This window comes from Nycticebus coucang, chromosome X, assembly GCF_027406575.1.
Source record: "Nycticebus coucang isolate mNycCou1 chromosome X, mNycCou1.pri, whole genome shotgun sequence".
Lineage (NCBI taxonomy): Eukaryota > Metazoa > Chordata > Mammalia > Primates > Lorisidae > Nycticebus > Nycticebus coucang.
In genome coordinates this window covers 85553156-85841513 of record NC_069804.1, presented here as the reverse complement: position 1 = coordinate 85841513, position 288358 = coordinate 85553156, and the positions used below count along the sequence as shown (strand labels likewise).

General features: G+C 37.3%; 1 protein-coding gene and 4 pseudogenes across 4 annotated transcripts; 2 read left to right on the top strand and 3 right to left on the bottom strand.

The window, feature by feature from the left end:
* Positions 1-3396: 3396 nt before the first annotated feature.
* LOC128577980 (Y-box-binding protein 1-like) lies at positions 3397-4466 on the top strand (annotated as a pseudogene).
* Positions 4467-110229: 105763 nt separating this feature from the next.
* ABCB7 (ATP binding cassette subfamily B member 7) lies at positions 110230-260365 on the top strand. 3 transcript variants are annotated; one of them, XM_053579618.1, is made up of 16 exons: positions 110230-110451; positions 172180-172257; positions 176686-176772; positions 194066-194185; positions 231749-231881; positions 233383-233651; positions 234274-234362; positions 234457-234544; positions 236742-236916; positions 237935-238092; positions 238652-238815; positions 239001-239130; positions 246998-247169; positions 250639-250742; positions 253177-253284; positions 260064-260365. In XM_053579618.1, exons 1-16 carry the CDS (start codon positions 110284-110286, stop codon positions 260277-260279), a joined length of 2259 nt encoding a protein of 752 aa, XP_053435593.1. In that variant the 5' UTR covers positions 110230-110283; the 3' UTR covers positions 260280-260365. The 3 variants fall into 3 exon arrangements, with proteins under 3 accessions (XP_053435593.1, XP_053435592.1, XP_053435594.1); XM_053579617.1 differs by having other exon boundaries at positions 172177-172257; XM_053579619.1 differs by lacking the exon at positions 172180-172257 and having other exon boundaries at positions 110275-110451.
* On the bottom strand, positions 125099-125622 carry LOC128577393 (chromobox protein homolog 3-like; annotated as a pseudogene).
* On the bottom strand, positions 209895-210996 carry LOC128577392 (cobalamin trafficking protein CblD-like; annotated as a pseudogene).
* On the bottom strand, positions 241294-243974 carry LOC128577391 (BRISC and BRCA1-A complex member 2-like; annotated as a pseudogene). The gene has a single exon (XR_008377567.1). The product of XR_008377567.1 is annotated as a BRISC and BRCA1-A complex member 2-like (transcript).
* Positions 260366-288358: the final 27993 nt, after the last annotated feature.

Below are 288358 nucleotides of genomic sequence, written 5' to 3'. Positions count from 1 at the left end.
AGTACCTAAAAATATACCAATACCAGAGTCGCTTACAAGACTAGTCCCAACAAAAAAGTTTCGCTCGTTAATCTTAAATATGGAAAGAGCAAAGATCTTTTACCATCTGCTCAACTGGAGCCCACAGAGAGGAAGAGCAGCAGCCTGACTGGTAAGTAAAATATCTCATCACATGCCAGCTGGTGTTGGGGTTCTAAAGTTCCTGCTGTGGCTTTCCAGAGAGCAGAATGGCTTTGAGATCCTGCCAACTACCCTATACTGTAGGGATTGCGGAGAAACCTGCTTTTACCACTTTGGTTGGTTCACTGAAAGATCAACTCACAACATGGTAGATTAACAAGAGAATAGTTTATTTCCAAATTCCATGTGCATGGGGGGAATGACAATAATGTTTACCCAAAGTCTCAGTGATGGTAAAAGACTTTTAAGGTTCCATTTTAGAAGAGAGGGGGGAAATTGTGGAAAGTATATGTGCAGCAAGTGGTTGATAAGGAGGATGTGCATAGATGAGTGGAAATAGTTTGATTTGTACATTAACCTGAGAGATAGGTCCCATGCTTCATATGACCTTAGGGCCAGGTCTATTAATATGCAATAAGGAAGTCAGCACCCTTTTCTGATTCTCAATCAGTTTACTCAGGTTTTATAAAGAAGAGGCCAATGCTATCTGATCATGAATGGCCTTTAATTCAGAATATTCTTTATACCAAGGAACCATATTTTGGGGTGAAATGTTCTTATCTCCTTCATTCACAAGAATGGAAAAGTAAGTATCCAATGTACTCAATAATTATATGAAACCAATATATAAAAAAACTACATACCTACATGAGAGAAAAAAACACAAATATATTCAAGTGAGTGTAGGAGGGAAAGGGAAAAGGGGAGGAGAGAGGAGGATTAGTTAACTCTCACCTAATGTGGACAATGTAAGTGTATATAGCACACCCCATAGATGAAGGGCTTAACTACAACTTGAACTTTACCTTAAAATGGAAACAATGTAAACTAATCATTTATATCCTCATATTAATCTGAAACTGAAGAAAAAAGAAACATAGAAACAAAGAAAAATTTAAATTAAATGGGGAAATTATGAATGGTATCAGACAGATACAAAATATCACCTCTGAATACTAAGCTCATAAACTTGAAAACATGGAGGGAATGGAGAAAGTTGTAAACATACAACCTCCCTAGGCTCAACCTGGAGTATAGAACTCCTCAATACATAAATATCAATTACTGAAATTGAAGCAGCAATAAAATATCTTAAAACAGGGTGGCACCCATAGCTCAGTCAGCAGGGCACAGCCACATACACCAAGGGTTGCAGGTTCGAACCTGGCCTGGGCCAGCTAAAAACAACAATGATAACTGCAATAACAAAAAATAATAGCCAGGCATTGTGGAGGGGTGCCTGTAGTACAAACTTCTTGGGAAGCTGGGGCAAGAGCATCACTGAAGCCCAAGAGTTTGAGGCGACTATGAGTTGTGATGCCCTGGCACTCAACCCAGGGCGACATCTTGCGACTCTGTCTCAAAAAAAAAAAAAAAAAAAGTATCATAAAACAAAAAACGTCCTGGACCTGTTTCACACCTGAATTTTGCCAAATCTATATAGAAAGGCTTTTACCTTAACATTGAGAAGGAAATTATTTCCTTACATTGAGAAAGAAGACATCCTTCCTAACTCATTCTACAAAGCCAATATCACCTTGATACCAAAGCCAGAAAAAAACCCAAAACTAGAAAATAAAACTACAGACCAATATTCTTTATAAATATAGATGTAAAAATTCTCAATAACATCTTAGTAAACAAAATTTAGCTTCAGTTCAAAAAAATAATTCATCATGACCAAGTTAGCTTCATCCTAGAGATGCAAAGATGGTTCAACAAACACAAATCTGTAAATGTAATCCAGCACATAAATACATACAAAAACGAGGACCATATGAATCTTTCAATAGATTCTGTGAAAGCATCTGACAAAATCCAGCACACTTTTATGATAAGACCACTTAACAAAATAGGCATAAATGGGACTTAACTCAAAATTATAAAGGCCATATACTATAAACCCATAGCCAACACCATATTGAAGGGGGAAAAACTGAAAGAATTTCCTCTTAGAACTAGAACCAGACAAGGTTTCCCACTATCTCCACTTCTGTTCAACATAATGCTGGAAGTCCAAGCCTAGTAATCGGGCAGGAGAAGAAAATCAAAGGTATCTAAATGTGTAACAAAGAGGTCAAACTGTTGCTCTTGATTGAGGCTATGACCTTACATATGGAAAACCCCAAAGATTTAACCAAGAGATTCCTGGAATTGATAAAATAATTCAGTAATGTCTCAGGCAACAAAAGACATGTACATAAATCAGTAGCTTTTATATACACCAACAACAGTCAAACTGAGAATCAAATAAAAGATATAATCCTTTTCACAGTAGCAACAAAGAAAATGAAATAGCTATGAATATTGATATTGAATAAAGGAGGTAAAAGACTTTTTTTTTTGAGACAAAGTCTCACTTTATCACCCTTGGTAGAGTGCTGTAGCATCTCAGCTCACAGCAACCTCCAACTCCTCAGCTTAGGTGATTCTCTTGCCTCAGCCTCTCAAGTAGCTGGGACTATAGGTGGGGCACAATGCCTGTCTATTTTTATGTTGTTGTAGTTTGGCTGGGGCCAGGTTCGAACCTTCCACCCTTGATATATGGGGCTGGTGCCCTACCCACCCTTGATATATGGGGCTGGTGCCCTACCCAGAGCAACAGGCACTGCCCAAAGAGGTAAAAGAACTTTGTGGAGATAATTATGAAACACTGAGGAAAGAGATTGCAGAGATTGGAAACAGATGGAAAAATAGACCATGCTCATAGATTGGCAGAATCAATATTGTTAACATGGCTACACTAGCCAAAATTATTTGCAGATTTAATGAAATTCTCATTAAAATGCCATCATTTTCTGCAGATCTAGACAAAATAGTTCTTTGTGAAGATTGGAATCAGAAAGACCCCAAATAGCCAACATATCCTTACATAATTAGAACAAAGCAGAAAGTGTCACTTTATCAGACTTCAAACTATACTACAAGACTATAGTAACCAAAATGTCATGGCACTGGCACAAAAACAGAGATATCAACCTATGTATTAGAACAGAAAACCTAGAGATGAAATCATCCTCATATTACTGTTTGACTTTTGACAATACAGATAAAAACAAACACTGTGGAAAAGAATTCCTGGTCAATAAATGGTTCTGAGGAAACTGGATAATGACAAGTAAAAAACTAAAACAGGATCCATATCTCACATCATTCACAAAAATTAACTCATGATGGAGTTCAACCCATAGCAGGAGCACTACTACCACTGGCCTAGTTACCATCACACATCTGAAGGAGCCATAGCTGCCACAGTCGGGCACAGTCACCGTCACTGTAACCATGAGCAGTGAGGCCAAGTCCCAGCAGCCGCCCATCACCTCTGTCATCAGTGTTGCTGACAGCAAGCCCAGAACCATGGGCAGCAGTACAGGGAGTGGTGGTCCAGGCGGCCTCACATCAGCAGCACCTGCCACAGGAACAAGATCATCAAAACAAAGGTTTTGGGACCAGTGAAATGGTTCAATGTAAGAAATGGATATGGTTTCAGCAACAGGAATGACACGAAGGAAGGTGTGTTTGTACATCAGGCTGCCATAAAGAAGAATAACCCGAAGAAATACCTTCACAGTGTAGGAGATGGAGATACTGTGGAGTTTGATGTTGTTGAAGGAGAAAAGGGTGCAGAGGCAGTAAATGTTACAGACCCTGGTGGAATTCCAGTTTAAGGCAGTAAATATGCAGCAGACCATAACCATTATGGGCACTATCCATGTCGCAGGGGTCCCCCACACAATTACCAGCAGAATTACCAGAATAGTGAGAGCAGGGGAAAAGAACAAGGGATAAAAGAGTGCTCCTGAAGGCTAGGCCCAACAATGCCAGCCTTACCACAGGTGAAGGTTCCCACCTTATTACATGAGGAGACCCTAAGGGATTCGACCACAGTATTCCAACCCTCCTATGCAGGGAGAAGTGATGGAGGCTGCTGACAACCAGGGTGCAGGAGAACAAGGTAGAGCAGTAAGACAAAATATGTATCGGGGTTATAGACCCCGATTCTCAGGAATCGGAGAGCTTATGTAAGGAGCTTATGTAAGGATTCTGCTGGGGCCCTCCTTACCAAATACAGCCCAGAGAGGATGGAAATGAAGAGGATAGAGAGAATCAAGGAAATGAAATCCCAAGGTCAGAAGCTGACTCAATGTCAGTACCATCACAACTTCAATTACTGATGCAGACACCCAGAAAATCCTAAACTACAAGACGGCAAAGAGACAAAAGCAGTCAATCTACCAGCTGAGAATTCATCCATTCCCAAGGTTGAGCAAGACAGGGCTGAGTAAATGCTGGCTTACCATCTCTACCATCATCCGGTTTAGTCATCAAACAAGAAGAAACAAGAAATTCCAGCAATAAGAAATGAACAAAAAGGCGGTGTCTGTGACTCAGTGAGTAGGGCGCCGGCTCCATATTCCAAGGGTGGCATGTTCCAACCCAGCCCCGGCTAAACTGCAACAACAACAACAAAAAATAGCCAGGTGTTGTGTCGGGCACCTGTAGTCCCCGCTACTCAGGAGGTTGAGTCAAGAGAATCACCTAAGCCCAAGACCTGGCAGTTGCTGTGAGCTGTGATGCCATAGCACTCTACCGAGGGTGACAAAGTTAGACTCTGTCTCTAAAAAAAAAGAAACAAAGAAAGAAAGAAATGAAATGAAATTAATAAAAGATTGGAGTGACAACCTTAAGTGCTTGCTTTTTGCCCATTGACCAGATAACTAGAATTATCTGAATTATCTATGCAGCATGGGGGGTTTATTATTTTTACTTAAAGATGTGTGTTTTGGTAATAACAAATGTGTTTTTTAAAAAAGCCTGGTTTTTCTCAATACACCTTAAAGGTTTTTAAATTGTTTCATATCTGGTCAAGTTGAGATTTTTGAGAATTTCATTTTTAATTGATAATAAAAGTTTACAAATTGATTTCTTTAAAAAAGTCAACAAACAGCAAGCACCTGTAAATAAAGGTCTTAAATAATTTAAGAAAATAACGTATGATGAATAAAAAGATGTAAGATCCTGGAGGGAAATTTTGGAAAAGCTCTATTGTTATAGGCCTAGGCAAAAATTCATGAGGAAGACCCAAAATCAATCACAGCAACAAAAATAAATAAATGGGACCTAATCAAATTCAAAAGCTTTTGAACAGCCACAGACATAATCAAAAGAGCAAATAGACAACCTACAGAAGGGAAGAAAATATTTGCATGCTATACATCTGATAAAGGACTGATAACAAGGATTTATGATACAAAGAACTCAAGCAAATCAACAAGAAACAAAGAAACAATTTCATTAAAAAGTGAGCAAAAGAGAACTCACTTGCTTAATATACTTGTACCAGTAGCATTTTATTCCTGCCAGACGCAGTTCTGTTTTGTTAATGCAATATTCTGTTTTGTTTTTTTTTTAGACTGAGTCTCACTTTGTCTCCGTCGGTAGTGTCTGGCATCATAGCTCACAGCAATCTCAAACTCTTGGGCTTAAGCGATTCTCTTGCTTCAGTCTCCTGAGTATCTCAGACTACAGGCACCCACCACAACACACAGCTGTTTTTAGAGACGTAGTCTTGCTCTTGCTCAGACTGGTCTTGAAGTCCTGAGTTCAAGCAATCCTCCCAAATCTGTCTCCCACATTGTGGGGATTACAGATGTGAGCCATCCCCGGCTTCATGTAATATTCTTTACATGATGTGGTACAATTCTCTTTTTATTCAGGAATTATAACAAAAATTTTTTGAAAATGTAGTAGTCGGAAACACATGAACAAGATGGCAGCCGAGTAACAGCTTCCTTGCATCTGGGCACCGTGAGTCTGGGGAGATAGGACTCCAGGCATCTCTGGCTGGTGGGAACTGCCTATCATCACTCCTATGAAGATACAGGGAGTCAGCGAGAGACTTCTGGACCCCAAGAGGAGGACTAAAACAGTGGAAAACTGGCAAGTGGTCGCGTGTGTTCAACCCGTCTAAACCCGCCCACAACTGTAAGTTCAGTAGCAGCGAGACTGCAAACCAGAAAGGCCTTACCTGTGAACTGTTTTGATGTCCTTGGACTTGGCACTGAGTTGAACTGCCTTGGGGAAGGCCTGAGCGGGAGTGCGGAGAAATTTGGCCGTTGTCTAGGGCCCCAGTCTGAGCCGCTGGGCCAGACGGAGCTAATAGTGTTTGGCGCTGGGTCACAGGGATCCATTGTCAGTGATATGCCCCGGCAAGCTCCGCCCTCAGGGTCGCAGAGCTAGAAACGGGTGGGAGCTGGTAACCCAGCAACCAAGTAGCCAAAGGGTGGGGTTTGAGCCGCCTTGCAGCCCTAACCCTCAGGGGCAGAACGAGACCGGTTTTGGCACACTGAGTAAGTGGATAGCCACTTCAGCAGCGATTCCAGCGAGAAAGCTGGGAAAGCTTCTGCTCAGCAAGTTTACAAGTTCAAAGTGCCTTTTAAGTAGGCTGAAGAGAGATTTAGGGTGTCTACCTGCTGGGGTTTGAGAAATCAGCAGCCTCCAGTCGTATCAGAACTGTGACTAACATCTCATACCCCAGAAGACCACGTGTTGCCCAGACAATATTCAATAACATATACAAACTGCTTTGTTTTTGGTTGTGTATTTTTTTCTTCTTTTTTTTTTGGTTTCGTTGTTTTTTTTGTTTGTTTATTTTGACGTTGCTGATGTTCTTTTGTTATTTTAATTTCAATCTTTTCCACACAGATCCCTTTTCTTTCTCAATTTTCCTAGTTTAATTATAATTTCCCATTGCTGCCTTTTTTAATAACTTCAACTTCCTTTTTGCTAGTGTTTCTACCGATATAATTTGGTTTTTCACCCAATTTTATCCCCGTAAAGTTTTCTGTTTGCTTCTTTTGGTTTGATTTATAGCATTTTTGTCTTTCCTCTCTACTTGGTGGAGGTGGGGTACTGTGTCTGTTCAGGTTAGCAAAGAGCTGCTGACCTCAAGGGAACCACCCAACTGGGCACCCCCAGAAGGTGGGGTTTTTTAAGGTTGTGTCAAAGTACCCTACTGTACACCTATATTGCCCTGTCTCCCTCTTTCTGTGCCTCTCTTCTTTTTGTCAATATTCCTTATACCCAGCCCCTCTCCTTTCTCTATCTTTCTTTTTTCTTATCACTCGGTCCTCCTTTCTTTCATCCCCTTTTTTTGCTCTTCAACCTTCTCACCCTTCTGGTCCTGTAACCCTTAGTCCACAGGCACAAGAACTTAAAGAGCAAGAGGAAGTGAAAGGAAAATTAGGGCAAGGAAACAGATAAAAGAAATCACTCATGAGGAAGAATCAGCAGAAAACTCCAGGCAACATGAAGAACCAGTCTAGAACAACCCCACCAAGGGACCATGAGGTAGCTACTGCAGATGATTCCACCAGTATAGAAATGTTAGGAATGACAGAAAGGGAATTTAGAATACACATGTTGAAAACAATGAAAGAAATGATGGAAACAATGAAGGAAATTCCTAATAAAGTGGAAAATAAAAAAAGGAAATCCAAAAACAGAATCAAATAAGAGATGAACGATATGAAGAATATAAAAAGGATATAGCAGGCCTGAAGGAACTGAAACAGTCAATTAGGGAACTTAAAGATACAATGGAAAGTATCAGCAACAGATTAGACCATGCAGAAGAAAGAACTTCAGAGGTAGAAGACAAAGTTCTTGAGATAACTCAGACAGTAAAAGAGGCAGAAAAGAAGAGAGAGAAAGCAGAACGTTCACTGTCAGAATTATGGGACTTTATGAAGCGTTCCAACATACGTGTTATAGGAATTCCAGAAGGGGAAGAAGAATGCCCCAGAGGAATGGAAGCCATACTAGAGAATATTATAAAAGAAAATTTCCCAAACATCACCAAAGATTCTGACACACTGCTTTCAGAGGGATATCGGACCCCAGGTCGCCTCAACTCTAACCGAGCTTCTCCAAGACACATTGTGATGAACCTGTCCAAAGTCAAGACAAAAGAAAAGATTCTGCAAGCTGCCAGGAGTAAGCACCAGTTGACCTACAGGGGCAAATCCATCAGAGTTACCGCAGACTTCTCTAATGAAACTTTCCAAGCAAGAAGACAATGGTCATCTACCTTTAACCTACTTAAACAGAACAATTTTCAGCCCAGAATTCTGTACCCTGCTAAGCTAAGCTTCAGAATTGACGGAGAAATCAAATCATTTACGGATATACAAACATTGAGGAAATTCGCCACAACAAGACCAGCTCTACAGGAAATACTTCAACCTGTTCTGCACACTGACCACCACAATGGATCAGCAGCAAAGTAAGAACTCAGAAATCAAAGGACAAAACCTAACCTCCACACTGATGCAAAAGATAAAACTAAGCAATGGACTCTCACCAAATAAGACGAATAGAATACTACCACACTTATCAATTATCTCAATAAATGTTAATGGCTTGAATTCCCCACTGAAGAGACATAGATTGGCTGACTGGATTAAAAAACACAAGCCATCCATTTGCTGTCTGCAAGAAACACACCTGGCCTCAAACGACAAATTAAAGCTCTGAGTCAAGGGTTGGAAGACAATTTTTCGGGCAAACGGAATTCAGATGAAAAGAGGAGTTGCAATCTTATTTTCACATACATGTGGATTTAAAGCAACTAAAGTCAAAAAAGACAAAGATGGTCACTTTATATTGGTCAAGGGATAACTACAACAACAAGACATTTCCATTCTAAATATTTATGCACCCAATTTAAATGCTCCCAGATTCTTGAAGCAGACCTTACTCAGTCTGAGCAATATGATATCTGATAATACCATCATAACAGGGGACTTTAACACACCTCTTACAGAGCTGGACAGATCCTCTAAACAGAAATTAAACAAAGATGTAAGAGATTTAAATGAGACCCTAGAACAACTATGCTTGATAGATGCATATAGAACACTCCACCCCAAAGATAAAGAATATACATTCTTCTCATCACCCCATGGAACATTCTCCAAAATTGATCATATCCTGGGACACAAAACAAATATCAACAAAATCAAAAGAATTGAAATTTTACCTTGTATCTTTTCAGACCATAAGGCACTAAAGGTGGAACTCAACTCTGACAAAAATGCTCAAGCCCACCCAAAGGCATGGAAATTAAACAATCTTCTGTTGAATAACAGATGGGTGAAGGAAGAAATAAAACAGGAAATCATTAACTTCCTTGAGCATAACAACAATGAAGACACAAGCTACCAAAACCTGAGGGATACTGCAAAAGCAGTTTTCAGAGGAAAATTCATCGCTTTAGATGCCTACATTCGAAAAACAGAAAGAGAGCACATCAACAATCTCACAAGAGATCTTATGGAATTGGAAAAAGAAGAACAATCTAAGCCTAAACTCAGTAGAAGAAAAGAAATATCCAAAATCAAATCAGAGATCAATGAAATTGAAAACAAAAGAATCATTCAGAAAATTAATGAAACAAGGAGTTGGTTTTTTGAAAAAATAAATAAAATAGATAAACCATTAGCCAGACTAACTAGAAATAGAAAAGTAAAATCTCTAATAACCTCAATCAGAAACGATAAAGGGGAAATAACAACTGATCCCACAGAGATACAAGAGATCATCTCTGAATACTACCAGAAACTCTATGCCCAGAAATTTGACAATGTGAAGGAAATGGATCAATATTTGGAATCACACCCTCTCCCTAGACTTAGCCAGGAAGAAATAGACCTCCTGAACAGACCAATTTCAAGCACTGAGATCAAAGAAACAATAAAAAAGCTTCCAACTAAAAAATGCCCTGGTCCAGATGGCTTCACTCCAGAATTCTATCAAACCTTCAAGGAAGAGCTTATTCCTGTACTGCAGAAATTATTCCAAAAAACTGAGGAAGAAGGAATCTTCCCCAACACATTCTATGAAGCAAACATCACCCTGATACCAAAACCAGGAAAAGACCCAAACAAAAAGGAGAATTTCAGACCAATCTCACTCATGAACATAGACGCAAAAATTCTCAACAAAATCCTAGCCAATAGATTACAGCTTATCATCAAAAAAGTCATTCATCATGATCAAGTAGGCTTCATCCCAGGGATGCAAGGCTGGTTTAACATACGCAAGTCTATAAACGTTAGCCACCATATTAACAAAGGCAAAAATAAAGATCACATGATCCTCTCAATAGATGCAGAAAAAGCATTTGATAAAATCCAGCATCCTTTTCTAATTAGAACTCTGAAGAGTATAGGCATAGGTGGCACATTTCTAAAACTGATTGAAGCTATCTATGACAAACCCACAGCCAATATTTTACTGAATGGAGTAAAACTGAAAGCTTTTCCTCTTAGAACTGGAACCAGACAAGGTTGTCCTCTGTCACCTTTACTATTCAACGTAGTGCTGGAAGTTCTAGCCAATACAATTAGGCAAGACAAGGAAATAAAGGGAATCCACATGGGAGCAGAGGAGGTCAAACTCTCCCTCTTTGCTGACGACATGATCTTATACTTAGAGAACCCCAAAAACTCAACCACAAGACTCCTAGAAGTCATCAAAAAATACAGTAATGTTTCAGGATATAAAATCAATGTCCACAAGTCAGTAGCCTTTGTGTACAGCAATAACAGTCAAGATGAGAAGCTAATTAAGGACACAACTCCCTTCACCATAGTTTCAAAGAAAATGAAATACCTAGGAATATACTTAACGAAGGAGGTGAAGGACCTCTATAAAGAAAACTATGAAATCCTCAGAAAGGAAATAGCAGAGGATATTAACAAATGGAAGAACATACCATGCTCATGGATGAGAAGAATCAACATTGTTAAAATGTCTATACTTCCCAAAGCTATCTACCTATTCAATGCCATTCCTATCAAAGTACCTACATCGTACTTTCAAGATTTGGAAAAATTGATTCTGCGTTTTGTATGGAACCGGAAAAAACCCCGTATATCTAAGGCAGTTCTTAGTAACAAAAATAAAGCTGGGGGCATCAGCATACCAGATTTTAGTCTGTACTACAAAGCCATAGTGCTCAAGACAGCATGGTACTGGCACAAAAACAGAGACATAGACACTTGGAATCGAATTGAACACCAAGAAATGAAACTAACATCTTACAACCACCTAATCTTTGATAAACCAAACAAGAACTTACCTTGGGGGAAAGACTTCCTATTCAATAAATGGTGTTGGGAGAACTGGATGTCTACATGTAAAAGACTGAAACTGGACCCACACCTTTCCCCACTCACAAAAATTGATTCAAGATGGATAAAGGACTTAAATTTAAGGCATGAAACAATAAAAATCCTCAAAGAAAGCATAGGAAAAACACTGGAAGATATTGGCCTGGGGGAAGACTTCATGAAGAAGACTGCCATGGCAATTGCAACAACATCAAAAATAAACAAATGGGACTTCATTAAACTGAAAAGCTTCTGTACAGCTAAGGACACAATAACCAAAGCAAAGAGACAACCTACACAATGGCAAAGGATATTTGCATATTTTCAATCAGACAAAAGCTTGATAACCAGGATCTATAGAGAACTCAAATTAATCCACATGAAAAAAGGCAACAATCCCTTATATCAATGGGCAAGAGACATGAATAGAACTTTCTCTAAAGATGACAGACGAATGGCTAACAAACATATGAAAAAATGTTCATCATTTCTATATATTAGAGAAATGCAAATCAAAACTACCCTGAGATATCATCTAACCCCAGTGAGAATGGCCCACATCACAAAATCTCAAAACTGCAGATGCTGGCGTGGATGTGGAGAGAAGGGAACACTTTTACACTGCTGGTGGGACTGCAAACTAGTACAACCTTTCTGGAAGGAAGTATGGAGAAACCTCAAAGCACTCAAGCTAGACCTCCCATTCGATCCTGCAATCCCATTACTGGGCATCTACCCAGAAGGAAAAAAATCCTTTTATCATAAGGACACTTGTACTAGACTGTTTATGGCAGCTCAATTTACCATTGCCAAAATGTGGAAACAGCCTAAATGCCCACCAACCCAGGAATGGATTAACAAGCTGTGGTATATGTATACCATGGAATACTATTCAGCTATTAAAAAAAATGGAGACTTTACATCCTTCGTATTAACCTGGATGGAAGTGGAAGACATTATTCTTAGTAAAGTATCACAAAAATGGAGAAGCATGAATCCTATGTACTCAATCTTGATATGAGGACAATTAATGACAATTAAGTTTATGGGGGGGGGAGCAGAAAGAGGGATGGAGGGAGGAGGGTGGGGCCTTAGTGTGTGTCACACTTTATGGGGGCAAGACATGATTGCAAGAGGGACTTTACCTAACAATTGCAATCAGTGTAACTGGCTTATTGTACCCTCAATGAATCCCCAACAATAAAAAAAAAAAAAAGAAAATGTAGTAGTCAAATTCTTGTACATTGCTGGTGGGGATGTAAAATGGTGCAATGCTTTGGAAAATCGTTTTCTGGTACCTCAAAATGTTCACTGTGGTGTTAACATACAAGTGGAGCAAGTCCACTCCTAGATGTATACCCAAAAGAACTGAAAACATGGCCACACAAAACTTGTACAAACGTGTTCAATGGACCATTATTCATAATAACCAGAAAACAGAAATAACCCAAATGTCTATCAACTGATGAGTGGATACACAAAAAGTGATATAATCATACAATAGAATGGCCATAGAAAGGAAAGAAGGATAATATGCTACAATATGAATGACCTGGGAAAACATCATGATGTGTGAACAAAAGTAATCACAGACTGCATATTTATTATTCTGTTTATATGGAATGCCAGAATAGGCAAATCCACAGAGAAAAATTAGTGGTTGCCAGAGGTTAGAGACTTGAGGTGTAGGAGAATTTCTTTTTGTGATGATGAAATGTTCTAAAGTTAGTAGTGATGGTTGCACAATTCTGAATATACTAAAAACTACTCATGGCCAAGTGCAGTGGCTCACTCCTGTAATCCCAGCACTCTGAGAGGCCAAGGTGGATGGATTGCTTGAGCTCAGGAGTTCCAGACTAGCCTGAGGAAGAGCAAGACCTTGTCTCTACTAAAGTTAGAAAAACTAGCTGGTAGTTACTGGGGAGACTGAGGGCAAGAGGATCTCTTGAGCCCAAGAGAGTGAGGTTGCTGTGAGCTAGGTTGAGGCTGGGGCACTCTGGCTTGTATAACAGAGATTCTGTTTCTGAAAAGAAACAAAACCCCTCTACTAAAATACACACTGTAAAAGAAAGGGATTATGATATCTGAATAATATCACAGTTAAAAAGTTGTATGAGAAAAAGCATGTACAATGAGAGGTTAATGATAAACCAAGATCTGTATTTTCTCTGCCTAAATCTGGAATAAGTAGGCTATGGAACTTTAATTCCATGGTAGAGTGATAAAATGCTTGGCCAAATTAGACCAAAGATCAAGTTGAAGGGAAAAAAGAGAAGATGACTTAATTTTTATTGCACTTGCTGCTGTATTATCAAAAGAACAGTTTGTTTTCTGAGGTAGGGCAAGAAAGGGGTTGGACAGACAAGAGAAGTTAATATTTTAGCATTGTGTCGGGAATTAATTATCAGCTATGGTTAGAATATGAGTATGTGCAGAGGGTGTGTAATAATGCTGAATTAGTTTAATATAAAGCTGAAAATGTGTAATGAACTTTGTAAACCATTTTAAGACTTTTTACTTTATTTTTCAGATTGATGATTCTGAAATTTTGGGATGGTAATTTCTCTCTCTCTTCTTTTTTTTTTTTTGAGACAGAGTCTCAAGCTGTTGCCCTGGGTAGAGCGCCTTGGCATCACAGCTCACATCAACCTCTAACTCTTGGGCTTAAACGATTCTCTTGCCTCGGCCTCCCAAGTAGCTGGGACTATAGGAGCCTGCCACAACACCCAGCTTTTTTTTTTTTTTTTTGAAAAAATAAAATAAAATAAAATAAAAAGTGAACAAAAGATATGAACAGAAACTTTTGAATAAAGATATACTAATGGCCATGAAACTAATGAAAAATGCTCTAATCATTAGGGAAATGCAAATCAAAACCACAATAAGATATTACCTAACTCCAATGAGAATGACTCATATTACGAAGTCCCTGAGGAAATTCTGGGGAGATGGCCAACTGGCAGCAACCCTCAGCATAGGCTCCTGACCAGAGGGAGTAAAACTGAACAGAATTGGACTCTATGAAGCCAAAAGTGGGGATCTGAGCCAAGAAAGAAGTTTAGCAAGCTGTAACTCCAAGAAAGAGCATTTAAGAAAACAAATTACAGGTACAAAACCTATCGACTAGAGGCAGGGAGTCCCCTCCCCCAAGCAGGAAGCCCACTGAAGTCTGTATGCAAGTGAGCAACAAAAGACCTCTCATTTTACCTCACTGGAGAGAGCCACTAAACTCACCAGATCTCTTTCTCCAGGGAGGTCCACTTATTAACCTAGACACCACCATGCCAGGCATAAATTGAACAGATATTTTTCCTCACAATTCCAAACTTCCAATCCATTCTTCCCCCCTTGCATGGTGGTCTGAAGTTCTGCCTCCTACAGAGCTCAGAGTGTTTGATCTTTTCTTGAGACATCTGGAGATCTGGGCATAGTGTGGACTGCTGACTATCAGGACGGCATCTGTGACTGGTGGGAAGAAAGAGGGTGTGGGAAGAAAGAGACGCTTGGCAGGAGGAGGAGCAGTCCCCTGGTTATGATTTTGCCTGGCCAGTGGTGGTGTTGACTCTAGATTAGGGCTGTGTCTGGCAGGAGAGTGTGCAGAACCCCCGGCTCTGACGGTGCCCACAGCGGGATAGTAGTTGTCCCATGTAGACTGAGATCAGTGGGCAAAGCTATTCCCCAGCCCCAGCTGGGCCTGTGAGTAGAGGCTTTCTGGGTGTGGACTGAGACGTGAGGGCAAGGGCATGATTCCCTGACTCCAACAGAGCCAGATAGCCTCTAGAAGTGGACTGAGATCTGCAGGTGGGGGTGTGGTCCCCTGACTCCAGTTGGGCCAGACAGCAGAGGCTTGCCAGGTGTGGACTGAGACTGGTGGGCAGGGGCATGGTCCCTGGCTCAAACTGGGTCCGTGAGCAGAGAAGCGGACAACAGTGTAGAATGAGTCTGGCAGATGGAGGCATAGATCCCAGGCTCCAATTGTGCTGTTGGAGACCCTTGGATCCCTCTGTGTTGAGCAGGGGTTGCACTGCCTGAGACAATTTAATTGGAACTCGTGTCTGGGGCTGTCCACCTGAGGACACTCTGAGGTTGACATTCAAAGTTCTGTAGCAGAAAAGAACTGAAGAGTCGGAGCTGGGCATTTCACCTGTCTGTATTTTGTCACAGCCAAGATTTAAACCTAAGACTGTGGGTTCTTAGGCTAGGATAGAGGTTGGCTGATATCAAAACAGAACTAGCTTGCTCTATTTTATCAAGTAGGTCCTCATAGTCTCTGGCCAAAACTCTAACAGGGGCTTTTGTAAGATTGTAGGAGATAAGCCACAATTACAAAGCCTAGAGCTTTGGTAAGGTGTTCATTATCTCTACTACCTGGGAACCCCAAATCAATCTCATCCTATCAGTTCTAATAACCAAACAGTGGAAAATAAACATGGTGCAGAACCAACAGAAGAACTCTGGCAACATGAATAACCAGAGTAGATCAACACCCCCCTCCCCAAGGATACACAACTGAAGATGCCATGTGTAGACAAATGGCTGAAATGTCAGAAATAGAATTCAGAACATGGATGGCTAATAAGATGAATAGAATGGAAGAAAAGTTAAAAATTAAAATCTAAAGAGCAGTTCTAAAGTTGTCTCAAGAAATAAATGAATTCATTCTGGCTTGCCACCTGTGGCTCAGCAGCTACGGCGCCAGGCACATATACCAAAGGTGGTGAGCTCAAGCCCAGGGCAGGTCTGCCATACAACAATGACAACTACAACCAACAAATAGCCAGGCATTGTGGTGGGCACCTGTAGTCTTGACTACTTGGGAGGCTGAGGCAAGAGAATCTATTAATCCTGAGAGTTGGAGGTGCGGTGAGCTGTGATACCATGGCACTCTACCCAGGGCAACATAGTGAAATTCTGTCTCAAAAAAAAAAAAAAAAAGAAAGAAAGAAAAGAAATTAATGAATTCAAAGACAAAGTTACCAAAGATATGGACATAATGAGAAAAGAGATAGCAGAGCTCAAGGAAATGAAAAAGTTAGTTGAGGAGCTCCGAAATACAGTAGAATCCCTCAGTAATAGAGTTGACCAGGCAGAAGAAAGGATTTCTGAAACTGAAGACAAAACTTTTGCACGTTCCTAAATGCTCAAATAAGCAGACAAATGGAGAGCAAAAACTGATCATTCCCTGAGAGAGGTGTAGGATCATTCCAAAAGATTAAACATTCATCTTCTAGGAATTCCCAAAGGAGAAGAAGATGGTACTAAAGGTACAGATGCTCTACTCCAAGAGATTATGGAGGAGAATTTCCCAAGCATTGCAAAAGTTACAGAATGTCAGATAGTAGACAGTTTCAGAACCCCACCAAGACTCAATCCAAATAAATCATCTCCTAGGCACATTGTGATTAACTTTGCCAAAGTTAAGATGAAGGGGAACATTCTGCAAGCAGCCAGACATAAGAAAAACATCACCTAAATAGGGAGAAATATCAGAATGACTACAGATCTCTCAGCAAAACATTTCAAGCCAGGAGAGGATGGTCATCAACCTTCAATCTCCTAAAACAAAACAACTTCCAGCCCAGGATCCTGTATCCAGCTAAACTGAGTTTCATTTGTGATGGAGAAATCAAATGCTTTAATGACATACACATGTTAAAGAAATTTTCCATAACTAAACCAGGTGTGCAGGATATTCTCAGACCCATCTTTCACAATGCTCTACCAACAAAGTAAACACACTCAGAAATTTTTTAACAAAACCCAACTTCCACAGTGGTGAAAGGATTAAAAATGTCCACTGGTCATCCAAAAACATGACACCCAAAACACAACCAAGCTTATCAATTCTCTCAATTAATGTGAATGGTTTAGATTGTCCTCTAACGAGGCACAAGCTGGCTGACTGGATACATAAACTCAGACCAGGTATATGCTGCATACAAGAATCTCATCTTACCTTAAAGGATAAAAATAGCCTCAGGATGAAGGGATGGACTTGTATAATACAGGCAAATGGCAACCAGAAAAAAGCAGGGTTTGAAATTTTAGTTGCAAATACAATTGGCTTTAAACCAAAAAGATAAAGAAAGATAAGGATGTTCACTACATATTTGTCAACAGAAATATCCAATATGAAGAGATGTCTATAATTAACATTTCTGCACCCTACCAGAATGCTACTCAATTTATAAAGCAAACCCAAATGGATATGAACAACTTGCTATCTTCCTGCACTATAATAGTTGGAGATTTTAACACCCCTTTAACAGTTTTGGATAGATCCTCCAAAAAGAAACTCAACAAAGAAATACTAGACTTAAACCTGTCCCTAAAAAAATGGACTTCACAGACTTCTACAGAACATGTCATCCTAATAAAACTGAACATACATTCTTATCATCAGCCCATATGTCATCCTCCAAAATTGATGGTATCCTAGGACACAAGTCTAACCTCAGCAAATTTAAAAGAATAGAAATTATTCCTTGCATCTTCTTAAACCACCATGGAATAAAATTTGAACAAAACCAGAATCTTCATACTCAGACAAAGTCATGGAAACTAAATAATCTCAGGCTGAATGATAGCTGAGTCAAAGATGAGATTAAGAAAGAAATCAACAAATTTTTGGAACAAAATGATAATGAAGACACAAATTATCAAAACCTGTGGGATGCTGCAAAGGCAGTACTAAGAGGGACATTTATAGCATTGCAAACTTTCATCAAAAAAACATAACAGAGGAAGCCAACAACTTAATGGATCATCTCAAGAAACTGGAAAAGGAAGAACATTCCAAACCCAAATTTGGCATAAGAAAATAAATAACCAAAATTAGGGCAGAATTAAATGAACTTGAAAACAAAAGGAACATTTAGAATTTCAACAAAACGAAAAGTTGTTTTTTGAAAAGATTAATACAATCGATACTCCTTTGGCCAACCTAACCAGAAACTGAAAAGTAAAATCTCTAACATCATCTATCAGAAATGATAAAGGAGAAATACCAACAGACACCTTAGAAAATCAAATGAAATCTTCAATGGTTACTACAAAAATCTCAATTCTCCAAAATATGAATATCTGAAGGAAATGGACCAATATATGGAAGCACACCACCTTTCCAGAATCAACCAGAAAGAATTAGAAATCTTGAATAGACCTATATCAATCAGTGAAATAGAATCAGCAATATAAAATCTCCCAAAAAAGTAAAGTCCAGGACCATATGGCTTCATAATCTGAATTCTATCAAACCTTTAAAGAGGAACTAGTACCTATATTATGCAAACTTTTCCAAACCATAGAAAAAGGAGGAATGCTTCCCAACACATTTTATGAAGCAAATAGCACCCTGATTCTCAAACCAGTAAAGGACCCAACAAAGAAAGAAAATTATAGACTAACATCATGAATGAATATTGATGCAAATATATTCAAAAAGACCTTAGCAAACAGAATTCAACAACACATCAAAGAAGTTACACACCATGATCAAATTGGTTTTATTCCAGGGTTGCAGGGTTGGTTCAACATACGCAAATCTATAAATATAATATATCACATCAATAAAATTAAAAAAACAAAGACCATATGATTCTCTCAATTGATGCAGAAAAAGCTTTTGACAATATCTAGCATCATTTCATGTTCCAAACACTTAAGAAAATAGGCACAGAAAGGACATTTCTTAAACTTATATTGGCCATCTACAGTAAACCCACAGCCAATATCATATTGAATGGTGTAAAATTGAAAACATTTCCACTCAGATCATGAATGAGGCAAGCATGACCACTGTCTCCACTGCTATTCAACATAGTAATGGAAGTCTTAGCCATCGTAATCAGGCAAGAGAAGTTGATCAAGGGAATACAAATATGGTCAGAGGAGATCAAACTCTCACTCTTCAAAGATGATATCATCCTATACCTGGAAAACCCCATGGACTCAACTTCAAAACTCTTAGAAATGATCAAGGAATACAGCAGCATCTCAGGATACAAAATCAAAACTTACAAATCAGTAGCTTTTATATATACCAACAATAGTCAAGCTGAAAATATTGTCAAGGACTCTATTCCTTTTACATTAGTGCCAAAGAAGATAAAATATCTGGGAATTTTCCTAACAAAGGTTGTAAAAGAACTCTATAAGGAGAATGATGAAACTCTGAGAAAAGAAATGTCTAAAGATGTCAACAAATGGAAAAACATATCCTGATCATACCTGGCAAAAATCAACATTGTTAAAATGTCCATACTACCCAAAGCAATATACAGATTTAATGCAGTCCCTATTAAAGCGCCATTGTCACACTTTAAAGATATGGTAAAAATAGTGCCTCATGTATATGGAATAAGAAAAAGCCTTGTATAGCAAATACATTACTCAGAAATAAAAATAATCATGAGGTATCACATCACCAGACTTCAGACTATACTATAAATCTATAGTGATCAAAACAGCATGGTATTGGCACAAAACAGAGAGGTAGATGTGTGTAACAGAAAAGAGGACCAAGAGATGAACCCAGCTACTTATTGTCCTTTCATCTTTGACAAGCCTATCAAAAATATTCAGTGGGGGTAAAATTCTTTATGTAACACATGGCGCTGGGTGAACTTGCTGACCACCTGTAGAAGACTAAAACTGGACCCCAAACTTTCACCATTAACAAAAATTGATTCTCACTGGATAAAAGATTTAAGCTTAACACATGAAATTATAGGCTCAGCACCTGTGGCTCAGCGGCTAGGGTGCCAGCCATGTACATTGAAGCTGGAAGGTTCAAATCCAGCCCAGACCTGTCAAACAACAATGATAACTACAACCAAAAAATAGCCAGTTGTTTCAGTGGGTGCCTGTAGTCTCAACTAATTGGGAGGCTGAGGCAAGAGAATCGCTTAAGCCCAAGAGTTTGAGGTTGCTGTGAGCTGTGATGCCACAGCACTCTACCCAGGGTGACAGCTTGATACTCTGTCTCAAAAAAAAAAAAAAAGACATGAAACTATAAAAATAGTAGAAGAGAGTGCAGGGAAAACACTTGAAGTAATTGGCCTGCAAGAATATTTTATGAGAAGGACCCCCCCCAGGCAATTGAAGCAACACCAAAAATACATTACTAGGATCTGATCAAACTGAAAAGCTCTTGCACAGTCAAGAACACAGTAAGCAAAGCAAACAGACAGCCTTCAGAATGAGAGAAGATTTTTGCAGGTTATGCTTCTGACAAAGGTCTGGTAACTAGAATCCACAGGAAAGTCAATCAATACAAAAATAACAAATAACACCATTTCTGTGTGGGCAAGAGACTTGAACAGAAACTTCTCTGGTGAAGACAGGCGCATGGCCTCCAAACACATGAAAAAATGCTCATCATCCTTAATCATCAGAGAAATGCAAATCAAAAGCACTTCGTGATATCATCTAACTCCAGTAAGATTAGCCCACATCACAAAATCCCAAAGTACAGATGTTGGCGTGGATGTGGAGGGAAGGGAACACTTCTACACTGTTGGTAGGAATGCAAGCTAATATGACCTTTTTGGAAAGAAGTTTGGAGAATGCTCAAGGAACTAAAAATAGACCTACTGTTTGATCCTGCAATTCCTCTACCAGGTATATACCCAGATGATCAAAAATTATTTTACAACAAACACACTTTCATCAGAATGTTTATTTCAGCCCAATTCATAATTGTAAAGACATGAAAACAGCCCAAGTGCCCATCGACCCATAAAAGAATTAACAAATGATGGTATATGTACACCATGGAATACTATGCAGCCATAAAAAAGATGGAGACTTCACATCTTTTATATTTACCTGATTGGAGATGAAACATATTCTTCTTAGTAAAGTATCACTAGAATAAAAAAAAATATCCAATGTACTCAACAATACTATGAAATCAACATATAATCACCTACACATTCATATGAATGGGAAAACATAACTATAGTCTAGAAAGTAGAGGGGAAGAGGAAAGAGAGGGAAGGGGAGTGAGAGTATTTGGGGAGACCTCACCTAATGTGCATGATGCAATGGCACATTTCAATACTGTTAAGAAAAGAGTATAATTGTGATGGATGTGTTACTTAGTTCAGTGTAAGCATTTCACATTATGTATCAAATCAGTATACTGATCATAAATACATCAATGTACACAGTTACGATTTAATTAAATATATATATATACACATATATATAAAGAAATAAAATAAAATAAAAAGAAATCCCAAAACAACAAATGCTGTCATGGATGTTGGTGGGACTGCAAACTAGTACAACCTTTACAGACAATTGTATAGAAATACTTAAAAGAACTTAAAGTAGACTTACTATTTGATTCACCAATCCTAATGCTGGGCATATACCCAAAAGAAAAAAAGGTCATTTTGGGCGGCGCCTGTGGCTCAGTGAGTAGGGCGCCGGCCCCATATGCCGAGGGTGGCGGGTTCAGACCTCAGCCCTGGCCAAACTGCAACCAAAGAATAGCCGGGCGTTGTGGCGGGCGCCTGTGGTCCCAGCTGCTCCGGAGGCTGAGGCAAGAGAATCGCGTGAGCCCAGGAGTTGGAGGTTGCTGTGAGCCGTGTGACGCCACGGCGCTCTGCCGAGGGCGGTACAGTGAGACTCTGTCTCTACAAAAAAAAAAAAAAAAAAGGTCATTTTATAAAAAAGACACCTACACGTTAATGTTTATAGCAACACTATTCACAATCCCAAAGATGGTAAAATAACACAGTGTCCACCAATACATTAATAGATTAATAAAATGTTGTATACTCATTCCATGGAGTAAAATTCAGCCATAACAACAATGATAACTACAACCAAAAAGTAGCCAATTGTTTCAGCAGGTGCCTGTAGTCTCAACTCACACCTATTGGAAACAGTGCACAGTATTTTGGTGAAGGGCACACTTATAACTTTAACTCAATCTGAACAAAATTAAAGTATATAACTAAAACACACATACCCCACAATATTCTGAAATTTTAAAAAATATTTAAAATTTGGCGAGGAAAAATAGTCATAAGTAAAGGTGACAAAGGTCTAGTATGACTACCCTTTGAGTTCTTACTACCTAAATGAATTGATTTATTTTTTTATTTTAATTAAAGAAAATTAGAGATAGGGTCTCACTGTATTGCCCAGGCTGGTCTCAAATTCTTGGTCTAAAATGAACCTCTCACCTCATCCTCTCAAATATGCTAAAATTACACATGTAAGCCACTATGTGTGGCTTTGTGTTTCCATTTTTAAATTGATGCTTCTTTCTGAAACTATGTTTGATGGTGTATGGACTTGCCTGGTCATAAACCTTCTGTGCCTTCATAGTGACTATAAAATAAATTCTAATTCTTTAGCATGACACTTTGGGCCTTCTGTGACCCATACTGAATCCTTTCCAGTCTACTCTATTGTTTATCACCCTCATATACCTAATATCAGACCCATGCTTATTTTGTTCTTCTACTTGGAATGTCATTTGGTAATAAATAACTTTGGGGACATTTACCAGGTGCCAAGTTCTGGGCTAAACATTTCATATGCATCATATGTCAAATAATCTTTATAATCGTTTGATATGATAGGTATCATTATTATCTATCTCTACCACTATCTTTCTAGATGAGGGAACTGTGGCTTAAAAAGTTTTTAATGCCACTAAGATTTCAGCCCAATTTAGTCTTACTCTGGAGTCTACATCCTTAAATAAATTGTTATTGTACCTACCATCAACTTCTAAGGCCAAAATTAAGTAGGAATCTATTTTTCAGAAAGGACCAAGTTTTCCTGTACATCCTGTAATCAGTGACAAAGGAGGTCATTTTCAGGTCTCTGCTTGAGGATTGTAGTTGAGGAAAATAGACTGTAACATTTGCCTTTTCCTTCTTTTCATATCCTAACACTTCATGTGTTCAGGTTGGAAAAATAAGCACTTGGAGAAGTTACTAATTTCATTCCATATATTTTGCCTCCAATCAGGATATACTGTCATCAAGTAAATGGTGATTGTTTCTTCGTAGTAATGTGGTCTCAATATCTAGACATGATTAAGTGAAGGAAAGAAAGGGAACTTTTTTTTCCCTCCAATATGCCTTTTTCTAAGAAAATAGAACCATCTCTGGGTGGCGCCTGTGGCTCAGTGAGTAGGGTGCCAGCCTCATATACCGAGGGTGGCAGGACTGCAACAAAAAAAAATCCGGGCATTGTGGCAGGCGCCTGTAGATCCAACTACTCGGGAAGCTGAGGCAAGAGAATTGCCTAAGCCCAAGAGCTGGAGTTTGCTGTGAGCTGTGATGCTATGGCACTCTACCGAGAGCAACAAAGTAAGACTCTGTCTCTAAAAAAGAAAGAAAGAAAAGAAAAGAAAATAGAACCATCTCTATTATATAACTTAAAGAGGCATTCACTCTAAGAAATTTAAATAACTTATTTGTAGCTCAGTGTCCTTATCTTTAAAATGGGCTAATAATACTTACTAACATCATAGAGCTATTGTCAAGATTAAATTTCTTAATACATATAAAGTAACAAGCATATAATAAGGGTTAATAGTTCTTATTTTTAAATATAACATTTCTATTATAAATATTATATGACATATTTGTTGACTATATTTAAAGAAATACAAATACCTAGGTATACTTGGACACATATCTCATTATTTTTTTTCATCTGTGGAGACCAGATTAGGTCTTCCAGGCTGTCTCCAGACTGAGAAGAACCTTCCTTTATCAGTTTTCAAGTTTTGGACAGGTAGTCACTAATAAATACTAGAATCTGTCCAGACTCTGCATTTATAGACAGGGGTTTCATATGATTACATCTGCAAATATATACTGAATATTTGCCGTGAACTATTCATGTTGTGATACTGCCTTTTATAATCCCTTGACCCATGAGTTACTATTCAGCTCTTTAGGGAATGTGAAGGTAGAACAAAGCCCTTTTTATTAATAAAATGATAAGGTTATAAGAAGATGAAGAGAGCACTGGGTCCTGTTTTCATACTGCTGTTTTTAAAAGATATTCTGGTTATTTATATGTACTTTGAAAATACTCCTAAGGCACTTATATAAACATCTAAGGCTTTGAATTAAGTAAATAAATGTCATTAAAACTCAGGTTTTTCTATTATCTAAGTTAAAGGAGTAAAAGGGTATTGCTTTTCTGGCTTATTGTGAACAAGGAAAACCACATTATCTTAGAGAATCAATCCAGAAATCACTGAAAACATTATCAATGTCCATGATGGGATATTCCTACACTTTCTCTAGTCACTGTTGAGTTTTGCAACATTTATGAAAGTTAAATATAAAAGCAAATCACTGAGTTTTATGATTGACTTCCATATTTTTAATTTTACATTGAATGGCATTTTGTGACTATCACAACTCCAAGCAACCATAAAATTAAGTAAGATGTTTTTTATCTGAATCTGAAAAGACAGCCACATCTTCTGTTCAGTGACAGCAACAGAGATCAAAGAAACAAATTTGCATCCTTTTACATGGACAGAAATAAAATAAAAAAAAATCCACCTATAAAGAAATGTTAGAAGTAACAGAAGGGGAATTTAAAATACAGATGATAAAAGCAATGAAGGAAATTGCTGGGAAAGTGGAAGATGACCAAAAGGAAATCCAAAAACAGAATCCAATAAGAGATGAACGATATGAAGAATATGGAAAGGATATAGCAGAGCTAAAGGAATTGAAGCAGTCAATTAGGGAACTTAAAGGCGCAGTAGAAAGTGTCAATAAGAGATTAGACCATGCAGAAGAACGAATCTCAGAGGTAGAGGACAAAGCTCTTGAGATAACTCAGAGAGTTAATAAGGCAGAAAAAAAAAGAGAGAAAGCAGAACATTCATTGACAAAACTATGAGACTACGTGAACTGTTCAAACATATGAGTTATAGGTACCCCAGAAGGGGAAGAAGAATGGAAGCCATACTGGAGAATATTATAAATGAAAATTTCCCAAATATCACCAAAGATTCTGAAACACTCCTTTCAGATGGATATAGGACTCCAGGTTACCTCACTCAAACATAGCTTCTCCAAGACACATTGTGATGAACCTGTCCAAAGTCAAGACAAAAAAATAAATTTTGCAAGCTGCAAGGAGTAGTGACAATTGACGTACTTTGGCAAATCCATCAGGGTGACTGCGGACTTCTCAAATGAAACTTTTCAAGCCAGAAGACAATGGTTATCTATCTTTAACCTACTTAAACAAAAAAAATTCTAGTCCAGAATTTTAAATCCTGCTAAGCTAAGCTTTAAATTTAATGGAGAAATCAAATCTTTTACTGGTATGCAAACATTGAGGAAGTTTGCCACAACAAAACCAGCTCTACAAGAAATACTTCAACCTGGGAAGGAGCAAGATGGTGGCCAATAACAGCTTCCTTGCAACTGGGCAGGGTGAGACTGGGGAAAGAAGACTCCAGGCATCTCTAATTGGTGAGATCCTCCCAGAAACATCCATTTTGGGACACAAGGAGTCAGCGAGAGATTTCTGGACACCATGAGGAGGACAAATGCAGTGGAGAACTGGCAAGTGTTTGCGTGTGTTCATTCAGTCTAATCCTGCTGGCAGCTATAATTAGAGCAGCAGTGAGATTGCAAACTGGAAATGCCTTAACTGTGAGCTGTTTTGGTTTTTTTGGATTTTTCACTCAGTTTAACTACCTTGGGAGAACTTGGGCAAGAGTTTGGAGGACTTTAATCATTGTCTAGGGCCCCAGACTGAGACACTGGGCCAGACGGAGCTAACAGTGTTCAGCTGTGGGACACATGGAGCCACAGTGGGAGAACTGCCCCCAGCAAGCTCTGCCCTCGGGTTTGCAGAGCAAGGATTGGGCTGGAGTGACTAATCTAGTGACTGAGCAGTCTAAAGGCAGGGACTGAGACTCCTTACAGCTTTGGCCCTCAGGGGTATAGAGTGAGACTGGTTTTCGCACACTGGGTAAGTGGATAGCCACTTGAGGAGTGATCCCAATGACAAGTGCATTCTTGGGAAAGCTTCTGCTTAGCCAAGGTTAGCAGTTTAAAGTGCCTTTTAAGCAGGCTGAGGAGAGATTTAGGCTCTACACCCTGCGTGGTTTGAGAAATCAGCAGAGGCCTCCAGTCTCCATCTTGTACACCCATTATAAGCATTGTGATTAACATCTTATACCCCAGAAGATCAACTGTTTCCCAGACAAAATTGAGCGAGATATATATATAATGCTTCTTTTTTTTAATTTCAACACTTAAACTATAGAGTTTTTTCTTATTGGTTTCTTTATTTCTTTTTTTTTTTTTTTATAGAGACAGAGTCTCACTGTACCGCCCTCCGTAGAGTGCCGTGGCGTCACACGGCTCACAGCAACCTCTAACTCTTGGGCTTACGCGATTCTCTTGCCTCAGCCTCCCAAGCAGCTGGGACTACAGGCGCCCGCCACAACGCCCGGCTATTTTTTGTTGCAGTTTGGCCGGGGCTGGGTTTGAACCCGCCACCCTCGGCATATGGGGCCGGTGCCCTACTCACTGAGCCACAGGCGCCACCCGGTTTCTTTATTTCTTTTCATTCTTCATTTTTCTAGTTTAAATATAATTTTCCATTGTTGCCTTTTTAACAATTAGAACTTCATTTTTGCTAGTGTTTCTACCCCTAATATTTGTTTTTTTCCCCCTTTTTGTCTCACAAAGTTTTCTGTTTGCTTGTTTTTGTTTGATCTATACCACTGTTGTCTTTCCTCTTTACTTGGTGGAGGTGGGGTACTGTTTCTGAACAGACCGGCAAAGAGCTGCTGACCTCAAGAAAACCACCCAACCTGGCACCCAAAGAGGTTGGGGACTTTTTTTTTATTGTTGGGGATTCATTGAGGGTACAATAAGCCAGGTTACAATGATTTCAATTGTTAGGTAAAGTCTCCCTTGCAATCATGTCTTGCCTCCATAAAATGTGACACACACCAAGGCCCCACACCCCTCCCTCCGTCCCTCTTTCTGCTTTTCCACCCCTCCACCCATAACCTTAATTGTCATTAATTGTCCTCATATCAAAATTGAGTACATAGGATTCATGCTTCTCCATTCTTGTGATGCTTTATTAAGAATAATGTCTTCCACTTCCATCCAGGTTAATACGAAGCATGTAAAGCCTCCATTATTTTTAATAACTGAATAGTATTCCATGGTATACATATACCACAGCTTGTTAATCCGTTCCTGGGTTGGTTGGCATTTAGGCTGTTTCCACATTATGGCGATTGTAAATTGAGCTGCAATAAACAGTCTAGTACAAGTGTCCTTATGATAAAAGGATTTTTTTCCTTCTGGGTAGATGCCAAGTAATGGAATTGCAGGATCAAATGGGAGGTCTAGCTTGAGTGATCTGAGGTTTCTTCATATTTCCTTCCAGAAAGGTTGTACTAGTTTGCAGTCCCACCAGCAGTGTAAAAGTGTTCCCTTCTCTCCACATCCACGCCAGCATCTGCAGTTTTGAGATTTTGTGATGTGGGCCATTCTCACTGGGGTTAGATGATATCTCAGGGTTGTTTTTATTTCCATTTCTCTAATATATAGAGTTGATGAACATTTTTTTCATGTGTTTCTTAGCCATTCGTCTGTCATCTTTAGATAAAGTTCTATTCATGTCTCTTGCCCAATGATATATGGGATTGTTGGCTTTTTTCATGTGGATTAATTTGATTTCTCTATAGACCATAGTTATCAAGCTTTTGTCTGATTCAAAATATGCAAATATCCTTTCCCATTGTGTAGGTTGTCTCTTTGCTTTGGTTATTGTCTCCTTAGCTGTACAGGAGCTTTTCAGTTTAATGAAGTCCCATTTGTTTATTTTTGTTGTTGTTGCAATTGCCATGGCAGTCTTCTTCATGAAGTCTTTCCCCAGGCCAATATTTTCCAGTGTTTTTCCTATGCTTTCTTTGAGGATTTTTATTGTTTCATGCCTTCAATGTAAGTCCTTTATCCATTTTGAATCATTTTTTGTGAGTGGGGAAAGGTGTGGGTCCAGTTTCAGTCTTTTACATGTAGACATCCAGTTCTCCCAACACCATTTATTGAATAGGCAGTCTTTCCCCAAAGGTATGTTCTTGTTTGGTTTATTGAAGATTACATGGTTGTAAGATGTTAGTTTCATTTCTTGGTTTTCAATTCAATTGCAAGTGTCTATGTCTCTATTTTTGTACCAGTACCATGCTGTTTGACCACTATGGCTTTGTAGTACAGACTAAAATGTGGTATGCTGATGCCCCCAGCTTTATTTTTATTACTAAGAACTGCCTTGGCTATATGGGTTTTTTTCTGGTTCCATACAAAACACAGAATCATTTTCTCCAAATCTTGAAAGTACGAGGTTGGTATTTTGATAGGAATGGCATTGAATAGGTAGATTGCTTTGGGAAGTATAGACATTTTAACAATGTTGATTCTTCCCATCCATGAGCATGGTATGTTCTTCCATTTGTTAATATCCTCTGCTATTTCCTTTCTGAGGAGTTCATAATTTTCTTTATAGAGGTCCTTCACCTCCTTCGTTAGGTATATTCCTAAGTATTTCATTTTCTTTGAGACTATGGTGAAGGGAGTTGTGTCCTTAATTAGCTTCTCATCTTGACTGTTATTGGTGTATACAAAGGCTACTGACTTGTGGACATTGATTTTATATCCTGAAACATTACTGTATTTTTTGATGACTTCTAGGAGTCTTGTGGTTGAGTCTTTGGGGTTCTCTAAGTATAAGATCATGTCATCAGCAAAGAGGGAGAGTTTGACCTCCTCTGCTCCCATATGGATTCCCCCGCTGAAGAGGCATAGATTGGCTGACTGGATTAAAAAACACAAGCCATCCATTTCCTGTCCGCAGGGAACACTCCTACCTTCAAAAGACAAATTAAAACTCTGAGTTAAGGGTTGGAAGACAATTTTTCAGGAAAACAGAATTTAGAAGAAAAGAGGAGTTGTAATCTTATTTTCAGATACATGTGGATTTAAAGCAACTAAAGACAAAAAAGACAAAGATGGTCACTTTATATTGGTTAAGGGAAAAATACAACAAGAATATGTTTCAATTCTAAATATTTATGAATCCAATTTAAATGCTCCCAGACTCTTTAAACAGACCTTACTCAGTCTGAGCAATGTGATATCCTATAAGACCAAAATAACAGGGGACTTTAACACTCCTCTTATGGAGCTGGACAGATCCTCTAAACATAATTTAAAAACAGATGTAAGGGACTTAAATGAGATCCCAGAACAACTGTGTTTGATAGACGCATATAGAACACTCCATCCCAAAGATAAGGAATATACATTCTTGCCATCGCCCCATGGAACATTCTCCAAAATTGATCATATCCAAGGATACAAAACAAACCTCAACATAATCTTGTATCTTCTCAGACCACAAGGAACTAAAGGTGGAACTCAACTCCAACATAAATGTTCAACCCTATACAAAGGCATGGAAATTGAATAACCTTCTGTTGAATGACAGTTGGGTACAGGAAGAAATAAAAAGGAAATCATTAAATTCCTGGAGCATAACAACAAAGAAGACACAAGTTACCAAAACATGTGCTATACTGCAAAAGCAGTTTTGAGAGTAAAATTCATCACTTTAGGTGCCTACATTCAAAAAACAGAAAGAGAATGCACCAACAAACTCATAAGCTGTCTTACGGAATTGGAAAAAGAAGAACAATCTAAGCCTAAACCCAGCAGAAAATAAGAAATATCCAAAATTAATCAGGGATCAATGAAATTGAAAACAAAAGAATCATTCCAAAAATTAAGGAAACAAGGAGTTGGTTTGTTGAAAAAATAAATAAAATAGATAAACCTTTGGATAGACTTACTAGAAATAAAAAAGTAAAATCTCTAGTAACTTCAATCAGAAATGATAAAGGGGAAATAACAACTGATGCCACAGAGATACAAGAGATTATCTCTGAATACTACCAGAAACTCTATGCCAAGAAATTTGACAAAGTCAAGGAAATGGATCAATATTTGGAATCACACCCTGTCTCTAGACTTAGCCAGGAAGGAATAGGTCTCCTGAACAGACCAATTTCTAGCACTGAGATTCAAGAAACAATAAAAAATCTTCCATCTAAAAATGCCCTAGTCCAGATGGCTTCACATCAGAATTCTATCAAATCTTCAAGGAAGAGCTTATTTCCGTACTGCAAAAATTATTCTAAAAAATTGAGGAGGAAGGAATCTTCCCCAACATGTTCTCTGAAGCAAATGTCGCCCTGATACTAAAACCATGAAAAGACCCAACTAAAAAGTATAATTTAAGACCAATTTCACTGATGAATATAGGTACAAAAATTCTCAACAAAATCCTAGCCAATATATTACAGCTTTTCATCAAAAATGTCATACATCATGATCAAGTAGGTTTCATCCCAGGGATGCAAGGGTCTTTTAAAAAATACTCAAGTCATAAACATTATCCACTGTATTAATTGAAACAAAAACAAACACCATACGATCCTCTCAATAGATGCAGAAAAAGCATTCAACAAAATTCAGCATCCTTTTCTAATTAGAATACTGAAGAGTGTAGGCATAAGTGGCACATTTCTTAAACTGATTGAAGCTATCTATGACAAACCCACAGCTAATATTTTACTGAGTGGAGTAAAACTGAAAGCTTTTCCTCTTAGAACTGGAACCAGACAATGTTGTCCTTTGTCACCATTCCTATTCAACATAGTGCTGGAAGTTCCAGGCAAAACAATTAGTCAAGACAAGAAAATAAAGGGCATCCAAAGGGAGCAGAGGAGGTCAAACTCTCCCTCTTTACTGACAATATGGTCTTATACTTAGAGAACCCCAAAGACTCAAACACAAGACTCCTAGAAGTTATAAAAAAAATACAGTAATGTCTCAGGATATAAAATCAATGTCCACAAGTCAGTTGCCTTTGTGTATGCCAATAACAGCCAACAGGAGAGGCTAATTAAGGACACAGCTCCCTTCACCATAGCTTCAAAGAAAATGAAATACCTAGGAATATACCTAACAAAGGAAGTGAAGGACCCCTATAAAGAAAATTATGAAATCCTAAGAAAGGAAATAGCAGAGGATATAAACAAATCGAAGAACATACCATGGTCATGGATGGGAAGAATCAACATTGTTAAAATGTGTATACTTCCCAAAGCAATCTACATATTCAATGCCATCCCTATTAAAATACCAACATCATACTTTCAATATTTGGGAACAATGATTCTGCATTTTGTATGGAACCAGAAAAAAACCTGTATGACTACGGCAGTTCTTAGTAATAAAAACAAAGCTAGGGGTGTCACCATACCAGATTTTAGGCTGTACTAAAAGGTCACAGTGGTCAAGAAAGCATTGTACTGGCACAAAAACATAGACCTAGACATTTGGAATGGAACAGAAAACCAGGAAATGAAACTAACATCTTAAAACCACCTAATCTCTGATAAATGAAAAAAGAACATACCTTTGGGGAAAGAATCCTTATTCAATAAATGATGCTGGGAGAACTGGATATCCATGTGTAAAATACTGAAACTGGACACACACCTTTCTCCACTCACAAAAATTGATTCAAGGTGGATAAAGGACTTAGCATTAAGGCATGAAACAATAAAAATCATCGAAGAATGCATAGGAAAAACACCGAAAGATATTGGCCTGGTAAAAGACTTCATGAAGAAGACTGCCTTGGCAATTATGACAATAACAAAAATAAACAAATGGGACTTCATTAAACTGAAAAGCTTCTGTACAGCTAAAGAGACAACAACTAAAGCAAATACAGAACCTAGCCCATGGGAAAGGATATTTGCATATTTTTAATCAGACAAAAGCTTGATAACTATGATCTATAGAGAACTCAAATTAATCCACATGAAACAAGCCAATAATCCCATATATCAATGGACAAGAGACATGAATAGAACCTTCTCTGAAGAAGACAGACAAATGGCTAACAAAGATATGAAAAAATGTTCATCATCCTTAACTATTAGAGAAATGCAAATCAAAACCACTCTGAGATGCCATCTAAACCCAGCAAAAATGGCCCACATCACAAAATCTCAAAACTGCAGAGGCTGGTGTGGATGTGGAGAGAAGGGAATACATTTACACTGTTGCTGAGAAGCAAATTAACACAACATTTTTGGAAGGAAGTATGGAGAACCTTCAAAGAACTCAAGCTAGACCTCCCATTTGATCCTGCAATCCCATTACTGAGCATCTTCCCAGAAGAAAAAAAAAAAAAACTTTTATCATAAGGACACTTGCACTAGACTGTTTATTTGCAGCTCAATTTACAATCACCAAAATGTGGAAACAGCCTAAGTGCCCACCAATCCAGGAATGCATTAACAAGCTATGGTATGTGTACATATATTATTGGAATACTATTCAGCTATAAAAAATGGAGACTTTACAGCCTTTGTATTAACCTGGATGGAAGTGGAACACATTATTCTTAGTAAAGCATCATAAGAATGGAGCAGCATGAATCCTATGTACTCAATTTTGATATGATGACAATTAATGACAATTAAGGACACTGGGAGTGGGGGAAGGGAAGAGCAGAGATAGAAAGAAGTAGGGAGGGGTGGGGAAAGGAAGAGCAGAGAGTGGGAAGGAGGGAAGGGGTGGGGTCTTGGTGTGTGTCACACCTTTTGGGGGCAAGACACGATTGTAAGAGGGACTTTACCTAACAAATGCAATCAATGTAACCTGATTTTTTTGTACCCTCAATGAATCCCCAAGAATTAATAAAAAAGCATTACAATGCTAACTTAAGATAACTACAGTATTAAAATACAAACATATTTTTCTTTGTACATCAGTAATATGGCATTGAAATAAATTCTAAATTTCTTTTTAAAGAAATACTTCAACCTGTTCTACACACTGACCATCACAATGGAGCACCAGAAAAGTGGAACCCCAAAACTAAAGGATAAAACCTAGCTTCCAAAATGATGTAAAACATAAAACTTAGCAATGGACTTCAACAAAGTAAGATGAATAGAAGAACACCACACTTATCCATTATCTCAATAAACGTTAATGGCTTGAATTTCCCACTGAAGAGGCAAACACTGGCTTCTTGGATAAAAAAACATAAGCTATACATTTGTTGTCTGCAGGAAACACACCTAGCCTTCAAAGGACAAATTACAACTCAGAGTTAAGAGTTGGAAGACAATTTTTCAGGGAAAAGGAATTCAGAAGAAAAGAAGTGTTGCAATCTTATTTTCAAAAACAAGTAGATTTAAAACAACTAAAGTCAAAAAAGACAAAGATGGACACTTCATATTGATTAAGGGAACAATACAACAAGAGGACGTAGCAATTCTAAATATTTATGCACCCAAATTAAATGCTCCCAGGTTCCTGAAAAAGACCTTAGTTAGTCTGAGCAATATGATATTCCATAACACCATAATAGCAGGGAATTTGAATAATCCTCTTACAGAGTGGGGAAGATCCTCTAAATAAATACTAAACAAAGATACAAGGGACCTAAATGTGACCCTAGAACAACTGTGCTTGATAGATGTATTCAGAACACTCCATCTCAAAGCTAAGGAATATACCTTATTCTCATCAGCCCATGGAACATTCTCCAAAATTGTTCATATCCTAGGACACAAAACAAACCTCAACAGAATCAAAAGAATTGAAATTTTACCTTGTAAGTTCTCAGACCAAAAGGCATTAAAGGTGGAACTCAACTCCAACAAAACATTCAGCCCCACACAAAGGCATGGAAACTAAAGAACCTTACACTGACTGACAGTTGGGTGCAGGAAGAGATAAAAGAGGAAATCATTAACTTCCTTGAACATAACACCAATGAAGACACAAGCTACTAAAACTGGGAGAATACAGCAAAAGCAGTTTTGAGAGGAAAATGTATTGCTTTAGATGTCTACATCTGAAAAACAGAAGGAGAGTGCATCAACAAACTCAGAAACCATCTTACAGAGTTGTAAAAAGAAGTATAATCTGGCTTGGTGCCTGTAGCTCAGCGGCTAGGGCACCAGCCACATACACAGGAGCTGGTGGGTTTGAATCCATCTTGGGCATGCCAAACAGCAATGATGAGAACAACAACCAAAAAAAGCCAGGCATTATGGCAGGCACTTGTACTCCCAGCTACTTGGGAGGCTGAGGCAAAGGAATTGCTTAAGCCCAAGAGTTTGAGGTTACTGTGAGCTGTGATGCCATGGCACTCTACTGAGGGTGACATAGACTCTGTCTCAAAAATAATAATAATAATAATCTTAGCCTAAATCCAGCCAAAGAAAAGAAATATCCTGAATTAAATCAGGGATTAGTGAAATTGAAAACAAAAGAATCATTCTGAATATTAATGAAACAAGGAGTTGGTTTTTTGAAAAAATAAATAAAATAGATAAACCTTTGGCCAGAGTAACCAGAAATAGCAAAGCAAAATCTCTAGTAACCTTAATCAGAAATGATAAATGTGAAATAAAAACAGATGATACAAGAGATTATCTCTGAATACTACCAGAAACTCTATGCCCAGAAATTTGACAATGTGAAGGAAATGGATCAATATTTGGAATCACACCCTATCCCTAGACTTATCCAGGAAGAGCTAGGTCTCCTGAACAGACCAATTTCAAGCACTGAGATAAAAAAAAAAAAACAATAAAAAATCTCCCAACAAAAAAATGCCCTGGTCCGGACGGCTTCACATCAGAATTCTACCAAACCTTCAAAGAAGAGCTTACTCCCATACTGCAGAAATTATTCAAAAAAAATGGAGGAGGAAGGAATATTCCCCAACATCTTCTATGATGCAAATATTACCCTGATACCAAAACCAGGAAAAGACCAAACTAAAAAGGAGAACTTCAGACCAATTTCACTAGTGAATATAGATGCAAAAATTCTCAACAAAATTCTAGCCAATAGACTACAAGTTTTCATCAAAAAGTCATACATTGGGCAGCACCTGTGGCTCAAAGGAGTAGGGCACCAGCCCCATATGCTGGAGGTGGTGGGTTCAAACCCAAACCCGGCCAAAACTGCAAAAAAAAAAGTCATACATTATGATCAAGTAGGTTTTATCCCAGGTATTCAAGGCTAGTTTAACATAGGCAAATCCTGGCCTGGTGCCCATAGCACAGTGGTTGTGATGTCAGCCACATACATCGAGGGTGGTGGGCTCAAACCTGGCCCAGGGCCAGCTTTACAATAGATAACTGCAAACAAAATCAGCCAGTTATTGTGTCAGGTGCCTGTAGTCCCAGCTGCTTGTGAGGCTGAGGCAGGAAAATGGCTTAAGCCTAAGAGTTGGAGGTTGCTGTGAGCTGTGACACCATAGCACTCTACCAAGGGTGACATAGTGAGACTCTTTCTCAAAAAAAAAAAGGGTTAATCCATAAACATAATTCACCATGTCAACAGAAGCAAAAACAAAGACCATATGATCGTCTCAAAAGATGCAGAAAAAGCATTCAATAAAATTCAACATCCTTTTCTAATTAGAACACTGAAGAATATAGATATAGGTGGCACATTTCTTAAACTGACCAAAGCCATCTATCACAAAACCACAGCTAATATTTTACTGAACTGAGAAAAACTGAAAGCTTTTCCACTTAGAACTGGAACCAGACAAGATTGTCCTCTACTGCCACTACTATTCAACATAGTGCTAGAAGTTCTAGCCAATATAATTGGGCAAGAGAAGGAAATAAAGGGCATCCAGATGAGAGCAAAGGAGGTTAAACTCTCCCTCTTTCCTTATGATATGATCTTATACTTAGATAACCCCAAAAAGTCCACCACAAGATTCCTGAAAGTGATCAAAAATATAGTAATGTCTCAGGATATAAAATCAATGTCCACTAATCAGTAGCCTTTGTATATGCCAATGAAAAGTTAATTAAGGACACAATCTCCTTCACAATTTCACAATAGATTCAAAGAAAATGAAATACCAAGGAATATACCTAATGAAAGAGGTGAAGAACCTCTATGAAGAAAATTATGAAACCCTAAGAAAAGAAATAGCAGGAGATATTAACAAATGGAAGAACATACCATGCTCATGGCTAGGAAGAATCAACATTGTTAAAATGTCTATACTTCCCAAAGCAATCTACAGATTCAATGCCTTCCTCATTGAAATACCAACATAGTACTTTCAAGATTTAGAAAAAATAATTATTTGTTTTATATGGAACCAGAGAAAACCTCGTATAGCTAAAGCAGTTCTTAGTAATAATAACTAAGCTAGGGGCTCAGTGCCTGTGGCACAGTGGTTATGGCACAAGCCACATACACCAAGGGTGGCAGGTTTGAATCCAGCCTGGACCAGCTAAACAACAATGACAACTGCAATAAAAAATAGGCATTGTGGCGGATGCCTGTAGTCCCCACTACTTGGGAGGCTGAGGCAAGAGAATCACTTAAGCCCAAGAGTTGGAGGTTACTGTGAGCTGCGATGCCTTGGCACTCTACTGAGGGAAACATAGTGACACATTGTCTCAAAAAAAAAAAAAAATGGCTCTGAGCCTGTAGCTCAAACAGCTATGGTGCCAGCCACATACACCAGAGTTGGCAGGTTCAAATCTAGCCTGGCCCTGCCAAACAACAGTGACAGCTACAACCAAAATATGGGCAGGCATTGTGGAAGGTACTTATAGCCCCAACTACCTGGGAGGTTGAGGCAAGAGAATCGCTTGAGCCCAGAAGTTGGAGGTTGCTGGGAGCTGTGATACCACAGCACTCTACCCAGAGTAACAGCTTGAGGCCCTGTCTCAAAAAAAAGCTGAGGGCATCAGCCTACCAGACTTTAGGCTATATACAAGGCCATAGAGGTCAAAACAGCATGGTGTTGGCACAAAAATAGAGAAAGAGACATCTAGAACTAAATAGAAAACCAGGAGATGAAACTAACATCTTATAGCCACCTAATCTTCCAAAACCAAACATGAACATACACTGGGGGAAATAATCCCTATTCAATAAATGGTGCTGGGAGAACTGTATATTCATATGTAAAACACTGAAACTGGACCTGCACCTTTCTCCACTCACCAAAATTAATTCAAGATGGATAAAAGACCTAAATTTAAGGCATGAAATAACATAAATCCTCAAAGTGTATGCCCCATGATCATATCAATGTACACAGCTATGATTTAATAAATAAATAAATAAATAAATAAATATGAAAAAATAAAATAAATAAATAAATAAGAAAGCATGGGAAGAACACTTGAAGATATTGGCATGGGGAAAGACTTTATGAGGAAGAATTCTGTGGCAATTGCAACAAAACAAAAATAAACAAATGGAACTTATTTAACCCAAAAAGCTTCTGTACACTAAGGAGACAACAACCAAAGCAAATAGACAACCTACACAATGGAAAAGGATATTTGCATATTTTGAATCAGAAAAAGAACTTGATAACTAGGATCTAAGGAGAACTCCAACTAATCAACATGAAAGAAGCCAACAATCCTTTAGATCACTGGGCAAGAGAGATGAATAGAACCTTCTCGAAAGAAGACAGACAAATGGCTACCAAACATATGAAGAAAATACTCATCATCCCTCATTATCAGAGAAATACAAATCAAAACCACCCTGAGATGTCATTTAACCCCAGTGAGAATGGCCCACATCACAAAATCTCAAATCTGCAGATGCTGGCTTGGATGTGGAGTTAAGGAACACTTTTACCCTCCTTGTGGAACTGCAAACTAATACAATCATTTTTTTCTGAAGGAAATATGGCGAACTATCAAAGAACCCAAGCTAGACCTACCATTTGATCCTGCAATCCCATTACTGGGCATCTACCCAGAAAAAAAAATCCTTTTATCACAAGGACACTTGCACTAGACTGTTTATTGCAGCTCAATTTACAATAGCCAATATGTGGAAACAGCCTAAATGCCCACCAATGCAGGAATGGATTAACAAGCTGTAGTATATGTATACCATGGAATTTATTTAGCCATAGAAAAAGATGGAGACTTTACATCTTTTGTATTAGGCTGAATGGACGTGGAACACATTATTCTTAGTAAAAGCAGCACAAGCATGAGGAAGCAAGAACCTTATGTACTCAATTCTGATATGAGTACAATTAATGACCTAGTACACGGTGGGGGAGGGGAAGGGGAGAGCTGAAAGAGAGAAGGAGGAAGCAGGTGGGGGGTCATGTTGTGTGACACACCAGGGACTTTACCTAACAAATGCAATCAATGTAACCTTGTTCTTTGTACCCTCAATGAAACCCCAACAATAAAAAAAGAAGTAGAGGGCAGCGCCTGTTTCTCAACGGAGTAGGGCATCAGCCCCATATGTAGGAGGTGGCAGGTTCAAAGCCAGCCCCGGACAAAAACTGCAAAAAAAAAAAAAAAAAAAAAAGAAGAAGTAGAAGTCAGCATCAAATTATTTTTTCTTATATACTTCCTCACTCTAAGGCAGAATGAAACAATCAGCTCTACCATTTTCCATTAACTACAAGTCTGCAGTCATACATGCTCTTCCATGTAGTCATCTGCTCTTATAATCATTGCCCTATAATTCTGAATGCATTAAGACAGGCACAAATTAGGAAAGATATAACAGATTAAATTTACTCCCCAGACATTAGAGTGTAGTGTGGTGTCTACACATAAGGCTGAAGGCAGAAGTTAGACATCTGCACGTCTTACCTTTATTGGTACTTAGTTATGAACATAATGAAAAGCATATGGTCTCATCATCAAAATGTATGATCTTATCACATAAATTTAAGTTGAATAATTATATTTTTGAGACAGGATCTTGTTTTGTCACCCAGGCTGGAATGTAATGGCATGGTCATAGCTCACTGCAGTCTTGAATTCCTGGGTTCAAACCATCCACCCACTTCAGTCTCCTGAGTAACCAGGACTATAGGTGCATGGCACCAGGCCTGGCTAACTTTTTGTATTTTTTGGTAGTGATGGGGTTTATCACTTTTCTCAGGCTAGTCTTGAACTCCTAGCTTTGAGTGATTTTGGCTTCCCAAAGTGCTAGGATTACAGGTGTGAGCCACTGTACCTGGCACAGTTAAATAATTATTAAACATAAAATATATGTTCAGCCTTGTACTAGGCTCTATCTATGTGAGGGAGATGCAGAGGAAAAAGATAATTCTTGCCATTTAATATTTACATTATTAGTCATACAAGTCACATGCATGAAATAAGAACAAATAACATAAGATAAGGGATTCCGTGATGCAGATTTTGTTGAGCAATACTAGTCCAAAAAGCAAAGAGATTGATGATGTCTTGAACTGGACTGGATAGGGCCTTAGGGATAGAGAACAACCAAGGCAAGGAAAATAGGATGCATGGACATAAAAAAAAAATTGATTAACAGGATTGATAAAACGCAAAAAGACTGAAAATTAAGTCAAATTTAGAGACAATCTAGGGCAGTGGTTCATAGTCATCTCCAGACCAGCAGCATCAGCATCACCTGGGAACTTGTTAGAAATGTTGAGTCCTACTCAGATTTACTGAATCAGAAACTTCATAGGTGAGGCCCAGCATTTGTTTCAACAAGCCCTCCAAAAGAGTTTGACCCATGTTTAAGTTTAAGAACCACTAATCACTGATGTAGAAAAATATGGTTGGAAGGGTAGAGGCCTTGAAAGCCAGTCAGAGGGTGTTTTACTTGATGTAGTAGAAAATAAGTTGCTGGAGGTTTTGAAGAAAGGGTGCGAAAATGTTTACTGTAGCAATAATGGATGAAAGAGGTCAAAGTCAGGAAGCTGTTACAGTAACTCAGACATAAGATGATGAGAGCCTAACCTTACCTAGAGGCATCAGAAACAGAGAAAATGTGTGGCAGCCATTATGCTAAGCCCTTTACACATGTTAACTTATTTCAACATCACAAAAGTCTTAAGAGATTAACACTATTATTATTAATATTTCACAGATGAGAATAGGAAGCAGAGAGATTCTGAGTCTGAGAGAAAAGAGATGGTGACTATCCTCTAAGATAAGGCTTCAAATTTGAGCCTCAGAACTTTTCTGATCCATTTCTTGTCCTAAATGCTTTACCGTATTTTCCACCTGTTTTTCTGAATGGACATACCTCTTCCTACCATCACCACCTCAATTTCTGGGCTCTGGGGAAACATAGATGACTAATAAACATAAGATTGTCAACTTTATTAGTAACCTAGGAAATGGAAATTTAAAACAAATACTTTATACTTTGAAAAGCTTTCTAAAACATGAGAAATATGATCAGAACACTTGTAATTAAGTTCACCATTGTTTGAGTAAAGATTTTAATACAGCATATAATTATCTCAATTATGGGTATGTAATAGATGGGTACATCTCAATATATAAATGATTCAGAGTTCATAGTCTTTAAACTAACGAATATACCAGGATTCCAGAATATAAAATTAGTACAATATATAGGGGATCTCATAACCACCCACAGGTTCCATCATTAGCTAGAACTCACAAGATTCAAAATATAGTCATACTTATGACAGATTTATTACAGCAAAATGAAACAAAGCAAAATAAACAAGGGGGAAAAATACATGGCATAAAATCTGGAGAAAACTAGGTATAAGCTTAAACAGGATATGCTTTATTCCCCCAGCATTAAGTGGTGACAACACATGTGAGGTGTCAACCAGGAAAATTCACTGGACTCTTAGTGCCAAAGATTTCTGTTGGAGGCTGGTTACATAGGTATCCACTGCCTATCATATATCAAGATTCCAGATCTCAAGAAGAAAGACAGGTGTCCAACCCACTCTTTTCCACACTTATCAGGTAAAAATTATGGAAACTGTCCTGAAGTCTAAGTTTCCAGACACAAACAAATGTCCAAACTTTTTACCAGAACTTTCTAAAGATAGCAATCTTGGGCCTGCTATGTTAACACTTTCCTGTACATGTGCTATGTTGAAAAACCAGATTATCAAAAACTAATATTGCAATTACTACCTCATATTTAGTCTCCTTTATAGACCTGGGTGACTTCAAGTATTCGATGGAGAAAAGAAATAAGATGAAATGGAAAAACAAGCATCCCATGTACTCAAATCTTGGTTGAAAGTAGTAGGTTAATCTAAGTTGAAACTAGTAGGTTAAAACTATAGTCCCACATAAAAGAAAAACACAATCAAATTCAAGAAGGTTTGTCAGTAAGTTCCCACCTAATAAGTACAATGGAGGGGTATATGACACACCTCCTGTGTGAAGGACTCGACTATGACTAAGACTTTACCCTACAAATGCAAACAATTCAAACTAATTGTATGTACACTCAAATTAACACAATATTTTTCATGTGAGAGTCACAAATTAGTTTCATAGTAGGGCTGTGTACATTGGGTATTTTTTCTTCCATTCTTGGGATACTTTACTAAGAAGAATATGTTCCAGCTCCATCCATGTAAACATGAAAGAGGTAAAGTCTGGGAATCGGAGGGATCACACCTGTGGTGCATATTACAGGGGTATTTGCGAAACTTGGTAAATGTAGAATGTAAATGTTTTGGCACAGTAACTGAGACGCCGGAAAGGCTATGTTAACCACTGTGATAAAAATGTGTCAAATGGCTTATGAAGTGAGTGTATGATGCCCCATAATCATATCATTGTATACAGTTATGATTTAATAATAAAAAAATACAAATTAACACAATATTTTTAAAAGTAAGATGTGAATGGTAACTCCAAGATGCCACACAAGTTTGTAATTACCTTCTACCCTGCTTAACAACTTGTCTGGATACGGCTTAACAACTTGTCTGGACATATGAGAACATCTTTGATTATGATCATTCTCTTTCTTCCAAGAGACTGACTTGACAAAGAATAATAACACAGATTTGTCCATTTGTGGTATTCTGTTACATTTATATACTATAATTTTTCCATAAATTTGGTTATGAAATATGCAGTGAGGATAGAAAACAAAGCAAAATTCCTTTTAGAACCATTTTACACTAAGCATATTTGCCCAAGTGAAATGAATCATTGTGACGGATGCTGTAGAGCTGATAAATGACACGAATGGATAATCTATAATCAGTTTCCTTCCACCTAGGCTATCATATCAATCTTTGTGAGACATTAAATGTTAGGAAGATTGACAGCACTACCTGCTGTCCCCAATGACATCTGAGGAAATTCTCAATGCATATTAATATCTGTGTTATCCAGTAACTCGAACCATTGTAGTTCACATTATAGCACATTACTTGACAATAGGCATTTTGGGCACTCCCAATCCATGCTAATTAAAGTAATGCAAGTTACCCAAGGTGTCTTGGACACATTTCTATTATTCCAGGCCACTGATTCCAAAGTACAACACAGACACCATAGAAATAGTGAAAGGATATCATCATAAGTTAATGATTATTATTATAAATGAGGCAATTGTGTCTCAGAGAGGTGAGACAATTGGTCCAAGATTATACACAGCTGGGACTTTAACCATATTCTTTAGTGTCCTAATTGACCATTCAGTCTACTATCCTGTGCTTCTTCCACTTACATTAGACATATTAAAGGGAGAAAAAAGACACTATGCCAAAAGGCAATTTAGTAATGACTCAGGAAAAAGCATCACCTGTTTAATCACCAACATCATCACTTGATTCTTTGTTATTTCTATTTATAGTGTGATGATGTTATATGTTATAGGTTCTATGCCAGACATTCAAATATGTTTATTTCTCTTAAAATCATAGTCTCATATCCTCTTAATATCTGGAAATAAAAGATCCTTGTGGACAAAAGAACATTATTGTAAAAACCCTCCTTGCATTAAAACAATGCCAAACACTCAAAAGACACTATAAATAATAATTGTTGATTACATTAATTGGTAACTATTCTTGCCAAAAGATCTAATACAAAGTTTGATATCTGCATCAGGAATGAAATAGTGAATAAATAAATGTGACTTTTGAATATTTTCCACCCATGAATAATTTGTTATAAAATACCTCCATTCAAGTAATTTATTTAAAGAAAAGATGAAAACAATTTTTATTTATTTATTTTTTTAGACAGAGTCTCACTATGTCACCCTCTGTAGACTGCTGTGGCATCACAGCTCACAGCAACTTCAAACTCTTGGGCTTAAGCAATTCTCTTGCCTTAACCTCCCAAGTAGCTGGAACTACAGGTGCCCACCACAGCACCTGGCTATTTTGTTGTTGCAGTTGTCATTAATGTTTACCTAGCCTGGGCTGAGCCACCGTGCTATCGGCACTGAGTCAAGATGGAAACAGTTTTTAAACAGAAACAACCATAATGCAAATTAATTTTCAAGATGATAAACATTTTTAACTGCATTTAATTTATATTCTCTTATATTGGTGCCTTAAGATATTTGACTAAAATAAAAAGACAAAAATAATAAAAAAAGATATTTGACTAAAAGACTCTCAATAAAATATATTTATCAGTTTATTTTTTCTTATTCTAATTTTATTGATTGTCTGACATATTGCTATTCTTTGAAAGTATCAGACTTACCTGGAATAACCAAAGGAGTATTATTAGCCAGAAAGAGATTATTTAAAATTTTGTGGGGTATGCATCTGCCAATGCAACTATACAGTAAAAGTACATTTTGTGCATCTAAATAAAAGAGAGAATCATGGTTGCTATTTCTGTTTTTTAAAAATCTTTCCAGATTTATTACTGTATGCATATGTGTGTATAAATAGCTTTACAAAAATATGACCATACAATGAATATCACCTATAATAGTATCTAGTATCTTTTATTTATTTATTTATTTATTTATTTTGAGGCAGAGTCTCACTCTTGCCCTAGGCAAGAGTGGTATCAGCCCAACTCACAGAAACCTCAAACTCCTGGGCTCAAGCAATCCTCTTTCCTTAGCATCCAGACCTGTCAGAACGCACAGCTAATTTTTCTATTTTTAGTAGAGATGAGGTTTCACTCTTGCACAGGCTGGTCTTGAACTCTGGAGCTTCAGCAATCTACCCACCTTGGCTTCCCAGAGAGCTCCTCTAGTATAAGTTTAGATCTGCATTTTATTTGGTATCTACATGGGTATGTCTCATTGAGACTGCATAGTCTTCCACTGCAGATACACCAAAATTTATTTAATTTTGGACATTTTTGTTTTATTAATATTTAGACACTGTAAACAATGCCTCAAGCAATATCTCTGAACCTCTACTTCTGGTATAGTTATTTACTTAGAATAAAGTCCTAGAACTAGAATTATAATATGTTAGAGATCATTAACATTTTTTAAAGCTTTGATATGCCTTTAAGCTGTGTCTGTTACACTCTGCTTCCAAATAAATTCCTCTGTCCCCACTGGGGACTGTGGCAGTGCCTGCTGGCACCCCACTCACTTCTGCTATCCGTGGGACACCACCCACCTGCTCCCTGCCTGACTCCTGCAACCGGTGGGTGTTGGCTAAGCCCTCCAACTCCCTGCCAGGCTCCTGCAAACTGTGGTGACAGCTAGAGGCTCCACCATTGGGCTCCCTGCCCAGCACTTGTGACCCATAGCTGGTGGTCAGTGGCTCCGTCCTCTGGCTCCCTGCCTGGCTCCTGTTACCTGCAGGCAAAAGTACCCTAGACCAACAGCACCACCCCTGACAGTGGTGGTGGCCCCACAGTCCCTTCCACTGGGGTCAAATTTCAGAGAGACACCTCCTCAATTCTGGAGAACACGAGGTAACCTGTGTTACCTACAATGCAGGGATTCCAGAGGTGGAGTGTAGCCAAGGCAGTGGCTTGGTCTCTGAGGGAGAGAACCACAATCCTCCACAGTAACCCCTGGATGTGTACAGATGCAGGTAGAGTACTCCCAAGTTTCCAGTGATCACCAGAGGAAATCAGGCCAGAACTCCTCCTGACTGCAGGTCACACAGTGAGACAGCCCAGTTGGGGAGGCATTATCTGCTCTTTGACTTAGGTACAAATACCTGGTGTACTTGAGTATTAGAGAAAGCTGGGCTATGACCCTGCAGGGTAACCAGTGACTGGGGATGACAGTGATGCAAAGTAGGAAAAGAGGCACCAGCCTCCCTAAAATGTTTCTCTTGCTGGGTGGGCCTTACTGACTCCATGGATCACCAGAGCAAGTCACACTTGAGTTGCTATTGTACCCCTGCAGTCCAGTTGTTGGAGACCTTTTGAACTCTCCAACTAGATCTATGTTTGTGCTGAACGGGACAATTGGTTTGGCACTCTTGATTTGGGCCGATCACCTGGGGACTTTCCAAGGTTACACCCTGATTGTGTTGTAGACGGAGGGTCTGATTCTCCTCTCCCAGTTATTGCCAGTGAGGGGCAGGGTGTTTTAATTGCTTGTATTCCTCCATAGCTGAGATTTCAACCCAAAGTCACTGATCCACTAGGATTGGTAAGAGTCTAGCTAAATATAAGACAGACCCTCCAAGCCCCATCTGCCAAGCGGATCCCCAAAGTCTCAGGCTGTACTGAATGGGACCTTTGTAAAGCCATAGGGGAAAAGCCACAGTCACCAGTCCCAAAATTCTTGTAAAGTTCTGGTTAACTACATCTCCATCTCAATATAATTCCACCCTACCAGTCTCTGTAAACAAATGGTGAAAAATAACCATCGGACAGAATTGGCAGAAAAAATCGGGCAACCTGAATAACCAGAGTAGATTAACTCCCGCAAGGTATGACAAAAGAGACGCAACAGAAGATCCCATTCACAAATAAATGGCTGAGATGTCAGAAATTGAGTTCAAAATTTGGATAGCAAATAAGATTAACAGAATTGAAGTAAAATTGTAAATAGAACTTCAAGGAGCAATTCAAAAGTTGTCAAGACGTCTGTTAACCAGGGGGAAAAAAAAGGTTGTCAAGAGCTGCACCAAGAGAGAAGGTTGAAGAACGCACAGCAACCCTGCTGAGGTGAGCTGCGACCCAAGGATAAAAACAAAAGGTACAAAATCCATCACCAAGAGGACAGAAGTCCTCTCCTCCATGAGAACAGCTTAGAGTACCCCAGAAACAAACAAGCAGAGTTCAAAAGTCCTCCCATTATACTCCACAGGAGAGACCCTCTAAAACCTAGACCTACTTCCCCTACTAGGGTGCTATGGTGCTCTCCTGCCAGGCATGAAACTGTGTAAAACTGTATATATTCTCTACCTGCAATTGTGAGATGCCAACACTCCCCTCCACTCTCACTCTGAGGTCTGGAGGCCTGTCCCCCAGGAGTCCAGATTCTTGGGTGATTTCTTGAGTGGTGTGAACAGGGACTGGGATGCTGCTGGCCAGTGCTGATTCTGCAGCACGGGAGTGAGGAGAGGACGGCTGGCTGAGAGGGAACCACACTGGAGCGGCGGTGCCCCAAGGCGCAGAGCAGCAGCCGTTTTTGGCAACAATAGGGCTAACCCCTGGATATTCTGGAGTCACACCCCCTGTCTCTCTGGGCAACCAGAGGAGGCCGAGCATCTTCTCAGGTGGCAACCACTAGTGGAAAAGATCTGGGATGGAAAGGCAGGCCCTATGAGTAAAGGGTTTCCCTAAGGCAGTACCAGCCTGGGTGGAGCATGGGGACTAGAAAACGCACACACAGTGCTGGCTGACTCCCAGGGCGGGGCTGACACAGAGGACTGCTTTGCTGAGCTTAAGATACACCAAGCCCCTAGGAGATCATCAGCCTAGACAAAGGAGATCAGGAGGCTAAAACTGACAGCTAACTGTGCTACGAATACAAATCTGCAGCACCAAAGACAGGACCTGAGGTGCAGGTTCTATGAACTCAAAAAAGCTTCTCTTCTGCAGGGAAATTAGCCAAGACAAAAACAAAATCCGCAAATTTGTTCTGTTTGGTCAGTAAGATCAATCAGGGGTGGGGCTGGAACTGAGTGAACACCCCCACAGCCTCCATCAAGCCCACGAGGTTGTCAGGCCTCATTTCCACCTGCCAAATAGAGGCAGAGAGCAGTGGCCTGGCTGAGGAGACATAGATTTCGTTGTGATTCAGGCTGGTGTCAACCACTGGAGTATCTGCTAAGTGGAGGCAACTGGGTCACAGCCCTGCAGGGTTATCAGTAACAGAGGTGCATCAATCTTCCCAGACTAATCTATTTGCTGAGTGGGTCCTCCTGACCTCACGGAGCACTGGAACAAGTCATATTTGAGTTGTCAGCAGACCCCTGCGATCTAGTTGCTAGAGACATTTTAAACTCTCCCACCTGAGACAGGTGCTGACTGAGACAATTGATTTGGACCTTTTGAACTGAGCCAATTGCTCAAGGACTATCCAAGTGGTGCCATGGGTGTGTGGTTGTAGGAAGGTTTGATTTTCCTTTTCCAATTGTTACCTGTGGGGGGGGTGGAGTGACTTAATTGCTGGAATTTCTTCACAGCTGAGACTACAACATAGAGTAACTGTTTCACTAGGGTCAGACAGAGACCAGCTGAAAATAAGGCAGAACCACTTAGCTACACCGACCAAACAGGTCCCCAGTTTCTCAGGCCATAGCACTGTACCAGTCCTCAACAAAGCTCCAGGGGGAAAATCAAATGATGTAAAATAATCATGGTGCAGAATCAGTGGAAAAACTCTGGTAACAGGAATAACCAGTATAGATCAACCCCCCCCCCAAGAAAAGATATGGCAGATGTAACTGAAGATCCAATTCATAAACACCTGGCCGAGATGTCAGAAGTCAAATTCAGAATTTGGATTGCAAACAAGATTAATAGAATGGAGGAAAATTTGGAATTAGAAATTCGAGGAGCAATTCAAAAGTCGAAATTAGAAATTCGAGAAGAAATTCAAAAGTTGTCTCAAGAATTCAACAAAATTAAAGACAAAATCACCAAATATTTTGACACATTGAAGCAAGAATTTGCAGTCCTCAAAGATCTGAAAAATACAGTAGAATCCTTCAGTAAAAGAGTGGAACAAGCAGAAGAAAGGATTTCTGACATTGAAAACAAAGCTTTTGAACACTCCCAAACTCTCAAAGAGGAAGTGAAATGGAGAGCAAAAATGGATCATTCTCTCAGAGAGCTCTGGGATAATTTGAAGAAGGCTAATATCCACCCCATTAGAATCCCTGAAAGCAATGAAGTAGCTTTGCATGGCACGGAGGTCCTTCTCCATGAAATTATGAAAGAGAATTTTCCAGACATGGCAAGAGATTCTGAAATTCAGATAGCAGACAGTTTCAGAACCCCAGCACGACTCAATCCAAATAAGACATGCCCCAGGCACATCATAATTAACATCACTGAAGTTAATATGAAGGAAAAAATTCTGACAGCAGCCAGATGTAAGAAAACCATTACCTACAAAGGGAAGACTATTAGAACGACTGCAGATCTCTCTGCTGAAACTTTTCAAGCCAGAAGAGGGTGGTCATCGACTTTAAATCTCCTAACACAAAATAACATACAACCCCAGATCCTGTATCCAGCTAAACTGAGTTTCATTTATGATGGAGAAATTAAATACTTTAATGACATCCACATGTTGAAGAAATTTGCCATAACCAAACCATCTCTTCAGAATATTCTCAGACCCATCCTCCACAATGAACAGCACAATGCTCTACTACCAAAGTAAACTCACTCAGAAACTTTTTTAAAATCCCAACTTCCACAGTGGTAAAAGGATTAAAAATGTCCACTGGACTTTCAAAAAACTCGATACCCAAAATTTTATGAGACTTAACTATATTCTCCATTAATGTGAATGGCTTAAACTGTCCTCTAAAGAGGCGCCGGTTGGCTGAATGGACACAAAAACTCAGGCCAGATACTTGCTGCATACAAGAAGAACATCTTACCTGAAAAGATAAATATAGACTCAGGGTGAAAGGATGTCGTCCATATTTCAGGAAAGAAAAGGCAATCAAGGGTAGCCATATAGGGTTGGAAAGGATCAAACTTTCGTTCTTCATAGATGATATGATTTTATATCTGGAAAACACCGATTCTACTACAAAACTCTTACAAGTGATCAAGGAATACAGCAGCATCTCAGGGTACAAAATCAATATTCATAAATTGGCAGTATTTATATATACCAACAATAGTCAAGCTGTAAAAACAGTTAAGGACTCTATTCCATTCACAGTAGTGCTAAATAAGATGAAATATTTGGGAGTTTATCTAACAAAGGACGTGAAAGAACACTATAAAGACAACTATGAGCTTCTAAGAAGAAAAATAGCTGAAAATGTTAACAAATGGAAAAACACACCATGCTCATGGCTGGGAAGAATCAACATTGTTAAAATGTCCATACTACCCAAAGCAATATACAATTTTAATGCAATCCCTATTAAAGCTCCACTGTCATACTTTAAAGATCTTGAAAAAATAATACTTCATTTTATACGGAATCAGAAAAAACCTCGAATAGCCAACACATTACTCAGAAATAAAAACAAAGAAGGAGGAATCATGCTACCAGACTTCAGACTATACTATAAATCGATAGTGATCAAAACAGCATGGTACTGGCACAAAAATAGAGAAGTAGATGTCTGGAACAGAATAGAGAAACAAGAGATGAACCCAGCTGTTTACCGTTATTTGATCTTTGACAAGCCATTTAAAAACGTTCAGTGGGGAAAAGATTCCCTATTTAACAAATGGTGCTGGGTGAACTGGCTGGCAACCTGTAGAAGTCTGAAACTGGACCCACACCTTTCACCATTAACTAAGATACACTCTTACTGGAAAAAAGATTTAAACTTAAGACATGAAATTATAAAAATACTAGAAGAAAGTACAGGGAAACCCCTTGAAGAAATCAGTCTGGGTGAATATTTTATGAGGAGGACCCTCCAGGCAATTGAAGCAGCTTCAAAAATACACTACTGGGACATGATCAAACTAAGAAGCTTCTCCACAGCCACAAACACAGTAAGTAAAGCAAGCAGACAGCCCTCAGATATTTGCAGGTTATATCTCTGACAAAGGTTTAATAACCAGAATCCACAGAGAACACAAATGTATAAGCAAGAAAAGAACAAGTGATCCCATCACAGGCTGGGGAAGGAACTTGAAGAGAAACTTCTCTGAAGAAGACAAGTGCATGGCCTACAGACATATGAAAAAATGCTCATCATCCTTAATAATCAGAGAAATGTAAATCAAAACTACTTTGAGATATCATCTAACTCCAGTAAGAATAGCCCATATCACAAAATCCCAATGTTGGTGTGGATGTGGAGAAAAGGAAACACTTCTACGCTGTTGGTGGGAATGCAAATTAATACATTCCTTTTGGAAAGAAGTTTGGAGAACACTTAAAGATATTAAAATAGACCTGCTATTCAATCCTATAATTCCTCTACTAGGCATATACCCAGAAGACCAAAAATCACATCATAACAAAGATATTTGTACCAGATGTTTATTGTAGCCCAATGTATAATTGCTAAGTCATGGAAAAAGCCCAATTGCCCATCGATGTAAAAATGGATTAATAAATTGTGGTATATGTACACCATGAAATATTATGCAACCTTAAAAGATGGAGACTTTACCTCTTTCATGTTTACATGGATGGAGCTGGAACATATTCTTCTTAGTAAAGAATCTCAAGAATGAAAGAAAAAGTATCCTATGTACTCAGCCCTACTGTGAAACTAATTTATGGCTTTCATATGAAAGCTATAACCCAGTTATGACCTAAGAATATGTGGAAGGGGGTGAGGGAGGGGATGAAGGGGGGAATATGGGCATAGGGAGGGTGATTGGTCAGATTACACCTATGGTGTATCTTACAAGGGTACATGTGAAATTTACTAAATGTAGAATATAAATATCTTAACCCAATAACTAAGAAAATGCCAGGAAGGCTATGTTAACCAGTGTGATGAAAATATGTCAAATGGTATATAGAACCAGTGTATGGTGCCCCATGATCACATTAATGTACACAGCTATGATTTAATTTAAAAAAAATCTAAAAAGACCAAATACAGGGCAGCGCCTGTGGCTCAAGGAGTGGGGCGCCGGTCCCATATGCTGGAGGTGGTGGGTTCAAACCCAATAAATAAATAAATAAATAAAAAGACCAAATACATGTTCTAGTTTAAAATGTATTAAAAACTAAGCAAAATAATTTAAGAAAAAGTTGTCTCAAGAATTCAATGAATTGAAAGATAAAATCGCCAAAGATTTTGACAAAGTGAGGCAAGAATTTGCATCCCTTAAAGGTCTGAGAAATACAGTAGAATCCCTTAGTAATAGGATGGAGCTGGCAGAAGAAAGGTCTCAGAAATTGAAGACAAAGCTTTTGAGTGCTCCCAAACACTCAAAGATGAAGAGAAATGGAGCACAAAGACAGATCATTCCCTGAGAGAGTTGTGGGACCACTTGAAAAAAGAAAACATTCACCTTATTGGAATTCCTGAAGGTGATGAGAATGATGTGAAAGGCACAGATGTTCTACTCCATGAGATTTTAGAGGAAAACTTCAAATAGGGCAAGAGATTCTGAAATTCAGATAGCAGTTTCAGAACCACAGCAGGATTCAATCCAAATAAAGCATCCCCTAGCAATATTGAAATTAACTTCACCAAAATTAATATAAAAGAGAAATTCCTGCAAGCATCCATATGTAAGAAAATCATAAACTACAAGGGGAAGAATATTAGAATGACTTCAAATCTTTCTGCTGAAAGTTTTCAAGCCAGAAGAGGATGGTCATCGACTTTCAATCTCCTAAAACAAAACAACTTTCAGGCCAGGATCCTGTATACAGCTAAATTGAGTTTCATTTATGATGGAGAAGTCAAATATTTTAATGACATTCACAAGTTGAAGAAATTTGCCATAACTAAACCAGCTGCTCAAGATAGTCTCAGACCCATCCTCCATAATAACCAGCACAGTGCTCTACCACCAAAGTAAACTCACTCTAAAATTATTGATCAAAACCCATTTTACGCAGTGATGAAAGGATTAAAAACATCCATTGGTCTTTTGAAAAATTTGACACCCAAAATACCACCAAGTTTATCAATACTCTCAATTAACATGAATGGCTTAAATTGTCCACTAAAGAGCCATGGGTTAGCTGGCTGGATACAAAAACTCAGGTCAGATACCTGCTGCATGTAAGAATATAATCTTATCTTAAAGGATAAATATAGGCTCAGGGTGAAGGGATGGACATCTATAATCCAGGTAAACAGAAAACAGGAAAAAGCAGAGGTTGCAATTTTATTTGCAGATACATTAGGCTTTAAACTAACAAAAGTAAGGAAAGACAGGATGGTCACTTCATATTTGTTAAGGGAAACACTCAAAATGATGAGATATCAATTAAAATTTATGTGCCCAACCTAAATGCTACTCAATTTATAACTAAGACCCTAACAGAAATGAACAATTTGATATCTTCCAACACCATAATAGTTGGAGATTTTAACACCCCTTTGGCAGTGTTGAATAGATCTTCCAAGAAGAAACTAAGCAAATAAATTATGAACTTAAAATTGAATTTAATAGACATCTACAGAGCATTTCATTTTAACAAAACTGAATACACATTCTTCTCATCATCCCATGGAACATCCTCCAAAATTGATCACATCTTAGGTTACAAGGCTAACCTCAGCAAATTAAAAAAAAAAAAATAGAAGTTATTCCGTGTATTTTCTCAGATCATCATGGAATAAAAACTGAACTCACCAATAACAGGAATGTGCATACTCATACAAAGACATGGAAACTAAATAACCTTATGCTGAAAGATAGCTGGGTCAAAGATGAGATTAAGAAGGAAATTGCCACGTTTTTGGAACACAATGATAATGAAGACATGAATTATCAGAACCTCTGGGGTACTGCAAAGGCAATTATAAGAGGGAAATTTATAGCACTGCAAGCCTTCCTTAAGACAATGGAAAGAGAGGAAGTCAACAACTTAATGGGACATCTTAAGCAACAGGAAAAGGAAGAACACTCCAACCTTAAACCCAGTAGAAGAAAAGAAATACCCAAAATTAGAGCTGAATTAAATCAAATTGAAAACAAAGGAATTATTCAAAAGATCAATGAATCAAAAAGCTGGTTTTCTGAAAAGTTTAACAAAATTGATAAACCCTTGGCTAGCCTAACCAGAAATAGAAAATTAAAATCCCTAATTTCATCATTTGGAAGTGACAAAGGCAAAATAACAATAGACACCTCACATTCACCTTAATGAATATTACAAAATACTCTCAGAAATGCGAAAATATGAAAGAAATTGACCAATATTTGGAAGCATGCCACCTTCCTAGACTTACCCAGAAAGAATTAAAAATGTTGAAAAGACCTATATCAAGTATTGAAATAGCACCAACTATATAAAATCTCACAGAAAAGAAGAGTCTGGGACCAGACAGCTGCATATCAGAATTCTACCAAACCTTTAAAGAGGAACTAGTACCTATATTTCATAACCTTTTCCAAAGCATCAAAAAGGAAGAAATACTTCCAAATACATTTTATGTAGTCAAATATAACCCTGATACCCCAAACCAGGAAAAGACCCAACAAGAAAAGAAAATTATAGACCCATAAGATCCCATCAAACAGAATCCAGCTTCCCAAAAAACAAATTATACACCATAACCAAGTTGGTTTTATCCCAGGATCTCAAGGCTGGTTCAATATATGTAAATCTATAATATAATACATCACATAAACAAAATAAAAAAAGACCATATGATTCTCTCAATCTATGCAGAAAAAGCTTTTGATAAAATTCAGCATCCTTTTAGGATCAGAAAACTTTTAAAAATAGGTATAGAAGTGACATTTCTTAAACTGATAGAGGCCATCTACAGCAAACCAACAGCCCATATAGTACTGAATGGAATTAAATTGAAATCATTTCCATTCAGTTCAGGAACCAGGCAAAGTTGCCCAGAAATAAAAACAAATCAGGAGGAATCACGCTACCAGACCTCAGACTACATTATAAATCAATTGTTAATCAAAACCGCATGATACTGGCATAAGAACAGAGAGGTAGATGTATGGATCAGAATAGAGAAACAAGAGAAGAACCCAGCTACTTACCATCATTTGATCTTCAACAAGTTAATCAAGAACATTCAGTGGGGAAAAGACTCCCTATTTAACAAATGGTGCTGGGTGAACTGGCTGGCGATCTGTAGAAGACTAAAACTGGACCAACATCTTTCACCATTAACAGAGATAGACTCTCACTGGATAAAAGATTTAAACTTAAGACATGAAACTATAAAAATACTAGAAGAAAGTGACAGGGAAATCGGCCTGGGAGAATACTTTATGAGGAGGACACATACCCCCCAGGAAATTGCTGGGATCTGATCAAACTAAAAAGATTCTGTACAACCAACAACACAGTACATAAAGCAAGCAGACAGCCTTCAGAATGGGAGAAGATATTTGCAGGTTATGTCTCTGAGAAAGGTTTAATAACCAGAATCCACAGAAAACTCAAACATATTAGCAAGAAAAGAACAAGTGATCCCATCTCAGTATGGGCAAGTTTCTATTTTTTCAGAGAATAGAAACTTCTCTGATGAAGACGGGCACACGGCCTACAGACACATAAAAAAATGCTCATCATCCTTAATCATCAGAGAAATGCAAATCAAAACCACTTTGAGATATCATTTAACTCCAATAAGATTAGCCCACATCATAAAATCCCCAAACCATAGATGTTGGCATGGATGTGGAAAAAAGGGAACACTTCTGCACTGCTGGTGGGAATGCAAACTAATATGTTCCTTTTGGAAAGATGTTTGGAGATCACTTAGGGCTCTAAAAATAGATCTGCCATTCGATCCTGCAATTCCTCTACTATATATATCCAGAAGGTATATATCCAGAAGACCAAAAACACTTTATAATAAATATATTTGTACCAGAATGTTTATTGCAGCCCAATTCATTAATTGTTAAATCATGGAAGAAACCCAAGTGCCCATCGACCCACGAATGGATTCATAAATTGTGATATATGTACACCATGGACTATTATACAGCCTTAAAAAAGATGGAGACTTTACCTCTTTTACATTTACATGGATGGAGCTGGAACATATTCTTCTTAGCAAAGTATCTCAAGAATGAAAGAAATAGTATCCAATGTACTCAGCCTTAATATGAAACCAATTTATAAGCAACCACACTTCCATATGAACACTATAACTCAACTACAGCCCAAGATGAAGGGGAAAGAGGAGCAGGAGGGGAGGGGATGGGGAAGATGGGTGGAGGTAGGGTAATTGGTGGGACCACACCTATAGTGCATTTTACAAGGGTACATGTTAAATCTAAGTATAGAATATAAATGTCTTAACACAATAACTAAGAAAATGCCATTAAGGCTATGCTAACCAGTTTGATGAAAGTATTTCAAATTGTATATAAAACCAGCACATTGTACCCCATAATTGCATTAATTTACACAGCTATGATTTAATAAAAAAAGGATTAAAATGTACCTATTTTAAGTATTCAAGTCAATGAATTTTTATAAATGTGACACATTTGTAACTACCTTTGCAATCAAGATATATACATTTCTATCACCCTTCAAAACTCTACTTTTCTGCTTTCAATCACTAAAGATTAAATTTGCCTTTTATAGAAAAAAATTAATTTTGAGACTAGTCATTAGGAAAATTCTTTCTTCTTTTAATGTTTTGAATTGACCACAATTCTGAATATCCAGATGATAATGCACATAATATTCATTATATTCTTGCTTTTATTATAAAGCATGATGTTAACACTCCAGGTTGGTGTACTTTTATGATGTTGTTATTTTATATATAAATCTCTGGATTTCAGATTCACATATATCTCAAGTACTTCTCTATCAATCTCCTATGAGCACACAACTGATGAATTTTTACAGATATGTCTTCATTCTGCTTACTCTGCTAAGTCATTTCATGCATCTGTTAGGAGAACTGTCTAAAATATGAAAATATCAATGAAGACCATGTGGTAACCTTAGGAAATATAAAGAACTTCTAGATTTGAGAAAAGAATGAGGAAAATCTTTATTCTCCAGAAATGCAGTTTTTATTTCTCTTTACTCTATAATTGAAATACTTAAATGTGAACCTTGGTGATAAAAAGTATCTTTCTTTGACCCCTTTTCAGGTGAAGTGGTAGCAAATTCTGAGAAAGATTTTGTTTTAAATTTGCAATGTTTTCATCTCTTACATTAAAGACAAAAATCAGACTTTACCAGAAAATATTTAGGTGTGCCAACAAATTGGAATTTGAGCTGAAAAAATAATTTTTGAGACGAGGTTTTGCTCTGTCATCCAGGCTGAAGCATGGAGTGGTTTAATCATAGCTCTCTGAAACCTCCAACTCTAGACTTCAAGTGATCCTCCTGCCTCAGCCTCTCAGGTGGTGAAACTACAAATTCACATCACCATGCTAGGCTAATTTCTTTTTATTTTTTGTAGAGAATGGCATTCTCTCTATGTTGTCCAGGCTGGTCTTGAACTTCTGGCCTCAAACGATCCTCAGCCTCCCAAAGTAATTGGATTACAGGCATGAGCTACCTCACTTGGCCAAAAGATGTTATTAAATATTGAATGGCTAATAGGATTTTAAAAATAAAATACAGTACATGCAAGAATAAAGAATAATATGCCTGTCATCCTCAGACCCTCTACCCAGTTTAAGGCTCTTGAATCCCTGACAGATTCCATCCCCTTCCCTCCCTCCTTAAAGGTAACCAATAGTCTGAATTTTGTGTTTATCATTTATTTTCTTACATTTATGGTTTTTCCGCATATATTTATCTCGTATTTTTAATCACCTATTACTTAGTTTTTTACATGTTTATAAACTTTATATAAATGTAATCATGCTGCAGATACTTGGGGGGACCTGCTTTTTTCCCTTAACATCATATTCTTTTTTTTTTTTTTTTGATAAAAATATGTTTAATTGTGACTGACACAGAATGTTGACAAAGGGGAAAAAAAAACAAAACTTAGGGCGGTGCCTGTGGCTCAAAGAAGTAGGGCGCAGGCCCCATATATCGGGGGTGGTGGGTTAAAACCCAGCCCCACCGAAAAATACCAAAACAAAACAAAGCTTAGATGGCTTCACGTTGAACATCAGCTAACACAGATCAACAAACAACAGTTTAAAATGTGCCCCCAATAGAAGTCGACAAATGACTTCACTTTTACCTACTTTCTCTCTGAAATGTCACATGGGAACCAGTTACTGTTTTACATCCACCAGTGTGATAGTGGGTCATGAGCCAGAGAAGAAAGGTTTGCCTTCAAATTCTGACAATTCTTCCTGGCCGTTAGCTCTGATCCACAATGAACCACTTAATCGACTATCACTAAACTCATTATCCCCCGTGGAGAATGAGAAACAATAGCATCACTAATCCTCATGATTCTATCTCAGCTGTTTACTGAATAAACCCTAGAATAAGATTAAATAGCATTAGAGGAACTTAAGTAGCCTGCGATTTAACATACTATTAACCCAGGGCAGAAGACGTTGAAAAATAAAACAGCATGCTGGCTATTTTAATAAATGAATCAATTTAGGAATTTTGATTTTTTTTTTTTGTTGTGTATCTTTTAATTCTTTTTTTTTTTTTTTATTGTTGGGGATTCATTGAGGGTACAATAAGCCAGTTACACTGATTGCAATTGTTAGGTAAAGTCCCTCTTGCAATCATGTCTTGCCCCCATAAAGTGTGACACACACCAAGGGCCCACCCCCTCCCTCCTTCCCTCTTTCTGCTTCCCCCCCCATAACCTTAATTGTCATTAATTGTCCTCATATCAAGATTGAGTACATAGGATTCATGCTTCTCCATTTTTGTGATGCTTTACTAAGAATAATGTCTTCCACGTCCATCCAGGTTAATACAAAAGATGTAAAGTCTCCATTTTTTTAATGGCTGAATAGTATTCCATGGTATACATATACCACAGCTTGTTAATCCATTCCTGGGTTGGTGGGCATTTAGGCTGTTTCCACATTTTGGCAATGGTAAATTGAGCTGCCATAAACAGTCTAGTACAAGTGTCCTTATGATAAAAGGATTTTTTTCCTTCTGGGTAGATGCCCAGTAATGGGATTGCAGGATCGAATGGGAGGTCTAGCTTGAGTGCTTTGAGGTTTCTCCATACTTCCTTCCAGAAAGGTTGTACTAGTTTGCACTTTTACCAGCAGTGTAAAAGTGTTCCCTTCTCTCCACATCCATGCCAGCATCTGCAGTTTTGAGATTTTGTGATGTGGGCCATTCTCACTGGGGTTAGATGATATCTCAGGGTTGTTTTGATTTGCATTTCTCTAATATATAGAGATGATGAACATTTTTTCATGTGTTTGTTAGCCATTCGTCTGTCGTCTTTAGAGAAAGTTCTATTCATGTCTCTTGCCCATTGATATAAGGGATTGTTGGCTTTTTTCATGTGGATTAATTTGAGTTCTCTATAGATCCTGGTTATCAAGCTTTTGTCTGACTGAAAATATGCAAATATCCTTTCCCATTGTGTAGGTTGTCTCTTTGCTTTGGTTATTGTGTCCTTAGCTGTACAGAAGCTTTTCAGTTTAATGAAGTCCCATTTGTTTATTTTTTTTGTTGTTGCAATTGCCATGGCAGTCTTCTTCATGAAGTCTTCCCCCAGGCCAATATCTTCCAGTGTTTTTCCTATGCTTTCTTGGAGGATTTTTATTGTTTCATGCCTTAAGTTTAAGTCCTTTATCCATCTTGAATCAATTTTTGTGAGTGGGGAAAGGTGTCGGTCCAGTTTCAGTCTTTTACATGTAGACATCCAGTTCTCCCAACACCATTTATTGAATAGGGAGTCTTTCCCCCAAGGTAAGTTCTTGTTTGGTTTATCAAAGATTAGGTGGTTGTAAGATGTTAGTTTCATTTCTTGGTGTTCAATTCGATTCCAAGTGTCTATGTCTCTGTTTTTGTGCCAGTACCATGCTGTCTTGAGCACTATGGCTTTGTAGTACAGACTAAAATCTGGTATGCTGATGCCCCCAGCTTTATTTTTGTTACTAAGAACTGCCTTAGCTATACGAGGTTTTTTCCGGTTCCATACAAAACGCAGAATCATTTTTTCAAAATCTTGAAAGTACGATGTAGGTACTTTGATAGGAATGGCATTGAATAGGTAGATAGCTTTGGGAAGTATAGACATTTTAACAATGTTAATTCTTCCCATCCATGAGCATGGTATGTTCTTCCATTTGTTAATATCCTCTGCTATTTCCTTTCTGAGGATTTCATAGTTTTCTTTATAGAGGTCCTTCACCTCCTTCGTTAGGTATATTCCTAGGTATTTCATTTTCTTTGAAACTATGGTGAAGGGAGTTGTGTCCTTAATTAGCTTCTCATCTTGACTGTTATTGGTGTATACAAAGGCTACTGACTTGTGGACATTGATTTTATATCCTGAAACATTACTGTATTTTTTGATGATTTCTAGGAGTCTTGTGGTTGAGTCTCTGGGGTTCTCTAAGTATAAGATCATGTCGTCAGCAAAGAGGGAGAGTTTGACCTCCTCTGCTCCCATTTGGATTCCCTTTATTTCCTTGTCTTGCCTAATTATATTGGCTAGAACTTCCAGCACTACGTTGAATAGTAAAGGTGACAGAGGACAACCTTGTCTGGTTCCAGTTCTAAGAGGAAAAGCTTTCAGTTTTACTCCATTCAGTAAAATATTGGCTGTGGGTTTGTCATAGATAGCTTCAATCAGTTTTAGAAATGTGCCACCTATGCCTATACTCTTCAGTGTTCTAATTAGAAAAGGATGCTGGATTTTATCAAATGCTTTTTCTGCATCTATTGAGAGGATCATGTGATCTTCATTTTTGCCTCTGTTAATATGGTGGATAACGTTTATGGACTTGCGTATGTTAAACCAGCCTTGCATCCCTGGGATGAAGCCTACTTGATCATGATGAATGACTTTTTTGATGATAAGCTGTAATCTATTGGCTAGGATTTTGTTGAGAATTTTTCCATCTATATTAATGAGTGAGATTGGTCTGAAATTCTCCTTTTTGCTTGGGTCTTTTCCTGGTTTTGGTATCAGGGTGATGTTTGCTTCATAGAATGTGTTGGGGAAGATTCCTTCTTCCTCAGTTTTTTGGAATAATTTCTGCAGAACAGGAATAAGCTCTTCCTTGAAGGTTTGATAGAATTCTGGAGTGAAGCCGTCTGGACCAGGGCATTTTTTAGTTGGAAGCTTTTTTATTGTTTCTTTGATCTCAGTGCTTGAAATTGGTCTGTTCAGGAGGTCTATTTCTTCCTGCCTAAGTCTAGGGAGAGGGTGTGATTCCAAATATTGATCCATTTCCTTCACATTGTCAAATTTCTGGGCATAGAGTTTCTGGTAGTATTCAGAGATGATCTCTTGTATCTCTGTAGGATCAGTTATTTCCCCTTTATCGTTTCTGATTGAGGTTATTAGAGATTTTACTTTTCTTTTTCTAGTTAGTCTGGCCAATGGTTTATCTATTTTATTTATTTTTTCAAAAAACCAACTCCTTGTTTCATTAATTTTCTGAATGATTCTTTTGTTTTCAATTTCATTGATCTCTGATTTGATTTTGGATATTTCTTTTCTTCTACTGAGTTTAGGCTTAGATTGTTCTTCTTTTTCCAATTCCATAAGATCTCTTGTGAGATTGTTGATGTGCTCTCTTTCTGTTTTTCGAATGTAGGCATCTAAAGCGATGAATTTTCCTCTGAAAACTGCTTTTGCAGTATCCCACAGGTTTTGGTAGCTTGTGTCTTCATTGTTGTTATGCTCAAGGAAGTTAATGATTTCCTGTTTTATTTCTTCCTTCACCCATCTGTTATTCAACAGAAGATTGTTTAATTTCCATGCCTTTGGGTGGGCTTGAGCATTTTTGTTAGAGTTGAGTTCCACCTTTAGTGCCTTCTGGTCTGAAAAGATACAAGGTAAAATTTCAATTCTTTTGATTCTGTTGATATTTGTTTTGTGTCCCAGGATATGATCAATTTTGGAGAATGTTCCATGGGGTGATGAGAAGACTGTATATTCTTTATCTTTGGGGTGGAGTGTTCTATATGCGTCTATCAAGCATAATTGTTCTAGGGTCTCATTTAAATCTCTTACATCTTTGTTTAATTTCTGTTTAGAGGATCTGTCCAGCTCCGTAAGAGGTGTGTTAAACTCCCCTGTTATGATGGTATTATCAGATATCATATTGCTCAGACTGAGTACGGTCTGCTTCAAGAATATGGGAGCATTTAAATTGGGTGCATAAATATTTAGAATTGAAATGTCTTCTTGTTGTAGTTTTCCCTTGACCAATATAAAGTGACCATCTTTGTCTTTTTTGACTTTAGTTGCTTTAAATCCACATGTATCTGAAAATAAGATTGCAACTCCTCTTTTCTTCTGAATTCCATTTGCCTGAAAAATTGTCTTCCAACCCTTAACTCGGAGCTTTAATTTGTCTTTTGAAGCCAGATGTGTTTCTTGCAGACAGCAAATGGATGGCTTGTGTTTTTTAATCCAGTCAGCCAATCTATGTCTCTTCAGTGGGGAATTCAAGCCATTAACATTTATGGAGATAATTGATAAGTGTGGTAGTATTCTATTCGTCTTATTTGGTGAGAGTCCATTGCTTAATTTTATCTTTTGCATCAGTGTGGAGGTTAGGTTCTGTCCTTTGATTTCTGAGTTCTTACTTTGCTGCTGATCCATTGTGGTGGTCAGTGTGCAGAACAGGTTGAAGTATTTCCTGTAGAGCTGCTCTTGTTGTGGCAAATTTCCTCAATGTTTGTATATCCGTAAATGATTTGATTTCTCCGTCAATTTTGAAGCTTAGCTTAGCAGGGTACAGAATTCTGGGCTGAAAATTGTTCTGTTTAAGTAGATTAAAGGTAGATGACCATTGTCTTCTTGCTTGGAAAGTTTCATTAGAGAAGTCTGCGGTCACTCTGATGGATTTGCCCCTGTAGGTCAACTGGCACTTACTCCTGGCAGGTTGCAGAATCTTTTCTTTTGTCTTAACTTTGGACAGGTTCATCACAATGTGTCTTGGAGAAGCTCGGTTAGAGTTGAGGCGACCTGGGGTCCGATATTCCTCTGAAAGCAGTGTGTCAGAATCTTTGGTGATGTTTGGGAAATTTTCTTTTATAATATTCTCTAGTATGGCTTCCATTCCTCTGGGGCATTCTTCTTCCCCTTCTGGAATTCCTATAACTCGTATGTTGGAACACTTCATAAAGTCCCATAATTCTGACAGTGAAAGTTCTGCTTTCTCTCTCTTCTTTTCTGCCTCTTTTACTGTCTGAGTTATCTCAAGAACTTTGTCTTCTACCTCTGAAATTCTTTCTTCTGCATGGTCTAACCTGTTACTGATACTTTCCATTGCATCTTTAAGTTCCCTAATTGACTGTTTCAGTTCCTTCAGGCCTGCTATATCCTTTTTATATTCTTCATATCATTCATCTCTTATTTGATTCTGTTTTTGGATTTCCTTTTGGTTATTTTCCACTTTATTAGCAATTTCCTTCATTGTTTCCATCATTTCTTTCATTGTTTTCAACATGTGTATTCTAAATTCCCTTTCTGTCATTCCTAACATTTCTATACTGGTGGAATCATCTGCAGTAGCTACCTCATTGTCCCTTGGTGGGGTTGTTCTAGACTGGTTCTTCATGTTGCCTGGAGTTTTCTGCTGATTCTTCCTCATGAGTGATTTCTTTTATCTGTTTCCTTGCCCTAATTTTCCTTTCACTTCCTCTTGCTCTTTAAGTTCTTGTGCCTGTGGACTAAGGGTTACAGGACCAGAAGGGTGAGAAGGTTGAAGAGCAAAAAAAAGGGGGATGAAAGAAAGGAGGACCGAGTGATAAGAAAAAAAGAAAGAGAAAGGAGAGGGGGTGGGTGTAAGGAATATTGACAAAAAGAAGAGAGGCACAGAAAGAGGGAGACAGGGCAATATAGGTGTACAGTAGGGTACTTTGACACAACCTTAAAAAACCCCACCTTCTGGGGGTGCCCAGTTGCGTGGTTCCCTTGAGGTCAGCAGCTCTTTGCTAACCTGGTCAGACACAGTACCCCACCTCCACCAAGTAGAGAGGAAAGACAAAAATGCTATAAATCAAACCAAAAGAAGCAAACAGAAAACTTTACGGGGATAAAATTGGGTGAAAAACCAAATTATATCGGTAGAAACACTAGCAAAAATGAAGTTGAAGTTATTAAAAAAGGCAGCAATGGGAAATTATAATTAAACTAGGAAAATTGAGAAAGAAAAAGAGATCTGTGTGGAAAAGATTGAAATTAAAAAAACAAAAGAACATCAGCAACGTCAAAATAAACAAACAAAAAAAACAACCAAACAAAAAAAAAAAAAGAAAAAAATACACAACCAAAAACAAAGCAGTTTGTATATGTTATTGAATATTGTCTGGGCAACACGTGGTCTTCTGGGGTATGAGATGTTAGTCACAGTTCTGATACGACTGGAGGCTGCTGATTTCTCAAACCCCAGCAGGTAGACACCCTAAATCTCTCTTCAGCCTACTTAAAAGGCACTTTGAACTTGTAAACTTGCTGAGCAGAAGCTTTCCCAGCTTTCTCGCTGGAATCGCTGCTGAAGTGGCTATCCACTTACCCAGTGTGCCAAAACTGGTCTCACTCTGCCCCTGAGGGTTAGGGCTGCAAGGCGGCTCAAACCCCACCCTTAGGCTACTTGGTTGCTGGGTTACCAGCTCCCACCCGTTTCTAGCTCTGCGACCATGAGGGCGGAGCTTGCCGGGGCAGATCACTGACAATGGATCCGTGTGACCCACCGCCAAACACTATTAGCTCTGTCTGGCTCAGCGGCTCAGACTGGAGCCCTAGACAACGGCCAAAGTTCTCCACACTCCCGCTCAGGCCTTCCCCAAGGCAGTTCAACTCAGTGCCAAGTCCAAGGACATCAAAACAGTTCACAGGTAAGGCCTTTCTGGTTTGCAGTCTCGTTGCTACTGAACTTACAGTTGTGGGCGGGTTTAGACGGATAGAACACACGCGACCACTTGCTGGTTTTGCACGGTTTTAGTGCTCCTCTTGGGGTCCAGAAGTCTCTCGCTGACTCCCTGTATCCTTATAGGAGTGATGATAGGCAGTTCCCACCAGCCAGAGATGCCTGGAGTCCTATCTCCCCAGACTCACGGTGCTCAGATGCAAGGAAGCTGTTACTCGGCTGCCATCTTGCTCCGCCTCCTTAACATCATATTCTTAAGAATCATTCATATTGTTTCAGCTAATTATATATCATTCATTTTTACTACTTAAAAATATCTCATTTTATGAATATAACACATTATTATACCCAGTCCTCTAGTGAACAGTTGACTTGTTTTAAAATTTTAGCTCCATTCTATGGATACCTATGTGTAAGAGTTTCTCTAGGGAATTAGATTTTATACATTTCTGTTGGTAGTCAAACTCTAAGGTAGATGTGATTGTATCTACTTGCTGATGCTCAGGTGCTGTGTAGTCCCCTCCACTTAAGTGTAATTTAGACCTGTGACTTATTTTAACCAATAGAATACAGCTGAGGTCATACCCTGTTTCCTCAAAAATAAGACATCCTCTGAAAATAGGACCTACTTACAGGAAAGATAAGACATCCCCTGAAAATAAGACCTAGTGCATCTTTGGGAGCACACCTTAAAATAAGACACTGTCTTATTTTCGGGAAAACAGGGTAGATATTGTATATGGTATTACCTACATAAAACTGTAGCATTTGTCTTGATGGAGTTGTTCTCTCCTTCATTGGTTTTGAGGAAGAAAGCAGCTATGTTAGTGAACTCCACATGGAAGGAATGAGAGTAACCTTTAGAAACTGAGGATGATACCTGGACTGCAGTCATAAAGAAATGGAAGTCACCAGTCTTTCAACTGCAAGGAGCTGAATTCTGAAAAAGCTCACATGAGCCTGAAAGGAGATTCTTCCCCAGTCCATCCTCTAATGAGATTACAGCCCTAGCCCTTGTCAGTGCCTTCATTGTAGACTCATGAGACCCTAAGCATAGAAGCTAGCTAAACTCTGCCCAGATTACTGGCCCACAGAAGCTATCAAATAATAAATGTGTGTTGTTTTAAGTCACTAAGATTGTAGTATTTTTTACATAGCAATAGAACACTGATATAAAGTTCAACCCACAATGGGAAAGACATTTTACATTGTTAATAAATATAAACATGCACATATGTATATGTTATATACACGAAGTATGTAACTGAATGACACAAATATATTTATGCAGTATACAAGTGAATCAGAAGTTTCACTAAATCAGTATTTTCTACCTGTGGTGCACTCTATTTTCTACACTATTCACATTCATTTTTAATAATTTTCCTTGTGACCCACAAAATTGATTATTTGAGCCACTAATGGTTTGTGATCCATACTTTGAGAACACCACTGTAGAATTTTACCTAAACATAAAATTGCTAGGTCATAGTACACGCACATTTTCAATTGTATTATATAATGTCCAATTGTTTTCTAAAATGGTTGTGCCAATTTATGCCCCCTTTAACAGTATTAAAGTGTTCCAGTTATTATACACTCATATTTCTAACACTTAATATTCTCATACTTCCTCATTTTTTGAAAATCTAGTAACTGTAATATAGTATCTTATTGTATTTTAGCTTAAATTTATGATTATTAATGTGATTGAGCAAGTATCTTTTCACGTTTATTGGTAATTTGTATTTCCTCTACTATTCAGATATTTCACCAATTTCTGTTATTGATTGTTTAAAGTTGTTCATGTATTTTGGACTCTCTCCTTGTCATTTAATATGTTATATATTCCCATTCAGCTTCTCGGTTTTTTTCTTTACTATTTTTTAATGTAACTACATTTTTCATTCTTTTAATTTGTGGCATGTGCTTTTAATGTCTGGAAGATGAATTCTTCCTTATTTCAAAGTCATAATTTTTTTCTCCCATACTATTGATACCGGAATTTCTTCTTCAGTAGGTCCTTGGTCTTGAGGATTCAAAGAATGAACCCACAGACCACAGATCAGTGGCAAGATAGAATTTTTGTTAGACAGAAAGGAATACAGAAGTAAAAAGCACTAGAGTTTCTGGAAGGACCTAGGGGGTCTCTACATGGGCTCTTTTATCTAGGGGTATTAGATCTTTTTATTTTTTTATTAAGTCATATACACATAGATCATGTATACATTAATGCATTTATGGGGTATAAAGTGCTGATTTTATATACAATGTGGAATGCTTAGATCAAATTAGTTAATATAGGGTTTCACCTCATTTACTTAATTATTCTGTTAGGGTATTAGGTCTTGAGAATTACACTTTGCCAGAACCTGGTAGGTGGAAAAACATAAGAAATGAATGAATATAGTTCTTCTTCCACTAGGGCAAGGTCATCAGGTCCTTTACAGTTTTTTGTCTCTGAGAAGGGATTAGGGTGTGTGCTCCCTACTCAAGGTAGAACCACCCAAAAAACCATCTCAGGCTAATTTGTTCATGATCTTGTTGGAGCCCATAAATCTTGTTAGAGCCACTCTTGTTCTGAGTTTACCTGGGCCTAGAGGATGGGGGACTCCATCTCTAGCCCTGAGTGGTGGAATCCTGTATCACTATCTTCTAAAAGTTTTATAATTTTACCTTTTACAATTAGATCTTAAAGTTATCTAAAACTACTTTTTGTTTGTAGTGTGAGGTAAATGTCTATTTTCATTTTACTTCATATAGATAACCAATAATCCTAGCATATTGAAAAGTTCATCTTTTCTACACTGATGTCTAATGATAGCTCTATCATAAATTAAGCTTTCATATATAGAGAGTTCTATTTCTCAACCCTCTATTTAATTCCATGGGTAAATCTATGTCTATCTTAGGCTAATACTACAATGTCTGAATTACTAGTTTTGTAATTTTTGGTAAACGTTAATGTAAGACTCTCCACCTTGTTTCATTCAAGAGTGTCTTAGCTCTTCTTGGTCTTTTGAGAGCTTATGTAATAATGTTAAAAAACACCTTGTCACCTTCTACAAAATAAACCCATTATGATTTTCACTGAGATATTAGTGATTCTACATATCAATGTTTGGAGACTTCACATCTTTACAATATTGAGTCTTCTAATCCTTGAATGAGATATATCTATGTATTTATATATTTTTAAGGTCTCTGTATAAGATTTTATAACTTTCCACATAAAAGTATCAAATTTCTTTAAGAATATACATGTTAAGAATATACATGACTATCCAATATGTTTTGGTGCTATTTTTAATCTTATCATTTTATTAAAGACATTTTTCACTGGTTTTGGCTATCACGAAAATGAAAATGCAATTTATTTTATTTTATTTTTTTTTTTTGAGACAGAGTCTCACTATGTCACCCTCAGTAGAGTGCTGTAGTGTCACAGCTCACAGCAACCTCAAACTCTTGGGCTGAAGCAATTCTCTTGCCTCAGCCTCCCAAGTATCTGGGAGTACAGGTGCACACAACAATGCCTGGCTATTTTTTTTGTTGTTGTTATTGTTGTTGCAGTTGTCATTGTTGTTTAGCTGGTCTGGGCCAGTTTCCAACCCACCATCCTCCATGTATATAGCTAGCACCGTAACTACTGTGCTACAGGAGCCGAGCCTTGATTTTATTAGACATCATTTTGTGTTTGTAAATCTTACTATATCCTCTAAGTATGTATGTATGTGTGTGTGTATATATATATATAGTTGTTTGTTTGTTTGTTTGTTTGTTTTAGAGACAGAGTCTCACTTTATTGCCCTTGGTAGAGTGCCATAGCATCACAGCTCACAGCAGCTTCCAACTACTAGGCCTAGGTGATTCTCTTGCCTCAGCCTCCCGAGTAGCTGGGACTACAGGTGTCCACCACAACACCCAGCTATTTTTTTGCTGCAGTTTGGCCAGGGCTGAGTTCGAACCCACCACCCTCAGTATATGGGACCAAAGCCCTACCTATGAGCCACAGGTGCTGCCCCTCTAAGTATAATTTTTTTCTGTAGGTAATTTTGGGTTTTCTATATAGTCAATTATATAATTTGAAAATAGTGACCATTATATTTATTTCTTTCCAATTCATCTATGTTTTTCCTTTTTCTGCTTTATTGTACTAAGTTGATCCTCTAATGTGAAATACAAGTGATGGTGAACACCCTTGTCTATTCCCAATATTAAGAAAACGTTCTGAGCATTTTACCATTAAGAAGAATGACCACTGTTAGCTTTCAGTAGCTAACTTTTGCCAGGTTAAGTATTTTCTATGTCCACTTTGGTAAGAGTTTTTTGGGTTTTTTTTGAGACAGAGTCTCACTATGTCACCCTCGGTAGAGTGCCATGGCATCACAACTCACAGCAACCCCTAACTCTTGGACTTAAGCAATTCTTTTACCTCTGCCTCCCAAGTAGCTGGGACTACAGGCAACCACCACAAGGCCCAGGTATTTTGGGGTTGTAGTTATCATTGTTGTTTGGCAGGCCTGGTCTGGATTCAAACCTGCAAACTGTGGTATATGTGGCTGGCGCCCTAGCCATTGAGCTAGAGGTGCCAAGCCTTGGTAAGAGTTTTTAATCATAAATAAAAGTTGAATGGGCCAGGCGCAGTAGCTCACGCCTATAATCCTAGCACTCTGAGAGGCCGAGGCAGGTGGATAGCTTGAGTTCACGGGTTGGAGACCAACCTAAGCAAAAACCAAAACTCCATTGCTACTACAAATAGAAAACCTAAGGCAAGAGAATAGCTTGAGGTCAAGATTTGTAGGTTGCTGTGAGCTATGATGTCACAGCACTCTACCCAGGGCGACAGCTTGAGACTCTGTCTCTAAATAAATAAATAAATAAGTTGAATATTACCAAACAATTTTACGTACATATTAAGATGATGAACTTAATTTTTTCCCTTCATCTATTCATGTAATGAATTATATTAGCTGATTTTCTGATGTTAAATCAACCTTCAATTCCTAGGTTAAGAGTAAATTAGACATGATGCATTATTCTTTAATACATTTTTAATACAGTGCTGAATTCAGTTTGCAAATTTTTTTTACAATTTTTACATCTAAGAATATGAGTTAAAGTGATCCATAATTTTTTCATCTTTGCTGTGTTCCTTTTAGGTTTTGGAGTTAAGGTTAATAAATGATAGCCTTCTGAAATGACTTTGGGAGTGTTATTTTATTTTTCTTGTCAAAATTTTCTTTTTCTGTAGAATAACTAGTAGAAGAGTAGAATTAGTTATTTTGAAAAAGTCTGATAGAGCTCATGAGAAAAATACATAAACCTAAGTTTTTCCTTCTGGAATTGTTTTAACCTTTTTCTTTTTTTGTGTTGAGACAGAGTCCTACCCTATGCCCCTGAGCAGAGTGCAGTGGCATCATAGCTCACTGCAACCTCACACTTGGACTGTGGACATCCCACTGCCTTAGCTTCAGGAAGCCGCTGGGATTACAGGCGCTTGCTGCCGTGCCCGGCTGGGTTTTTCCATTTTTTTCATGAGTTGGGGTCTCACTCTCGCTCAGGTAAGTCTCAAACTCCTGAGCTCAAGCAATTCTCCCTCCTCAGTCTCCCACAGTGTGGGTATTACAGGCATGAGCCACTGTGCCCAGTGATTGTTTTAACTTCTGTTTAAATTTTTATAATTTATTTAAGAGTATGCAAGTTTTTAAATTTATTTTTTAAAACTTGGCAGAAACAAGGCAGACTATTTTTCCTTGAGTCAATTTGTTATCTAATATTTCTCTAGGAATTTGTCCATTTTATTTGTTTTCAAACTTTTATGGATATAGTTATTCATATTATCTTCTATTTTAATGTCTTCATCTTTTGTAATAATGTCTAATTTTTAATTCCCAATATTATTTACTTGTATTTTCTCTATTTGTATTGATAAATCTCGCTAGAGAATTTCCAATGTTATGTCTTTTCAAAAACCTTTGGCTTTGTTTATCATTTCAATTGTATGTTTATTTTCTGTACATTAGCTCCTGTTCTTTACTATTTGCTTCCTTCTTATTTCTATGGGCTTATTTTGCTGTTCTTTTTCTAACTAATTTGTTTTCCTGGACATCTATGTTAGATGATTAGCTCATCAATTCTCTCTTTATAATATACAATTTAAAGTTATTAATTTCTATGTACTCTTTTAGCTATATCCAATAAAATCTAATATATGGTATTTTGATATCATTCAAATTTAAATGTTTTCTTTTTTTTTTTTTGAGACAGAGTCTCACTATGTTGCCCTGGGTAGAGTGCCATGGGATCACAGCTCACAGAAATCTCAAACTCTAGGGCTTAAGTGATTCTCTTGCCTCAGCCTCCCAAGTAGCTGGGACTACAGGTGCCCGCCACAACACTCAGCTATTTTCTTGTTACAGTTGTCATTGTTGTTTAGTTGGCCTGGGCCGAGCTTGAACACACCATGTTTGGTGCAGGTGGCTGGCACCATAACCACTGTGCTACAGGTGCTGAGCCAATTTTTTCTATTTTTGATACAGGATTCCACCACTCAGGGCTGGACAGGGAGCCCCGCATTCTCAAGGCCCAGGTGAGCTCAGAAATCAGACCCCCATCCAGGCCAACATCTCTGGTCTTGAGATTTTGTGATATAGGCGCGGATGTGGAGAAAAAGGAACACTTTTGAACTGCTGGTGGGAATGCAAACTAATACATTCCTTTTGGAAAGATATATGGAGAACACTTAGAGATCTAAAAATAGATCTGCCATTCAATCCTGTAATTCCTCTGCTGGGCATATACCCAGAAGACCAAAACCCACATCATAACAAAGATATTTGTACCAGAATCTTTATTGCAGCCCTATTCATAATTGCTAAGTTATGGAAAAAAACCCAAGTGCCCATTGATCCACGAATAGATTAACAAATTGTGGTATATGTACACCATGGAATACTATGCAGCCTTGAGGAAAGATGGAGACTTTACCTCTTTCATGTTTACATGGATGGAGCTGGAACATATTCTTCTCAGTAAAGTGTCTCAAGAATGGAAGAAAAAATATCCAATGTATTCACCCCTTCTATGAAACTAACTTAGGACCTTCACATGAAAGCTAAAACCAAGTTACAACCTAAGAACAGGGGGAAGGGGGAAAGTGTGGGGAAGGAGGAGGGAGGTGGGTAGAGGGAGGGGGATTGAAAGGATCACAGCTGTGGTGCATCTTACAAGGGTACATGTGAGCCTTGGCAAATGTGGAATGTAAATGTCTTGGCAAAGTAACTAAGAAAATGCCAGGAGGGCTATGTCAACTAATGAGATGAAAATGTGTCAAATATTCTATGAATCAAGTGTATGGTTCCCCATGATCATATTGATGTACACAGCTATGATTTAATAAATAAAAAAAAAAAAGAAAGAAAAAAAAAAAGAAATCAGACCCCCATTCCCGGGTAAAAACAGACTGCCTTTTTCAGGACACACCCTCTGGGTTCTACTAAGATCATGAACAAAACAGCCTGAGATGTTTTTTTGGGTGGTTCCACCTTGAGTAGGGGGCACACACTCTAATCCCTTCTCAGAGACAAAAGCTGTAAAGGACCTGATAATTTTGCCCTAGTGGAGGAAGAACTACATTCATTCATTTGTTATTGCCCTCATTAACTTTGAAAATATGTTTTTCTGGGGCGGCACCTGTGGCTCAATTGGTAAGGTGCCAGCCCAATATACTGAGGGTGGCGGGTTCAAACCCAGCCCCCGCTGAACTGCAACCAAAAAATAGCTGGGCATTGTGGCGGGCACCTGTAGTCCCCGCTACTTGGGAGGCTGAGGCAAGAGAATCGCTTAAGCCCAGGAGTTGGAGGTTGCTGAGAGCTGTGTGACGCCATGGCACTCTACCGAGGGCCATAAAGTGAGACTCTGTCTCTACAAAAAAAAAAAAAAGTTTTTCTACCTACTAAGTCCTGGCCAAGTGTAAATCTCAAGACCTAAAACCCCTAGATAAAAGAGCCCATGTAGTGAATCCCCAATTCGTTCTCTCCCCCCACCCCTACCAGAAGTTCTGGTACCTTTTCACTTCTGTATTCCTTTCTAACTTCTAATAAAAATCCTATCTTGCCACTGATCTGTGGTCTGTGGGTTCATTTGAATCCCTGAGACCAAGGACCTACTGAGAAAGAAATTCCAGGATCATTTTCACTAGTATTTCTTTTGATCCATAAATTATTCTGAGTTATTTAGAAGTGTGCTTCTTAATTTCTAAATATTTTTTCTGGTTTTAAGTTAATTGACTATCAGTTAAATATCAAAATATCAATATTTTAAAATTTGGTAAAACAGGCTTTATGGGGCGGCACCTGTGGCTCAGTGAGTAGGGCACAAGCCCCATATACTGAGGGTGGTGGGTTCAAACCTGGCCCTGGCCAAACTGCAACAAAAAATAGCTGGGCATTGTGGTGGGTGCCTGTGGTCCCAGCTACTTGGGAGGTTGAGGCAAGACAATTGCCTAAGCCCAAGAGCTAGACGTTGCTGTGAGCTGTGATGCCACAGCACTCTAACAAGCGCAACAAAATGAGATTATGTCTCTACAAAAAAAAAAAAACACCAACCAGGTTTTATGATTCAGTGAGCTGTCAACTTTCATGTAAGTCACATGTGTGGTTGGAAAGAAAATGAATTTTGACATCAATTGGGTACATCATTATGGTGTATATATGCATATATAATATATTTAGATGCAGATTAGATCAAATTTATTCAATGTGTTGTTAAAATTTTCTAAATAAATTTTATATGCTTAATCTAAAATGGATTGAGAGGTAGATATCAAAATCTCCCACTATCATTATTGATTTATCAAATTTTTCTTTTTAAATATATTTTGAAGCTATGTTATTCATGGTTATCAAGTTTAGAATTATTATGAGTTACTGGTGAACTGAAGTTTATTATCATTATTTAGGAACCATCCTTATCTTAGATTATACTTTTTAACATAAAGTTCCTTTTGTCTGGCATTAATATATAGCTAGTTCAGATTTATTTTGGCTAGTATTTTCCTAGTATATTTTTCATCCTTCGTTTTAAACTTTTCTTTACCCACACTTTTTTTTCTTTTCTTTTCTTTTGGTTTTTTTTTTGAGACAGAGTCTCAACCTATCACCCTGGGTAGAGTGTCATGGCATCACATCTCACAGCAACCTCAAACTCTTAGGCTTAAGTGATTCTCTTGCCTCAGCCTTCCATGTAGGTGGGACTACAGGTACCTGCCACAACACCTGGCTATTTTTTTTTTTTTTTGAGACAGAGTCTCACTTTGTCATCCATGGTAGAGTGCTGTGGCATCACAGATCACAGCAACCTCAAACTCTTGGGCTTAAGTGATTCTCTTGCCTCAGTCTCCCAAGTAGCTGGGACTACAGGTGCCTGCCACAGCACCTGGCTATTTTTTTGGTTGTAGTTGTCATTGTTATTTGGCAGCCCCCTGCTGGATTTGAACCCACCAATTCCAGTGTATGTGGCTAGCGCCCTAGCTGCTGAGCTACATTCACTGAGCCAACCTCCAGCTATTTTGTTGTTGTCGTTGTTGTTGCAGTTGTCATTACTGTTTTAGCTGGCCAGGACTGCGCTCGAACCCACCAGCCTCCGTGTATATGGCCGGTGCCCTACCCACTGAGCAACAGGCACCACCTATCCATACTTTTAAATAGGCTTTTTGTGAACATAAGTGGACTTTATTTTCCAGTTTGACAATTTTTACCTATAGAGTTTGATCTAGTCCCATTTCTTGTAAATTCAAATGTATTTGAATTTATTTCTACAACTTAGTTTTGGTTATTTCATTTTGTCTTATCTTTTCTCTTTTCTTTCTTTCCTTTCTTGCTTAATTATGGTTTATTTGGTTTTTATTCTTATTTCATTTTCCTCTTCCCTTCTATTCCTGTGCTCTTTAAAGGAGACCCTTTGAAATTTTACCATGTTTATTAACCTTATAAAATCCAAAGTTAAGTAATAGCAGTCATCCTATCAAACAATATAAAAAATGTAGAAATCTTTAACTCTAATCATTCAATCCTGACTTCATATAATATTATTAGTATTTTAGTTCTGTTTCTCATTTTTACCCCACAAATGAGTTAATATTTTTTGTTGTTATGGTTTTTCATCAGCAATTTATTAGTTCACTTTGCTAGTTTATATCTTAGACTGTTTCTTTAAGTTCTTTTTTTTCCTCCTCAGGGTACATTCTCTAGAAGAGATGGAGATAGTAAACTCTTTCCACCCTTTTTTCACCATCTTTTAATCTTCTTAACGAAGATCTATTAGTGATAAATTTTTTCTATTCTGTGTATATTAAATGTTTTATTTAATCATCACACTTGAAAGATTATTGTTCTAGGTAGATATTTTATAGTTTGAAAAATATTTTCTCTCAACATTTTGATGACATTATTCCAGTGGCTTCTGGCTTCATTATTACTATTGACAAATACATGTGTCTAATTGTGTGTGTGTGTGTGTGTGTGTGTGTGTGTTTATTGTTAGGGATTCATTGAGAGTCCAAAGAATTAGATTACACTGATGGCATTTGTAAGCTAAAGTCCCTCTTATAATTGTGTCCCATGCCCAAGAGGTGTGCCATACACAGTGGCTCCCCTCCCTCCCTCTGCCCCTCTCCCCACTTGCTCATTCCTCTACCCACCCCCCTTTGTATTAGCTCATCTATTGCCTTCATACAATGAGGAATTGGCTTACATGATTAAAAAAGCTAAGAAGTCCCACATTCAGCCACATTCAGCTGAAGACCCAAGAAATCTGGTAGTACAATTCAGTTCAAGTCTCAAAGCCTGAGTACCAGAGGAGCTGATGATATAAATCCCAGTTTGAAGCCAGGAGAACATGAGATGAGATATCCTGGCTTAGGCAGTGAAACAAGAAAAAAGTGATGAATTTCCATTCCACTGCCTTTTGTTCTATTCGGGCCCTCAATAGACTGAATGACGTCCAGCCACCCTGGCAAAGGCAATCTACTGAGTCCACTGATTCAAATACTAATCTCATCCAGAAATACCCTCAAAGATACACTCTTAAACAATGTTTAATCTAGGTACCATATGTCCCACTCAAGTTGTTACATAAACGTAACCATCACAATATGTCTTTAAAATCTTAGTATTGGCAAGTGGCTCATGCCTGTGGTCCAAGGCTGAGGCAAGAGGATAGATTGAACCCAGGAATTCAAAGTTACAGGGAGCTGTTTGGGGGCCACTTCATGCCAACCTTGCAATAGAGCAAGGTTCTGTCTCTTAGAAAACATCTTTGTATTTATTGGTATTAAATGTTCCACTATCTATTTTCTTCATTATTTGATGCCTTGGTGTGGTGTGTGGATTTCTATCACCTCCTTTTCTTTCTTCATTTCTTTTTTCCCTGCTTGGGATTCATTTAGATTTTTGGTTTTTTTTATTATTATTAATGGGGATTCATTGAGGGTACAATAAGCCAGGTTACACTGATTGCAATTGTTAGGTAAAGTCCCTCTTGCAATCATGTCTTGCCCCCATAAAGTGTGACACACACCAAGGCCCCACCCACCTCCCTCCTTCCCTCTTTCTGTTTCCCCCCATAACCATAATTGTCATTAATTGACCTCGTATCAAAATTGAGTACATAGGATTCATGCTTCTCCATTCTTGTGATGCTTTACTAAGAATAATGTCTTCCACTTCCATCCAGATTAATACGAAGGATGTAAAGTCTCCATTTTTTTTAATAGCTGAATAGTATTCCATGGTATACATATACCACAGCTTGTCAATCCATTCCTGGGTTGGTGGGCATTTAGGCTGTTTCCACATTTTGGAGATTGTAAATTGAGCTGCAATAAACAGTCTAGTACAAGTGTCCTTATGATAAAAGGATTTTTTCCTTTTGGGTAGATGCCCAGTAATGGGATTGCAGGATCAAAAGGGAGGTCTAGCTTGAGTGCTTTGAGGTTTCTCCATACTTCCTTCCAGAAAGGTTGTACTAGTTTGCAGTCCCACCAGCAGCGTAAAAGTGTTCCCTTCTCTCCACATCCACGCCAGCATCTGCAGTTTTGAGAATTTGTGATGTGGGCCATTCTCATTGGGGTTAGATGACATCTCAGGGTTGTTTTCATCTGCATTTCTCTAATATATAGAGATAATGAACACTTTTTCATATGTTTGTTAGCCATTCGTCTGTCATCTTTAGAGAAAGTTCTATTCATGTCTCTTGCCCATTGATATATGCGGTTGTTAGCTTTTTTCATGTGGATTAATTTGAGTTCTCTACAGATCCTAGTTATCAAGCTTTTGTCTGATTGAAAATATGCAAACATCCTTTCCCATTGTGTAGGTTGTCTCTTTGCTTTGGTTATTGTGTCCTTAGCTGTACAGGAGCTTTTCAGTTTAATGAAGTCCCATTTGTTTATTTTTGTTGTTGTTGCAATTGCCATGGCAGTCTTCTTCATGAAGTCTTTCCCCAGGCCAATATCTTCCAGTGTTTTTCCTATGCTTTCTTTGAGGATTTTTATTGTTTCATGCCTTCAATTTAAGTCCTTTATCCATCTTGAATCAATTTTTGTGAGTGGGGAAAGGTGTGGGTCCAGTTTCAGTCTTTTACATGTAAACAACCAGTTCTCCCAACACCATTTATTGAATAGGCAGTCTTTCCCCCAAGGTATATTCTTGTTTGGTTTATCGAAGATTACATGGTTGTAAGATGTTAGTTTCATTTCTTGGTTTTCAATTCGATTCCAAGTGTCTATGTCTCTGTTTTTGTGCCAGTACCATGCTGTCTTGGCTTTGTAGTACAGACTAAAATGTGGTATGCTGCTTTATTTTTACTACTAAGAAATGCCTTAGCTATATGGGTTTTTTTCTGGTTCCATACAAAACGCAGAATCATTTTCTCCAAATCTTGAAAGTACGAGGTTGGTATTTTGATAGGAATGGCATTGAATAGGTAGATTGCTTTGGGAAGTATAGACATTTTAACAATGTTGATTCTTCCCATCCATGAGCATGGTATGTTCTTCCATTTGTTAATATCCTCTGCTATTTCCTTTCTGAGGATTTCATAATTTTCTTTATAGAGGTCCTTCACCTCCTTCGTTAGGTATATTCCTAAGTATTTCATTTTCTTTGAAACTATGGTGAAGGGAGTTGCATCCTTAATTAGCTTCTCATCTGGACTGTTATTGGTGTATACAAAGGCTACTGACTTGTGGACATTGATTTTATATCCTGAAATATTACTGTATTTTTTGATGACTTCTAGGAGTCTTGTGGTTGAGTCTTTGGGGTTCTCTAAGTATAGGATCATGTCTTCAGCAAAGAGGGAGAGTTTGACCTCCTCTGCTCCCATTTGGATTCCTTTCATTTCCTTGTCTTGCCTAATTGTATTGGCTAGAATTTCCAGCATTATGTTGAATAGTAAAGGTGACAGAGGACAACCTTGTCTAGTTCCAGTTCTAAGAAGAAAAGCTTTCAGTTTTACTCCATTCAGTAAAATATTAGCTGTGGGTTTGTCATAGATAGCTTCAATCAGTTTTAGAAATGTGCCACCTATGCCTATACTCTTCAGTGTTCTAATTAGAAAAGGATGCTGGATTTTATCAAATGCTTTTTCTGCATCTATTGAGAGGATCATGTGATCTTTATTTTTGCTTCTGTTAATATGGTGGATAATGTTTATGGACTTGCATATGTTAAACAAGCCTTGCATCCCTGGGATGAAGCCTACTTGATCATGATGAATGACTTTTTTGATGATAAGCTGTAATCTATTGGCTAGGATTTTGTTGAGAATTTTTCCGTCTATATTCATGAGTGAGATTGGTCTGAAATTCTCCTTTTTGTTTGGGTCTTTTCCTGGTTTTGGTATCAGGGTGATGTTTGTTTCATAGAATGTGTTGGGGAAGATTCCTTCTTCCTCAATTTTTTGGAATAATTTCTGCAGTACAGGAATAAGCTCTTCCTTGAAGGTTTGATAGAATTCTGGTGTGAAGCCATCTGGACCAGGGCATTTTTTGGTTGGAAGATTTTTTTATTGTTTCTTTGATCTCAGTGCTTGAAATTGGTCTATTCAGGAGCTCTATTTCTTCCTGGCTGAGTCTAGGGAGAGGGTGTGATTCCAAATATTGATCCATTTCCTTCACATTGCCAAATCTCTGGGCATAGAGTTTCTGGTAGTATCTCTGTGGGATCAGATGTTACTTCCCCTTTATCATTTCTGATTGAGGTTACTAGATATTTTACTTTTCTATTTCTCACTAGTCTGGCCAATGGTTTATCTATTTTATTAATTTTTTCAAAAACCAAATCCTTGTTTCATTAATTTTCTGAATGATTCTTTTGTTTTCAATTTCGTTGATCTCTGATTTGATTTTGGATATTTCTTTTCTTCTACTGAGTTTAGGCTTAGATTGTTCTTCTTTTTCCAATTCCATAAAATGGCTTGTGAGATTGTTGACGCGCTCTCTTTCTGTTTTTCTAACATAGGCATCTAAAGCGATGAATTTTCCTCTCAAAACTGCTTTTGCAGTATCCCACAGGTTTTGGTAGCTTGTGTCTTCATTGTTGTTATGCTCAAGGAAGTTAATGATTTCCTGTTTTATTTCTTCCTGCGCCCATCTGTTATTCAACAGAAGATTGTTTAATTTCCATGCCTTTGTGTGGGGTCGAGCGTTTTTGTTAGAGTTGAGTTCCACCTTTAGTGCCTTATGGTCTGATAAGATACAAGGTAAAATTTCAATTCTTTTGATTCTGTTGATATTTGTTTTGTGTCCCAGGATATGATCAATTTTGGAGAATGTTCCATGGGGTGATGAGAAGAATGTATATTCTTTATCTTTGGGATGGAGTGTTCTATATGCGTCTATGAAGCGCAGTTGTTCTAGGGTGTCATTTAAATCTCTTATCTCTTTGTTTAATTTCTGTTTAGAGGATCTGTCCAGCTCTGCAAGAGGAGTGTTGAAGTCCCCTGTTATTATGGTATTATCAGATATCATATTGCTCAGACTAAGCAAGGTCTGTTTCAATAATCTGGGAGCATTTAAATTGGGTGCATAAATATTTAGAATTGAAACATCTTCTTGTTGTATTTTTCCTTTTACCAATATAAAGTGACCATCTTTGTCTTTTTTGACTTTAGTTGCTTTAAATCCACATGTATCTGAAAATAAGATTGCAACTCCTCTTTTCTTCTGAATGCCATTTGCCTGAAAAATTGTCTTCCAACACTTGACTTGGAGCTTCAATTTGTCTTTTGAAGCCAGGTGTATTTCTTGCAGACAGCAAATGGAGGGCTTGTGTTTTTAATCCATTCAGCCAATCTATGTCTCTTTAGTGGGGAATTGAAGCCATTAACATTTATTGAAATAATTGATAAGTGTTGTAGGATTCTATTCATCTTATTTTGTGAGAGTCCATTGCTTCCTTTTATCTTTTGCATCACTGTGGAGGTTAGGTTCTGTCCTTTAATTTCTGAGTTCTTACTTTGCTGCTGATGCATTGTGGTAGTCAGTGTGCATAACAGGTTGAAGTATTTCCTGTAGAGCTGGTCTTGTGGTGGCGAATTTCCTCAATGTTTGTATATCCGTAAATGATTTGAATTCTCCGTCAATTTTAAAGCTTAGCTTAGCAGGGTACAGAATTCTGGGCTGGAAATTGTTCTGTTTAAGTAAATTAAAGTTAGATGACCATTGTCTTCTTGCTTGGAAAGTTTCATTAGAGAAGTCTGCTGTCACTCTGATGGATTTGCCCCTGTAGGTCAACTGGTGCTTACTCCTGGCAGGTTGCAGAATCTTTCCTTTGGTCTTGACTTTGGACAGGTTCATCACAATGTGTCTTGGAGAAGCTCAGTTAGAGTTGAGGCGACCTGAGTTCCAATATCCCTCTGAAAGCAGTGTGTCAGAATCTTTGGTGATATTTGGGAAATTTTCTTTTATAATATTCTCTAGTACGGCTTCCATTCCTCTGGGGTATTCTTCTTCCCCTTCTGGGATTCCTATAACTCGTATGTTGGAACGCTTCATAAAGTCCCATAATTCCGACAGTGAACGTTCTGCTTTCTCTCTCTTCTTTTCTGCCTCTTTTACTACCTGAGTTATCTCAAGAACTTTGTCTTCTACCTCTGAAATTCTTTCTTCTGCATGGTCTAACCTGTTGCTGATACTTTCCATTGCATCTTTAAGTTCCCTAATTGACTGTTTCAGTTCCTTCAGCTCTGCTATATCCTTTTTATATTCTTCATATCGTTCATCTCTTATTTGATTCTGTTTTTAGATTTCCTTTTGGTTATTTTCCACTTTATTAGCAGTCTCCTTCATTGTTTCCATCATTTCTTTCATTGCTTTCACCATGTGTATTCTCAATTCCCTTTCTGTCATTCCTAACATTGCTTTATAGGTGGAATCCTCTGCAGTAGCTTCCTCATGGTCCCTTGGAGGGGTTGCTCTGGACTGGTTCTTCATGTTGCCTGGTGTTTTCTGCTGATTCTTCCTCATGAGTGATTTCTTTTATCTGTTTCCTTGCCCTAATTTTCCTTTCACTTCCTCTCGCTCTTTACGTTCTCGTGCCTGTGGACTAAGGGTTAGATGAGTCCTTTTGGTACAGGACCATAATGGTGAGAAGGTTGAAGAACAAGAAATGGATGAAAGAAAGGAGAACCGAGTGAAAAGAAAAAAAAATAGAGAAAGGAGAGGGGTGGGCAAAAGGAATATTGACAAAAAGAAGAGAGGCACAGAAAGAGGGACACAGAGCAATATAGGTGTACAGTGGGGTACTTTGAAACAACCTGAAGGAAAAACACCTTCTGGGGGTGCCCAGTTGGGTGGTTCCCTTGAGGTCAGCAGCTCTTTGCTAACCTAATCGCACACAGTACCCCACCTCCACCAAGTAGAGAGGAAAGACAAAAACGCTATAAATCAAACCAAAACAAGCAAACAGAAAACCTTACGGGATAAAATTGGCTGGAAAAACCAAATAATAGCGGTAGGAACACTAGGAAAAATGAAGGTCTAGTTGTTAAAAATGGCAGCAATGGGAAATAATAATTAAACTAGAAAAATTGAGTAAGAAAAAAGATCTGTACAGAAAAGGTTGAAATTAAAAAACAACATCAACAACATCAAAATAAACAAAGAAAACAACCAAAACAAACAAACAAAAAAACACAGAACCGAAAACAAAGCAGTATGTATATGTTGTTGAATATTGTCTGGGCAACACGTGGTGTTCTGGGGTATGAGATGTTAATCACAGTTCTGATATGACTGGAGGCTGCTGATTTCTCAAACCCCAGCAGGTAGACACCCTAAATCTCTCTTCAGCCCACTTAAAAGGCACTTTGAACTTGTAAGCTTGCTGAGCAGAAGCTTTCCCAGGAAAGTGCTTGTCATTGGAATCACTGCTGAAGTGGCTATACTTACCCAGTGTGCCAAAACCGGTCTCACTCTTCCCGTGAGGGTTAGGGTTGCAAGGTGGCTCAGACCCCACCCTTAGGCTACTCGGTCACTGGTTACCAGCTCCCACCTGATTCTAGCTCTGCGACCCTGAGGGCGAAGCTTGCCAGGGCAGATCGCTCACAATGGCTCCCTGTGGCCCACAGCCAAACACTGTTACCTCCGTCTGGCTCAGCGGCTCAGACTGGGGCCCTAGACAACGGCCAAAGTTCTCCACATTCCCACTCAGGCTCTCCCCAAGGAAGTTTAACTGAGTGCCAAGTCCAAAGATACCAAAAGAGTTCACAGGTAAGGCCTTTCCGGTTTGCAGTCTTGTTGCTACTGATCTTAACAGTTGCAGGCGGGTTTAGACCGATTGAACACATGCAACCACTTGCTGGTTTTCCATTGTTTTAGTCCTCCTCTTGGGGTCCAGAAGTCTCTTGCTGACTCTCTGTACCCTCATAGAGGTGATGATAGGCAGATCCCACCAGCCAGAGATGCCTGGAGTCCTATGTCCCCGGACTCACTGTGCCCAAATGCAAGGAATCTGTTACTCGGCCGCCATCTTGCTCTCCTCCTCCCTGGCTACTGATTTTTAACCACTGACAAAGAAACAACTAGTCTGTGTAAATGCCAATTCTACAAACAGCAAATGAGATCTGGATACATTCAGACATTCTCAGATAATCCATGTACAGAAACGCCTCAGTTATCTGGAGATCAGACATCCGGCAGCCTAAAGCATCTGGAACAGCTCCGAACCTGGGGAAAAAAGCAGCTTCTCTGGCTGCAAACTAGCATCCTCTGAAGAAGCTAGAAACAGTGAAAATAGCCAAGAGCAGCCCTAGATTTTTGTTTCTTATCAGTTATGGAAAATCATCAGTAATTATTTCTGTAAATATCATTCCTGGATAATTGTTTCTATCCAATATTTAAGGAACTCCAACTGAAAGTATGTGATATGTTCTCACTCTATTTTATTTCTTTTAAGATCATTTTTATTTTTCCATTCATTTATTTCTATGTTCTATATTTTTATCATTGCTTGATATTTATAATCTTGTTTACCATTTTCTATCAAAACTACTATTATATCTATTCCAATGAATTTTCAAAACATTTTATTATGAAAAATTTCAAATACTCAGCCATGGTGGCTGCTGCCTCACCCATGGTACCAGCCTGCCTCTGTGTGCACAGGCCACCGTCTGCCTGGCACGCTGCAGTGTGATCTATCTTAAATAGAAAAATGAAGAGGGCGGAGACAAAATGGCTCACTGAAGCCAGCTTTCCACAGAGGCTCCTGTCCAGAAGGAGTGTTAAAGGACAGAAATTTAACAAGTAACCTGGTGGATTAGAGCTGAACCAAGAAAGAAAGTTGAAGAACACACATCAACCCTGCTGAGGCGAGCTGCGACCCCAAGGATACAAAAAAAAGGTACAAAATCCATCACCAAGCAGAGGGAAGTCCCTACCCCCATGAGAACAGCTCGGAGTGCCCCACACACAAACAAGCAGAGTTCAAAGGTCCTCCCACTATACTCCACGGGAGAGACCCTCTAAAAACTGGACCTACCTTCCCTACTAGGGTGCCATGACGTTCTCCTGCAAGGCATAAAACTGTATAAAACTGTATATATTCTCTACCTGCAATTCTGAGCTCCCCACACTCCCCTCCACTCTCACTCAGAGGTCTGGAGGCCTGTCACCCAGGAATACAGATTCTTGAGTGATTTCTTGGGAGGTGTGGACAGGGCCTAGACTACAGCTGGTCAGTGCTGATTCTGTGGCATGGGAGTGAGGAGAGGACAGTCAGCTGAGAGGGAACCATACCAGACTGGGGGTACACCAAGGCGCACAGCAGCATCCGTTTTTGGCAACAATAGGGCTCACTCCTGGATATTATGAAGCCACACCCCTTGTCTCCCAGGGCAACCAGAGGAGGCTGGGCATCTTCTCAGGTGGCAACCACTGTGGAACATATCTAGAACAAAAACCCAGGACCCATGAGTAAAGGGTTTGCCTGAGGTGGTACCAGCCTGGGTGGAGTGCGGGGACTAGAAAACACACATGCAGAGCCAGGAAATTCCCAGGGCAGGGCTCACCCACAGGACCGCTTTAGTGAGCCTAAGATGCACCCAGCCCTCAGGGGATTGTCAGCCTATAGACAAAGGAAGGCAGGATGTGAGAACTGACAGCTAACCGAATACAAACGTAGGTTAGTAGCTCCCACCCAATCCCTGCTCTGTGACCCTGAGGGTGGAGCTTGCTGGGGCAGTTGTCTCACATTGGCTCCCTGCAGCCCACAGATGAACTCTATTAGCTCTGTCCGGCTCAGTGACTCAGTCTGGTGCCCTAGGCAATGCCCAAAGTTCTCCACACTCCTGCTCAAGCTCTCCCCATGGCAGTTCAGCTGAGTGCCAAGTCCAAAAACACTGAAATAGTTCACACGTAAGGCCTTTCCGGTTTGCAGTCTCACGGCTGCTTATACTTACGGCTGCTGGTGGGATTAGGTTGATCGAACACACGCAACCACTTGCCAGTTTTCCACTGTTTTTGTCCTTCTCTTGGGGTCCAAAAGTCCCTTGCTGAGTCCCTGTATCCTCAAAGGGATGATTTTGATAATATCCAGCATCCCTTCATGATCAGAACACTTAAGAAAATTGGTATAGAAGGGACATTTCTTCAACTGATAGAGGCTATCTACAGCAAATCCACAGCCAATATCATATTGAATGGAGTTAAATTTAAATAATTTCCACTCAGATCAGGAACCAGACAAGGCTGCCCATTGTCTCCACTGCTCTTTGAAATTGTAATGGAAGTTTTAGCCACTGAAATTAGGGAATAAAAGGCGATCAAGGGTATCCATATAGGGTCAGAAGAGATCAAACTTTCACTCTTCGAAGATGATATGATTGTATATCTGGAAAACACCAGGGATTCTACTACAAAACCCTTAGAAGTGATCAAGGAATACAGAAGCATCTCAGGTTACAAAATCAACATTCATAAATTGGTAGCCTTTATATATACCAACAATAGTCAAGGTGAAAGAACAGTTAAGTACTCTATTCCACTCACAGTAGTTCCAAAGAAGATGAAATATTTGGGAGTTTATCTAACAAAGGTCGTGAAAGATTAAAATCTCCAACTACTATGGAACTAGAGGAAATCAAGATGCTCATGTCTGTTAGAGTTTCTCTTATAAATTGAGGTGCATTCTGGTTGGGTGCATAAATATTAATAATTGCAATCTCATCATATTAAGTTTTACCTTTAACAAATATGAAGTGTCCATCCTTATCCTTACTTAGTTTGGTTGGTTTAAAGCCTATTGCATCTGAAAATAGGATTGCAATGCCTGCTTTTTTCTGCTTTCCATTTGTCTGGAGTATAGATGACTATCCCTTCACCTTGAGTTTATATTTGTCTTTTAAGGTAAGATGAAATTCTTGTATGTCGCAGATATCTGGCTTAAATTTTTGTATCCAGTCAGCCAACCTGTGCCTCTTTAGAGGACAATTTAAACCATTCAATTAATTGAGAACATTGATAAGCCTTTTGAGAGTCCAGTGAATATTTTTAATTCTTTTGTGACTGTGGAAGTTGGAATATGATCAAAAGTTTCTGGGTGAGTTTACTTTTGTGGTGGAGGATTACGCTGGTCTTTATGGAGAATAGGTCTGAGAATATCCAGGGCCAGTGCAAGGCAAGACTCAGGAGGACTAGGTGGGCCCACTCTGGCACCGCTGTCCTTTGTCCAGGCGCTGAGGGCTGCAGCGCTCATCCCCTCTCCGCGGCTGGGCTGGTCCGCAGGTGAGGAGAGTCCGGCATCAGGAGCGTTGGTCACACCGTGTGGAGGACAGCACATCAGCCCCGGCTCTTTACAGACCTTTTCTGCTGGGTGCCTCAGCCTGGGCATCTCAGGTGCAGGTTACTCAGTGGCATGGTGTAAGCTGGACGATGTGGTCCAGAGTTGTGAGCAGCACTGGGTAACGGCAAGATGAAATAAAAGGAAAAACTCCAGCAATATGAATAATCAGAGTAGATCAACTCCCCCAAGGATCAATGCGGCAGACACAGCACAAGATTGCATGCACAAACAAATAGCTGAGATGTCAGAAATTCAATTCAGAATCTGGATAGCAAATAAGATTGAATTAGAATTCCAAGCAGTAACCCAAAAGATGTCTCAAGAATTCAATGAATTCAAAGACCAAATGTCCAAAGATTTTGACACTGATCTAAGAAACACAGTAGAATCCCTGAGTAACAGAATGGAGCAAGCAGAAGAAAGAATTTCTGACACTGAAGACAAAGCTTTCAAACGCTTTCAAATTCTCAAAGAGGAAGAGAAATGGAGGGCAAAAACAGATCATTCCCTCAGAGCGCTCTGGGATAATTTGACGAAAATCAATATTCATCTTATAGGGATCCCCGAAAGTGATGAAGTGCTTCACAAGGCACAGAGTCTCTTCTTCATGAGATTATGAAGGAGAACTTTCCAGACATGCCAAGAGAGTCTGAAATTCAGATAGCAGACAGTTTCAGAATTCCAGCATGACTCAACCTGAATAAGACATCCCCCAGACACATCATAATCAATTTCACTAAAGTTAATATCAAGGAGAAAATTCTGAAAGCAGCCAGACGAAAGAAAACCATAACCTACAAGGGGAAGAATATTAGAATAACTGCAGATCTCTCTGCTGAAACCTTTCAAGCTAGAAGAGGATGGTCATTGACTTTTAATCTCCTAATACAAAATAACTTTCAACCCAGGATCCTATATCCAGCTAAACCGAGTTTCATTTATGATGGAGAAATTAAATACTTTAATGACTTTCACATGTTGATTGTTATTTTCATAAGTATTTTTTAAGTTTATTTTTTACTAAGTTAAAATACATAATTTACCATTTTACCATTTTTAAGTATACAATTTAGTAGTAATATATACATTCCTATTATTTTTTCCATTAATCTCATTATTGCCCCTCCCCTTCCTGGTTCATAGGTATTTTTAAGTAAAATTTATCACATAGAAATGTACTAATCTTAATTGTATCATTTTGGCAAATAGATACATCATGCAACTTATACCCCTATCAAGTTATTGGATATTTCCATAACCGCAGAAAATTTCCACATGACATTTCCCAGTCTCACACTGGTATTGTACAGTATGTATACATTTTTGTCTATCTTCTTTCACTTAGCATAATGTCTGGGAGATGCATCCATATTATTGTAAGTATCAGTAATTAATTCCCTTCTATAGATGAATAGTATTTTATTATGTGAATATACCACAATTTTTTAATGCAGTTTATATATTCATCTGCTGAGGGACATTTGAAGTGTTTCTAGTTTGGGGCATTATGACTGAGTTTCTGTAAACAATCTTCTAAAACTTTTAGTGGATATGTAATTTTATTTTTATTTTTTTGATTCATACCTAGGAATAGAATTGTTGGGTTAAAGTATATGTTTGCCTTTATGAAAAATTGACAAAATTTCTTTCAAAGTTGTTGAACTATTTTACATTCCTGTCAAAAATATATGAGAGTTCTGGTGGCTCCATGTCCTTTCCAATACATGGTATTTTTAGTCTTTTTAATTTTATCCATTCTATTGTATACATATTGATACACACAGTATCTCATTGTGGCTTTAATTTGTTTTTCCCTGAAGACTAATGATATTGATCATTTTTTTCATATGCTTAGTGAGATTTTCTAAAGTGTCTCTTAAGTTTCTTGCTCATTTATAATAGGAAATTATTTTTGTCCATATATTATTTAGTTTTAGGAGTTTTCATGTATTCTAGATACAAGGCCTATGTCAGATATATGTTTGGCATAGTCACTTCTTAATGGTTCACTGAATTTTTAACATTTTTTATTTAAATTATTACAGTTTTTATTTCTAAGTTTTTTGGGTTACTTTTCAAAAATGGTTTGGACATATTTTTTAGTCCTGATCTCCTGATTCATATTTTTTTTATTTTTAAACATTATACATATCTCAAATTCTATGACTGATAATTCTAACATTCATCATTTTCAGGAATCTAATTCTGTTGCCTATATTTTCTGCTAACTCCCATTCATATTATCTTGTGTCCTTAAATGTTTTATAACTTTTCACTGTGAATTCATAATTCTTAGGAGTTCATCTCTGTTGATTCTTTGAGTAAAGGGATGAAAGTTTTTTTCTCCAGAGACATTTGTGTCTGCTAGTGTAAACCAAAATTTAAGGTTTGAGGTAATTTATATTACTAAGTAGTGTAAACTTGGGTGTGGTTACTGCCTTTTGTTTAAGAAACCTCAGGGGAATATTCTATTTTCTTTTTTACTGTGCCAACGTTTGAAATAATTTCCCCAGTTTGGTGAGTGAGGAGGGACATGGGTATATTTCTATTTCACTCTTCCTTAAAGGCATAGCCTAGGGGATCTCAACTTTACAATGAGCCTTCTTTTCAATTCAATTTGAGATGAGTACTTAACTTTTCTCCCATATTTCTTGTTTTTTTTTGGTTTTTTTGTTTTTTTTTTTAAGAGACAGAGTCTCACTTTATTGCCCTAGGTAGAATGTCGTGGTGTCACAGCTCATAGCAACCTCCAACTCCTGGGCTTAGGAGATTCTCTTGCCTTAGCCTCCCAAGTAGCTGGGACTACAGTCACCCGACACAACGCCCAGCTATTTTTTTGTTGCAGTTTGGCCCGGGGCCAGGTTTGAACCTGCCACCCTCAGTATATGGTCATGGTGCCCTACCCACTGAGTCACAGGTGCCTCTTTTCTCCCATATTTCCACATCACACCATATTGTGAAAACTGAAAGCCCAATTTACCTGGGGGCAGTAAATGCCTTCACTACGAAAGCTGCATTAAGTGTCTTACTTTCTTCTCCTAGTTTCTCCCATCACTTATTTTTCTTAATATATTTTGAACCCATTTATGCATCTATCTTATATTAGTTTTCAGCAGGAAGGTTGGTTAAGATACCTAATCTGCTAGATAAGGGATCCAGCACTTGACCTTTGATTCAGTAATTCACATTTGACTTATTGTTTGTAATCATTAGATAACTAAATTTACCCACTTAATAAAACACACATTAAAATCTATAATATTGTTTTTAATTTTTTGAGATAGGATCTTGCTCTGTAACATGGGCTAGAGGGCCATGAATCACCATAGCTCCTGGAAACCTCAAATTCCTGGGCACAAATGACCCACCCACCTCAACCTCCCGCCTAGCTAGGACTACAGGTGTGGGCCAACACATCATGCACAGCTGATTTTTCTATTTTTCTAAAGACAGGATTTCACTCTTACTAAGGCTTGTCTTGAACTCTTGGCAATCCTCCCACTTCAGCCTCTCAAAGTGTTAGGTTACAGGCATGAGCCACAGTGCTCAGCCTCATTAGAAGTCTTTTTTTTTTTTTTATTTGGCCGGGGCTGGGTTTGAACCCGCCACCTCCGGCATATGGGATCGGCGCCCTACTCCTTGAGCCACAGGTGCCGCCCCTCATTAGAAGTCTTAATATTGTTAAGATGATAATATCCACAGATTGATCTACAAATTCAATACAAAATTCCAATCAAAATTCTAAGTTCCTTTTTTCAGTATAGAAAAATTAGTCCTAGAATTCATATGGAATTGCAAGGGACACAGAATAGCTAGAACAATCTTGAAAAAGAGCAAAGTTGTTAGAAGACTCATACATTCTAACTTTTTTTTTTTTGAGACAGAATCTCACTTGCCCTCGATAGAATGCTGTGGCATCACAGCTCACAGCTCACAGCAACCTCCAGCTCTTGGGCTTAGGCGTTTCTCTTGCCTCAGCCTCCTAAGTATCTGGGACTACAGGCGCCCACCACAATGTCCAGCTATTTTTTTGGTGCAGTTTGGATGGGGCTGGGTTTGAACCTGCCACCCTCAGTACATGGGGCCGGCGCCCTACTCACTGAGCCACAGGTGCTGCCCTATACATTCTAATTTTAAAACATAACACAAGGCTATAGTAATCAAGACAGTGAGGTATTGGGCGGTGCCTGTGGCTCAGTGGGTAGGGTGCAGGCTCCATATACCCAGGGTGGTAGGTTCAAACCCGGCCCCAGCCAAACTGCAACAAAGAATAGCCGGGCATTGTGGTGGGCACCTGTAGTCCCAGGTACTTGGGAGGCTGAGGCAAGGGAATTGCCTAAGCCCAGGAGTTGGAGGTTGCTGTGAGCTGTGACATTACAGCACTCTACTTAGGGCAATGGATTGAGACTCTGTCTCAAAAAAAAAAAAAAAAGACAATGAGGTAGTAGCATAAGGATAGACATAGACCAATGGAATAGGGTTGAAGGATCAGAAGTAAATACATCTGTGGTTAATTAATTTTTGACAATGGTGCCAAAGGCATTCAACAGTGGAAAGAATAATCTACTCAACAAATGATGCTGGAAAATAAAATATTTAGATGAAAGAGAATGAATTTGGACTTCTACCTCACATCTATAAAAATTAACTCAAAGTAGATCAAAGATCTAAGTGTAAGAGCTAAAACTTTAAAACTCTTTGAAGGAAATACAGGTGAAAATCCTTCTGTTCTTGGATTAGGCAACAGATTGTTCTTTTATTTATTATTATTTTTTTGAGACAGAGTCTCACTTTTTCATGCTTGGTAGAGTGCTGTGGCATCATATCTCACAGCACCCTCAAACTCTTGGGCTCAAGAGATTCTCTTGCCTCAGCCTTCCAAGTAGCTGGGACTACAGGCACCTGCCACAACACCCGGCTATTTTTAGGGATGGGGTCTCACTCTTGCTTAGGCTGGTCTCCAATTCCTAAGCTCAAGCAATCCACACACCTTGGTCTCCCAGAGTGGTAGGATTACAGGCATGAGCCACCACACCTGGCCTAGGCAACAGTTTTTTTAGATAATACCAAAAGCACAAACAATCAAAGAAAAAATAAATAAGTTGAACTTCATCAAAATTTAAAATTTTTGCATTTCAAATGACACCATGAGGTAGGTGAAAAGATAACCCACAGAGTGGGGGCACATATTTGTAAACCACATATCTGGTAAGGGTCAGTCAACTATTTATAATAAATAAAGAACTCCTATAAATCAGTAATAAAAAGACAAATCAATTAAAAGTTTTCAAAGAATCTGAGTAAAAATTTCTCAAAAAAAAAAAAAGGCATACAAATGGACAATAAATATATGAAACTCAAAAGGGGAAAAGAAATAACTAAGGTCAGACCAGAACTAAATGTAATCTATTCCTACAGAATTATAGAAAATATTAATAAAATGAAAAGATGGTTCTTTGAAAAGGAAAACAAAATTGATAGGCCTCTCACTAGATTAAGCTGAAACAGAAAACAAAAGGACCCCAATGAGTTCCTTCAGCAATGAAAAAGGACCTACTTACTTCAACTGATACCACAGAAATATAAAATATTATCTCCAGTATAAAATCTCTATTCACATAAACTTGAAAGCATTGAGCAAATGAATAAATTTTTGGCAACACACTTCTCCCCTGGACTCAATCAGGAATAAATGGAACTCCTGAACAGACCAATATCAAGTAAAAAAAAAAAAATGAAGCAGGAATAAAAAATCTCCCAACAAAAAAAATTCTCAGACCAGACAGTTTTGCAGACAAATTTTAACAGACCTACAAAACAGAATTGGGACCTATACTGCAGCTATTATTTCATAACATTGAGAAACAAGTATTCCTCCCTGAGTCATTCAACAATGCCAATATCACCTTGATTCCAAAGCCAGGAAAGGGCACAACAAATAAAACACACTACAGACCAATATCCTGTATGAATAGGATGCAAATATTCTCAATAACATCCTATCAAACCATACTTGGCGGCCCATCAAAAAAGTAATCCATTACAAAGAGGTGAGCTTCATCCCAAAGATGCAAAAATGGACCAACATATGTGAATCTGTAAATGTAATTCACTACGGAAATAAAAACAAAACAAAGACCGTATGATCCTCTCAATAGATTGAGAAAAGGCATTCAACAAATTTAGTACCCTTTTGTGATAAGAACTCTTAACAAAATAGGCATTGATAAAACATACCTCAAAATATAAAAGCCATATACATGACAAACCCACAGCAACATCATACTGAATGGGGAAAAATTGAAAGCATTCCTGCTGAGAACTGGAACCAGGCAAAATTGCCCATTGTCACCACTTCTATTCAACATAATATTGGAAGCCCTAGCCAGAGCAATTAGGCAAGAGAAGGAAATCAAGGGTGTCCAATTGGGAAAAGAAAAGGTTAAACTATCACTCTTTGCTGATGATATGATCTTATATCTAGAAAACTCCAAAGATCCTGCCAAGAGACTCCTGGAATTGATAAATAAATTCAGGGAAATCTCAGGTTACAAAATTGACATACAAAAATCAGTAGCATTTCTACACACCAACAACAGTCAAGCTGAGAATCAAATCAAACGTTTATTACCTTTCATAATAGCAACAAATAAAATACCTAGGAAAATATTTAAACAAGGAGGTTAAATTTCTCTACAGGGAGAACTATAAAACATTGATAAAGGAAATTGGAGAGGATATAAGCAAATGGACAAACATATCATGCTCATGGAGCAGCAGAATCAACATTGTTATAATGTCTGTACTACTCAAAGTGATTTACATATTCAATGCAATTACCATTAAAATACTAATGTCATTTTTTTTTGCAAATCTAGAAAAGACAATTGTATCCTTCGTATAGAACCAGAAAAGATCCTGTATAGCCAAAATACCTTTAGACCAAAAGAACAACTCAGAAAGCATCAATTAATGAAACTTCAAGCTATACCACAAAGCTATAGTAACTAAAAAGAACAGAAATATAGACCAATGTATCAGAACAGAGAAGTCAGATAGAAAACCACCTTCATATTGTCATGTGATCTTTGACAAAGCAGATAAAAACATACACTGGGGAAAAAGAAAAGAATCCCTATGCAAAAAAATGGTGCTGGGAAAACTGTATAACATGCAAATGAGCCTGATCATTTACAACTTTGTAAAAGACACATGTAGGAGATTAAAACAGGATCCACACCTCTCACTACTCAGGAAAATTAATTCTGATGGATAACAGACTTAAACCATGAAAGGTTAAAGGCATGAAACTATAAGAATTCTACAAGAAAATGTAGTAAAAACTCCTCTAGACATCAACCTAGACAAATAGTTGTTTGAGTAAGAAATTAAATTTTAAAATTTAAATGCAAAATTTTAGTTATTTCACTTTAATAAAAGTTTAGAGCAATTTTACTGGCTTACCCTACAGGGGAAAAACCTTTTACAAAATTGTAAATGATCTGGTTCACTTGCATGTCATACAAAATAAAAATATCTTAATCCCCATGCACAATAATAATAGTCATTAATTACTGAGAGTTTAATTTGTAATAGGGACTTACTACTCTGATCTGCAGCCTAGCAATATGAGCCTGCCAACAGGAAATCTGTTCTCAGCTGTGAGTCTTAAATAAAAACATCTGCATTGTGCATGGGTGCAGAGTCCGCATACATACTTCAAATATGGTGTGGAAAACCAAAGCTAAAAAAATAATTAGTAAAATCTGATTTCAAATTGGTAAATTCTGTAGGGACTCTATAGAAGCAAATACAAAGCTGTCCCATAGTGACATTTCCACAACCCAGTATACATGCAAAATTCCGAGGGAAGACAATTTGCTCTACAGAAGAGATTGTATCAAAAAAAAAAAAAATCAAAAAGCACATGTGACCAAGAAATCTCATCACCAAAAACGAAAGCCAGATTATGTAATAACAGGAAAATTTATGTCCATGGAAATCTGATCCAATAATCTATCAATCTAGAACTCAATAACCAGCTGAACTATTATGCAAAAGTGAGGATGAAATACAGATATTTTCAGACATCCCAAGATTCAGAGTTTATTACAAACAGAACTTCAGCAAAATAATCACTAAAAGTTGCATTCCAGAAAGATTAAAGCCAGAAGTAAGGAGTATGATGAAATAAAACAATGTTGAACAAAGAAATAAAAAAATAAATCACACTGGAAAATAAGTATCAACTGTAAAAAAATGATTACAATGAATCTGAAGACATTTACAAAACTAAAATTGAAACTATTACCTGAAAGATACAAGGGGAAAGTTGAGAGTTCTAAGATTCATGTTTTTGAGACCAGAAATGTTAATTAACTTTAGACTCTGTTTGAAAAATGTACAATAGGCTCAGAGCCCATAGCTCAGTGTTTAGGGCACCAGGCACATACACTGAGGCTGGCGGGTTCAAATCCAGCCCAGGCCAGCTAAACAACAATAACAACTGCAACAAAAAAATAGCCAGGCATTGTAGCAGGCACCTATAGTCCCAGCTACTTGGAAGGCTGAGGCAAGAGAATCACTTAAGCCCAAGAGTTTGAGGTTGCTGTGAGCTGTGATGTTATGGCACTCTACCGAGGGTGACATAATGAGACTCTGTCTCAAAAAAATATATATAATAACACATATAACTTTAAAATTATAAGGATAATCACTGAAAGAATGCAAATAACACCCACAACTTTTAACTGCTAGGAAGACAAACTCAATCAATTCATCTGAAGGCAGAAATGGAAGGGAAAAGAAATAAATACTATGGGCTCAGTGCCTGTAGCTCAACGGCTAGGGAGCTGGCCACATACACCAGGGCTGGTGGGTTTGAACCCAGCCCGGGCCTACCAAATAACAATGACAACTACAACAGAAAAATAGCTGGGCGCTGTGGTGGGCACCTGTAGTCCAAGCTACGTGGAAGGTGAGGCAAGAGAATCACTCAAGCCTAAGAGTTTGAGGTTGCTGTGAGCCGTGATGCCACAGCACTCTACCAGGGGTGATATAGTGAGATTCTGTCTCAAAATAAATAAATAAATAGAAATGAAAACTATGGTAAAAATAAAATACAAAATAACATGGCATAAATGAGCCTAGTCTGGATGTGGTGGCTCACACCTGTAATCCTAACATTTTTGGAAACCCAACGTGGAAGGATTACTTGAGGCCACAGTGCGAGACTAGCCTGAGCAAGAGCAAGACCTCATCTCTACAAAAAAAAAAAAAAAAAAAAAGAAAAAAGAAAAAGAAAGAAAGAAAGAATAAGAAAAACTATCTGAGCATGGTGGCATGAGCTACATCCCAGCAACTTGGGAGGTTGAAGCAGGAGGGTTGCTTAAGCCCAGGAGTTGAGGTTGCAGTGAGCTATGATCCCATGCCACTGCACTCTTGTGACAGAGCAAGAACCTGTCTCTAAATAAATAAATAAGCAAGACCAAATGTTTTAAATTAATATATAAATGTAAATTAATCATAAGTGTCTATTAAAATAGTCACATCCCAAAAAGGAGGTCAGGGACTGACCCTACCAATGAACATATAAAAAGAAAACATCAGTGGGGTCAGTCCCTAATCCTCCGTTGGTATGTAACTGTTAGACTCAGACTGGGTAGAAAAACAAAACCTAGGAATATGTAGTTTATAGAAGACACACCTAAAACATAATCACAAAAAAAGGCTAAAATAGAGGGGTAGAAAAATACACCTAAAGCAAAGTATCAGACACAAGAGATTTTATGGTGAAAATTATCAATATGAATAAAAGGGAAATTATTTAATAATAATCTTTTATCAACCAAGAAGATATAATAATGAACATGTATGTACCTAATAATATCAACTTAATATATAATACAATAGTTGTCCAAATTACAAGAAATAGACAAATGTTTATTAATAGTGGAACATTTTAACACTGACAAAACAAGCACATAAGTAGTAAACATGTAGAAAATCAGAATAATTAAGAAAATTTTTTTTTTTTTTGTGGAGACAGAGTCTCACTGTACCGCCCTCGGGTAGAGTGCCGTGGCGTCACACGGCTCACAGCAACCTCTTAACTCTTGGGCTTACGCGATTCTCTTGCCTCAGCCTCCCGAGCAGCTGGGACTACAGGCGCCCGCCACAACGCCCGTCTATTTTTTGGTTGCAGTTTGGCCGGGGCTGGGTTTGAACCCGCCACCCTCGGCATATGGGGCTGGCGCCCTACTCACTGAGCCACAGGCGCCGCCCAATTAAGAAAATTTTTATATCCTTTATAGAGTACTGATTATTTTGGGTTGATCTTCTATTAAGAAACCTAGTTTAACTCTCTTCCTGTTTTTGATCAGTTCATTTATAGATTATCGTTTTTAATCTGGAAACTTATATGATCTATAAAAAACTACTATTTTCTCTCTTTCAATACTCACACTTTTTGTTCTATTTATTACCTTATTGGATTGACCATTATGTCTATGCAATACAATGTCAAATAGTAGTGGGCTAAGTGAGTATCCTTAGCCATATTTCTACCTTTAAGGATGACAGTAATAAAGTGTTATCATTATGTACAATACTTGAAAAGATTATTTGTGGCAGGAGAGATGCCATTTATCAGATTAGAGAAGATACTTTGTTTTCCTAGTTAACTAAAGATTTTCAAAATCTTGAATGGGTGTTTAATTTTATTGAATATCTTTTCTAAATTATATATTTATATATATATCTATTATCTAAAATTTGTCTAGCATAAGGACTTTAACAACAGGTAAACCACTCCCAACAGTCATAAAACATTGAGTCAACTTTGCATCTTGGGGATAAAAGTTTACTTGGTCATGATGTACTTTGTTTTTATACAATGTCGATTGAGTTTCTTAATTTAAATTTTTAAACAGGTTTATATTTATGTTCGTAAGTAACAAAGATCCATAATTTTATTGTATAGTCCTTGTCCTTGTTTTGTATTAAGGTTGTACTAGCCTCACAAAGTATATAAGACATCCAGATAATCATGGTGTATTAATAAAAGAAACCCTATTTATCTCCTCTTCTTTACAAACTCCACCAAAATATCGAAAAGGAGTAAGACAAAAATAAACCTACAAGGGCAGAAAGAATAGGATTAGAAATGGGTAACACAGGGGTCTTTGACTCAATCATGACTTTTAAGATCTAAAAGCAAATATAGTAAAATGTTAAGATATGACTAAGCTGGATTATAGGTACATGGTATTAATTATATTTTACTTGATAATTTTCCATTATGATTTAATATTTCCTAATATTAAAAGTACATGAAAAATAAACATGTTAGTTTGAGAAAGTGCTCTAAAAGTGTCACTTAAACTTTAATGTGGGTATGAATAATCTGGGTCATTATTATTAAAAATAATATTTTGAGGGGAGGAGACAAGATGGCTGACTGAAGCCAGCTTTCCACAGAGGCTCCCGTCCAGAAGGAGACTTAAAGGACAAAAATTCAGCAAGTAACCTGGTGGATTTGAGCTGCACTAAGAAAGAAATTGAAGAACGCACATCAGCCCCGCTGAGGCGAGCTGTGACAACAAGGATATAAACAAAAGGTACAAAATCCATCACCGAGGGAACAGGAGTTCCCTCCCCCATGAGAATGGCTCGGAGTGCCCCACAAACAATCAGGCAGAGTTCAAAGTTCTTCCCACTACACTCCATGGGAGACACCCTCTAAAAACTGGACCTAACTCCCCTACTAGGATGCCACGGCATCCTCCTGCCAGGCATAAAACTGTATAAAACTGTATATAGTCTCTACCTGGAATTCTGAGCTCCCAGCACTCCCCTCCACTCACACTGAGGTCTGGAGGCCAGTCCCCCAGGAGTTCAGAGTCTTGGGTGATTTCTCGAGGGGTGTGGACGGTGCCTGGACTGCAGCTGGTCTGCGCTGGCTCTGGGGCATGGGAGCGAGGAGAGGATGATCAACTGAGAGGGGACTGCACCAGAGCGGCGGTTCCCTAAGGCACAGTGCGGTACCCGTCTTTTGGCGACAATACGGCCAGGCATAAAACTGTGTAAAACTGTGTGTGTTCTCTGCCCGCAACCCTGGGCTCCCAGCGCTCTTCTCCACTCTCGCTCCAAGTTCTGGAGGCCTGTCCCCCAGGAGTCCAGACACTTGGGCGATTGTGCGAGGGGTGTAGACAGTGCCGGGGCTGCAGCCAGTCCGTGAAGACTCTGGGGCATGGGACCGGAGAGAGGACAGTTGGCTGGAAGGGAGCTACACTGGAGCAGTGTTTTCCTGAGGTATAAAACAGCAGCTCTCTTTTGCTAGCAATACAGCTCACTAACGAATATTCTGAAGCCACACCCCCTGTCTCCCTGGGCAACCAGAAACTTTGAGTATAGGATTTGCCTGAGGCAACACCAACTTGCAAACCGGGAAAACTCCCAGGGCGGGGCTGACCCAGAGGTCCGCTTTATGAACCTAAGATGCACCTGGCACTCAGGGGATCATCAGCCTATAGACAATACAAGAGCAAACACAAGCTGATTTGGAACTCAATTTAGCTTCTCTTCTGCAGGGGAGCCACAAAGTTGTTCGGTTCTGTTCTTTCAGTAACATTAATCAGGGGTGAGACAGGACCTGAGGGAAAACCCCCCCAACCTTCATCAAGTGCTTGCGGTTGTCAGGCGTCACCTCCTCCTGCTAGAGAGAGGCAGAGCGCAGTGGCCTGGCAGACTTCCTTGTGATTCAGGCAGGTGCAAACTCCTGGAGTACCGATTCACTACAGGCAACTGGGTCAGCCAACTGCAGGGCTACCAGTGACTGGGTGTGACAGTGGTGCAAGGTGGGGAAGGAGGCATCAACCTTCCCAGACTGATCTATTAGCTGCGTGGCTCCTCCTGACTCCACGCAGCACTGGAAAAAGCCACAGCAGAGTGGTCACCAGACCCCTGCGATCCAGTTCCCAGAGAACTCTTAAACTCTCTCACCCGAGACAGGTGCAGACTGAGACAATTGATTTGGACCTTTTGAACTGAACCAATTGCCTGACGACAAATCAGGTGGTGCCCTGTGTGCACGGTGGTAGGAAGGTTTGATTTTCCTTTTCCAATTGTTTGCCTGTGGGTGGTGGGGTGACTTAATTGCTGATATTTCTCCACAGCTGACACTTCAGGTGGTATCCAGAGTATCTGTTTCACTAGGTTGGAAAAGAAACCAGCTGAAAACAAGACAGAACCACTTAGCCCCACCACACCAAACAGGGCCCCAGTTTCTCAGGACACAACACTGTACAGGACCTCGACAAAGTCCCAGGGGAAAAAATCAAAGGGAGTAAAACAACCATGGGGCACAATCAGCGGAAAAGCCCTGGTAAAATGAATAACCATAATAGATCAACCCCCTCAAGGAAAGACATGGCAGATGTAATTGAAGATCCCATTTATAAACAACTGGCTGAGATGTCAGAAATTGAATTCAGAATTTGGATTGCAGACAAGATTAATAAAGTGGAATTAGGAATTCGAGGAGAAATTCAAAAGTTGTCCCAAGAATTTAACGAATTTAAAGACAAAGCCACCAAAGACTTAGACACACTGAAGCAAGAATTTGCAGCCCTCAAAGATATGAAAAATACAGTAGAATCCCCCAGCAACAGAATGGAGCAAGCAGAAGAAAGGATTTCTGACATTAAAGATAAAGCCTTTGAATGCTCCCAAACCCTCAAAGAGGAAGAGAAATGGAGAGCAAAAACAGAACATTCTCTCAGAGAGCTCTGGGATAATTCGAAGAAGGTCAATATCCGAATCATTGGAGTTCCTGAAACCGATGAAGTGGCCTCGCTGGGCACAGAGGCCCTTCTGCATGAAATTATGAAAGAGAATTTTCCAGACATACCTAGAGATTCTGAAATTCAGATAGCAGACAGTTTCAGAACCCCAGCACAACTCAACCCCAATAAGACATCCCCCAGGCACACCATAATAACTTCACTAAAGTTGATATGAAGGAGAAAATTCTCAAAGCTGCCAGGAGAAATAAAATCATTACCTTCAATGGGAAAAATATTAGAATGAGTGCAGATATCTCTGCTGAAACTTTTCAAGCCAGAAGAAGGTGGTTATCGACTTTTAATCTCCTAAAGCAAAATAACTTTCAACCTTGGATCTTGTATCCAGCTAAACTGAGTTTCATTTATGATGGAGAAATTAAATACTTTAATGACATTCATATGTTGAAGACATCTGCCATAAATAATCCAGTTCCTCAGGATATTCTCAGACCTATCCTCCATAATGACCAACCCAATCCTATACCACAAAAGTAAACTCACTCAGAAACTTCAGATCAAACTCCAATTTCCACACTAACGAAAGGATTAAAAATGTCCAATGGACTTTTGAAAAACTCGATACCCAAAATTTCACCAGACTTATAAATATTCTCCATTAATGTGAACGGCTTAAACTGTCCTCTAAAGAGGCATAGGTTAGCTGACTGGATACAAAAACTCAGGCCAGATATTTGTTGCATACAAGAGTCACATCTTAACTTGAAAGACAAATACAGACTCAGGGTGAAAAGACGGTCATCCATATTTCAGACAAATGGTAATCAGAAAAAAGCAGGTGTTGCAATTTTATTTGCAGATACGATAGGCTTTAAACCAACAAAAGTAAGGAAGGACAAGAATGGTCACTTCATATTTGTTAAGGGTAATACTCAATATGTTGAGATTTCAATTATTAATATCTATGCACCCAATCAGAATGCACCTCAATTTATAAGAGAAACTCTAACAGACATGAGCAACGTGATTTCCTCCAGCTCCATAATAGTCGGAGATTTCAACACTCCTTTGGCAGTGTTGGATCAATCGTCCAACAAGAAGCTGAGCAAAGAAATCTTAGATTTAAACCTAACCATCCAACATTTAGATTTAGCAGACATCTACAGAACATTTCATCCCCCCAAAACTGAATACGCATACTTCTCGTCAGCCCATGGAACTTACTCCAAAATCGATCACATCTTAGGTCACAAGTCTAACCTCAGTAATTTAAAGGAGTAGAAATTATTCCATGCATCTTCTCAGACCACTGTGGAATAAAACTTGAGCCAAGTAACAACAGGAATCTGCATACTCATACAAAAACATGCAAGTTAAATAACCTTATGCTGAATGATAGCTGAGTCAGAGATGAGATTAAGAAAGAAATCGCCGATTTTTGGGAACAAAAAGACAATGAAGACATGAATTATCAGAACCTCTGGGACACCGCAAAGGCAGTTCTAAGAGGGAAATTTATAGCACTGCAAGCCTTCCTCAAGAGAACGGAAAGATAGGAAGTTAACAACTTAATGGGACATCTCAAGCAACTGGAAAAGGAAGAACATTCCAACCCCAAACCCAGTAGAAGGAAAGAAATAACCAAATTAGAGCAGAATTAAAAGAAATCGAAAACAAAAGAATAATACAACAGATCAATAAATCAAAAAGCTGGTTTTTCCAAAAGGTCAGTAGATAAACCTTTGGCCAACCTAATCAGGAAAAAAAGAGTAAAATCTCTAATCTCATCAATAAGAAACGGCAAAGACAAAATAACAACAGACTCCTCAGAAATCAAAAAAATCCTTAATGAATATTACAAGAAACTTTATTCTCAGAAATATGAAAATCTAAAGGAAATTGACCGATACTTGGAAGCACACGACCTTCCAAGACTTAGCCAGAATCAAGTGGAAATGTTGAACAGGCCCATATCAAGTTCAGAAATAGCATCAACCATACAAAATCTCCCTAAAAAGAAAAGCCCAGGACCAGATGGTTTCATGTCAGAATTCTACCAAACCTTTAAAGACGAATTAATACTTATATTACTCAACCTGTTCCAAAAGGTAGAAAAAGAAGAAAGACTACCCAACACATTCTATGAAGCAAACATCACCCTGATCCACAAACCAGTAAAAGACCAAACAAGAAAAGAAAATTATAGACCGATATCACTAATGAATATAGATGCAAAAATATTCAACAAGATCCTAACAAACAGAATCCAGCAGCACATCAAACAAATTATACATCATGACCAAGTCAGTTTTATCCCAGGGTCTCAAGGCTGGTTTAATATACGTAAATCTATAAATGTAATTCAGCACATAAACAAATTAAAAAACAAAGACCATATGATTCTCTCAATTGATGCAGAAAAAGCTTTTGATAATATCCAGCATCCCTTCATGATCAGAACACTTAAGAAAATCGGTATAGAAGGGACATTTCTTAAACAGATAGAGACCATCTACAGCAAACCCACAGCCAATATCCTATTGAATGGAGTTAAACTGGAATCATTTCCACTCACATCAGGAACCAGACAAGGCTGCCCATTGTCTCCATTGCTTTTTAACATTGTAATGGAAGTTTTAGCCACTGCAATTAGCGAAGAAAAGGCGATCCATGGTATCCATGTAGGGTTAGAAGAGATCAAACTTTCGCTCTTTGCAGTTGATATGATTGTATATTGGGAAAACACTATGGACTCTACCAAAAAACTCTTAGAAGTGATCAAGGAATACAGCAGTGTCTCAGGTTACAAAATCAGTATTCATAAATTGGTAGCCTTTATATATACCAACAATAGTCAAGTTGAAAAAATAGTTAAGGACTCTATCCTATTCCCAGTAGTGCCAAAGAAGATGAAATAGTTGGGAATTTATCTAACAAAGGACGTGAAAGATCTCTATAAATAGAACTATGAAACTCTAAGTAAAGAAATAGCTGAAAATGTTAACAAATAGAAAAACACGCCATGCTCATGGCTGGGAAGAATCAACACTGTTAAAATGTCCATACTACCCAAAGCAATATATAATTTCAACGCAAACCCTATTAAAACTCCACTGTCACACTTTAAAGATCTTGAAAAAACAATACTTCGTTTTATATGGAATCAGAAAAAACCTCGAATAGCCAAGACATTGCTCAGAAATAAAAACAAAGCAGGAGGAATTACGCTACCAGACCTCAGACTATACTACAAATCGATAGTGATCAAAACAGCATGGTATTGGCACAAAGACAGAGAAGTAGATGTCTGGAACGGAATAGAGAACAAAGAGATGAATCCAGCTACTTACCATTATTTAATCTTTGACAAGCTAATTAAAAACATTCAGTGGGAAAAAGATTCCCTATTTAACAAATGGTGCTGGGTGAACTGGCTGGCAACCTGCAGAAGACTGAAACTGGATCCACACCTTTCAGCATTAACTAATATAGCCTCTCACTGGATTAAAGATTTAAACTTAAGACATGAAACTATAAAAATACTAGAAGAGAGTGCAGGGAAAACCTTTGAAGAAATCAGTCTGGGCAAGTATTTTATGAGGCGGACCCCTGGGGCAATTGAAGCAGCTTCAAAAATACACTACTGGGACTTGATCTAACTAAAAAGCTTCTGCACAGCCAAGAACACAGTAAGTAAAGCAAGCAAACAGCCCTCAGAATGGGAGAAGATATTTGCAGGTTATGTCTCTGACAAAGGTTTAGTAACCAGAATCCACACAGAACTCAAGCGCATTAGTAAGAAAAGAACAAGGGATCCCATCACAGGCTGGGCAAGGGAGTTGAAGAGAAACTTCTCTGAAGAAGACAGGAGCACGGCCTTCAGACATATGAAAAAATGCTCATCATCTTTAATCATCAGGTAAATGCAAATCAAAACTACTTTGAGATATCATCTTACTCCAGTGAGACTAGCCTATATCACAAAATCCCAAGACCAGAGATTTGGCGTGGATGTGGAGAAAAGGGAACACTTTTACACTGCTGGTGGGAATGCAAATTAATACATTCCTTTTGGAAACAGATATGGAGAACACTCAGAGATCTAAAAGTAGATCTGCCATTCAATCCTGTAATTCCTCTACTGGGCATATACCCAGAAGACCAAAAATCACATCATAACAAAGATATTTGTACCAGAATGTTTATGGCAGCCCTATTCATAAGTGCTAAGTCATGGAAAAAGCCCAAGTGCCCATCAATCCACGAATGGATTAATAAATTGTGGTATATGTACACCATGGAATATTATGCAACCTTAAAGAAAGATGGAGACTTTACCTCTTTCATGTTTACATGGATGGAGCTGGAACATATTCTTCTTAGTAAAGTATCTCAAGAAAGGAAGAAAAAGTACCCAATGTACTCAGCCCTACTATGAAACTAATTTAGGGTTTTCACAAGAAAGCTATAACCCAGTTACAACCTAAGAATAGGGGGAAGGGGGAAAGGGAGGGGAGGGAGGTGGGAGGTGGCCAGAGGGAAGGGGATTGGTGGATTACACCAGCGGTGCATCTTACAAGGGTATATGTGAAACTTGGTAAACCGTCTGTGAAGCTAGTGAATGATGCCCCATGATCATATCAATGCACACAGCTATGATTTAATTATAGAAAAAAAAGAATGGAAGAAAAAGTACCCAATGTACTCAGTCCTACTATGAAACTAATTTAGAGCTTTCACATGGAAGCTATAACCCAGTTACAACCTAAGAATAGGGGGAAGGGGTAAACGGATGGGAGGGTGGGGGGAGGTGGGTAGAGAGAAGGGGGTTGGTGGGATTACACCAGCAGTGCATCTTACAAGAGTACATGTGAAACTTGGTAAATGTGGAATATAAGTGTCTTGGCACAGTATCTGAGAGAATGCCAGGAAGGCTATGTTAACCAGTGTGATGAAAGTGTGTCAAATGGTCTGTGAAGCTAGTGAATGATTCCCCATGATCATATCAATGTACACAGCTATGATTTAATAAAAAAAAGAAAAATAATAATATTTTGAAACTTCGGGTCTATTATGGGACCTGAGAGTCCACATTTCTGTTTTTTATTGATATATAATAGTTGCACATATTTTGGAAAAATATAATATTTTGATACATATGTATAATGTGTAATAATCAAATCAGGGTAATTGGGATATCCATCACCTTAAACATTTATCTTTTCTTTAAATTTGGAACATTCCAGTTTTTTTTTTTTTACATTCCAGTTTTTCTAAACGTGGTACATTATACAGAATGGACCATTATTCAGCTGTAGAAGAAATGAAATCTTGTCATTTGCTGCAACATGGGTGGATCTGGAGGTCATTATGTTAAATGACATAAGGCAGGTACAGAAAGACAAACATTACATATTCTCACTCATATGCGGGAGCTCAAAAAGTTGATTTCATTGAGATAGATAGAGAGTGGAAAGGTGATTACCAGCGGCTGGGAAGGGGAAGATGGGAGGAATGAAGAGAGGTTGGTTAATGAGTACAAAAATATAGTTAGATAGAAGGAATAAGATCTAGTGTTTGATACTGCAGTAGAGTAACTAGGACTTAACAATAATTTAATGAATAGTTCAAAATAGCTACAAAAAAATCTGTAATTTCTAGCAACCTCCCAGATGATGCCAATGTCATTGGTTTGTGAATCACACTTTGAATAGCATGGTTTTGAGGGAAATAACACAAAGCAATATGATAGAGAGTGGCAGGTACAGAGGTTGCTGTGTTTAAATAAGGTGCTCTTGGAAAGCTTCTCTAAGCAGGTGACATTTGAGTTGAGACTTGAATGACAAAAAAAGTCACTTAAAAATGTACAGGTAAGACTTTACAGGTAAAGAGAAAAGCAAGTGCAAAGGTCCTGAGATGAGAATAAGTTCTGACATTTGTTAGAAACAGAAAGAAAGCCATTGTGCCCCTTTTAAATTGCTCAACTGTTTTTTTTTAATATATATATATATATATTTCAGGTGTTTAATTTGTGAAAAGAACACTGTATTTGGGGTCATAAAAACTAGGTTTAGTCTCCGTATCATTAGTTTTGTGGCCTCTGTCCAGTCACAACCTATCTCAGTCTCAGTTTCCTCATAAATTTTGAACTATTAATAAATAATAGCTTCCTCTAAGGTTGATGTGATAACTAAATAAGATAAAGTTTGAAAAAGCATACTGTAAATTACAAAATACTACGTACATTTAGGCATAATTATTGCATAAATAAAGTGTTATCATGTCATCCATGGCTGTAGCAACTACTTCTAGCAGCTTTTATTGGGTACCTCTGTCTCTTCAGTATAGGTTGGCATTTATGTGTCAAGTTGCTGCAGGCCAAGTTGGCCTGTGTGTTGCTGCTGTTCCCCAGTAGTGTTCAACTCTTATTTCATGTTCTATTTCTGGGAGCCCTGGAAATTTTCCTTTGTCCTATTTGGCAAATAAATGTTTGCTTCACTTTAACTCATCATAGAGTAGCTACTCAGGTATTTCAACATTGCTCACATGTTTTTCTGTTCTTCTTCTTCTTTTTTTTTTTCTCTTTGTAGAGACAGCGTCTCACTTATTGCCCAGGCTGGAATGCAGTTGTATGATCATTGCTCACTGCAGGCTAGAACTCTTGTGCTCAAGTCATCCTCTTGGCTCAACCTCTTAAGTAGCTGTGACTACAGGCTCATGCCACCACATCTGTCTAATTAAAGAAAAATCATTTGTAGAGATAGGGTCTTACTATGTTGCCCAAGCTGGTCTGAAACTCCTAGCTTCAAATGATCTTGCCATGGTGGCCTTCCAAAGTGCTGGGATTATAGGCATGAGCCACTGCACCTGGCCATTATTCACATTCTGAAATCAGAGGAGTTGGCTTACAATGAGTACTACTTTCATAAAAAATATATTGACTCCCCTCAAAGACCTCACAATTGCTATTCCATGTCAATAATGCCTATTGCTAATCTATTAAAACTTCTCAAGAATTTTCAGAAATCATGTTAGATTAGGGTAAAGTATTTTAGAATTCTGAAGTCTTGTCTGATTTAAAATCTTATGATTTTACATGGTTTCTAGAGGCTTTCATTAAATCTTGTGTTTAAGTGTAGGCATCTCTTAGTGAACAGAGTAGTAGAATACCAGGCAGAATCTACCACAGCTCTAGCTTTGGCTTGATCCTCTTTATCTTCTATGAATAGCTAACACCTATAGAAAATTCTTACTAGCCCGGCGCCCTTAGCACAGTGGTTAGGGAGCTGGCCACATCACTGAGATTGTGGGTTTGAACCCGACCTGGGCCAGCTAAACAATAATGGCAACTGCAACAACAACAACAATAACAAAAATAGCCAGATGTTGTGGTGGGTTCCTGTAGTCCTAGCTACTTGGGAAGCTGAGGCAAGAGAATTGCTTAAGCCCAAGAGTTTGAGGTTGCTGTGAGCTGTGTTGCCATAGCACTCTACCAAGGGCAGCACGATGAGACTCTATATCAAAAAATAATAATAATAAAAATAAAAAAGAAAGAAAATTTTACTAAGATTCAGAAAGAAAGCTCTTTCCTGTATTAAAATTCCAAATAGTGTTTTTGAACATATAAAAATTTTAGATATTGCATCACATCATATCTGACAATCATTAAAAAAAATTATATTGTATAGGTTCTTATATATTTTTAAAATTATAGCAATATATAATTTGCTATATATATACATATATATATATATATATATAGCCAATGCTTTACCTGGATAGTAAGATTCAGTAGCAATATTCAGCCCTAATAGAAATCATTAGCAGGGTCTAGTTTCTTTAATGTAGATTGCTGCTGTCTAACCCAGAATTGATGCTGAATAAATATTTATTAATGATGATATAGTTATTAATAAAAGAGGACATTAGTGGTTTACTGTCAACAATAATAAGCTAGAAACATCCAATTAGTCACCAACTCCCATCAATTCTATCTCTTTATTTTTTGTATGTGTGTGTGTTTTTTCTTTTTTTTTGGCCGGGGCTGAGTTTGAACTCGCCACCTCCGGCATATGGGACCGGCGCCCTACTCCTTGAGCCACAGGCACCGCCCAATTCTATCTCTTTAATATCCCCCAAATCGATCTATTGACACTGCTATTATCAGGTTCAGGTCTTTATTTTATGACTGAACTATTACATTACCTTCATAAATGCAATCTGAACTCCCTCTAATCCAACTTTCTGACTTGAGCCAGAGTGGCTTACTAGACATATAAATTTGATCATGTTGCTCTCCTGATTAAAACTGGCTACAGGATAAAGCACTAACTTTGTAGAATGAAAAACAAGGCCCTTCACCATCAGGCCTCTGCTCACTCAGGCTTATCTAGTACTACTTTTGTGAACTAAAATAAAATTCTACACTCAATTGTGAACTAAAATAAAATTCTAAGTACTCCAGCTGACTGAATGGACCCTCTCTTGGCCAGGGGAACTCCAGAAATACCCTAATGCTTAGTTGTTGGCCATGAGAAAAGAGGTCTGACATGCTTCAACATGCTCCACTCCCTTCCTGGAGATATCCTTTGTAAATCATTAACAGGACTATGTCTATATAAGGCAAAGCTTAAATAATGCCTACAGGTAATCAATATACTTAACAGACCATTTAAGTCTGAGTATATGTATGTCTAGTGGCTTGTCTTTGATTAATATACTTCCTTACCTTAACTTAAAACATTCCAAGTCTTTAGATAAAAGCTTCATTTCTTTAATCAATCAAAGATTAGGGAATCTTTAAACCCACCTATAACCTGTAATCATTTGCTTGGAAATGTCCTGCCTTTTTATGTCAAAACAATCTATGCATTCCATTTATTGATTTATGACTTTTCATGTAATTTCTGTTGTCCTGAAATGTATAAAACCAAATTGTATCCATTGACACCACAGACTCCTGAGCTTGAAAACGTTTTCTTATGCCTCTTTGCTTTAAAATACCATCTTCTTTACATGAAATTTCCACCTACCTCTTTAATCTGAATTCTTCTTTTCTTTAAATTACTAGCTCAAACATCCCCTTCCTTGGAAACCTGTGGTGCAATATGAATCTCAGAACAAAATAAAGCTAACTGCATGGATTATGCATATCTTTTGTCGTTCTTAATCAGACTTCTAAATTCACATTGCCTCTTCATAAGATATTCATAATTATTTATCTGTCTTGTGTGAAAGGTTTGAGAATGCAGCAAAGAATATAAAATTGTAAGTGCATTATTGTTCCTGGGGTTTCAGGTAACATTTACACTCAGAAACATCATTTCTCGGATAACTGTAAACATATTTTGACATTATTTTATTTTTTGACAGTGGTGACAAACCTGTCTTTAAACATGGACTTCTCTACATACACTTCACTTTACTATCCTGCAGCCAATCTAGTGGTTTTTGTTGCTGTTGTTGTTTTTGAGACAAAATCTCACTATATTGCCCTCAGTAGAGTGCTGTCGCGTCACAGCCCACAGCAACCTCCAACTTAAGTGATTCTCTTGCCTCAGCCTCCCAAGTAGCTGAGACTACAGGTGCCGCCACAATGCCTAGTTTTTTTTTTGTTTTTTGTTTTTTTGCTGTTGTTGTAGTTGTCATTGTTGTTTAGCTGGCCCCGCCCGAACCGCCAGCCTCGTTAACCATTGTGCAACGGCTGCTGAGAGCCCACTCTAGCAGTTTTTTAAAACAACAAGTGACGCTGCAGAAACCAAATCGAAGAGCTAGAGAGAAGCAAATTATCAGCATAAAAACGACTGTGGTGTGTGTATATGTAACTGTCCCAAGAGCAACAGACCAAAGGAAAACTGCCCCAAGGTTGGTACAACAGAGATCAATCGGCAAAATAAAAGTGCTCATAAGACAGAGAGAAGCAATGAATCTCACACACGAAGCCTCTTCTCAAATGGTATTTAACATCCGTAGCTCAATCTACTCTAAGTGTTAGTGCACCGGAGTGGAGATAAAAATATGCGTAGAGAAAATGGAGATATTTAAGCATAACAATGAGTTGTAGTCGGTAAGAGTGGAATGACAGGCAAGATAGGGTTGCCAGATTTAGCAGACACAACATTTGGTACATACTTATACTAAAAAATGATTCGTTGTTTATCTAAACTCCAAACTTGACTGGATATGCTGCATTTTATCTGGCGACCCTAGGAAAAGAAACACAACGTTACTCCAGTACCTGGTTGTGTAAGAAAAACAGTCAAAATATGGCCCTAGGAGAAAACATCAGTATTTAGTGAAATGATCAAACCGTCAAATTGAAACTACTTCTGGGCGGTGCCTGTAGGTCAGTGGGCAGGGCGCCGGCCACATACACTGAGGCTGGCAGGTTCGAACACTGCCTGGGACAGCTAAAGAACAATGAAAACTGCAACAAAAAAATAGCCGGGCGTTGTGGCGGGCGCCTATAGTCCCAGGACTTGGGAGGCTGAGGCAAGAGAATCGCTTAAGCCTAAGAGTTAGAGGTTGCTGTGAGCTGTGACGCTACCATACTCTACCCAGGGCGACAAACAAACAAACAAAAAACTACTTCCGGTCTAGGGCTCTGGGAAAACGAGGGGGAAGTGAGAGAAACTTAAGTAGCAGAATTTGGTCCGTCAGCGTCCCACAATCCTCTGCTCTTGGTTCCTGTTTCCTCGCTCAAGATGGCGCTGCTCGCGGTACATTCTTGGCGTTGGGCAGCCGCGGCGGCTGCTTTTGAAACGCACCGGCACTCGGCGAATCTGGTCAGTCCTCTAGTAGCTGTCTGCAGCTCAGGTCCGCGATGGCGATTACATCAGCTTGGCGCCTCGGGAAGCACTCGACTCTACCAGGTGAGATGCCATTCGCATAGAAGGGTAGGGTGAAGGACAATGGGACCTATAGGGAAAGGGTTGCCCTCGTGACCTCGGGTCAGCAAAAGCACCAAGAAAAAAATCGCCAGAGCTTAACTCGGAGCAGCAGTACATGAATAAAATTAGGGGTAGTGAGTTGTGGAAGGGCCGAAGAAAACCTTTGGGGACAGGGGGTGGAGGTTCTGGATAGAGGGCTGCTGGAGCAGGGGAGTCTCTCATAGGACGTATAGTTTTCCTCTGTCTTCAACTGATGGGGTAGACACCGTTCCCAGCCTGCTTAACTTTACAAACTCAAGGAAGACTGGGATACTTTCCAGAGTTAGGAATGGAATTTGGGATAAGTTATCCTTGATTCATATTTTACTCAGTCAGAATTAGCAATTTGTAAGGTGCTGTTAAGATGACAGCAAACTAACTATGAACAAGGGGCATGAGTTAACTCCCTTGTTGATGGGAGTGCTGTCAAACCACAATTATCTTTCCAAAACATAGAAACATAGATAGCCTTAAATTCATATATAAATATGATTATCCTTTCTTCTGAAAATACAGTGGTGTTCTGTGTGGAAAAGTCACTTTGGAAATGATAAGTGCTTATCTTATGATTGTAGCGATGGTTATAGTACTTCTTGATATTTGATTATTTTTATTATTATTATTATTATTTATTTTTATTATTTTTTAAAATTATTGGTACTTTTGATATTTGATTATTTTTATTATTATTATTATTATTTATTTTTATTATTTTTTAAAATTATTGGTACTTTTGGTGTACATCAGTATATATTTTTTATTTTCTATATATTAACAAAAAGTTTCATTGCTACCACTTTTCCATCAGAATCACTTTGAAGTAGTTAGCCTTATGAAGAGAATTAAATTTTGTTAAATTTTGATTTAACTTGTTAAATTTTGATTCTTTTGTGTGTTTTTTTGTTTGTTTATTTTATTTTATTTTATTTTATTTTGAGACAGAGTCTCACGCTGTCGCCCTGTTAGAGTGCTGTAGCGTCACAGCTCACAGTAACCTTCAACTCTTGGGCTTAAGTGATTTTCTTGCCTCAGCCTTCCAAGTAGCTGGGACTACAGGCACCCGCCACATGCCTGGCTAGTTTTTGTTGCAGTTGTTATTGTTGTTTAGCTGGCCTGTCTGGGTTCTAACCTGCCAGCCTCGGTTTATGTGGCTGGTGCCATAACCACTGTGCTATGGGTGCCGAGCCTAAATTTTGATTCTTTGTTAACAGATGATTAACATTTATTTTGTACATACCATTGTGCTAGATAATAGGGTGCCAAGAGAAACAGCCTTCAAACATAGTACAGTTTACTTAAGAAGATTGTATCCATGCATTACAAGAATAATTGGATAACAATAATAAATTAAATATCAAATGAATCGTATTAACAACAAAGGCTATCAGTATCTAGAGGAAATAGTGATATTTAAGGACCAGCTTATAAAACGTCTCTCATGTTGGTGATAGAACTGGGAGAACATTCCAAACAGGGAGAATAGGGAAGGACACTCAATATGTGCAAAGCTGGTAGAATTAGATTCATCATTCATTCAATAATTGAACACCTTTACAACAGTGAACAAAACAAAATATAAGCCCCTTAAAGTGCTTAAAATCTAGTATGGAAAATAAATAAGTTAAACAGGTAATTAAAATATAGTAGAACTGTGCAATGATGGGGAAGGTACAAGGTACTGGAAGAGTGTATGTGAAGGACGTTAAGTCTAAACTTTAAAAAAAAAATAAAAACTTTTTTTTTTTTTTTTTTTGACAGTCTCACTGTGTTGCCCTCGGTAGAGTGCTGTGGTGTCACAGCTCACAGCAACCTCTAACTTTTGGGCTTAAGTGATTCTCTCGCCTCAGCCTCCCAATTAGCTGGGACTACAGGTGCCTGCCACAACACACAGCTATTTTTTGTTACAGTTGTCATTGTTATTTAGCTGGCCCTGCTGGGTTTGAACCCACCAACCTCAGTGTATGTGGCTGGTGCCGTAACCACTGAGCTACAGGCACTGCCAGTTAAGTCTAATCTTAAGGTTGCCTTGAGTAACTGATATCTAGGTCAAGAACTAGAAATTAGAAGTTAAAGAGGGAAGCATGTGCAAAGCCCCACATGTAAGAGAGAGCATATCCTTTCATAGATCTGCATATAGTTTAGTAGACTGTAGTAAGGAGTTCCAGACAGGAAGTAACAGACAAATAGCCTAGAGAAGCAAATCTAGATTATTATATTAGGGGTTTTAAACTATTATACATATAGTTGAAAGTTTTTAGTACATGATCTCTTTGTTCTGTAGTCTCCAATAATGAAGAAGAAATGAAGATAAAATTTGTAGGAGTTTCTCCTGCTGGAAGAATGAGGAGAAGTGGGGGAAGAAGTCATTAGGAATTTCAGAGAAAAAAAAAAAGAATGAATTTCAGAGGCAGTGGCTTTCTTTCTGTCCATGAACACTATACCCTACAGCTATCCCTAAAACTCCATTTTTGAAGGGAAAGATGTTACCTTTGTTTACTATTTCTTAAAGGCAAGGAATTCTTGTCATCCTTTTAAGAAATGGATTTAACAAGGAGATGAAGGAATGATTATAAGGCTTTCAAAGAAGAAGGTGATTAACCCCAGGTGTCTTCAAATTAATTAGTAACTTGTGATTGAGGTTGCCAAATAAATATTGAATTCATACTTTTACAGAAATCATTAATATAGAGCATAATATTTTAGAACTGAAAGGAGAGAAGTGTTAGGAAATCATGTTAGTTGGTTAGATTAACCCTCAAAGTGCTAGGATTACAGGCCTGAGCCACTGCCCCAGGCTGGAGATTAGGTTTTAACAGCAATTTTGAGGGGACACAAACACTCAGACAATAGATAGTCCTTTTATTAGGAAAACAAGCAAGACTTTTTTTTTTTGCAATTTTTGGCCAGGGCTGGGTTCGAACCCATCACCTCCGGCATATGGGCCTGGCGCCCTACTCCTTTGAGCCACAGGCGCTGCCCCGAGCAAGACTTTTTTAATGGGCTTCTAAGAGGCGGAAAAAAATAACCAGTAATAAAAATTTAAATATGTATCTTCTTATAAATAGAACTGGCTTGAATATTCTTTTTCTTTTTTTCTCTCTCTTTTTTTTTTGAGACATAGTCTCACTTTGTCACCCACGGTAGAATGCCATGACCTCTCAGCAACCTCAAACTCTTGGGCTTAAGCAATTCTCTTGCCTCAGCCTCCCAAGTAGCTGGGACTACAGGCGCCCGCCACAATGCCCAAGAGATGAGGTCTTGCTCTGGCTCAGGCTGGTCTTGAACTTGTGAGCTCTGGCAGTCCACCCACCTTGGCCTCCCAGAGTGTTAGGATTATAGGCATGAGCCACCTTGCCTGGCCGGAACTAACTTAAATTTATATCAAATTAATCACAACTAACTTTGAATGTGGGTTAATGTAGTATAAAGAACATTGGTAAACAAGCAGTCAGAAGTACTGAATTCTAGTCTTGACCCTGGTGTTAGGAGATATCAGGACAAATCATTAAATGATAATTTACAGTCTTAAAGAAAATATAAGCTGTTATGAAGTAGCCTGCTTGGTTTTGAGAAGAGCAAGACATCCCAAACCAACACAGTTCTTTATATGAGGGAGTGATAGTCTATCTTGATTTTGATAAAGCTTTTAATTGTTGTCCTCTGTATCATTCTTGCCATAAGATGGGAAGGAATGATATCAAATGCTATTAAAGGATCTTGAGATAGATAGATAGTCCAGTCTTACTGTAAAGAAAATATAGATGGGGTGGTGCTTGTGGCTCAGTGAGTAGGGCGCTGGCCCCATATAACAAGGGTGGCGGTTTCGAACCTGGCCCTGGCCAAACTGCAAAAAAAAAAAATAGCCAGGCTTTGTGGCAGGGCACTTGTAGTCCCAGCTACTTGGGAGGCTGAGGCAAGAGAATTGCCTAAGCCCAAGAGCTGGAGGTTGCTGTGACATGTGATGCCACAGCACTCTACCGAGGACAACAAATAAGACTGTCTCTAAAAAAAAAAAAAAAAAGGAAGAAAGAAAATACGGATGAGTTAGAGCAGGGGTGTCCAATGTGTGGCCACATGCTGATTTTGTGAGGACTTGTTTTGTTTATCTATGGTGTTGATTATCACAAAAGGATGCACAGATCCTTTTTTTTTTTTTTTTTTTTGTCTGATTAATTTGTGTTAGTGTTTGTGTATTTATTGTATGGCCAAGATTACTTTTAGTCTAACAATGTGTGGCAGAAAATAAGGTTGAATACCCCTGAGTTAGAGGATTTTGATTGTAAATGTTAAATAGGATGAAACAACTAGTGTACAAAAGGCATAACATGGTATTGTGATTATTGGACCAGGACTCCTGACTACCTATTTGAGCTCTACTTTTAATTATCTTGGACTTGTTCCAGGCATCCTCAAACTTTTTAAACAGGGTGCCAGTTCACTGTCCCTCAGACCGTTGGAGGGCCAAACTATAGTTTTAAAAAAAACATGAATCAATTCCTATGAACACTGCACATATCTTATTTTGAAGTAAAAAAACAAAATGGGAACAAATACCATCACACCACCTCATGTGGCCCGCGGGTCACAGTTTGAGGACCCTTGCAAGTTTAGACTTTAGATTCTGTAAACTAAAAAGGTTTGACTACTGGATCTCCAACTCTTTTGTTTCCTTTCTGTGATCTATTGGAACTTGTCCTTTGTATATAGTACCTCTATATTGTGAGCCTAATTTGTTAGTAGTAGTAGTAGTATTCAGCAGCAACATAGCTAAATTTAAATTCACATGAATTTTTGATGAGACAAATTTGTGTTGTTCTCATAGTACTTGTAGGTTTAAGAGTAGGAGAAGAAAACTTATGATTGAGGATGAGTTTAGCATTTATTAGTGTTGGGGAGATGGAAGTAGAGTGGAAGAAAAAGTAAGTGAGGTTCTGAAATCATCTAGGAAGGTAAAAATAGGTCCTAAGCGGGTGGTGAAGAATAGCAGCAGTGTTATAAAAGTGGTAAATAAAGATGAATCTTACGTGGACTATAAATGTAAGGAACAGAAATATAAAGGTCTTAGTTGAAAGTGGCACTGGGGATTGAAAGGAGGAATTCAAAGGATTCTTCAGAGATAGTTGAATAAATAACATATTCTCTAAGTCATTGACATATTGGTTTTAATTGGTTATTGAAATTAGGAAGAGGAAGAAAAGTTCATAACAGTGTTTCTTTCTTTTAGAATGCTAGGCCTTTTGAGAATCTGATAAAAGCCATAGACCTTCTTCCTGGAAAAATACACATACACATGTGCTTCATTTTAGATGCAATTTCAGGAGGATCAGAAATTTTTCCCACCCCAGTTAAGAATCCCTGATAAATATATTTGCTGGCTGGTGGGTTCGTAACAGAGTTCCTGAGTAGCCAGTGGCAAGAGAAAGGGCATTTATCATGGGCAATGGAAGTAGAAATAGAATAAAAATTTATGTCAAAATTTTGATTGAATGACAAATACAGAATTAATGTTACTTGGTCTTAAAGTTTTTGCTTTTTCAAAGAGAGGTATGTTCTTTCCTTTATTATATAATAAGGTATATAATAGAGGTAAAATTGCTGTTCTGTATATGATCCTTATACTCTTCATTTCCCTCTTTTTAATTGTATAAAGTTACAATCCTACCTTTTAAATATTTTTTCCTTTGAATTTCTGTTCTTATATGTACGTAATTTTTACATTGTCGAGATAATTTTAAGTTCTGTTCTTTTTACTTGTAAGCACTTTTTCTTGGTGTTCAGTCTTTACCAAAATTAGGTCTTTTGATTATTTAATATTGTAATTTTAATAATATATTTTTAGTTGCCTGTAAAAGATGATATTTTTGTTGTTTTGGTTTTTTCCTTTCCTAAAATATATCTCCCCTAAAGACTTCATTGGTGCTCTTTTGACCCTCTTGTAGAATTTGTTACTAGTGGGTAAATATACTTTTCAAGTTTTTCTTATGTCATTTGGTCTTCACAATAACACTCTGAGGTAGGTGAATATTATATTGTAATAGCAATGGCCTATTCTGTCCTTTTTAGTCCCTTAACTTCTGCCCTAGTTTTAGGCCCATGTTACTTTATGTATGAGTTTTCTCCATGTGTTCAAGGACTTGCTGTTCTAACCTATCCCACACGACACATGTAGATTGTTCTTCCTAAGCATAACTCGTCAATTCATTTCCCTGATTATAAACTTCAGTGGATTCTACACCATGGCTTAATGTTCAAGGCCCTAAAAATTTCTACCTAAGTAGCTTGCTGGCCATATTGTTAGCTATTTCTCTACAAATACCCTACCCCACCAATCATCCCTGTTCCTTGGACCTTGTGCCTTTTTTGTTTGTTTCATCATTTATGCTATATCCTACATCTGAAATGTCATATCTTTGATTCCTGTCTGTTTTTCAAATCTTAGGTTAGGGATCAGTTTATTGTGTGGAACTGTTAACCAGCTGGACCCCAAATCCTTTGGTTTTTGTCTTCTCATAATCTTTTATCTTGTTATTATTACTGTATGTTCTCTTATTCAGCATTTCATTTGTTCACATTGCCTGTTCCATACTTTCTCTGCTCATGTTTTATTTTCCTACCTATGCTAATATCTCTCTCTTAAATATTTGTGACCCTAAGTTCTTTCAGGGGCTATGGGCATTGATTTGTTGTCTGTAACTTCTTCCTGCTGAATGAAGGCGAAGTTGGGTCTGGGTCCTGAAATCCTTCCTGCCTGCAATAAGAGTTAAGGTCACGGCCTGTGTAGGTAGAGGTATTAAATGGCTAAATCTAAAGCATTTAGGGACTCATTACTTGTGAGAATTGGTTGAAAGCCCTGCATCACCAGAAGTTTTGTCTGGCATTGCTGTAGCTTGGATAAGACAAACTTAACAAGAAGATTAAAAAAAAAAAAAAAAAAAAAGCCACGGGGCCTACAATTAGAACCATCACTGTTACAGTTGCAGCAGCTGATCTAATTGGCCAAGATCCCAGCCATCCCCCAAGGATCCCAAAGATGAATCAATACTTCAAAGAGAGCCTTATTTTAAACAATTTTTTCGATTATAGCCAATTTGATCCTTACAAAATTTTTCATAAATTCTGGTATAGTTGTCTCCGAAAACTAGCAGCCTTTATGAGGACTCCCTTTGGGTAAAGTCTGTCTCCAATCTTCCCCTGAATAGATCCCCTTTATCTCAACAGACTTAACTCCTTAGGGGGCCCAGAGCCCTGGGGATTATTTTGAAGGGGGTAGTAGGCAGGCAGAGTAAACCTGCTAAATGGTTTTATACAACTTCTTCCCAGAAAAGAGTTTCTTACAAAATAGGGAAAGGATATCTCTGCCTACATGGCAGGTATCATAAAGTCCCTTAATACCTTTCCATTGCTTGACATATTTGAAGGGTAATGGCTGGGTTTTCTAGTAATATACTAGAGTGAAGCATGTGGTTCCGTTTCCACATGTCTGCATGTTGTGTCTCATGGTTCCACTGAGGGTCCTTAGAGAAAATTGCTATAGTCCCAGCAGCATACTGGCCAGGCTGAAAAGCTGTCAGTTAATCAGCATAAGCCTTGGCAACATCCCAAATGTGGTATTTTTCCTTTGCTGTATAGCAGGTTGATTGGATTATATGAATGTCTGCCCAGGTAAGGTAAAAAGATAGGTCAGGTTTGGTAATTCATCTAGAAAGTCCTCCGAGAACCTTGCCAGTTTCTGCTTGCAAGTGGTTAGGTCTGTCATAGAGAATGGGACATGCACCCTCATGGGTCCCATATCTCCATTGGCCACCTCCCTCAAAGAGTACAATCCCAAAGGAGGGTGAAAAGAGTCCCCATTCCAAATATATCTACCCAGACTTGCCAAATAGGATGGGGAGTTTTGGGGTGCTTGCTGCATACCATCCCTGGGAGAGCCAGCCTGCGAGGAAACAGATCTTTCCTGTACTCCAGTTCCCAGCACTAGGATGTCAGACTCTTGCAGAAAGGCTGTAGAGGACTTGGTGATCACTGCCAGAAGGGATGGGTTTAATGAACAATTCTTACGTTGAACAATTTTGTCGCTCAGTGCCATAAAGGTCTGTACATAGCATACCTCAAACCGCTTTTCCTAATCTCAGCAAAACGGGTCAAAGCTGCAGGAATAGTCAAGGGAGCCATTTGCAGGCTACTCCTCCCCATCTTCTTGTGGCCAGGTCATAATACACAGGAAGATTAACCATTTCTTCTTTAGGGACTAAGGGTTAGATTGATCTTAATGCTAGAGGATATATCCAAGTGATGTTGTCCTGGGAATACCATGCTGACTTGCTGTGAAGACGGAAGAGGATTGTTAAGGCATCCCCCTACCTGTCCTATTGCCATGATAGGCATCCCTCTTCACAGGGGTGCCACTCTTCCCCATAGTGGGCCTCCAGAGATGTAGACTGGGCACCCTTACCACAGTCTTCTTTCTCTCTCTAAAGTCCTCTTTGCTTATTCCGTCAGTCCCTGGATGCCAGTACTCCATACAAGTCTTGGCAAGAACTATAATTTGGCTGTATTAGCCTTTCCTCCTGAAGTGCCACTCCCAAAATAGACAAGAACCTTAAAAGTTGTAAGGAGGGTGTATCTCTATAAACTCTTCCACACCTTTCCCCTATAACATCTCAACCTTTACCACTTAGTAGAGTCAAGGAAATTTCCAGACCTCCTCTCTTCAAGGAGGGCATGTAATGTACTCACACATTCTTCCAAGTGTTTATTTTTAACCAAGCAAGACACAAAGCACATATTTTATATCTCAGGGTCTTGCGTAGAGTCCCACAAATCTAAAGATTGGATCTCTTCCATGCACAAACTTCAAAGACTCTCAGGAAAAGGGCAAAAGTGTGTACTCCAACAGCTACAGAAATATGGGTCAGTGTGAGAGTGGAAAGTCAGAGGCAAAGTCATACCTTAACTCTGGAAATCCAAGTCACTGCACGAATATGTTACTAGCTGCAACTCGAATCGCTCAGTTGTTCTTCTCACTATTGAAGAATGAATGTTAGCAACAAAGATTGTGTTGCAAGCAGAGAGAGAGAGTTTGTTGAAGTGAAAGTGCAAAGCTGAATGTTAAAAGTGGGCACACTTCATGGTCCCAGGGTTTCTGTGTCCTTCCTTTTTCTCCTGTCCTCCCTCCCTCTTTTTTGTTTTTTGAGATAGTCACTCTGTTGCCTAGGCTAGAGTGCTATGGTATCAGCCTAGCTCACAATATCCTCAGACTCCTGGGTTCAGGGAATCTTCCTGCCTCAGTCTCCTGAGTAGCTGGGACCATAGGTGCCCACCACAACACCTAATGATTGTCTATTTTTAATAGAGATGGGGTTTCACTCTTGCTTAGGTTGGTCTTGAACTCCTAAACTCAAGGGATCCTCTTGCCTCAGCCTCCCAGAGTGCTGGGATTACAGGCATGAGCCACTGTGGCCAGCCTCGCTCCTCCCCCATTGTCTCTTCTCCATTTCCTGACCAATGAGAATGTTGTCTCCTCCCTGCCATTGGGAGGGGAAATTTTTCCACTTTATATTGTTAGGCCTGGATATGTCGGGTGCCCAGAGCCCATGGTAGGGGGTGGGCAACTGCAGTGTTGATTCTGTTATATTTCTTGTGACACTTGTGGTTACTTTTATATTATTATTGTTACGGAATGTTCTCTTAGAGTCTCCTCTCGTTTGTTCACATGGCTGGCTCCATACTTCCTCTGCTTATGTCTGACTTTCCTACTGACACTAACAGAACCATTCTTTCTAAGCTCATAAGACACACATAATGATAACTACCTGTAAGAGAATATGTTGGCTTGGCGCCAATAGCACAGTGGTTACAGAACCAGCCACATACACCGGAGGTGGTAGGTTCAAGCCTGGCCTGGGCCAGCTAAACAACTGCAACAACAACAACAACAACAAAAAATAGCCAGGCATTGTGGCAGGCACCTAGTCCCGGCTACTTGGGAGGCTGAGGCAAGAGAATCACTTAAGCCCAAGAATTTGAGGTTGCTGTGAGCTGTGATGCCACAGCGTTCTACTGAGGGCGACATAGACTCTGTCTCAAAAAAAAAAAAAAAAAAATGTGTCATAGGAGTTCAACGGAGGAAGAAATGTCTTATGAGCTTAGGAGGAGATAATACTTTATGCATCTGAAAGTCATATATATTTTTTTAATCTTCCATGGAACTGGACATGATATATTACATGTAGTAGGGACTCAGAAAATATTTATGAAATAAATAATTGAATGCTATAACCAAACCAAAACCAAATCTAACATAAGAATAGATAGTAGTTATACCTTTGAAATTGAAATCTTACTTTATTAAGAGTAACCTCACACAGAATGTCAGTTTTTAGTTCAATGACCAAAGCACACATACATTTTTTTAGCCTAAAATTTTGAATTACTTTATTTGTGGGCATCTTTTGCTAAAAAAAGATGTTTGACAGGATAGAGTTCTTTGAGAAATAAGATATAAAACTTACCTTTTTTTTTGATGTATAGTGTCACTCTGTCACCTGAGCAGAGTGTCCTGGCCTCAGCCTAGCTCACAACAAGCAACCTCAAACTCCTCGGATCAAGCATCCTCCTGCCTCAGACTCACGTGTAGTTGTGACTATGGGTTCCTGCCACCATGCCCAGCTATACAAGTTTACTTGCTGGCTCAGCACCTGTAGTACAGTGGTTACGCACCGGCCACACGCACCGAGGGTGGCAGTTTCGAACTCAGCCTGGGCCAGCTAAACAATGACAACTGCAACAAAAAACAGTTGGGCATTGTGGCGGATGCCTATAATCCTAGCTACTTGGGAGGCTGAGGCAAGAGAATCGCTTAAGCCCAAGAGTTTGAGGTTGCTGTGAGCTGTGACGCCATGGCACTCTACTGACGGTGACACAGTGAGACTCTGTCTCAAAAAAAAAAAAGATTACTTGCTGTAGAAATTTTAACTGCAGGCTGTTTTGACATGTTTTTAGCCCTCTGATTATTTTTTCTTTTCTTTACATTATTTAGAGAAGAAAGAGATGTTAGAGTGGGAAAACTGTATACTTAAGGCATAGTTTCTCAAGTGCTGATGTTTTTGGAGAGTAGTTTTTAAACTTACGTTTTTTTTTTTTTTTTTTTCGGCTGAGGCTGGGTTTGAACCCGCCACCTCCGGCATATGGGACCGGTGCCCTACTCACTGAGCCACAGGCGCCGCCCTAAACTTATGCTTTTTAATGCATATTATAAAAGAAAAGTTGAGCCTTCTATTTTTTTTTTTTTTTTTTTTGCAGCTTTTTGCCGGGGCTGGATTTGAACCCGCCACCTCTGGCATATGGGGCTGGTGCCCTACCCCTTTGAGCCACAGGTGCCGCCCTGAGCCTTCTATTTTGATTTACTTATCAAATTGGTTTTACTGATCTTGAGTAACTTGTACAATAACTGATAGTTGTAATATATTCATATTTTAAGAAGCATGGATATTTGTTATGTATGAACTTTTCAACTAACTATAGCGACTTAACTCTGTGTGTGTCTGTATTTGCTATGATTACAGTAACAAAGTAACATAGATACTGGGTAGCTTCAACAACAGAAATTTATTTGCTCACAGTTCTGGCCTAAGAAGTCCAACTTCAAGGTATCAGCAATATTGATTTCTTCCAAGGCCTCTCTGCTTGGTGTAAAAGCCTGTTAGCTCCCCAAACTTCAGCCCCCTCCCTCCACCCCCACCGTAGATTCCAAGAAACAGCTTCAGAATGAGAAAGCACGGAAAGCCCCCAAGTTCCAGAAAACCCCCCTAGTTTCTGGTAAACAAATAATAGTGAAAACTTACTCAAGCTGTGTTTCTCAAGCTATAGTTCCCGGTGAACAAACAATAGTGGAAACTTACTCAAGCTGTGTTTCTCAAGCTATAGTTCCCAGTGAACAAATAATAGTAGAAATTTACTCAACCTGTGTTTCTCAAGCTGTAACCCCGCCCTGAGCTAACTGCGATATTCCGCTTTTGTACTAGCTTACTTGCCATGCGGCACTAAAAAAGGTATAAAAGTCAACCTGCCTTCCACTTCAGGGCCGCCTGCCTCTTTGAGCAGCGGTCCCCTGCGCAGGTGTAATAAAATCACCATCTGATTATACCTAAGTGGGGTCCGAGTCTATCCTTACAGGCTGCGACGGATACAACATTCCCTTGTAGATGATCATCTTTTCCTTCTGTCTTCACACAGTCTTTTCATCTGTGTTTGTGTCTGTGTCTTAATATACTCTTCTTATATGTATTCCAGTCATATTGGATTAGGGCCCTCACTAATGACCTTATTTAACCTTTATTACCTTTTTAAAGTCCCATCTACAAATACAGTCACATTCTGAAGTACTGGAGATTAGGACTTCACCATATGAATTTGGGGAGGTGTACCGTTCAGCCAACAGAATATGTGTGTGTGTTTGTGTGTGTGAGAGAGAATGCATAGAAAATTGGAAGATAATACTCTAAACTGGTAACTGTAGTTACTTCTGGAAATGCATTGAGAGAGCGAAAGACAAGAGGAATTTTCACTTGCTATTATATTTAGGCATAGTTTCATATAATGTACTTGTTTTTACAATGAGAAAAATTTCATGTTTAAACTTTTTAATTGGCTAACTGACCTTTTTGAATAGGTTATATTAATATGTTCATTTATTTGAAGTCTAATTTGTTTTATCTACCAGCAATGCATTTTAACATCACCATATATGACTTAATGATTATTTGGATTATTTTGTGTATTGTAATAAGCCTTTAACATATTTAATGAGCTTTCTTGGAATTATTTGCTGCTTTTAGATTTAACCATATTTTGGGTGTTATGTTATTGGGGAATTGGGGAGATTCTTCTCCTACTGTGGAATATAGGTTTTTTGCACTTTTGATTTTGCCTAGTAAAGAGCTATGTATATTTCTGTTTCCTTTTCAAAATTAAGTTGTTATATTTTAAAAAATTCCCCAAACAGTACAAATCCATTACTGAAAGATTACTAAAAGATTAGAAAAGCAAAGCAAAAAACAAAAAAAAAAAAAAAAAAAGGAAAGCTGTGCTAACACTTTGGGATAACTTACAGTAATACCAGCTAATATTCTTACAGTATTTTTGGTTTACAAAATGCTTTAATATTTTTTTTTTTGGAATGTAAAACTATTTATTGACCACTGTTCACTATTATTTACAATAAAGTAAACAATATACACTTGGATAACATTCTGATTATTATGAAGTTTTTTTTATTTATTTTTTTATTTTTTTAATGGCTTCTGCTCAACCAGTAACCAAATAGTGAATTGTTTGAGTCTACATGTAAGGAATGTATTGGGGTAAGGGAAAAATATGCAGGTCAATAGTTTAGATTACAAAATTATGTTCACACATTTATGTCAACATCGCTTAACCACCTGATTAGGTTTCTATATGCCAAGCCTAGAAATGGCTTACTAGAGGAATCTTCAATGACCATTTAACTAAGTCTTATTTGTTTACCTCATTAGAACACATCAGAATTTGTCTGTTTTCCTCATGGGAGTGGGGAGGTTAATTGGTAATTATAAAGCTGTTTCTTTTAGAAATTTTGTAAACACAATTTTACATTTATGTGACTATACATATAGATACAGACTCTGACGTGGCTGCCTTTAAATTATCCGTTTAAATTGTCGAATTAAGAATCAGCTATTTAATTTGAAACATGGCTTCAGGAAAATTTTCTATTCTTACATTGCTCAGAATGATGGTATTGCAGACACCTGGGCTTACTGGTGATTTTTGTTTTGGTCAGTGTTTAAAAACAAAGAAAATCATTTACATATACATGTTATGTATACACATACAGAAACAAATTTTTAAAAAAACTCAGAATGGGCTCGGCACCTGTTGCACAGTGGTTAGGGTGCCAGCCAGAAACACTGAGGCTGGAGGGTTCAAACCTGGCCTTGGCCAGCTAAGCAACAATGACAACTGCAACAGAAAAATAGCTGGGCATTGTGGCGGGTGCCTGTAGTCCCAGCTACTTGGGAGACTGAGGCAAGAGAATCGCGTAAGCCCAAGAATTAGAGGTTGCTATGAGCTGTGATGCCACAGCACTCTAACGAGGGTAACATAGGGAGACTCTTCCTGAAAAAAAAACAAAAAAACAAAAAACAGAATGGTCCTTAGGCAAAGAGTTAAACACAAGTTCTTATTGAATAATGGCTATGGAAATTTCCCTTTGCATTTAGAAAATCTGTTCTGTAATGCAGAGGAAATAATATACCATGGTATCAAATGTTCTTTTCTGATAAAGGAAGCAACTAGAGAAAGCTGTTATTTATTTGTTCAAAGTAACCAGTGCTATTGATGCAAGCCTCCCCAACAACTTTCCCAGTACTACTTTCAAAATGAACACATCAAACTTGATTTATTAGAATGTAGTTATTTCTTCACACTTGTCAATCAAAAACCAAGACCCAGATTATATATATATATACACACACACACATATATATGGCATTGCTATATATATATATATATATATATATATATATATATATATATATAGCAATGCAAATAATTATTGAGCTTCATCTTCTGGACAAGAATGAATGCCAAGTTAGTTTCTCTTTATCAAAAGCAATAACAATTTGAGGACACTTCATATTTGCCTCTTTTGAGAGCACCAAATCTGCCTCATCTGAATCTTTCCATTTCATAAGAAACATTAATTCTCCACTGCTGTCTGTGGCATCAAATATTCTTTCAGGATCAAGACCTCTGGCAAACCTTCTTGGTTTGTCAGCAGCATCTCTTCTCTTTCATTTGCTATCATCCAATTCACTGTCAGATAAATATTTTCTTTTTGTACCATCTTTTTCTTTACCAGCTTTTTGGGAATTAAGAAATACTTCAATTAACTCTGGACAATATAAATTTTCTTCAGGTTCCCTAGTATTGTCAATATTTGTAAATCCCTTCCACTTCAAGAAATACTCCATCTTCCCATTTACTACTTGTTGATATAGAAATTTTTCCACCACAAATTCTTCAGGCTCTGCCTCTTCAACCTTTTTTACTCTTTCTATTCTGCTTCTTTCCCATTTTTTTGCAATGTAGCTTTATTGGAGGCCATTTTTAATTGCAGACTTGAAGAGCTATTATTCACCACCTCGGAGCTGCTCCGGGTTGTGAGTCTGAAAATGCTTTAAATTTTTACTTCTTCCTGCCTCTTCTTCTTTTTTTTTTTTTAGACAGAGTCTCACTGTGTTGCCCTTGGTAGAGGACTATGGTGTCACAGCTCACAACAACCTCAAACTCTTGAGCTTAAGTGATTCTCTTGCCTCAGCCTTCCAAGTAGATGGGACTTCAGGCACCCTCCACAATATCTGGCTGTTTTTTGGTTGCGGTTGTTTAGTTGGCCTAAGCTGGATTTGAACCCGCTACCCTCCGTGTAAGTGGCTGGTGCTATAACCACTGTGCTACGGGCACCGAGCCTGCCTCTTCTTATTATTCAGTGATTTTTATCGGGATCAGAAAAAAGTCCCCTATTGATTAGAACTTCATCATTCAGTACAGTAAATATTAACCAAATGTGTTTATATAAATTTCAGTTAAATTAATTAAAATTAAAGAGTGGCTTAGTTACACTACTCATAATTGAAGTGTTCAGTAGCTACATGTGTCTCTGAAGTGGCTATTATATCTGACAACACATATACAGAACATTTCCAACATCACAGAAAGTTCTATTGGATATGGCCAGTCTAGAAAGTAATTTTAAGTAGGGGGAGACATTACCAAATTTATTTTAGGGATATGATTTTGGTTATAGTTTGAAGGGCAGGTTAGAAGTAGGCAGTGATTGGAGATAGAAACATCAGTTAGGAGGCTATTGAAGTAATATGAGGTAAATGATAAGGGCCTGCAATTCCTGTCATGAGGTAGGATTTGTATTTTGAAAAGACAGTGAAGTTTTGAAGCAGGAGAGTATCACCTTGTCTTAGTTACTTTATCTCAGTCTCAATGTTTTTAGACAGTAAAATGGGCATTTGAGTAAGATTTACCTTACCCATCTCCTACAGTTATAGGAAGAATAAAGTGAAATGATCTATGTGAAAGTACTTTATGAGTTATACAGTGCTTTAAATTTTGCCATTGCTATTTTGGCTTATCATGGTTCTGTAATAAAATAGAATCTTTGGTATTGGATTTTGTGGGGAGTGCCTATACAACTTGTATGTATGGTCAGGCTACCATTAGGCTGCATCCTTGTTGCTGTTTTGAATGCTTCTCATGCAGTCTAGTTATATACCGCAGGTAATTTTGCTTTCTATTTAGTTGATACCTATGAGTCTGTGAAATTGTGATGTATATATATTTGGTCTTTGAATCCCACCAGTTCGTAGAATCTCTGGAGTGATGTCTTTTTGAACACTAATGAATTGATTGTTCCCCCGCTCCCCCAGTTAGCCTTCAGATGAGGTTGGTCACCTAAAAGACATAGACAGGACTAGAGGATTAGGATTTTCAGCCCTACTCCCCAACTTCTGAGGAGAGGAATGAGACTGAAGGTTAAGTTGATCACTATCAATCATGCCTATGTAGTGAGGCCTCCATAAAAGGACAGGGTTTGGAGAGTTTCAATGTAGCTGGACATGTGGAGGCTTACAGGAAGTTGAGTAAGAATTCATCCACGTGGGGGGGAGGGTGGCAAAAATACTCTAAGGGTATTTTTGGCCAACTCCTTAGAGACAGAATCTCTTGCACTTGGAACTCTTCTAGACTTTGCCCTTTGTGTGTATTCATCTGGCTGTTTATATGTATCCTTTAAAATATATTTTGTAATAAATCAGTAATTTAAGTTCTGTGAGCTACTCTAGCAAATTAATTGAACCCAAACTGAACATGAAGCTGGTCAGTCAGAAGTTCTAGAGGCCCAGACCTGTGACTGGTATCTGAAAGCCAGCAGAAACAGCTGATTGGGGTTAGCATCTTGGGGACTGAGCCCTCAACTTATGGGGTTTCATGCTACTTTCTTTCTTTTTTTTTTTTTTAAACACATGCTACTTTCAGATATTGTCGTAATTGAATTTGAGGCTACCCTGCTGATATCAGCTGTGGAATTGATTGCTTGCTTGCTGGTGGAAAGAAATCACTATATATTTTATGGTTGTAGAAATCTTTTTTGTTGATCGTTGTTGTGAGTTACAGAATAGTAAAAAGCACTCTGAGTTGGTACGATTTTCCACTCATGGCATGTGTAAACAGCTAGAGTAAATCTACTTAAGTAAACCTATTGTAAAGCTGTCTTTGAAATGAATTCTCACATATTATTAGCTTAGAATATTGTCATAAATATAAAATTAGTAAAAACATACTATATGCTGTTTCTAGAGTTTAATCACTACCTAACATAGCTCTACATTTACAAAAATAATATGCCACTGGTCTTTTAACAGTGGGTACCTGCCATTCGGCAGGTATTGTTCTAGGCATTGGGGCTACAACCATGAAGGAAACATTGCCTTGCCCTTCAGGTAGTCACAATTTTGAGGAGATCCGTTCCCATCCCCTTTCCTCCAAATTATACTTGTGTTTTTCTTTCCTGTGGGCTTCTAGTTGTTTATATACTGGTTTCAAATTAGTTTGGATACATTAGATACTGTTTCCCATTTTTGTGATACTTTTCTAAGAAGAATATGTTTCAGTTCCATTCAGGTAAATAGAAAAGATGTAAAGTCTTCATTTTTTTTTTTTTTTGAGACAGAGTCTCACTATGTTGTCCTCAGTAGAGTGCTGTGTCATCACAGCTCACAGCAACCTCTAACTTTTGGGCTTCAGCGATTCTCTTGCCTCAGCCTCCCAAGTAGCTGGGACTACAGGTGCTCACCACAATGCCCAGCTTTTTTTTTTTTTTTTTTTGGTTGCAGTTGTCATTGTTGTTTATAGCTGGTCTGGGATGGATTTGAACCCGCCAGCCTTGGTGTATGTGGCAGGCACCTTAACCACTGTGTTAAGGGTGCGAGCCAAGTCTTCATCTTTTCTTATGGCTGAATAGTACTCCATGGTATATATACACCAGTTTGTTAATCTATTCATGGGTTGATGGACACTTGGGAGGATTCCATGTCTCAGCACTTGTGAATTGAGTTGAAATAACATTCTGATGCAGATGACTTTGTGGTAAAATGATTTTTTTTTTTTCTTTTGGGTAGATACCAAGTAATGGGATTACAGGATCAAATGGAAAGTCCACTTTTAATTCTTTGAGAATTAATTCTCTGTACTTCTTTTTTTTAAATTTCAGGTTAATGTGAGGGTACAAACAACTAGGTCACAATATTTGAATTTGTTAAGAAGAGTCCTTTCTGGGCGGCGCCTGTGGCTCAGTGAGTAGGGCGCCGGCCCCATATGCCGAGGGTGGCAGGTTCAAACCCAGCCCTGGCCAAACTGCAACAACAACAACAAAAAATAGCCGGGCGTTGTGGCGGGCGCCTGTAGTCCCAGCTGCTCGGGAGGCCGAGGCAAGAGAATCGCGTAAGCCCAAGAGTTAGAGGTTGCTGTGAGCCGTGTGATGCCACAGCACTCTACCGAGGGTGGTACAGTGAGACTCTGTCTCTACAAAAAAAAAAAAAAAAAAGAAGAGTCCTTTCTGTAGTTGTGTCCTGTACCCCCAAAATGTGCCGTGTACCCCTACGTTGTGCCCATTAACTGGGAGCACCCCAACCCTTTCTCTGTCTCCTCACTCACTCTCTCTCCCCCCAATTTGAATGGAAATGAGTTTTTCTTCTCTGTGGGTATGAATTAGATCATCTACTGGTTTCATATTAGTATTGAGTACATTATATATTTGCTTTTCCATTCTCGACTCCATCCAGGTTAATACAAAAAAATGTAAAGTTGCCATCTTTTTATGGCTGAATAGTGTTCCATGGTATACATATACCACATTTTGTTGATCAGTTCCTAAGTTGATAGGCATTTAGGCTGTTTTCACATCTTGGTGCTTGTAAATTGAGCTGCAATAAACAGTCTACTGGAAATAACCTTATGGTAAAGTGATTTTTTTTTTCTTCTGGGTACATGCCTAGCAATGGAATTGTGGGGTCAAATGGGAGATCTAATTTGAGTTCTTTGAGTATTTACCATGCTTCTTTCCAAACAGACTGTATTAGTTTGCAGTTACATCACCAGTGTAAAAGCATTCCCCTCTCTACACATCCATGCCAGCATCTACAACATTGAGACTTTGTGATGCGGATTAATCTTACTGGGGTTAGGTGATATCTCTGGGTGGTTTTAATTTGCATTTCTCTGATGACTAGGGGCAATGAGCATTTTTTTTTCATATGTTTGTTAGCCATTTGTCTTCCTCATAGAAAGTTCTGTTCATACCTCTTGCACAGTGATAGCTAGGATTGTTTGCTCTTTTTTTCGTTGATTAATTTGAGTTGTCTGTAGATCCTAGTTATCAAACCTTTGTCAGACTCATAACATGCAAATAATCTTTTCCAATTTTGATGGTGGTCTTTTTGCTTTACTTGTGTTCTTAGATGTGCAGAAGCTTTTCAGTTTAATTAAGTACCACTTGCTTATTTTTGTTGTTGCAATTGCCACTGAAGTCTTCTTCGTAAAATCTTATTCAGGCCAACATCCTTGAATTTTTTCCATACTTTCTTCTAGGACTTTTATGATTTAATGCCTGAGCTATAATTATTTTATCCATCTCAAATAAATTTTTGTCAAGTGTGGAAAGGTGTGGGTCTAGTTTTAAGTCTTTTACATGTGGTTTTGCTGTTCTCCCAGCATAATTTATTGAATAGGGATTCTTTTCCCCAATGTATTCTTTTTTTTTTTGGTATATCAAAGATCAGATAGCTGTAAGAGACCAGTCTTGGTTTTCTATTCAGTTCCAAATGTCCATATCTGTATTTTTTGTGCCAGTAACATGCTGCTCTGATCACTGTGGACTTAGCCTAACATCTGGTAAAGTGATACCTCTGGCTTTGTTTTTATTACTAAAAATTGCCTTAGGTATATCAGTTTTTTCCTTGTTCCATACAAAATGGAGAATTATTTTTTCCAGTTCTTCAAAGAATGATGTTGGCATTTCAATGGGGATTGTATTAAATCTGTAAATTGCTTTGGGGAGTATAGACATTTTACCAATGCTGATTCTTCCGAGCCATGAGCATGGTATGTTCTTCCATTTGTTAATGTCTTCTACTATTTCTTTTCTTAGGGTTTCATGATTCTCTTTGTAGAGATCCTTCACTTCTTTTGTTAGGTGTATTTCTAGGTATTTCATTTTCTTTGAAGCTACTGTGAAGGGAATTTTGTCTTTGATTTGTTTCTTAACTTGGCTGTTTTTGCATATACAAAGGCTACTGATTTTTGGACATTGATTTTTTTACTCTGAGATGTTACTGTACTTTTTGATCTCTTCTTCTAGGAGTCTTGTGGTTGAACCTCTGGGATTCTCTTAGTATAAGATCATACCATCAGCAAAGAGAGAGAGTTTGACCTCCTCTGCCCCCATTTGGATGCCATTTTTGTCATTCTCATTGATTGCATTGAGAACATCCCACACTGTTGAATAGTAGTGGCAATAGGGGACATCCTTCTCTGGTTCCAGTTCTAACTGGAAAAGATTTCAGTGTTACTCCATTCAGTATGATATTAGCTGTGGGTTTGTGGTAGATGGCTTCATTCAGTTTAATAAATGTCCACCTATGCCTGTATTCTTAAATGTTCTTATTTGAAAAGGATGATGAATTTTATCAAGTGCTTTTTCTGCATCTATTAAGAGTATCATATGGTCCTTGTTTTTGCTTCTGTTGATATGGTGAATTACATTTATGGATTTATATAGGTTAAACCAGCCTTGTATCCCTGGGATGAAGCCTATTTGATCTTGATGTATAATTTTTTATTGTGTATCTGTAATGTATTTGCTAAGATTTTCTTGAATATTTTTACATGTATATACATTAGTAAAATTCATCTGTGGTTCTCCTTTTTAGATGGGTTCTTTCCTGGTTTTGGTATCAGGGTGATGTTTGCTTCATAGAATGTTTTGCAGAAGGTTCCTTCCTTCTCAATTGAGAATGTTTTGGAATAAAATTTGGAGTATAAGTACAAATTCTTCTTTGAAGGTTTGAGAGAATTCTGGTATAAAACCGTCTGCTCCAGGGCATTTTTTGTTGGAAGAATTTTTATTGTTCAATCTCAGTGCTTGATATTGGTCTGCTCAAGAGATCAGTTTCTTCCTAGTTAAATCTAGGAAGATGGTGTGACTCCAGGTATTGGTCCATTTCCTCCACAATGTCAAATTTCTGGGAATAAATTTTCTGGTAGTAGTTGCAGATAATCTCTTATATCTGTGATATCTGTTATTTTCCCCATTTCATTTTTGATTGAGGTTTTAGAGATTTTAATTTTCTCTTTTTTTTATTGTTTCATTGAGGGTATGAAGAATTAGATTACACTGATTGCATTTGTTAGATAAAGTCCCTCTTATAATGGCATCCTGTCCCCAAGAGGTGGCCATACACTGTGACCCCCCCTCACCCCCTTCCTGAGATTTTACTTTTCTGTTTTTAGTTAACCTGGCCAAAGGTTTATCAATTTCATTTATCTTTTTTAAAGAACCAACTTTTTCTTTCATTGATTTTTTTTTGAATGACTTTTTTTTTCAATTTCATTTATTTCTGATTTAATTTTGGTTATTTCTTTTTGTCTGCTAGGTTTGGAAGTAGATTGTTCTTATCTTTCCATTTCATTAGGTTATTCATAAGATTGTTGATATGTTCTCTTTCTGATTATCAGATGTAGACATCTAATGTGCTAAATATCTCTCTTAGGAGTGCTTTTGCAGTGTCCCACAGGTTTTGGTAGCTTATGTGTTAATCGTTGTTATACTCAAGGAAGTTGATGAATTTCTTTTTAATTTCTTCCTTGACCAAACAAACTGTCATACAGCATAAGGTTGTTTAATTTCCATGCCTTTATGTGGGGATGGCAATTTTTGTTGGAGTTGAGTTCTACCTTTACTGCCTTGTAGTCTGAGAAGATACAAGGTATAATTTCAATTCTTTTGATTTTGTTGAGGCTTGATTTGTGTCCTAGGATATGATCTATTTTGGAGAATGTTCCATGGGCCAAGGAGAAGAACATATATTTTTTTAGCTTTAGGATGGAGGGTTCTGTATATGTCTATTGAGCACAGTTGTTCTGGGGTCATGTTTAAGTCCTTGTGTCTTTGTTTATTTTCTGTTTAGAGGATCTGTGCAGCTCTGTAAGAGGAATATTAAAATCCCTTGCTGTTATGGTGTTATGGGATATAATATTGCTCAGACTGAGGTCTGTTACAAAAATCTGGGAACATTTAAGTTGGGTGCATAAATATTTAGAATTATAATATTTTCTAAATTGTATATATTGTATAGAATTGTAATATTTTGTAAATCCACAAATCCCAACATAAAGTGTCCATCTTTGTCTTTTTTGATTTTACTTGCTTTACAGCCACTTGTATCTGAAAATAAGATTTAAACCCCTCCTTTCTTGGAATTTCTATTTGCCTGAAAAATTATTTTCCATCCCTTCACCCTGAGTTATACTTTTCTTCTTTTTCTGAATTTTACTTTGTCTTTTGAGGTTAGGTGTGTTTCCTGTAGGCAGCAAATGGGTGGGTTGTGCTTTTTTATTGAATCAGCAAGCCTGTGCCTATTCAGTGGGGAATTCAAGCCATTAACATTTATTGAGATAATTGATAAGTGTGGTGGAGTTCTATTCGTATTATTTTGTGGAAGTCCATTGCTTAGTTTTTATCTTTTGTGTCATTATGAATGCTAGATTTTGTCTTTTAGTTTCTGGGTGTTCAGTTTGCTGATGGTCTATTGTGATGGTCAGTGCTGAGAATAGGTCTAAATATTTCTTGTAGAGCTGGTCTTGTGGCAAACTGCTTCAATGTTTGCATATCAGTAAGTGATTTGATTTATCCATCAATTTCAAAGCTTAATTTAGCAGAATATAGAATTCTGGGCTTAAAATGGTTTTATTTTTAAGTAGGTTAAAGGTAGATGGTCATTCTCTTCTGGCTTGAAAAGTTTCATTTGAGAAGTCTGCAGTTACCCTGGCTGATTTGCCCCTGTACATTAATTGGTGTTCATTCTTGGCTGCTTGCTGAATCTTCTCTTTTGTCTTGACTTTCGACAGATTCATGACAATGTGTCTTGGAGAAGCTCTATTTGACTTGAAATGACCTGGGGTTTGCTATCCCTCTGAAAGGAGTGTCAGAATCCTTGGTGATATTTGGGAAATTTTCGTTTATGATATCCTCTATCATAGGATAGGGCTTCTATTCCTTTGGGACATTCTTATCGTTCTGTCCTTCTGAGATACCTATAATTCTTACGTTTGAATGCTTCACGAAGTCCCATAATTCTCTAAGTGAACATTCTGCTTTCTTTCTCTTTTTTTTTCTGCTTCTCTAACTGCCTGTGTTAGCTCTAGAGCTTTTTCCTCTATTTCTGAGATTCTTTCTTCTACATGGTCTAATCTATTATTGACACTTTATACTGAATCTTTACATTCCCTGATTGATTCTATTTATTTTTTAGGTTTTTTTTTTTTTTTTTGTTTCTTTGCTTCTATTTGTTTTTAAGCCTCTATTTCTTAAGCTCTGCTATATTGTTTCTTTATTCTTCATATTGTTCTTCTCTTATTTGATTCAGTTTTTGGATTTCATTTTGGTTATTTTCCACTTTCTCAGCCATTTTCTTCATTGTTTTTACCATCCATGTTTAAATTCCCTTTATTTCATTTTTGTTTTTTTTTTTGGAGATAGAGTCTCACTATGTCACCCTCGGTAGAGTGCTGTGGCATCACAACTCACAGCAACCTCTAACTCTTGGGCTTAAAGCAATTCTCTTGCCTCAGCCTCCCAAGTAGTTGGGAACCTGCCACCCTCAGTGTATGTGCCTGGTACCATCACCACTGTGCTACAGGGGCTGAGCCACCTTTCTTTCATTTCTGACATTTCTTTATAGGTGGAATACTTTGCAGTCACTACCTTATGATCCCTTGGAGGGGTTGCTCTGTCCTGGTTTTTCACATTGCCAGGACTTCTCTGCTCTTTCTCATAAGTGTTCTCTTTTTGTTTATTTCCTTGCCCTCATGTTTCTTATCACTATCTCCTGCTCTTTAAGTTACCATGCCTCTGACCTAAGGTGTTGAAGTGTCTTTTTGGTAAAGTACTAAAAGGAAGAGAAAAGTGAAAAACAAGAAGGAATAAAATATTTAAAAAAAGAGAAAAATAAAAGGAAATGGAGTAAAATGGAAGATTGCTAAAAAGAAGACAGGAAGAGAAAGATAGAGATAGGAGTAATAGTGGTGTACAGTAAGGTACTTTGACCCATATCCACAAATCCCAAACTTTGCAGGGGCTGGGTTGGGTGGGTCCTTCAAGGTCTGTAGCTCTTTGCCAGCCTGAGCAGACACAAGACCCCACCTCCACCAAATAGAGATAAAAACCAAAAATACTATAAATCAAAACAAAATAAACAAAAAACCTTAAGTTATAAAATTGGGGGTAAAAAAAGAATAGCAGGGGTAGAAAAAACTAACAAAAATGAAACCCTTACTGTTGAGGAAGGAAACAATGAAAAATTATAATTACACAATAACAATGAAAAACATCTATGGGTAAAAAGTGAAAAAAAAATTTCAAAAGGAAAAAAATGGAATATATATATTGATATTGGGAATATATATCGATCTTGCTGTATTTTGTGTATTTTGCTTGGGCAACAGGTGATCTTCTGGGGTATGAGATACTAATCACAGCGCTGATACAGGAGTATAAGATGGAAACTGGAAGCCTCTGTCTTGCCAAGGAGACCTGGTTCTATCTTTCTGACCTCTTTGCCCTCTGTCCCTGTGAGGTTGGGAACCTGAAGCTCTTCTGTGCCTGCTTAATAGAAATGCCTCAACCTTTCCAAACTGTGTCCCTTGGCTAAGCAGTTGCTTTCCCAGGAAAGCATGTATCACTCACGTCTTCCAAGGTGTGCCTTCCCCACTTATCAGGCTCATAAGAACTGGCCTTGCACTAGGACCCAGAGGGCCAAACCTGGAAGGCAGTCTTCCCAGAATGGCTGCACTAAGCCTGCAGCCAAACAATGAAAGCTCCCCTTTGCCCAGTGGTGGGTTCAGTCTTGTCCCTAGGTGCTGTTGAGAATGACTTGCTCGCATACCCAGTCTCTCCCCAAGGTAACTCAAGGGCCCAGGTCCAAAAACAAAAAGAATGAAAGAGAGAAAAGAGTGAAAGAAGAGAGAAAAGAGAGAAAGAAGAGATAAAGGAAGAAAGAAAGAATCCCTCAAGACAGGTCTTCTTTGTCTGCAAACTATCCACCCCCTCCTACCCCCAGCCTGGCCGGCCAGCCACTGCATACACACAAGTACTTGCTGCTTCTTCACTGTTTCCATTCTCCTCTTGGTCCTGAAGTGTCCCCTGCTTCCCTGTGCCCCCGAAGGGATGTTTCTAGGCAAAGCCCACAAGTCAGAGATGCCTGGAGTCTTTTCCCCCATTCTCACCAGGCATAGCTGTAGAGAAGCTGTCTGTAGTTTACTGTCTTTCTCCACTCCCCTTCAATTCTGTTATAGATACTGTCTACAGCATCTTTTTTTTCAGGGGGGGACACAGTCTCAGTCAATATGGGGTTGAGTACCATCCCTTCATAGCTCACAGGAACCTTAAAATATGGGTCTCAAGCAATCCTTTTGTTTCAGCATCCTGAGTAGCTGGGACTACAGACACCTGCTATTTGGCTCAGCTAGTTTTTGTATTTTTAGTAGAGACAAGGTCTCACTCTTGCTCAAGCTGGTCTTGAACTCCTGAGCTCGAACAATCCACCTACCTTGGCCTCCCAGAGTGGTAGGATTACAGTTGTGAGCCATCTCACCTTGCTCCATCTTTGAATTTCTACTCTACTATTAAATTCCTGATTGACTTCTTCAATTTCTTCCTTTTTTTTAATTGACTTTTTTCTTGTTAAATCATAGCTGTGTACATTTGTGCAATCAAGGGGTACAGTGTGATGGTTTCATATACAATCTGAAATAATCTCATCAAACAGTTCAACATAGCCTTCATGGCATTTTCTTAGTTACTGTATGTAGACACTTGTACATTTAGTAGGTTTCACCTGTACCCATTCTAAGATGCACCGTAGGTGTGGACCCACCCATTACCCTCCCTCCATCCTGACTTCCCCACTCCCTTCCCCTCCTTTGGCCCTTTCCCATATTCTTGTGCTATAGTTGGGTTATAGCCTTCATATGAAAGCTATAAATTAGCTTCATAGTAGGGCTGAGTACATTGGGAACTTTTTCTTCCATTCTTGAGATACTTTGCTAAGAAGAATATGTTCCAGCTCCATCCATGTAAGCATGAAAGAGGTAAAGTCTCCATCTTTCTTTAAGGCTGCATAATATTCAATGGCATACATGTACCACAATTTGCTAGTCCATTCGTGGATCCATGGGCACTTGGGCTTCTTCCATGATTTAGCAATTATGAATTGGCCTGCAATAAATATTCTGGTCCAGATGTTTTGTTATATTGTGATTTTTGGTCTTCTGCGTATATACCTACTAAAAGAATTATAGGATCAAATGGCAGGTCTATTTTTAGATCTCTAAGTATTCTCCAAACATCCTTCCAGAAGGAACATATTAGCGTGCATTCCCACCAGCAGTGTAGAAGTGTGCCCTTTTCTCCGAATCCACGCCAACATCTCAGGTTTTGGGATCTTGTTATATGAGCTACTCTTAGTGGGGTTGGGTGATATCGCAAAATAGTTTTAATTTGCATTTATCTGATGATTAAGGATGATGAGTTTTTTTCATGTGTCTGTAGATCGTGTGTCTGTCTTCTTTAGAGAAGTTTCTCTTCAAGTCTTTTGGGATCACTTGTTCTTTTCTTGCTAATATGTTTGAGTTCTCTGTGGATTCTGGTTATTAAACCTTTATCGGAGGTATAACCTGCAAATATTTTCTCCCATTCTGAGGGCTGTCTGCTTGCTTTACTTGTTATGTTCTTGGCTGTGCAGAAGCTTCTTAGTTTGATCATGTCCCAGTAGTGTATTTTTGACACTGCTTCAATTGCCTGGGGAGTCCTCCTCATAAAATATTCACCCAGGCTGATTCCTTCAAGAGATTTCCCTACACTTTCTTCAAGTATTTTTATAGTTTCATGTCTTAAGTTTAAATCTTTTTGCAGTGAGAATCTATCTTAGTTAATGGTGAAAGGTGTGGGTCCAGTTTCAGTCTTCTGCAGGTTGCCAGCCAGTTCACCCAGCACCATTTGTTAAATAGGGAATCTTTTTCCTACTGAAAGTTTTTAATTGGCTTGTCAAAGATCAAATAACAGTAAGTAGCTGGATCCATCTCTTGGTTCTCTATTCTGTTCCAGACATCTACTTCTCTGTTTTTGTGCCAATACCATGCTGTTTTGATCACTATTGATTTATACTATAGTCGCAGGTCTGGTAGCATGATTCCTCCTGCTTAGTTTTTATTTCTGAGTAAGGTTTTGGCTATTCAAGGTTTTTTCTGATTCCATATAAAACGAAGTATTATTTTTTCAAGATCTTTAAAATATGACAATGGAGCTTTGATAGGAATTGCATTAAAATTATATATCGCTTTGGGTAGTATAGACATTTTAACAATGTTGATTCTTCCCAGCCATGAGCATGGTATGTTTTTCCATTTGTTAACATCTTCAGCTATTTCTTTTCTTGAAGTTTCATAGTTCTCTTTATAGAGATCTTTCATGTCCTTTGTTAGATAAACTCCCAAATATTTCATCTTCTTTGGCACTACTGTGAGTGGAATAGAGTCCATGACTGTTTTTTAGGCTTGGCTATTATTGGTATATATAAAGGCTACAGATATATGGGTGTTGATTTTGTAGACTGAGACATGGCTGTATTCCTTGATCACTTCTAAAAGTTTTGTAGTAGAATCCCTAGTGTTTTCCAGTTATACAATCATGTCATCTGGGAAGAGTGAAAGTTTGATCTCTTCTGACCCTATGTGGATACCCTTGATCGCCTTTTCTTCCCTAATTGAAATGGCTAAAACTTCCATTACAATGTTAAAGAGCAATGGAGACAATGGGCAACCTTGCCTGGTTCCTGATCTAAGTGGAAATGATTTCAATTTAACACCATTTAATATGATATTGGCTGTGGGTTTGCTGTAGATGGCTTTTATTAGTTTAAGAAATGTGCCTTCTATACCAATTTTCTTAAGTGTTTTGATCATGAAGGGATGCTGGATATTATCAAAAGCTTTTTCTACATCAATTGAGAGAATCACATGGTCTTTATTTTTTATTTTTTTTTATGTGCTGAATTACATTTATAGATTTACGTATATTGAACCAGCCTTGAGAGCCTGGGATAAATCCCACTTGGTCATGGTGTATAATTTGTTTGATGTGTTGTTTTGGATTCTGTTTGTTAGGATCTTATTGAGTATTTTTGCATCAATATTCATTAGTGATATTGGTCTATAATTTTCTTTTCTTGTTGGGTCTTTCCCTGGTTTGGGGATCAAGGTGATGTTTGCTTTGTAGAATGTGTTGGGTAGTATTCCTTCTTTTTCTATATTTTGGAAGAGGTTTAGTAATATAGGTACTAGTTCTTTAAAAGTTTGGTAGAATTCTGACTTAAAGCCTTCTGGTCCTGGGCTTTTCTTTTTAGGGAGATTTTGTATAGTTGATGCTATTTCAGAACTTGATATAGGCCTGTTCAGCATTTCCACTTTGTTCTGGCTAAGTCTTGGTACCTGGCATACTTCCAAGTATTGGTCGATTTCTTTCAGATTTTGATATTTTTGAGAGTAAAATTTCTAGTATTATTTGTTAAGGATTTTTTGAATTTCTGAGGGGTCTGTTGTTATTTCATCTTTACCATTTCTGATTGATGAAATCAGAGATTTTACTCTTTTTTTCTTGGTTAGGTTGGCCAAAGGCTTCTCTATTTTATTGATCTTTTCAGAAAACCAACTTTTGGATTTTTTGTCTGTTGTATAATTCTTTTGTTTTCAATTTCATTTAATTCTGCTCTGATTTTGGTTATGTCTTTTCTTCTGCTGCGTTTGGAGTTGAAGTGTTCTTCTTTCTCCAGTTGCTTGTGATGTTCCATTAAGTTATTGACTTCTGCTCTTTCCGTTTTCTTGAGGAAGGCTTGCAGTGCTATAAGTTTCCCTCTTAGGACTGCCTTTGCAGTATCCCAGATGTTCTGGTAATTCATGCCTTGATTGTTGTTTTGTTCTAAAAATTTGGTGATTTCCTTCTTAATCTCGTCTATAACCCATGTATCCTTCAGCATAAGGTTGTTTAGAGTCCATGTTTTTGTATGGGTATGCAGGTTCCAGTTGTTATTTAGTTCAACTTTTATTCCATGATGCTCTGAGAAGATGCAAGGAATAATTTCTATTTTTTTTAAATTTGCTGAGGTTAGATTTGTGTCCTAGGATGTGGTCAATTTTGGAGTATGTTCCGTGGGCTGATGAGAAGAATGTGTATTCAGTTTTATTGGGATGAAATATTCTGTAGATTTTTGTTTAGTCCAGATGTTGAATGGTTGAGTTTAAATCTAAAATTTCTTTTCTTAGCTTCTTTTTTCGAGGATCTATCCAAGACTGCTAAAGGGGTGTTAAAATCTCCAACTACTATGGAAGTGGAGGAAATCGAGTTGCTCATGTCTGTTAGAGTTTCTCTTATAAATTGAGGTGCATTGTGGTTAGGTGCATAAATATGAAGAACTGAGATCTCATCATATTGAGTATGACCTTTAACAAATATGAAGTGTCCATCCTTATCCTTAATAATTTTGGTTGGTTTAAAGCCTATTGCGTCTGCGAACAGGATTGCAACACCTGCTTTTTTCTGCTTTCCATTTGCCTGGAATATAGATGACCATCCCTTCACCTTGAGTCTATATCTGTCTTTTAATGTAAGATGCGATTCTTGGATGCAGCAGATATCTGGCTTGAGTTTTTGTATCCAGTCTGCCAACCTGTGCCTCTTTAGAGGACAATTTAAACCATTCACATTAATTGAGAGTATTGATAAGCCTTTCGAGAGACCGGCGGACATTTTTAATCCTTTTGCGTCTGTCGAAGTTGGAATTTGATCAAAAATTTTTTGGGTGGGTTTACTTTTGTGGTGGAGAATTATGCTGGTCTTTATGGAGGATAGGTCTAAGAATGTCCTGGAGAGCTGGTTTAGTTGTGGCAAATTTCTTCAACATGTGAATGTCGTTGAAGAATTTAATTTCTCCGTCATAAATGAAACTCAGTTTACCTGGGTACAGGATCCTGGGTGGAAAGTTATTTTGTTTTTGGAGATTAAAATCAATGACCATCCTCTTCTAGCTTGAAAGGTTTCAGCAGAGAGATCTTCAGTTATTCTGATATCCTTCCCCTTGTAGGTAATGGTTTTCTTTCATCTGGCAGCTTTCACAATTTTCTCCTTCATATTAACTTTAGTGAAATTGATTATGATGTGTCTGGGGGATGTCTTATTTGGGTTGAGTCATGCTGGCATTCTGAAACTGTCTGCTATCTGAATTTTGGAATCTCTTGGTATGTCTGGAATGTTTTCCTTCATAATCTCATCGAGAAGAGACTCTGTGCCTTGTGAAGCCACTTCGTCACTTTCGGGGATCCCTATGAAACGAATGTTGGTTTTCTTCAAATTATCCGAGAGCTCTCTGAGAGAGTGGTCTGTTTTTGTTCTCCATTTCTCTTCTTCTTTGAGGGTTTGGGAGCGTTTGAAAGCTTTGTCTTCAGTGTCAGAAATCCTTTCTTCTGCTTGCTCCATTCTGTTACTGAGGGATTCTAGTGTGTTTCTCAGATCTTTGAGGACTGCATCTTCTTGTCTCAATGTGTCAAAATCTTTGGTCATTTGGTCTTTGAATTCGTTGAATTCTCGAGACTTCTTTTTGGTTACTGCTTGGAATTCTAATTCGGTCTTATTTGCTATCCAGATTCTGAATTCGATTTCTGACATCTCAGCTATTTGTTTGTGCATGGGATCTTGTGCTGTGTCTGCCTCATTGATCCTTGGGGGAGTTGATCTACTCTGATTATTCATATTGCCAGGGTATTTCTTTGGTTTCGTCTCATGATTGTTTTTCACTGTTGCCTCTGGCCGTCCTTAGAGTTGGGGTGGTGTCTCTCTGAAATTAGACCCGGGGGTATCACTCTATTGTTGCTGGATCTTTGTAGGGAGTGACCCTGTGTAGCTCTTCTGGGGCTGCCACAGCCAGGGAGTTCTGGTTTGCGAGCAGCTGCAGAGTGTGACACCCCTGGATCCCGCAACAGGGCAGGGGGTGCTGCAAATGGTTCTGGGAGTGTCTGGCGCCCAGTTACTTTTACACAGAGGGCCCAAGGCTCCAGCAGTCTCTGGCCAGGAGAAGGGCTCCCTGCAGAGGCAGGGAGGGCTCCAGAGGGCACGTGGCTACCAGAGTGCCTGGCTAGATGAGCAGGCGGTATGGAGGCAGGGAGGGTACAGGAGGGAGGACGCAGTGTTGCACGGCTCCCGGAGGTCCAAGGCGTGTGGAGGCCTTGCTGGTGGGGTAGTGGGTCCCTGCACAGCTCTTACCGGCATCTGGGAGGGCACAGCTCTTGTGGAGGTCCAGGAGGGTGCCGATCACGGGTACCGGCGCAGCTTTTGTGGAGGACCAGGAGCATCCCGCTGCAGCTTTTCCGGAGGTCTGGGAGGGTCCCAGCGCAGCTCTTACTGGGGTCCCGATCACAGGTTGTGGCGCAGCTCTTCTGGAGGTCTGGGAGTGTGCTGAACCTTATTATTTATTTTTTATTGTGGGATCCCGGAGGGCGTAGCTCTTCCGGTGGTCCTGGAGGGTCCCAGCACTGCTCTTACCGGGGTCCTGGAGGGTACTGATCACGGGTCCTGGCGCAGCTCTTCCGGAGGTCCGGGTACAGCTCCTCCTTCAATTTCTTAAACTCCTCCATAGTCTTTCTGTATTCTTCATATTTTTTATCTGTTTTTTGGTTATATTTTTCCCTCTTTCCTGTTAATTCCCTTTATTGTCTTTGTCATCCATATTTTAAATTCCCTTTCTGTCATTTCAGTGGTTTTTTTTTTTAATTATTTATAGATATAAACTTCTGCAGTAGCTGCCTCATGGTCCGTTTAGGGGGAGGTTGCTCTGTTTTGGTTTTTCATGTTGCCAGAATTTTCTCTTGGTTTTTCCTCATGTTTATTTTTTTCTTGTTCACTTCCGTCCCCTGTATTTTCCTTCTCAATTCCCTCTTCACTTGAAATTACCTTGTTTCAGTGCTTAGGTGTTGAATACACCTTGCCTATTGATAAAAGGCCACAAGGAAGGGAAGGATAAAGAGTGAGAGGGAGAATGAACAAAAGTACAAAGGGGAATGAAAGAAGAGAGATGACAGAAGAAATGGTGTTATTCACAGGGTACTGTGACCACACATGCAACTGTAGGATTTGGGGGCTGGGGCAGGTTGAGTGGGGTCCTCAAAGTCAGGAGTTCCTTACCTGCCTGGGCAAAAGCAAGAACCCAACTTCACCAAATATAGAAAGAGAAAATATATATATATATATTTAAATTTAGCAGTATGTTGGCAGTATAGACCTGCCTGTACTGTCTTTCCAAAGGCCAATGTTAGAAGGACACCCTAGACCATGAGCTCGTGACCTTCTTGATCCAGACCAATGTCATGATCCCCCAGCCAGACCAATACTGTGACCCCTAGTGATCAGAGAAAATAAAAAAATAAAATTAGATAAAGAAAATTTAAGATACACTTAGATAAAGGAAGAAAAAAGGGATATCTTAGCTGTTGTATAAACAATTTATGTGGGTAATGTGAGAAAAGTAGAAAAATCTCTATTGGAGGATAGAAGTAGAGAAATTAAAAAGAGAGAATACAAGGGATTGAGAAACTAGCAAAAAGGGAGTAGTTCTTGGTATTTAAGGAAGTAAGAATGAAAAAATAAAATATAACTAATCAAAGAAAGAAGAAAAACCAAATTAAAAATATGTGTGTGTGTATGTATGTGTGTGTGTGTGTGTAACTATATAGCATTATATTTCCTCGTCACTAAGTGGTGCTGTGATGTTAGAAGATGGAAAACATAGCTGTTTTGTCTGAAATATGAGGGCCAGAAACCACTCTTTAGTTGCAGAGGATGAGAAGATTGGGTCTTGTCTTCCTGCCTTAGTTTCCCTCAGTCGGGGCCTTATTGCTTAATCAGCATTCAGTCCCCGTAGGATCAGGGTCCTAAAGCTTTTTGCAGATTTCTTAGGAGGCATGTCACACAGTGTCCCCTGAAAACAATTCCAGAGGTCACTCAGCTCACCCCAAGGTTGATGCCTAAGCTCAGCAGCTGTACTAGACCCAGCTGTGCACTATGACCCTGGATACTGTTTCTCCCACACTGACCACCGTGCTAGCAGCCAAGCGATGGGAGATCCATCCCACCCGATATATTCAATCCTGTCTGCTGGGTTATGTTCAAGTCCACCCATTCATTTAAGCCCTCCCCTGCTCCAGTGAGTAGATTAACCCCAAATCACAAAACTGCAGGATAGTCCTTTCTTGTCTCCAGTCCTCTGTGGGTGGGCTGGGTAACTGGTCCCCACCTGTTCCCAAGCACTTGCCTGCTGTGTTGGTCTTCCTCAGCTGCATTCCTCCTTGCTGGCTGTTGTATTCAACCATTACTTGACTGCGCTTCTGGAGTGATGTCCCTGGGTGAGTTCCATCAGCCAGAGGTAATTGAAGTTTTCTTTCCCCTGCCTCTCTGTGAGTTGTAAGTAAGATGTTTCTAGTCTTCCATGTTGTTCCGTTCCCTCTGTGGATTTTCATACTTCCTTCCATACAGGTAGTATTAGTTTGCAGTCTCACCAGCAGTATAGAAGTGTTCTCTTCTCTCCACATCCACTCCAGTATCTGCAGATTTGGGATTTTGTGATGTGAGCTAATCTCATTGGAGTTAGGTGATATCTCAGGGTGGTTTTGATTTGCATTTCTCTGATGTTAGGGATGAGCATTTTTTTTCATGTGTTCATTGGCTGTTCTGTCTTCTTCAGAGAAGTTTCTGTACAAGTCTGTTGCCCATTTATAAATCGGGTTATTTGTTCTTGTTGGTTAGTTTGTATTATCTGTTGATTCTAGTTATCAGCTCTTTGTCAGATTTATAGCATGCAAATATCTTCTCCCATTGTGAAGTCTGCCTGTTTGCTTTAGTTGTTGTGGTAGTCCTTATGTGCAAAGAAGCTTTTTAGCTTGTTATGCCCCATTTATTTATTTTTGATAATTGCTTCAGTTGCCAAGGAGGTCTTCATAAAGTCTTTTCCCAGGCTAGTTTCCGTAAGTGATTTCCCCACACTTTCTTCTACAGTTTTTTGTTTCATGTCTTAAATTTAAATCTTTTATCAGTGAGAGTCAATTTTTGTCAGTGATGAAAAGTATGGGTCCTGTTTCAGTCTTCTATTTGTGGTTAACTAGTTCTCCCAGCACCATTTATTAAATAGGGGTTCTTTTCCCCAGTGTATGCTGTTGTTTGGTTTATCAATGATCAGAAGGCGCTATCTGAATTGGGTATTGAATTGGGTTCAATTCTAAGTTCTCTATTCTATTCCATAGATCTATGTCTCTATTTTTGTGTCACTCCCATGCTGTTTTGATCCCTGTAGACCTGTATAACCTAATGTCTGGAAACGTGATGCCTCCAGATTTGTTTTTATTTCTTTTTTTTTTTTTTTATTGTTGGGGATTCATTGAGGGTACAATAAGCCAGGTTACACCGATTGCAATTGTTAGGTAAAGTCCCTCTTGCAATCATGTCTTGCCCCCATAAAGTGTGACACACACCAAGGCCCCACCCACCTCCCTCCTTCCCTCCTTCTGTTTCACCCCCCATAACCATAATTGTCATTAATTGTCCTCATATCAAAATTGAGTACATAGGATTCATGCTTCTCCATTCTTGTGATGCTTTACTAAGAATAATGTCTTCCACGTCCATCTAGGTTAATACGAAGGATGTAAAGTCTCCATTTTTTTTTAATGGCTGAATAGTATTCCATGCTATACATATACCACAGCTTGTTAATCCATTCCTGGGTTGGTGGGCATTTAGGCTGTTTCCACATTTTGGCGATTGTAAATTGAGCTGCAATAAACAGTCTAGTACAAGTGTCCTTATGATAAAAGGACTTCTTTCCTTCTGGGTAGATGCCCAGTAATGGGATTGCAGGATCAAAGGGGAGGTCTAGCTTGAGTGCTTTGAGGTTTCTCCATACTTCCTTCCAGAAAGGTTGTACTAGTTTGCAGTCCCAACAGCAGTGTAAAAGTGTTCCCTTCTCTCCACATCCACGCCAGCATCTGCAGTTTTGAGATTTTGTGATGTGGGCCATTCTCACTGGGGTTAGATGATATCTCAGGGTGGTTTTGATTCACATTTCTCTAACATATAGACATGATGAACATTTTTTCATGTGTTTGTTAGCCATTCGTCTGTCGTCTTTAGAGAAAGTTCTATTCATGTCTCTTGCCCATTGATATAAGGGATTGTTGGCTTTTTTCATGTGGATTAATTTGAGTTCTCTATAGATCCTAGTTATCAAGCTTTTGTCTGATTGAAAATATGCAAATATCCTTTGCCATTGTGTAGGTTGTCTCTTTGCTTTGGTTATTGTCTCCTTAGCTGTACAGAAGCTTTTCAGTTTAATGAAGTCCCATTTGTTTATTTTTGTTGTTGCAATTGCCATGGCAATCTTCTTCATGAAGTCTTTCCCCAGGCCAATATCTTCCAGTGTTTTTCCTATGCTTTCTTGGAGGATTTTTATTGTTTCATGCCTTAAATTTAAGTCCTTTATCCATCTTGAATCAATTTTTGTGAGTGGGGAAAGGTGTGGGTCCAGTTTCAGTCTTTTACATGTAGACATCCAGTTCTCCCAACACCATTTATTGAATAGGGAGTCTTTCCCCCATGGTATGTTCTTGTTTGGTTTATCGAAGATTAGGTGGTTGTAAAATGTTAGTTTCATTTCTTGGTGTTCAATTCGATTCCAATGTCTATGTCTCTGTTTTTGTGCCAGTACCATGCTGTCTTGAGCACTATGGCTTTGTAGTACAGACTAAAATCTGGTACGCTGATGACCCCAGCTTTATTTTTGTTACTAAGAACTGCCTTAGCTATACGGGGTTTTTTCCGGTTCCGTACAAAACGCAGAATCATTTTTTCCAAATCTTGAAAGTACGATGTTGGTATTTTGATAGGAATGGCATTGAATAGGTAGATTGCTTTGGTAAGTATAGACATTTTGACAATGTTGATTCTTCCCATCAATGAGCATGGTATGTTCTTCCATTTGTTAATATCCTCTGCTATTTCCTTTCTGAGGATTTCATAGTTTTCTTTATAGAGTTCCTTCACATCCTTCGTTAGGTATATTCCTAAGTATTTCATTTTCTTTGAGACTATGGTGAAGGGAATTGTGTCCTTAATTAGCTTCTCATCTTGACTGTTATTGGTGTACACAAAGGCTACTGACTTGTGAACATTGATTTTATATCCTGAAACATTACTGTATTTTTTGATGACTTCTAGGGGTCTTGTGGTTGAGTCTTTGGGGTTCTCTAAGTATAAGATCATGTCGTCAGCAAAGAGGGAGAGTTTGACCTCCTCTGCTCCCATTTGGATTCCCTTTATTTCCTTGTCTTGCCTAATTGTATTGGCTAGAACTTCCAGCACTATGTTGAATAGTAAAGGTGACAGAGGACAACATTGTCTGGTACCAGTTCTAAGAGGAAAAGCTTTCAGTTTTACTCCATTCAGTAAAATATTGGCTGTGCGTTTGTCATAGATAGCTTCAATCAGTTTTAGAAATGTGCCACCTATGCCTATACTCTTCAGTGTTCTAATTAGAAAAGGATGCTGGATTTTATCAAATGCTTTTTCTGCATCTATTGAGAGGATCATGTGATCTTTATTTTTGCCTCTGTTAATATGGTGGATAACGTTTATAGACTTGCGTATGTTAAACCAGTCTTGCATCCCTGGGATGAAGCCTACTTGATCATGATGAATGACTTTTTTGATGATAAGCTGTAATCTAATGGCTAGGATTTTGTTGAGAATTTTTGCGTCTATGTTCATGAGTGAGATTGGTCTGAAATCCTCCTTTTTGTTTGGGTCTTTTCCTGGTTTTGGTATCAGGGTGATGTTTGCTTCATAGAATGTGTTGGGGAAGATTCCTTCTTCCTCAGTTTTTTGGAATAATTTCTGCAGTACAGGAATAAGCTCTTCCTTGAAGGTTTGATAGAATTCTGGAGTGAAGCCATCTGGACCAGGGCATTTTTTGGTTGGAAGCTTTTTTATTGTTTCTTTGATCTCAGTGCTTGAAATTGGTCTGTTCAGGAGCTCTATTTCTTTCTGGCTGAGTCTAGGGAGAGGGTGTGATTCCAAAGATTGATCCATTTCTTTCACATTGTCAAATTTCTGGGCATAGAGTTTCTGGTAGTATTCAGAGATGATCTCTTGTATCTCTGTGGGATCAGTTGTTATTTCCCCTTTATCATTTCTGATTGAGGTTACTAGAGATTTTACTTTTCTATTCCTCGTTAGTCTGGCCAATGGTTTATCTGTTTTATTTATTTTTTCAAAAAACCAACTCCTTGTTTCATTAATTTTCTGAATGATTCTTTTGTTTTCAATTTCATTGATCTCTGATTTGATTTTGGATATTTCTTTTCTTCTACTGAGTTTAGGCTTAGATTGTTCTTCTTTTTCCAATTACATGAGATGTCTTGTGAGATTATTGATGTGCTCTCTTTCTGTTTTTCGAATGTAGGCATCTAAAGCGATGAATGTTCCTCTCAAAACTGCTTTTGCAGTATCCCACAGGTTTTGGTAGCTTGTGTCTTCATTTTTGTTATGTTCAAGGAAGTTAATGATTTCCTGTTTTATTTCTTCCTTCACCCATCTGTTATTCAACAGAAGATTGTTTCGTTTCCATGCCTTTGGGTGGGTCGAGCATTTTTGTTAGAGTTGAGTTTCACCTTTAGTGCCTTATGGTCTGAGAAGATACAAGGTAAAATTTCAATTCTTTTGATTCTGTTGATATTTGTTTTGTGTCCCAGGATATCATCAATTTTGGAGACTGTTCCATGGGGTGATGAGAAGAATGTATATTCTTTATCTTTGGGATGGAGTGTTCTATATGCATCTATCAAGCACAGTTGTTCTAGGGTCTCATTTAAGTCTCTTATATCCTTGTTTAATTTCTGTTTAGAGCATCTGTCCAGCTCTGTAAGAGGAGTGTTAAGGTCCCCTGTTATTATGGTATTATCAGATATCATATTGCTCAGACTGAGTAAGGTCTGTTTCAAGAGTCTGGGAACATTTAAATGAATTGAAATGTCTTCTTGTTGTATTTTTCCCTTGAGCAATATAAAGTGACCAACTTTGTCTTTTTTGACTTTAGTTGCTTTAAATCCACATGTATGTGAAAATAAGATTGCAACTCCTCTTTTCTTCTGAATGCCATTTGCCTGAAAAATTGTCTTCCAACCCTTGACTCGGAGCTTTAATTTGTCTTTTGAAGCCAGGTATGTTTCTTGCAGAAGCAAATGGATGGCTTGTGTTTTTTAATCCAGTCAACCAATCTATGTCTCTTCAGTGGGGAATTCAAGCCATTAACATTTATTGAGATAATTGATAAGTGTGGTAGTATTCAATTCGTCTTATTTTGTGAGAGTCCATTGCTTAGTTTTATCTTTTGCATCAGTGTGGAGGTTTGGTTCTGCCCTTTAATTTCTGCGTTCTTACTTTGCTGCTGATCCATTGTGGTGGTCAGTGTGCATAACAGGTTGAAGTATTTCCTGTAGAGCTGGTCTTGTTGTGGCGAATTTCCTCAATGTTTGTATATCCGTAAATCATTTGATTTCTCCGTCAATTTTGAAGCCTATCTTAGCAGGGTACAGAATTCTGGGCTGGAAATTGTTCTGTTTAAGTAGATTAAAGGTAGATGACCATTGTCTTCTTGCTTGGAAAGTTTCATTAGAGAAGTCTGCGGTCAATCTGATGGATTTGCCTGTGTAGGTCAACTGGAGCTTACTCCTGGCAGCTTGCAGAATCTTTTCTTTTGTCTTTACTTTGGACAGGTTCATCACAATGTGTCTTGGAGAACCTCGGTTAGAGTTGAGGTGACCTGGGGTCCGATAGCCCTCTGAAAGCAGTGTGTCAGAATCTTTGGTGATATTTGGGAAATTTTCTTTTATAATATTCTCTAGTATTGCTTCCATTCCTCTGGGGCATTCTTTTTCCCCTTCTGGAATTCCTATAACTCGTATGTTGGAACGCTTCATAAAGTCCCATAATTCTGACAGTGAACGTTCTGCTTTCTCTCTCTTCTTTTCTGCCTCTTTTACTATCTGAGTTATCTCAAAAACTTTTTCTTCTACCTCTGAAATTCTTTCTTCTGCATGGTCTAACCTGTTGCTGATACTTTCCATTGTATCTTTAAGTTCCCTGATTGACTGTTTCATTTCCTTCAGCTCTGCTATATCCTTTTTATATTCTTCATATCGTTCATCTCTGATTTGATTCTGTTTTTGGATTTCCTTTTGGTTATTTTCCACTTTATTAGCAGTTTCCTTCATTGTTTCCATCATTTCTTTCATTGTTTTCAACATGTGTATTCTAAATTCCCTTTCTGTCATTCCTAACATTTCTGTATAGGTGGAATCCTCTGCGGTAGCTACCTCATGGTCCCTTGGCGGGGTTGTTCTGGACTGGTTCTTTATGTTGCCTGGAGTTGTCTGCTGATTCTTCCTCATGGGTGATTTCTTTTATGTGTTTCCTTGCCCTAATTTTCCTTTCACTTCCTCTTGCTCTTTAAGTTCTCGTGCCTGTGGACTAAGGGTTACAGGACCAGAAGGGTGAGAAGGTTTAAGAGCAAAAAAGGGATGAAAGAAAGGAGGACCGAATGAGAAGAAGAAAAAAAAAAGAAAAATAGAGAAAGGAGTGGGGGTGGGTAAAAGGAATATTGACAAAAAGAAGAGAGGCACAGAAAGAGGGAGACAGAGCAATATAGGTGTACAGTAGGGTACTTTGATACAACCTTAAAAAATAAAAAATAAAAACACCTCCTGGGGGTGCCCAGTGGGGTGGTTCCCTTGAGGTCAGCAGCTCTTTGCTAAACTGATCAGACACAGTACCCCACCTCCACCAAGTAGAGAAGAACGACAAAAATGCTATTAATCAAACCAAAACAAGCAAAGAGAAAACTTTACGGGATAAAATTGGCTGGAAAAACCAAATAATAGTGGTAGAAACACTAACAAAATGAAGTTCTAATTACTGAAATAGGCAGCAATGAGAAATTATAATTAAACTAGAAAAATTGAGAAAGAAAAAGGATCTGTATGGAAAAGGTTGAACTTAAAAAACAAAACAACAATCCACAGCCTCAAAATAAACAAACAAAAAACAAACAACCAAACCAAAAAAAAAAAAAAAAAAAACACAACCAAAAACAAAGCAGTATGTATATGTTATTGAATATTGTCTGGGCAACACGTGGTCTTCTGGGGTATGAGAAGTTAATCATAGTTCTGATATGACTGGAGACTGCTAGTTTCTCAATCCCCAGCAGGTAGGCACCCTAAATCTCTCTTCAGCCCACTTAAAAGGCACTTTGAACTTGTTCACTTACTGAGCAGAAGCTTTCTCAGGGAAGTGCTTGTCGCTGGAATCACTGCTGAAGTGGCTATCCACTTACCCTGTGTGTCAAAACTGGTCTCCCTCTGTCCCCGAGGGTTAGGGCTGCAAGGCGGCTCAGACCCCGCCCTTAGGCTACTTGGTCGCTTGGTTACCAGCTCCCACCCAATTCCAGCTCTGGACCCTGAGGGCGGAGCTTGCCGGGGCAGATCGTTCACAATGTCTGCCTGTGACCCAGAGCCAAACACTATTAGCTCCGTCTGGCTCAGCAGCTCAGACTGGGGCCCTAGACAAAGGCCAAAGTTCTCCGCACTCCCGCTCAGGCTCTCCGCAAGGCAGTTCAGCTGAGTGCCAAGTCCAAAGACACCAAAACAGTTCACAGGTAAGGCCTTTCTGGTTTGCAGTCTCGCTGCTACTGAACTTACAGTTGCGGGCGGGTTTAGACGGATTGAACACACGCGACCACTTGCCGTTTTTCCACTGTTTTAGTCCTCCTCTTGGGGTCCAGAAGTCTCTCGCTGACTCCCTGTATCCTCTCAGGGGTGATGATAGGCAGATCCCAGCAGGCAGAGATGCCTGGAGTCCTATATCCCCAGACTCACGGTGCCCAGATGCAAGGAAGCTGTTACTCGGCTGCCATCTTGCTCCGCCTCCCCCTTGTTTTTATTTCTTAAAATTGTATTGGGTATTTGGGATTTTTTCTGGTCCCATTTGAAATGAAGTACTAATTTTTTCAAGTTCTTTGAAGTATGATGCTGGTGCTTTGATGGAGATTGCATTAAATCTGTAGACCACTTTGGGTAATATGGTATGTCCAGAACTTTTTCATCGTCCTCAACTCTTACTTTGTCTCCGTTAGTCACTAACCTTGTACTGTCCCCTTTCCTCAACTTCTAGCAAGCACAGTTCTGCTTTCTTTCTTGATGAATTTGACAATTTTATGTTTCTCATATAAATCATACAGTAGTTGTCTTTATGACTGGTGTATTTTACATAGTGTAATATCTTCTAGATTCATCCATGTTGTAGCATGTGTCAGATTTTCCTTCTGTTTTTAAGGCTGAGGAATATTTTATTGTTTGCACGTATATATTTTGTTTATTCATTAGTAAAGTGACACTTGGATTGCTTCCACATTTTGGATGTGGTGAAAAATGCTAATGTGAACATGGTATACAAATGTCTGTCTGAATCCCTGCTTTCAATTCTTTTGAATGTATATCCAGGAGTAGAATGGCTAGATCATATGGTATTCCTATTTTAATTTTTTTGAGCAACTACTAAAGTGTTTTTCACAGCCACTGCCCTATTTTATATTCTCACCAGCAATACACAACGGTTCCAGATTTTCCATATCCTTGTTAACTCTTTTTATTTTCTCAGAATAGCCATCCTAATGGGTATAGAGTGATATCTCATTGTGGGTGTTTTTTTTGTTGTTGTTCTTGTTTTTCTTCTTATTTTTCTCATTGTGGTTTTGATACACATTTCTCTAATGATTTTAAATATTCGTTCATATGCTTATTGACCATTTGCATATCTTAGAGAAATGTTTAATGTCTAATCTTTTGCCCATATTTTTTCATTTTATTTTGTTTCATTTCCTTATGAAAATAAATATTTCCAAGAAATTAAGCTGAAGTACAGAGGCTGGAGAGGGACCAGGAAGTGGGATCAACAGTTGAGATGAGCACAGGGACTCCCTCCTCCAGACTTTTGCTCATTTTTAAATTGAGTCGTTTGGTTTTTGTTGTTGTGGTTCTTTATATATTCTGGATATTAATTCCTCACAGATATATGATTTGCAAATGTTTTCTCCCATTTCATGAGTTGTCCTTTCACTTTATTAACTGCTTCCTTTGATGTACAGAATATTTTAAGTTTGATATTGTCCTGTTGGTGTATTCTTGCCTTCTCTGCCTGTGCTTTTGGTATTATATCCAAGAAATCATTGCGAAATCCAGGGTCATTAAGCTTTTTCCTAATTCTCATTTCTTGTAGAAGTTTTATAGTTTTAGGTCTTATATTTAGTCTTTAACCCATTTTGAGTTTTTTTATTTTTTTTATTTTTACATGTACATGTATTTATTAGGTATCCATTTCTTTGCCTTCACAAAATTAAAAAGGCTTAAAATTTAATAACAATAACAATGTTTAAGATAAGGACTAGAAACAAAAACCTTGTAAAGAACGAAGGAACATAAATACATTTATACTTGATGTAGGAGTCAAATTTGTTGAAGAGACAATTCTTTCCCCATTGAGTGATCATGGCACTCTTGTCAAAGGTTATTTCACCATATGCACAAAGTTTATTTCTGGGATGTCTCCTTTGTTTCTTTGGTCTATTTGTTATTTTGCCACTACCACATTGTTTAAATTACTCTAGCTTTGTAATAGGTTTTGAAATCATGAAGTGTGAGGCTTTCACCTTTGTTCTTTTCAAGATTGTTTTGGCTAGTTAAGCCTTGAAATTCCATATAAAAGTTACAATTTTTTTCCTATTTCTGCAAAAATTGTTATTGGGATTTTGATAGGAATTGCATCAGATCCATAGATCTTTATGGGTTATATGGACAGTTTATAATATAAAGTTTTCTAGCCCGTGAGGATGGGATGTGTTTTTTTCATTGTTTTGTGTCTTCAATTACTTTTAGCAACGTATTATACTTTTCAGCTGAATCTTTCTCCTCCTTGGTTAAGTTTATTCCTCAGTATTTTATTATTTTTGATGCTATTTTAAATGGATTATTTTCTTTACATAATGTTTATTGTTGGATTGTTGGTGTATAGAAATACAATTGACTTTCGTTTATTGATATTGTATCCTTCAACATTACTTAATTAACTTGTTTTCATAGTTTTTTCTTTTTCTTTTTTTTTTTTTTTTTGTAGAGACAGAGTTTCACTTTATTGCCCTTGGTAGAGTGCCATGGCGTCACACAGCTCACAGCAACCTCCAACTCCTGGGCTTAGGCGATTCTCCTGCCTCAGCCTCCCGAGTAGCTGGGACTACAGGCGCCCACCACAACGCCCGGCTATTTTTTTGTTGCAGTTTGGCCAGGGCTGGGTTTTAACCCGCCACCCTCGGTATATGGGGCCAGCGCCCTGCTCACTGAGCCACAGGTGCCGCCCAGTTTTTTCTTTTTTTTATTGAGACAAGAGTCTCACTATGTTGCCCTGGGTAGAGTGCTGTGGCATCACAACTCACGGCAACTTCAAACTCTTGGGCTTAAGCAGCTTGGCTATTTTTTTTGGTTATAGTTGCCATTGTTTGGCAGGCCCAGGCTAGGTTTCAACCCAACAGCTCTGGTAAATGTGGCTGGTGCCCTAGCCACTTGAGCTATAGGCATTGAGCCATAGTTTGTTGTTTTTTGTTTGTTTGTTTGTTGTTTGTTTTTTGTTTTTTTGAGGAGTCTTCAGGATTTTCTGCATATAAGTTCATATTATCTGTAAACAGTGATAATTTTACTTCTTCCTATTGAATTTTGAAGACTTTTTTTTTTCTTGCCTAGTCTGGTTAGGACATCCAAGACTATATTAAATGGAAGTGGCAAGAGTTGGGCATCCTTACCTTGTTTTTGAACTATGTGGAAAAGCTTTCAGTCTTTCACTGTTGTGTATTATATTATGTATCATATATCATCTTTATTACGTTGAGGTATTTTTTGTTTTTCTATTCTTGATTTTTTGAACAGTTTTATCATGAAAGGGTATTGGATTTTTCAAATGCTTTTTCTGTATCAATTGAAATGATCATGTGGTTTTGTCCTTCATTCCGTAAATGATTGATTTTCATCTTTTGAACCATCATTGCTTTCCAAGAATAAATCCAAGATTATTAGATTTATAACTTAACTTGCTTATCTTATTTACTCTTCTCCGAACCTACTACTTAGTTTATTTGTAATATTTAAACTTACCTGTATCTGAGCAATTACCCTATCGATGTATTTTTAAAATCCTTCACTTAAACTTTTATACTTTAAATTTTAGTTGGCACATATGATAGAAAAAGTCTGTGAATAGAAAGTAATAACTTTTTAGAGCTACTATGATTTCCAGGTTATTAATCATAGGATATACTATCATAATATATTTAAATTCATTACAAGGGCTGAAAACATGTTTATAATTATCTAGTGTAGTTGTTCTTTAATCTTTACTTCTACTTTTGATTTTCTAAAACTTGAAATTGCGTAAGGACTTCATGTAGGAATTTTACTTAAAACTTTTAATGAATTTTAATGAATAAAACAGATTTCTGTGAATAAAATAGATCATACGAGAAGGCCAAATATTGTATTCAATCCAAATTTCATTAAAGTAAACTTTGTTTAGTTTTTGATGGCATTTCAAATGGCTTGTTAACTAAGGTTGTAATTGCCAGGAAAGGCAGTTGCCTTTTTTAAGTACTTGAAGTGAGTGCACATGAGTCATAGATTTATCAGATTTTATGTTAGAAAAGACTTTAGGGGTAATCTATTCCATTTTACTAATTTTATAAGTGAGAAACTAAAAAAAATCACATGAGTGATAGCATAATGAGATAATGAATGAAACAGGGTTAGAATCAAGCTCCTAACTTCTAATAGAATGTTTGTCCCACTGTATTATTTTAGAATTTTTAAATTCAGTTCACTTCATACTTTTGTTATATATATTAGTGCTTGTTCAATTTTTCCTGGAATTCTTACCTAAGAACTGAGAGATGGCAATCGAGAGAAATTCAGGAATAGATGGAGCTGTCATTCTCTTCTTTCCTGGGGTTGTCTGATATCAGGAAACTTAAAACCAACTGAAAAGTTTAGCCAATTTTAAAAGAGAATTGCTAGTAACAGAAGTATCAAGTTACTTCAGATTTACTGTTTGTTCTTTTAGCTGTTTATTTGACAAATACAGGCCAGACTCAGTGGTTAATACCTATAATCCCAGCACTTTGAGAGGCCAAGGCAGGAGGACTGCTTGATGCCAAGAGTTCAAGACCAGCCTGGGCAAATAGCAAGACCCAACCTCTAAAAAAAAGGAAAACTTAGCTGAGTATGGCAGTGTCCACCTGTAGTCCCAGCTTCTTGGGAGTTTGAAGTAGGAGGAGTGCTTGAGTTCAGGAGTTCAAGGCTACAATGAGCTTTGATTGCCAACTTCACTCCAGCCTGGGTGACAGAGTGAGACCCTGTCTCTATAAAAAGAAAAAATTTACAAATACTGATAGAAAGACTATATTGTGAGCCATAGAGTATAGGTTGTAGGATCACAGAGAGAAATAGACTCGGTATTTCCCTTCATGGATCAATGGATATGGAAATAGGGATTCAAAAATTAAATGATGACAAAAAGTTAAAATGCAAAATTGGAAAGAAGACAGACACTGCTGAGAGATGCTGTGCTGCCATGAAATTCACTACTAAAGAGATTTTAATCAAGAAAGTTAGGAAAGGCTTCCCTGAGATAGTGATGGCTGAGGATGAGTAATCATTAACTAGGCAAAGAAAAAAAGGAAAAGAATTCTAGGCAGAGGGAAACACATGTACAAAAGCTTTGTGATGATTGGGAGCATAATAGCACAATGTAAGGTGTAAGGCTGGAGAGGTAGATAGAGGCCTAACTATGCAGGGCCTTCTAGGTCATATCAGAAAGCCAAGAATCTTAGGAATCATAGTTATATTCTTAGGTACTTATGAAATATTCAAGTGTTTCAGGAAGGAATATTGCCTAGGGATGGGAGTCGAGGGAGAATTTATTTTTATTATTATTATTATTATTTTTTGAGACAAGAGTCTCCCCATGTCACTCTTGGTAGAGTACTGTGATGTCACAGCTCACAGTAACCTCAAACTCTTGGGCTCCAGATATTCTCTTGCCTCAGCCTCTCAAGTAGCTGGGACTACAGGCGCCTGCCACAATGCCTGGCTATTTTTTTGTTGCAGTTGTTCAGTTGGCCTGGGCCATGTTCGAACCCGCCACCCTCAGTGTATGTGGCTGGCACTGAACCGGGAGAATCTATTTTTAAATGGCTCCCCAAATGATTCTCATAGATGATATCTGGACATATTTACACATACAAGCTTTTAATCCATAACTGTTTATAGGCTAATACAAAAGTTCTATATACTCTAATGCATTGTAAAGATAACCCTTAGTTTGTAGAAAATATGATATATTTTCTGGTTCACAGTATAGTCTTTCTATTAGTATGTGTCACATTTTTATTTTTTAGAGACAGGGTCTCACCTTGTCACTCGGGCTGGAATGCAGTGGGCAAAGTTCATTACTGCCTCAAACTCATATACTCAAGGGGGGAGGGGACTCTCACTGTATCACTTACACATAAATGTATTAGTAATAAATTTATTTAGAATGTTTCAGAGCCATATGACCAAATCTGCAAAAGTTTTACGAAAGTACCTAAAAGAAAATTTGAATAAACGGAGAAAAATACTAGATTATTTAATATTAAATAACAGATTTAATGGAATTCAATCAAAACTCGATGCAGGATGTTTTGAGGAGACCTTGACAAAATTATTTTAATAGTGTCTCTGGAAGAATAAACTGGTGAGAGAATCCAAGATAATTTTATTAAAGAAGAAATGCAGGTGTGTTTGGGAGGCAAAACTTATTGTATCAGATATTAAACAATGTGAAGCCAGGTGGTATAAACACATATAGTTCCTGCTATTTGAAAGGCTGAGGCAGGAGGATCCCTTGAGCCCAGAAATTCAAGTCTAGGCTGGGTAATATAGTGAGACCTCATGTCTGATATAATAAAATAAACTGTGGTACTAGCATATGAATAGACAGTTTACTGAGACCAAATATCACATGTTGAAACAGACCAAAATAGAAATTTAATGTTTGATCAGTTCTTCAAATTTCAAATCAGTGGAAGAAAAAAAAGAGTTAGATCTTTGCTTAACACCATATACCAAAATTAAGCTGTGAATGGATTAATGATTAAATATGATAAAATTAAACTTTAAAATGATGAAAAGAAATGTTATGATCATTTATTTGCATCCAGGGTAAGAATGGATTTTGTAAGCATAAGAACAAAGGGACATGATGTAAAAGTACATTTCTTTGTCAAAAGATGACATAAAAAGATAAATGTTTATCACATATAAGACCAGTAAAGAGTTGATAACCTTAATATATAATTTGTACAAAGGAATTTTCTTTAAATGACCAATAATCCAATTGCAAGATCGATAAAGAGGTGAATAGTCCATTCATAGAAAAAGAAATACTGGATGAATAGTCAATAAATATATGAAAAAATGCTCACCTTCATTTAAAAAAAAAGTGAGTTAAAAGCAGCAAAATCTTTTTCAGTTTGTTTAATTGTCAATAGTAAAAGCATTGTACAAACTCTTATCCCAGTGTTGCTATAGGGAAATGACTCTTAATTTGCTGCTACTGGGAATGTAAGTAGGTACAGAATTTCTGGAGGGTAATATTTCATGATAGATCCAAAATCTTAAAAAAAAATTTATCCCCTTTGAACTACCAATTCTATTTCTAAGAATTTTCATAAGGAAACAATAAGGAAAGTGCATAAAGGTTTATAAATTAATATAAGGATATCCTTTGTTATATATTTTTTGCATGAAATGAAGTTTATTGAGGAAGAGTAAGATAGGTTTATAGAGCAAGAGCAAGGTATAGGTTTACAGAGCAAGATACGTTCACCACAGGCAATGAACAGGCCCCTTGTCATTAACAGAAGGTCACTATATTATTTTTAATGGTAAAAGTTGTTTTCAACTTTTATATCTAACAAACACTAGGAATGGTTAGAGAAATGGTTCAACCATCAGTTCACTGATGCCAGAACTGATATTTTCCAAAAACATATAATGACAAGGAAAATGCATATGAAGTAATATTCATTGTAAAAAAGCAGTATACAAAATTCAATAGGCCAAATGATTTCTTTTTGAAAAAAAAAATGCAAGAAAAAAGATTAAAAGAAAGTACAACCAAATATAAAAACATGGTCTATCTCTGGGTGGTAAGATAACAGGTGAGTATTCTCTATATTTTCTCTGTATTTTCTAAATGTTCTACGATGAATCCAACTTTCATTTTTGTGATGCTGTAAAATATTATAGTAAATAAATAGTTTAATAACCTAATTTTTTGTTTCTCCTTTGCTGTGTCCTTTAACCTTCTCAAGAAAGCAGCTGTCTGAATTTGAGGTGCTTTCTGGCTGTGAGTCTTGGTTTAGAATTAAAAGATGCCAGAATGCTGGCAAGAGATGACTTTAGCTTGTCTCTCCAGTGGCTGCATTCTGCATCCTGAAGAGAGAAGGGTTAAAGTGATTTTTTTTTAAACCTTATGAGATTATATCCTCCTGGTTATATAGCTTCTACTTCATTCCTGAATTCTGGTAGCTCATGGGTAAAGTTAAGAATATGGGGATTTGGTGCCAGAAAAAGAGAATAGGATGAGAGAAGCACTTTGGTCTTGGTTTCTCTTGTCTTTTAATTTTATTTTTGACTCTAGATGCCTTTTCTTATCTTTCCACATCCTGCCTTTATATTAAGGAAGGTATCAGAACAAAGCCAGAAATGTTTTTCCCACCTCATTTCCAATCCTATTTTAGCCTTTTATCCTAGTTATCTATAAAAATAACAGCAGAGACCTTCCAGGTAGAATATTTATATGGGCATTTCCTCTATGAGACATTATGTAATTTGGTATGGTAGATACATAGGACATTATGACAGTTTTGAGATACACAAAATTCAAGTAACATAAAATCCATGCAGATGAAGCCCTCTCAGCAACACTGATAACTGAGCAAGTTGAAACTTGCATGGATGAATCTTGATGGACTTTGTCAATTGTGTTTTTTGGAAGTGAAATAATAGACCATAACCCAGTTTGTCCCATTTGTCTTGCTATAACCTTTATGCCTGCATCTGTCAGTTTTAGACTATAAAATTCTAAAGCATGTATTTAAAATTTTTGTTGTGTACAGTGTGTAAGGTAAAACTCTCTTTGTGTTGCATCAGTTTAGTGCAGTTTGAAAAGTTTATTATGATAATTTAGAGCAGAGTTTATTTACTCTTGAAACATTCTACAATGACTTGAAGGCTCTCAGTACAGCTTATTTTTTAAAAAAAAGATGACTCTTAAAATGCTTCTAGGAGAGCTTTCAGTTTTCCTTTTGACATTATTTGAAAACAGGTGTTCTAGCTGTTCTATAAATTATGGCCAACTTATGAAATTTTGGAAGTGTAGTTGAAAAGAACAGTAGATATTTTGGGGCAAAACTCTGAGGTTGTCAGGGCTCATACCTGAAGAAAAATGAGAGGGAGGAAAATTAGGACTTTTAAAAAGTGTACTTTTTGGGGGAGGTGGTTTTGCAATATCTTTTGGAAAAGTCCCTTTTTTCCATTTGAGGAGCTAATCCAGTTGTTTTGGGCAATAATAGTGTTATCTGAAATACATAATTGCATTCTATTAGTATATCATGTCTGTTCAGACCATGAGAAGATTAATGAAATAGAGGTTGGAAACCTGTTGGGCTTGAGTACCGTTAGCTGTACTACACCAACAATTACACAATAGGCAAAAGAAAAAGAAATCAATGAACACATAAAAAAGGGGGGGGGAAGGGATAGCAAGGAGATAAAGATAAAGGGAAAACATCCATGTTGAGGGGAGTGGCAGATTGCTATCAGAAATTGCCCCAAATGCCTGTATTTACCTACCTCTATATTAGAAATTCACTTTCAACCTGCTAGAAAGACATTAGATACACATAAGCTGAAAGGAATTAAAAATTTACAAAACCAAATGTCTTCTTTAAAATAATCTTTTCCATCTAGTATTAAGTAGGAACTCATTAGGTATTATTTGTAAGTCCTGGAGTTTGTGTTTACATCAATGTTCTCTTTGTCTACACCTATATTATTAGCAGATTATGTCTATCATATGTGACCAAAGTATCACCTGTTATCAGGCTTTGCTGGAATGCTTACTAAGAAAACCTAAGGTGGCTTGGTGCCTGTAGCTCAAGCGGCTAGGGTGACAGCCACACACACCAGAGGTAGCCGGTTTGAATCCAGCCCGGGCCTGCCAAACAACAATGACAACTATAACCAAAAAATAGCCGGGCATTGTGGTGGGCACCAGTAGTCCCAGCAACTGGGAGGCAAGAGAATCGCTTAAGCCCAAGAGTTGGAGGTTGCTGTGAGCTGTGATTCCACGGCACTTTACCCAGGACAACAGCTTGAGACTCTCTCAAATAAAAAACAAAATAAACAAAAAAAAACAAGGTATTTAAAATATGACCTGCATAGTGAGCCTTGTAGAGTATTCCAGGTAAATGAAAATGCTATTTTGTATGAGGTTAGGATAATTTTTCAGGTAATATTATCGATGGCAATTTGACGTATACATAAAAAGCAACAAACATAAATAAGCATTTTGAAAAATATAATGGCAAAAAAAAAGTAAAGTATAACAAAACAAAGTGGCAAGTCTAGTACTGATTCAAATTGTCCAGGTATGGAACTGAGAATTAAGAAATGTGTTTGACAGTTCTCTTCCATGTCCACATTAGTGAGCATAAAGAGCAAGACTATTAAATTTCCAAAAGTTCAAACTGTAAAGTAGCAGAAAATAAATCCAATTTCATTTTCTCAACTTCTTTTACATTATGTAAGCATTCCAACTACAGTGTGAAATGTGCGATAGTGTCTCCATTCTATGTACAAATGCAGTAGGACTAGGAATCTTAGAAGTACTGAGGGATTCATACCAATTTCCTAAAGTTCTTGGGTTCTAATAAACCAGTCCTATGAAATGATTCACTATTAAATGTGTCTAAAATGTATCCCTGGTAAACGCACTTTTAATATGTTAAAGAAAGTTCTCTTTATGCATTAATTCATGATTTAAAGGGAATTGGTTCTGAAGTTTTTTCTTAACTTTTAATATTCTTTTTTTTTTTTTTTTTTTTTTTTGAGACAGAGTCTCACTATGTCCCTCTGGGTAGAGTGCCATGGCGTCACAGCTGACAGCAACCTGATGCCCAGCTATTGTTGTTGTTGTTGTTGTAGTTATAATTGTTGTTTGGCAGGCTTGGGCTGGATTTGAACCCTCCAGCTCTGGTGTATGTGGCTGGCACCCTAGTTGCGGAGCTACAGGCACCAAGCCAACTTTTAATATTCTTTCATTGTTTTCTGTTGCCCTGAATTTGGCAAATGCTTTGTGTTTGTTACTCTAGTAGCAGGCTGCTTGGAAACTCACAGTACTTAATTAAAACTTATGAAGCAATGCCTAATTTTCATTTTGACAATGATGTTAGGAGAAATGAGCTTCTTATGTAAATGGGAACAAGGAACTTATTTCACAGAAGTTGCATGAAAGGACATAAAAGGCTCTATGAAGAGGTTTTATGCTATCTGCTAAATAGGCCTTGTTACTGGTATTATGGCCCTAGAGAAGTATTTATTTTATTTTATTTTTTTATTAAGTCATAGCTGTGTACATTAATGTGATCATGGGGCACCATACACTGGTTTTATAGACCATTTGACATATTTTCATCACACTGGTTAACATAGCCTTCCTGGCATTTTCTTAGTTATTGTATTAAGACATTTATATTCTACATTTACTAAGTTTCACATGTACCCTGTAAGATGCACCGTAGGTGTAATCCCACCAATCACCCTCCCTCCACCCATTCTCCCCACTCTCTCCCCTCCCTCTCCCTCTTCCCCATATTCTTAGGTTATAACTGGGTTATAGCTTTCATATGAAAGCCATAATTAGTTTCATAATAGGGCTGAGTACATTGGATATTTTTTCTTCCATTCTCGAGATACTTTACTAAGAAGAATATGTTCCAGCTCCATCCATGTAAACATGAAAGAGGTAAAGTCTCCATCTTTCTTTAAGGCTGCATAATATTCCATGGTGTACATATACCACAATTTCCTAGAGAAGTAGAAATTTGGTAAATAAAAAAAAAAAAAACTGAGGAAGAAGGAAATTTTATGCATTCTTTTTTGTGATGGTACTGGTGGAGATTTTTTTGATGGAGTACTTTCTTTTGCTGTGTCATTCTCAAAATATTTGGTGATTAAAGGGATTATAAAAATTATCTAGAGGCTGGGATCAGTAGTCTATGGCCCTTGGGCCAAATCCGTACACCACTTGTTTTTGCAAGGCTCCTGTGCTAGGAATTTTTGAAAATCTGAGGCCGGGCGCAGTGGTTCATGCCTGTAATCCTAGCACTCTGGGAGGCCAAGGCAGGTGCCTGAGCTCACCAGCCTGAGCCAGAGTGAGACCTGGTCTCTAAAAATAGTGGGGCATTGTGTTGGGCACCTGTAGTCCCAGCTACTCAGGACCCCAAGAGTTTGAGGTTGTGGTGACACCACAACACTCCACCAAGGGTGACAAAGTAAGACTCTGTCTCAAGGAAAAAAAAAAAAGAATTTTTAAAAACCTTTTTTTAATTGCTGAGAAAACAGGAAGAGTAATACTTTGTGATAGATGACAATTATATGAAATTAACATTTCATTGTCCATAAATTAAGCTTTATTGGAACACAGCCAAACTCATTATTTACATTTAATATATCGCTCCTTTCATACTACAATGACAAGAGTTGAGTAGTTGTGACAAAAACTATATGCTTGCAAACTAAAAAATATTCACTCTCCGGAAAAAGGAACTTGATGAAACAATCTCCTTTACCATACTATTAAATTATAAAATACTTAGGAATAAATTTAACCGAGGAAGCAAAAGATCTGTATACTGAAAACTATAAAACGCTTGTGAAAGAAATTGAAGAAGATACAAATAAATGGAAAGGTATCCTATCTTCATGAATTAGAAGAATTAATATTATCAAAATTTCCATACTTCCCAAAGCAGTATACAGATTCAGTACAATACCTGTAAAAATTCCAGTGACATTTTTCATAGCAATAAGAAAAATGACAAAATCATGTGGAACCACAAAAGACCCCCAATACCCAAAGCAATCTGGACAGTGAGGAGTAAAGTTGGAGGCATCATACATCTAATTTCAAGTTATAGTAGAACCTCTCTGTAAGTTGACTACCCAAGGGAATATAACAAACCACTCAACATACGGTGGTGGTCAACATAAGGAACTCAGCCTACTGTACTGATATGTACATGTGATGCATGGCCAATCTGTGAAAATCAGGTCAACTTAAGGAGGTGGTCAGTGTAGGGAGGTGGTCAACTATGGAAGTTCTACTGTATATTGCAAAGCTAATAGTAAACTAAACAGTATGGTGCTGGCATAAAAACAGACAACATAGGCCAATGGAACAGAATGTAGAGCCCAGAAACAAACCCACACATATACAATCAACTAATTTTCCACCTGGGCACAAGAATACAAAATATGTAAAGGAAGCAAAAAGAGGGAAGGAAGGAGGAGGGTGGGTTCTCAGTGTGTGACACACCTTTTGGGGGCAAAACACAATTATAAGAGGGTCTTTACCTAACAGATGCAATCTGTGTAACATGGTATAGTATATTGTATCCTCAATGAATCCCCAACAATAAGAAAAAAAGAAAAAATGTGTAAATGATAGTCTCTTCAATAAATCATGTTGGGAAAACTGGATCGCCACATGCAAAAGAATGAAACTGGACCCTTGTACCACATATAAAAAGCATCTTGAAATGGATCAACAAGAAAAGGATAAAACACTTAAACAGAAGACTGAAGTCACATGGGCTCGGCACCTGTAGCTCAGTGGCTAGGGAGCCAACTACATACACCAGAGCTGGCAGGTTCAAATCTAGCCAGGGCCTGCCAAACAAAAATGACAAGTACAGCCATAAAATAGCCAGGTGTTGTGGCGGGCACCTGTAGTCCCAGCTACTTGGGAGGCTAAGGCAAGAGAATTGCTTAAGTCCAGGAGTTGGAGGTTGCTGTGAGCTATGATGCCATAGCACTCTACTCAGGGTGACAACTTGAGGCTCTGTCTTAAAAAAAAAAAACAAAAACCTAAAGCCATAAAAGGAGAAGAAAACAAACGAAAGGCTCTTTGACATTAGCCTTGGCAATGATGTTTTTGGCTATGACACCAAAAGTTCAGACAATAAAAGCAAAAATAATTAAGTGGTAGTATATCAAACTAAAAAGCTTCTTCACAGCAGAGGAGTTAACAAAATAAGGCAACTTGTGGATTGGGAGAAAATATTTGTAAGCCATATATTATAGCTGACACAGGAATCTAAAACAAAAAGTAACACAGCTCAATAGCAAAAAACTCGGATAACCTGATTTTAATATAGACAAATGACTGGAATAGACATTTTTCCAAAAAAGACATAGAAATGTCTGATAAGTATATGAAAATGTGCTTAATATCACTAATTGGAAATGCAAATCAAAACCACAGTGGAGTATCACCTCATACCTATTAGGCTGTTATCAAAAAGATAAGAGGTATTGGTAAGTATTGGTAAGGTTGTGGTGAAAGGGGAACCCTTGTATTTTGTTAGTGGTAATCTAGCTTGGTTTAGCCATTATAGAAAACAGTATGGGGGGTTCTTCAAGAAAATAAAAATAAAACTACCATATGATCCAGGATATTCTTTTACTGGTCATATACCCAGAGGAAATGAAATCAGCCTGTCAAAAAGATATCTACACTTCCATATTCATTGCAGCATTATTCACAGTAAATAACTGAAATATCTGTAGATGGGTGAATGGATAAATAAATGGTGGTAATATGTATATAAACAGTAGAATATTATTCAGCTTTAAAGTAGAAAGAAATCCTGCCATTTATGACACCACAAATGAACCTGAATGACATTATGCTTAAGTGAAGTAAGTCAGACATAGACCAGTACAGCAAAATATCACTCATGTGGAATCTAAAAAAGTAGAATACATAGAAGCAGAGTAGAACAGCAGTTAACTTGGGTGGAAATGTGAGGCAAATTGGGAAATGTTGGTCCAAACGTACAAAGTTTCAGTTATGTAGAATGAATATATCTAGAAATCTAATGTACAATGTGATTACTGTAGTTAATAAAGCTGTATTATTTGCTGGAAATTTACTAAGGTGATTTCAGATACTATCATCGTACCTAAAAATAGATAAATATGTGAGTAAATGGATATGTTCATTTGTTTGCCTGAAGTAATCATTTCACTATGTGCATATGTATCAAAACTTGTTTTCCACCTTAATTTATAGAATAAAAAACAAGTAGTCATTTGGCACTTAACAATGGAGATAGGTTCTGAGAAATGTGTAGTTAGGTGGATTTTTCATTGTAGGACATCGTAGAGTGTGCTTTGACAAACCTATATATACTATATAGCCTATTGCTTCTAAGCTACAAACCTGTACAGCCTATTTCTGTACTGAATATTGTAGGCAATTGTAATACAGTGGTAACTGTGTGTATCTAAACATTTCTAAACATAGAAAAGGTGCGGTCAAAATATGGTGTTATCTTAGTGAAATACCATCTTATCGGCGGCACCTGTAGCTCAGTTGGCGGGGTGCCAGCCACATACACTGAGGGTGGTGGGTTCAAACCCGACCCTGGCCAGCTAAAACAACAATGACAACGTTAACAACAACAAGAAATAGCCAGGTGTTGTGGCAGGCACCTGTAGTCCCAGCTACTTGGGAGACTGAGGCAAGAGAATCGCTTAAACCCAAGAGTTTGAGGTTGCTGTGAGCTGTGACACTACAGCACTCTACCCAGGGCAACTGCTTGAGACTGTCTCAAAAAAAAAAAAAGAGAGAAGAAATACCATCTTATCTGTGTGTAGTCCATCCTTGAGAGAAACATTGTTTATGCAGTGCATGACTGTAAATATAAAATATTTTGTGGTTTGTGCCTGTAATAATAGCACTCTGGGAGGCCAAAGCAGGAGGATCACTTGAGCTCAGAATTCTGAGACCAGTCTGGACAAGAGCAAGACTCTGTCTCTACTAAAAATAGAAAAAAAAAAAAATTAACCAGGCATCGGGGCAGCACCTGTAGTTCCAGCTACTCAGGAGGCTGAGGCAGAAGGATTGCCTGAACCCAGGAGTTTGAGGTTGCGGTAAGCTAAGCTGACACCATGGCAGTCTAACCTAGAACAGAGCAAGACTTTGTGTCAAAAAAAAAATATATATATATATATATATTTATAGTGGTAAGTACTATTAGCAGAAATAATGCAGAATACTTGGAATAGAGAGTGTGGGGAATTGCTATTCTTGTATATTATACTGCTTAAAGTTATCTGCTTAAAGTTAACTTTACCTTTGTTAATAAGTGTTCTTCTAAAATATATAAAAATATTGACCGTCTGATCCTTAACAGAAAAAAGAAAATTTGCCAACCTTTGCTTTACTAGAGTCATAAAATTTTATAATGACAGAATTCAACCTGATGATTTTGCAGTCTAATAAATGAAGACTTGGGTGAATTGGGCTGTTCAAAATCCTTATGCTATGCTGCCATTAATCCATTCATTCTGAAGGACTCAGTGGTCCCAGTTTGGGCTTTCATTCTCCATTTTAGAGCAAACCTGAAAGTTTCGTTTCTTAGTAAGCCACGCCCCCTCCCCATCTCCTGGAGTGCATCTGTCCCCTGGCCGTTAGTATTGGCGGGACCCAATCAGCTTTAAACTCTAGTATAGGCATAAGAAATAACCAATCCAGGGTGGTGCCTGTGGCTCAGTGAGTAGGGCGCTGGCCCCATATGCCGAGGGTGGCAGGTTCAAACCCAGCCCCGGCCAAACTGCAACAAAAAAATAGCCGGGTGTTGTGGTGGGCGCCTGTAGTCCCAGCTGCTTGGGAGGCTGAGGCAAGAGAATCGCGTAAGCCCAAGAGTTAGAGGTTGCTGTGAGCCGTGTGACGCCACGGCACTCTACCCGAAGGCGGTACAGTGAGACTCTGTCTCTACAAAAAAAAAAAAAAAAAAGAAAAGAAATAACCAATCCAGGGACCACACTTTGTTTCTCACACCCCTCACCCCATATCCACCTCATAAAAACCCCATGAGTATGGGGCTCTCGGTCCCAGCTGCATCTGGGAGTGCTGGCAGCCCAGGCTCGAGCTTGAATAAATGCCCTCGTGTGATTGCATTTGTGTCTGGCTCTCTCGTATGGTCATTGGGGACCCCGATTCTTGGGTGTAACAATTCAAGTGTTTATTGAGTACTTAATACAGTAAAGAAAATCTTTTTTTTTTTAATTTTTTTTTATTTTTATTAAACCATAGCTGTGTACATTAGTATGATCGTGGGGCACCATACACTTGGTTCATCGGAGAACTCTTAACTACAAAATCTAGGAAAACAGCCCCCCATTTCCTTTCTTATTTCTCCTCCCTCTCTACCCCTAGTTTCTAGGAAGGTGGGAAGAAAACCAAGTTTTATGACAGGCTTTTTGTAGTTTAAAATCACAAGAGTTTCTCCTTAAGAATGTATTGAGAGCTTAATTTTAAATACTTTAGGTTTTGATTACAGATGATTAGTGATCAGTATTCACAGATGACTGATACTGCATCATGGATGGATAGTTGTAAATTTAGTTTTGTTTCTGAAGCTTCTGGAATGCAAAATATATAATTGACTCCAAAATTTCTGATGGGTCGATCATTTATAAATTGTTTTTTAATCTATTTATTTATTTATTTTTTGAGACAGAGTTTCACTGTGTTGCCCGGTAGAGAGCTGTGGCATCACATCTCACAGCAATCTCCAACTCTTGGGCTTAAGCAATTCTCTTGTGTCAGCCTCCCAAGTAGCTGGGACTACAGATGCCCACCACAATGCCTGGCTATATTTGGTTGTAGTTGTCATTGTCGTTTGGCAGGTCCAGGCTGGGTTTGAACCTGGTGCCCTAGCTCATGAGCTACAGGCACAGAACCTAATCTTTTTATTATGAGGTAATTCTTCAAGTGTCATAAACACTGAGTGTTTCATTCATAACTTGAGTTATGAATGCTAACTATTATAAAAAAGAATGCAATCATTAGTAACCACTAAATAAATTTATTAATAGATTATTTTTGGTAAAGGCTGAAATTTTACCTTAAATGGAGAATGCAATTGTAACATGAATACATTTCCAATTTTATCAGCCTCTCACTTGAGCCTTGGTCTCATTTACATGGAGGTAGTTCTGTCTGCTAAATTGATGGTTTTAGTGTCAATATTTATTTTATAAATATCAAATTTCTACACAGATCAAAAGCATTGTGCCCATGCGACTGCTTATTGAGGATTAATATGTTTAATGATTAGTAGATGAATAATGTTGAGCTAAATGAGAGCATACATTATTATGCTTGGAGTTCATGGATTCTTTAATAGGTTCTTTCAAAGTTTCTTGCTTTTTATGTTAAATAAACACAACTCTTTAGTGTAAACATTTTAACTTCTCTGCCTTTTAAAATGGACTGGCAGAGTATCATTTTCAGTATACTAGATTTATTTGGTATCTGTACATATTAGTCATGTCTGTTGCCTTTAATAATATATGGTTTATTACTGTGTCTGTCTTTGAAGGGATGGTGTTATAAATAAATTCGGATGCTAGATTTATTGAAGAAATAAATTATAATCTCAAGTTTTTAAAAATTAAGTTAATAACAGTAGCCTTTTCATTTCATAAAAATCATAGAATTTAGAGTTTGAATAGACCTTAGAGGACATCTAATCCAAACCTCTAATTTTCCAATCAAGTTTCACAGAATTAATCATTTTCTCCTGTTGCCCACCTCAGTTTGTAAGTGAAAGATATTTTGCTATAAACCTTCAGGGTTATAAAAGTACAGGGAAGTATCTAATTTACAAATGAATTGTGTTTCAGAAATATTTTTAAGTCTGTTGTTCAGAACTCAGAGCATTTTTCCATAGGAACAATATTGCAAACATAGAGAGTTTCAAGGCAGTGTGTTAACTTGTTATGTGTCTAAAATGTTTACCTTTGTAATGGAAAGTGTTTTAAAAATAATGAGTGCTGGTTATCTCCCAGCAACAGGGAGGTGATAACATTGTAGAAGAGTATGTCAAGGGCTCTCTTTAATCTATTATGTCTTAGACTGGGTCTTGAGTCTACATGTGTTCATTATATTGTTTTCTGAAGTTTACTTGCCTGAAATATTTGATAATCTTAACAATGCTATTTTATTTACAGAAATTAAGTTTGAATATGAATATTTAAAGGTTATTTATTTACCTAGAATACTGATGCTTAAAAAAATGGTTTGATTAGAGAAGGATGCAGTGGTAGCTGGAAATTCTGAAAGGGATTTACGGATACTTTCAAGGGCTTGGATTTGATGATAGTTATCATTATTTTGTACAGTATCACTTCAGAATGTATGTTTTTACTCATAAGTGTTATCATCAATATCAGTCTTTTATCTAGTGGCCATATAATAGGCATGGTATTGAGAGAGGAAAGAAAACAAAGTGAACAGTCATTTACTTGAGATAACTAAGCAAGTTGTGAAAGTCTAAGATCACATTGCATGTGGAAGTGTGGGCAAGATTTTGCTTTGATGTGCAGTTACTTGAATTTGGAGCTTGTGAAAAAACATGAAAATGGGGAAATAAAGCTTGTACATGGTCTGAATGTGGAGAAAATCAATAGGGAAAACAGTGGAGTTAAGTACCATAAGGGCATCATTGACAGTGCCTGGCTTGGTTACTGTTACAGAAATATTGGAGGGTATACAGTATGGTGTAGGAGTTTGGGTTTGGCAAGAAAGTGTGCAAACAGCCATTGATATTTTTGAACTTTTTATATTTCAAGGAATGTTTTATATGTTTATAAATACATATAAGCAGAAATCAACTATTGTTTGTTACATTCTAGAAAACAAATGAGCTGATTTTCTCAATAATTTGATAACTATTATGTGTAGAGGTGGCTTTTGGTTGATTTGGTATTTTGCAGTGTACAACATTGATTTTTATGTCAAGACCTTAGTCCCGCTATATACATTTACTAGTCATTTACAGCTTAGGGAAAGCCTAAGTATTTCTTAACTTTTAGGAGAAACTTGTCCTCTTTAAGAAGAAAATTTTTCCTCACTAAATGATGGTACATTTCAGAGAGATGTGTGACCATTTTATAGATTTCTGTGTAGTATTACTAGAGGTGTTCTTATTTTGCCTTCTTTCAGCTCCACTTTTGGAACATTATGAGAAAAAATACTGCCACAGGGAAACGTTGAAGTCTATCAGCTACTTAGAAATCTTTGTCAAAACTGGTCTTGTGACTAGAATCTAAATTTAACATTCAGATTAAGACAAAAGAGAAAGTAGACACATGGAAGAGCACAATAAAATGCAGTTAAGGGTGTTAGAACAAAAGAGGAGTATTTGAAAAGAGCATAGAAACCAATGAAAGAAATGGAGTTGAAGACTTTGGGGGCTTTAAGAAATAAAGACCAAAAAAATGAAAAAGAAAAAGATAAGAAACAGAAACTTGGAGCAAAAGGTAGTGAAAAGAAAATACAATTTTGACCTAGGTTGGTAGGGGTGTCAAAGCACTTTATTGAGGGAAATTGGGAGCAGAGACCAAAGAAGTGCATAGGACAATGAAATGCAAAGTCTTCAGATGGCTTGGCTTGAGAACTCACTCCCCATGCTTTGCAATCATGAAAAACAATTTGACATTTTAAATGAGTAATATAATTTACTTTACACTCAGACCATAAATTTTATTTTTTAAAAATCCTTTTAGGCATGTTTTAAAAACATAAACATCTCTAACACTGGCTATGGTTTTAATGTTATTTGTGTTTATGAACAAAGGAAATAATCTTTGAAAATTAACTGTCTATTCTGAAACTCCTCCCTTCCTTTTCTTCTCTTCCAGCAGATCCCAGAGTCATTAAGAAATACTGCATGGCAGAGAGTAAGAAAATGTAATTCAAGACAATTATTAGATGCTGCTAAGGTATGATTAAGTAAACATTTTTATATATAGCTAGGAAAAATGTGCAAGCCCGGGCGGCGCCTGTGGCTCAGTGAGCAGGGCGCCGGCCCCATATACCGGGGGTGGCGGATTCAAACCCAGCCCCGGCCAAACTGCAACAAAAAAATAGCCGGGCGTTGTGGCAGGCGCCTGTAGTTCCAGCTACTCGGGAGGCTGAGGCAGGAGAATCGCCTAAGCCCAGGAGTTGGAGGTTACTGTGAGCTGTGCGATGCCACGGCACTCTACCAAGGGCGATAAAGTGAAACTGTCTCTACAGAAAAAAAAAAAAAATGTGCAAGCCCTTAGAGTGTTTTCCAATTTACACTACATATTTTACATTTCTCAAGTAATTTCTCTTTTCATGTTTTTTCGAATATTGGCAAGATGAATAAGAAGGTTTCTGCTATTAGAAATGCAGAGAGAAGTCTTGATATTTTTCTACCCCTGGAGAAATCTTATCTGAATCTCTTGAGATCAGTGCCAACTAGAGTAATGTTTTCGGAAAGCTTTTATAAATGTAATGGCAGCATGTCAACACTTAAATTTATCCTGGTAAATTTATAACTGATATATGGAATGCTGTACATTTTTCAAGTGAATGAAATTTCTTCATCTTTGAAGATGTTCAGATAGCATGCCAACGGGTTCTAAGCCTCTTAATGTATTTCAGATGGCCGGTAAGGTGTCTGACACAGAGTACACACTTAAGAAGTAGAACAATAGTATCATCATTATAAGCTGATTGAGAAAAGTTAAGAGTGCAAGGAATCAAAGAATAAGATATGAATTTTTTCTTATTTGTATTATACTGTATTCTTTTGATGCTTTATTATGAAAACTAATTATACATATCTGCCCCTCCCTGGCCTATCTCTCTTATGCATCTCTACACTGTTTTCTTTACCAACTTAAATTTCTTATCTAGACCTTCTTAACTACACAAAATTCTTCTTCTTTCTCTTTTTTTTTTTTTTTTGGAGACAGAGTCTCGCTCTGTCACCCCAGGATAGAGTGCTGCAGTGTCTTAGCTCACAGCAACCTCAAAGTCCTGTTCTCCAGGATCCTCCTACCTCCAGCCTCCAGAGTAGCTGGGACTACAAGTGCCTGGCAGAATGCCTGGCTCGTTTTTCTATTTTTAGTAGAGACAAGTCTCACTCTTGCTTAGGCTGGTCTCAAACTCCTGAGATTAAGTGATCCATCACCTTGGCCTCTCAGAGTGCTAGGATCATAAGTATGAGCTGTTGCACCTGCCCCAATCTCTTCTTTCAAAGCTCCTCCTCATTCTGTTCCCAGAGCTTTTGACCCACTTTTGTTACCCATAGGTCTTGATTTAAATCTTACCTCTACAGAGAAGTCTACCCTGGCCACCCAATCTAAGTAGCCAATCTTGTATTATGTCATAGCACTGCCTAGTTTATCTGTCTTAGTCAATTTGGGCTGCTATAACAGAACACCATAGATGAGGAGGCTTAAACAATTGAAACCATTTCTCACAGTTGTGGAGGCTGAGACATTTATTAAGCCTGTTAGAGCTCAGGATGCTGAGTTTACATATTGATGAAGGTGTTTTTTTTTTATTGACAATATAAATGAAAGACATCTTTTACAATTCCCAGTGCTTTAAAATGAGACATATAAATCTCCATGATAGAAAAGGACTAGAAAAATTAGAAGATGGTATAAATCCTGGGTGCTTCCTTTATTTTTTTCTCTGATTAATAATTATTTGTCATCAAAGCTCAAGGCATTTTCCGAATTTATGTAGGAGCTATAGAAATGAATTTTATTCTCCTTTATTAAATAAATTTTAAGGGAAAATGTGCTTAATATTCTCATCCATAACACCACTAAATTTATTATATTTTAATTTTTTTATTATTATTAAATCATAACTGTATACATTGTTGAAGACCTCATTACCTTGATAAAACTCATTTAGTCTTTTAGAGGAAAAATTGCCACAAACATTGTCAGACAAAAAAATTACCTTTTGAAGTTTTCCTTTTACAAAATGCTTTAAGAGTGTTGATCCAAAAATCAATAACCCATTTATGGCAGTTATTTTTTGTGTCTCATATAGAACAAGAAGGCACTTTTGCTTTTTGTAAAACCATTTTCATAGCTTGACCCAGAGCTGATATTGTTATGCTATGTATTATGTTGATACACATTTGTGTTTATGAACAACTGTGTCCTTGTTCATTAATTATTATTATAGATATTGAAAAAGTATCTTTTTGGTTTGTTTACATACTTTGTTTTTTGAACAGATTGGGTTTGCCCTTGACTGAAATACTGTGCTTAATAGGTATGAATTTACCAATCTCCTCCACCCCCCAGGTTGATTTTCATTGAGTTTTACTTCTATATGTGCACTTAATTATTGATCAGTTAGTTCCAACGTGGTATTTAGTACATATGTTTATTTCTCCATTCTTGTGAAATTTTATTTAAAAGAATGGTTTCCAGGTTGTCACAAAAGATACTAGATTGCCATTTTTATGGCTGAGTAGTGCTACATAGTGTGCATATACCACTTTTTATAAATCCGTTAACATTATTGGTGGGCGCTTGAATTGTTTCCACATCTTTGTGATTGTGAATTGTGCTGCTATAAACATATGAGTGCAGGTGTCTTTTTGATTAAATTTTTCCCCCCTCTGGGTACATACCCAGTAGTAAGATTGCTAGATCAAATGGTAGAGGGTCCACTTTAAGTTCTTCCAGGTATCTCCATACAATTTTCCATAGATGTTGCATTAGAAAAAATGTTTTTAAATCCATGTACTTCATTAATTTTTTTTTTGAGACAGTCTCAGTATGTCACCCTCAGTAGAATGCCGTGGTGTCACAGCTCACAGCAACTTTAAACTGTTGGGCTCCAGATATTCTCTTGCCTCAGCCTCCCAAGTAGCTGGGACTACAGGCACCCACCACAACACCTGGCTGCTTTTTTTTTGTTGTTGTAGCAGTTCTCATTGTTGTTTAGCTGGCCCGGGCTAGGTTCGAACCCACTACGCTTGGTATATGTGGCTGGTGCTGTAACCACTGTTCTACAGGAGCCAAGCCTCATTAAGTATTTTTAATTGCGAAAACACTTTCAATATTAGGAAGCCCAAATTTTAAGCCTAATCTTTACTATCTTGTAAATATTATATTTTTTCAAATGACCTTATATTTCTCTAACTTACCTAGTAATCTTAAAGTGTTTTAAAAATTCTATAATGAGTAAGATACTTGCATATTTTCAAGGCTAGTTGGGTGATTTGTAGATAGTTATATTTTATAAGTGAACCCAATAAGCATTGAAATCTACCTTGCCCAAGTGTGAGGCACTGTGGTATGTGCCATGGGAGATACAAAGATAAAAAATGTTGTCCCTAATCTCAGAAACTTTACCTTGTAATAGGAAAGACAAAGTATGTATGCAAATGACTACAAGATAAGGCAGACTATGAAGTATTAAAAAATACCTTGTTTCTAGGTAAGTAATATGAGTCATCTAATATAAGAGTCATTTGTGTAAAGTCAACTAACTGTATTAATTACGAAACAAAAATGCGGCTCGGCACCCATAGCACAGTGGTTACTGTGCCGGCCACCTGCACTGAGGTTGGCGGGTTTGAACCTGGTCTGGGCCAGCTAAACAATGCCAACAACAACAACAAAAATAACTGGGTGTTGTGGCAGGAGCCTGTCATCCCAGCTGCTTGGGAGGCTGAAGCAAGAGAATTGTTTGAGCTCAAGAGTTTGAGGTTGCTGTGAGCAATGATGCTACAGCACTCTACTGAGGGCTACATTGTGAAACTCTGTCTCAAAAAAAAAATGTATATACAAGGAAAGCAAGTGAGATAGAATTAACTATATAATATAGGTGCTTGCCAGTAATGGAGTAACAGACTATCAGCACTGTATAAATCAAGTAGAAGTGTAACACAGTGTTTAAACATTAATAATCTTTAATTAATGTTTAAACATTTATTTTAATAGTCACTTCTATGTGAGTATTTGTTATATCTCAATATTCCTTGTATTAATTTAGCTATAAACTAATTCTGATGGTGTTTAGCCAAGTTATACCTCTGAATTTGTTTTGGGGACATTCATTAGATTAGACCAGGTGTCCTCAAACTACGGCCCACGGGCCACATGAGGCGGTGTGATTGTATTTGTTCCTGTTTTGTTTTTTTACTTCAAAATAAGATATGTGCAGTGTGCATAGGAATTTGTTCATAGTTTTTTTTTTTTTTTTTTTTAACTATAGTCTGGCCCTCCAATGGTCTGAGGGACAGTGAACTAGCCCCCTGTTTAAAAAGTTTGAGGACCCCTGGATTAGACTGTCTAAGCCAGATTTTTAAACATCTTTAATTTTTTAATGCTAATGAGCTTCTTCGTATCATCTTCCACTAGGCTCTCCAGGCTTGGCCACTGATAGAGAAGAGGGCATGTTGGCATGGTCATGCAGGAGGAGGACTCCACACAGATCCAAAAGAAGGGGTAAGAGCCAATAACAAGTAACTGGAAATTTTTGTTGATGATTATGATTACATGGAAAATACATATATTTAAGATAACCATATTCTAGCATATTTCGATTGACTCATCTAGCCGCATGTTATTTAATGCAAATGTTCTGAATTTACCACAGTTACATAAATGAGATTTCCTAAAGCTTATAAAACAAACAAATTCAGAATTGACTAAAAAGAAGTTATTTGTCATCTCACATGTTTTAGGTCTTTAAAGTAGCATCAATTAAGGTTATTTATTATGTAATTTTATCCTGATAAATAAGTAGGCAATGTAGATTTAGCATTTACAAGTAGTTTGTGGGTGTGTTTAAAGGTTAATGTTTTTATACAATTAGAAAGATTCTAGAATATCCCTTAGCTTCATGGTAAATTCTCTGTATACCTGATCCATCTAATTATCCCTATTCTTTTTTCTTTTTTTGAGGCAGTCTTACTCTGTTGCCCCAGGTAGAGTGCAGAGGCATTGTTACTGGTTACCATAACCTCAAACTTTCAGGCTCCAGCAATCCTGCTTTAGCCTTCTGAGTAGCTGGGACTACAGGCACATGCTACCACCCCCAGCTAATTTTTTTTTTCCTTTTTTAGTAGAGCCAGGGTCTTTCTTTTGCTCAGGTTGGTCTCCAACTCCTAAGCTCAAGTGATCTTCCCTCCTCAGTTTCCCATAGTGCTAGGATTATAGGCGTGAGCTGTTTCATCCAGCCTAATTGTCCATATTTTTAATCATTATTATTCATTATACAGGTATGCTAAGCAGTAGAGCCACTGAAATGAAAATATTTAATTGTACCACACTTTTTCTAAGTGAGTGAAAAAGTCATCAGAGTACTGTTCTACAGTCATTTGGCCCTTTTCCTTTGAGCTTGCCTCTTTATTTCCTCTTGCTTGACCTAATTGTGTGTGTGTGTGTGTGTGTGTGTGTGTGTGTAGTATCTCAGTGAAAATAACATTTTCAGGGTTGATGGTCAAGAACAAATTTTGTATAAAAATACCCTTCAAATTGTAGGAAGATAAATATTGCTATTGTATTAGTAGGAAGTAATTGGCAAGAAAAGCTTTTCAAAAAGCTTTTTCTCCTCTCTTTCCTTGATTCCCAAAGTAGGTCTTTTCTTTCAAGGAACTCAAACACTTTACATTTATGTTTCTGTCCCATTTTTGCATCTTACTGTCCTTTATGACTATCTTTAGAAACAGCTATTGTAAAATAGAACTTTAAAAAATTAAGCCAAATACTGAGATTTGTTTATCTGTGAGTCTTTCGCATGCTATTTCACAGTTTTCAGAATTGTCTGTCATGAAGGCCTCTTAGGGATAGTTGCTAATAATACTTAGCAGAACCAAAAATATGTTGACTAATAAAGGAGAAGCAGTCAATACTCTTCTGCTCAAACAATATAAACTTCAAGATAGTTTTTTTTCTTTTCAATGTAGAATAAAGGAAAACTCATTACAGTATTTTATATTTGGTCTTTACTTTTTAATTTCTTGTTTTTTGTATTTTAGCCTTCTTAGCTAAATGGAATCATGGAATAGAGCTTGGGGGCTATACCAGAAAAAAAGGAGAGTATGGAGTTATAGTTAAGAGACTGAGCTCTGGAGCCAGATTACCCAAATTTAAATGATATCTCCAACAGTTCCTAGTGGAATGACCTCAAGCAAGTTACTTAATTTTTTTGTGCTTCTGTTTATTCATCTGAAAAATGAGGATGATGATAATACCAAAGGGAATTTAAATTAGTTACCTTTTTACACCGTTTAAAACTCTTAAGTTGTGCCTAGTACAGAAAAAGTGCTCGATAAACATTAGCTATTGTTATTATAATCTGAAATTGTAGGCCTGTCCTCTAATATAATCTATTCACTTAAAAAGTATATATTGAATACTTGCTTTCTGCTATTGAATACCTGCTTTATGCTAAACTATGTGCTAAGTCCTAGAGATATAATAATGAACAAGACAAAGACTCAGCTGTCTAGAAACTTAGTTTAGGTGGCAGAGTATCTAAACTGCCACATAGAAGTGTTATCACTCTGAAAAATAATAGATTTTACCTGAACTCTTTTGATTTACTATTTGTTTGTTTGTTTATTTATTTATTTAGAGACAGGGTATCACTGTGTTGCTCAAGCGGGTTTTGGACTCCTAGGTTCAAGAAATCCTCCCTCCTTACTTTCCCAAGTATGTAGGACCAAGGTCATATGCCACCATGCCTGGTTTTGCTTTACTTTTTACTCATTTTCACTTAACAACAATTAGTCAACATTGATAATACTGCTCAGAAGGTATTTAAAACCTCTGTTTATCCAGTGCAGCTGTCATAAAGGGCTTGTGATAAAGGAATAACAATGTCAATATTTGAAAACTTTTGTTTGTAAAAGACAAATAAGGAATTATTTGTCTTATATATAATCTTCAGATTTTTTAAGGATTTTAGAGTTTTACTCCTGCATTTAAATTTTTATTTTATATGCTTCTTTTGAAGAATTATCTGTTACTAAATTTATTTAGCCCTGTGCTCCTAGTAAGAACACAAATAATGCACAATTTAGTGAAAGGACTACTTCCCAGACTTTTATGTTAGAAACACCTTCTCTACTAGTTAGTAGTTTTAGAAGAGAAATTAGGACTTACTAGAGCAATCAGAGAGCTTTGTTTTAAATCTTAATATGATAGTAAGAAATGAAACAACAATTTTGAGTATTAAAAACTGGACATTAGGAGGCTCCAAGATGGCAAACTAGAGACATCTTATAAGCTGCTCTCAGTAAAGCTGGGAAGTGTCCATCCACTTCCATCTGGATCATCTTACCCAGAAACAACATTGTGATGGCACAGTGAGACAGCATGGGACACCAGGAGCTGAGAAAGATAAGATGGGTGGGAGGCCTACACAGAAAGTGGGAGCAAGGGGACAGAGCGTACATATGGAATCCATGGCAGATTAATTACACTGGAGATTCTCTTCCATGCCCCCACAGTACCATGTAGGGGCGAACTGGGGGTGGAACTAAACTCTGGGAGGGTCTATACTTCCAGGCCTTGGGTGTGGCATGAAATAAGGCAGGAATTGAGGTCCTATAGGACTCCCTTTTCCATAGAAGCTGGCCCTTTGTCAGAGGGATAGAGAAAGTGCATACTACTTCTTTGGGATGGAGTCAGAGGCTTAAACCCAGGCCTTCACAGGAGTAGTACCAGGTGGGTTTGGACATGGAGCTAGTTCGTTAGGGAGGCCTGACATCTGGGCGCCCTACACTGTGGGAGAGCTGCAGGGAAGATGAGGAAAGTGCTGAAACCTTGAGTTGGCTGGCACTCACAGGGCCACAGTTTGGAGTAGTCTCCCATGGGCCCCACTCATACTAGCTTTGATTCCACGTGCTAAGCATGGACAGCCACCCCTAGGCTGACTCCCAGAGAGACATGGCCAAGTTGGGCAGATCCTGCCTCCCACACAGATCCCCCTGTGGCCACCAGGGAACTGTTTGGATGGCCAAGGTGCATCCCTCCGAAAGTCTGGGATAAGTTTCAGGACTTTGTCTCCCTCACCCTGTAAGGATTCAACTCATATAGCATCCACACTCAGACTAAAATTAAAAAAAAAAAATCAGGAAAACAAGACCAGGTCTCCATGGCAACAAGCTAGTAACTTCCTGCCCCCACTACATCAAGAAGCAGATGTAGTTGTTTTTTTATTCGTTTATTTCTTTTCTTTTTTAGTTCATTTTTAAATTCAGGAGCACCAGCCAGTGTCCTTAAAAAAAGAAACAAACAAATCTTCTTTTCTTTTTCATTTTCTAATTCTGCAGTCACCTGATATCCATGCACCATATATATGTGTGTGTGTGTGTGTGTGTGTGTGTGTGTATATATATATATATATTTATTTTTATATTTTTTGTTTTTCTCTTGGTTTTTTTTGTTTCTTCCTTTTTGGTTATTTTTCTGTTTTTCTCATCTTTCCCTCATTATTACCTTAGACAACCAACATGTTTCGTTTGTTTTCTTTTGTTTTTTGTTTTTTGTTGTTTTGGACATAGTCTCATTCTGGGGCCCAGGCTTAAGTTCCATGCCTGGCTCATGACAGCCTCAAAACCCTAGGATTGGGTAACTCTCCTACTTCAAGAGAGTGGATAGGACAACAGACAGGTCCTTGCAACATTGCACAGCTGATTTTTTTCCTATACTTGGTAGAGGCAGGGTCTCACTATTTTCAGGCAGGTATCAAGTACTTAACCTTGGGTCATTCTCCCTCTCTGGCCCCCTAGAGCAGGTATCCTCAGACTTTTTAAACAGGGGGCCCATTTACTGTCCCTCAGATCATTGGAGGGCCGGACTATAGTTTAATAAAAAAAAACAAAAAAACTATGAACAAATTCCTATGCACACTGCACATATATTTTGAAGTAAAAAAACAAAATGGGAACAAATACAATCACACCGACTCATGTGGCCCGTGGGTCACAGTTTGAGGACCCCTGCCGTAGAGACTTGGGATTCCTGGTATAGGCCACCCCACCATGCCGAGCCTATTACTGTTATCTTTTTTCCCTATCTTCTCTTTGTTATTTTTCTTTCTCTTTCTTTCTCTCTTACTTTCTTTACTCTCCCTTTCATCCCTTTCTCAAAAGGGCATTTCAACTTCAAAGCACAGAGATGAGAACCATTAAGGTGAAGGAAGAAGAGAAGAAAGTAGGGGAAGGAAATAAGCAAGAAGAAATTGGACATGAGGGGGAACCAACAAAAAAAATTCTGGCAACATGAAAAGTCAGAGCACATCAACCCCATGCAAAGGACCATGATGTAGCTACTACAATGTTCTCATGTATAAAGAAAGCATAAAAATGACAGAAATGGAATTTAGAATATGTATGGCAAAAAGGAAAGTATAAAACAACCAAAAGGAATTTTTTAAAAATGATCTAAGAAATTAAAGAAATACGTGATGAAATTAGAAAGGATATAATGGAGCTTAAACAATGGAAGTAGTCATTCGGGGAGTTTTAAAATGCACTAGAAAGTTTCAAAAACAGATTAAATCATAAAGAAGAATCTGAGTGCCCGAAGACAAAGCTCTTGAGCTAACACAGTAGTCTAAAAAAGCAAAAAAGTAGTGAGTAAAAGCAGAGTGATCTCTTAGAGAATTATAGGATTACTACAAACATACAAATTATAGGTATTCCAGAAGAAGAGAGATGCAAAGGCATGGAAGCCCTACTGGAGGTTATCATAAATGAAAATTTCACAAGCATCAAGATTTCAGACACACTCATTCTAGATGAGTATTGAACCCCAGTTCATCTCAGTTCAGAGCATCTCCTAGATACATTGTAATTAACCTGGCCAGTGTCAAAATGAAAGAGAAAATTCTGTAAATAGCCAGGCATAAGTAGCAACTTACCTATAATGGTAAAAACATAGTGACAATGGATTTTTTTTTTTTTAACACAGAATCTCACTCTGTTGCCCTGGGTAGAATGCCATGGTGTCACCATAACTGACAACAGCCTCAAACTCTTGGGCTCAAGAGGGCCTCTTGCCTCAGCTTCCCAACTAATTGGTACTACAGGCATGCAACACCACACCCAGCGAGTTTTATTTTTTCTGTTTTTAGTAGACATGGGGTCTCATTCTTTCTCAGGCTCGTCTCTAACTCCTGGGATCAAGCAGTCCACTTACCTCAGCCTCCCAGAGTGCTAGGATTACAGGCAAGAGTCATCATGCCCAGCCAACTGTAGATTTTTCAGTGGAAATTTTATAAGCCACAAGAGAGTAGTCACCTGTCTTCAGTCTTCTCAAAGCAAACAACTTTCAGCCTAGGGTCCTATATTCTGCTCAACTGAATTTCAGATTTAATGGAGAAATCAAATCTTTTACTGAAAATAAAACATTGAGGAAATTTGGCACAGCAAGACCAGCACTACAAGAAGTACTCAGACCCGTGTGGTACACAGATCACCACAATGGGCCACCAGCAAAGGAAAGACACCCAAAAGCTAAAGGACAAAGCCTAGATTCCACAATGACCCAAGTTATAAAACTAGGCAACAGACCTTCATAAAACAAAACAAACCAAACTCTACCATACTTATCAATTTTTTCAGTAAATCTGAATGGCCCGATTACCCACTTAAGAGGCACAGGTTGGCTAACTGGATTAAAAAGAACAAGCCAACTATATGCTGTATTTAGGAAACACATCTAACCCCTAAGGACATAACAAGACTCAGAGTGAGGGATTGACAAACAGTATTTCAGGCAAATGGAAATCAGAAGAAAGGAGGGGTTGCATTTTTATTTTCAGATACAAATGGATTAAAAGCAACGAAAGTAATGAAAGACAAAGATGGTCACTATACACTGGTCAAGGGAACAATGTAAGAAGAGGACATTGCAATTTTAAATATATATGCATCCAACTTGAATGCACCCAGATTTATAAAATGAACCCTAACAGGTCTGAACAACATGTTATCCTGCAACACCACAATAGCTGGGGACTTCAACAACCTACTGACAGAACTGATCAGATCATCAAGCAGAAGCTAAAAAGAAAAAAAAAAAAAAGAAAAGAAACAATAGATTTAAACACAACTATAGAACAAATGAGCTTAACACACATATGCAGACCACCGCAATAATACTGAGTATACGTTTTTCTCGTCAGCTCACGGGTCATTCTCCAAAAGTGACCATATCCTAGGACTCAAAATCAAACCTCAACAAATTTAAAAGGATAGAAATTATACCTGATATCTTTTCAGACCACACAGGTACAAGGTAGAACCCAAGTCCAGTGAAAAACCTTCATCCCCACACATGCTAAACGACATCTGGGTCAAAGAGGAGATAAAGAAGTAAATTATTAGATTCCTTGAACAAAACGACAGTGAAGCGATGAGCTAGCAAAACTTGTGGGATGCTGCAAAAACAGTCCTAAGAGGGAAATTTATTACGTTAAATTCCCACATCAAAAAATAAGAAATAGCCTACATCACAAACCTAATGAATCATCTCATGGAAATGCAAAAGGAAGAGCAATACAATCCAAACCTAGTAGAAGAAAATAATCAAAATTAGATCAGATTTAAATTATATCAGGAACAGAAGAACTATTCAGAACAAAACAAAAAATTGGTTCTTTGCAAAAAAGAATAAAATCAACAAACCATTGGCCAGGGGCTCAGCATCTGTAGTTCAGCAGCTAGGGCGGCAGCCACATACACCAGAGCTGGCAGGTTCAAATCCAGCCTGGGCCTGCCAAACAACAATGACAATTACAACCAAAAATAGCCGGGCGTTATGGTGGGTGCAGTCCCAGCTACTTGGAAGGCTGGAGACAATCGCTTAAGCCCAAGAGTTTGAGGTTGCTGTGAGCTGTGATGCCATTGCACTCTACCGAGGGTGACATAGTGAGACTCTGTCTCAAAAAAAAAAAAAAAAAAAAGTCCTCAAACAGTTTTATACCAGAATTCTACTGAACCTTCAAAGAAAAGCTTTTACCTATGTTGGAGAACCAATTCCAAAACATTGATAAGGAAGAAAGTCTTCCCAGCTCCTTCTGTGAAGCAAACATTACCCTGATACCAAAATCAGGAAAGGACTCAACAAAAAAAGAGAACCACAGACCAATATCATTAATGAATGTTGATGCAAAAATATTCAAGCAACACATTAAAAAAAAAAACACATCTCAGGGATGCAAGGTGGGTTCAACATATGTCAGTTCATAAATGTAATTTGTCACATAAATAGAAGCAAAAAAACAAAACTATATGATCTTCTCAATAGCTGCAGAAAAAGGACTGGACAGAATTCAGCATCTTTTCCTGATAAGAACACTTAAGAAAATAGGCATAGATGGGACACTTCTTAAACTGATAGAAGCTATCTATGACAAACTCACAGCCAATATTATAGACCTGACAAATTATGTGAAAGATCTACACAGAGATAATTATGAAACCCTGAAAAAAAGGAGTAGCAGATGTTAACACATGAAAGAACATTCATGCTTATGGCTGACAAGATTCAACTTTGCTAAAAGGTCTGTACTACCCAAAGTGATATACAGATTTAAAGCAATCCCCATTAGAACACCAACATCATACTTTGAAGAACTTGGGAAAAAATAGGACTTTGTTTCATACGGAACCAGAAAAAAAATCCAACTAGCCAATGCAACTCTAAGAAATAAAAACAAATCTGGAGGCATCACATTACCAGACTTCTGGTTATACAACAAGTTTATAGTGATTAAAACAGCGTAGTATTGGAATGAAAGTACAGTCAGATATCCAGGGAACAAAATAGAAAACCTAGAGATGAAACCAGCCTCAGATTGTCATGTGATTTTTATTAAACCAACAAAAGCATACCGTGGGGAAAAGAAGCCCTATTTAATAAATGGTGCTGGGAGAACTGATGAACCACATATAAAAGACTGAAACTGAACCCATACCTTGCACTACTTACAAAAATTATACTGGATAAAACATAATAAATCTAAGACACAAAACTATAAAAACTCTAGAGGAAATTGTGGGAAACATTGTTAATGGACTGGGGAAAGATTTTATGAAGAACACCTGATTGGCAGTAGCAACAACAAAAATAAAATTGGGACCTGCTCAAGCTTAAAAGCTTGTGCACAGCTAAGGATGCAATAAACCAAGCAAATAGGCTACCTTCAGAATGGGAGAAGAAATCCACATGTTATGTATCTGACAAAGGGCTAATAACCAGAATCTACAAAGAACTCAGCAAGTCAACAAGAAAAGAGGAAATAACCCAATTAATCACTGGACAGGAGGCATGAATAGAACCTTCTCCCAAGAAGACAGAAGAATGCCCAGCAAACACATGACAAAACGTTCATCATCCCTAGTCATAAGTGAAATGCAAATCAAAACAGCCTTGAGGTAGCACTTGACCACAGGGAATATAGCCTACATCACAAAGTCCCAAAGCTACAGATGCTAGTGTGGGCGCAGAGAGAAGGGAGCATTTATACATTGTTCGTTGGATTGCAAACTAGTACCACCTTTTTTTGGAAAGATGTGTGGATTATCCTCAAAGAGCTAAAAGTAGACTGTCCATTTGATCCTACAATCCTATTACTAGGTATCTACCCAGAAGAAAAAAAAGGACACTTGCACTCAAAAGTTTATAGCAGCTCAATTTACAACTGCCAAGATATGGAAATAAGCCAAGTACCCAAACTGTGGTGTTTTTATATATATACCATGGAATACTGTGCAGCCATAAAAGTTATGGAGACATCACATCTTTTATAATTACCTGGATGGAGTAAAGAACGTTCTCTTTGGTAAAGTATCTCAAGAATGGAAAAGCAAGCACCCTATATACTCAATACTATGTGAAAATAATAGATAAATGGCTACAGGCTCATGAGAGAAGAGCACAGTTAAATTCAAGTAAAAGGTAAGGGAGGGAGTGAGCTCAGTAACCTCCCACCTAATAGGTACAATGTTAGGGGTATATGTCACACTTGTCATGTGAAGGACTCAACTACAACTCAGATGCTTCTTGACAAATGCAAACAATTTAACCCAATCATATATGCCCTTATACTAATTAAAAAAAAAAAAAACTGGAGGATTGAGGAAATAGTAGGATAATGAGTCTCTAGGCTTGTTAAAATAAGTGGTCACACAGACTAGTGGACAAGAATACTTGGATGACATGCAGTAGCTGTTTTCTAGCTCTGATTCCACGTGATCTTCATTTAATTTCTTAAATTGTATTTCCTTTGGAATGGAAAATTCACTGTCCAATGTGAATATAAATCTCATTAGTAAGGTTTTTATTATAAATTATTAAATGGACTATTGGGTACAAATCCATCTCATGTGTACCATAATCCATTTATGAAAAAGGCCTAATCACCACTTGAATAAGCTCTTCATTGAAATTTCAGACCAACAGAGGTTGGAAAACAAACCCTGTGTTATAGAGAATGTAACCATATCACAAAGCCTTTCGTAACAATTGAATACGTATTTTTCTTTCCCATCTCAAACTCACTATATCCCAAACAATATGAGGAAAATTTTTCAGTTATCCTCTGGATTTTTCACTTACATAGCTACTAATCTTTTCTTCTTTTTATCTAGCTTTTTATCAAGCCACTATTAACCCTAACGGTTCTGAAGTAGTGGTTTCAATTAATCCTTTAATTGCAGTTGTTGGGTTGAGGAGACAGTTCTCTTCTCTGGAAAGTTTGCTTTTCCCTTGAAATTGTGGGTGCATCCAGATTGTCTGCCAAATTGGTTTTTTAGGGAGAAAACAGCCTATGGCCCATATTTTTAGAAAATTGATAGCATTCCAAAATTTTTTTGTATTTTTTTTTCTTCCTCACCACAAGTTTTGCCCCAAGTCATTTCTTTCTATATCCATCCCTTGATTCTGTGAGTTAGCACATTTCATGCTATTAGAATTTAGGAATGACTGTAAAACCAGAATTCTTATATAAATTCCTCATCAGCTAAAGAAAAGGTGATTCTGGTCCCTTTATCAAAAAATCATTTTCTTTTTTCTTATTCTTTACTTTTCTTATCAAAGCCCACTGGGCTTCACTCTCTTGAAAGGAATAAGCTACTGGTAGAAAAATATTCTTTTGTCTCAATACTTGACAACTTTTTCTGGTGAGAAATATAAAGTTACCCATCAGAGAAGCAAAGCATGTAGTTGATTTATTAATATACAGTTGTCTTTAATACCTGGAAATTCTAGCAAATTAGCAGCTCCAGCTGTTTTTTTTTAATTGTTCTTATGCTCTGTCCACATGATTATTAGCTGTAGACATCTACTTATAGTGCATTTGGCCCTAAGACACTGCTTTTCTCCTTCACATCACACTGTTGAATTGAGTACTGCTGTCTATAAGTAGTATGATTAATGGCTTTCCAGTTGGTAGGTTGGATGTGGGGATCTTCCCTGGTTCTTAGCTCCCAGTGCCAAGAATGTGCACTGGTGCCTAGCCAATGATGGAATGATCACAAATACAAAGCAATCACAATTACATACATTTATTGCAGAATAAAGGCAATAGACTACAAGGATAATATAAATATATCTGAGGGCTAGATGAATCCTTCACATAAGTGGAGAAAAGACCCAAAATTCTGATCACAAATTATCTTTTATAAGCTAACTTAGCTAACTAGTTTGTCCTGCTTTTCCATGGCAGGATTGGATGTTGCTTCCTGCCTTTGGGGTAATTAAAAGGTTGAGGTTACAACACAAACTTCTTAACCCAAACCTTCCTGAAGAACTTATGGGGGTTTTAATTATATGATAATGGGACTAATGAGCCTAGGTCACTGTAAAATCACTAAGGACTCCTCACTATTTTGACTGGGGAACAGTCCCTAGCTATAGCTTGATTCCTGCTCTCTGCCCTTAGGACACTCCCCTTTGTTTTCCATCCTATCAAAGAGAGAAGCTAGAAATGAATATGTTGACCAGTTTGATGTGAACATTCTAGCTTGTATATAGAGTCAGCACATTGTACTCCATAAATACAGTAATGTACACAGTTATGATCTAATTAAAAGAAAAGAGAGAGAAGCTAGGGTGGGATGGTATGTCTCCTCTCAGACCTCGTTGCTCCTAGTCGAAGCTGAGGGCCAAAAGGGCACATCTTGCCCTGCCAGTTAGAAAGAGATAAGCTGGTGGCCAAGAGGGCACATCTTTCCCACTCAAGCATGGTAGTCTTGGAGGGCAGAATGGGGGCTATGTATGTTGGCAAGGCAGCAGTACTGCTGGAATAGAGTCACTGGCACATTGAGGGCCTATTCTGCCTGAAGCTGGCCATGCTTGGTGCGGGGCACAAGTAGGTAATGCCCAAACCAAGCCAGCACTGCTCAACACAGTTATACCCTATTGAGTGAGTCAGATACTTCTAGTTTTAGTTGGCCCACTGCGTTATGATTTTGTTTTTTTATCTTCCTGTGTACAAGTAGACGTTCCTTTCATTATTTCTATTTACCTAGCTAGCCTCATGAAGCTTATAGACCTATATATGGTAGAAACTCTATAGTTGACCACATCCCTACATTGACCACCTCCTTATGTTGACCTAAGTTTCATAGACTGGACATGTACCATATGTACAAATAAGTACAGTAGGCCTAGTTCCTTACATTGCCCACTTCGGTATATTACAGTCCCTTGTTTGGTAAACTTAAAGAGGTTCTACTGTACTTAAGAAATCTGTAAAAAGTTGTGGTGCCTTAATAAATTAAGTATTGGGTGTACATACACAATAATAATAGGAATTTTTCCTCCTCAGAGCTTTAGGAAGCTAAGACAGGATGATTATGTGAGGCTAGAAGTTCAACACTAGCTTGAGTGAGTGACAGAGTGAAACCCTGTCTCTCTCTCTCTTTTTTTTTTTTTTTTTTTTTGAGACAGAGTCTCATTCTGTCGCCCTTCGTAGAGTGCTGTGGCATGACAGCTCACAGCAACCTCAAAATCTTGGGCTTAAATAATGATCTTGCCTCAGCCTCCCAAGTAGCTGGGACTACAGGCACCCGCTACAACACCCAGCTATTGTTTGTTGAGGTTGTCATCATTGTTGATTAGCAGGCCCTGAGCCAGGTTCGAACCCCCCAGACTCGGTATATGTGGCTGGCGAAGAAACCACTATGCTATAGGTGCCGAGCCAAGACCCTGTCTCTTTAAAAGAAAAAAAAAAAAATACCCTCATGTGTTTGAGAATAAATACATTAATTAGTTTAATAAATATTTATAGAGCATTGCTTTTTATATCAATTTTTTCCCCTGGCACCTACTTTTTTCCTCTTGAGCAAACTTGTTTTCAGTTACTTTAATCTCTGATAGCTCTTTGACATTTCCGAAATTTTTTTTCTAAACTCGTTTCTAGAAAAAAGTAAATACAATTTTATTACTATTCAAAGATCTTAGTAAGCCAGTTGTTACTCTTGTATTTTTCCCTTGAATCTAATTGCTTTCCTTTAATTATGCCTATCTAATTTCAATATATAGTTGAGACCTCTCTAAAACCTTTCATTCCTTACACTAACACAGCACTGGTTTTACATTGTAATGGGGCTTCAAATGTCAGTTCTGTGTTCTATATTGGAAGCTATTTAACTATAGCAGGAAGACCACATTGTACAATGTTCTGTTAGCAGAGAAGAAAAGTAGATTTCTTCCTACTTTTGCCAGGTGTTTCTTGCTATTTCTAGAGTGTTCAGTCTTAAAGCTCTTCTGTTGTCATAATATAGTCATTACAGTTATGTTTTTAAAATAACTTCAAAATTCTATTTACTGTAAAAATAATAAGCAGAAAAGTTAAAGAATTTTATGATTTCTTATGCATATAGGAGGCTAAAGAAAAACTTATGGTGTCATCCATTTGCTAATTCAGGAGTTTTGACCCTTAAGAAAGAATTTGAATTTCCTTAAATCATTGATTTTTTTTTCCATGTGCTATCATGTAATTATTCTTTGTACTGTGCTTTTTTAAATAACCTGATTTCTTGTCATCTTCCTTGACTATTTCCACCCTTTCTTTAAGAATGCTATTTGTATTATCTACTTATACCCTATTGAGTCAGGCTGAAAATAAATAGTTGATGTGATGATGATGATATCTAATTCAGTCTTAAGCTAATGGCTGGTCTCTTTCAGCTTTAGATAACCCTTTTGTCTTTCAGGATTACCACTGATTGTCTGATATGAGTTAACTGGTGACTTTGAAAGGTGGTATATTGTCTTTCAGGGTCTGTGTTGAGGCCACCAATATTATTTTTCTCTTGTGTGGCTAGAATATGTTGCTTTAAAATTCTTTGAAAATGTGCCTCAACCTCAGAAATGCCTCTTTGATTATTTGGCCTCTACTTTTTTTTTTTTTTTAAGATGCTATTTTTCAAATTTATAGTTTATCTAAACTAACTGAAGTCATGTACTTTACAACTTAATGGACTCATAATGCATTATACAACTTCAGAACCCATTTTGTTAAATGAAGTGGTGACATTTTATGTACTATTAAGCCAACTGGAATAATTTTCTTGCTCTTAGCCATAACTTATCTGTGTCCTTATTGAAAAAAATTCTGGGGTATGTAGTAGAAAGTTTTGATAGGAGAGAGTGTTTCTAAAGATATGTGAAAACAGGGCCTGTTTTTCACATTATTCCATCAAGAAAATAAGACAGACAAAAACTGGTGAAATGGAAAAGCGGTTGAAATGCCCCAGTTGGTGTTATAATGTGTTAAATTATGTTATTTCATAAAATTTCGACTGGGAAGGTGAATTTTAAAATTATTGCCTTACTCCCTTTTTTCATTGCCTTACCAGAGCTTATGTATGTGTATCTATAAAATAAAACAAAACATTAAGAAGTATACTTTTAACATTTCATGTTTCTGCCATCTTACATATTTAAAGTAGCTCAGGAAGGTAGTGCTTCTCTTTTCAATACAATATGAACAATTTTATTTCTGCATTCTGTATGCAATAAACTGCTTAGAAGACTAGAAAATTAATTTTCTGAGCTATAGGGAGATAATAATTTAAAACTAACCTATGTAACATAATGTACTATACTGTATCTTATCTGTTGACAATTTCTTCCACTTCTCTTTCTTTGCAAATCTGCTTGAAATTGTGTAATTTTCCACCCCTTGAATATATGTGAATTACAAAAAAACACAAGCAAGCAAAAGAAGAATATGAAAAATTATCAATGGTTCCACACACTCAGAGCTACTGATGTTAACACTTTTGCAGGTCTTGCTTTCCATATCTATTCCCATGCACATTTGAACTCATACATACCTCACATTTTTTCCCACAAAAAAGTTTTCTTATTAATTTAATATGTTTCTGTGTCACTATGTATATTTCTGAATGGCTGTATTTTGGTATATGCGTTAATTCTAGTTATTTATGCTGTTCTCCAATTCAGGCTGTTTACAGTTTTTTTTTTTTTTTTCTGTTAACAACATGGCCAGAAACAGCCTTATACCTAAATTTTCATTCCTTTATTCAATAAATATTCAATGAGTACTACTGTGTGTCAGCTACTATATTTAGTATTGATTTCAACAGTGATCACAAAACACAGAGTTATGGGATTTAAATTCTAGTGTGAGAGCAGATGTTAATCAGATAATTGTGCTGCTGTATATTAAGTTTATAACTGAAATGGATACTCTGAAAGAAAGAAATACTGTTGTATTAGAGAATACAGCAAAGGATCCTGACTAAGGTTAGGGAATGCTTTATTGAGAAAGGGCTACTTGAAGTTAATTGAAAGAATTTGGGTGGTCTGGATGGGGAGTTGTTTCAGAGAGAGAGATTATAAGACAGTGAACATTATTGTGCAAAGCAAAGGCCCTATGGCAGGAGACATTGTGGTATATTTGAAAAACTAAAGGAAAGCCAATGTGTCCAAAATACTGAAAGCTTTGGTATAAGATATGACATGAGAGGTAGTCAGGGGGCCTTATAAGCCATGTTATGGACTTTGTTCTTTATCCCAAGAGTGATAGGATGTTGCTTAAGGGTTTTAAGCTAGAAGTGATCTGATTGCAGGGTGAACTTAGACAGGAAAAAAGAGTGGATCAGTTAGGAAGTTCTTGTAGTGGTTTAGGTAAGATTTAATGATAGCTTGGATTAGGTGGGTGGTTAGAAATGGAAAGAAATAGACTCAAGAGATTTTTAGTAGGTAAAATTGATTTAACTTGGAGTGTATTTCTTTTTTCTTTCTTTTTTTTTTTTGAGACATCTTATTATGTTGCCCTCAGTAGAGTGCTGTGACGTCACAGCTCACAGCAACCTACAATTCTTGGGCTTAAGAGATTCTCTTGCCTCAGCCTCCCAAGTAGCTGGGACTCACCTGGCTAGTTTTTCGTCACAGTTGTTTAGCTCGTCCAGGCCAGGTTTGAACCCATCCCCCTCCGTGTATGTGGCTGGTGCCAGTAACCACTGTGCTACAGGCGCCGAGCCTTGGAGTGAATTTCTAAAGTTTTTTTTTTTTTTTTTAGCATAAACTCCAAGAAGTGGAATTCTAATGGCAAAAGACAGAATTATTTTGAAAGCTTATAATAGATATCAAACTGCTTTCCAGAAAGACAGTTTCAGTGTACTTCCCCTTAACAGTATATTAGAGTGTTCATTTCTTTTTTTTTTTTTTTTTTTTTTTTTTTCCGTAGAGACAGAGTCTCACTTTATCACCCTCGGTAGAGTGCCATGGCATCACACAGCCCACAGCAACCTCCAACTCCTGGGCTCAAATGATTCTCCTGCCTCAGCCTCCCGAGCAGCCGGGACCACAGGCGCCCGCCACAACGCCCAGCTATCCCTTGGTTTGCAGTTCAGCCAGGGCCGGGCTCGAACCCGCCACCCTCGGTATATGGGGCTGGCGCCCCACCGACTGAGCCACACCCTCATCAGCAATGAGCATTTACTTTTTAGGTCTATTTGTTTTATTACCTTTTCCAGAAAATAAGTTAATATTTTAATTTTCAAATGAAAATTGTTTTGACATCTTTAATAATCTAGTTTATTAGTAGCTTTGGAATGTGTGTGTGTGTGTGTGTGTGTACTGAAGTGTGGTTTCAATTCTGAATATTCTGCCTCTAAAGTGGAAACTAAAACAAAAAGATTCAAGGAAAATGTCTCAGGAACTTGGTAAAAGAAAAATGCAACATACATTTAGGTCAAATTAAACATGACTGTAAAATTATGATTTTGTTAACATTTTTAATAACTCAACTTCTGTTCAATAAAGTTAATATCAAACCCCTGCTTTCCTAAACTATTATAACTGCATCACTGTGAGTTTGCACACAGGACTAAAAAATGTTTTAAATAATAATACTGATAAATAGCCCAAATGTATATAAAACTTTTGATGAAAAGATGGAAATATGGAATTTTTTGAAATTTTCTGTAATGTTTTGATAGTTTAATAAATAATATAGTCCATGCCCCTTGTTACTGAATACCATTTTAGCAATACATGTATGAGGGTGGCTAAAACTGAAAGTAAGAAATTTAAGAGAAATGAGTAGTTTTTAAAAAGTATTTGAAATAGTTTTTTTTTCCCAAAATATTTTGACTTTGAAAGGTATTGGCCCTAGGTTCAGAATAAAAGTTACATTTGTAATATTTTCATGTATTTGGCAAATAGTTACATAACTATCATTGATATATGGTTACATTTGAAATGACATATTTTCACTGCTTTGGTTTCTTTCTTTCTACAGTTGAAAGATGTTGATACTCGGAAAATCATAAAAGCAATGCTTTCTTATGTGTGGCCCAAAGACAGGCCAGATCTAAGAGCTAGAGTTGCCATTTCCTTGGGATTTTTGGGTGGTGCAAAGGTAAGAATAAGAGAAATTACTTTGTTGTGTTGCTATAACTAAGAAATACTACAACATTTTGTAGCCATGAATTTTGGACTGCTGTAAACAACTTTATGGGAGCATGACCAATTTTTAGAATTTTCATTTAGTTTACATAATTATTTTATGCAGTCAGCAGGAAGTATATGGTAATGCCCAATTTGTCTCTAGATCTGACTGCCTTAACTTAATGGAATTCACTCCTGAAGCCACTGTAAGATATAGGAACATTAATTATAACAGAGCAAAAGCAACTTTACAAAAGAGGCTTTTCAGAGCCTCATTGGCTCCTTTTTAATACATCTTACTACATTTTGCCATGTATACTGCACACTTTTTGCCCAAATTTTTGAGAGAAAAATAAGGATGTCTGTTATACATGGTTAGTATTATTTGTTACCAGTCCATACAATTTCTTATCCTTTGTATGTGTTTTTATGTTCTGTAAATATATGTTACATATTTTTTTCTTATACCATACTATGTTAAAAATAAATGCAAAAATTCATAACACAAAAAATGAGTACCTAGGTGTAAACAAAAACTTGAATTAAAAAATTAAAACAAAAGATGTTTTTCCTGACAATTTGGACAAGAAATGTAGGTGTACATCATACATGGGAGCATATTATACACGGCAAAATACAGTATTTTTGATGAGCTTGATTCCCATGTCCTGGTAGATGAAGGCATTTTAGGCACAATGATGGCCGTAAGTGGTTAAGTAGCAGTTTAATATGAAGAGAAAAAGCAGATAAACTTAAACAAATTATTAAAAGTAGCCAGCCATGGGCGGCGCCTGTGGCTCAGTGAGTAGGGCGCCAGCCCCATATGCCGAGGGTGGCGGGTTCAAACCCAGCCCCGGCCAAACTGCAACCAAAAAATGGCCGGGCGTTGTGGTGGGCGCCTGTAGTCCCAGCTGCTCGGGAGGCTGAGGCAAGAGAATCGCGTAAGCCCAAGAGTTAAGAGGTTGCTGTGAGCCGTGTGATGCCACGGCACTCTACCCGAGGGCGGTACAGTGAGACTCTGTCTCTACACACACACACAAAAAAAAGTAGCCAGCCATGGAAGGTGGGCATTTTGGTACCTTTGGTATCGAATGCCTTATACATTTCAGCAGCTTTCCCACTCTGTCCTTGTACTATAAAGCAAAGTTATAATGATAACCCTGAATTTTCAAGAGCAAAATGCTATTTTCAATTTTTTTTCAGATTTTAAAGTCAGGGAAGTATACATGTATAAGTACAATATATATAGTCAATATGAAGTCTCTGGAGTCCATCTGGCTGTGCTCTCCCACTAAACACCTTATAACCTTGATTAAGTCGCTTAGTCTCCATGCCTTAGTTTCCTGATTTGTAAAATAGGGTTTCTATAAGGAATAAATTCATATATGAAAGGCTTAGAACAGTGCCTGGCAGGAAGTAAAATGCAGCATAGTAATATCAGTTTTAAATAAATTTAGATTTCCAAAAATACAATGAAAAGTATTGCTTAAAACAAGTATAAATGAGATTTGGCTGTAATTTGGTTACTCCTCTTACATAGGATTGATACTTTGTTTTAGAATCCAGTTCCTATATTGTTTATGTTTCCCTTTATTTACTCACTCTTTTCCCTATCCCAAAAATATTTATTGAGAACTTAAAAATACTGTTCTTGGCACACAGAGTATTCAGATATGAATAAATCCAATTTCTTCCCTCAAATCATAAAGAATAAAGGAAGTTTTATTGCCATAATACAAGGTAGGTCACAAGTGATTTATATAAGTAACAGTCAGGTGTTGTGGAGTTTCAGAGAAAAGGTAAGAGTCATCTGGCGGTGCCTGTGGCTCAAAGGAGTAGGGCACCAGCCCCATATGCCGGAGGTGGCGAGTTCAAGCCCAGCCCTGGCTACAAACTGCAAAAAAAATAAATAAATAAAAGTAAGAGTCATCAGGATAGGGAGTCAGGAAAGGTTTCAGAGAAGAAATGACATCTAACACTAAGATGACTAAGATTTATGACTAAGATTATTGCTGGCGTAAGAATAACACGAACAATAGCCTAGATGTGAAAGAACATATAGTATGTGTGGAGAAGCGAACATTCTGTCTTGTCGATAGTATGTGTGGAGAAGCGAACATTCTGTCTTGTCTCCAAAGAGAGGGAAATGTTTTAGAGGAATTGGAACTAAGCTTACAAAGATAGAGTTCTTGATATGAACTACCTTAACTGTGAATCAGAAAAATGTATTATGTGATAAGTAGGAAACTCTATTTTGAGTACCAGAGTAATGATGTTAGAGTTGTGCTTTAGGAAATTATTCTGGCTCTGTTGTAGATGATGGACTAAAGTGGTAAGAGATCTGAAGTAACGATACCATTCATTTCATACATTCATTCATCGAATGTATTTACTGACCAGTTATGAGGCTAATGTAATAGTCTAGGAAAGAAGTAACCATTTGTAGCAGCGGTTCTCAACCTGTGGGTTGCGACCCTTTTTAACTATATTAAGGGGTTGTGGCATTAGGCAGGTTGAGAACCACTGTTAGAGTGATGATAGAAATGGCAGTATGGAGGCAAAAAATGCAAGAGACTTTGTGAAATAGACTCAACAAACTTAGCAATGGATGGGCTATTAGAGGTTTTTTAAAAAAGGATAGAATTGAAAGATGATGCCAAGGATGATAGGATGATAGTGCTTTTAACAGAAGTAGATAGTAAGTCAGGAAGTCTTACTTGGGAAAATGAAAATCTTGGTTTTGGATATGTTAAGTTTGACATTCTAGCAGAGCATCTAGATAGGGATATCTAGCTAATAATACAAAAAGTAAACAAGCTCAGAAGGAGCCCAGGACTAGAGCGATTAACAGGTCATAGTTGAAACAATGCAAATTAATGACTTCACCAAGGAAACAAGCAGAAATAGAGGACAATTGAGGACAGAAACTTTGATTAATGTGTTCCTCTAGATAAGTAAACAGTGAATAATAGTAAAAGAAACTGAGAAGGAATGATTGAAGAGATAAGAGCAAAACCAAAATGTTCACAATCAGATTCTATTTTCATTTATCCTTTCTCATCTGTGGACTCTTTTGAGTACTCTACCAATGAATCTCACCCTTTTCTGGGGAAAGCATTTACTTAAATCAAAATACTGAACAACAGGTCAAGAGTCTATAAACTGAACGGGGGGACAGTATTACAAATCAAATTTTGGTAGCTAATGTTGAAATTTTTTTGAACACTCATGTTCATTTTTAGCCCAGTACTGTTTGCCAAATTATCTTTTACATACAAATTACTTAAGGATAGTGGTGACTCTGAGCTCTTCTTATACAAGACATAATTAGCACATTGGCTTTTATTCATTTATAAGTTTAATGCAAGTACCTGGCTGACAAGTTAAAGGCAGATGGTTTTCTGGACTTCTTTTGAATTGAAGAGAACATGTCAGAACATGACTAATTAAGCTAACCAAGGGAAGAGTCTTAAGTAGTGACATTTGTATTAGAATTTATTTTTAGAATGAGTTCCCATCCTTGGAAATCCGAATTTCTATTACTTCATGACAGGTAAATATCATGGTATGAAATCTAGATTTAAGCTATCTTCCTTAAGGGCTGCACTGTTTTTAAGAGGTTAATACTTGGTTCTTCAGTCAACAAATAGTGAGTTTCCATAGAATGGAACAATGTAAACTAATTTACATTTACATTAAACTCACGTAAACTAATTGCAAGTAAACAGAAACGAATATAGAAAAATCCTCAGAAAGTAAGTTTGATTTCTTTTGAGTCAGAAAAAGTACAAAATTGGCCAGATGTTCTGATGAGTCCCTGCTAGTACTTTCAAGGCATATAGAAAACAACTTTCTTTTTACTTGACAGGATCTAGACCACAGAATAATTTCAGGCATGTAGAGCATAGTAATAACATTTAACCATTTCAAACAGCATCACAAGAAACATCTTTAAAATTATAAGGTAATTTTAAGGTAGAGTGTGATTTATAAAAATAACATCAATACCCCTTTTCCCAGGAAAAATAACATCAATACCCCTTTTCCCAGGAATCTGTTATATAAAGGATAATATATGTATTGAATAAATATTTATTGAGTAACTACTATAGGTACAAGATACTGTGTTAGACAGCTGGAAATACAAAAATAAATAAAACACAGACTTTCCTAGAGTTGTAGTGTACCAAAGGAGAAAATACATAATGATTTATACAAACACACACATACACAGAGTCTGCAAAAATAGTATATAAATGGTTTATAAAAGGAAAAAAAAACTGTATTAAATTTGTAATACTCAAGTCATGTTTGACTTCTACAATTTACAAATGGTGCTTTAAGGTGACTTGTATTCATCTTTTGTTGTTATATATTATTACAATTTTAATACAGTTTTTCCTTTCTTAAAATGTGTATACATTTTTGGGGATCCTTTGTGTATATATATGACATGATATAAACATCCAAAAGGAGATACAGGTAAAACTCTTATTATGAGAGTGCCAATGATTAGGCACTTAGGGAAGGCCTAATGGAGGAGCTAGAATTTTCCAGTAACTGTTTTGACGTTTGTAACTTCAGAAAATTTGTACACTTTGTGCTTGACTTTGATATTTTGAAATTAATAATATTTTTTAACATGAAACAGTACTACTCAAAGCCTTCCATTGAGAAGTATGATTTATACCTTAGAGTACTTTCTAAATTTTAATAAATAAAGATCATATTTTGGAGAAGTTTTACATTTACAGAAGCATCGAGAAATAACTTCAGAGTATTCTCATATACATATACCCCTCTTTCTTCCCATAGTACAGTTTTTTATATTATTAACATCTTGCTCTAATGTGATACATATGCTTAAATTGATGTTATAGTTATTTTTAAAAGTTACATTATCAATAACTAAGTCCATAGTTTACATTTAGACTCACTTTTCATGTTGTATAATTATGTGGGTTTTGGAAAATGTATAATGCCATTTATCTACTTTTATAGTATCATATAGAATAGTTTCCCTGCCCTAAAAATCCCATGTGGTCCACCTGTTTATCCTTCCTTCCTTCCTCCCAAGTTTAACAACCACTGATCTTGTTACTATCTTATTTTTACCTCTTCCAGAATGTGCTATAGTTGGAATCTTATAGTATGTAGCCTTTTCAGACTGGTTTCCTTCACTAAGCAGTTTGTATTTTAGGTTCTTTCTTTTTTTTTTTTTAATAACTTGACAGTTCGTTTCTTTCTATAACTGTATAATATTACATTGTGTGGATATACAATAGTGTGTTTATCCCTTCACCTTTTGAAAGACGTCTTGGTTACTTCCAGATTGGGGCAGTTATGAATAAAACTGCAGTAAACATTTGTGTGCAGAGTTTTGTATAGACATAAGTTTTCAACTAATTTGGGTAAATAACAAGGAACATAATTGCTCGGTTATATCATAAGATAACATTTAGTTTTGTGAGAAACTGCCGAACTGTCTTTTATAGTGCCTATACTAGTCTCCATTCCCACCAGCAATAAATGAAAGTTCCTGTTCCTCCACATCCTTACCAGCATTCAGTGTTAATAATGTTTTAGATTTTTAACCATTCTAAGAAATATATAGTGCCATCTCATTTTTCTAATTTGTAAGTGCCTCATGACATAAGATGTTGAGCATCTTTTCATATGCATATTTGCCATCTTTATATCTTCTTCGGTAAGGTGACTGTTCAGATCTTTGTCCATTTTAAAATTGAGTTATTTGTTTTCTTATTGTGGTTTAAGAGTTCTAGTATGTTTTGGGTATCAGTCTTTTTTAAGTTTTTTTTTTTTTAATTATACAGCTTATATATTTACAAATACAAAATCAGGAATGAATTTATATGCTATGAATGTCAGTTAGTTACAGTTACACTAGTGTACTAGAGATAGTAGATGCCAATCTTTAGGTATCTCTTTTGCAAATTTTTTCTAACACTATGTAGCTTATCTTTCTCTTGATAGTGTCATTTGCAGGTCAGACATTTTTAATATTGAAATCCTCCTTACTCATCATTGACAGATCATGTGTCTGGTGCTACATTTCAAAAGTCATTGTCAGACCCAAGGTTACCTAGATTTTATCCTGTCTTGTCTCCTATAAGATTTATAGTTTAGCATTATATAATACGTTGAGGTCTATGATGTATTTGGAGTTAAATTTTAAAAGATTTGTTCTGAATGATGTAAGGTCAGTGTCTAGATTCTTTTTTATTTATTTATTCATTTTTATTAAGTCTTTTGTACATAGATCATAAATACGCGTATGCCAATTTCAGTGTGTTGATTATTTGTACAAATTGGATTGCTTACATCATACTAATCAGCATAGCTTTTACCTCATTTACCCAATTATAGCATTAGGACATTTGTATTCTACACATGATAGAACCAACTTGTACTTGCAATGTGCTCCATAGTTGTAGTCCCCCTACAATCCCCTACTATCCCTCCCACCCCCTCCCCTTCCCTCTCCCTTCCCTTCTCTCCTTCATCCTAGGCTAAAGTTGTGTTTCATTTTTCATAGGCAAGTGTGAGTTATTATAAATTGGTTTCACAGTAGTACTGAGTACATTGGATACTTTTTTTTCCATTCCTGAGATACTTTACTAAGAATATATTCTTTTTATTGTTGTTCATATCCCGTTGCTCTAATACCATTCATTGAGAAGATTTTCCTTTTCCTATTGGATTGGCTTTGCTCCTTTTATCAAATATCAGTGGAATATATTTGTGGGACTGTGTTCTATTTCCCTTTTTTGTGCTTTCTGTTCTGTTTCCATTGATCTGTTTGTGTTCTTTGACCAATACCACATTGTCTGGATTACTGTAGTTTTTTTTTTTTTTTTTGTAGAGACAGAGTCTCACTGTACCGCCCTTGGGTAGAGTGCCGCAACCTCTAACTCTCGGGCTTACGCGATTCTCTTGCCTCAGCCTCCCAAGCAGCTGGGACTACAGGCGCCCACCACAACACCCGGCTCTTTTTTGTTGCAGTTTGGCCGGGGCTGGGTTTGAACCCGCCACCCTCGGCATATGGGGCCGGCGCCCTACTCACTGAGCCACAGGCGCCGCCCTGGATTACTGTAGCTTTTATAGTAAGTCTTTTAGTCAAGTAGTGTCAGCCATTTAATGTTGTTTTCTTCTTTGGTATTGTTAGCTGTTTCTGTGTTTTTTGCCTTTTTGTGTTAACTTTAGAGTATCAATTTGTCCATATCCACAAAATTACTTGCTGAGATTTTGATTGTGATTACGCTGAATCTGTATATCAAGCTGGGGAAAACTGACATCTCAACAATATTAATTCTTCTTATCCATGAATGTGAAATATTTCTCCATTTATTTAGCTTTTTGATTTCTTTGAGTTTTTAGTTATACACGTTTGTTAGATTTATACGTAAGTATTCCATTTTATTGCTAATTTAAATTGTGTTGTGTATTGTACCAAAAATTGTACCAAAATTGCATTGATGGTATATAGGAAAGTAGTTGACTTGTATAAATTAACCTGGTCTGTTCACAATCTTGGGGAGGGGCACACCTTAATTCTCATCATTAAGTACATTGTAAGCTTAAGTTTTTTCATAGATTTTTAAATCAAGTTGAATAAGTTTCCTCTCTTTCTAGTTTGCTGAGAGTTTTTATGAATAGGTGTTGGGTTTTGTTAAGTAGTCTTTATCTATTGATAGCATATGGTTTTTATGCTTTAGCCTGTTGATGTGATGGGTTAAATTAATTGATTGTCAAGTGTTGAACCAGATTTCCATATCTATAATAAATTCTACTTGGTCATATTATATAACTATTTTTATATGTTATTGGATTTGATTTTCTAATATTTTGTTGAGGATTTTTTTATCTATATTCAGGAGAAAGAATAGTCTGTAGTTTTCATTTTCTGAAATTGCCTCATATTGGTATTAGAGTGATGCTGACCTCATAGAATAAATTAGTAAGTATTCCTTTACCTCTGTTTTCTGGAAGAAATTATATAACATTTGCATAATTTCTTCTTTAAGCATTTGGTAAAATTCACCAGCAAAACCGCTTAGAACTGGTGCTTTCTGTTTTAGAAGGTTATCACTTACTGATTCAACTTCCTTAATATGTATAGACATAATTTATTCCTTCTTTTATAGACAGAGATCTTTTAAGAAATTAGTCTATTTTTTCTAAGTTATAAAATTGTGGGCATAGAGTTGCACATAATAGTCTTTTATTATCCTTTTACTGCTCATAGAATCAATAGTGATGACCCCTCTTTCATGTCTCTTTTTGAGACAGAGTCTCAAGCTGTTGTCCTGGGTAGAGTGCCATGGCATCATAGATCACAGCAACCTCCAACTCTTGGGCTCAAGGGATCCTTTTGCCTCAGTTTTTCTATTTTTAGTAGAGACAGGGGTCTCACTTTTGCTCAGGTTGGTCTTGAACTCCTAAGCTGAAGCAATCCACCCGCATCAGCCTCCCAAAGTGCTAAATTACAGGCGTGAGCCACTACGCCTGACCCCCCACTTTTCATTTCCGATGTTAGTAAATTATGTCTTTTCTCTTTTCTGCTTTAGTTAGCCTGATTAGAGGCTTATCCATTTTATTGTTCTTTATTGTTGACTTCCTCTGTTGATTTTGTTTTCAATTTCATTGATTTCTGTTCTAATTTTTTTCTGTTTATTATGGATTTAATTTTCTTTTGCTAATTTCCTAAGATGGAAGCTTAGATTGCTGATTTTATATATTTCTTTTCTAACATATGCATTCAATGCTATAAGTTTTCCTCTAGGCACTGCTTTCACTGCATCTCACAAATTTTGATAAGTTGTACTTTCATTTCTATTAATTCAAAATATTTTAAAAGTTCTCTTAAGACTTCTTGACCCATATGTTATGTTAAAATGTGTTGTTTAATATTTGGGATAATCTATCCATCTTCTTGCTTTTGTTTTCTAATTTAATTTCATTGTTGTCTGGGAACATACTTTGTACCATGTGTATTCTTTTAAATTTGTTGAGATCTGGCTTTGTTTCTGTAGCTCAGCAGTTAGGGCTCTGGCCACATACACTAGGGTTGGCAGGTTTAAACCCATCCCCAGCCATTCAAACAACAATGACAACTACAACAATGATGACAAAAATAGCTGGGCATTGTGGCGGGCACCTGTAGTCCCAGCTACTTGGGAGGCTGAGGCAAGAGAACCGCTTAAGCCCAAGAGTTTGAGGTTGCTGTGAGCTGTGATGCTATAGCACACTACCAAGGGAGCCATAGTGAGACTCTGTCTCAAATAAATGAATGAATTAATTAATTAATTAATTTGTTGAGATCTGTTTCATGGCTCAGAATGTGGTTTAACTTGCTGAATGTTCCGTATGAGTTTGAGAAGAATTTGTTCTGCTATTGTTGGATAGAGTGGATAGAGTATCCTATTGATGCCATTTAGAATCAAGTAATTAATGCTGTTCATTTCAACTATATCCTTGATTTTCTACCAAATACATTTATCAATTACTGATCAAGAAGTGCTGAAGTCTCCAGCGGTAATAAAGGATTCATCTATTTTTCTCTTGTCATTCTATCAGTTTTTGCCTTACTTATTTTTGACATTTTGTTGTTAGGTGCATACACATTAAAGATTGTTACATCTTTTTGTTGTTGTTTGGTTTGGTTTTCTCTTTTTTTGTTTTCTTTTTTGTTGATTTTTAATTTTTACTTTTTTCGTAACCAAATATGTGATTTGTTGTAGAGCAAAACAATTAAAACTTTTTTTTTCCTCAGGAAAGGGGAGAAATAACAAAAAGAGATTATACCCTGGTTACATCCTAATTACCACATTCTATACCATGTGGATGTGCTTACAGTGTATTCAAAGATATTTTAAATAATGAGCATTTGCAATTTTTTTTTTTTTTGAGACAGAGTCTCACTGTGTCACCCTCCATTGAGTGCTATGGCATCACAGCTCACAGCAACCTCAAACTCTTGGCTTAAGCAGTTATCTTGCCTCAGACTCCCCACTAGCTGGGACAACAGGCACCTGCCACAATACCTGGCTATTTTCTTGTTGCAGTTGCTACTGTTGTTTAGCTGGCCTAGGTTGGGCTCCAACCCACCAGCCTCGGTGCATGCATCTGGCACTGTAACCACTGTGCTATGGGCGCTGAGACAAGCATTTGCGATTTAAAAATCACAAATCACTTGAGAATGTTGAAAATTCATTAACTTTGAAATAAATACTTAGAAATAAGTATCTTTTTTTTTTTTATTGTTGGGGATTCATTGAGGGTACAATAAGCCAGGTTACACTGATTGCAATTGTTAGGTAAAGTCCCTCTTGCAATCATGTCTTGCCCCCATAAAGTGTGACACACACCAAGGCCCCACCCACCTCCCTCCTTCCCTCTTTCTGTTTCCACCCCCATAACCATAATTGTCATTAATTGTCCTCATATCAAAATTGAGTATATAGGATTCATGCTTCTCCATTCTTGTGATGCTTTACTAAGAATAATGTCTTCCACGTCCATCCAGGTTAATACGAAGGATGTAAAGTCTCCATTTTTTTTAATGGCTGAATAGTATTCCATGGTATACATATACCACAGCTTGTTAATCCATTCCTGGGTTGGTGGGCATTTAGGCTGTTTCCACATTTTGGCGATTGTAAATTGAGCTGCAATAAACAGTCTAGTACAAGTGTCCTTATGATAAAAGGATTTCTTTCCTTCTGGGTAGATGCCCAGTAATGGGATTGCAGGATCAAATGGGAGGTCTAGCTTGAGTGCTTTGAGGATTCTCCATACTTCCTTCCAGAAAGGTTGTACTAGTTTGCAGTCCCAACAGCAGTGTAAAAGTGTTCCCTTCTCTACACATCCACGTCAGCATCTGCAGTTTTGAGATTTTGTGATGCGGGCCATTCTCACTGGGGTTAGATGATATCTCAGGGTTGTTTTGATTTGCATTTCTCTAATATATAGAGATGATGAACATTTTTTCATGTATTTGTTAGCCATTCGTCTGTCGTCTTTAGAGAAAGTTCTATTCATGTCTCTTGCCCATTGATATAAGGGATTGTTGGCTTTTTTCATGTGGATTAATTTGAGTTCTCTGTAGATCCTAGTTATCAAGCTTTTGTCTGATTGAAAATATGCAAATATCCTTTCCCATTGTGTAGGTTGTCTCTTTGCTTTGGTTATTGTCTCCTTAGCTGTACAGAAGCTTTTCAGTTTAATGAAGTCCCATTTGTTTATTTTTGTTGTTGTTGCAATTGCCATGGCAGTCTTCTTCATGAAGTCTTTCCCCAGGCCAATATCTTCCAGTGTTTTTCCTATGCTTTCTTGGAGGATTTTTATTGTCTCATGCCTTAAGTTTAAGTCCCTTATCCATCTTGAATCAATTTTTGTGAGTGGGGAAAGGTGTGGGTCCAGTTTCAGTCTTTTACATGTAGACATCCAGTTCTCCCAACACCATTTATTGAATAGGGAGTATTTCCCCCAAGGTATGTTCTTGTTTGGTTTATCAAAGATTAGGTGGTTGTAAAATGTTAGTTTCATTTCTTGGTTTTCAATTCGATTCCGAGTGTCTATGTCTCTGTTTTTGTGCCAGTACCATGCTGTCTTGAGCACTATGGCTTTGTAGTACAGACTAAAATCTGGTATGCTGATGCCCCCAGCTTTATTTTTGTTACAGAGAACTGCCTTAGCTATAGGGGTTTTTTTCCGGTTCCATACAAAACGCAGAATCATTTTTTCCAAATCTTGAAAGTACGATGTTGGTATTTTGATAGGAATGGCATTGAATAGGTAGATTGCTTTGGTAAGTATAGACATTTTAACAATGTTGATTCTTCCCATCCGTGAACATGGCATGTTCTTCCATTTGTTAATATCCTCTGCTATTTCCTTTCTGAGGATTTCATAGTTTTCTTTATAGAGGTCCTTCACCTCCTTCGTTAGGTATATTCCTAGGTATTTCATTTTCTTTGAAACTATGGTGAAGGGAGTTGTGTCCTTAATTAGCTTCTCATCTTGACTCTTATTGGTGTACACAAAGGCTACTGACTTGTGGACATTGATTTTATATCCTGAAACATTACTGTATTTTTTGATGACTTCTAGGAGTCTTGTGGTTGAGTTTTTGGGGTTCTCTAAGTATAAGATCATGTCGTCAGCAAAGAGGGAGAGTTTGACCTCCTCTGCTCCCATTTGTATTCCCTTTATTTCCTTGTCTTGCCTAATTGTATTGGCTAGAACTTCCAGCACTACCTTGAATAGTAAAGGTGACAGAGGACAACCTTGTCTGGTTCCAGTTCTAAGAGGAAAAGCTTTCAGTTTTACTCCATTCAGTAAAATATTGGCTGTGGGTTTGTCATAGATAGCTTCAATCAGTTTTAGAAATGTGCCACCTATGCCTATACTCTTCAGTGTTCTAATTAGAAAAGGATGCTGGATTTTATCAAATGCTTTTTCTGCATCTATTGAGAGGATCATGTGATCTTTATTTTTGCCTCTGTTAATATGGTGGATAACGTTTATAGACTTGCGTATGTTAAACCAGCCTTGCATCCCTGGGATGAAGCCTACTTGATCATGATGAATGACTTTTTTGATGATAAGCTGTAATCTAATGGCTAGGATTTTGTTGAGAATTTTTGCGTCTATGTTCATGAGTGAGATTGGTCTGAAATCCTCCTTTTTGTTTGGGTCTTTTCCTGGTTTTGGTATCAGGGTGATGTTTGCTTCATAGAATGTGTTGGGGAAGATTCCTTCTTCCTCAGTTTTTTGGAATAATTTCTGCAGTACAGGAATAAGCTCTTCCTTGAAGGTTTGATAGAATTCTGGAGTGAAGCCATCTGGACCAGGGCATTTTTTGGTTGGAAGATTTTTTACTGTTTCTTTGATCTCAGTGCTTGAAATTGGTCTGTTCAGGAGCTCTATTTCTTCCTTGCTGAGTCTAGGGATAGGGTGTGATTCCAAATATTGATCCATTTCTTTCACATTGTCAAATTTCTGGGCATAGAGTTTCTGGTAGTATTCAGAGATGATCTCTTGTATCTCTGTGGGATCAGTTGTTATTTCCCCTTTATCATTTCTGATTGAGGTTACTAGAGATTTTACTTTTCTATTCCTCGTTAGTCTGGCCAATGGTTTATCTATTTTATTTATTTTTTCAAAAAACCAACTCCTTGTTTCATTAATTTTCTGAATGATTCTTTTGTTTTCAATTTCATTGATCTCTGATTTGATTTTGGATATTTCTTTTCTTCTACTGAGTTTAGGCTTAGATTGTTCTTCTTTTTCCAATTCCATAAGATCTCTTGTGAGATTATTGATGTGCTCTCTTTCTGTTTTTCAAATGTAGGCATCTAAAGCAATGAATTTTCCTCTCAAAACTGCTTTTGCAGTATCCCACAGGTTTTGGTAGCTTGTGTCTTCATTTTTGTTATGCTCAAGGAAGTTAATGATTTCCTGTTTTATTTCTTCCTTCACCCATCTGTTATTCAACAGAAGATTGTTTAGTTTCCATGCCTTTGGGTGGGGTCGAGCATTTTTGTTAGAGTTGAGTTCCACCTTTAGTGCCTTATGGTCTGGGAAGATACAAGGTAAAATTTCAATTCTTTTGATTCTGTTGATATTTGTTTTGTGTCCCAGGATATCATCAATTTTGGAGACTGTTCCATGGGGTGATGAGAAGAATGTATATTCTTTATCTTTGGGATGGAGTGTTCTATATGCGTCTATCAAGCCCAGTTGTTCTAGGGTCTCATTTAAGTCTCTTATATCCTTGTTTAATTTCTGTTTAGAGCATCTGTCCAGCTCTGTAAGAGGAGTGTTAAGGTCCCCTGTTATTATGGTATTAGCAGATATCATATTGCTCAGACTGAGTAAGGTCTGTTTCAAGAGTCTGGGAGCATTTAAATGAATTGAAATGTCTTCTTGTTGTATTTTTCCCTTGACCAATATAAAGTGACCATCTTTGTCTTTTTTGACTTTAGTTGCTTTAAATCCACATGTATCTGAAAATAAGATTGCAACTCCTCTTTTGTTCTGAATGCCATTTGCGTGAAAAATTGTCTTCCAACCCTTGACTCGGAGCTTTAATTTGTCTTTTGAAGCCAGGTGTGTTTCTTGCAGACAGCAAATGGATGGCTTGTGTTTTTTAATCCAGTCAACCAATCTATGTCTCTTCAGTGGGGAATTCAAGCCATTAACATTTATTGAGATAGTTGATAAGTGTGGTAGTATTCTATTCGTCTTATTTTGTGAGAGTCCATTGCTTAGTTTTATCTTTTGCATCAGTGTGGAGGTTAGGTTCTGTCCTTTAATTTCTGAGTTCTTACTTTGCTGCTGATCCATTGTGGTGGTCAGTGTGCATAACAGGTTGAAGTATTTCCTGTAGAGCTGTCTTGTTGTGGCGAATTTCCTCAATGTTTGTATATCCGTAAACGATTTGATTTCTCCGTCAATTTTTAAGCTTAGCTTAGCAGGGTACAGAATTCTGGGCTGAAAATTGTTCTGTTTAAGTAGATTAAAGGTAGATGACCATTGTCTTCTTGGTTGGAAAGTTTCATTAGAGAAGTCTGGGGTCACTCTGATGGATTTGCCCCTGTAGGTCAACTGGCGCTTACTCCTGGCAGCTTGCAGAATCTTTTCTTTTGTCTTGACTTTGGACAGGTTCATCACAATGTGTCTTGGAGAAGCTCGGTTAGAGTTGAGGCGACCTGAGGTCCGATAGCCCTCTGAAAGCAGTGTGTCAGAATCTTTGGTGATATTTGGGAAATTTTCTTTTATAATATTCTCTAGTATGGCTTCCATTCCTCTGGGGCTTTCTTCTTCCCCTTCTGGAATTCCTATAACTCGTATGTTGGAACGCTTCATAAAGTCTCATAATTTTGACAGTGAACGTTCTGCTTTCTCTCTCTTCTTTTCTGCCTCTTTTACTATCTGAGTTATCTCACAAACTTTGTCTTCTACCTCTGAAATTCTTTCTTCTGCATGGTCTAACCTGTTGCTGATACTTTCCATTGCATCTTTAAGTTCCCTGATTGACTGTTTCATTTCCTTCAGCTCTGCTATATCCTTTTTATATTCTTCATATTGTTCATCTCTGATTTGATTCTGTTTTTGGATTTCCTTTTGGTTATTTTCCACTTTATTAGCAGTTTCCTTCATTGTTTCCATCATTTCTTTCATTGTTTTCAACATGTGTATTCTAAATTCCCTTTCTGTCATTCCTAACATTTCTTTATTGGTGGAATCCTCTGCGGTAGCTACCTCATGGTCCCTTGGCGGGGTTGTTCTGGACTGGTTCTTCATGTTGCCTGGAGTTGTCTGCTGATTCTTCCTCATGGGTGATTTCTTTTATCTGTTTCCTTGCCCTAATTTTCCGTTCATTTCCTCTTGCTCTTTAAGTTCTTGTCCCTGTGGACCAGGAAGGCAAAGGGAAAGTACACAGGGAGGAAGATGAACTGCGCAAAGCCTTTGTCATATGATAGTGACTGGCTGCCGCCGCCACAGGCGCTCCTGCCTCAGAGCTGCTGGTGCCTTGGAGCTGCAGCATGGCAACTAGAAATAAGTATCTTTTAAAGATTGAAGTCTTTGACAGTGTTTATAGATCAACCCAAATGTTACATACAGCTAATTAAGCAAATAAATTGACATTACTGCTAGTTTCCCCTTAATTTTTTCATATGACTGGTGTTGCATTAGTGAAGATACTTCTTTCAAATACATGGGTACCCCAGAGACTATGACAAATCACTTTACAGCATCCAGGATCATTGACAGAGAATGCTCCTTATTGGTAGTGTTCATCTGTTTCAAAAAGAGTGTTATTTGTACATGGTCCAAAAAATGCCAAACTTGATGATGGGTCATTGAAGTTAGCCCAGTAACCTTTAGCTTGAAAAGCATAGCAAATTTCCTTAACACCACTGATGAACTTTCCTAAGAGCATTTCTTTTTCAGTTTCTTCCTCTTCCAGGGTCCTCAAACTACGGCCCACTGGCCACATGTGGTGGTGTGATTGTATTTGTTCCCATTTTGTTTTTTTACTTCAAAATAAGATATGTGCAGTGTGCATAGGAATTTGTTCATAGTTTTTTTGTGTTTGTTTTTTTAAACTATATTCCGGCCCTCCAGTGGTTTGAGGGACAGTGAACTGGCCCCCTGTTTAAAAAGTTTGAGGACCTCTGCAGTCCAGGCAGTCATGTCATGTTTAATCTTCTGTATTACAGTCAGAATCATTAGTTTGCTGTTAGCTACTTCTGGAAATAGTGATTCAAAATCTCTTCACAGCAATTCTGGGCATTTCTGGATTACACACTCTACTCTGGCACTTTCAAAGTAAGTTTCTCACTGTTAATTTCTTGTTAGACAGGTGCATCATTACCCTGAAATTCATTTACATATTATGCCATCACAAACTCATGTCTCTCACTTGATACGGGTTCTATTAGATAGAACATCAGGCAAAGTTTTATGAACCAGGCTTTCCTTCTGTGAAGCGGTCCCATTAAGGTGACAATCAAAACCTGCGTTCCCAGGAAGCTAGAATCTCTGACGCAAAGGTACAAATAGCCCCATAGTTTCATCAGACCACACTGTTCGAGAGCATATATCTGGAGGTGCAGCGGCCAGAAGAGACTCTTCGGAACCTGATGATCCCACACTTGAAAAAGTTTTGGGATTGACAACCCTTTTAAATAAAGAGCAAAACTCTAGGATATAGGAAACCAGTCTGGCTCTGCTACAATGCACATTGACCATTTCAAACAGAGAAGAACTATGGCAAAATACCTTTTCTTTTGTAAATTTAATCCAAGGGCTATGACCCCAGGATGGGTGAATTAGGAAGGGCTAACTTGGGCGGAGACAATCTGTACTGGTCACTACCAAAGCCACCAGCAGTCCAGAGCCTGACCGTCCTAATTTTTTTATTTTTTTAAAGATTATTATATCTTTTAGGTGAATTGACCTCTTTATCATTATGTAATGTCCCCTTTTTAATCCCTGTTAATTTCCCTTGTTCTAAAGTCTGCTTTATCTGAAATTAATATACTTACTCAAACTTTACTTTGTTTGTATTTATTTATTTATTTTTATTAAATCATAGCTGTGTACATTAATGTGACCATGGGGCATCATACACTAGTTTCACAGAGCGTTTGACACATTTTCATCACTGTGGTTAACATAGCCTACCTGGCACTTTCTTAGTTATTCTGCTAAGACATTTACATTCCATATTTACTAAGTTTCGCATATAACCTTGTAAGATGCACTTCAGGTTTAGTCCCACCAATCCCCTTCCCTCTGCCCACCTCACCCCTCCCTCGCCTCTCTTTCACCTTACCCCTATTCTTAGGTTGTAACTGGGTTATAGCTTTCATGTGAAAGCCATAAATTAGTTTCATAGTAGGGCTGAGTACATTGGATACTTTTTCTTCCATTCTTGAGATACTTTACTAAGAAGAATATGTTCCAGCTCCATCCACATAAACATGAAAGAGGTAAAGTCTCCATCTTTCTTTTAGGCTGGATAATATTCCATGGTGTACATGTACGACAATTTATTAATCCATTCGTGGATCCATGGGCAGTTGGGTTTTTTCCATGATTTAGCAATTATGAATAGGGCTACAATAAACATTCTGGTACAAATATCTTTGTTATGCTGAGACTTTTGGTCTTCTGGGTATATGCCCAGTAGAGGAATTACAGGATTGAACGGCAGATCTATTTTTATATCTCTAAGTGTTCTCCATATATCTTTCCATAAGGAATGCATTAATTTGCATTCCCACCAGCAGTGTAGAAGTGTTCCCTTTTCTCCACATCCACGCCAACATCTCCGGTCTTGGGATTTTGTGATATAGGCTAATCTTACTGGAGTTAGATGATATCTTAAAGTAGTTTTGATTTGCATTTCTCTGATGATTAAACATGATGAGCATTTTTTCATATGTCTGAAGGCCGTGCATCTGTCTTCTTCAGAGAAGCTTCTCAGATCCCTTGCCCAGCCTGCGATGGGATCACTTGTTCTTTTTTTGCTTATACGTTTGTTTTCTCTGTGGATTCTGGTTATTAAACCTTTGTCAGATACATAACCTGCAAATATCTTCTCCCAATCTGGGGGCTGTTTGCTTGCTTTACTTACTGTGTTCTTAGCTGTGCAGAAGCTTTTTAGTTTGATCAGGTCCTAGTAGTGTATTTTTGAAGCTGCTTCAATTGCCCGGGGGGTCCTCCTCATAAAATACTCGCCCAGACCGATTTCTTCAAGGGTTTTCCCTGTATCGTCTTCTAGTATTTTTATATTTTCATGTCTTAAGTTTAAATCTTTAATCCACTGAGAGTCTATCTTAGTTAATGGTGAAAGGTGGGTCCAGTTTCAGTCTTCTACAGGTTGCCAGCCAGTTCACGCAGCACCAATTTCTTTCTTTATTATTTTTTTTTATTAAATGATAGCTGTGTACCTTGATATGATCATGGGGCATCATACACTAGTTTCATAGAAAGTTTGACACATTTTTATCACAATGGTTAACATAGCCTTCCTGGCATTTTCTTAATTATTGTGCTAAGACATTTACATTCCACATTTACTAAGTTTCGCATATACCCTTGTAAGATGCACCACAGGTGTAGTCCCACCAATCCCCCTCCCTCTACCTGCCCCGTCCCTCCCCTCCCTTTCCCTCTTCCCCCTATTCTTAGGTTGTAACTGGGTTATACCTTTCATGTGAAAGCCCTAAATTAGTTTCATAGTAGGGCTGAGTAGGGCTGAGTACATTGGGTACTTTTTCTTCCATTCTTGAGATACTTTACTAAGAAGAATATGTTCCAGCTCCATCCATGTAAACACGAAAGAGGTAAAGTCTCCATCTTTCTTTAAGGCTACATAATATTCCATGGTTTACATATACCACAATTTATTAATCCATTTGTGGATGGATGGGCACTTGGGCTTTGTCCATGATGTAGCAGTTATGGATAGGGCTGAAATAAACATTCTGGTACAAATATCTTTGTTATGATGTGATTTTTGGTCTTCTGGGTATATGCCCAGCAGACGAATTACAGGATTGAATGGCAGATCTATTTTTAGATCTCTAAGTATTCTCCATATATCTTTCCAAAAGGAATGTATTAATTTGCATTCCCACCAGCAGTGCAAAAGTGTTTCCTTTTCTCCACATCCACTCCAATATCTCTGGTCTTGAGATTTTGTGATACAGGCTAGTCTCACTGGAGTTAGATGATATCTCAAAGTAGTTTTTATTTGTATTTCTCTGATGATTAAAGATGATGAGCATTTTTTCATATGTCTGAAGGTCGTGCGCCTGTCTTCTTCAGAGAAGTTTCTCTTCAAATCCGTTGCCCAGCCTGCGATGGTATCCCTTGTTCTTTTCTTGCTAATGCGTTTGAGTTCTCTGTGGATTCTGGTTATTAAACCTTTGTCAGAGACATAACCTGCCAATATCTTTTCCCATTCTGAGGGCTGTTTACTTGCTTTACTTACTGTGTTCATGGCTGTGCAGAAGCTTTTTAGTTTGATCAAGTCCCTGTAGTGTATTCTTGAAGCTGCTTCAATTGCCCGGGGTGGGGGGGCTCGTCATAAAATACTCGCCCAGACCAATTTCTTCAAGGGTTTTCCCTGCATTGTCTTCTTGTATTTTTATATTTTCATGTCTTAAGTTTAAATCTTTAATCCAGTGAGAGTCTATCTTAGTTAATGCTGAAAGGTGTCAGTACAGTTTCAATCTTCTACAGGTTGCCAGCCAGTTCACCCAGCACCATTTGTTTAATAGGGAATCTCTTCCCCACTGAATGTTTTTAATTGGCTTGTCAAGGATTAAATAACAGTAAGTAGCTGGATTCATCTCTTGGTTCTCTGTTCTGTTCCAGACATCTACTTCTCTGTTTTTTGCCAGTACCATGCTGTTTTGATCACTATCGATTTGTAGTATAGTCTGAGATCTGGTAACGTGATTCCCCTGGCTCTGTTTTTATTTCTGAGTAATTTCTTGGCTATTCGAGGTTTTTTCTGATTCCATATAAAACAAAGTATTGTTTTTTTTTTTTTTTTGTAGAGACAGAGTCTCACTATACTGCCCTCGGGTAGAGTGCCGTGGCGTCACACGGCTCACAGCAACCTCTAACTCTTGGGCTTACGGGATTCTCTTGCCTCAGCCTCCCAAGCAGCTGGGACTACAGGCGCCCGCCACAACGCCCGGCTATTTTTTTTGTTGCAGTTTGGCCGGGGCTGGGTTTGAACCCGCCACCCTCGGCATATGGGGCCGGTGCCCTACTCACTGAGCCACAGGCGCTGCCCAAGTATTGTTTTTTCAAGATCTTTAAAGTATGACATTGGGGCTTTTATAGGGATTGCGTTAAAATTATATATTCCTTTGGGTAGTATGGACATTTTAACAATTTTGATTCTTCCCAGCCATGAGCATGGTATGTTTTCCCATTTGTTAACATTTTCAGCTATTTCTTTTCTTAGAGGTCATAGTTCTCTTTATAGAGATCTTTCACGTCCTTTGTTAGATAAACTCCGAAATATTTCATCTTCTTTGGCACTACCATGAAGGGAATAGAGTCCTTAACTGTTTTTTCAACTTGAGTATTGTTGGTATATGTAAAGGCTACCGATTTATGAATGTTGATTTTGTAACCTGAGACGCTGCTGTATTCCTTGATCAATTCTAAGAGTTTTGTAGTAGAGTGCATAGTGTTTTCCAGATATACAGTCATATCATCTGCGAAGAGCAAAAGTTTGATCTCTTCTGACCCTGTGTGGATACCCTTGATCACCTTTTCTTCTCTAATTGCAGTGGCTAAAACTTCCATTACAATGTCATAGCAGTGGAGACAATGGGCAGCCTTGTCTCGTTCCTGATCTGAGTGGAAATGATTTCGATTTAACTCCATTCAATGTGATGTTGGCTGTGGGTTTGCTGTAGATGGCCTCTATTAGATTGAGAAATGTCCCTTCCATACCAATTTTTTTAAGTGTTCTGATCATGAAGGGATGCTGGATATTATCAAAAGCTTTTTCTGCATAGATTTAGAGAATCATATAGTCTTTGTTTTTTAATTTGTTAATGTGCTGAATTATACTTATAGATTTACGGATATTGAACCAGCCTTGAGTCCCTGGGAGAAAACCGACTTGGTCATGATATACAGTTTGTTTGATGTGTTGCTGGATTCTGTTTGTTAGGATCTTGTTGAATATTTTTGTATCTATATTCTTTACTGATATTGGTCTATAATTTTCTTTTTTTTGGGGGGGGGTCTTTTCCTGGTTTGGGGATAAGGGTGATGTTTTCTTTATAGAACATATTGGGTAGTGTTCCTTCTTTTTCTACCTTTTGGAACAGGTTGAGTAATATAGGTACTAATTCCTCTTTAAAGATTTGGTAGAATTCTGATGTGAAACCATCTGGTCCAGGGCTTTTCTTTTGGGGGAGGTTTTGGATGGTTGATACTATTTCTGAACTTGATATAGGCCTGTTCAGCATTTCCACTTGATTCTGGCTAAGTCTTGGAAGGTGACGTGCTTCCAAATATGGGTCAATTTCCTTCAGATTTTCATATTTCTGAGGGTAAAGTTTCTTGTAGTATTCATTGAGGATTGTTTGAATTTCTGAGGGGTATGTTGTTATTTCGTCTTTGTCGTTTCTGATTGATGAGTTATGATATTTTACTCTTTTTTTCCTGGTTAGGTTGGCCAATGTTTATCTATTTTATTGACCTTTTCAAAAAACCAGCATTTTCATTTATTGATCTGTTTTATAATTCTTTTGTTTTCAATTTCATTGAATTCTGCTCTAATTTTGGTTATTTCTTTTCTTCTACTGGGTTTGGGGTTGGAATGTTATGCCTTTTTCAGTTGCTTGAGATGTCCCATTATATTGTTAACTTCCTCTCTTTCCATTCTCTTGAGGAAAGCATGTAGTGCTATAAATTTCCCTCTTAGGACTACCTTTGCAGTATCCCATAGGTTCTGGTAGTTCGTGTCTTCATTGTCATTTTGTTCCCAAAATTTGGGAATTTCCATCTTGATCTCATCTCTGACCCAGCTATCATTCAGCATAATGTTATTTAACTTCCATGTTTTTATATGAGTTTGCAGATTTCTGTTGTTACTGAATCTTTTATTCCATGATAGTCCAAGAAGATGCAAGGAATAATTTCTATTCCTTTAAATTTACTGAGGTTAGACTTGTGACCTATGATGTGATCGATTTTGGAGTATGTTCTGTGGGCTGATGAGAAGTATGTGTATTCATGTCTGTTGGGATGAAATGTTCTTTAGATGTCTGCTAAATCCAAATGTTGGATGTTTAGGTTTAAATCTAAGATTAGTTTGCTCAGCTTCTTATTGGAGGATCTATGCAACGCTTCCAAAGGAGTGTTGAAATCTCCGACTATTATGGAGCTGGAGGAAATCAAGTTGCTCGTGTCTGTTAGAGTTTCTCTTATAAATTGAGGTGCATTCTGGTTGGGTGCATAGATATTAATAATTGAAATCTCATCATATTGAGTATTACCCTTGACAAATATGAAGTGACCATTCTTACCCTTCCTTACTTTTGTTGGTTTAAAGCCTATGGTATCTGCAAATAAAATTGCAACATCTGCTTTTTTCTGATTACTATTTGCCTGAAATATGGATGACCATCCTTTCACCCTGAGTCTATATTTGTCTTTTACGTTAAGATGTGATTCTTGTATGCAACAAATATCTGGCCTGAGTTTTTGTATCCAGTCAGCTAACCTATGCCTCTTTAGAGGACAGTTTAAGCCATTCACGTTAATGGAGAATATTGATAAGTCTGGTAAAATTTTGGGTATCGAATTTTTCAAAACTCCAGTGGACATTTTTAATCCTTTCACCAGTGTGGAAGTTGGAGTTTGATCAAAAGTTTCTGAGTGAGTTTACTTTTGTGGTGGAGGATTGGGTTGGTCATTATGGAGGATGGGTCTGAGAATGTTCTGAATAGCTGGTTTGGTTATGGCAAATTTCTTCAACATATGAATGTCATTAAAGTATTTAATTTCTCCATCATAAATGAAACTCTGTTTAGCTGGATACAGGATCCAGGGTTGAAAGTTATTTTGCTTTAGGAGATTAAAAGTTGATGACCACCCTCTTCTGGCTTGAAAAGATTCAGCATAAACATATGCAGTCATTCTAATATTCTTCCCTTTGTAGGTAATGGCTTTCTTTCATCTGGCTGCTTTGAGAATTTTCTCTTGCATATTTTCTTTATTTAAGTTTATTATGATATGCTTGGATGATGTGTTATTGGGATTGAGCCATGCTGGGGTTCTGAAGCTGTCTGCTATCTGAATTTCACAATCTCTAGGCATTTCTGGAAAATTATCTTTTATAATTTCATGGAGAAGGGCCTCTGTGCCTAGTGAGGTGACTTCATCAGTTTCAGGGACTCCAATGTGTCGGATATTGCTCTTTTTTGAATTATCCCAGAGCTCTCTGAGAGAATGATCGTTTTTGTTCTCCATTTCTCTTCCTCTGAGAGTTTGGGAGTTTTCAAAGGCTTTGTCTTCAGTGTCAGAAATCCTTTCTTCTGCTTGCTCCATTCTGTTACTGAGGGATTCTACTGTATTTTTTAGATCTTTGAGGGCTGTAAATTTTTGCTTCAGTGTGTCTAAGTCTTTGGTGGTTTTGTCTTTAAATTCGTTAAATTCTTGAGACAACTTTTTTTTTTTTTTTTTGTAAGTACATAGTCTTCCTTTATGGCCCTTGGTAGAGTGCCGTGGCATCACACAGCTCACAGCAACCTCCAACTCCTGGGCTTAAGCGATTCTCTTGCCTCAACCTCCCAAGTAGCTGGGACTACAGGCGCCCGCCACACAGCCCAGCTATTTTTTGGTTGCAGTTCTGCCGGGGCCGGGTTTGAACCCTCCACCCTCGGTATATGGGGCCAGAGCCTTACCGACTGAGCCACAGGCGCCGCCCTCTTGAGACAACTTTTGACTATATCCTCAAATTCCTAATTCCACTTTATTAATCTTGTCTGCAGTCCAAATTCTGAATTCGATTTCTGACATCTCACCCAGTTTTTTATGAATGGGATCTTCAATTACATCTGCCATATCTTTCCTTGGAGGAGTTGATCTATTCTGGTTGTTCATGTTACCAGAGTTTTTCCGCTGATTCCGACCCATAGTTGTTTTATTCCCTTTGATTTTTTTCCCTCTGGGGCTTCATCGAGGGCCCGTACATTGTTGTGGCCTGAGAAACTAGGGCCCTTTCTGGTGTGGTGAGGCTAAGTTGTTCTGTCTTGTTTTCAGCTGGTTTCTGTTCAACCGTAGTGAAACAGTTACAATGGGTTGAAGTCTCAGCTGTGGAGAAATACCAGCAATTATGTCACCCTGCCCACCACAGGCAACAATTGGAAAAGGAAAATCAAACCTTCCTACAACCACACACCCAGGGCACTACCTGAATAGTTCTCAGGCGATTGGTTCAGTTCAAAAGGTCCAAATAAATTGTCTCAGTCTGCACCTGTCTCGGGTGAGAGAGTTTAAGAGGTTTCTGGGAACTGGATCACAGGGGTCTGGTGACTACTCTGATGTGGCTTGCTTCAGTGCTGCGTGGAGTCAGGAGTAGCCACCCAGCCAATAGATCAGTCTGGGAAAGTTGATGCCTCCTTCCCCTCCTTGCCCCACTGTCACACCCAGTCACTGATAGCCCTACAGTTGGCTGACCCAGTTGCCTGTAGTGAACCGATACTCCAGGAGTTTGTACCTGCCTGAATCACAAGGAAATCTGCCAGGCCGCTGCGCTCTGCCTCTCTCTAGCAGGGGGAGGTGAGGCCTGACAACCTTTGGGCGCTTGATGAAGGTTGGGGGGTTTTCACTCAGGTCCTGTCTTGCCCCTGATTAATGTTACTGACAGAACAGAACAGAACAACTTTGTGGTTCTCCTGCAGAATAGAAGCTGAATTGAGTTCCAAATCAGCTTGTGTTTGCTCTTCTATTGTCTATAGGCTGACGATCCCCTGATGGCCAGGTGCATCTTAGGCCCAGTAAAAATCATGAACCAGTATTTTTTTAATATTGACCACATATGTACCTGGTTTTTATTCATGGCTCAAGTTCTTTGTTTTTGGTTTAGTTTTCGTTCAGTATTTTTCTTCCCTCTTCGGATTTAATTAAACATTTTGTATGGTTTTGTTTTTTTCTAGTGTTAATATTCCAATTAAACTTTCAAATTTTTTAGTGGTTGCCACAGAATTTGAATGTACATTTATGATAAATTCAAGTCTACTTGCATATAACGTACTGCTTTGTGGGTAATACACTTAACAGTATTTCCAATTTATTCCTCTCAGTCACTTACATGTTACTGTCATTCATGTTACCTTATTTATAAGCTCTATTTAGCCAATACACTGTTGCTGTTGTGAATACAAAAAAAAAAAAAAAACTATTTTTCATTAACAGATCAATTCAGAATTAAAAAAAAAAAAAAAGATTTTACTTTTCTTTCTTTTTTTTTTTTGCCCAGAACTGGGTTTTGAACCTGCCACTTCCAGCATATGAGGCCAGCCCCCTACTCCTTTGAGCCACAGGCACTGCCCAAAAAGATTTTACTTTTCATGAATGTACTCCTCCTCTTCCTTTATTTATGAAATCCAAGATTTTGATCTATATCATTTTTCTTTTCTCTGAAGATCTTTATGTTAATACATGTTCTTGTAAGACCCATGTATTAGCAGAAAACTTGCTCAATTTTTGCTTTTTTTGCAAAGTGTTCCTTTTTTTTTTTTTACTTTAAAGCACAATCTCACTGGGTACAGTGGAATTCTAGGTTGGTGAGTTTCTTTTTTTCTTTCAGCAGTTTAAATATTTCACTCTACTGTCTTTTTGCTTACATTATTTCTGAAGACAAGTGGTTTTTTAGTTTATATTTCGAAATGTTAAGGGGTATAATTGTTTTTGTTACATAGATGCAGAGTGTAATGCTGAATTCAGAGCTTTTGTCGGTCTACATTTATTTTTTTGAGGGATAGTCATACTGTATTTCGTAGTGATTATACTAGTTTGCAGTCCCACCAACAGTGTATAACTGTTCGTTTTTCTTTGCATCCACTGTAGTGTCTTTTCTTTTTTGACTTTTTACTAACAGCTATTCTTACAAGGTTAAGGTTTTAACCTCATCATGGTTTTAATATTGTTTTCAAAATATTAAGGGGGTACAAATTATTTTGTTACAAAGATACCTTGTATAATAGTTATGTTGGGGCTTTTAGTGTGCCCATCACCATAATCATATTCATTGTACTGGATAGATTTACCCTTCATCACCTTTCTACCCCCTCTTCTTAGTTTCCCTTGTCCTTTACATCTCTTTGTGCTTGTTTGTGCCCATCGTTTAGTTCCCAGTTATTAGTGAGTACATGTGGTGTTTGGTTTGTTTTTCCATTCCTAAGATGCTTCATTTAGGATAATGATCTCTAGTTCCATCCAAGTTGCTGCAAAACATATTTCATTCCTTTTTATGGCTAAGTAGTATTCCAAACACACATGCACACACACATTTACCTTAACTTCTCATGAATTAACGGGCACTTAAGTTGATTCCACATCTTTGCATTGGCGATTTGTGCGCAATCAATATTCAAATGTGTGTGTGTTTTTGATAAAATTACTTATTTTCCTTTCAGTAGATACCTAGTAATGGGATTGCTGGACCAAATGGTAGGTCTACATTTATTTCTTTGAGTGATTTACATATTGTTTTCCATAGAGGCTGTACTAATTTGCAGTCCCACCAACAGTGTATAGTGTTACTTTCTCTTTATATCCACTCCAGCATCTGTTGTTTGTTGACTTTTAAATAATGGACATTCTACGAGGAAAGAAGTGGTATCTCATTGTGGTTTTAATTTAAATTCCCTGGGCTATTAGTGATGTTCGGCATTTGCTCATATGTTTGTTAGCCATCTGTCTGTCTTCTTTTGAAAAATTTCGTTTCTTGTTTCTTTTCCCACTTTTTGATTTTTTTGTTGATTTTTCTTGCTGAATTGTTTGGGCAATGTTTTTTTTTAATTTTTATTTTATTTTACATATACATGTGTTTGTTAGGTTTCCACTTCTTGCCTTCACAAAATTAAAAAGGCTTAAAATTTAATAACAATAACAATGTTTAACATAAGGACTAGAAACAAAAACCTCGTAAAGAACAAATGAAGATAAATACATTCAGAAAAGAAATCAGATGATTGCTGCATTGAAATATTAAGCAATAATAATAGTAATAATGCACAGAAAATACCATTCACGTTGTCAAATAAGATTTTTTTGTTTGTTTTTCTTGCTGAATTGTTTGGCGATGTTATTTTTATTTTTATCCTTGTTCCTTTACAGGTATTTTTCTTATGGCTTGTTATTGTGTGTGATTTCTTTAAATATTTTTTCCCACCCAGATGTTAGCATATATTTAATTCCTCTGGCTTCTTTTAAGATTTCTTCTGTCTTTGGGTTTTTTTGCGGTTTGAATATGATAGGCAAAGGTGTAGGTTTTTTAGAATGTATTATGCTCAATGTTTCTTGAGCTTCTTGCATCTATGATTTGGTGTTTTCATTAATTTTAGAAAATTCTCAGCCATTATCATCTCAAAATATTTCTTCTGTTTCTGTTTTTATTTTACTCCTGGTAGTCTAAGTACACATGTATATGTTACACTTTACTTTTTTAGTTGTCTCACACTTCTTACATATTCTTTCCCATTTTCAAATTCTTTTTATTCTTTGCTTTTCATTTTGTGAAATTTCCATTGACATAAGTTGTCAAGCTTACTGATTCTTTTCTACTGATGAGCTCATCAAAGACATTCTTCATTTCTCTTATGGTATTTTTGATGTCTTATATACTCTGATTCTTTCATAGAGTGTTCCCTCTCAACTTATATCACCCATCTGTTCTTGCACACTATCCATTTCTTTTTCTTAGACCCTTTTTCCATATTAAATTTCTGATCTGATAATTCTGAAATGTCTGTGTTATCTAAGTCTGGTTCTGATGTTTGATTTGTCTATTCAGACTGTTTTTATTTTTTTTTCCTTTTAACATGCCTTGTAATTTTTTTTTAAGCCGTGTGCAAAGTATTTGGTAAACATCACTGAGATGAATAGGCCTTTAATGTGATTTATGTTATAAAGTGTAGGAGTTGGCTATCTCTACTATTTGATGTAGCTGTAGGTGTCAGAGGCTAGAATTTCTAGTATCTTCATTTTTGTCTTCCCTTATTGTCTTTGAGTCTCTCTAAAGATTCCTTTTAAAATAGGTTCTGTATTTTACAGTCCTTTAAGTTTTAAACTTATTGTTATAAAGGAGCCTTCTTGATGTGGTGGTGAGTAGGGTGGGGAGAGTCCTGTAATCCTATGATTAGATCTCAGATTTGTTGGTAAAGCCTGTACCCCTAGGATAAGACACTCACAAATGCTTCTCAGCTTCCACCTCTCTGTTTAGATGAAACAGGAAAACTGGAGGGAGTGGAGTTGGGCATTTTCCCTTTCCCAGGTTGCTTATACTCTTGATTAAATCCAAAGCAGTTAGGCTTTGATAATATAATTTCCTTTGAAGGAAAGAAATCTGTTAGTGAAAATAGAATACTCTGGACACATTTCAAAATGGTTACTTTTCCTCTCCTCCTGCTGGAAATATGAGGGCATTTTTCTTACATGTTCACTTTTAGAACCTGGTAAGGATATTGGAGGTTTCCCAAGAGTCTTTAATCTTTGGATGTAGTCCTTGCTCATTCTACATCCATTACTCATTTACCCTTTAAGTGTTCATACCTACCATTTACTAGTTCTAGCCACAGCTTCTTCCAGTAAGCTGTGAGTCCATGTATTTATTGGTTTCTTCGGTTTTTAGGGCAGCAGCTTGTTCCACGATCTCAATTTTCTGTTGGATTCAAGAAGAGTTGTTGATTTTTCAGTTCAGCTTTTTTTCTTACTGTGGGCATGGAAGTGGTAATTTCCAAGCTCTTTATATGGCAGACAGGAAACTGGGAGTCCTACCCTGTAATACATTTTAACTCATCAGTTAATCTAGATACCTGCTAATTTTAGGTCAAACAAATTTTAGGGTATAAAGCCATATTAACAAAAATTAATGAATCATGTTCACACATCATGTAACTTATACTAGTTACATTGAGGTTGTTCACTAATATTAGTCTTATGTGTTTTTCCCCTCCAAATTTTTTATCTCATAGGGTCTTAGATAATAGGACTTATCAGAGTTAACACTGTATGAATCAACTTCTTGTCCATGTTCTTTAATTTGCTTTCTGTTCTGTGTGCTTCAGCTGTAATACAAGGTAAAACAAGTTTATTTTATAAATAATTTTACTTCTACCTTTTCAATTTGCCTGTACTACATTTTAGGTGTCTGTTATTTGACAGTGACATACAGTCCCTTTCTGTTTATACATCTCAGCTTTGTTGTGTTTATAGTCTCCTAATGAAACTATTATGTTAAGTAAAAAAACAATGAACACATTTCTTACAAATATTATATAACAATCTTGCATGTGGAGTCTTCAGGATATCTTTTGTTCATATAGGTTAGTCATACCTTCTGCTTCACTTCCTCCGAATCCATATTCAACTATGTAGCAAGGATTGGATTAAACAGGATGTTTACTTAAACTTCATATACAAACCAGAAGAAATTTTTATGTGATAAAAATCTTTTATGTCATTTGCTTTATTACCCAGGCCTAATTTTCATGAATTAATAACTTAGAAAGTATAATAATTTTCTGGCCAGGTGACTATAATCCTAGATCTCTGGGAGGCCAAAGTGATTGGATTACTTGAGATCAGGGAGTTTAAGACCAGCCTGAGCAAGAGCAAGACTCTGTCTCTACTAAAAGTAGAGAAAGTATCCAGGCGTGGTAGCAGGCACCAATAGTCCCAGCTACTTGGGAGGCTGAGGCAGGAAGATCACTTGAACCCAGGAGTTTGAGGTTGCTGTAAGGTATGACCGCATGGTACTCTATCCATGGCAAAAGAGTGAGAGTTTATCTCAAAAAAAAAAAATTCATTTGATAAACTTGTGTAATTGTTTTGTTGTTGCTTGTCTGTTTTTTTTTTTTTTTTCCTTTAAATAGAATAGAGATTTGACTTTTTTTTTTTGGCCGGGGCTGGGTTTGAACCCGCCACCTCCGGCATATGGGACTGGCGCCCTACTCCTTGAGCCACAGGCGCCGCCCTTTTTTTTTTTTTTTTTTGTAGAGACAGAGTCTCACTTTATGGCCCTCAGTAGAGTGCTGTGGCCTCACACAGCTCACAGCAACCTCCAACTCATGGGCTTAAGCGATTCTCTTGCCTCAGCCTCCCAAGTAGCTGGGAGTACAGGCACCGGCCACAACGCCTGGCTATTTTTTTTTTTTTTTTTTTTTTTTGCAGTTTGGCCGGGGCCGGGTTTGAACCCGCCACCCTCGGTATATGGGGCCGGCGCCTTACTGACTGAGCCACAGGCGCCGCCCGCGAGATTTGACTTTTGTGAAGGTCCTACCACTACCTTGATGGTGTTTACAGATGGTCTAGATAACTTGTCCAGTTTTCTTTCCACCTTTTGTCTTGCTAATCAAGTCTCCCTCTAGTGTTCTTGGTCTTTATTTTCTTTATCTCCTTCAGATTCTTTTGTAGCTAGAGAGATAAAACAAAATTCCTTTCTACTTGTTCAGGTATATTGGACTCTTCTTGGCAGCACTGCTTTTAAATGTCTGAAAGAATCGGGTTCCTCGGATGACTAGTGATAATTAAATCTGGAATTTGAGACTATCATATTGACCACTAGTTTGGCATCACTAGATAGAGCATACCTTTGGTTGTCCTTTATGATGATTTTATTTTCTCCTTAACTCTGTTCTTAAATGTCCCAAATTATATGTTTGTGCTAAAAATTGAGTGAACTCAATTTCTTAATGATATACCAGTTTCTGAAAATTCAAGAGTTTAGCAGATTATATGTGTGATTTAAGCTTTGATCTAGAAAATAAGTTTTATTAGGATAAGTCCTTTTATTTCTCTTGTACTTAATATGTACATTGCAGTTGCAGATTAGTATACTTTTTGTCACAGGATTATAATCTAGTAAAAATAACCAGTTTATTAATTTTTATAAAGTAACAGGTGTGTGAAACTTCATATTGAGTCAATTTTGATTGAAATACCATGTCATCTAGTCTTATTTTTAGATATCTCCTACCCCTAGGGAAACATTTCTGCTGTGACCTGAAACAGTGGCTTTATTTTATTTAGTTAATTTTAATATACAAGCAATGAAATATATTCTTTTTGGTACACATTTCTATGATTTGTTTTTTTGAGACAGAGTCTTATTATTTCACCCTCGGTAGAGTGCTGTGGCATCACAGCTCACAGCAACCTCAAACTCTTGGGCTTAAGTGATTCTCTTGCCTCAGCTTCCCAAGTAGCTGGGACTACAGGCCCCTGCCACAGTGCTCAGCTATTTTTTTGTTGCAGTTGTCATTGTTGTTCGAACCCACTAGCCTTGGTGCTTGTAGCTGGTACCATAACCACTGTGCTATGAGCACTGAGCCAACGTTTCTATGAGTTTTAACACATGTATCTATTTATGTAATTACCACCACAGTCAAGATACCAAAAAAGTGCCATTACCCGAAGCACTGTTGTAGTCATAGCCTCTCCAGACCCCTAACTGCTGGGAAACAGTGATTTATCCTCAACCACAATAATTTTGTCATTTTGAGCATACCATATAAATGGAATCATGTAGTATATAATTGAGCTGATTTCTTTCACTCAGTGTAATGCCTTTGTCATTAATCTAAGTCACTGGATATATCAGTTCATTTTGTTTCATTGCAGAGTACTATCCCATGATGTGGATGTAATAGAGTTTGTTTATTCCTTCACCAATTCAAGGACATTTCTTTCCACTTTTTGGTGATTATGGCTAGAGCTACAATAAACATTCAGGTACAGGTTTTTGCTTAAACAAAAGTTTCTATTTCTCTAAGATAAATACATAGGTATAGAATGCTGGATCATGCTAAGTATGTTTTTAACTCTTATAGAAACTTCCCAACTATTCTCCAGAGTAGGTTTTGTATTCTCACCCACAATATGTATAAGTTTTAATTTCTTTGCTTCCTTGTCAATATTTGGTATTGTGAGGTGTTTAGTGATATCTTTGGCTTTAATTTGCATGTATTAAACATTTATGAAGTGTTTGAATGCTTTGTCCATTTTTTTTTAATTGGGCTGTTTGTTTTTCCTCTTGACTTTAGCAAATTCTTTATATATTCTAGATTTAAGACCTATCTCAGATATATGAATTCCAGATATTTTCCTTTAGTTTGTAGCCTGTTTTTTAAGTCACTTAATAGTGTCTTATATAGAATAATTTTTTTTTTAATTTCGATGAATTCCAGTTTATTTTTTTTCTTTATGGATTATGCTTTTGTTGTCAGATCTAAGAACTATTTAGATAAGTCATTAAGATTTACTCCTGTTTTTATCTTTTACATTTAGACCTGTGCTCTGTTTTTTTAAAAAAAATTAAATCTGAACTGACCAAAGTGCTCCATTTTAATTCTTTTTTTTTGCATTTTATTTTGGCCAGGCTGGGTTTGAACCCACCACCTTCGGCATATGGGGCCGGCATCCTACTCCTTTGAGCCACAGGTGCCGCCCCCTCCATTTTAATTCTTGCATGAAGTTTAAGTGGAAGTTTATTTTTTTGTCCAGTTGTTTCAACACCAAAGCTATCCTTTCTCCTATTTAATTTCCTTTGTTTCCTATTGCTTCTATAACAAATTGACACAAATTTAGCTTAAAAAACACCTGTTTATAATCATACACATCTGGAAGTCAGAAGTACAAAATTAGGTTTTATTGGATTGAAATAAAGGAATTTGGCATAGCCGTGCTCCCTCCAGAGGAGAGGCTTTAGGAAAAAATCTTCTTCCTTGCCCTTTGTGGTTTCTAGCATTTGCCTGCCTTCCTTGGCTCATGGCCTCTTCTTCTATCTTCAAAGCCAAGAGTATGTCCTCTATTTATTTGCTGAGACTATTTTATTTTTTGGTGGGGGGACAGATTCTCACTTTGTCTCCCTGGGTAGAGTGCTGTGGCATTGTAGCTCATGGCAACCTCAAAGTCTTGGGATCAAGGGATCCTCTTGCTTCAGCCTCTTGAGTACCTGGGACTACAGGCGCCCGCCACAACATTCAGCTATTTTTAGAGATGGAGTCTACCTCTTGCTCAGGCTGGTCTCAAACTCCTGAGCTCAGGCGAGCTGCCTGCCTGATCTGCCTGCCTCAGCCTCCCAGAGTGCTAGGATTACAGGCATGAGCCACTGTGCCCAGCCTACTGAGACATTTTTTTCACTTATTTCAAGCTTGTTCATAAATATTATGATGACTGCTCTGAGGTCTTTGTCAGACAGTTCTAGTATTTTGGCCATTTCATTGTTAGTACCTGTTGATTGTATTTTCTTATTCAAATTGTTATCTGACTTGTTTTTGAAATGATAATTTTTTTCACAAGGAGATCCTTTTTTCAGATTAATATGAGGGTTCACGTGATTAGGTTATATTGTTTGCATTTCTAAGGTAAAGAAAGTTCAAGTTGTAGTTGAAATCTGGACATTTTGGGTATTATTTTGTAGGGCCCTGGATCTTATGTATTATACATCTTCTGTTTAGCAGGCCTCCTTGTGATACTCTTTCAGTGGAACAGTTACTACCTCATTACTATAGGTGGGGAAGAAAGTTCAGGTTCCCACTTTAGCCCCTCTTGATTCCTAAGAAAAGGGACTTTGCATTACTGCTGAGTGGGTTAGTAGTTTAGGCTCCTTGATAGTATGAAAGACAATAGACTGGGAGAAAATACTTGTAAACCACATATCCAATAGAGTCCTTACATCCACAATATGTAAGGAACTCTTAAAACTCAACAGCAGATCCCTAAGTGTTCTCCAAACATCTTTCCAAAAGGAATGTATTAGTTTCCATTCCCATTAGTGGTGTAGAAGTGTTCCCTTTTCTCCACATCCACGCCAGCATCTCTGGTTTTGGGATTTTGTTATGTGGGCTAATCTTACTGGAGTTAGATGATATCTCAAAGTATTTTTGATTTGCATTTCTCTGATGATTAAGGATGATGAGCATTTTTACATATGTCTGTAGGCCATGTGCCTTCTTCAAAGAAGTTTCTCTTCAAGTCCCTTAAATAGACCTGCCATTCAATCCTACAATTCCTCTACTAGGTATATATCAAGAACACCAAAAATCATATTATAACAAAGATACTTGTACCAGAATGTTTATTGCAGCCCAATTCATAATTGCTAAGTCATGGAAGAAGCCCAAGTGCCCATCGACCCATGAATGGAGTAATAAATTGTGGTATATGTACACCATGGAATATTATGCAGCCTTAAAGAAAGGTGGAGACTTTATCTCTTTCATGTTTACATGGATGGAGCTGGAACATATTCTTCTTAGTATAGTATCTCAAGAATGGAAAAAAAAGTATCCAGTGTACTCAACCCTACTATGAAACCAATTTATAGCTTTCATGTGAAAGCTATAACCAAATTATAGCCCAAGAAGAAGGGGAAAGGGGAGAAGTAGGGGAGGGGAGGAGGAGGATGGGTGGAGGGAGGGTAATCGGTGGGACCACACCTACGGTGCACCTTACAAGGGCACATGTGAAATTTACTAAGGGTAGAATATAAATGTCTTAACACAATAACTAAGAAAATGCTGTGAAGGTTATGTTAACCAGTTTGATAAAAATATTTCAAATTGTATATAAAACCAGCACATTGTACCCCATGATTGCATTAATGTACACGGCTATGATTTATTTTTTTTTTCACAGCTATGATTTAATAAAAAAAAACTCAACAGCAGAAAAACCATCCAATTATAAAATATACAAAAGACCTGAACAAATATTTTTACCAAAGAGGAGATACAAATTACAAATAAGCACATGTAAAGATGTTCAATGTTATTATAATTAGAGAAATATAAATTAAATCCACAATGAGCTATCACTATACACCTATTAGAACACGTTCATAAAAAATGATAGCAAATGAGGATGCAGAAGAACTGGGTCATGCATACTTTGCTGGTTATTGTAAAATGGTACAACTTTGGAATGGGTATGGCAGTTTCTGAAAAAATTCAACATAGACTTGTTGTATGACTTAGCAGTTGAACTCGTAGGAATTTATCCTAGAGAAAACTTGTTTCCACCGTATGAGAATGTTAATAACATCTTTACTCAAACTGCAAACAACCAAAATTTCCTTTAGGGTGAATGGTATATAAATAATCCACAGAATGAATTGAATAATGGTTGAATAAATAGTCTATGGAATAGTAGTCAGCAATAAAAAAGGATGAGTGATTAATAAATGCAACAACCTCAATGAACCTCAAGGGCATTATTCTGAGTGAAACAAATGGCAGTCACAAAAGATTAAGTACTACATGATTCCATTTATATAATATTCTCAAAATGACTAAACTTTTAGAGACCAAGGACAAATATGTGATTTCAAGGGCAGAAGGATTAGGGTGAGGCAGGATAGAATGGGAGTCAATATAAAGAACATCAAGTATAGCAGAGTTCTTTCGTGGTGGTAGAGTAGTTCTGTATCTTGATTGTGGTGGTAGTTACACAGATCTTTACATAGTATAAAATTGCATAGAATCATATAAATAGTCATGTGCATACTATATAAGATGTCATCAAGGACAGGGTCCATGGGTCTCTGCACTTAATTTTTAACTTCCTGTGAGTCTATAATTATTTCAAAATTATAAGTTTATAAAAAGTATTCTCATTTATCTATGACGGTTTAAATCTAGTACTGCTAAAGGTGGGATATTGGGAAAAACTAGTGTTTGCCATCCCTACCCCTAAATATCATAAGGTCAATGAAACCTCCTAATGACATCTTATATAGCTATAGTTCAGTATCAAAACGAGAAAGTTAACACTGGTATACTACTTTTACCAAGACTACAGAACTCATTCCGTTTTCACCATTTTTAAATCTGTATTCACATGTGTGCTTGTGTGTATTTATGTGTATGGTGTGTATATTACTTTTGATATGGTTCTATGCATAATAGAAACATCTACCCATAATATAATTCTATTTCTTTAGTGTATTTGTTTCCTTTTTTTAAACACATGATATATTTCTTTCCTTTTTACAATCACTTTTATGGGAAAACTGATAGTATTCAGTTATTATTAGAGGTGGTGCCATGTTTTTAGCACTGTGCTAAATGCCATTTTTCTGCCAGCAGCAACACAGGACAGATGTCATTCACATTTTCTACTCATAACTATGACATAAGTAATTTAAATAATTTGAGCAGATTTTTAAGTCACTTGTGTCATCTGTAGCTTGTTTAAACAGTACAATCGAGAGTATACATTTTAGAAGTAAACTGGGAACAAAAGCTCCCTCCTTTGTAAACTGTTGATATGGCTATAATATAGTAGAAAAAATTCTGACTTCAGGTGTCAAATCTGGATTTCAATTTCAGCTCTGCTGCTTACCAGACAAGTAATTAAACCCCAGGGAACCTGGTTTCCTCAACTGTAGAGATAATACCCATTTTGTAGAATTGTTATTTCTTTCTACCCTTACTTTTATGAAAGATACTTAGCACCATACTTGACTCTCTATATAGCTCTTGTTGACAAAACGTTTGTTTTGCAACAAAAGGTTTGTATATAGTTAGAACCAGCATGCAATTCTTGTTACTCACAGCCTATTATGATATTTTTGCCATAGTTATAGTGAGTGATGACAGATAAATTAATGTATCACCAGTAAAGTTGTGCAGGTTTGCTTTCCTGAAAATGTTTTTTGAGTTTGGTCACATTTGGGAACATCCTTGTGTGTATCTGCATTTATAATCCTTTTTGCTGTATAATTTCAGTTTTACCATTATTTTGATGAACAAATCATCTTAAAAATATTTACTGAATAATTATTATATACAAAGCATTATATTCAGTATGGGTGAAACAAAAAGAGTAAAATGATATGGACCCTTAAGACTCTAGTAGGAAAAGAAAATGTATATACAAACAACTACCATGTAATGACAGTTTACTGTAATTGCCACAATCCCTGTAGGACTTCATATAATGGAAGGAGCATTTTTGAGTGGCTAATTGGGGATGATTTCATGGAAGCAGGAGCCTTTGACTAATTCACATAGATTGTAAAAGAATAACATGGCAGTGTGATGTTCAGATCCTGAAATGGCAACTCCCTAATGCCAAAGATTTTATCTTTATAAATTTAAAAATCATTCTAATACAGGTAATTACTAAATATCTAAATGTCACCATAAATACTAATTTAAGGTAAATATTTGTATTGTTATAAATAGAATGTATATATAATGAGTAATTGATGTTTTTATATTTTTAGGCTATGAATATTGTGGTTCCCTTCATGTTTAAATATGCTGTAGACAGCCTTAACCAGATGTCAGGAAACATGCTGAACCTGAGTGATGCACCAAATACAGTTGCAACCATGGCAACAGCAGTTCTGATTGGCTGTATGTGTGATTTTTTAATCTGCCTATAGGTGTTGACTTTCTTCAAGAATGTTTTCTCATATTCAAGCAGATGATTTTTCCACCACAAACACAACCTAGCATTTTGGATGTTTATTGTTTTATGTGAGATTTTTTGATATGTGTTTGTTCTGGGCGGCGCCTGTGGCTCAAGGAGTAGGGCGCTGGTCCCATATGCCGGAGGTGGCGGGTTCAAACCCAGCCCGGCCAAAAACCACAAAAAAAAAAAAAAAAAAAAAAGATTTATGATATGTGTTTGTTCTTAATTTCTTTGTATAGTATATACTTTTCAATAATTCCATAATAACTGGCATTTTCTAAGTTCTGGAAAATAATAATATGAAATGAGATATTACATTTGTAACAACCACTTCTAATAGGTTCTTTATATGATCCCATTCCATAAAGCCAGTTATTTTCTTGTTCCTGTTATTAGCTGTTAAATAGGACATAACGGTCTATAAATAACAGCCTATATACATCAAATAACTAAATAACAGTCTATATACATTAACACTTCATTAAAATATACTCAAAAAAGTCTAGAACAGGATATGAATGCTGTGTGTCCTTATGCATTAGAAAGGATACTTTATGAGGTTTAGGAGATACGAATTGAGCACTTGATTTTTTTTAGGATCTTAATTTTATCATTCATAATTTGGGGAAATTGAATTAGATCAAAAGCTGTTAACAGGGGCGATGCTTGTGGCTCAGTGAGTAGGGCACTGGCCCCATATACTGAGAGTGGTGGGTTCAAACCCAGCTCCAGCCGAACTGCAACAAAAAATTAGCCAGGCATTGTGGCGGGCGCCTGTAGTTCCAGCTATTCCAGTGGCTGAGGCAAGAGAATCACCTAAGCCCAGGAACTGAAGGTTGCTATGAGGTATGTGACACCATGGCACTCTACCGAGGGCTATAAAGTAAGACTCTGTCTCTACAAAAAAAAAAAAAAAAAACAACAAAAAACGGTTAACAGATACCATACGTTTTTCTATAGTTAGGCCATATGGATTATTATATAAGTATTTTAATTGGGAAAATTCTTTTAACATCTGAAATCTAGGGAAAAAATAATATTGAACAGGATCATGGTACTAGAGAGGTTAGTACTTGTTAGGCTATCAGGGGTCCTCAAACTGCGGCCCGCGGGCCACATGAGGCGGTGTGATCATATTTGTTCCTGTTTTGTTTTTTTACTTCAAAATAAGATATGTGCAGTGTGCGTAGGAATTTGTTCATAGTTGTTTTTTTTTTTTTAAACTATAGTTCGGCCCTCCAGCGGTCTGAGAGACAGTGAATTGGTCCCCTGTTTAAAAAGTTTGAGGACGCCTGGCTAGGTTTCTTTTAGTGTAAATATTCTGTTACATAGTCATTCACTGAATTATTTGTTGTTAAAAATGTTTTCTGAAACCTTGCCATTTTTACACTTCTGTGATTTCAATGTTTTTACATCCCATTTTTCTTTTGAATGTATCATTAGATGGTGTATCAAGAGCTGGAGCTGCCTTTTTTAATGAAGTTCGAAATGCAGTATTTGGCAAGGTAGCCCAAAATTCAATCCGAAGAATAGCGAAAAATGTCTTTCTTCATCTTCACACCCTGGATTTGGGTTTTCACCTGAGCAGACAGACAGGAGCTTTATCTAAAGCTATTGACAGAGGAACAAGGGGTATCAGTTTTGTCCTGAGTGCTTTGGTATTTAATCTCCTTCCCATCATGTTTGAGGTGATGCTTGTCAGTACTGTTTTGGTAAGTAAAACATTTTTCATAATAAGCTTTTATCTTACATTCTCATAAGTAGCATTGAATATTTGAAGTTTTTATACTATTGCATGTTCATGGATTTGAAAGCAAAAATTTCATGATGTCAGAAAGATTATGCAGTTTGTTTAATTATTTTGCCCCAAGCTTCGAGAGACTGTCCAAATTCTTTATCATTTTCTTATAAAGAACTGTTCAGTCCTACACATATATAATCATTAACTTGTACATGGAAGTTTTTTAGCTGAGATTTCTGAGTGTAGCATTAGACTAATATACTCAGAATATTTGTGTTTCTATTCACCATTTATAACATTTTAGGCAATTTCATCATTTATAATTAAAAGTAGATTTTTATTCCTCTTTATCCTTATTGTACTGGTTTGATGTTATCATTTGATGGTAGTATCAATGTGGCATGTGAATTTTGATTTTCTTCCCGTGTTATTGAAAGTAAATTTTCAAACGTATTTGATTTTTCACCCATCATTTGCATAATTAACTTTCCATAATATTTTTATTAAAATATTTTGACTGTGATTTGCTGTTGTGTATTATAAACTGTTTGGCAAAAAATAATGACTTTTCTTCTTTTGATATCTTTTTCTAGTATTACAAATGTGGTGCCCAGTTTGCTTTGGTTACCCTTGGAACCCTTGGTACATACACAGCCTTCACAGTTGCAGTCACTCGGTGGAGGTAAAGGTATTCTCTAGAGGATTAGTCAAGGTGTAGAAATTAGTTGTGCTTTTATTACATGTATTTCATACCTGTGAAAATCTTTGTCTTGCAGAACTAGGTTTAGAATAGAGATGAACAAAGCGGATAATGATGCAGGTAATGCTGCTATAGACTCACTGCTGAATTATGAAACTGTGAAGGTAATATGTTTAATTATACTTTTATCTGCTTTTCACACTGTGCTAATATTTGTTCTGCCATTTACTAAGTACTGTAAGTTAGAGCTTCTGGTTAGGCTAGGATCGCTAGGTGTGATGAAATAATACTTTATAGTTTTTCTTTATGTTTAGAAATCACCCACTTTTTCTCCTCAGTTTTTGTTTGGCACCATCTGAATTAATTTATAAGTGATCGTAATAAATGCAGTAATACATCACATAACAACATTTTGGTTAATAGTTGTCTGCATGTACAATAGTGATGGTTCCACAAGATAATAATGGAGTTGAAAAATTCCTATCACCTAGTGACATCACAGCCATTATCACATAGCTATCACAATATCCTAGTGCAATTCATTACTAATGTGTTTATAGTGATACTAATGATGCTGGTGTTAATAAACCTACCGCATTCTATAAATACCAATCATTAAAGTAGGCACATACAATTTTGTGCAGTGCATAATACCTGATAATGATAAAAAAAAAACGACTATATAACTGGTTAATATATTTACCGTGCTATACTTTTGTTGGTATGTTAGCGTGTACTCCTTCTACTTATTAAAAACAAGTTAACTATAAAATAGCCTCAGGCAGTTCCTTCAGGAGATATTCCGAGGTATTCCAGAATAAGGCATTGTTATCATAAGAGCTGACAGCTCCATGCCTTTTACTTCCCCTGAATACCTTTCCAGTGGGACAACACATAGATGTAAAAGTTAGTGATATTGATAAGTCTGATACTTTATAGGTCTACGCTAACATGTTTGTGTTTTAGTTTTTTTTTTTTTTTTTTTTTGTGGTTTTTGGCTGGGGCTAGGTTTGAACCCACCACCTCCGGCATATGGGACCGGCACCCTACTCCTTGAGCCACAGGCGCCGCCCTGTGTTTTAGTTTTTAACAAAAAGTTTTAAAAAGTAAAAAAAAAAAAAAAGATTAAAAAGAGAAAAAGCATATAAAAGAAAATAATTTGTAAGCTGTACTGTATGTTTTAATTAAGTGTTATTGTAAGAATCAAAAGTTAAAAAATTATAAGGTAAAAAAGTTACAGTAAGCTAAGATTTTTATTGAAGAAGGAAAATATTTTGTATAAATTTAGCATAGCCTTTATTTACAGTGTTTAGAAAGTCTATAGTAGTGTACAGTAATGTCCTAGGCCTTCACATTTACTCATCATTTACTCACTGACTCACCCAGAGCAACTTCTAGTCCTGCAGGCTCCATTCATTGTAAGTGCCCCTACAGCATGTAGCATTTTTTTAATCTTCTATGCCATATTTTTATTATATCTTTTCTATGTTTAGATAACAATTACTTACCATTGTGTTATGATTACCTACACTACTCAATACTGTATGCTATATTGTATGCTATTCAAACCTGTATGCTATACAGGTTTGTAGCCTAGGAGCAATAGGCTTATATTATATAGCCTAGATACATAGTAGGGCTATACCGTCTAGGATTGTATAAGTATACTCTGATGTTTGCACAATGAAATCACCAGACGATACACTTATTAGAATGGGTCTCTCTCTGTCATTGAGGGACACATTATTGTGTACAGGTAGCACCTTAATTCAGAATGAACATAAAGTTAATTAAATTGGCATATAAATTCTTTACCATCTCTCAGAGTGCCTGGCATAGTGCATGTCATCCATTCTTTCATGTATTTGTTCATTTTTCTGTTTAACAAAGTTACTGAATGCTTCCTGTGTGTCACAGTGCTTTGATAGGGGAGGGTGGTAAAAAATGATTACTTTGTAATCCCTGCACTCCCAGAATTTTATGATCTACCAGGAGAGTTAAAGTAAGCATGTACATGATAAGACAAGAAGCCATAATGTGCTAAAGGCAGTGCGAACTGTCAATGTGGAGTCTCAGGGAAGGCTTTGTGAAGGAAGTGTCATTGAAGATTTTTTAAAATATGGATTTGAGTTAGCTAAGCATTTAGTAAATGTTTGTTACATGAATTTTGTGTACTTTTAAAAAATAATTTGTGGAAAACCGCAGAAGTATCATAATCCAATATATTGAAAGTCAATTTTCTAAATAGTTTGCAGTATAAAGTTGTATCCAAACATGAAGTCTGATGAAAGTTTACTAATTACTCAAGATGATAAATTCAGTTATACTTTCCCAAAGTTATTATTTTTATGTATTTTGTAGTATTTTAATAATGAAAAATATGAAGCACAGAGATATGATGGATTTTTGAAGACATATGAGACTGCTTCATTGAAAAGTACCTCTACTTTGGCTATGCTGAACTTTGGTCAAAGTGCTATTTTCAGCATTGGTTTAACAGCTATAATGGTGCTCGCCAGTCAGGGAATTGTGGCAGGTAATAAATCTGTATTATCCCATTTCTAGGCTGTTTAACCTAACTTTTGTTAATAAAGATTAATGTAAAGAATACATATATTAATCTTAATTATAAAGGATGTTCAATAAAATGCTCTAACATCCTTGGAGTAGAATGTGTTTTCGTTTTTTGTTGTTGCAGTTGTCATTGTAGTTTTAGCTGGCTGGAGCCGTGTTTGAACCCTCCACCCTCGGTGTATGTGGCCAGTGCCCTACCCACTGAGCCACAGGTGCTGCCAGAATGTGTTTTCTTGATTGTTTGATTGTTTTTCCATTCTTTTAGCCTGGCTGTCTCATTGATTGGGAATACTGTTTGTACATTTTTTAGGTATACAACCTGATTCTTTCAGGAACATCTTTTCTTTTTAGTAACTGTTATTTCTATTTTCCCTTGTAGACTTGGAAAGCAGTGTAATTAATTTAGGGTTTAGTCCAAAGGACTAAAATGCAAGAAATCTTTTTTTAGAATTACTAGTAACCTTTTAATCTTCCTACTAGTTTTTTTCTTTTGTAAAATACTTCAAAAGCAAATACTGTGCCTATAAACCTCCTCACTCAGTTAGGATTCATTCATTGTGACCTAAATATGTGGTTTATCATTCTTAGTCATTATATCCATTTGCTCCAATTTTTAATGTATACGCATTTTAAAATTTCTATTTTACACTACAAAGAAACCATTGGTAGTGTCTTAGGGAAAAAAATGAGAGATTTTTAGCCTTCCATTCTATTTTAACTGATGCCCTTCTTTTTTGTATATTATATATAGAAGACTAGTGGGCTTTTCCATTCCATGTAGCATATACCAGGTTTCCTATAGTACATAAATCATAAATTAGAATACTTTGGGATTGAGTAGGCCTAAGAGTTGTTGATTATGTATATTGTGAATTTTATTCCATAATAATAGGCTATAAGCATTTTTATCTTAAACTAGAAAAATTGATAACATTCATTTAAAATATCTTTTTTTCCCTCTCTGTCAAATGCATTTTAAGGCACCCTTACCGTTGGAGATCTAGTAATGGTGAATGGACTGCTTTTTCAGCTTTCATTACCCCTTAACTTTCTGGGGACTGTATATAGAGAGACTAGACAAGCACTCATAGATATGAACACCTTGTTCACTCTACTCAAGGTAGACACCCAAATTAAAGTAAGTAATCTGTATAATACTTTTTCAAAAGTATTTGAGTATCATCCTATTAATATGATTATTCTAGGAAAATAGTCTCATATCACCATGTTAGAAAACCACTTTCCTTGTCATAGGAATTGGGGCTGTTGTGTATATTAAGAGGTTCCTGTAGCTTTCACATATGTGTTTAAAAACCTTACAATGTTAGCAAAGAATATTATTTCTAGAAACTAAATTTTATTAAATTATTTGCACTTAAACTAAATTTGCTTTTGCTAATAATGATACATTATAATAATCATAATGATAATACAATTGCCTCTCTTCATATCCTCAACCCCTTTACCCCCTTGCCCACAATCCCTTCTCCTCCCTGAGAAACATTTGCCCCAAAACCAAAACATTCATAATAAAAAAACAAATCTTTAAAAGCATGCTTGGAAATGGTTTAAATACATTCATAAACCTCCTCCCTCCCCGTCATTTTCCTTTTTCTCTCTGTGAATTACAAATTTGTCTGCATAGTTGAACTTGAGACAGTGTGTAAAGTGGCTTTTTTTCCCCTCTTCTCTGCTAGGACAAAGTGATGGCACCTTCCCTTCAGATCACACCACAGACAGCTACGGTGGCCTTTGATGATGTGCATTTTGAATACATTGAGGGACAGAAAGTCCTTAGTGGAATATCTTTTGAAGTTCCTGCAGGAAAGAAAGTGGCCATTGTAGGAGGTAGTGGGTCAGGGTGGGTAACTCAGTTATTTATAAAATTCTGCATTATTGACTGATGATTCCTAATGTGATATTTTCTCTTTATCATAATAAAATGGTTTATTATGTGGTTTATTAAATGTTTATTATTGTGGTTTAAAGTGGGGGTTCCCTAATGCCAATAGGAGCTAAATAATCTTTCCTTATCTCCAATTTCAGGAAAAGCACAATAGTAAGGCTATTATTTCGCTTCTATGAACCTCAAAAAGGTAGCATTTACCTTGCTGGTCAAAATATACAAGATGTGAGCCTGGAAAGCCTTCGGAGGGCAGTGGGAGTGGTACCACAGGTATTTAAAAACAGAAAAAATGATTGGAGGAAGAAGGGAGGGCCTTTGACGGGATCTCACCTAATGTGCACAGTGTGAGGGTATGCAGCACACCCTCTACATGAGGGGTTCTTTTACAACTGGAGCTATACCTTGGAAGTGAAAACAATGTAATCTAAAAACTTGTACGCTCATATTAATTTGAAATTAAAAAATAAATAAAAATTAGGGTGGCGCCTATGGCTCAAAGGAGTAGGGCGCCGGCCTCATATGCCGGAGGTGGCAGGTTCAAACCCAGCCCGTGAAAAACTGCAAAAATAAAAAATTAAAATTAAATACAATAAAAATAAATAAGAATTAAAAATAAACATCTTTCCAAAAGGAACATATTAGTTTGCATTGCCATCAACAGTACAGAAGTGTTCCCTTTTCTACATATCCACGCAACATCTCTGGTTTTGGGATTTTGTAATGTGGGCTAATCTTACTGGAATTAGATGGTATCTCAAAGTAGTTTTGATTTGCATTTCTCTGATGATTAAGGATGCTGAGCATTTTTTCATGTCTATGGGCCATGCGCCTGTCTTCTTCAGAGAAGTTTCTCTTCAAGTCCCTTGCGCATCCTGAGATGGGATCACTTGTTCTTTCCTTGCTAATATGTTTGCGTTCTCTGTGGATTCTAGTTATTAAACCTTTGTCGGAGACATAAACTGCAAATACCTTCTCCCATTCTGAGGGCTGTCTGCTTGCTTTACTTACTGTGTTCTTGGCTGTGCAGAAGCTTTTTATTTTGATCAAGTCCCAGTAGTGTATTTTTGGTGTTGCTTCAGTTGCCCGGGAGGTCCTCCTCATAAAATATTCGCCCAGGCTGAGTTTTTCAAGTGTTTTCCCTACACTTTCTTCTAGTATTTTTATAGTTTCATGTCTTAAGTTTAAATCTTTAATCCAGTGAGAGTCTTAGTTAATGGTAAAAGGTGTGGGTCTAGTTTCAGTCTTCTACAGGTCGCCAGCCAGTTCACTTAGAACCATTTGTTAAATAGGGAATCTTTCCCCCAGTTTATATTTTTGATGGGCTTATCAAAGATCAAATGATGGTAAGTGTCTGGGCTCATCTCTTGGTTCTCTATTCTGTTCCATACATCTACCTCTCTGTTTTTGTGTCAGTACCATGCTGTTTTGATCATTACTGATTTATAGTATAGCCTGAGATCTGGTAGTGTGATTCCTCCTGCTTTCTTTTTATTTCTGAGTAATGTCTTGGCTATTCGAGGTTTTTTTCTGATTCCATATAAAACGAAGTATTTTTTCAAGATCTTTAAAGTATGACAGTGGAGCTTTAATAAGGATTGCATTAAAATTGTGTATTGCTTTGGGTAGTATGGACATTTTAACAATGTTGATTCTTCTCAGCCATGTGCATGGTATGTTTTTCCATTTGTTAACATCTTCAGCTATTTCTTTCACTTAGGGATCTAAAAATAGACCTGCCATTCGATCCTACAATTCCTCTACTAGGTATATATCAAGAAAACCAAAAATCACATTATAACAAAGATACTTGTACCAGAATGTTTATTGCAGCCAAATTCATAATTGCTAAGTCATGGAAGAAGCCCAAGTGCCCATCCACCCATGAATGGATTAATAAATTGTGGTATATGTACATCATGGAATGTTATGCAGCCTTAAAGAAAGGTGGAGACTTTACCTCTTTCATGTTTACATGGATGGAGCTGGAACATATTCTTCTTAGCAAAGTATCTCTAGAATGGAAAAAAAGTATCCAATATACTCAGCCCTACTATGAAACCAATTTATAGTTTTCATGTGAAAGCTATAACCCAATTATAGTCCAAGAAGAAGGGTAAAAGGAGGGGAGCGGAGTGGGGAGGATGGGTGGAGGGAGGGTAATCGGTGGTACCACACCTACTATGCATCTTATAAGGGTACATGTGAAATTTACTAAGTGTAGAATATAAATGTCTTAACACAATAACTAAAGAAATTTCGTGACGGTTATGTTAGCCAGTTGATGAAAATATTTCAAATTGTATATAAAACCAGCACATTGTACCCCATGATTGCATTAATGTACACAGCTATGATTTCATTTAAAAAAAGGAAAGAATCAAAATACAAAGAAAGGCAATAAATGAAAAAAAATTAAAAATAAATAAGGCTCTAAAGGGGAAAAAATAGAAGTAGAAAAAAACTAATATTTTGGTATTGGATTGGTAGATCTGTAATTAGAATAATTTGAATCCATAGATTCAACATATGCTCATGAAGTAGTGAGCATCAGATCTTACAGGGAAATTCTGTTGCCAAGAGGAATTTTTTTTTTTTTTTGCATAATGATTTATGAGATTATTTATTTCAATTAGGAAATATAATAAAGGAAAGAAAAAAAGTGAGGGGCTCTATGATTTTGGTGCTGTCAGCCAGCTCAAGGAGGGGCTACGGCAGTCTGAGCTGTCTGGGCCATGCAAAGCTGCTGTGTGAACAAAGCGCTGCCAGGAGGATGTTCCAAGGGGCTTCCAGGAAGCAGCGTGTGTGCTGACATGCAAGTGGACAAAGCAGTCTGGCTGGCCACCTCTCAAGACTGGTGTTTCCTAGAGCTTTCCATTGGCAAAAGCTGCCTTGTAGAACTGAGGGACAAAGGTTTTGAAATAAGCCTTTGCTCTTTTGGCCATTTCATTTCCATCCCATCTGGGGCTGTATGGATAATTTTGGGGGGCCTGGGAGTAAAGTTGTCCGCTGTTGGTAAAGTGATAGATGGATTGAAATGTGAGAGTTGGCTGGTCTCGAGGAAAAAACAGGGGCAGGTCAATGTGTACAAGAAAACAAAAATCTTTCCACATCAGCAGCAGAGTGAGTTTTGTAAAGCCTTCTGCATCATATTCCACGACACATGTGCCAAAGTGACTGAAGAAAGCAGCAATATACTCTCTTCTTTTGTGATATCCCTGAATCACATACTACACCTTGTTAGTGAGCAGGTGGCACACTTGAGGAACATAATCAATGAGACATCCTCCTCCTGGAAAAGCTGGGATATGAAGAGCTGAGGAGCCGCCAAATGCATGCTCAATTCGGGGTGACAAGTACAGCTTGGGGTATACTTGGGTAGCTTCAGTGTCCTCAAAACTGACAGAAAGGAGGGCCACATCTTCTCCAGGGTCTTCATTTACATCCTTGAGCAGGTATGTGGGAATATTGCTGAAATCCACTGGCAACTTCAAAAGGAAACGAGCTGAAAATTCACCAGTCCAGTTGTTTTTTTTCCCAGCATATATTTCCATGTTCTCTCCATATTGTGGCTCTTCCAGTAATGTTTGGTATTCAAACATCAAACATGAGGCGGGAGCTCTCCCGGAGATGGCTACATTGAAATTGATGATACTGTTGCACAAGTTCCTTCACCACAAGTAAGAGACATTCAAGATTTGAAGGATTCCAGGAGGCAAGGTTCTGCAGAGCCGCAGGGTCTGGCAGGAATTCAGCATCTTCTCCAAAGATAAAATCAGGGGGCAGCTCTGGGTACTGGGCATTGAAAATGATATCCCATTTTAATGTCTCTCCAGCATATGGTATGTGTAATTTAAATCGATCACAATTGGGTCCAGGAGTCAATGATGTGCAGCCAGATTTCAAGTCAGTTATCCTCAAACAGTTTGTAACATCCAGTCCCACTTTTCCATTCCAGACCACACTAGATATAAATGGGGAGAACATTGGAGAAATTTTGTTCAAGGCCACTTCCAGGGACATTTTAACTTGATTTGTAAATCACCAACTGGAACTTAGTCCGATCGGTAACCGGCAACTACATGGGGTACAGGTTACCGGAGCGTGCCCCCCCGGAATTTTTTTTTTAAATAGAAAATAAAAAAATAAAAACTTGAATGGAAAATATGTGTGATAAAAACATACACATATTTTGAATGTGTAGCATAATAGATCACAGACTTGAATTCTAACTCCATTTCTAAGCCTTAGTAGTTCTGTAGCCTTGGCCCTCACTTTTCTCATCTGTAAAATAAGGATACCATTTGTCTTGTAAGACAGGATCATTATTATGGATTAGAAATAATGTGTAAAGCACCAAATACAATGTCCACATAACTGTTCAGTAAATTAAAACTATTGTTGTAACTCGGAACAGTTTTTGACATAGTGAATGTATAAATTAATAATTACAAGTAGGCTCGGTGCCTGTAACTCAAGCAGCTAAGGCACCAGCCACATACACCAGAGCTGGCGGATTCAAATCCAGCCTGGGCCTGCCGTAAACAATAATGACAACTACAACCAAAAAATAACTGGGCATTGTGGTGGGGGCCTATAGTCCCAGCTACTTAGTTTGGCTGCCACCTTCAAATTTATATGCCTTTTCACCATTCTGCCCTCAGTACCATGCATGATGCTTGACTCATGGTAAGTATTTAATAAACATTTGCTGAGTGACGTTATTTGGAGGAAAAATAAAGTCGAAGTAAGATCTGAGAAGGTAAGCAGTAGATACATAGCCTTATAGAATATGGGCATTTTATGTTAAAAGCTTATGAAGAGACCTTGGAATTAGTCACCACTAGTATTTATTATGAAGTTGAATCCTGGAACCAGAATCAAATCCTTGGTAGAATAAATCAAAATATGCAGGAAGGAAGGGGAAGAACTATAAGAAAATGATTGGGCATATATATGTGTCTTATAATAGTTCCCCAAGTGATCCAACATATGGCACTCTTCTCTGTCCTCTTTCTTTCACTGAGAATCCCAAATGTTAGTAGGCAAGAGTCACATAAGGAGATTACTGAAATTTCAGTTCTTTTTTACACACTCAGTTATGATTTTTGAGGGTTGTGTGGCACCTAAAAACCTATACTTTTGAAAAATACCTTCTAGGTGATTCTGATATAGATAGTTCATGGACTGTTATGTTGAGTAACACTGACCTAAACTGTATATCAGTTAAACTGGATTCCAGGCTGTGAACACTTAGGACTTAGTATCTTCATCCATGTAACTAGATTCGTACCATTCTCTTGGGCTGTGTGATAGTTATCCTCATTCTTTTGAGAAATAAAACATTTACAAAGGAAAAATATACATGGTCAGTAAACAAAAGAAATGATGCTCATCTTCATTGGAAACTTTAGCAGTGTAAATTAAATTAATGATAGGATACCATTTTTCACTTACCGGATTGGCAAAGATTTGAAATTTCTAATATCTAGTTTGAGCAAGTGTGTCTAAAACAGTCTGTTGTTTTGCTAGTGAAAGTATATATAGCTTTCCTGACAAGCAAATTGACAATATATACATAGTATCAAGTGCCTGAAAAATATTCATGACCTTACTTCTGATAATTCTGCCTCTAAGAAATTTTAATTAGGAAATTAATTAGGAAATTAATTAAAAAATTAATTATAATTTCCTAATTATAATTAGGAATTATAATTTCCTAATTATAGGAAATTATAGGAAAATTAGGAAATTGTAATTTCCTAATTTTAATTAGGAAATTGTAATTTCCTAATTTTAATTAGGAAATTGTAATTTCCTAATTTTAATTAGGAAATTAAGTCTTTATATGTAAAGATATTCATTCAAGGGCGGCGCCTATGGCTCAGTCCGTAAGGCGCCGGCCCCATATACCGAGGGTAGCGGGTTCAAACCCGGCCCCGGCCAAACTGCAACCAAAAAATAGCTGGGCGTTGTGGCGGGTGCCTGTAGTCTCAGCTACTGGGGAGGCTGAGGCAAGAGAATCACCTTAAGCCCGGGAGTTGGAGGTTGCTGTGAGCTGTGTGAGGCCACGGCACTCTACCGAGGGCCATAAAGTGAGACTCTGTCTCTATAAAAAAAAAAAAAAGATATTCATTCAACATTATTTATAATAACAAAAGTTGGAAATGATATGAATGTCCAGTAGTAACTAGATGATCAAATTGTCATCAAGGATCCAATATGTAGCCATATATAAGTACTGTATTTTTAAGGAATATTGTTATGAAAAATACGCAGGTATAAAGTTTATTAAAAAAATACTCATAAAATATAATATCCCAGTTTTATAATGCTAAGTGTATACATTTAAGTGGGAAAAAAGAGAAAATACAATAGGATGGGATTGTGGATTATCTCATTTTTTAAATTTATAAGTATTATTGTATATATTTAAGATACACAACATGTCATGAGATCCAGAGATAGTAAAATGGTTACTATAATGAAGCAAATTAACATATCTATCATCTCACATAGTTACCCACATTTTGTGGCAAGAGCCATTAAAATCTACCCATTTAGCAAAAATCATGAAAAAGTCCAGTATAATTTTTCTGTTACTTTCTCTCAAATTTTACTTTCTCTCTCTTACTTTATCTCAGATTTCCCAGTTAGCATTTGTTTGTTAATGTTTATCTGAATAAAACTATTTAAAAATAACTAGTTTGTATTTATAGAATGAATTTACTGAGTTTACGTACTGTCTCAATATGAGAAATTTTTATATTAATAGTGGGTATTTAAATGATTAAAATATTAGATGCAATAATATCTGAAATTCTAGGTCTGATTATGATGATAAATAAGATTTTAATTAAATGGATATTCTGGTTAATGTGAAGTAATGGAGTGATTTTATTCCACCTACTAACTATAGCCTTCTAACTATTTGGAGACTGAAGGAAAAGTGAGAATGTTCACTTTAAGTAAATAAGCTTTAGTGTGCCATGTCAGAATAAGTTGAAACATCCAATGAATGCTTACAGTGAACTTTCTTTTATATAATTATACATATATATACCATAAATTTATGTATCACACTTTTTTTATTTTTTGTTTTAAGTCAAATGTCAAAACTTCTTAGAAATATAGGAAAAACATATCCAAGCCTCATTAGTAATTAGGGACATGTTAATTTAAACAAAAAGTATATTTCTTTCCTAAAAGCAGCAACAGGTAATAATTACTAATATCCAGAGTTTCTGAAAATATGAGGAACTAGCACCCTTATATACTCTTGGTTACAATATATTCATACATTATTGGTTGCTGATAGAGCATTTTTAGAAGGTAGTTGGGCAATACTATCAAAGGATAAATTTATACTTACCTTTTAATCTAGGTTCACTTCTAGGTATCCTTCTTACAGAAATACATGGCTGTACAATATCATATATACAATGATTTATCCCCACATCGTTGTAGCAATAATTTGGAAGTCACATTAAAGTCTGTCAATAGGGGAATGGACAAATAATGAAACACTTATTTTATGGAATAGAGAACTGTTAAATAAAAATGAGATGGATTTCTGTTACTGACATAGGCAATCTCTAGGATATGTTAAGTAAAAAAAGCAATTTGTAAATTTTTTTTTTTTAGAAACAGAGTCTCACTTTGTCACCTCAGTAGAGTGCTATGGCATCACAACTCATAGCAACCTCCAGCTCCTGTGCTTAGGCGATTTTCTTGTCTCAGCCTCCTGAGTAGCTGGTGCTACAGGCACATGCCACAATGCCCTGCTATTTTTTTGTTGCAGTTTGTCCAGGGTCACGTTCAAACCCGCCACCCTTGGTATATGAGGCTGGCACCCTATTCACTGAGCCACAGGTGCTGCCCGCAATTTGCAAAATATTATGTATAGAATGGTCCCCACTGGTATTGGGGGGAAAATCATATGTTTAGGTATATGAATAGAAAAAATGTCTGGAATGATACATAACAGATTATTTATAGTGATTAGTTCTGGGAAGGGAAATGGAATTGCAGGGATGAGGGGTGATGAGAGGGGCTATCATGTTCTACTCCTTATGTCCTTACTGTTTGAGTTTTTTATAATGAACGTACATATGTGTGTGTGTGGATAAATTTGTTTCAGGATGCTGTCCTCTTCCATAATACTATTTACTACAATCTCTTATATGGAAACATCAGCGCTTCGCCTGAGGAAGTTTATGCAGTGGCAAAATTAGCCGGACTTCATGATGCAATTCTTCGAATGCCACATGGATATGACACTCAAGTCGGGGAACGAGGACTCAAGCTTTCAGGTGATCAAAGATTTTAAAACTGCTCCCTACTTGTGTACACCTTTCAAAGCCACTTTTTTTTTTTTTAGAGACAGAGTCTCATTTTATCACCCTGGGTAGAGTGCTGTGGTACCACAGCTCACAGCAACCTCCAACTCTTGGGCTGAGGCAAGAGAATTGCTCAAGTAGCTGAGACTACAAGTGCCCACCACAACGCCTGGCTATTTTTTGTTGCGGTTTGGCCGGGGCTGGGTTTGAAACCACCACCCTCAGTATATGGGGCCAGTGCCCTACTCACTGAGCCACAGGAGCCGCCCCAAAGCCACTTTTAAGAAAATCCAACAACAGAGTTCAAGCTTACTTTTCATCTAGTCACATTTGATAGGGTTCCAAATCTCTTACTCCTTCCTATAAAAAGCTTAATGTACTAGAAGTAACTGTTCTCAAGTCATACAGGTCCCTTTTTTCACCTGCAGCTGCAAACATTGTAGGGGCATAATATTAACTTAACAATGTATGGTCTGATGAGTGTTAACTTATTATTCATGATCATCATATTAAAGGAAAGCCAAGATTTTTCTTCCCCTGGGAAAGTAGTAAGCGTAGGTAGTAAGCGTAGGGAGAAGTAATTTGATAGTGAATAGTATATTTTGCATCATAGATTCCTAGATCATTAAATGTTTTCAATACTTTAAACCTTTTGACACTTGATCTTGTTATATGCTGTGCTTTTCTTACAGCCAATTTCAATTTCATGTCCTTTTTGATTCAGTGGACAAGGAAATTTGGAGACTTACACATTTCTATCTCAGTGTTTAATTATGAAATTGCTAGAATGAATTACCCTAAAATGCCTTTCAAGTTTTTGAAGGATCTATAAAAATATTTTTTTGTCCCAAGCTATTTGGGTTTCAAAAGTATAATGTAGCTAGTTTAGTTTGGGGAGGAATTATATAGAGTAATTACATAGATTAGGAATAGGGACAAGGCAAAAATAGAGTAATACTCAGCATGAATTTTAATGAATCCCATTCATCTTCATTACAAACTGGTCTCATTTATTTACATTCATAAGAGCCATACTGTGTGCAAGCAACTGTGCTAAACATTTTGATAATTAAAAAGATGAAATGTAAACAGGCCTGCCATTAAGGAATTTGCAGCCTATTAGAGAGTTTTGATCTAGGTTTAGAAAATCTTAAGCAAACACTGTTTTCAAATTTAGTTGATTTGTGGTAATTATTTGGTCATTTACTTGGTAGTATAATATGCCTGTGTCATTCTAGTCCACTTTTACACTATACTACTGCTCTTAGTAGTAGTTTCCAATTAATTAGCCCACCCCCAAATTATATGTCCATTAGATTAATTCTGGTGATTTCTAGTTTACCATTGTAATATGAACTAGCCCTCTCAATGTATGACTTTACTTCAGCCACTATGCCATATTTCATTTTCTAATCTTTTTTTCTCCTCTCTGTATACCTTTCAGGATAGGAATGGATAAAGAAATTTTATTGTTATCTAATACTCATTTGCCTAACAACTAAACCTCTCAAAATGAGCAGTTTATTAGTTGGCATCTATGCTTACAGTGAACTTTCTTTTATGTACATATATGTATACATAAATTTATATATCACACATTTTTTATTTTCTGTGTTTTGAGTCAAATGTCAGAGCTTCTTAGAAACATAGGAAAAACATATCCAAACCTCATTAGTAATTAGGGACATCTTAATTTAAACAAAAAGTACATTTATCTTTAGAATAAATGTTTATTTTCTAACATAATGGAGAATATTCATGATATTCATGAATATTCATTCTCTATCATGAATATTCTCCATTATGTTAGAGAATAAACAGACATTTCTTCTCCGTGTTTCAAAATACTACTGAATAGAATTAAAACCAAGTTGGTTTCCACTTGAAATTAGAGAGGCATATCAAAACTAATCTTTCTGCTTAGTATTTACTTCTTTGAGAAGCTTTCTGCTACTGTGTTGATAACTGAGCAGGAAGATAGTTCTTATAATACCTACTTTGATAAAAGAATTTTGATCTTATGAGATGGAAAAGGATATGGATAACATGAATATGAACTTACTTAATATTAGATAAAAGGAGCCCCCTTTATAGGTTGAAGATAATAATTTAGAACAAGTAAAAATAAATAATGAAATAATACCAGAGAATTAACAGGTAGAGCTTGTTTCCTAAAGAAGTTACTAAAGCTGAAAAAATGCAAGTTTTTTTCAGATGTTAGTAAATGAATGTATATATAACAGACAAGGAAAGAAGCCAAAAGGGACATACTCAGTAAAGCACCATCTTCTATACTACCAACTATACTTCTATGTCAGATTAATGACCTTAGACCTACAGGAGTCCCAGTGATGAAAGACAAGATTTCTTTATAGGGCTCCGGCCCCATATGCTGGGTTCAAACCCAGCCCCGGCCAACAACCGCAAAAAAAAAAAAAAAAAAAAAGGAAGTTTCTTTATATTTTACTAAATATTTTCACTATTTAAGAACTATTTTCTAAATACTTATTCTTTTTTTAAAGAGGAAATTTTTTTTTTTTATTAAATCATAGCTGTATCTGGGAATAAATGTGGGCTTCCACATTGTGATGAAAAAAAAAAGCATTAGACTGAGACAGGTCTAGTTCATATTTTACTGGTACTTACTCTGGGAGTCACTTAACATTCCTGGGCCTCTGTTTCCTTTCAGTTTGAAAAATCTGAGCTAGGTATAGTGGTCCCAGTTACTTATGAGGCTGAGTCAGGAATTCGAGGCTGCAGTGAGCTATGATCATGTCACTGCACTCTAGCCTTGGGGACAGAGAGAAACCTCATCTCTTAAAAAAATCTGTTGTGCTAGAGACCTACAATAAATAACTACAGGGAAGTAAGAGGTATCTGGTATATACCCTTAACTTTGAAGAATGCTGTGAAAATAATAGCTTTTTGTAAAACAGACAAACACAAAAAGCCTTGAGAATACTAGATGAATAGTATTATTTTATGTTAAGAGATAAATTTAGATATTCCTAGTTTCATGTCTTCAAGATTTCAGGGTTTCAGATAGTGAATTTGGTTTTGGCATTTTCGATGACTTACATCAAAATTTTTTCTGAGATTGCCGTTTATTGAAAAATAGCTGTCTTATAAAGTAACATGTAAAGAGCATACTTCTGGTGATAATAATAATTGTGGAATCAAAGTTGTTACCTCCCTGCTGCATTTTCTTTCTTTCACCTGCCTCAAAGTCAGGATTCAATATTACATTTATGTTCCAGGGAGTTTAATTTGTCAAAGGGTATCATACATGAACTTAGACTCTATAGCTCAATAAAATGAACATTGATCAGTAGTATTGATAAATGTTAAAGGTTTTAGTTGGTCATTATAATGAATGGGAACTCTAGAAACATAAAATATGTCTACACTATGGTTATTTGAACTAATTTTTTTTTTTCACCAGGAGGAGAAAAACAAAGAGTCGCAATTGCAAGAGCCATTTTGAAGGACCCCCCAGTTATACTCTATGATGAAGCCACTTCATCATTAGATTCAATTACTGAAGAGGTAAATGATGATGAAAATGTAAAGCTTTATAATGTTTAACTTTCTCCTTGAAAGTTTTAGTAAAATGGCATTTTGCTCTATAGCACCTCCTATTGAAGGGCATTAAAGCAAAATGCCCATTTTGCTTTTTCCCCATATAGCAAGTGTTGATTGAGAATGCCAGGTTCCATTGAACTAGATATCATAGTGTTGAGTGTATTTGCAAATGTGTCTCCTTTTGGAACTGTGTGATAGCTTATGCTGTTATTTTATTTTTTATTTTTGAGACAGAGTCTTACTCTGGGTGGAGTGCTGTGGCATCATCATGGCTCACAGCAACCTCAAATTCTTGGGCTCAGAAGGTCCTCTTGCCTCAGCCTCCCAAGTAGCTGGGACTACAGGCATGTAACACCATGCTCAGCTAGTTCTTTTTCTGTTTTTAGTAGAGATGGCAGGGGACAGTGGGGGGTTGTCTTGCCGTGCTTGAGCTGGACTCAAGCAATCCACCCACCTCAGCATCGCAGAGTGCTAGGATTAGAGGTATGAGCCACTGCACCTGGCCTCCTTATGATATTACTGTATTACTCTTGCATCTTGCATAGGATTTGCCTAATATACTGGCAAAGGAAGGGTTTTTCTAAAAACAAATTCTCTCTTTAACATTTAACACTAATTAAAACAAGTTATATAAGTGATTATGACACTTGTGACACAGTACACACCAGATGGCCTATCACTTATCATGGAACAACTCACAGGGTTATATACCAGGCACACACAACCTGCAGCGCTGGTATTAGTTTGTATTAATTCCACAAGAAGTGTTATGAGAACCAAGATGTTGTGACACTAGACTTCATGAGACTATCCTAACAATTACATTAGATTTCATAACATCTTTATATTACATACAAAAGTCTCAACAGCAGTGATAATTTTATGAACAAATCCCCTTAACTGAGAACTGAAGATAGGCTGATGTTGTCAATTGCTTCCATTCACCTACTACATTTTAATTTAATACATTGTAGGATATAAACCTGGTATTAAAGGATAGGCCTAATTTGGCTTTATAGACTGCATGACAGAATACTTGCATATAGAGTTATGTTTCAGGACACATTATTTGATCTGCAGCATATTTAAAGCAATTTAATTTTGAAGTGAATTGGTTAGCATGAGTATATGTTATATTTAAGGCAAACTTTAATAAGGACCAGCCCTATTCATAGGTATAGTAGGAACAAGTTTACAAGAACTTTATATCTAAAATATGTCGTACTACCTCAAATCCACAAATTAAAAGTCCTACTAACAGTTATTATTGGAGTCACATAGCTTTATTATGTCAAACCCATTAAGAGCTAACAATGGATCCCCCAAGGGAAGGAATTACCAGAAGATTTCATCTATTTTAATGGGCCTTTTTGAAATGTCCAAAGTCCTCAGTAGGATGTCAGAGTTTTCTTAAGGGAAAAAAAAAAAGGGGAGGACTCTCCATAAACATCACAGTTTTTCTTAGGATTAGCCCTGTACTTGATTCTTTGTCTGCCCTAGTAAAATATAAGGTCTTCTTTTCTTGGGTAACTGCCTTCTCTTGATAATTTTATACCTTTAATAAATAAAATGTTTAGTAATATCTATAGGAGGCCATTGGTTGTTTCCCCATCCTCCACACTATTTTTATCTAGCTAACTGTACTTACGCCAGGTTTCCAAATATAGCCGAATATGTATACACCTTTCTTATCTTTACAGGAATAAATAAAATGTATTTTTCAGGATGCATTAAAAGTTAGATTGCTTTTGAAAAAGAAATTTCCTCAAGTGAAAAACAGCCAAGTTTTTTTATCCTCTGAGTTTGAACTAAGGGAAAGCAAATGTGCCTCTGTCCTCCGAGTCTGCCCCTACTTTACTATTCTTTGGGTTATTTTAAATTTCTCTAAGTCCTGTCACTTGAAGCTCTCCTCATTTTAGTTTTGTTCTCATTGATAAACATGTATGGCTATGCACCTGGTATCATTAGAGTTGTTATTTCTTTGTTTTTAAGTATAGAAAATATCTACCTTCTAGACTTCGTAATTTAGCATAATGTTACCTATCTTAAAGAATTTTTTCCCACAATTATGTGGTCATACTTGCCTTCTCTTTTTCTTGATTTTCTCCACTTCTTTTTAGTAATAATCATACTAGATCAAATATGTCACACAGGTACCAAGTTTACGTAATAAAAGATTGACATTTTGGGCAGCACCTGTGGCTCAGTGAGTAGGGCCCCGGCCCTGTATACCAAGGGTGGTGGTTTCAAACCCAGCCGTGGCCAAACTGCAACCAAAAAAAAAAAAAAAAAAGGTTGACATTTTGTATGTTCCTTTAGGAAATATATGATTAATTTACATTTACCTAGTAAGTACTTCTTGTTTTCTCTCCTACTTTTCTTGTTGTCAAACTTGTAGACTATTCTTGGTGCCATGAGAGATATGGTCAAACACAGAACTTCTATTTTCATTGCGCACAGATTGTCAACAGTGATTGATGCAGATGAAATCATTGTCTTGGACCAGGTAAGAAATTTAGCTTTAAAGTTTAGTATCATTGGAAATTAATACAAGAAACTTAAATATTATTTCTAAAAAATATACAGAATTTGTGTTCTTTAGATGAGATTGAATCCTGATAAACATTCTGGTTTCTGGTTTTAGCCCCTTGTGACTGGAAATAATGCATATCACTTCTAAGAAAGAATAAACTATAAATTCACTTTCTGTTAAAGTACTACAAGCAGAAGTTTGATCAGGAAAGCCATTAAATCTTCATGATAGAAGCATGTTTTAAAGGGTATACATGTAAAATAATTGTTCTGCATTCATTTTCACTCTGAATAGGATTATTTTCTCAATGTTTTTGCTATATTTCATTTTTCTAAGACCTGCACACACCCATAATGTCTAAAAGAAAATTATCATAAAATAAAGCGTTCATTTTCAAACAAGGCCATTTTTATTTTATGTTTTTTTTTTTTTTCCTTATGGAAAAAGTAAGAAAAAAGACAGCCTGAGCACAGTAACTAAGAAAATGCCAGGAAGGCTATGTTAACCAGTGTGATGAAAATGTGTCAAACGGTCTATGAAACTAGTGTATGGTGCCCCATGATCACATTAAAGTACACAGCTATGATTTAATAAGAAAAAAGAAAAAAGACAGCCTGCTTTATCACTTCTAAGGGAACTACTCTATGAGTGTACTATCAAAATGTTCCGAACAAACCAGAGTTACCACTACTGTAATTTAAATTGTAATAATTTTCCTTTTCTCCTCTCTCTAAAGACCTCTTCTCCCCACCTTTAGTACTTGATTATTTCTACCATTGTTCAGTTTTCTACCTTGTATTTAGTCTTTTCTCTGATTATTTTTTCCTTCCAAGAAGTATATCTTCAATTCTTTATCATTTTGAAAGCCTGTGTACTCAATACAGAGAAAAGCAGTATGTTCATGTACTGTGTATATATTTGAGTTATTGAGGGGGAATTTTTTACCCCACTAAAATTTCTTATAGGGTATTCAGTGCTATGGTATATATACTATTGCCTTAAGTTACATGTGCACTTGTAACCCTAGGCCCTTCTGTTGGTTTGTTCATAAATATTTATATTAGAAAATCAACTGATTTTTCCAGCATGATTATACTGGAATGTCTTAAGTGGGAAGCTTTGTAAATATACCTTATTATATCATTGATATTCAAGAATCAGAAGTAAAATCTGCTTTGTGCTTTTTACTAAGCTTTCGAGTTCTATGCAGTCATGTAGTTAGAGTCTGAAAACAAATATAAAATGTCATATTACTTTAGCAGACACATGTTTACCTACTTCATGGCATGACATCCAGAATATTTATATGATTATATCATTGCCATTTTGGTTTTGAATTATAATTGGAACTCATTTATTAAAGATCATAGTACTTGTATATAAATTAAAATCTCTTTATGTTTATAATTTGGTGGTCCTATAGTTGCTTGGTTGTTAAGATTACAAATTTTCATTTTCTAGTGAAACTAATGTAACCTTAGTTTCAACTAGTGGTCTGTCACCTCATATGTTTTAACAGTCTCCTGTGGTATACACACTTACAGACAAGGACAGACCAGGAAGCTGTTGTAAATTTAGTGTCTTGATCTTGATTGGATCCTAGATGGAAAAAAATTGCAAAAGACTTTATTGGGACAATTGATGAAGTTTGAATATGGACTGTATGTTAAGGTATCATGTCATTGTTAATTCTTAGATGTGATATAATTATATTCCAGTTATATAGGAGATGTCCTTGTTTTTAGCAGATATGAAGGTCACTATGAAAGTTTTGAGACAGACTATGTCATGGTCCATTATTTCACTTGCAAGAAATACAGTCAACAGTGGCATCTTTCTAATTCACCCATGCAAGTTTTAACTTGCTTGGCTTATTGGTGTTGCTGGGAGAGCTGCATTTGTTCCCATCTACATAGTACTCAGTCAGCATCAGCTAGGAAGCTGGAAAGAGAACATTTTTGTGTGATGATTTTCTGTGATTTTAAAAGTGGGTTAAATGAGTTTTAAAGCTTTTTCAACGGGCTTTTGGGGACCTTACTTCTTCCCGCACATCAGTTTTTCCATGGTATTAAGAATTTAGAAGAGGCCTGACTTCACTGAAAGATGAGTAGGTGTCTGGTAAGTATAGTGAATGAAAAAAAAAACACTATTGTGGAAAAAGTAGTTTGATAAAATAACTGAGTGATATTTAAAGACATTGAAGTGGTAGTGCAGACTGGATCGCTTGTAATATCTAAAATCTTGCACAATTATCTTTGAGTTGGGAAAGTTTCATCTTGATGGGTGCCTCACATGGACAGATGAGTAAAAATGCATCTGTGTTGAATGGTGCGAAGAAATGGTGGTCATATTGGACAGAGGCAAGTGTAGATACATTTCTGACATCGTTACTGGTGATGAAACTTGGATTTGTTGGTTTGATCCAGAGAATAAGCATCAGTCCACAGTGTGGATTCTTCTTGCTAAAAATCCTCCAACAAAAGTGAAGCAACTCCAAGGTGTTAGAAAAAAAATGGTGACAACTTTCTTCTCCAAAAGCACTCATGGGTTGCAGCTATTCCTCTGGAGGAACAAAGCACTATTACTGTTCAGTGTTACACAACAGTATGCCTACCAAAATTTTGGGGGAAGCTTCAATAATGGCAGCCAAGGGCAGAACAGCAGGGTACCATTTTTCACCACAATAATACATCTGCCTACACAGCCATCATCACCATTCAGTTCCTAGATTCCACAGAGGTTAAACCTCTGATCCATCAACCCTACAGTACTGACCTGGCCCCATATTATTATTTCCGCTTCACATGTGCAAAAGAAGATTCTCCAGCCCTGAAGAAGCTGTTCAAGCCTATGAAAGTAAGCTTATAACATTTGAAGAAAATGAGTGGAAAGAGTGTTAACAAAATGGTTTACAATAATGCAAAAGTGCATAGAATGAAATGGCAATTATTTTTAGAAAATACAATGAGAAAAAATGATTTTGCATTGCTTAATTTTTATGTATCTAAAAACTTTCATAATTTAGGGATGAACAGTAATGATGTCAGCAGCTCATTTTCAAACAGGTTAGCAACAAATGATGTATATATAGAAAGGGGATAAAGAAAAAGCAAATGTGGAAAAAATTAACAGTTGTCAAACTAGGAGAAGCATATATAGATTTTCACTGAACCACTCTAATAAACATTTCCAAATTTAAAAATGGGCTTGGTAAGTAAATAAATAAAGGACCAACCAGAGAAGAAAGGAATTTAGAAATGAGAGATTTCTTTGCTGAAATAAAGTCAAAGAACTTTCCAAACTAGAGAGAATATTGATAAAATTGAGAGAATTAGTCTAAGAGGTCTAATGTCTGACTAATGGTAATTCTAGAGAGGATAGGTAAGAGAAGAGGAAATTATCAAAGGGAATAGTGCCATAAAGGTGTCAAGAAATTAAGAGTAAGAGTTTTCAGATTTAAATATCTTGCCAAATACCCACCACAAAGAATAGAAAGGAAAAGAAAAAAGCTATACCAACACTCCTTACCAGAAATTTCAGAATTGAGGATATAGAAAAGAACCTGAAAACTTTAAGAGAAATATCTACAGTGTGAGGATAAACGAACCAATTGGTTATCTAATAATAAAACTGTTCATGAGAAAAAGTAGTATTCAGAGGTTCTTCTTTTTTTTTTGTAGAGACAGAGTCTTACTTTATCACCCTCAGTAGAGTGCCATGCCATCACACTGCTCACAGCAACCTCCAACTCCTGAGCAGCTGGGACCACAGGCACCCGCCACAACACCCGGCCTTCTTTTCATTGCAGTTTGGCTGGGTCCGGGCTTGAACCCACCACCCTCAGTGTATAGGGCCAGCACCCCACTCACTGAGCCACAGGTGCCACTCATATTCAGAGGGTTTTATAATTCTCCAACGTTTCCAATATTTCCAATATTGGTTAAAAAAAAAAAAGGCAAATAAGCAAATGAAAAAAGACAGTTACTAAGGTCAGGAAGAATAAAAAGAGCTATATTAGAAAATGCATGTAAAATCCTAGCACCTATTTGGTTCAACAGGGAATACTTGTCATAATAAGGTAAACACTGAACCAAAATTTGTGATATAACTGATGTTATTAGGAAAGTGGAGAATGGATCGGTGGGAATGTGGGATACTACAGAAGAGTGCTGAATCTCAAAGAAGAAGTCAGTAGATAATGCCAGAAGTCAATACATTAAAAAATAGCAGTATAATCTTACACATAAATACTCAGACATGGGCGTAGACAAATTTTAGTTATTTTTTTCCAGTTTTCTTTTTTATTAAATCATAGCTATGTAATTTTTTTATTAATTATAAATGTATAAATTAATGCACTCATGGGGTACACTGTGCTGGTTTTATATACAATTTGAAATATTTTCATCAAACTGGTTAACATAGCCTTCCTGGCATTTTCTTAGTTATTGTGTTAAGACATTTATATTCTATATTTAGTAAGTTTCACATGTACCCTTGTAAGATGCACCATAGGTGTGGTCTCACCAATTACCCTCCCTCCACTGATCCTCCCCCCTCCCCTCCCCTCCCTTTCCCCTTTCCCCATATTCTTGGGCTACAATTGGGTTATAGCTTTCATATGAAAGCTATAAATTAGTTTCATAGTACGGCTGAGTACATTGGATACTTTTTCTTCCATTCTTGATATACTTTGCTAAGAAGAATATGTTCCAGTTCCATCCATGTAAACATGAAAAAGGTAAAGTCTCCATCTTTCTTCAAGGCTGTATAATATTCCATGGTGTACATATACCACAATTTATTGATCCATTTGTGGGTCGATGAGCACTTGGGCTTCTTCCATGACTTAGCAATTATGAATTGGTCTGAAATAAACATTCTGATACAAATATCTTTGTTAAAGTGTGATTTTTTGGTCTTCTAGATATATATACCTATTAGAGGAATTGTAGGATCGAATGGCAGGTCTATTTTTAGTTCTCTAAGTTTTCTCCAAACATCTTTCCAAAAGGAACGTATTAGTTTGCATTCCCAAATTTTAGTTACTTTAACCTTTTGACTATGAATGCCGAGGCGTTCATTTTACAAATAAAAATATGATGATACATGTTATTGTTATAGTACCTGACTTGAGTCTATAAGCATCAGATGCTTCATTCTCAATATTTTTCACAGTTCTGCCTTAAATAATTTCTACAAATAGTGAATTCTTGTGGGAGGATATATAAATACAGAGTACAATAAATTAAAAAATTCATCAAATTCAGAAGACTCAATCATTGTTGGAGAATTTGGATATAGAGGTAGCTTTAAAAATAATTCTCACAAAAAAAAAGTAAACTGTCAAGTACTTCAAAATATGATTTGGAAAACAAAAGTATAGAACCTATTTCAAATTTCAAAGAAGTCAGTCTTCAGCAACTTCAATGGAGAAAAGACAAATTGAATCCAAAAATACATGATTTTGATGCCAATATATCAGGAATAAAAGCTGATATTCATAACAAATCATCAATTTTAGAAGTCTTCCAGCTATTCTCAGAACATTTGATTAATCATATTGTACAAGTCTGGAGAAAGACCTGTTTCTGATAACAATTCATTCTGTCTTATATAAAGGTATTTTCCATCAAAGTATAGCAATCCAACAGGAATATGACAAAATACCCACAAGAGTTGTGCTGTTTCTACAAAACATAAAAAGCTAAGCAAAACATGATATTAGTGCATACAATGTAATGTTGGATTATGTATCCCACCATGTTTTGAGTTATGCCCTATAAAAAGGATTATTACATTTTTATTGCTATTGCAAAGCTTTATCATTTTATATTATTTTTGTTTGCCTATTTTTTATAATTATAAAATATTGAAACTGAAAATCCACAACTTTGGTGGATTATTTTACTTTGTAAAAAACAAAGAACAACCAGTTGTGCCCCGTGTATCACAACAGTTACTGCAATTGCTGCACACCTCAATTGGCATGTTTGTTTTCTGAACAAAAGGCAGTCGAAGGGGTAAGAGTATATTCTAAAAGTAAATCTTTTTATTTCAAAATAATGCATAAGGATTTCAGGTTGTTATTTCTATTTTTTTTTTTTTTGAGACAGAGTCTCACTTGATCACCCTTGATAGAGTGCTGTGGCGTCTTAGCTCACAGCAACCACAAACTCTTGGGTTCAAGTGATTCTCTTGCCCAGCCTCCCAGGTGGCTGGGACTACAGGCACCTGCCACAATGCCCAGCTATACTTTAGAGATGGGGTCTCGCTCTGGCTGAGGCTGATCTCAAACCTGTGAGCTCAGGCAATCCACCTGCCTTGGGCTCCCAACTACTGGGATTACAGGCGTGAGCCACCGTTCCCAGCAGGATATTATTTTTAAATCACTACAAATAACACTGCTTTTGATTAGAATATTTGTTGATTATAGAAAATATCACTTTTATACTTTTAACTTCCCTTTCTGCTCTCCAAAATTAAAAATAAAACATTAAAGTTCTATTTTCTTTAATTAAAATGGTGTTTAAGATATTAGAAATTTCGTGGCTTTTTGTTTGTTCACTGGATCTAGGTAGCTCAATGGTGAAGAAAACAATACTACCTAAATTTTTCCCATTTATACTATGGATAAGGAATTGGTAGAGATACTTTAATTAATGTAAATCCTTCAAAATCCTTAGTTAGAAAATATTATGTATTTTAAGATACTATACTAGTTAAATGACCTTTCTGTGTTTGCCTTTCAGGGTAAAGTAGCTGAACATGGTACTCACCATGGCTTGCTTGCTAACCCTGGCAGTATCTATTCAGAAATGTGGCATACACAGAGTAGCCGTGTGCAGAACCATGGTAACCCTAAATGGGTTGCAAAGAAAGAAAATGTGTCCAAAGAAGAGGAAAGGAAGAAACTACAAGAAGAAATTGTTAACAGTGTAAAAGGCTGTGGAAACTGTTCCTGCTAAGTCACATGAGACATTTTCTTCTTTATTTTGGACTCCACACATTTGTACTGAAGTATAATTGTTTATTAAAAAAAACATACATTCCCGTTTTCTGTAATTCTTCTTTTATATGAGATTTATTTAAGATGGAATTTGAATTTTACATCTTTCACAAGCTATTTAATATGGTATATGTAATTATCCCCCAATTGTTTTCTCATTATAGCCCTTGTTATGCTCATTGCATAATTTTATTAGCATTTTACCTTACCCTTCTTGAGTCTCAATGTTTATTTGATATCCATATCAGATAACAGATAAGTCAGATTGTTTTTCAAATTTTTGTAGTTTGTAAAAGCTCTTTTATCCTGACAATTTAGAGGAAAATTTTTCCTTAAAAATCAAAGAAAAAGAATGAAAAAGAGGACTTTGTAGGTTCATTGTTTCTTTTCCCTCCTCTCTCCAGTTGAAATACTTTATTGATGTTAAAGTGAATTTATAAACACATTTGAGGTTAGAACTTGTCAGAAATAGATACGCATTCATAGTTCAATGTCTTACATGATAGATGCATATATAGTAGAACCTCTGTAAGTTGACCACCCCAGGGACTGTAACATATGGAAATGGTCAACATAAGGAATTAGGCCTACTGTACTAAAATGTACATGTGATGCATGTCCAGTCTATGAAGATTAGGTCAACTTAAGGAGTTGATCAATGTAGGGAAATGGTGGAGGATGTGCTATACTTAAAATTTCTGAAATACTTGTGACTGTACTTTTTGGAGGAAAATCCTTAATTGTTGTGTTGGTATGTAGAAAATTCATCATTAAGCAGCACCACAATGATCATTTGGTGATTGGAATTTTGTTTTCCACCATTATTTTCCACTAAAATGAGGCATTATTTTTGTAATGAACCAAAATTTATACTTTTTTCTTCATTTCATTTTTTTTATTTTTTATTTTTAGAGACAGAGTCTCACTCTGTTGCCCTAGCTAGAACCTCAAACTCCTGGGCTCAAGTGATCATCCTGCCTCAGAATTCCGTGTAGCTGGGACTACAGGTGTGTGACAATATCCCCAGGTAACTTTTTTTATTAACCACTTTTTGTAAAGATAAGGTCGATGTTGCCCAGGATGGTCTTGAACTCTTGGCCCCAAGTGATCCTCCCACCTCAGTCTCACAAAATGCTGGAATTATAGGCATGAGCTATCATGTCCGTTTTTCTTCAAAGACTTATAAAAACCCTGGTGTAATTTTGAGAGTTGCTTTACTGGGAGGATTCTCTTAAAAAGCTTATGAAGTTAATGTCCTTTTCTATTTCTTAAATGTGCTGCTTTTGCTGTATGAAGTTATAAAAGGAAACAAGTGTACATGCACATGCCACACATGTCTATAAATGAATGTCCACTTAAAAATCATTAAAGACTTTTAGGTAATTAAGAGTGTGTTATATCTGTGCACTTTAGATGATCAGGACTAATCCATGTTTACACTTCAGAATTTCTTTATTTTTGGGTCTTCTCTTTCTTTTTAGTAATTTAATGAGTTTCTTTTGGTCTGACATAACAATGAAGACCCCAAACAATAAAATCAACTTTTATAAAATAAAACAGGGAAAATGTTTTACCTGCTAGAAATACCTAAAATGTTGGTGTATGTTCACTTAGAAAATTCTTTGTCAGTATGAATTGCTTTAATTTGACAGTAATTCAGTTTGAAATTTGTGAATCTCATACATAGCCATATAACCATATATAATGAGGTTTTATTTTTCAGAAAAGGTCTTAGAGTACATATTTTATTGGTTTATGATTTTAAGGTGTTTTAAATGATAATTTGATATGGAAGAGATTAATATTTTTTCTGTTCTGTATTGTTTCCGTTGATAGATATCTAAACTTAACTTGGACATCCATTTTTGTTATACAAAGCCAATAACGTTAAGCCAGTATTTCATGGTTTTACATTAATCCAGTATTTCATGGATACAAGAATAAGCAATGCATAATCTTGCTTTTAAAGTAAGAGTTAACACTGAGATGCATAATCAACTGCAAAATGGGTTTTTTTTTTTTGACATTTCTTACTCTGAAGAAATTGCTTTTCTGAGAAAAAAAAAAAAAAAAAACACTTCCCTTGAATAAATCAGCTATATTACCAGAAATGTAGTTAAAAGTCTAGAATCAGGGGTCCTCAAACTTTTTAAATGGGGGCCAGTTCACTGTCCCTCAGACTGTTGGAGGGCCGGAGTATAGTTAAAAAAAAAAAACTATAAACAAATTCCTATGCACACTGCACATACTTTATTTTGAAGTAAAAAAATAAAATGGGAACAAATACAATCACACCACCTCATTTGGCCTGTGGGCTGTAGTTTGAGGACCCCCTTCTGTATTTCCAGTGATGCCAATGAAAAGATTTAGCTTTAGGTACATAAACAAACAGGTTTATGTAACCATCAGTAATTAGACAGATTGAAGTAACCATCAGTAATTATTCATTTTGAAGTGTGACTAGTGTGTTTAAAGTAAGTTATTTTGTAATCTGAGGAACATTTAGTCCGAGAAGAGAAGGAATGTTTTTAGTGTGTAGGTAATTTCCACACTATGAGATATAAAACGTATTTTCTTTTCACATGATTACAGGTGATCCCTAGGCCACTGTGGTCATTAACTATTATGTTTAGCTAATCAGAACTTAAATTACCTGAAAAACAGTTATTGCAGAGGCCATAACTGAGTTCTAAAGACATTCCTTTAGCCACAGCTTATTAAAGTGGTTCTATACAGGGAAATAGAAAACACATTAAGAAGAAAGAAAAGCCTTCTAGAATGATTCATTCAGAGGAAATGCCAAGAAAAAAAGGCATTTAGTTATAATTTACTAATTTTACATTACAATATTACTTACACAAAAAGATAAAGTGTATAAATTTCCAAGTCAGTGTTGCAACATAATTTTTTAATGTATCAGGATGAATAATAAGCTACAGTTTTGGAATATAGGCTCTGAAAATGAGGCAAGGTGATAAAGTTTTATTTCTTACGTCTCTTTATTTTAAAGATTGAAAATTTTAGTTTACTCCTAAGGGAATCCCAGTTTACAAATATTAAATTGAAACCAAGGTAATTTGGGATTATAAAAACTGGGCCTTATTGAGAGTTCTTAACATAGAAATATCTTGGTGAGCAGATGGGCTCATTTGGGAATTTTTTAACAGCTCAAGTCCGAAGGTCACTTGTGAGAATTAGAAGCATTAGCATTTGGACATAAACAAGCTCAAAATAATGCATTTATTTTTCCTCTACATGTATTTGCAACTTTTATATAGCTTAAGAAAAAGATTGTCTTTAGATGTTGACAAAGCATAGTTTGTGAAGATATATATATATATATATTTTTTTTTTTTTTTTCTTTAAAGCCAAAATATTTAAAGAGTGTATGACTCTGTTTCTGGATCACTTCATCCAAACTGCCATCTCATTCTTATTCTTCCTACTTGCTTATTGTGTCTGTGAGTAGCAATTTTTACAAGTGTATATTCACAATTCTCTTACCTAGTAGCTTTATCATAGGATATTTATTCTATTGTGGTTTAGTAGTTGAAAGCATTCAAGTATTGTTTGCAACTGCAGTTTTCTTAAATTGTAGAAAAATCCCCTTTCCCTTCTTTGAATGTATAGGTTTTGAATGTAAATTATATAGTAAATGACAATTAAGTCAAATAAGCTTATGTTTAAACTTGTTAGTTAAAACAACCTAGCCAGGGGAGGCTCTTTGCCACAGTTTTAGTGTTTATAATGATCTGTGTAGATAATCCTTATTAAATAAACATTTCTTTGTGATTAGAAATGGGTATCCCATTGAAGCAACTCTTTTCTGAAGTGCCCAGAGAAAATGGATATTTTGTTATTCACACACACACAGTAAGTACAGATAACTAATAGATACTCTGGGAGTATGGCCATTTAGCCATATGAAGAAGGTGAAAACTTGGAATAATTTCAGAAAGAAACTAATTGTTAACAGAGCTCAAAATGTGGGTAAAATGGTAAGAAATTGTAGTGCTTTTTGTTAGCATTAAGCTGTCATACTTTTGATGACCAGTCAGCAAAAGGCAAGTTTCTATTGCTCCCAATATCTCAATTCTAATAATTAACATATTAACTGCCATGTGAATTGAATTTAAATCATGTCTCTTGATGTATCTTCACCTAATAAAACATCACAGCACCAAGGGGAAAAAAGAAAAATTTCTAGCGTGGTAGTCAATGTATTAATGAAACCACTGATGGAGAAATGCCTTGACTACTAGCATTTTAGCTATAGAGAGTTGGAAATGAAGTGCATGTTCCTTTTATTAATTAATTAATTTATTTATTTATTTTTGGAGACAGAATATCACTCTATAGCCCTGGGTACAGGGCTGTGGCATCATAGCTCACAGAAACCTAAACTCTTGAGCTCAAGTATCCTCTTGCCTCAGCCTCCCGAGTAGCTAGGACTACAGGTGCCCACCACTACACCCGGCTAGTTTTTCTGTTTTTAGTAGAGATGGGGTCTTGCTCTTGCTCAGGCTGGTCTTGAACTCCTGAGCTCAAGCATTCTACCCACATCAGCCTCCTAGAGTGCTAGGATTACAGGCATTACTGCACCCAGCCTAAGTGCATGTTCTAATTAAAAACAGGTTGGAACATTTGTTTTAGTTGAAAAAGTCAATGGACTTTTCATATTTCATATTCTTACACAGCTAAAGTTGAGTATTATTTCACTGATGACTTTCTCTTCCATTTCTATTTCATAATATTGCAAAATTTTAAGTTTGGAAGGAGTTTAGGCACTTCATTCTACAAGTGAGAAAACTGAATTTAAAAGAGCAGTCACTAAACTTGCTAGTGATCAAGTTGGGATGAAAACCCTGGCTCCTAACACCTAGCCCATTTTTTCTGAACTGCATTTCCAATCAGAAGTTATATAAAAAAAAAAAAATTCAAAAGTGGGATTTCCACAATGGGAAGGTAAGAAGCTCAGTGGATCTTTTCTCTGGCAAAACAACACTTTTAACTGATAAAAATTCCTTTTAAGAAAGCAATTATTTAAAGTATGATAATTGTCTTAAGGGCATTTAGGAAATTGAGGTAGAGAAATGTTTATTTAAGACAATCTATTAGATCTTGATAGGTCAGCAAGAGTCTGTGGCCTTTGAAGAGCAACCTGTGCCATTCTCACCCACCCCCAACAAGTGTTACCTGACTTCTCTACCTGAATATTCTTGGCAGGTATGGTGAAGATGATAAGGGTACATATGGTACCCTGTTCCCTCAGCTCCCAGTCTGGGCCTACAGTTTGCCAACAGGGGCAGCTTTCAGCATTTCTTATCCACTGCAGTAGCAGAAACTATTTTAGGCAGGCACAGCCAAAAGGAATGAAGATCACTTATACCACGGAGCCTCCCCCACATTCAACCCTTTTAGAAAGGAAACTATTCCTTACAGAGGCTGAACTAACAGGGCCCTGATTTTTTCTATCCCATCATGCTCATAGGATGGAAGTTTCGCTCAAAGAGAGGGAAACTGGTAAATACTAGGGACTTCTACACCAATCCATCACACATGAGAACAGCAGTGATTTCAGTTCAGAAAATGAGCCCCACTCCCAACACCAATTGAGATGCAGAGGTTCTACTCAAGGGGAAAAGCATACATTAAGACAAAGAACTCCAGCACAATGTTGAATAATAATGGCGGTAGTGAACATCCTTGTCTGGTTCTACTAAGTGGAAAAACTTTCAGTTTTACTCCATTCAGTATCATCTTAGCTGTGGGGTTGTCATAGATGGCTTCAATCAGCTTAAGAAATGTGCCAACTTATGCCTACTTTCTTAAGTGTTCTTGTTAGAAAAGGGTGCTAAATTTTGTCAAATGCTTTTACTGCATCTATTGGGAGGATCATATGGTCATTGTCAACTATTATTCAACATTATGCTGCAAGTTCTAGCCAATGCAGTCAGGCAAGAGAAGGCTATAAAAGGCATCCAAACGAGGACAGAGGAAGTCAAACTCTCGCTCTTTGCCAATGATATAATCTTATACTTAGAAAACCCCAGAGATTCAACCACAAAACTCCTGAAATTGATCAGGAAATATGGTAATGTCTCGGTATAAAATCAACATCCACAAATCAGTATCCTTTGTATATGCTAATAACAGCCAAGTTGACAAGCAAATCAAGGACACAATTCCCTTCACAGTAGCATCAAAGAAAATAAATGTCTGGAAATATATCTAACAAAGTACATGAAGAATCTTCACAGAGAGAACTACAAAACTCTGAAAAATGAAATAGCAGAAGACATTAACAAATGGAAGAACATACCATGCTCTTGGCTGGGAAGAATCAACCTTGGTAAAATGTTCTACCCAAAGCAATTTACGGATTCAATGCGGTCTCCATCAAAAGAACTAGAAAAAAACAGTACTTTGTTTTGTATGGAACCAGAAAACAAACAAACAAACATATAGCCAAGGCTATTCTTAGTAATAAAAACAAAGCTGGAAGCATCACTCTAGCAGACTTCAGGCTATGTTACAAGTCCACTGTAATCAAAACACCATGGTATTGGCACAAAATAGAGATATATACATATAGAAAGGGATAGAAAACCAAGAAATGAAACCAGTCTCTACTTGCCATCTGATCTTTGAGAAACTAAACAAAAGCATACAGTGGGGAAAAGAATTCCTATTCAACAAATGGTGCTAGCAGAACTGGCTAACCACATGTAAAAGACTGAAACTGGATTCATACCTTTTACTACTTACAAAAATTGTCTCAAGATAGATAAAAGATTTAAATCTAAGGCATTAAATGGTAAAAATCTTAGGAAAAGTGTGGGAAAAACTCTTGATGATGTCAAACTGGGGATAGATTTTATGACAAAGAATTCAGTGGCAATTGCAACAACAATAAAAGTTAGCAAATGGAAATTAATTAAGCTGAAAACATTCTACACAGCTAAGGACACAATAAGTAAAGCAAAAGACAATGTTCAGAATAGGAAAAGATATTTGTAGGGTATGAATCTGAAAAAATGTTGATAACTAGAATCTACAGAGAACTCAAGTTATTCCACAAAACAAGAGCAAACAATCCCATCTACCACTGTGCAGGAGATATGAACAGAACCTTCTCTGATGAAGACAGATGGATGGCTAACAAACAATTGAAAAAATACCCATCATCCCAGATCATCAGAGAAATGCAAATCAAAACCACCTTGAGATATCATCTAATCCCAGTAAGAATAGCCCACATCACAAAGTCTCAAAGCTGCAGATGGTGGCATGGATGTGGAAAGAAGGGAACACTTTTACACTATTGGTGGGACTGCAAAATAATGCAACCTTTTTGGAAGGAAGTATGGAGAATCTTTTAAAGAATTCAAAATAGATCTCCCATTTGAACATGCAATCCCATTACTAGGCATCTACCCAGAAGAACAAAAATCATTTTATCTTAAGGAAATTTGCATTAGACTTTTTATCACAGCTCAATTTACAATCATGAAAATGTGTCAACAACCTAAATTCTCACCAACCCAGGAATGGATTAACAAGGTGATATATAGCCATTGCTATTAAGCCATTAAGAAAGATAGCAACAGCCAGGTGTGGTGGCTCACTTCTGTAATCCTAGCACTCTCAGAGGCCGAGGCAGGTGAATTGCTTGAGCTTAGGAGTTCAAGACCAGCCTGAGCAAGAACAGACCCCATCCCTAACAAAAAGAAAAATAGCAGGGCATTGTGGTAGGTTCCTGTACTCCCAAGTACCAGAGTGCCTGAGGCAAGAGGATCACTTGAGCCCAAGAGTTTTAGGTTTCTGTGAACTATGACACTATGGTACTCTACTGAGGCAAGAAAGTAAGACTGTCTCAATTAAAAAAAAAAAAAGAAAGATGCAGACTTTACATCTTTTGTATTAATCTGGATTGAGTAGGAACATATTCTTATTAGTAAAGCATAATAAGAATTGAGAGGCAAGAATCCAATGTACTAGGGAGGAAGGGCAACATGGCCAACTGGAGCCAACCTTCAACAGAAGCTCCCATCCAGAGGGAAGGATAATGTCCAGAAAGTACCCAATTAAGCTGAAGACTGGGATCTGAGCTGAGAGAGAAGAGTGATAACTGCAGGTCACCTTTGCTGAGGCAAGTTGCTAGTCCAAGAAAGCAAACTTCACATACAAAATTCATCCCAAAGGAGACATGTCTGTCCCCTCCCCCAAGAAAGTTGTGGGTTGTTTTTTGTTTTGTTTTGTTTTTTGCTTTGTTTGCTTCTGTAGGTTTTCTACAGGTAAGCAGTGAACTAAGGACCTTTTGTCTCACGCCACGGGTGAGAGCTCTAGGAAGTGAGGAATACTTCCCCAGAGGGACCCTGTTGTGACTCGGAACACTCTCTTGCCAAGCAGAAAAATTGAACTAACATTTTCCCTGCCATTCTGAACTTCCAGTCCACCCTTCCCCCCTTGCCTGTCAATCCAGAAGCCTAACCCTTGCAGAGACTGTGGAGGAGGCTCATAAGCAGTGCCCTCTGCCCTGCCACACCAAGTGCTCCATGCCCCTCCTGGCCAGAGCCACCCATTCCACCCTGCTAGAGCCCATTCCCTGCACCCCACCCTGCTGGAGCCTCAGTGCCGCCCCCAGCCCTGACAGAGTTGTGGGCCAAGCACTCCCCTTGCCAAAGTCACTGGATGCGCTGCACTGCCGGAACCATATGCAGCGTACTCCACCCCACTGCTGGATCTGTGTGCCCTGTGCTCCTGGAGCTGCTGCTATAGCCAAGTCCCTGGCTGTGGCAGTTGCCTGGGAGCTGTGCAGGATCACTTCCCACAAAGATTCAGCAACAATAAAGTGATCCTGCCAGGGTCTAATCTTGGAGAGACATCTCCCCAACTCTGAGGACTTCCAGAGGAAACCAGACCTTGCTCTATAGGGATACTGGTGCTGCAGAGTATCTGGGGCAAAGGCAGTAGCTGAGGGAGAAAAGCATTTGCTGACTTGTTATCCTCAGGATTAGACTAAGTTCAGGTGGAACACTCCCCAGTGGCTATTGAGTACCTGAGGCAGGCAGGCCTCAGCTCCTCCAACCAGCAGGTGGCAGAGGGTAGCAGCTGGGCTGAGGGGTCAATGACCTTCCTTTGACTCTGACCTTTAAACCCCAGCACATCTGCTTATTGGAGGGAGAAGGACCTCAGCCCTGTGTGGTCACCAGTGACTGGATGTGAAAGAGGACCAAAGTGGAGAAAGAGACTCAGCACCCTGGTCCAACTCTGCTACTAGGCAGGCCTTTCTGACACCACATAGGACCTGAGTGAGCCAAATTTGAGCAGACAGTAGACCTCTGCCATCTAGTTGCTGGAGACCTTTCAAACTCTCCCACTTGAGAGTTCTTACTGATTGGGTCAATTGGTTTAGAACTCCTAACTTGGGCCAATCACCCAAGGACCATCTCCAGTGATAACCTGGTTGTGTGGTAATGTGAAGGGTTGATTTTCCTCTTCCAGCTATTGTCCATGGCAGGTAGGGTGTCTTAGTTGCTTGTATTTCTCCACAGCTAAGACATCAAACCAGAGTCACTGATCCACTAGGATCAGACAAGGACCAGCTGAATACAAGACAGAGCCAACTAACCCCACCACACCAAGCAGGTTTCCTCAGCCTCAGACTGTAATACTGTACGGGTCCTTTGCAAAGCTGTAGGGGAAAAAGCTGGAGTCACCAGTACCAGATCCTTGACAAAGGGCTGCTTAACCACAACTCCAGGAGTTCCCAATCCAATTTCACCTTACCTGCCCATCTAAGCACTGGTGAAAAACAATCATGAGATGGAATCAGTGTAAAAACTTTGGCAACATGAATAATCAGAGTAGATCAACTCCCCCAAGGAATGATATGGCAGACACAGCACAAGATCCCATTCATAAACAAATGGCTGAGGTCAGAAATCAAGTTGAGAATTTGGATAGGAAATAAGATCAACAGAATGGAGGTAAAGATGGAATTAGAATTTCAAGGAGTAGTTCAAAAGATGTCTCAAGAATTGAATGAATTCAAAGACAAAATCACCAAAAATTTTGACACATTGAGGCAAGAACTTGCAGCCCTCAAAGATCTGAAAAATACAGTAGAATCCCTCAGTAACAGAATGGATCGAGCAAAAGGAAGGATCTCTAAGATAGAAGACTAAGCTTTTGAACATGCCCAAATGCTCAAAGAGGAAGAGAAGTTGAGAGCAAAAATGGATCATTCTCTCAGAGAGCTCTGGGATAATTCAAAGAGATCTAATATTCACCTTATAGGAATTCCTGAAGGTGACGAGTTTGCTTCAAAGGATATAGATGCTCTACTTCATGAAATAATCAAAGAGAATTACTCAGACATGCCAAGAGATTCTGAAATTCAGATAGCAGTTTCAGAACACAAGCGTGACTCAACCCAAATAAAAAATCTCATAGACACATTATAATTATTTTCACCAAAATTAATATGGAGGAGAAAATTCTGCAAGCAGCAAGATGTAAAAACACCATAACCTACAAGAGGAAGAATATTGGAATGACTACAGATCTCTCTGCTGAAACCTTTTATGCTAGAAGAGAGTGGTCATCTACCTTTAATCTCCTCAAACAAAATAACATCAACCCAAGATCCTGCATTCAGCTAAACTGAGTTTCATTTATGATGGAGAAATTAAATACATAATGACATGCACATGTTGAACTTTGCCATAACTAAACCAGCTCTCCAAGATATTCTCGGACCTATCCTCCATAATGAACAGCACAGTCCTCTACCACAAAAATAAACTCACTCAGAAACTTTTGATCAAATTACAACTTCCACAGTGGCTAAAGGATTAAAAATGTCCACTGGACTTTTGAAAAACTAGATACCCAAAATACTATCAGGCTTCTCAATACTCTCAATTAATGTGAATGGCGTAAATTGCCCTCTAAAGAGGAACAGCTTGGCTGACTGGATACAAAAACTCAGGCCGAAGCATCTGCTGCATTCAAGAATCTCACCTTACCTTAAAAGATAAACATAAACTCAGGGTGAAGGGATGGTCATCTATAATTCAGGCCAATGGAAATTTGAAAAAAGCAGGTGTTGCAATTTTATTTACAGATACAATACGTTTTAAACCAACAAAGTAAGGAAAGATAAGGATGGTCACTTCATATTTGTTAAGGGAAACAATCAACATGATGAGATTTCAATTATTAACATATATGCACCAAACCAGAATGCACTCAATTTATAAGAGAGACTCAAACAGACATGAGCAATGTGATTTCTACCAGCACCATAATAGTTGGAGATTTTAACACCCCTTTGGCAGTGTTGGATAGATCCTCCAATAAGAAGCTAAGGAAAGAACTTTTAGACTTAAACTTAACCATTCAACAATTGCATTTAACAGACATCTACAGAACATTTCATCATAACAAAATTGAATACACATTCTTCTCATTAGCCCATGGCTCATCCTCCAAAATTGATCACATCTTAGGTCACAAGTCTAATCTCAACAAATTTAAAAGAATAGAAATCATTCCTTGTATTTTCTTGGACCATCATGGAATAAAAGTTGAACTCAGTAACAACAGAAAATCCGCATACTCATACAAAAATATGGAAACTAAATAGCATCATGCTGAATTATAGCTGGGTCATAGATGAGATCAAGAAGGAAATTACAAAATTTTTGTAACAAAACGATAATGAAGACATGAATTACCAGAACCTCTGGGATACCACAAAGGCAGTCCTAAGAGGTAAATTTATACCATTGCAAACTTTACTCAAGAGAACAGAAAGAGTGGAAATCGACAACTTAATGGGACATCTGAAGCAACTGGAAAAGGAAGAGCATTCCAACCCTAAACTCAGCAGAAGTAAAGAAATAACAAAAATTAGAGCACAACTAAATGAAATTGAAAACAAAAGAATCATACAACAGATCAATCAATTCAAAAGTTGGTTTAGACAAAGATCTAATAACCAGAATCCACAGAGAACTCAAACTTATTAATAAGAAAAAACAAGTGATCCCATTTCATTGTGGGTGAGAGACATGAACAGAAGCTTCTCTGAAGAAGACAGGTGCATGAAAAAATGCTCATAATCTTTAATCATCAGAGAAATGCAAACCAAAATCACTTTGAGATATCAGCTAACTCCAGTAAGATTAGCCCACATCATAAAATCCCAAAACTACAGATGTTGGCATGAATGTGGAGAAAAGGGAGCATTTATGGACTGATGGTGGGAATGCAAGCTAGTACATTCCTTTTGGGAGGGAGTTTGGAGAACATTCAGGGATCTAAACATAGACCTGCCGTTTGATCCTGCAATTCCTCTACTAGGTGTATGTGCAAAAGACCAAAACTCATTTGGCAACAAAGGTATTTGCACCAGATTGTTCATTGCAGCTCAATTCATAATTGCCAAGTCATGGAAGAAGCCCAAGTGCCCATTGACCCATGAATGGATTAATAAATTATGGTATATGTATACTGTGGAATACTATGCAGCATTAAAAAAATGGAGACTTTACCTCTTTTATGTTTACCTGGATGGAGCTGGGAAATATTCTTCTTAGTAAAGTATCTCAGGAATGGAAAAAAATATTCAATGTACTCAGTACTACCATGAAACCAATTTATAATCAATCGCACTTTCATATGAAAGATGAATCACAACTATAGCCTAGGATAAAGGAGGGGAGGAAAGGGGGAGGGGAAGTGAGGGGGGTGCGTTGATAGAGGGAGGGTTAATAAGGGGACCACACCTATGGAGCATATTGCAGGTACAAGTTGGATCTATCAGGTGTAGAACACAAATGTCTTAACACTGTAATTGGATAAATGAGGTGAAGGCTATGTTAATCAGTAGAACGTATGTCCTCCAATTTGTACAAATAATCAACACATAATGTATGCATGATCTATGGACAAATGACTTAATAAAAAAGTATTTCACAATATATAATTTTTAAAAAAGAATACAATGTACTCAATTCTAATATGAACCCAGTAAATGATCTAATACACACCCACATAAAATAAAAACTCAATTCAAGGAGGGGGGAAGAGGGAACAGCGAGAGGGGAAGAGTGAGAGGGATGTAGGTGCTTTACCACTTAATGGGCACAGTTTTAGGATGTATGGCACACCTCTTGAGGGTGGGACACAATTATGAGAGGGACTTTACCTGACAAAGGCAAACATTGTAACCTAATTCTTTGTACCCTCTATTAACCTGAAAAAAAAATATGAAGGAAGGAGAGAAAGAGAGAAGGAAGAGATGGAGGGAGAGGTAGCCAAGCAAAACCCGCTGAGGGCACAGTCAACTCTTGAGGTCCAACCGAGGGTGTACATGTATTGTACTGAACTCACAACAATCAGAGCGGAAGATAGGACAGACTTGAAAGCATTTTCCAATGCAGGTAGGCCTGTCAACACTGGCCAAAAACTACAGTGGCACAAGAGCTGAGAGACAGACTTTGGCCAAACTACTCATTGGACAGTAAACTTTTCTGATCTAAGAGTGATTCCTAAGGACACACCCTTAAAAATAAAATCACATTCATCCCTGGCAATCTCGAAGGCTGTGTTTATGTCCAAAATTGTGCCCCCTAGAATGATCAGCAAGAGAACCTGCAAGCTACTAGTCCTGGGTGAATATGGGTCAAATGTAAACTATTCATAATAGCCTCCAAGCACACACACATCCAGTGGTAAAGAGTAAAAATTGCACTGGAAAATGAGTGCCTTGTACTAACACAGAAGCAACTCCTAGGTAGCTGAACTAAAAGATAGAACATCAGGCTGCACACTTCAAGGGAAATAAATGAGGCAAACAACAAATCCTTGAAGGGAAGAGAGTATCTACAATTGCTATAACATGATATCTAAAATGTCCAGTTTACAGCAAAAATTACAAGGCATACAAAGAAACAGGAAAGTGTGACCCAAATATAGGAAAACAACTAGGCCTTAGAAGGGGCCTATATGATGGGTATAGCAGACAAAATGTTATCAACAAAGAGAGGGTGTATCTCCAAATGTAAATTCTGAAGTTGAAAAATATAATAACTAAAATGAGAAATTCACCACAGGAATGCAATAGTATATTTGAGCTGGCAGAACAAAGAATCTGTGAACTTGAAGATAGATCAATAGAAAATATACAATCTGAGGAAAAGAGCGTTTTAAAAACTGAAGAAAATTTCAGAGAAATGTGAGATATCATTAAGTGTACCAACATTGGCATAGTGAGAGTACCAGGAAGAAGGGGATGAAAACATTTCAAAGACATGAACAAAAAATTCAATTTGGTGAAAAACATTAGTCTGTACATCAAAGGAGCTCAACAAATGCCAAGTAAGATTAAACGAAGAGATCCACACCCAGACATATCATAGTCATATGTTGCCAGCTAAAGATAGGAAAAAATCTTGAAAGCAGTATGAGAAAAATGGCTCATGGCTCACGTCTCCTCACATATAAGGAACCCCCAATATGGTTAACAGGTAAAGTTTCATCAGGAACAATGAAGGCCAGAAGACAGAGTGATGATATCAAATTTCTGACATCTAAAAAACTCTCAGCCAAGAATATTCAGCAAAACTATTATTCAAAAATGTAGGTGATAAAGATGTTTCCAGACAAATAAAAAGAAAATTAATTGATAACTGAACTGCATTACAGGAAATGCAAAGGAAATTCTTCAAGCCAAAAGCAAGTGACACCAAACAGTAATTCAAATTCACATGAAAAAACAAGGAACACCAATAATGGCAATTACGTAGGTACTTAAAATTGACAGTATAATACAATGTTTCTTCTCCTGACTTATTAAAGGAACTGCATAAAACAATACGTATATTATTCTTTTGTTGTGGGTAGAAACACAGCTTTCATGGAGTAAGGAATGATACCAGATGATATATTGAATCCATGGGCACAAATGAAGAGAGCCAGAAATGGCATATAAAAAGGTTAATAAACCATGCATCTATATGTGCCCTTCTCTAACCTTCATTAAAAATACATCATATGAAGTAATGATTGTAATGTTTGGGTTTGTAACATGTAGACATATACCCAAAAAATGAGGGAGAGGAAAGGAGTAAAGTTTCTATATTTCTCTGGAAATAATTAGTATAAATATTAAGTAAATTCTGGTAATTTAGAATGTATATTGTCTTGAACCCCTGGCCTCAAGCAATCCTCCAGCCCCAAGTGCTGAAATTACAGATGAGAGCCACTGCACCTGGCTATAATAAATATTACAAGCCCTAGAACAGCCACTAAGAAGAGCAACTTTAAAAAATATGCTTAGGCTTGGCACCTGTAGCTCAATGGCTAAGTGCACCAGTCACATACACCAGAGCTGGCGGGTTCTAATCCAGCTCTGGCCTGCCAAACAACAGTGACAACTGAAACCAAAAAATAACTGGGCGTTGTGGCGGGTGCCTGTAGGCTCAACTACTTGGGAGGCTGAGGCAAGAGAGTCACTTAAGGCCAAGAGTTGGAGGTTGCTATGAGCTGTGATGCCATGGCACTCTACTGAGGGTGAAAAAGTGAGACTCTGTTCTCAAAAAAAATGTGTATACACACATATATATGTAAAACATCACTAAAGGGATCAAAAATATTTCACTAATCAAAGACAGTATCCTTTACAGTAGCTCCAAAGACAACGATATACCTAGGAATATAGCTAATGAAGTATGTGAAAGATCTCTATAAAGAGAGCTATGAAACCCTAAGAAAAGAAATAGCAAAAAACATTAACAAATGGAAGAACATGCCATGCTCACGGCTGGGAAGATTCAACATTGTTAAAAATTGTCCATACTAGAGGGAGCAAGATAGTGGCTGAGTAACAGCTTCTTTGCAACCAAGTGTGGTGAGATTGGGGAGAGAAGACTCTAGGCATCTGTGCTTTGTGGGCTGTGCCCAGAAACATCCTTTTGGGGATGCAGGAAGACAGCAAGAGGAGGACAAAAGCAGTGGAGAATTGGCAAGTGATTGTGTTCTGTTTGAGGCTGCCACAGCTGTAACTACAACAGCAGCAAGAATGCAGGCAGGGAGGGCCTTCCCTTGTGGGTTCTTTTGTTCTTTTGGACATGGGAACTTGGTTGAATTACCTTGGGAGAACTTGAGCAAGAGTGTGGGTGACTTTTAGCATTGTCCAGCATCTGGGACTGAGCCACTGCACTGGAATGGAGCTAGCATTGTTCAGCTGTGGGCTGCTGATGCAGCCACTGTGTGAAAACTGCCCTGCAGGCTCCACCTTCAGAGTCACAGAGCTAGGCTTCAGCTGGGAGACCTGGGGCAAGTGGTGTAGTGACTGTGAGCAATACCAAAAGCCAGGACTGAGACTTTGGGGAAGAGCGGAACTTTCAGAGTTTGGCAGTAGGAAGGCTGTCTTGCAACTTCAGCCCTCAGGGGCAGAGAGTGAGGCCAGTGTTGGCACACCATATAAGCGGGCAGCCACTTCGGGAGAAATCAGCAACAAGTGCTTTACTTGGAAAGCTTCTGCTTAGCCAAGGTAACTGTTTAAAGTGTCTTTTAAGTGGGCTGAGGAGAGATTTAGGCTCTCAACTCAGTGGGGTTTCAGGGCAAAGAAGTCAGCAGAGACCCCCAGTCTCCATCTCATACAGCTGCATTGTCATTAGCATCTCATATCCCAGAAGATTACCTGTTGCCCAGACAATATTCAGCAAGATTATATATATATATATATATACACACACACACACACACACACACAAAACAAAGCAATATATATATATATTGCTTCAGTGTTTGCCCCCAAGATTTTTCTTTTTATTCTCCTTTCTTTCTTTATTTTTCTAGTTTACATATAATTTTTCATTGTTGCCTTCTTTAATAACAAAAACTTCATTTTTGCCAGTCATTCTACCCCTGTTATTTGGTTTTTCCCCCAATTTTATCCAGTAAGGTTTTCTGTTTTTTGTTTTGGTTTGATTTACAGTATTTCTGTCTTTCCTCTCTATTTTGTGGAGGTGGAATACCATATCTGCTCAGGCTGGCAAAAGCTGCTGACCTCAAGGGAACCACCCAACCAGCACTCCCAGAGGTTGGGAGGTTTTAAGGTGTAGGTCAAAGTACTCTACTGTACACCTTTATTACTCCTGTATCCCTCTTTCTGTGCCTCTCTTCTTTTTGTAAATATTCCCTTTTACTCACCCCCTCTCCTTTCTCATTTTCTTTCTTTTTAAATATTTTTCCCCCTTCTTGCTCTTCAATCTTCTCATCCTTTTAGTCCTGTAACAGAAGGACTCATCAAAACCTTAGGCCAGAGGCACAGTAACTTAAAGAACAAAAGGAAGTGAATGGAAAATTAGGGCAAGGAAACAGATACAAGAAAACACTCATGAGAAAGAATCACCAGAAAAATCCTGGCAACATGAAAAACCAGACCAGAGAAATCCCCCCAATGGATCATGAGGTAGCTACTGTAGAAGATTCCACCTATTAAGAAATATTAGACGTGACAGAAGGGGAATTTAAAATACAGATGATGAAAACAATGAATGAAATTGCTGAGAAAGTGGAAAATAACAAAAATGAAATCCAAAAACAGAATCAAATAAAAGATGAAAGATATGAAAAATATAGAAAGGATATAGCAGAGCTGAAGGAATTGAAATAGTCAATTAGGGAGCTTAAACATGCGATAGAAAGTATCAACAACAGATTAGACCATACAGAAGGAAGAATCTCAGAGGAGGAGAACAAAGCTCTTGTGATAACTCAGATAGTTAAAGAGGTAGATAAAAGGAGAAAGAAAGCAGAATGTTCACTGACAGAATTATGGGACTTTGTGAAGTGTTCAAACATACAAGTTATAGGTATCCCAGAAGGGGAAGAAGAATGCCCCAGAAAAATAAAAGCCATACTAGAGAATATTATACATGAAAATTTCCCAAATATCACCAAAGATTCTGACACACTCCTTTCAGATGGATATAGGACTCCAGGTTACCTCAACTCAAACAGAGTTTCTCCAAGAAGCATTGTGATGAACCTGTCCAAAGTCAAGACATATGAAAAGATTTTGGAAGCTGCCAGGAGTAAGCACCAGTTCACCTACAGGGGCAAATCCATCAGGGTGACTGCAGACTTTTCTAATGAAAAATTTCAAGCCAGAAGACAATGGTAATCTACCTTTAATCTACTTAAAATAATTTTCAGCCAAGAATTCTATATCCTGCTAAGCTAAGTTTTTAAATTAATGGAGAAATCAAACCTTTGACTGATATGCAAAAATTGAGGAAATTTGCTTCAAAAAGATCAACTCTACAGGAACTACTTCAACCTGTTCTGCACACAGACCATCACAAGGGACCACAGAAATTAAAGGACAGAACCTAGCTTCCACAATAATGCAAAGGGTAAAAATGAGCAATGGACTTTCACAAGATAAGATGAATAGACTGCTACCACACTTATCAATTATCTCAATAAATGTTAATGGCTTGAATTCCTACTGAAGAGGCATAGACTGGCTGATTGGATTAAAAAACACAAGCCTTCCATTTTCTGTCTGCAGGAAATACACATAGCCTCAAAAGACAAATTAAAACGCAGAGTTAAGAGTTGGAAGACAATTTTTCAGGCAAACAGAATTCAGAAGAAAAGAGGGGTTGCAATCTTATTTTCAGATACAAGTGGATTTCAAGCAACTAAAGTCAGAAAAGACAGAGATGGACACTTCACATTGTTCAAGGGAAAAATACAACAAGAAGACATTTCAATTCTAAATATTAATGCACCCAACTTAAATGCTCCTAGATTCTTGAAACAGACCTTAATTAGTCTGAGCAGTATGATATCCTACAACACCATAACAACAGAGGACTTTAACACTCCTCTTACAGAGCTGGATAGATCCTCTAAATAAAAATTAAACAAAGATATAAGAGACATAAGTGATACCCTAGAACAATTGTGTATATAGAACACTCCATCCCAAAGATAAAGAGTATACATTCTTCTCATTGGCCCCTGGAATATTCTTCAAAATTGACCATATACTAGGACACAAAATAAACTTCAACAGAATCAAAAGAATTGACATTTTACCTTGTATCTTCTCAGACCACAAGGCATTAAAGGTGGAACTCAACTCCAACAAAAATGTTCAACCCCACACAAAGACATGGAAATTAAACAACCTTATTCTGAATGACAGTTGGGTGCAGGAAGAAATAAAAGAGGAAATCATTAACTTCCTTAAGCATAACAACAATGCAGACACAAGCTACCAAAACCTGTGGGATATAGCAAAAGCAGTCCTGAGAGGAAAATGTATTGATTTAGATGCCTACATCTGAAAATCAGAAAGAGAGAGCATCAACAAACTCACAAGCCATCTTATGAAATTGGAAAAAAGAAGAACATTCTAAGCCTAAACCCAGCTGTACAAAATAAATATCCAAAAATATATCAGAGATTAATTAAATTGGAAACAAAAGAATCATTCAGAAAATTATTGAAACAAGGAGTTGGTTTTTTGAAAAAATAAATAAAATAGGTAAAACTTTGGCTTGACTAACTAGAAATAGAAAAGTGAAATCTCTATAACCTCAATCAGAAACCATAAAGGGGATATAACAACATGCCAAGAGATATAAGAGATTATCTCTGAATACTACCAGAAACTCTATGCCCAGAAATTTCACAACATGAAAGAAATGTATCAATATTTGGAATCACACCTCTTCCTAGACTTAGCCAGGAAGAAATAGATCTCCTAAACAGATAAATTTCAAGCATTGAGATCAAAGAAACAATAAAAAATCTCCCAACAAAAAACTATCCTGGTCTGGATGGCTTCACACCAGAATTATACCAAACTTTCAAGGAAGAGATTATTCCCACACTGCAGAAATTATTCCAAATAATTGAGGAGGAAAGAATCTTCCCCAACACATTCAATGAAGCAAACATCACACTGATACAAAAAAAAAAGAAAAATATCCAACTAAAAAGGAGAATTTCAGACCAATCTCACTCATGAATATAGATGCAAAAATTCTCAACAAAATTCTAGTCAATAGATTACAACTTATCATCAAAAAAGTCATAAATCATCATCAAGTAGGTTTCATCACAGGGATGCAAGGCTGGTTAAACATACACAAGTCCATAAACATAATCCACCATATCAACAGAAGCAAAAACAAAGACCATATGATCCTCTCAATAGATGCAGAAAAAGCATTTGATAAAATCCAGCATCCTTTCCTAATTAGAACACTGAAGAGTATAGGCATAGGTGGAACATTTATTCAACTGATTGAAGGTATCTTTGCCAAACCCACAGCTAATATTTTACTGAATGGAGTAAAACTGAAAACTTTTCCACTTAGAACTGGAACTAGACAAGTTTGTCCTCTATCACCACTACTATTCAAGATAGTGGTGGAAGTTCTAACCAATACAATGAGGCAAGAGAAGGAAATAAAAGGCATCCAAATGGGAGCAGAGGAGATCAAACACTCCCTCTTTGCTGACAATACTGACGATATGATCTTATACTTAGAGAACCCGAAAGACGCAACCACAAGACTCCTGGAAATCATCAAAAAATATAATGTCTCAGGATATAAATCAATGTCCACAAGTCAGTAGCCTTTGTACACACCAATAACAGCCAAGATGAGAGGCTAAGGACAGAACTCCCTTCACCATAGCTTCAAAGAAAATGAAATACCTAGGAATATAGCTAGCAAAAAGAGATGAAGGACCTCTATAAAGAAAATTATGAAACCGTAAGAAAAGAAATAGCAGAGGGTATTAACAAATGGAAGAACATACCATGCTCATGGCTGGGAAGAATCAACATTGTTAAAATGTCTATACTTCCCAAAGCAATCTACAGATTGAATGCCATCCCTGTTAAAATACCAACTTTGTACTTTCATGACTCAGAAAAAAATTCTTCATTTTGTATGGAACTAGAAAAAAAACCCATATAGCTAGGCAGTTCTTAGTAATAAAAACAAAGCCGGGGCCTCACCACACCAGACTTCCAGTGTACTACAAGGCCATAGTGGTCAAGACAGCACAGTACTGGCACAAAAATACAGACATAGACAGTTGAAATCAAATATAAAACCAGGAAATGAAACTAACATCTTACAGCCACCTAATCTTCAATAAACCAAACAAAAACATACACTGGGGAAAAGAATGTCTATTTGATAAATGGTGCAGGGAGAACTGGATATCCACAAGTAGTGACTGAAACTGGACCTACACATTTCTCCACTCACAAAAATTGATTCAAGATGTATAAAAGACCTAAATTTAAAGCATGAAATGATGAAAATCCTCAAAGAAAGCATAGGAAAAACACTTGATGATGTCGACCTGGGGAAAGACTTTACAAAGAAAACTTCCATGGCAATTGCAAAAACAACAAAAATAAACAAGTGGGAATTCATTAAACTGAAATGCTTCTTTACAGCTAAGGAGACAACAACCCAAAGCAAATAGACAGCCTACACAATGGGAAAGGATATTCGAATATTTTGAATCAGACAAAAGCTTGATAACTTGGATCTATAGAGAACTCAAATTAATCCACATGAAAAAAGCCAACAATCCCATATATCAGTGGGTAAGAGAGATGAATAGAGCCTTTTCTAAAGAAGACATATGAATGGCTAGCAAACATATGAAAAAATGCTCATCATCCCTAATTATTAGAGAAATGCAAATCAAAACCATCCTGAGGTATAATCTAAACCCAGTAGAATGGCCCAGAGTACAAAATCTCAAAACTGAAGATGCTGGCCTAGATGTAGAGAGAAAGGGATACTTTTACACTGCTGGTGGAACTGCAAACTAAGACAAATTTTTTTGAAGGAAGTGTGGAGAACCCTCAAGGAACTCAAGCTAGACCTCCCATTTGATCCTGCAATCCTATTACTGGGCATCTACCCAGAAGAAATAAAATTCTTTCACCATAAGGACACTTGCACTAGACTGTTTATCACAGCTCAATTTACAATCACCGAAATGTGGAAACAGCCTAAATGTCCACCAACCCAGGAATGGATTAATAAGCTGTGGTATATGTATACCATGGAATACTATTCAGCCATTAAAAAAGATAGAGACTTTTATCATAAGGATACTTGTACTAGACTGTTTATTGCAGCTCAATTTACAATAGCCAAAATGTGGAAACAGCCTAAATGCCCACCAACCCAGGAATGGATTAACAAGCTGTGGTATATGTATACCATGGAATATTATTCAGCTATTTTAAAAAATGGAGACTTTACATCCTTCATATTAACCTGGATGGAAGTGGAAGACATTATTCTTAGTAAAGCATCACAAGAATGGAGAAGCATGAATCCTATGTACTCAATTTTGATATGAGGACAATTAATGACAATTAAGGTTATGGGGGGGAGGAAAAACAGAAAGAGGGATGGAGGGAGGGGGTGGGGCCTTGGTGTGTGTCACACTTTATGGGGGCAAGACATGATTGCAAGAGGGACTTTATCTAACAATTGAAATCAGTGTAACCTGGCTTATTGTACCCTCAATGAATCCCCAACAACAATAAAAAAAAAAGACAGAGACTTTACGTTCTTTGTATTAACCTGGATGGAAGTGGAGCACATTATTCTTAGTAAGCCCCAGCACAAGAATGGAGAAGCATGAAAATTATATACCCAATTTTGATATAAGGACAATTAATGACCTATTACGCAGCAGGTGATGGGGGAAGGGGAGAGGAGAGAGAGAGAAGGAGGGATGAGGGTGGGGAAAGTAAGAGCAAAGAGAGGGAAGGATGGAAGTGGTGGGAAAAGGGAAGAGCAAAGGGAGAGAAGGAGAGTGGGGGGTGGGGATCTTGGTGTGTGACACACCTTTTGGGAAAAAGACACAATCATAAGAGGGACTATACCTAATAATTGCCATCAGTGTAACCTGGTTCTTTATATCTTCGATGAATCCCCAACAATAAAAAAAAATAAAAAATTGTCCATACTACCAACACGATCTACAGATTTATTGCTATCTCCATCAAAGCACCAACATTATACTTTGAAGAACTTGAAAAAATATTTCTTCATTTCATATGGAACCACAAAAAAATTGAATAGCCAATACAATTTTAAGAAATAATAAATCCATTGGCATCATTAAGAAATAATAAATTTATCATTTCATGCCTTAAATTTAGGTCTTTTATCCATCTTGAATCAATTTTTGTGAGTGTAGATTATACTACAAATCAACAGTGATCAAAACAGCATGAGACTGGCACAAAAATAGAGATATAGATCTATGGAATAGAATAGAGAACTTACAGATGAACCCAGCCACATATCTCCATTTGATCTCCGATAAACCAAACAAAAGCATTCACTAGGAAAAACAATCCCTATTTAATAAATGGTGCTAAGAGAACTGGTTATTCACGTGTAGAAGAATGAAATCAGAACCACACTTATCACCACTGGCAAAACTTCACTCTCACTGGATAAATGATTCAAGTTTAAAACATGAAACAGTAAATAATCTAGAAGAAAGTGTGGGGAAAACGCTTGACAAAATCAACCTGGGAAAAGATTTTATGAAGAAGACCCCCTTGGCAATTGCAGCAACACCAAAAATAAATAAATGAGATATAATTAAGCTAAAATACCACAACTAAAGCAAACAGCCTTCCTTATGGGAGAAGATATTTTCAAGGAATGAGTCTGACAAAGGGCTGATAACTAGAATCTACAGAGAAATCCTCAACAAAATACAAGCAAACTTAATTCAACAACATTTTAAAAGTCTTGTATAGCATGACCATGAGATATTTATCCCAGAAATGTAAGGTTAATTTAATATCCAAAAATCAGTCAAGGTAGTATACTATATTAATAGAATGAAGGACAAAAATTTCAATAGACATGGAAAAAGCATTTGACAAAATGCAACACAATTCTGTGATAAAATGCTTAACAAACTAGGAATAGAAGAAAACTTTCTCAGTCTGATGAAGGTCTCTATGAAAAACCCACAGTTAACATCATACTCAATGGTGAAAGACTAAATGCTGAACTCCTAAGATCAGAAATGAGACAAGAATATTTTATCTTATCAATTCTATTCATTTGCACTGATGATTCTAGCCAGGGCAATTGGAATAAAAAAAACAAAGCTAGGGAACTCTCATTTCCCAATTGTAAAACTTAACACAAAGTTATGGTAATAAAGATGTGTGTGGTCCTAGCCTAAGGATAGAAATATACATCAGTGAAATAGAATTGAGAGTCTATAAATAAACTCATATGTTTCTGATGAGTTGATTTCTGGCATGAGTTGCAAGATCATTCAATGAGGAAAGAACATTCTCTTCAATAAAAGGGTGATCGGTGGGATTACACCTGTGGTGCATCTTACAAGGGTATATGTGAAACTTAGTAAATGTAGAATGTAAATGTCTTAACACAATAACTAAGAAAATGCCAGGAAGGCTATGTTAACCAGTATGATGAAAATGTGTCAAACGGTCTATAAAACCAGTGTACGGTGCCCCATGGTCACATTAATGTACGCAGCTATGATTTAATAATAAAAAAATAAAAATAAAAAAAAGGTTCTGGGACAATGGTATGTCCATATGCAAAAGAATGAAAGTAGACTCCTTCACACCATATAAAAAATTAAAGTAGATCATAAACCTAAATGTAAGAGTTAAAACTATAAAAGCCTTAGAAGTAAACAAGAAGTAAATCTTTATAACCCTGAATTAAGCTCTGGTTTCTTGGATATGACACCAACAACACAAGAAAAATAAGAAAAAATAGATAATTTGAACATCATAAAAATTAACAACTTTTGTGTTTCAAGTGATACCATCAAGAAAGTGAAAGGACAACCCTTACAATGTAAATCAAAACCATCCTGAGAAATTATCTGACCCCAGTGCGAATAGCCCACATCACAAAGTCTCAAAGCTGCAAATGCAGGTGTAGATGTGGAAAGAAGGGAAAACTTCTATACACTGCTGGTGGGATTGCAAACTAATACAGCCTTTTTGGAAGGAAGTATGAAAAATCCTCAAAGATCTAAAAGTAGACCTTCCAATTGATCCTGCAATTCCATTCAGAAGAACAAAAATCATTTTACCACAAAGACATTTGCACCAGAATATTTATTGTGTCTCAATTCATAATTGCCAAGTCATGGAAGCAACCTAAGTGCACATCAACCCATGAATAAAGCAACAAACTGTGGTATATGCATACCATGGAATACTATTCAGCCATTAAAAAGATGGAGACTTTACATCTTTTATATTTACCTGGATAGAGTTGAAATACATTCTTCTTAGTAAAATATTGCAAGCATGGAAAAATAAATATCCAATGTACTCCATACTAATATGAAATCAATATATAAACACATGCTTATAAGAACAAAAAAATACAAATATAGTCTAGTACAGGAGTAGAGGGAGGTGGGAGGGGGAACGAGGTAGGATGATTGGCAGAAGGAGGGAGGGCGTGAGGCAGGATCTCATCAAACGCGCACATTGTTGGGGTGTATAACACCCATCCTGTGAGGGACTCTTTTACAAATTGAACTTTACCCTGGAAGTGAGAACAATGTAACCTAAAAAATTTTATCTTCATACTAATTTGGTTTTTTTTATTAATATTAAATCATAGCTGTGTACATTAATGCGATCATGGGGCACCATACATTGGTTTTATAAACAGTTTGACACATTTTCTTTTTCTTTTTTTTTTTTTTTTGTAGAGACAGAGTCTCACTTTATGGCCCTCGGTAGAGTGCCATGGCATCACACAGCTCACAGAAACCTCCAACTCCTGGGCTTAAGTGATTCTCTTGCCTCAGCCTCCCGAGTAGCTGGGACCACAGGTGCCCGCCACAACGCCCAGCTATTTTTTTTTTTTTTTTTGGTTGCAGTTCAGCCAGGGCCGGGTTTGAACCCGCCACCTCGGTATATGGGGCCGGCGCCCTACCTACCGAGCCATAGGCGCCGCCCTGACACATTTTCATCACACTGGTTAATATAGCCTTCCTGGCATTTTCTTAGTTATTGTGTTAAGACAATTATATTCTACATTTACTAAGTTTCACATGTACCCTTGTAAGGTGGGATTACACCTGCTGTGCACCCACCTCACAAGGGTACATACTAATTTGAAATAAATAAATTTAAAAAAAGAATGGGAAAATATTTGCAAATCATATCTGGCAGGGGATTGTATCCAGACTGTATAAAAATATACACATAAATTACAACTAAATAGTGAAATGTGACCTAATTTAAAAAACAGGAAGATTTGAATAGAAATTCTTCCAAGATGATATAAAAATGGTCAATAAGCACATGAAAAGATGTTCAACATCATTTAGCCATTAGGAAAATGCAACTCAAAACCATAGTGGGATACCACTTAAGAGTCACCTAATAAGAATGTTGGCAAGAATGTGGAGTAACTGAAAACTTCACACATTGCTGGTGGGACTGCAGAGTGGTATAGTTGCTTTGGAAAACAACCTGACTGCTCCTCAAAAAATTCAACGTAGAATTATTATACAACCCAGAAATTCCATTACTAGCTGTATATCCAGGAGAATTTAAAACATGTCTAAACAAATATTTATACATGGACATTCATACTAGCATCTTTTGTAATAGCCAAAAAGTGTAACCAGCCCAAGTGTCTGTCAACTGATGAACGGATATATAAAATAAAATTTTATGTATCTATACCATGGGATATTATTTGAAAATAGAAAAGAATGAAGTGGCTATCTCAGTGGCTAGGGTGCCGGCCACATACACATTTGGGTTCAAATCCGGCCTGGGCCAGCCGGACAACAATGACAACTACAATGAAAAAAAAAAAATGGCCAGGCATTATGGTGGGTACCTGTGGTCCCAGCTACTTGGGAGGCTGAGGCAAGAGAATCGCTTAAGCCCAAGAGTTTGAGGTTGCTGTGAGCTGTGATGTCACAGTACTCTACTAAGGGTGACAAAGTGAGACTTTGTCTCAAAAAAAAAAAAAAAATGAAAAGAAAAGAATGAAGTAGTCATAGAAGCTACAACATTGATTAACTTTGTAAAGATTATGCTATGTCAAAGCCAGTCCCAAAAGTTCACATATTCTATGGTTCTATTCCAAGACATGTAAATCTAGATGAAGAAGGCAGATTAGTGGTAGTCTAGGACTGGGGCTAGGAGTGTGTTGTGGGAGAATGAGTAATTGCTACTAATGGGTACAAGGTAAGTATATTAACTATATTCTGCATTATATGTGATTCATCGCACAAAAATGTATTTTGTACATATTCCGACATTGTAGTATGCAGCTACTTACTGTGCATCCTAGATGTCATGCCATTGAAGTTATAAATTGATAACTTCAAGCAGTTTTTCTTCTGGTTTTAATTGCCGGAGTCTCCAACTGCTATTTCCAAAGGCTCATTTACAATACTTAAAATATTTTTAATGGTGGTGATTAAAAACAAACAAAAAAAACCTCTACAGATGCTGCTTTTAAACTCTTCTCCAGTAGTAATATTGGAGATGCCAGGTTTTCTATAAAGAAGCACTACTCCATAAATTAGAAGCTGCAAACATAGAATATAATTGTAATTTATAATTTCATAGTTTGAAGTAGGAAGAAATCTAAATTGGAATCAGCAAATCTTTTCTGTAAAGGACCAGGTAGTCAATATGGAGATTTGGCTGGCTTAATGACCTTTTGTTTATATATTTATTTATTTATTGTATTTCTGAACGTTTCTTTTCCTTTTTTTAAAACTTCAGATTAATAATGAGAGTACAAATGTACTCAATACTAATATAAAACCAATATGTAAACAACTACATGGCCTAATAATCTTTGTCATAACTACTCGATTCTGCCTTTGATGTGCAAATGCAGCCATAGGCAATACAGAAACAAATGAAAGTAGCTGTGTACCACCAATATT

Excerpts from the sequence above, each read along its gene's own strand:
- ABCB7 (XM_053579617.1), top strand. The coding sequence starts at position 110,284 with ATGGCGCTGCTCGCGGTACATTCTTGGCGTTGGGCAGCCGCGGCGGCT. Across the intron at positions 172,258-176,685 it reads AATTATTAGATGCTGCTAAG|GCTCTCCAGGCTTGGCCACT; the intron begins GTATGATTAAGT and ends ATCTTCCACTAG. Across the intron at positions 176,773-194,065 it reads ACACAGATCCAAAAGAAGGG|TTGAAAGATGTTGATACTCG; the intron begins GTAAGAGCCAAT and ends TTCTTTCTACAG.